Here is a 288358-nt window from a genome sequence, read left to right on the forward strand (position 1 = left end):
GAGGAAACAGAGAGAGCCGATTGGCTGATCCACCACATAAACAGGATTTTTTTGCAGTGAGCAGAAATGAGCAGCCAGAGAATGCTATTCTTAAAACCCATCAACTCATTTTAGCCTTGTGGTTTTTTTAGACCTCTAAGGCAAATATCATCTGTGCCATCTAAGTCGCACTGTGCTGTAAAGAGGATCTCCAGCACTTTCTACTGAAGCCACACTCGTGGCTGCGTGGCTGACAGAGCCCAAAGGTGCTCTGGCCTTTCACAATAATGGGAATCCCTGCATCTAAACTTTATGGCAGCAGGGGAGGTAAGTGATTGTCGAAACAATTAACATGCCTATTGCCTCTTCTTACATTTTGCCTTCAATGTGAAAATCTTTAAGAAAAAAAACTTTTAAAATACACAATAATTTTAATACTGTCAAAACATACATTTAATCCAATGTTCTTTGAGGAGCTGGGAGCCTGAAATGGGAGAAAGGGCCTTACCAGCCAATATGAATGGTTGATTTGTATGACCACATGATCAGCTTTACCTCATGTCATGTTGCACAGGGAGGTCCAGGTCAGCGGGTGACCATGAAATTCATGCAAGGTTTCTATATGATTGTGAATTTAAAGAAAAGATCGCTGTGTTTTGAGTATGCAGTAAATTAAGTTTTATAGTGATCAAGACCTGTATGAAAAAACAGTTGTAATATTTTTCTTTTCTTTTTTTACTTTCAAATACTTTCAAAAAATCTAATTATCAAAACCTGTTTTCCCACTGGGTCTCAGACAAATATGACTATTACCCTTTCTAATAAACCTCAAACACTTAAATGTAATGTGTAATAGTTCTCCCCACAACTGATTATTTCTTATTTATTTTATTTGAAAGTTTAAGAAAAGAGAGGAAATATTTTGTTTGGATTGAACAATCTTGCAACAGGTTACACGTCTGTTCAGTGCAAAGATCCTGACAGAATGACGCTCACTAGTTAGCTCTGTGAACCAACAGGACACGCCTCAAGTCACGATGTTCCTGTCCTTTCTATTTTAGTTTCAAGGTGTGATCATTTCCAGTAAATGAGAAAAAACTGAAAGAACCTGACAGACTTCCACAGAGGGAGGAGGAGGAGACTCACAATAAATCAGGGAGAAAGAACGAAGGAAAAGGAAGTTGATATTCAGAGGAGAAGAGACATGTGGGTGGTGCCTATAATAAGCAGAAAAACAGGAACCAGGTGATAACATGTAGCAAAGTACACCTGCACACCTGAGTAATGCCACTCCTTCTCCAAAGCCATTCAGAGATGGTTGATTAGCTTAAGCGGGAGGTTGTTCTTGGAAAAAAAAAAAAGGATTGTAAAGGATTTTTACTCTGTTTGGGATGGTTATTTCAAAGGAGGTAATTCCATTTATTTGATTATACTTATTTTAATTTCAACACTCAGGACCAGATTTAAAAAAAAATTTTTCCCCAATTTATATACAGTTCCGAAGAAAATGTGGTCTGTGCACGTTGTGACCCATCTCCTGTTCTGCTACGGTGAGTAAAACCAGCTGGTATGGATATAATATTTGATTAGAAGATTTTAAAAGAAGCTGTCACTAAAACTGTTCATTCAGGTTATTCTATTAAGAGCCATTAGTACTGTTGACGCTGTCAAAACAACAAAAAAAAATTATATAAAAACTGCCTCTCATTAGAAATAAAGGGAAGTGCAAGAACCCCACCACACGTTATGCCGGCTCGTTTAAGAGCCGCTGGAAGACCGACATAGCCGCTTTTAAGTACACTTTGATGTTTTTTTTATTCTTCATCGTTAAGGACATTTCCTTAAATATGACGTCTTGCACCCTTTTTTCCCAAGGCCTATCTTGAAATATTATCAATGCATTGTATAAAAATTAGGTTACAGGCACTATTAAGTAACAGCAGCTTTGAGTTTCAGCTATCAGCAGAGACAAAGTCCAGCTCCGACAATACATTCCATATTGTTCTGAATCCGGAGTGTAATATATCACTGTGGGCTCTGAGCCATGTACGCCTGTTGCTGAGGAGGAAAGGGCCTGCAGCATTTTAATGTTTAAATTAGTTTAGAACAAAGTGACATGTCGTTTCAAGACCAAAGGCAGTGTAAAAAGCTTAAATCGTTTTAAAACCTTCCTAAAATAACTGGAACAATGACTATTACGTTTCTTGCGTTTTGAAACCACTGAGTGTAAAAACAAAGTAAATAAGCGGAAATAAATGTCTCCCTTTGTCCGACAGCATGCCTCTCAACTGGAAATGACAGGGTACGTTTTGTCTCCAAAAACTTCTACAATGTTCTTCACTGGGATCATGTGGAGCCTAGATTTCCAGGCCAGAAGGTGCTCTACAGCGTGCAGTACTGGAGGTAAGATCCGAGTATCCATTCTAAGTTTTATCATTCGTTTAAAATCTCAAAGGTACAGTTTTCACCCCATCACCAGATGGATGATGGATGGGGTGTATAGAAAAAAAAAAGTCTAGCTTAGACTTCCTAAACTGTTCAGACAATAAAGTGTCTTCTGTAAAAAAAATAAATAAAAAAAAACTCTAATTGTTATTGATATTGTGCAGCTCTATCTGGACAATGTGATAAAGAAGGGCGATCTGAAAGACCGAATATGACCGGGCGGATTCAGCTGAGCTGAACTAGAATAAATCCAGAAGTTTTGAGAAACAATCTAAATATTGTTTAACTTCACTGCTATGAAATATTTGATAACTCCAACTGGCATTACTCTGCCTCGCTTATCAAAAGTACTCCTTACACATGCCCAGTTCAAATCTCATGTGCTATGTTTTTATGGGCAAATCACAAGAAAACACACCTGTATTTTCTACCAATGGCCGCCATAACTATTATTAATTATATTCCATGAAAAGGTGTGAAAACATTTAAGTTTGTGCTCCTTGTTAAAGCAGGCGTGCCCAAAGTGCGGGCTGGGGGCCATTTGCGGCCCCTGTGCTGATTTTGTGCAGCCCCCCCCCCCCCCCCCCTACATTTCAAGAAGGATTTGGCCGACCAGCACTGCTGGCTGGTGCAGATGGAAACCTTTTATTTTTAATTAGGACAAAATTATTACAGACAACTTAAAATCTTACAATAAAATTTTAGGTAGAACACAAGACATTTGTCTTAATAACCACACATTTTACATGCTTTTTAATTTCATAGTAAATAGGACTACGTCTGTCCAATGACTTTCAATTGTTTTGTTGTATATCTTTTTTCTTTTTTTTTTTTTGGCCTTCGAGTGCATTCGACTTGAGAATTTCGGCCCACGAACTCAGAAGTTTTGACACCCCTGTGTTAAAGAATCGTGGACCTTATTGATCTCAGATTTTTCCTTATAAAATCTATATTCCTATTTTCTTTTAAGTGCAGATTTTTCCTGCATTTACTGTCCTCACTTTATACTTATTACTTATGTGTGTGAACAAAAAGGTCAGTTTCTAAGAATACATATTCCTCAAACTGTAGTTTTGTGTAGCTGTTTTTAATTTGGATTTATTCTTAATTTTCTAAACTGTGCACAGAGGATGCTTTGTCCCATTGGCTTTCATGTAAAAGATTCTGGCTTTGGCAGCAGAGCTCAGTAAGGAGAGTTTAACATTCATGTGTGACTCTTGATGGGTTTTAATAGTAATTCTTTTGACTACTTATCTACAAATGGACTCAAACTAAAATGTGATTTCAGCTAATCACTAAATGGCACAGTTTTCCAGACAAATGTCAAGTGCTACCCCAATCCTGTTGACATTTCCCTTAGGCACCCTCACCTGGAACGGCTAGCTTGACGTCAAGGATCAAATCAGCCACTCTGAAGACCCATTTTAACAATGCCTGCTTCACATTGGATCATCTTAAAAACAGAATTGTGCAATTTGTCAACCTTAGAAAGGCAATTATTTGTTAAAGTGATGATGCGATGTTTTGTGCTATCAGAATGATGTGGTTTACTATGACAAACAACTTAAACTGGTCTAAATGCTCATGGTCTTAATTTATTTTTTTGATTTGTAGCAACTCAAACTGAATTTCAATAATACAAGTGTTCACAAAAATGGAAATGAAAAAGACTGCTTTATATTAATATTTGCCATGCATGCACATGCTGCCAACCTCTAATGTATTTTGATAGTTGGATGTGCTCTAATGGGCAACAATGCTTACACCTGGTTTAGAATTAAATGTCTAAATTCAGAAGAAGAATATAATACTTATATTGTGCAGCCACCCATTGACAGTAACCATGCCTGCTCCGGAGGAACCACTGCTGCAAAGTCAGTAACTCGGCGCAGCAGGGCTTCCTAAGATTTCTACCACTAGACATAATTTACTGCATTTGAAAGCATTGTTTCAGACCTAAGATCAAACTTCGAGATAGGGTATTATTGTTAAATGCATCTATATGTTTGAATGCAATTGGTTTGGATATAAATTGGGCCGATCTATTGTGGGACGTGCCTTGAGATAATTGAATCGACAATTTCTAAAGCTGAACTGAACTTATTTAACAACTATCCACATGTACCAATAATTAAAACTGGTATTACACAAATTTAATTCTGGTTTCTATTAACAAACCTATATATATATAGAAAAAAGAATTGGGATTATGGATTTCCAAAACACTGACTTTGCTTTCTATTGCACTGATTACAGGGATGATGAGAAGCAGTACTGGATAAAAGACGAGTGTCAAAACATCAGCCACCTGTCATGTGACCTGACTGCAGAAACCCCATCAGTGTACGACGTTCACTACAGGGCGAAAGTGATGGTTAATGGGAGCTGTCTTGACGTCACGACTTTCTTTGTACCGTTTAGAGACAGTAAGCGTCTCCACATGTGTCATTTCCAGACGTTCTAGAAAACAGATGTATTCTGCTACGACATCCAGTGCTTTCCTTTTGTGTCTACAGCTGTTCTTGGTCCACCACTTTTGTCCTTGCATACAACGGCGTCCACCCTGCAAGTCAACGTCACCCTGCCGCAGGGACCAAATGGAGTCTCTATTGCAGACATCATCGCCTCCAGCAAAAAGGGCTCATTAAAAGTTGTGCCAGAGTACACTTTAAAAATAACCCATCCACAGTGGGCTGCACAGGTTAGTTGACATTAAGATGCATCTAGAAAATCTGTTTGCTGTGCATTTGAAAACATCTTATAAAATAGACTATTGAAACTGGAAGAATTCAAGATTGGTCTAAAGTATTCCCTTATATTCATTTCAACCAGAAATGTCCCATTGACAGAGATTTGTTTTCCTTCTGGAAATCCTGATAAAAAAAATACTGGCAAACATTTTATATGTTAATAAACAGATTTTGAAACAGAAAGCTGAAAGAGATTGCAGCACAAAAGAAAATATTTATGCAAAAATTAAAAATGGTAATGTAATGTATAGCTTTTTTTAAAAGCAGTTTAAACCTACTTAAGCATGTTCTGTCAGGGTTGTTAGGTTTGTGTACTAAAACACAGACAAGAGCTGTTGAAGAGGATGGTGGTTTATTAGATACAAAATAAACTTACAGGTAGACAGGCGAAAACAAGGTAACAGGAACCCAACAAGGAAGAGACTAGAACAGTGTAGCATGACGGAGGCCCTGAGAACTTGCCGGCAGAAAGTAAAGCTCTAACAGAAGCCAAATCCAACAGATACAAGAATGAACTAACAAATACTGAACAGAAAACTAAGCTAACGACAGAAACGGGGATCCAAGGATAAACAACACTAACGGTGCAAAACATAAACAGGCTGCAGGATCCACAGGGAGCTACAATAAAGTAATCAAACCCCTGGGGATCCCGACATGTTCATTACTAACACAAGCATTTCTTTATTTTTTTGAAAAGCAGTTCTGCTTATTTCTGTGTGCGCACAAAGTAACAACTCTGACCTTTGAACAACACCCATCTTTACCTCTAAAACTGAGGATTTGTAGATAACTATAGACACTCGGTTCTACCAGTTTGTTTATACTGATTTGGGTTTTAAACTAAGTTTCCATTGTATATATGTTGCAGACTTTGGAACGCAATGATCCTCACCAAACACTTTAGATGAATATAGAAATAATAACGTGCATTAGCTTTAATTTTCCAAAGTAACAAATTATTTATTTGCCGAGGTGTCAGTTATTGTGCTGTGGGCTTGTTTAAATTAATTAAATTATTTATTTTATTCCTGTTCATATGTAAAAGAACATTTCTATGTTTTTTTTTTCTTTCTAAACCTCCAATATTTAAATATCCTCTGATGCATGATAAAGAATATTGAAACGTTTATGTTTTGTTTTTTTTTCTGACGTCTTAATCAGCATAACAACCGGATTACATTTTCAGTTCATAAATGTATATGAAGCTTATATACATTTAATACTACCGTTCTGAGGCAATAAGATATCTGTATATATTATTGTACTTTCAAGCAAACATCTAAGTCCTGCTGTCCAGGAATGGGGGATGCAGCAAACTAAATGACCATCTACACTCATGTTCTACTATGTCTCCAGGTCATCAAAAGTACAACTGGCCACTTTGATATCAACTTAAAGTACAACCAGTCTGAATACTGCGGCGAAGTGGTTTACATACCCACTCCGGAATGGGGTCGCTCAGTCAGTGAGAACGCATCCTTCTGTGTAACTCTGCCAGGTGAGCAAAATGGTGACCATAAGCTCCATATGTGATGTGACGAATATTCCCGATCATGATTCCTGTGTTTTTTATTTGTTTAAGTAAAAGTTTGAGATTTTGTTGTCATTTAGCCAAATACTTTGTATACATTTTTAAGAACTCGACTGGAAGTAGAAGGTACCCTTACAATATTTACAAAAGTGTGATACGACCTGAGGCAACAGTGTCACACTTAACAGCTCTGGAGCCACAGCTGCTGGGGGGATGATCCATCAATTAAGACACCTGAAAAATGTTACATTTTTCCCAAATGCTGCTTTAATCAGTTTGAGCTCCTCGTCTTGAGTGATTGCAGCCACTTAGAAATAATGCAGTGTTTGATATTAAATCAAGCTGCTAGAAATTTGTCCTTTGCAAGACGCATCAGTCTGCACCTAATTTTATTGCCGCAATACAGAAAAGGTTTTACCAACTAAAAAGGGATGGATTGCAGTTTCAGAGTAAGATTTTGGTTGAAAATCTGTTATTTAAACAGGATTTTCATACATCTTACAAGGTTCTAGTTGGCCATTTCAGGAAAATAATTAGGATCTTAGGTCTTACAACAGCATTATAGTTAAACTTTGTTTTTACAAAAGTGTCTAATTTTCAAAGATGACTTAATTTATTCTAAAATCTTCTGTAAGTTTCTGTGAACATTCGAAGTTATACAAGATCCTGTTAAATAACAAGTAATTCTCTGTAGGAAATACAGGTACGGGAACATTTTGTTATATTTAGCAGCTGTACAGGGTTACAAAATATGCTTGAGTATGTGATTCATAATGGGATTTTTTTCCCCCACAGTTTTAAAGCACCCGAGGCTATCTTAATCTAGAGCTCCTACTGGTTTTCCTCCCGAAATGGTTTTAACACCAACTCTCTTCTCCTTTAGACGATCCTCGGATACCTTTGCTGTGGCCTCTGCTGGGTGTTGCTGTTCTGGCAGCCATAGTCATTATATCAGCTGTCTGTACGTGCAACTATGTCAAGGGTGAAAAGCACAGCAGCATGACACATGTGCTGGTAAGTCCATTCTGACGTCAGTGCTTTCTTCCTGCAACCAGGAAATGTTGCCTTACAGGAACACCTGGCCCTAAAGTGCATTACCGGAGACACTCACACATAGGTTGTATTATTTTTGGTGACATAAAAGAAAGAGTGACCAGCTAATCACGATATTTTCCTTTATCTATACTATATGCACGTTAGCTTTGCTCATTGCGTTAAGACTGTATTGAAACTAACACAGCTCCCCTCTTTGTCTTCAACACAGGTAATCCCTCCCTGCAGAGTTACGGTGCATCAAGACCCGATTCCCGAAGTTTTTGAAGAAGTCATCGGCATACACAGATGTCCAGACAAACATCCAAATGTTTCAGAGGGGGACGGATGTTTCCCTCAGGCCTCGCCCATTTGCCAGGACAACCCTGACACGAGCACTCAGTCCTCTGAAAGCTACGGTGCGGTTGCAACACCAACCCACGACGAAGGAAACAAAGGAGCTTCTGGCAGGGGGAACAGACAACCAACCAATCCTACTTTGCCCTGCAGGGAGAAAGGAGACAATGATAAAGGAGGAATTTCTCCACAATTTACCTCATATCGTGCACAACAACTACCCATCGTAACGACAGGAGAGCGTAACCCAGAGGAGGAGCCGCTGGTGCCAACCACTGTAAGAAACATAGATGGACAACTTGTCTTGTGGCCATTTACATTTGGGTTACAGAGCAGGCCTGGCAACCTAGAATCACATTTGGACACAGAGAGGAAACCTCTCTTATTAGATGACATAATCTTCCTGGACGGGTCGTCGTTTACGTCTTTAGAGAGACTAGACAGCTTAGACGGGAGAGATTCTGGCTTTTTTGGCAGCACTGTAAACACACCAACCGTCTCATGCTTTAACTCTAATTACTCCAACTCTGAAATAATGGTTCATGGTTTTCAGCAACAATTTCAAACCATGCTTCCTGGTGATACTGTATTTCAGTAAGGATATAAAAAAAACTGGATGCCTGAAAACCCACTTGGACCCATAGACATTCACTGACACTTGAACCTTTATTAGTCAAAAAGCTACATTAAAAGCTGGGAAGCTCAGGTGTCAAAAGGAAATGGAAGAACTTTCCTGCAAAACTGGAATATGCAAAGTTAAGATTGTTTTTCCAGTTTCTACGCTGTTAGGTTTTAAAATGGCATTTTTCAACTTTATTTATCTTGGACTTTTTTAATGAGAAAAGTGAGAAAACAAAAGTTGACCAGAAACTATGGAATGGACACTAGGGACAAAATGTGGGACTTGGGCAGAACCATCAGATTAAATTATTTTTAATAACGTAAAAGTGTGACCAGCTAATCAGGGTTTTCCTCTGTTTATACCAGGGGTGTCAAACATACGGCCCGCGGGCCCAATCCGGCCCGCCAAACAATTTAGTCCGGCCCTGTGGCTAAATGCATTATCATTATAAAAAAAATATATATTTTTTTTTTTTTCCAGTGTCCTGTCTGGCAATGTGGCAATAAGATGCCACAAAGAGCTCATCAGATTTGACTTTCACAAGTGGACAAGATAAAAGGAAGAGAATGATAAAACAATTATTGAAAAAAACATGTATTTCGTTTAATTGAAAGTATGCAGTTCCTATATTGTCCACGAGGGGCGCTGTGTTTTAATTAGTAGATTAAGCTTCAGGTGTGGAAAAATTTAAATAATTTCTTAATTTTTATCTGTTTGATGTATTTTGACATGCAGAACAGTGTTTTTAAGTTCCAAAAAATGTGATTAAATGTTTTTCAACATTGTATAATCACTGTGATCAGTTCTTATGCCTAATGCACTTAAGTAAATGTTTAACTGAGTAAAAGTATTGTTGAAATTGCACATACTTTTCTTAAAAACGCTGAGGTTATTCATAATATATTGTGTAAAAGTGAAATTCATTTAATATAAAAATCAACAACAAGTCCTCTTTTATTAGTTCTATTTAATCTTGCAATGAGTTTACTCATGTGGCCCTCTTGAGATTAGATTAAGCTGAATGCGGCCCCTCAACCAAAATGAGTTTGACACCCCTGGTTTATACCATATGCATGTTAGCTTTGCTCATTGCGTTATGATTGTATTGAAACTAAGAGTTCCCCTCTCTGTCTTCAACACAGGTAACCCCTCCCCAGAAATGCAAAGTTATGGAGCATCAAGACAAGAATCTCAGAGTTTCTGAAGTAGTCGTCGGCATACACAGTGACCAAAGCCAGAGCAAAAACCAGATGTCAGAAGAAACTTTAAATGTTTCAAAGGGGGGCGGATATTTCCCTCAGGCCTCGCCCGTTTGCCAGTACAACCCTGACACGAGCACTCAGTCCTCTGAAAGCTACGGTGTGGTTGCAGCACAAACCCACATTGAAGGAAACAAAGGAGCTTCTCATCAGTTTGGCAGGGGGAACAGTCAACCAACCAATAATACTGTGCCCTGCAGTGAGAAAGTAAACAATGATAAAGGAGGAATTTCTCCACAATTTACCTCATATCATGCACCACAACTACCCATCGTTATGGCAGGAGAGAGTAACCCAGAGGAGGAGCCGCTGGTGCTAACCACTGTAAGAAACATAGATGGACAACTTGTCTTGTGGCCATTTACATTTGGGTTACAGAGCAGGCCTGGCAACCTAGAATCACATTTGGACACAGAGAGGAAACCTCTCTTATTAGATGACATAATCTTCCTGGACGGGTCGTCGTTTACGTCTTTAGAGAGACTAGACAGCTTAGACGGGAGAGATTCTGGCTTTTTTGGCAGCACTGTAAACACACCAACCGGCTCATGCTTTAACTCTAATTACTCCAACTCTGAAATAATGGTTCATGGTTTTCAGCAACAATTTCAAACCATGCTTCCTGGTGATACTGTATTTCAGTAAGGATATAAAAAAAACTGGATGCCTGAAAACCCACTTGGACCCATAGACATTCACTGACACTTGAACCTTTATTAGTCAAAAAGCTACATTAAAAGCTGGGAAGCTCAGGTGTCAAAAGGAAATGGAAGAACTTTCCTGCAAAACTGGAATATGCAAAGTTAAGATTGTTTTTCCAGTTTCTACGCTGTTAGGTTTTAAAATGGCATTTTTCAACTTTATTTATCTTGGACTTTTTTAATGAGAAAAGTGAGAAAACAAAAGTTGACCAGAAACTATGGAATGGACACTAGGGACAAAATGTGGGACTTGGGCAGAACCATCAGATTAAATTATTTTTAATAACGTAAAAGTGTGACCAGCTAATCAGGGTTTTCCTCTGTTTATACCAGGGGTGTCAAACATACGGCCCGCGGGCCGGATCCGGCCCGCCAAACAATTTAGTCCGGCCCTGTGGCTAAATGCATTATCATTATAAAAAAAAAAAATTTTTTTTTTTTTTTTCCAGTGTCCTGTCTGGCAATGTGGCAATAAGATGACACAAAGAGCTCATCAGATTTGACTTTCACAAGTGGACAAGATAAAAGGAAGAGAATGATAAAACAATTATTGAAAAAAACATGTATTTCGTTTAATTGAAAATATGCAGTTCCTATATTGCTGTGTTTTAATTAGTAGATTAAGCTTCAGGTGTGGAAAAATTTAAATAATTTCTTAATTTTTATCTGTTTGATGTATTTTGACATGCAGAACAGTGTTTTTAAGTTCCAAAAAATGTGAATAAATGTTTTTCAACATTGTATAATCACTGTGATCAGTTCTTCTGCCTAATGCACTTAAGTAAATGTTTAACTGAGTAAAAGTATTGTTGAAATTGCACATACTTTTCTTAAAAACGCTGAGGTTATTCATAATATATTGTGTAAAAGTGAAATTCATTTAATATAAAAATCAACAACAAGTCCTCTTTTATTAGTTCTATTTAATCTTGCAATGAGTTTACTCGTGTGGCCCTCTTGAGATCAGATTAAGCTGAATGCGGCCCCTCAACCAAAATGAGTTTGACACCCCTGGTTTATACCATATGCATGTTAGCTTTGCGCATTGCATTATGATTCTATTGAAACTAAGAATTTCCCTCTCTGTCTTCAACACAGGTAACCCCTCCCCAGAAATGCAAAGTTATGGAGCATCAAGACAAGAATCTCAGAGTTTCTGAAGTAGTCGTCGGCATACACAGTGACCAAAGCCAGAGCAAAAACCAGATGTCAGAAGAAATTTTACATTTTTCAGAGAGGGGCGGATATTTCCCTCAGGCCTCGCCCGTTTGCCAGTACAACCCTGACACGAGCACTCAGTCCTCTGAAAGCTACGGTGTGGTTGCAGCACAAACCCACATTGAAGGAAACAAAGGAGCTTCTCATCAGTTTGGCAGGGGGAACAGACAACCAACCAATAATACTTTGCCCTGCAGTGAGAAAGTAAACAATGATAAAGGAAGAATTTCTCCACAATTTACCTCATATCATGCACCACAACTACCCATCGTTATGGCAGGAGAGAGTAACCCAGAGGAGGAGCCGCTGGTGCTAACCACTGTAAGAAACATAGATGGACAACTTGTCTTGTGGCCATTTACATTTGGGCTACAGAGCAGGTCTGGCAACCTAGAATCACATTTGGACACAGAGAGGAAACCTCTCTTATTAGATGACATAATCTGCCAGGACGGGCCGTTGTCTAAGTCTTTGGAGAGACTAGACAGCTTAGACGGGAGAGATTCTGGCTTTTTTGGCAGCACTGTAAACACACCAACCGGCTCATGCTTTAATTCCAATTACTCCAACTCTGAAACAATGGTTCCTGGTTTTCAGCAACAATTTCAAACCATGCTTCCTGGAGATACTGTATTTCAATCAGGATATAAAAAAAACTGGATGCCTGAAAACCCACCTGGACCCATAGACATTCACTGACACTTGAACCTTTATTAGTCAAAAAGCTACATTAAAAGCTGGGAAGCACAGGTGTCAAAAGGAAATGGAAGAACTTTCCTGCAACACTGGGATATGCAAAGTTAAGATTGTTTTTCCAGTTTCTACACTTTTAGGCTTTAAAGTGGCATTCTCCAACTTTATTCATCTTGGACTTTTTTAATGAGAAAAGTGAGGAAACAAAAGTTGACCAGAAACTTTGGACACTATGGACAAAATGTGGGACTTGGGCAGAACCATCACATTCATATGAAATGCTGATGGGTATGTAAAGGCTGCTGTGAAAGCAGTTTTGTATGTAGATTTTAACTCCTCTACGTGAGAAGTTATGCTTTGCAGTGTTTGTATATATATATATATATATATATATATATATATATATATATATATATATACACACACACACACACACACACACAGACGGACCACGTAAATAATGAAAACAACCATGCACCACCTTTAAATGAGTTTGTGTGCTTTTACCCAAACTACAAACTGGAAAGACATTGATCTTATACATTGTTACCAATTTCCTATCTCAGATTTTATTAAGGTCTGACACCCCCCTGTTGTCACGGTATCCTCATTAATTGACAGGTTATCCAAGTGTCTCTCAATATACATCACTAAATCTACAACTTCATTTAATTTTTCCAGGTTTAGGGACATTTTTATCAGGTATGTCATTTACTCTCATCCTCAACTGTCTGGGTTTTTACTCAACCCAAAGTCCAATTGTTCCCTGTTTCACATATATTTGTGGTTGGATGTCTTACATTACATTACATTATTTATTTATTCATTCTAATTATATATAAGCCTCAAGGACCTTTTTGTCCTGATGGAATAAAATATTCGGAAACAAAAAAAACACATTTGAAAAAACATTATAGTTGTCAGCCCAGCAAGCTCAGTTAACATTACAAACGTAACAGTGCCCCTGCATATGTATTGAAAGGAAAGCCCTCCCTAACCATGAGGGGTCCAAAATAAAGCCAACAGTTTCTAGTTATCTATGCTCCTTAACATACAGAATTGAATTGTCCAAAAGCATAAAACAGCAAATTTGGTGCAACCCATTCAGCTTCCCATTATCTGCTGACCTCTAACAAGTTGAATGGTCTACACAGCTCCATGGAAATTCTTTCAAACACCTCGCTGACAATGAAGTCTAAGTCTTATTTCAGCAACAGCTTCCACATTGAAGAGTGTTATTAGTGCAAGCTGTTACGGTTCGGGTTTAGGACAGTCACTGATCAGACACAGTGGATGTTTAGTTTGTGACTGGATTGTCACCAATTGGGTGTCGGTCAAGGCTAAAATCATTTGATTTCTGCTCAATAGCCAATTTCTCTGTGCACCTTTACTACATATGATTGTTGTTATTTTACTTTTTTATATACAAATGTAATTGTCATTTTGAAAACTACAATGCAACCATCCGACTTAAAGTTTAGGGCTTAAAACATTGCTTAAAATCTCATTGTGCAGTAGTTTACATAGCCACAATCCTACATCTGGCTACAGCCATAGGAAGACAATGATATTTTCAACCTTTTGAATCGAATGGAAGATTTTATTTATTTCCAAACCGATTCTCTTCATCATATTTCAGTGTTATATGTCATGTATGAAACTCGTGCATTACTAAAAGTGTTTTTCAGGCGGATTGTTTGCTGTTCTTTTAGTGAAGGGGAAAAAAAAAAAAAACCTGTGCCACAATAAAATAATATTAGGAGGTGGGGTCATGGTGGAGTATATGCCACCTTGATAAGAGATTGGCTTTAAAAGCTTGAGTGCAATCTTTTATGTACAGCTGTAAAGCAATAATGCCAGGCGTGTTCAGTGTGATATGAGTAACTATGTACAAAACCAATGCATGCATGCATATATATATATATATATATTTATATATATATATATATATATTATTCCTGTACAAATTCATGTAATTTATATTAGTAATATTTTGTAAAGTTGAAACATTAAGTGTGCGCTGTGGGGAACAGATAGGCCACATTTAACTACAGCCAGTTATCTTTGTAAACTGTATAAGTGAAAACTTCCTTTATACAAATGTGATTGTTAATTGTTGACGACAATAAAATCCAAACACAGTTTTGTGTATTAGTTGTCTAAGTAACCGAGAGGCCAAAGTATCTAAATGATCCCTTGGTGCTCAGGGGAAAAAGAAATTCTAGACTATCAAACTTCAATTGTGCAACACCATAAAAAGTGATTATTACATTTTGCACACAGTGTTCAAATAATAAGAGAGGAAACAAATTACACAAAGAATTCAAAGTTCAACTTCACAGCCTTTTGTGAGAAGTGAATGTTTGCAGGCCATTAAAAAAAAGATCAACAAGGATAGTTCCCCCTTGATTTACCATAGTAGGTACATTTGAACGTTAAGCTGCATCGAAGAGACATTTTTTCAGCCGTCTGTCTGAGCAGTACTTGAGTTTCAAGTTTAATACCCATTGTTACTTTGGGCTTTCAATTGCTACCTAATACCCAAATGAGAAGCCTTACAATTGAAGTCTGACCTATATAGAGATGGAGTGAAAAGAGGCCTCAGATACCATGTTTCACTGAGGCCGTTTCTACACTGCAGTCTTTCCACTGAACTTACCAAAGTAAAAACTAATTAACAGGGTAAAAACGGGACTCAGAAATAAACCCTATTAAATACTTTTTTTTCCCCCATTTACCTGGAACCTTTGGAAGTAATTTTGTGAAAGTGAAAGAGGGGGTAAATCTTTCAGTGAAAGTAATATTTTAGGATTTTAAACAATGCTGAGCACAAACATGGTATAAAAGAAGACACAAACAGCATCAGCAGCCAATATACAGTATTACTATTGAAATTTAATATGAAACTATCGTTATCCTTTACACTTACTCTACAAATATGCTATTCTGATTATAATAGTTGCTATAAGATGTCAGGACCCTTGACTCTTTCCGTTGCAGCTCCCAGTGAGAGTCCTGACCAAGCTTTGGCAAGCACTGATTTAAACCTAGAAGGAGAAATTAACATTTATTGGTTCACAAGCAGCCCAACTTGTATACTAAAAAGAAGCCAGAATCTCTGAATTATGTGCACGTAGCTTCACTGAAATTCCTTTAATGCATGACCATTACGACAAAAGGGTCAAATATCTATATGGAAACAAAAGCATTGACCTTTGCAATGCAATCCCTGCCCCTGTTTTTCATATTAGTGTTTGTTCTTGATCCTTTACAAAACAATTTAACACTTTTGGTAATTTTAGGAAAATGCCAGCTTACTTGAAACTGCAACGCTCTCTTGATGATGTTCTCCAACTTGCAAAAAACTAATTTACAAGTTTAATCTTGTGCATTCTGTAAAGAGGACTCCTTTTGTACCGTGAACTCAGGTATGCACACTTCGACTTCGACATACTAGTGATCCTTGGGTTAAAATGAAGATGTGTCGGATACAAGAAGGCGTTGCATAAGATAATTCGAAAGGGAGTGAAGATTAGAGGAAGCGAACTTGAAAGATTCAGAAAAATATATTCATAAGATGATGAAATTAACATTCAATACACCTCTGTGGGTAGTAGCAAGTCGACTTGTGTGCAGGGAGAAAGTAACAGGAAAGGTTCAATCCGGAGATGAGACAATAACTTCTGAAGGGTAAAAAAAAGCTAGGAGTAAAGCAATAAAGAGGAAAAAGAGAACAAAATAAGAGGAGTATAATTTGCCAGCAATCAATCTGACAAAACGCTGAAATCAAAAAGGGAGAAAACTTTCATTGCAAGACGCATTTTGTCTCAAGTGTCTTACAAGAGGAGAAACCAGCCGCAGTCAGAGCTGTCAAGTTTTTTCATCAGACCCTTTGAATCTGTGTTTATATCTTGCTTATCTTTGGAAGAAAAGGGGGGGGGGGATACTCCTTCAGATTGGCAGCCATCTCTGACATGTTCCATTCTTTCTGTCTGGTGGAAAACCCATCAATCTTTTCGGTCAAATCTCCCAAGTCAGGATGATATCGAAGAGGAGATTTTAGAGCAAACCCTCTTGAGTGCCAGAGCCATGATGAAAATTTAGAAGGGGAATGGCTGTTTGAATGAACCCAGTTTTTCCCTACACAAACAGAATTTCAATCATTGCTGTGGGTGTGTGCCTGGCCCAGATCAATGAAATTGTTGATGGACCGAGAGGACGGCCACTGCAGCCATTTCTTTCACAAGCAGGATGTGGATGAGAGGAAACCAGGTTTGACCTTTTCAGAAAGAAAAAAAAAATCATTTTGAGAAGTGCCAGAATAATTAGCAGCCGTTGGAAAATGAAGAAATACATTATTTGGCCTTTTCTCTTCTGACTATCCCAAACGTCAAAGCTGTGAAGCATTCTCGATGCGTGTCCCTGAATTTTCCTCCTGACGTATTATGGTGGAGAATCTTTTTTGTTGTTTCATGATTCCTCTACCGTTAAAACACCAAAATGAGCTTTCAGGTGAATTTCTTGAGTTAGAACTGATTGTCAAGATGATTTTCTGCCAACACTTAATTTGAAGAGTGATCAAATGAATGTCTGAAGATTATATATATTTTAAGTGATAGCTAGTGATATTGATAACTTGGCACCGAAATGAATGTCTACTTTGCTTCTTGATATTGGATTAACAAACACCTCTGACATGATACCAAATCTTAAGTACTTGTACGCAGTTTTAAGCTGTTCTGTGCTTCTATTACCAAGATTTCTTATTCGTTGTCAACAGCCTTTGTTGACTATGTAAGGGAAAGGAGAAGTCCCTCTTCCTGAAAACAATATATAATGCATAAACCAAAAGAGTCGCATTGTTTCCAAATTGGTACAATGCTTCGAGCTACAGGCCAAATATTTTGAAGCAAAATGAAAACTTAAAAAAAATATTATTTCACTGGTATACTTTGCAAAAACAAATAAAGGTCAGGATTATATAAAGAGTCAAATGTTACTTTATAACAAAGTCTGAATATCCGGTAAATGGAGATCAAAGTTCATAGAGTTCATCCTTTACTAAGCTTTTCATACAGGAAATTTATGAAGCTGCTGTCAAATATCTAGCCTACATGTAATAGTTAATGCCCTTTGAGGTGTCCATCATCAGAAATGAATGGACAACGCAGAGGCGTGAACCAGGAAGTCCATTCATTTCTGATAATTGACACCTCGAAGGGGTGAGCTAGCTCAATAATTTAGAACAATCAGGCTATTTAACCAGAACTTTTTTATAGGTGACCTATAACACTTTTTAACGGACACACAGCAGCCCACCAGAATTGAGTATTCACCTATACCATGGTACAATTATCTATATTATATGCCAGGTAATATAAACATTGGTAACATTAGTTAAGTTAAACGTCACATACATAAAAAGAAAGCAACCTGAAGCTAAACTTAAGACATTTTCCATTTTAATTACCATCTTTTAGAAACCAGGATTTGCCACTACTGTTCACATCATGAGTCAAACCTGTTACGCTTTGCTGTTTGAAAAATTAAATATAAACGCCTTTTAGTGAAGCCAGGTAGACATGGTTATTTGTTTAGCTTTTATCTTTGCAGTCTTAGCTCTGTAAACATTATTGTCATTTGTTATTTTGCTGTATTGTACTTTTAATTTGTATTTGTAAACCCATTTAGGGACAAGTGCTGCGAATTAGCTTCTGCTATAAGGTCTGTGATAAAGACAGAGTTCTGTACAACAGCTTATCTATGTTGTTGTATCTGTCCCTATCAAATAAACCAAATAAAAAATAATTAATTTAAATTCTTGTACAAGAGCAACTGCATCGATGCAAATGCTGCTATGGTGAGGATATCAGAGCTAGAAAAAGGGGATGAGTTCTCAAACCAAGCTTTGACTGACAGGGAGGAGCTAAAAAAATAAAAAATATATATAAACTGTAACCGTTTTTGCCATGTGACAGTCACGCTCTCTCTGATATGGGCGTATCAGTGTCAGCTTATCAGAAAAACTATCTGATCTGAGTTTCCGCCCAGTAACAGTTCACAGCCGGTAAACAGACGTTATTTTGGTGAAGCTTCCAAAAAAAAAAAAAAGTGGGAATAGCTTCTTGGCTCATTACGTGTTTAACTTTGCCAAACAATGTAAAGCTCCTCTCTCATCATTTAAAAGCATCTGGAGCTGAGCAGAATTTGATGCACTCTCAACTTCCAAACTTTCTAATCTTTATGTTTAAGTTCATCCTCTTCCCACAAGGTTTTCACTATTACCTTCACTGCCTTCCAGTAGTTTGCATTTAAACTCCTGCCAACAGACTGTGTGGGACATTTTACATCAGGAATACAAAGAGCTGCCAAATATATCCCACAATGGATGATTTTTTATTTTTTTTAAATATAGGATCTTCAGTACAGCACTTTGAATCGTCTTGGTACTGAAGTACAACCAATAGAAGATTGAAAAGTTACCAACAATGATGAATAAAATGCTAAAATAACACAAAAGACATCTTAAAATCCCTTCTTTTCAGCCAATGTCATTTACAAAATAATAATCACATGACACAAGTCATGAATCCATTTAACATATTTAAGATGCAGGTGCCAGTTGTTGTAAGCGTCATATATCACTTTTTATAATAACAATGATGACATTGCACTTATTAAATTAGAACAGACCGGACCTTTTGATTTTCCCCGAGTGATGTCAGGTTTAGAGGATTTTTCAAAGTGACAACCAGCAGCCGGCCGTCCCATTTAAAAAAAATAAATAAATAAAATGAGGCTGACCTCTCTCCCAAACCAAATGATTTCCTAAATTGAAGTCTACATGTAATTGGATGCAATCGTTTTGCTACCCCTCCCATTCCTCTCTTGCATTCTAATGATCTCTTAATGGGCTGAGATTACAAAAAAAAGGCCATGGAAACAGCTGTCAAGGCTGGCCGAGAAATGACTGATCGACTTTGACTTCTGTGTACATTAAGGGTATTCTGGGCTTAATAGCAAGTAAGGGGATGGACAATTTTTTTCTTAATATTCAGTTTGAACAAGGACAGTCCTGAGAGGAAACATATTTTATCCAATTTAGACACAGAGTCTAGTCTTGGTCCGCATGTTGTGTAGCATATTAAACTCACCACAAGTGCTTCTTGGTGACTGTGCCATTCACCCAAAGGCCTGAAATGTAAGTTTTTATGTTAGGGAGCACACTAACATATAAAACTCATATTTAACACTCATATTGTCTTGAACCTTGCTGAAGATTGTTACATTTGTTTAGCACCCAAACAACTCCTCTGCTGTTAATGTGTAAGCATAAACCCTCCGACTAATTGTTGCTTTATGGTACATCAAAGGTTTTACATGACCAATAGCCCAGATACCCATCTTCAGTTTTGGCAAAGCCATCCATAACAGTGCCCCGAAAAAAATATTGTCTGATCACCTTTTTTTTTTTTTTTTAAGAAAAGGTTAAAAAACAAGTTAAAAAGATACAAAACACACAGACATGCACACACACATACACCATATCAAAAACTAAAAACCAGGTTCACGACAAGAGTATTTTAAAATGCTATACACGACAAGATCACAGTGTATTAAAAGCCAGGAATGTGCATTTTTAAAAGAGATTTAAAAACAAGGAAAGATGAGGCCGTTCTAATACTTAACGGGTAAGTTATTCCATAACTTGGGGGCAGCAACAGCAAATGCTCTGTCACCTCTGAGCTTCAGCCCAGTTTTAGAGACTGTCAGCAGCAGCAGCTGATCTAAGGGATCGGGGTGGACAGTAAGGCTGAATCAGCTCACATAAATATGGCTTGTTGTTCAAATAAGACCTTAAAATGATTTCTGTAGCGCACAGGGAGCCAGTGAAGGATGGAAGTAATATGCTCGTGTCTACGGGTCTAAGTTAACAAACGAGCCGCGGCAGGAGGCTAATGCCTATATATAGTATATTACAGTAGTCAACTGTGATAAAAGCATGGGCTAGTTTCTCATAGTCAGGTCTTGCTAAGAATGATTTCACCTTTGCAATTTGACGAAGTTGATGAAATCGTTTCTGAACAACACTACTGATCTGTTTCAAAACTTTACCCCCAGATTGGTGAAACAGTCCCAAACAACGTAACTTCTGGCTTGTGCTCATTTAAACGAAGGAAGTTCAGAGAACGCCATGCTTTAATGTCCTCAAGGCAGTGTGTGTGAGTTGCTGGACATTGTCGTTTTGAGCCAAGGGGAAATAGATCTGGCAATAATCAGCATAACAGTGAAATGAAATGGCATATTTCCTAGAAACAGGGCCGAGGGAGAGTAGGTAGAGAGTTAATGAGAGAGGGCCGAGAATTGACCCCTGAGGGACCCCATATGGAAGAGGAGCTATGGAAGACATGAAGTTGTCAGTTTTAACACAAAAACTCCTGCTAGTTAGGTAGAACCAAAACCAATCAAGGCAGACACCCCTAATGCCGACACGGTGCTCAAGATGGGAGATTAAAATACTATGATCAACAGTATCAAATGCAGCAGATCAAATCTAAAAGCACTAAAACAACAAACTTTCCAGAGCCTGTTGACAAAACTATATCTTTTCAGAAGTGCGCTCTCTGTACTGTGAAGGGCTTTGAACCCAGACTGAAATGGCTCAGTGACACCATTGTCCTCTAAAAATGGTAACAGCTGGTTGTAGACAAAACTTCTCTATCATTTCAGACAAATGGAGGAATTGAGATAGGCCTGAAATTGGAGCAGAGAGAAGGGTCGAGGCCGAGGCGTATCTTTTTTTAAAGAAGGGGACATACAAGTGTTTGCTTAAAACCCCCAGAACTGTACCAGAGGAACGACTACTGTTGACAATCTGAAGTACACTTGGTCCAATAGTAGCTAATACCGCTTTAAACAAGCGAGGTGGGATGGAGTCTGTAGGGAAACCAGAGGGTCCAACTGTGTCCTTTAAAAAAAAAAGAAAAAAAGAGAGGGACACTGACTCAAGATGATCAAAAACAGATGAATAGCACATAGGAATAAAAGGGTCATATGAAGACTGAAAGATACAAGCTCTAGTTGACAATTTAATCAGCGAAAAAGTGGTTTAAGTGGAGGCTTCAAACCAACAAACTAGGGAGCGTCAAGAACAGTGTGTAAGGTTTTAAAGAGAACTTTGGGGTTGTTACAATTAGAAGCAATTATGTCAGAGATATATTTATTCTTCTCAGTCCTTTAACAGTCCTCTGATCGGCACAAAAGGCTCTCCTTGAGAATCCCAAAAGAAACATGTCGCCTGTCCATTTTCCACCTGCGCTCCGCTCTCCTGCACTCACGCCTGGCAGCACCAGTGACGTCATACAGCCAGGGTTTGGGTGCAGGTCTGGTATGTCGGTTCTTCAAAGGAGCAATAATGTCCAATGTTTGTAGACAGATAGCTTGGAAGCTGGAAACCAGTTCATCAGTATTTAATGAAAGAGAGTCTTCAATGTTATCCTTACAGAGATCAAGAAAAGGAGAAAAGAGCTAGAGAGGAGAAGTTAAACATGCGACAGCACTGAAGAAGAGCGCACAGTTTAACCGGACAGAGTGTGGGAATGTCAAATAGGATCGGCGTATGATCTGAGAACACAGCATTCCAGATGTCCAGTTTGGTGACATCCAGTCCGTGCGACAGGACCAAGTCAAGCGTGTGCCTGAGTTCATGAGTGGGACCAGACACAGACTGCACAAAGTTAAAAGAGTCAACATTTAAAAAGCTCCTGGATATCGGCTCTTCGGACAACAACTGTGAATATTAAAATCACAGAGAATAAGAAGTGATCATATTTAGGCAGGATTTCAGCAAAAAATTCACATAAGGGAATCACTGCTTTGTAAAATCATTGGTTCATTGGCTCATTTGTCACGTCTCTTTCAATGTTTTCCAACATCTCTAGCGGAAGCTGATGTCAATGCGATACTCGAGACAGAGGTTGAAGGAGCAGACTTTAATATGTTTACTCATCGATGTGTCACTATTGAGCTCATGTCATGCTGTAGGTTCTGGAAACGCAGGTTATACAACAGAGCTCTCTGATTTCCACTAAAGAATGTTAGCCTGTCCACCCAGATTGCAGAGCCATGGTTGTTGGTGGGTAGCCAGGTTTCAGTACAAACAAAACCAACTATCTATTGCTGTGTTATATCCGATTGCAGCGGTTAAAGAAGTCTTATTTTACCAAAATTGGTCTCCTGAGGTTAGCTTTAAATAATGCTTGCCTGCCTGCCCCTTGCAGGCAGGCAAGGGGCTGGCAGAAGTGCATCTTCTGCCAGCGATTTGATACTAGTTTCAATATCTTTTAACACATTTCTAACATATTATCTACATCCAACATAGTGATCCCATGTTTGTCAATCTTTAACCTTTCTAAAGCAGTGTTATAAGAATTATTATTCTGAAGTCACTATGGCCTCACACCACTCGGACAGAGGAGGCCTGGAGACCTGATGTCTGTGTATAAGATCCACTGTTTTCTGATTGCAAGGCCAAATGCTGCAGCTGCTGAGGGATACTGATTGTTTACGATAGACTGTCTTTGTTTTGTCTCATGGGAAGGCCACGGTGCAGTATTAGGGGAAGCCCGAAAAGTGACACAGACAGAGACAGGGCAGACAGAGACTGCAGCGGAACCGAAGGGTGCGATTACTTTCCAACTATGTGAATCTCTGCTCTGTTTCTCAATAAAATTGCTGGAACGTTATACCACCGTCTCGTCATTTAGTAAAGATGGGAACTCAGTTACTATTGTTTAATATTCCACCCAAAACTCCCACAACAAGCAGCCAAGAGGAAAAGTCAAAAACGTATATTGAATAAAATAACCAAGCAAAAATGGAACACGTGAATAGTGTCTGTCTAGACATAAACGGATGTATTTTCTAATTTCTCGTCAAGATGTCAAGTGATTGTTACAGTGGCTTTTGTCAAACTGTTTATTAGGGTCATTCTGGTCATTTAAATTTTGATCTGGATGAATAGCTGGAAATAATCTTCATCAATCCTAAAATGGTATTGTTGGATTGCTTTTGTGATGATCTACCGACTCCAGCTTCACCAGCGTTGTCAGAAATAAATTAGAAGTTTTGATAGGACTGAACAAGCTATGACACAATATATCCCACGTGAAGCTGCAATCTGCGGCACCTTGCATAGTAGCACAAAATTGCTAAGGCGTGTCTCAGCTGTTTTGTCCTACTTATTCTTAGTCGCACACCCACGCTGATGAATGACAAAAAGAAAAGGGCACAGCAACCCGAGCTTGTATTGTTTGCTGAAGCCAGTTGTGCCAACTAAAAGCTTATAAATAACATCTGTGGCCTTGAATCATTCCCTCTCTACTTGCAACACTGGTGTCTGTCTGGTTCATGTCAATCACGTCAGCAACGTCCACTTTATGGATGCTAAGAAAAACTAATCGTGCAACCATTACACACAATTGCAAACTAATGGCATTCAATTATTTGCAGCCATATAAAGTTAAAACAAACCATCAGTAACAGACCACAAACTCAAATACATTCTTAGAGATTAAAATGTGAGTAAAAGCAGAGTTACCAAAACCTTAAGATGCCGTAGGGCAACAGAATTAAATACAATTACCATATATCACATACCTTTGATATACACACAAACATATACCAAGCCCTCTTAAATATATTTTGACATTAATAGCATGAGTGCTTGCCACTTGCAATCCAACATACTAACAAATAGAATAGCAGCAGTTTTTTGCTAATGCAATATTGCACACACATATTGATTGGACGAATCAGATCTACGAGATTTTGCAACTTTTAAAGCATAGTTGGCAGGAAAAAGGAAAGGTTGAGACCCGAATGCATGGTTTCATTAGTATTCTATTATTCCTCTCTCTTTCAAGAAGGGAGTGTATTGTTTTTAAAAGAAAACACGTGTCACTTGTTCAGCTCTTATTGGTTGTTTTTGCTTTTTATCACACCTTCCTCTCTTTTTCCATATCCTCTTTTGTCTTCTCCAAAGTTCAATCCTGCTCCGATGTCTAATGTGGCACAGGGCTAAGAGGCTTGAAAACGATATCTAGTTATTTTGGTGCCAGTTAGAGGCAGCTGTTTTTTAGCTGCGCCTGTTGTATTGTACAAGGAGCAGTTGTGACATTGCTGCTTGTGTCTTAGCTGCTTGTTCACAGAGATATCTCTGAATCGATACGGCTGATAGTGATAATCTCTGAATGTGCCTGCAGTGTTGACTCTGTGTGTCCATTTAGGAACAAGTGCAGCCTAGGTTAAGAGTATTTATGGGTCGGAAGGTTGTCATCAGTCTATATTTACCAACTTAAAAATGAAAGAGCATTGTGTGGTTCACATACTTGGCACTGGAGATCACTTTGTGTCCAGGGTCACTCTCTGTGCTTCAGCAATAGACATAGGAGAGAGAGAGGTGGATGTAGACAGTGAATGGTAATAAAGAGAAGGGAGACAAAGACTGAACGTCTTTAAGGAGAGAGAGACAGGCAGCTGGAAAGGAAGTGAGATATATTTGTCCTACAGATCCTTGACACCAAGAAGACCTCATCTGTGTTCCTTTTGAAGAAAGGGTAAGTGAGGCCTGGTTACCTTCCCTTTTCCTAGATATCCTACAAATACCATTCAAGAGGGCTTTATGTACCATCAATAAAAGGCATTACTATTCACAGGAACATTACGACTATGTAAATCGCATTCCCTTTCATCACATCTGCAAAGTGTTGTTAATAAGTCGGTCTTTGCATTGTCAGGGAAGCTTCTTTTTCTCTTGTTGTTCCTCTTGAGTGTAGTTTCTAGCTCACCATCTTTTCATGGCTTCAATTGATATAGTGTTTAATTACCCCGTAGGGATGTAAGTTCTCATTTTGTTCAGACATTGCTTACCTTGGAAAACAGAACAGAAAAATCATCCAAATATACTTTTCCTCTGCTTTTACAGTGTTAAATATGAGTTCGGGGAGCGCCTCACCCGAGAGACTACTTTGCTTTTGCCTTCAAGCACCCCATATCCAGGCCTACATATAGAAATTGATAAATTCTAATGGGCCACAGGTTAGCCTGACATTAATAGTCCTCAAACAAAGCCCTGCCTTTTTTATGCCACTGAGCCACGGACAAAAAAAAAATAACAACAACAAGGGAATCAACTGACCCGCCAGTGTATTAGCCCGTTATCTAACTCTGCACCGTTTTCCACAGTGTAATCGAAGAAGATGAGAAGAAATAACACATTATGCTGCAAACACAGGTGCTCTCTGTTGGGAATGGTTGAATGAAGCCATCATTCAGGCGCGACCTGATTCTGTTTGTTGGGCGCATTCTGCGTTCTCTTCCCCAGAGCAGCCCCATGATTAATGACGGGCAGGGTGTGGGCAGCAGCATGCCAAATCTCGACTGATGGATTATTAGGGGCTCAGCAGCGTACAAAAGGGGTGAATCATTTAACATGGGACTTTAACACACCTTTCCAAGACACCAAAGCTTTAACCACAGTTAGGAAATTCTTTTTTAACCCATATGGTTTCCCCATATTGCTTGCATCGCATTTAAACCATTCACTAAATAGTTACCATATTCAATAGAGCAAGAGGGATGACCTGGATAGGCTCAATTTCTTTTCCCAACGATACCTGTATGTTTGCACCCACAGCAATTTCAAATCTTTGCCATTTTATTCAAGCAGCATTTGAGATGTTACATTAAAAAAAGGGATCATCCTTTTGGAAGCCAGTACACCGTCAGGTGTCAGTTGCTCTTAGTAAATATAGAGACACAAAAGCATTGTGTCAAGATGCCAAAGACTTAAACAGGGATACACAAGTCAATGAACATGTTTTCTGAAGCAGCAAGAGACAATGACAAATATAGTACAACTGAATATATTGTACAGCTTTTGAAGTTGTTACTATATTTTTCTTTTAAATTGAGAATTACCACATTATGTTTCCTATTAAATAAGCTTGTTGGGGGAGCTGACAAAAATAAGATAAATGTAATGGAGCCTAGATGCTATCGTTGAAGGGAATGATCATTTCATTGGATATAAAATGGAGCGGTTATCTTCTGGACATTTTTGCGCTTTAAACTGTACCCTCAGGGAGTACATTTTGTAAACAAGTCTATGAACTTTGACAAAATCTATCAGCAGAAGGTAGTTTGAAATAGGTCAAATGATGGACTTGATCAGAATCTAAATTGTAACCTGGACAACCAGATTGATGATGTGTCGCAATCCAGGTCCGTACATTATTAATCCATTTGAATCTGTTTGGAGAAAGGAGGGATATTCAGCTGAACGCTCTGAACTGATTGGGCGAAGCAACACCTAGTCCCCGCCTACCAAAGGTTGTTTTTTAGCCAATCACTGTATGAAATTAAAACCTAAGAGCAGACGTCATGAGAAACCATAAGAAGTTATGCTCATCAAGGCAATTCTTGCTGTTCTACTATCAAAGATAAAATTGTGGATTCTTACAAAACAGATGTGATAGTTTGGCTGTGGGCTCAGCCGCTCCTGCTTTCGTCTCACCGATATGTCCCGCCTTAAACTTCAATACTGTGATTGGCCCGATCAGTTTTTGGTTCGGACACAAACGGTTGAAGCCAAAGCGATACAGGGTGGATTCTCGTGTGTTTGTGAGCACACAAATACTGCGAGGATTCATCTTGCAGGCTAGGTTAGCTAAATTGAATGTTGATGGCTATGGAGCTACGCAGTGATAATAATTTGTCCATCTCGGCCATGCTCTGTTCTCCACTCTCACTTTCCTTATCTAACCCTATTTTAAACCCAGTAGTAAAACACTCACTGAAAATATGGGGCCAGTTTAGGAAATTCTTTAAACTCCACGACTTTTCCTTCCTAAGTCCAATTGCACGCAACCATTTTTTTAAACCATCTGTTCAGGACGGGGTGTTTCTAGAGTGGCACCGGAGGGGACTTACTTACTTTAAGGACCTTTTCATAGAGAAGAATATGGCATCCTTATAGGAACTCAGCAACAAATATGGTTTGAAACTGGAGAGAATCAGATGCTTCAACTGGCAAATTTGAAGAAACATGGGGGCCCTTTCTTGACTCATTCCAAAACTTACAATGATGCTCCTGATTAAAAAGTTAATTGATTTTAAAAAAATGTGTTTCATCTCTGTCAGGGATAGGAACCTACCTGGTAGTGACCTGGGTGGGCTAAATGGGATTACATTGTAGGGATTCATTTTCTGTTTATTACTGTATATCTATCTGTGTTGGATAAATATTTCTTTGTATTTACAATTGTATGTACAACAGGAAAAGAAACTCAATAAAAAGACAGTGATTAAATTGAATGTTGGAATCAACATAATAAAATAAAAAGGTGGGAACGCAAAGTTCAAAAAAAGTGAGAACATGAGATCTTATTACTCTCCATAAGAGGTATAAAAATAAAAACTCAATGGACATTAAGCACATGGGTAGAAAAAGGGAAACAGAAAGGGACAAAATGGCGGAGCATGGGTACAAACTGGTAAAGGAGCAAGCTGACCAGAAGGCCTTTATTGTGTCTGTCGGCATAATGTGGTCATTGTTGCAGTTTTTTTTTTGTAGTTATTTTTTGTAGTTTTTATCTTTAATTGAGTAAACTGTATTTACTGTGCTTCAGAAATGAGAACTTCCAGTTTTACTGGCAATGTTTATCTTTTAAGAATTAAAACCTTCAGTTGAAACGGTTTTTCCCGTTCTTTGTGCATTGTTCCCAGTTGGACGTTGAAAAGTTTTATTTCCTCTTTCACACAGATTGCTTCATCATCACATTTTTGAAAAACAAATTGATTGTTATCACAGTTTCTGCTTGAGATTTACTGCAGGATTTCTATTTCCCGTACGGTGAAAATTGTGCTTAAAAGATGAACCAACTACTAGCTATGCCTGGTAAAAAGAAAACTAAAGTATTTTAGAATAAGGATGCAGCACATTGCAGCTCACTTTGGTTTGCCATCAGTTTTCTCATTGATAATTTGAATCACTGGTTGCTTCTTGTTGTGTCCTGCACTTTCTCTTCAGTGTGTTTAGTTTATTCTTTTCACCAAATCTTCAAATACATCTTTCATGGAACAAAGGAGAACAGTGGCATCCAATGCTTAACAACTCTTAGAATATGCTATGTAAAAAAAGAAACAGACTCTAAATAAATAAAGATAACAGTTGTGATATCACACCCTTAAAGATATTTAATTATACTCCAGGAAATTGACAGCTTTTTGACAAGATGACAATGTTTTATACATATAATCTTTTAACGTATGTTAGCAATCTTTAGTGGTAAAGCTGCCAATTGTTTTGGAAAAAATTGGAACGAAAAAAATTATATTAAAAAAGTCATCTCACACTGCTTGAATAAATAAAAAATTATTTTAACTCTTAATCCAGTAAACCCCCCAGATAGGACTATTGTACAGTTGGTGCGGGATTCTAATCTACTCTGTATCCCACCTGCCTCCCCCTTCCCCGCAGCTCCACTCCCACCCACTCACAGGTGCCCTTTGGGGTAGTTTACCATGGAAACCAAGATGGTGATGCAAAGAAAGCAAGAAGAGCAGTCGTCCCAGATGTCTCACAGCATGCAGCTTTCCTCCCAGATAAAGAAGCGGACCTTCACTTCCAGGTGCAATAGCTGTGATTGATTTAGCTGTGAGAATTCATGCCATTTAAGAAATTGGTGAGATCCTGTTATTCAAGGCATATTTCCGACAAAGTTGCATCACAAAGCCAAGCCAAATATGCAGTTATGCTAAATGTATTCTTACCGCAGCCAGAAACAGTATTCCTTTGTGCCCTGTTTGCGACCTAGAAACTATTAATAACATCTACAGCAACGAAACTGCTGCAATTAGGGACTTGTTGCTTTATTAAGAGGCACAGGATGGTGCAATAAGATTGATTTCTGTTTATTCCAACAATCCCAATGCAGATACTGCAAATACCTTTTAATGGGTCAGCTTAGGTTCCTCTTTTGGTGAATGTGATACACATGATGGCTACTACTTGGTCTTAAACTGGGGAAAGAAGCTCTATGGTTAGGTTTAAACTGATAAACAATGCAAAACTGTGAGCAACAAATCCTCAGACTGACACAAAAAGGCACAATTTTAACACCTGAAACTGAAACAACAGATAACAGCGGGACTGGATGACAGAAGAAACCGGAGCTAAAAATGCAAATTATTGTAGGTTTCGGGTTACTGTTGTGTAACTGTAAGAGATGTGAAAAACAAACACGACAGGAACTATGTGCATAACTCCTGTTTATACACCAGTTCATCCTTTTGACGTTTACAAAAAAAAAAAGACAATTTCCTCTGTCACTATATGCATGTAAAATCTGACTGTACAGGGATTCATGATACTTTGCTTTTCTCTTGACAAATCATTCCACCTCAGCCACCGCCATACGCATCTCGGCAGCGCAGCTGAGATATATTTCTAAGGTCTCCTCCCTTTTAGATGATATTCATCTTCTTCGTACCGACTCAAATACTGTACAGTGAGCCTATCTACATGTTCTCTGGCTAAAAAGAAGAAAAATCATACAGCAGACAACCCCGTGAACCCAAAGGATCCCACAGAGATTTTACAAAAAAAAACACTCACTCTGCCAAAAGACACTCAAGTCAAATTTCTTTCAAGTTATCAAATTAGGCTAACCTGCGGGCCTACAATTTCTACTTGCAGAATAAAAGGAGCACTGGACCCACTTTGCTGCTTTGAGAGGGTGAAAATATGCAATTATTCTATCAAGCTTAGTTAAGCTTGAACTTGGAGGACATGTCTCTTTTTTATATAAAAACGAATAAGGAGATGGAGGAGGTGCTTTATACTAATACCATCCACACTCGGATTCCACACAGATTTATCTTCACATTAGATTGAACAAAACTGGCTCATGACAGATTTAAATTTAAAAAATTATTAAAAAACAATCCTATTTTTACACTTTAAAGACATTTGACAAATTTGTGTGCAGTGGTGTACAGGTTGTTCTGTAACACGGGTTGATATGCAAACCACAATGAGAGGAGATCGTCCTGTACCGGTGTATTTTTCCTCTTTTCATTTCCTCCTGTTTGTGTTTTGAGGAACGCTCTTCTTGTTTATTGACGCATGACTTAACATCCCCCAATCTTCTGCACACAGAACAAGTTGTACACTTTTACTGGATGCACCTGTGTGTTTATATGTGCCCTGTGGGTTTGCCTCTGTGTATCTAACTGTGGCTGTACTCTAGTGATACCGCCCAGCCCCGGGCTTTGCACTGCGCTCAGAGGGAACCTAAACAAAAGCGCAAGAGTAAAATAACCCAGGAAAAGCAGAAGTTGTTCTCAGAGTACCGTGAAATGGGGAAATTTCTGGACTGGCAAACAAAAGAAAACGAGAAGTCATGTCAATTTGCATTGCAATTTGTAAGATGGCTTGTGTATAGTAACGCCTGAGGGTATATATTAGCAGCAACGGTAGTTGGGGGTTGTGTCCCACACACACACCTGAGTAAATACACAGATCTGGCACATAAGGTTAATTTCAGTGCAAGTGAATACCGTACTTTGTTTCAATGATGAGCCAATATTTTCAATAAAGATGCGAGATAACAAAAAGCACATAAACTTAAAATACCCTCTCACTGTGACTGCAGTTACTCTTATTAAAAGAGCAACACTCATCTGCAAAACAGGGGAGAAGATTCAACGTTTGCTCCTCCACTTACACACATGTCTTTCAACCTCATAGCCACAAGAGACCATGCCACCAATAAATGCCCTTCTCCTATAAATGGGGATGGCCAAAGAAAAGGTCACCTCTGTTTATTGTAGCAGAGAACACTTGTTGTTTCTAATGAGCCAGTTGTACAGTCATAAGTGTCCATGCAAGTGTGACAAGTGTGTATTTGCATGCCTGGAAATGCTTTTGATCCCTACAGAGTCTATTGAAGGAGACAACTGGCCTTGTATTTTTCCCATTAACAATCCCTTCCCTGTACGTGTCCAGTGCCTGGTATTTTTGTTTGTTTCATCGTGTCGAGTTAATGGTCACGGCTCATCAGCTGGAGCACACATGCAAGCGCAGTCAGGAGTGGACAACAGTGGACTGTGGTAGCAGCATCATTTTTGTAGCATTTCTGGATACAAAAATGCACAAGAACATCATCACTGTAATGTGACTAAACCGTTATATACATCCAAAACCCTTTGGTTTTGGATGTATATAACGGTGTGACCTCAGAACCGTAGCTGCTGTTCCTCCTGATTGCATAAGCTCCCTGAAGACAATAACTCGCGTTTGTTCATCAGTGAGGAAAAGGGGAACAACGACAGGGCAAAAGCAGCCGATTACCGTTGTGACATTTCTCACAGTCGAGCAAAAATGGGTCATGGCGTGTGAAGCACAGCTCGAGTTGCTATTGTTTTGTTTTTTTGTTGTTTTTTATTGTTTTGTTTTTTTGTTTTTTTTTACATACCGTGTGATGCACCAAGTAAATGCTGGTGAAGATTTCCAGTGGTTAATTTACCAAGTGAATCTCTCCTGTGGATTAAATACTCAACGGTCTAATTAGGCAGAAGAAGCAAAATCTTAGCCATGGCAATTGAACATTCCAACGATATTTGTCTTTTGCATTTAACCCATCACCCTTAGGGAGCGTTGGGCAGCTTACAGCACCCGGGGAGCAATCTGGGGTTAAGGGTGTCGCTCAGAAACCAATAGCTGCATTCTGCAGAGTTTAAACCGGGTACTGGCAGCCTTCTCAGAACGTCAGTGCTCTGCTTTAACCACCAGGCCAGTGGTTTCCAGTCCTGGTCCTCAGGAACCCCTCCCCTGCAGTGTCTCTTCCAGCTACCACACATCTGATTTAAATGAATGGATGATTAAGAGACTTCTGTAGCCGTTGAAGACATGCAGAGGAGATCAAGCAATCATTTGAATCAGGTGAGCTGAAACAGAAACATCTAAAAACATGCGGTACACATGAGGTACATGAGGTGACTGAGGACCAGGGTACACCCTGGTGGTACAAGGTTAGTCCCCCTTTCACTTTTTGAAACTGCCTTCCCAGACTTGTGGTTCATGCTCACTGAGAACGTCACATTATTGCTGCAGGTTTGTCAGCTGCACAGGTGAGGTAGAGGTGATACAGGCACAGAGAACCCTTTGAAGAAACCAGTCTGAGATCATTTGAGCTTTTTATTCAGCTGGAAGGAAATGGGTGCCCATTGTAGTCATAAAGGGACCCACATGCTCAGCCACAATACTCGGCAGGTCTGTGGCTCTTGGTTGTGTCAAGAAATGCCCCCACCACTACGTCACCACACCATCACCAGGCTGAACCACTGAAGTAAGGCAGGATGGATCCATGCTTTTATGTTTAACAAATTCTAGCAGCTGAAGACAGCAGCTAAAAATTAAGACCCTTAGGCATGTTTTTTATTTGTATTCCCATTTCTAATTTTATTACTGTCCATCTATGGAGAACCTCAGCTCTCTGTTTTTGGCCGGCTAGACTGGTACTCACTGTGGCCTTCTGCTGCCATAAATCATCATCGTTTAGAGTTCCCCATATTTTGGTTGTAATGGTTAATTGATGCTGCTTTTCTATCATCTCAGACAGGCTACTTATTCTCCTTTCCTTCCACGACAGAGCATTGTTGTCCTCAGAACTGCCACTAATTGGATATCTTTGCTTTTACAGAATATACTCTAAATGCCCATTTGAAAAAAGAACAATGCCATGTTCCAAGTCACTTGAATTTCCTTTATTCCTTAATCTGATAAATCTTTACTTCAAGGCATCTTTCATCATGTCCAGATGCCAAAATGCATTAAGTTGCTGCCATGGGATTGCCAAAAATCACCATTTGTTAAAAATAAATTGAATAGGTGTACCTAATAAAATAATCAGTAAGTAGAGATTTCAATTCCAAATTTGAATTGAGGTAAACATGCACTGTACAGGAAACTTGAACACTTTATTGGCTTTTGGAGAAAGGTTTTGTCCATTCCTTCTGCCTGACCACTTAGTCTTGGTCTATCAATCATTCAAACATGACAAGGCCCCTAATTTTACAGGACTCTGACTATAGACTTTATACCAAAACCTGACCAGCAACAATAAAAATATGAATTTAGGGATTTTGCTAATTGAAGTTTATGTAAACAGACCAATCAAGATCAAGTTTTGCTTTCCCTTTAGTTTCATTTACAAATCCCATCAGTGTTAATGCTTACTAAAGATAAAATAGATCAATTTACAACAAAGGGTCAATAAAGTTTGTCTTTTCGAATAGGGTATTTTTAATTGTAATTAACAAGTCAGAACCTACTGCCAAGAACTGCAATATCTTAACAGGAGTGAGCTCTAAAGGGCTTTGTGATCAACTTGGTGGAAAAAAAAACAACAGAACAAAAACGTTGTAGGCACTGAAACACTAAATACAGTAAGTGAACAATATCTAAAACTGTGTTCTTGGGAAATGGGAACAAACCAGTTACCTAAAAACAGGATATGAGAGATAGTAGTTGATCTACTATCTGTTATGCCAAGTACCAAAGTTCTGCTTAAACCTCTTTGTGGCATAACAGTATTCTTTCTTTCACAAAAATAAAATTCCCAAACTGCACATATCAACTTGCTGAAGACAATGTTGTAAATCTGTTTTTAAAAGTAGTCCCTTCTATATAAAAATGCAGCTAAAATTGATTCACCGAAGTCCACGAAAGTGTTTGTAGAGTACTTCAAACTAACAAGAGCTAAACCTTTGCCCACCAATTAACCCACATTTAGGGGTTAATCCCTGATTAGTACGTGAACAATGAGACTTTATGTCAACTAATACCGTTAGTGTAATTTCAAAGAGGTTTTTTTTTTTTTAAATGGGTGCAAATCTCCATACTGCTTCCATTGTTCAGCATGTGCCACCATTTAGCCCTGCTACATCCTCACAATAAGACAATATTTGATAAAATCCTCCTCTTTACTGAGAATAATTGACCATCTGAAACATTGCCTATTAACACAATGCCTCATGTACGTGACATTTGTTGATATTAAGCAGAGCTCATTGTGGAGCAGAATCTGTTCTACTGTTCAGACAGAATAATGGAGTCAATGCTGCTTTCTAGTGGTACGCAAAAAGAATGCTTTAACAAAATGAGATTGGATAATGTGTTGTAGTAGATGATAAAATAAGAATGCACACCATTTGGACCCTTAATCTCACAATTAGCGGGTAAATAACAGTAACAGAGGGGGAGAGCAGATCTCCCATCCTTTGTGTAATTTAATAATATGCAAACTGTGTGTTAATCTGATTTTTTTTTCTCTCCCACATGCTCTGGATTCCTTAGTGATGAGGATGCCTCCTACTCTGACTGGCATCCCATCATTCCCGCTGATCTGATGTCTGTCAAAGAGATCCTGAACATAAAGAATTCATCCCGCCACAGGACTTGGTGAGGCCATATTTCAGCCATGTTTATGTGCGGCATGTTTTTGTTGTCCATCCCGCCTGGAGTGATAGCACAGACATGAGCTCTGTTACTCTTGTCTGGCTTTTCTCAGTTATTTTCTTTTTTACAACACAGAGGGCTGCAGGTCCTCTCAGGCATTCACTTGTAATGACACTTTTTTTTTTACATCTTAGAAGGAGAATGTTTTGCTCTCCTATACATTTTCCTAAGGGCTAATGAAAATGTTTTGGTGACAACAATCTGTCCATGTACTGTACAGTATATGAATTCAATAGGTAGTAAGCAAGCCAAGGATCCTTTGATAGCAGCCTCCAGCTTGTCTGCATTGTTGGCTTTGGAGTCTCTTCCGTTTGAAAACTCCCCAGATTTGCTGTGTGGTTGTAGGTGAGGTGAGTGTGCTGGCCAGTCGAAAACAGTGACACCACGGTTCATAAACTGGATACTGAAAATTTTGTCGCCGTGGGCCGATGCCATATCCTGCTGGAACATTTTTAACAGCACATCCATGTATCAGCATGAAGCTCTTAAAAATGTCTGTGTCAACGAATGGGAACACTTTAGCTAACATGACTCTTCTAATCATCGCTGACTGTGGAAACGTTCTGCATGATCTCAAGCAGCTTTTATGAGTGGGTTAACACAAAGAACGTAGTAGTTGTAGCAAATACCCTGGAAAAGTCTGTATGTGTTGGCTTTTCAAGCACTGACTGTAGCTGCAGCCCATGCCTGGGGAATTTCACCCAGAATCTTAAGTGGGGTATTTTCTATTCTACTGCTTTGTGGTGTTGCTTGTGACCTCTTTGCCAACTCACTTTTTTTCCTTCCACTTAACTTTCCATCAATATAGATAGATAGATAGATAGATAGATAGATAGATAGATAGATAGATAGATAGATAGATAGATAGATAGATAGATAGATAGATAGATAGATAGATAGATAGATAGATAGATAGATAGATAGATAGATAGATAGATAGATAGATAGATAGATAGAATTACAGAATTCGATTTTATTTCATATTTAGATATTTTGGGTTACATTTATACATAGAAATAAATGGAAAAGTTCCTTTAATATCATGGCATTTAAGTACTTTTTTGTGGTCTTTTTTGTGGTCTAAGACTAAGTTATTAGTCATAAGTTTCCATCAAGTCCAATCATAACGTTTTTTTAAAGGGATGATATTTGATAATAGCCAGTTTTGTGCTGCTTGTCTTTTTTTATTCTTATTTCGTATACATTTTTTACACTTTATTGTACATTTGATACCTCTGTTATACCCCAGTTTCTCTGTTTTTGTTTTTCCATTGTCATCATTTGTATTATTGCCTGTTACTTATTGATTAACTTTTGAACAACAAATAAAGCATATAAAAACAGTCAACCTTATCTAAACATACCATGAACATGCTATGTGGAGGCCTAATACACAAAAATGTCACACAGTGACACCACATGAAATGTCAAAACTCAAGCTGCAGATTTTCAACAAGTAAGGAATCATTTTGTGGTTATAAAACACCAAAAGACACCCCCACCCCTTCTTTTGAGGACTTCCTTCCTAAATTATGTGGGCATCTCATAACATTCTTTCCATCTATCAAATCACCACCACATCCTCCATCTCCCCACTTAATAGAAGACGAGAGGGTCAAGTTCCACTCACACTTTCCCCTGCAAGTGAAGTCAGTACAGACCAAGCACTTTTAATATCTCATCCAACAATGGGAGTGAGGGCTTCTTCCCCCGTCTCATTCATTCATGTCTATAGGGCCAGCTGGCGCCCTTCAGCTGCTATTCTAAAGAATGTCACACCAGCAATGAGCCCTAATCACACAACTGAGTCATGCAACGGAAGCTTTGTCTCTTTATTTTTATACGGAGACAGAAGCATCTGCAGGAGCGTACAGAATTATGTTAGCTGGTTTATCAGACAGTCGACACTAATGATATTCTGGATAACCAAATACTAAGCCAAAAACACCAAAAGCTAAAGAACAATTAAAAGAAAAAGTAAAACATTTTATAAATATATTTGTTACAACTCTGACTAAAAACACAAAGTTAAAAGCTGCTAATTCAGGCAAAGCCATCATACAAGATGCTAAAAGAGTTTCAAAAGCAGCAAATCAAGGTTGCCATCTTATGAGCAGACCTTGGAGTAGGCTTTTGCCAGCAGATGGGGTGCAATGTGATTGCAAGGCGTTACTGTAACATTTGAAAATTCAAGCAATAGCAAAACTTTAGCTTGAGAACAACAGTAGATGCTTCATAGTCGATGCAATGAGGTTTATTTGAAAAATAAGAAACGTGGTGTTGTTAAATCTTCTTCTTCACCGACAACAGCAAGCCCTAAAAGTTCATAGCCCTGACCTCTACACATTCCTTAACTATGTTTGTTGGTAGTTAAACAAATATGGAGACAGCAAGAATGCTCAAAATATTGTTAGTTTGTATCATGATGTGGAGGTATTTGCCAACTAGTGATAATCATGGGTATTAAGTGGGTTTTGTTCTCCTTAATCTGGACAAACATATATTTTTTAATTAAAAAAAGGGATAAAAATCCAACCATTATATTTATTTTTTTGAGTTAGAATTGTATTTTACCCAGGCAGATATTCAAGAAAGCTCAAAGATTCCTGGAGTTACACAATTCTACAATTGGTGATACAAGTTGTAAGGTTTATTGTTAATCTAAGCTTCCAGGTCCAGTTTTCTCAAAGCAAACGTTTCCAGATTCAGGGACCTATTAGGTTTGATGACACCTAACATGTTAAGGACTCTTGTGAGAGGTTTGTTTTTTCGCAACCCAAAACAAGTAAAGAAGGTGAGCTGAAAATGCTCCCGGCAGAAATAAGCGCACATTAATATACTGGCAATTAGATGTAACTTGCAACCAGAGCATGGAGTCTCCAATGTATTAGTGAAGAGGAATCGAGGAGCACGTTGTTAATGGCATGTACTGCAGAGTTATGCTTTACTCTAAGTGTCTCATGATCATGTTGCTAGAACAGGATTACTGCTCAGCTGTCAGAAAGAGGATGTCATATCTAAAAATAAGCCCCAGAATAGAGAGGTTTAGGTCACAGAGAACAGAAGCTGGGGAATTGTTGCCTCCTGTGACTTGATTTGCTTTACCAAAATCCCTCTCTGGCTGTAAGGGCACCTTGGCCTGTCTGGGTCACGCAGGATCTGTCCTAAAATTTAATAACCTCTTCGTGTTTGGAGGCTTAACAGAAGCTGCCGCCTTTTTGTTGTCCTCTAATACACCCAGAATGGGATTACACTTGTGTCAAAACGACTTCATCAACAGTGTAACTGTAACGGTGGTATTTATTTTCCTTGCCCTTGTTGGCTTGTTTAACACAATTTCGGATGAAATTAATTTCAATATCACACAAAGACAGCCCGAGTAGATACAAAAAAAAAAGCAATGTTCAAAAGATAATTTCATATATTGAGGGAAAATTCAAAGATTACAGCTTGACCTGTAGAAAGAAGAAATCACTTAAATAGTCAGTTTTTGAAAATGTGAAGTATGCACACAGAAAACACTAATAAAGCAGGACTCCATGCCCTGAGAGAAATAACAAAAAGAAACAAATTTCTTAAAACTTTTTGGGAAATATTTGTTGAAAATCCTATTGAGAACAAAAATCTTTATAATTAAAATAGCTTCAAAACGTTCATTTCTCTCCTCACCTTTATCTGGTATTAAAATTCGTTTGATAACCTGAAACATTTATGTTACAATGGAAGACATCTTTAAGAGAAGTGTGGTTTTTTTTGTTTTTATTGTGCTGTATGTGGAGAACATGGGCAATATTTCAACAGCATTGCCACTGAGGTGAAATAAAGGAGGTCCTCTAGTCGTGCCAAAGCTGCACGAACGGTTCCTAACCAGCTTGGCACATCTCGTTGTGTGCACTTTTTCCTACACGTCACCATCAGCAGCCATTAACCCTTTTTACAATCTGTGCACAATTAATCTAGTTTTAGGAGCCCCTTTCACCAATACAATATTTCTTCTTGCTGCATTAGCGCGCTCCATCCCACCAGATGGTGGATTCCTTTTTGAACAGGTTTTTAACAAGTCTTATGCTTCTCACACATTTAGATGAATTTAGCACAGCTAGAAACATCAGTATAAAAAGGGTTAGAAATCCACAAAGGTCGAGTGTGATTAACTCTTAACGCAGGTTAAGAACCGAAAGATGAAGCTGAAAGCTTCTGAGTAGCGCCTCACAAGATCTGAAAGAGTGATATAAATTTTTAATTGAAAATAATGTGCCATTACTATCCAAAAATGGTATCTTCACCATTTTCGTGTAACACGTTTTAGGATGAGACGTAACTTTTGCGACAGCGGATTTAAAATTTTTGGCTGAGTGCAATCACTAAGCCAAGAACTGCCTCATCCCCGCTGAGGACTTACAGAGCTTCCATGTTTTCCCCTCTCAGGGCTTAACAAGTTATATTAAAAAAACACTGGCACACACTAAATTAGGCAGTTGGGTGACAAGTTAAAGCTGCGTTTTTGAGCACCTGGAAGTGCATATGAATCTACGCATGTGTATTTATTTGCATATTCATTCATGCAGTTTGTGCATTCTGAAGACATGCAACCATTTGGGGGTCCATTATTTCTACTCTACCGGCCATCAAGGCAAAGAGAAATGTTTGTCTGAACACTGAAGCTGCAGTCTCCAGTGTTGCTGCAATGTATGCGGTTGTGAAGTATGTTCTGAAATAATTAAGCTCTGGGGAGTGTCAATCAAAACACGGTTCAGAAAACACACCCCTATGTTGATGAGAGACATCTATTAAAAATGTCTAGAAAAAGCAGGCAGAATTCCATGGCTGTGTATCTTGAAGCATGTTTAAAACCATGCATATGGATGAACTACATCTACACGGGAGATGTTGGATGCAGCGTAATATGGAAATATTCACAGCTACAACAAGCTTTTCACATGTGGATTGATTACCAGTGGGCTCCATCTGCCTCTCTTTAAAAAGATAAAGTCACCGCAGAGCCAGCACAGAGAGCTCAGAAAAAACAAGATATTTTTAAAAAAAAAAGTAACTAACAGCCATAAAAATAAATAATAATGAAAACTTTTTTTGTAGTTGTGATTATTTCAGAAGGCCAGTAAACAACAAATGGGAGCAGATATTCAGCAGCCTTCTCACTCTGGCTGCTTTTTCCTTGGAGCCAGAGCAAATTCATTTGAATTTCAAATAAATGGAGTGGAGATCATGTGTAGAATAGATTTATGAAAATAAGCAAGTGCATATCATTAACTGTTCATTTAAGGGTAGATATTTAACTTTTCACTATTTCTAATAAAATATTTTATTTTTATATAAGAACGATATGTATAAGTGTGTGTCAATAAATTGCAACAGGAAAAGTTGATATCTCTCAGTAATCCCATTTAAAAAGTTAAACTTATATATATTATATAGAATCATATAACACAGGGTTATATGATTCATTTTGTTGATGACTTACAGCAAATTAAAGCACATTATTACGTCATCTGGCTATCCCCAATGTACTGTAACCGGAAATGATAATGGAAGGTTAAATGATTCAACCTATATAGTGCGTCATCAAGTCCGAGGACTCCAGAGCGCTTCCCACAACAATCAGTCATTCCCCCATTTACTCACACGTTCACACACTGATGGTGGTGAGCTACATCACGACCACAGCTGCCCTGGAGCAGACTGACAGAGGACAACAACTGAAACAGATGGAGCGGAAATTCAAACCGGCAACCCACCAGTTACAGGACAAACTCCCAGCTACTGAGTCTCAGTCACTCCTCAAGTGGAATGGAAAAATTTATTTAAAACTCCTCCACAAGTATGAGCAATAAGCACGGCCACGAGTGGATTGTAAAGCAAAACAGATTTTTTTTTTTTTTTTAAATGGTAAATGTGTACAAGTCCCCCGCTGATGCTGGAGTCAGTGCTGTAACAGCCAGGAGACACAGAGACGTATCCAAAGACATGGACTGCAACTATTACATTACATCCGTTAAGCCAGTCTCAAACCAGAAATACTGTGAGAGGCATGCTACCTGGGCTATAAGGAGAAAAATGACGAGACTGTTGCTTTTTTTCAGATGAAATTTGCAAATGTGGCAATCTAGGAATTCATGTTTTAAATGTAATTACTAAAATGAATTAACTTTTTGATTCTGTTCTAATCTATTAAAATAGAAACCTATGTTTTATTCATTGGCGCAGGGAGTGATAAACCAAAAAAATTAAATAAAATATCCCAACACAATTTACTGTTCCCCTGAAAAAATAAATTATTAAAAAAAATTATATATATATATATATATATATATATATATATATATATACACAATATATATATATATATATAATATATAAATATTATATATATATAATATATATAAAATATATATATACACACAAAACCTTAAACCTATAAAAAGCCCAGCTTGATAAAATAGAAGTTAAGGATGCCACAAAGCCGATGATACAGAATCACTTTGAGCTGTCCACATGTAAAGGATTCCTGGAAACATCCGCATGTGAGATTGTTTGGTAGCAGCTCATCATTTTAAATTCAAATGAGTCCACAGTGGCAGCTGGGCTTGATTTTCTTGTCCTAAAAGAATAACATCTAACTCACTCTGAGCAAATCGAGCTCACTGTGCAAAATGACTGAGCTACAAAGCAGTGAACCATACTCCTCGACCCTGAGCTTTTAAAACAGCCAAAGATCATTAAAAAAAAGTTTATTTAAATGGAATGGGATTGAATTAAATATTTTCATTCACCTTGGCTCTATCATTTTGTTGCACAACATGCTGAAATTGTCTCTTCTCTTTGCCAACTTAAAATAAAAAAAGGATGGGCAGTACTACCACAAATGGGTATTGCTGTTTTGCAATTATGTCCGCTATACCTCGTTATCCCCATTACACATCATTATATTAAACAAAACAAATTCAATAATAAGAACTGTTAATAACTTTCCTAATCATTTCTCTTAGGGAAATTCTGCAAGAAACAATGGGTGCTGATGAGGAATATGACAGAGAGAAGTGGACGTGGTTCGGAAATGAGGCTGAGAGTGTGGAGATCGACGTGATCAGGAACCAGCATGTGTTGCGCAGTCGTGTTGACAAAATGGCTCTTCGCAGACAGGTACGTAGATACGTACACGTATATATGGACGCTTGAATGTGTATGAATAGATATGCATACTGCCTTGTAAAAATATGTGCATACCTTAATTTTTCCCCATTTTATAACAATAGATTTTATTGAGTTCATGCATGAAAGACCAATAAGTGCAGTGTTAAATTGTGAAGAAAAACATATAGCGCTTTTCAGTATCTCTCGCCCCCTCCAACCCCCCCCCCCCAAAAAAAAGCAGAGATATTTGCCCATTTCTCTTTGCGAAATACCTCAGAAATCAGCAAGATTCTACTGAGACCATTAAAACAGCAATTTCTTACCCTTACCACAGATTCTCAGTTGGTTTTAGATCTGAACCTTTAACAATAGCATCCCCACAGCATGATGCTGCCACCACCATGTTCCATGGTGGGAATGGGATATTCAAGACGAAGTGCAGTGTAGTTTTCTGCCACATGTCATTGTTTCCCTGCAGGTCAAAAAGCTTAATGGATGTATCATCCCACCTGAGTTTGTTATGGTCGGTGATGTTTTGCTAACAGGACTTGCTATCTTTTCAACAAATGCTTTCTTTTTCTGCCAATGTTTCATGAAGGCTATAATTGTGGCGTGCACTACTAATATTTAATACTAGCAATAGATTCTCCCACCTAAGCTGTGCATCTCTACCAACGTTGTCCAACAAACGTCAACAAATGGAGATTCAATTATACACAGGATGGTCATTTTAAAAAAGTAACTAATTTCAACTGATTTTTTCAGAGGTAAAAGGTTGGTCATGAATCCATTCTACAGTTTATGGATTTTGTTTTCTTTCAGTATCATATTCTACCCTCTTCATGGCGATGAACTAGTTTGTATTGGTCTATCACATTCATTCTCATAAAATCCCAGTAAAATGTTGTTCAGTAAAGTTTGGGGTTATTGATAAAATTGTGAAAACATCCAAGCGTTATGAATACTTTAGCAACACGTAAACTCAGCAGTTAGTCCAATTTAAAAAGCTCTTCAGATATTAAGTTTCTTCTCCGTCTGTGTACATTCAATAAAAACAACGGAGTTTCAAATTGTATTGTTCAAATAAATATTTGGGGCGACATCTCTCAAATGAAAATGTACCATTGTTTATAGTATTTTTAATTCTTCATCTTACACTCCTTTTTATTGTTTTTTGTTTCCCAATAAACAAGGTTTTGTTTCCCCCTCTTCGCTGCTTAATCTATTAGTTTCTTGAAATACTGTCTTTCAATCGTCTGCATTTCAGGCAGAAAAGCAGCAATCTGCCCACATGAAGTACTTGGAGAGGCTGAGTCAGAAAGCTCCAGACTTTACGATCCCTCTGAGAGCTCACACAGTCTGGGAGGGAATGACAGTGATCCTCTCCTGCAGTGTCCAGGGCTGTCCACCCCCAAAGGTTGAGTGGTATGAAAGAGCATCCGTCCCCCCTGCACACCATTCCTATGGCTTCAGATGATCTATTGAGTGATTTAAAAAAAAAAAAAAAAAGAAAGAAAAAAGGTGCTGCCAGATTTGTAGTTTTAGTTATCTGTAAACTATGGCCATGAAAAATATAGTGTAGCCAGTGGCAAAATGTAAATCCGAATCCGCTTTACTGGCTAGGTTTTTGCCCTCAAATTTGACTACAGTTCCACTTTTCTCTCAATGTGCATACATTTTAAATATAGATATCTAAATTTGGTGGTTGGGGAAATTTAAATTTTTAAATGTGAATATGGATTACACTGTGTCCTTTAAAAAAAAAAAACACTAAGACCTTATTTGCAAAAACAGTTTAATTCCACTGTATAAGATGTGATTACCTGCACTCATGCAATGCAATAAGTCTAGCAAAGTGTGCTGTTGGCCATGTATCTATTTAGACGCATTCATTCATAAAAAGGTGCAGACACAATACGAGAACAAAAATAGATCAAAAGACCATTAGTGTACGGTAAAATAAGTCGAGACACTTTCCTCCAGAGCCTCGAGGTCCCTGAGCTGAATACTGCGCCGTGTATTAATACAAAATTACCTGTGCAAATTCAGGAAGTTTGCCAAACTGTTGACCTCGAGACCTGAGCTGCTATGAGACTAGCTGATGAAAGGGCTGAAGACACTCAGTATTCATGAACGCCGAGATCAAGATAACCTGTGGCTCATGAGTTTAAGCAACCCATATGGGACCTATCAAGCCCAATGAGCAGCGAAGGTCTGCGCTCAACAAAACTCGGCACATGAGAGAATGAAAGATCAAAGGTTCCCCCTTCTGCTGCGAACAGTCACCCAAACTTTCTGTTGATTTAGAAAGCTGCACACAAGTCATCCGTAAGCAGAAGCAGCTTTTGTTTTCAAATGGATGTGCATGACTGTCTTTTCAACAAAGCCTATTTACTCGTCCTACAGGTACAAAGATGGTGAACCGCTGATAACAGCTTCCCAACCGTGGAATTACAGCCTTCAAAAAAGTGGTGGCCTCTGGTTACTGGAGATCAGAAGGTAGGTCAAAGGTTAAAAAGGTATATGAGAACATTCTCTGTACAGGAAACTAAATGTGGGTTGAAAAATTTAACGAGGTACACTATTTTGTAAGCTGTGGCTACTTTTTTTTAAAGGCCAGGTTATGTTTTCATTTATAAAATAGATGTGTCTGAGTTAAACAAATGCACAAAATATAACACAAAATTTTCTAATGTCAAAAATTTTAACTGCGTTATTCACTTTCCAAAAAGGTGCACTCGTGAAGACGCCGGCGAGTATAAAGTGGTTGCCAGGAGCGCCCTGGGTGAAGCGACAACATTTGCAACCTTAGTGGTAAACTGTGAGTGACCTTATGTTTCATACAACTTCCCCTTGCTCCCAACCACTGTGAAAACCAAGATGGATCCTGAGATAATGAAGAGATCAGTTTCAGGCTTTGTGGTCGTGATGAGAAACAAAGAGCGGTGTGGCAAATATCAAGCAAAGAAATAATGCAAAACATCATGAAAACTCTAAAGTCAGATCCAGTGCACATTTCTATGCTCTCATAAAATCTGCTAGCGATGATTATAAAAATACCTTTGCACAAATATCCTCTAAAATAAAAACACCTATTGTATGAGCCTCTCAGTTATTGACAACACTGCCTCCTAGTGGCAGAAGTGCATCTCAATAAATTTGAAAAGCTGAATGCATTCAACTTGTTTTGTAGTCGTTTCACACAGTGTGATGTATTTCAGGTGTTTATTTCTTTTAATTCAAATTATTATGAACCACAGCAAATGAAAACTCCAAAATCAGTTTCACAACGTTGTAATTTTACATAAGACCAATGAAGAACGATTTGTAAAACAGAAATGTTATTTTATGGCCACGTCATCACCTACATAGCCATGAGGAAACCTGCTGATTTGACCGTTGTCCACCAGTCAGTCACTGATACTCTGCATGGAGGATAATTGTTAAAGAAGCTGGCTTTTCACAGGCTGGCGTAATCTAATCATAATAATGGAAAGTTGAGTGGAAGGAAAAAGCATGGCGTAAAAACTTCAAAAGCAGCAGGGGTAATCACAGCCATGAGAAGATTGAAGCAAAGCCCATTTATGAGGTTGGGGACATTTTAGATGTTTGTGCTTTAAGAACCTCTTCAGGACCTGAGCTGCAGCTGTAACATAATTTGTATAAAACCACCCTTGAAACATGAAAGAGGCAACATGACTGCATGTATTGTACACAGCAGCAAATATAATAATCAGTAACCCAATATTTGTAAACTAAAATCCTTTTATGTCAGGTCTGTATTGTTTTTTTTTCTTTACATTTTGTGACATACTTAATTTGTTGTAATCCAGAATTATCAAACAAGCACTTGAAAAATATTATTCCGTGTCTAATAAATGTTACACTTTTTGAACTGGATAATCAAAATAAACTTCCTATGATGTTCCTGTTTTATTCAGATGTATCCATGTTATTCTGTCCATGATTTAAATATTACTACTTAACCAAGCTTCGAACACAAGTTTTAATCAGTTGACTACCCTTAATCAAGCTTTTATTCCTAGTGCTCTCCACAAGTGATTCAGGGTGGGGGGGGGGGGGATAAGTAGCTTAGCGCTAGAATAAAGAGTGAAGATGCTTATAGCTCTTATCAGGAAAAAATTAAAACCACAAGAGACAGAAAAAGTACTTTAAGTACTTTAACCACTTAGGCAAACAGATAAAGTGAAATAATAGATAAACAAACCTAATACTTGAGTGCAGCTCAGATCAAATTTAGCGCACAAGCCATTATCCCAAAAAATAAATAAAATAAAATAAAATCATCTGGTTTAATACTTTATCTACTGTGGAATAGCAGGAGACAGATTAGAACCTGGTCCAAACAACAGATCACAATCAGTGCAAAACTATGGACATCTCAATGAGAATTCAAAGCTTACAGAGGCAGAAACAAGGATAAACCAGAAGGTTCTGTCATCAAAAAACAGCACTTTAACTCAAAATAGCAGCATGGACACAAATAAATAAAAACACCCGGAATAGGAAGCAAATGCTTCACAGGTGGTTAAGTGATTTATTCACCAGTGGCTTAAGTAGGGAGAGTTGCATGATTTCTGCTTCTATGTTCTGCAAACCAGCAGCTCTCCAAGCCGCTAAGATTTGTTTTCACCGTGATTTCCCGGCTCAACATAACTGTAAAAACATGCAGAAGAAAATAAATATTTAGCTGAATATATAATATGACCATCAGAGCTGAGTTAGCTTCTCACCTTGAGAGTCTGATGGGCGACGCTTATATTTTTATGAAACAAAAACACTTAAGCTCCAGATTTCTGCTCATGGGTTACACAGTTTTTTTTGTGTACAGATTGTAGTTCCAAAATTCAGTAAAATAAGTAAATTGGTAAAGAAAAGTGTGACTATTGGGATTTTTGGTGTTGCTGCTGTGATGGTCAGCTAATCACAGGTTTAGTTGTAATTAGGTCCTCCGCCTGCTCTAGGTATCCTTGGAAAATGGCATGGTTTCATTTTTAATTATAATCATTATTACACAACTTGATTTATGTATATAACAGCTTTCAACAATTTTAACAAGATATACCTATGCCAATTTGCTTCATCTTTGATCACAGATTTATGTACAATGCTGGTCATTGAAACAACCACATAGTTTTAAATATTTGTTTTATTTTATATGAAATGATGATGATGATATATATAATGATGATCTCATGGAGTTTCCAAAGCTGCCTGGCCATTTGTCAAAAAGTAATTTCCCCCAAACCTACTAACTGGCTTTCCTGTCCATGGCATCCATGAAGCTTTTCTAATAATTGAGTTTTTATATTGCTGTGGGTGAATTTCGGCGCCCTCTTCTTTGCAGAAGTTTTGCTTTGTCCCCAGTCTTTGTTAATGTTGAATCATGAACACTGACCATAACTGGGCCAAGGAAGGCATAGATGTTGTTCTTGGTTCTCTTGGGACCTCCAGGTTGAGACGTTGATGCATTCTTAGTTTGATTTTGGCAGGCCAGCCACTCTGGAGAAAGTTCTCCACTGTTCTCTTCCTCCGTGGATTATGGCTCTCCCTGTGTTTTTTTGGAGTCCCAAAGCCTTAAAAGGGTTTTTGGAGCCCTTTGCAGACTGATGAATGCTAATGATTTTGTTTCTCATCAATACCTGATTCTTTTGAGATTTGGGCATGCGTTGCTTTTTCTTTTCCCCTACTTTGCGCTGTTAGGAAGAATCTATTAAAGTTACTTCTTAGCCAGCTTGAGTGCAATTTACCTTAACTGTCCCATAACAACAAGCACAGCAATTATATTTTAAACCTTTGGGCAGGGTGGTCTGGTTACCTTCTTTTCCTCTAAGGAACGACAAGCTAATTTGAAAATGGATATCTGGGTTTATTAGTTTATATCTTCTGATTCATGAACATCATGAGCACATTTATTCCATCATCCAAAACATTTAAGATAAGATAAGACAAGATAAGATAAGATAAGATAAGATAAGATAAGATAAGATAAGATAAGATAAGATAAGATAGACTTTATTGATCTCACAGTGGATAATTTCTCTTGTCACATCGGCTAAATAATCAAAAGAAGGTGCCAGAAGGAGGAAAAGGTGCATGAGGTATATACAGTGCATCCACATATATACAGTGGATGGAGAAAAAAAAAAGAAATAAAGCAGAGATTTAAGATGACTTATGTACATTTAAGGTGACTTATATATATATGGATTTGACGTTGTACATTAAAGTAGTACCAGGTAAAGAACAACAGTGAGGTAGTGAGATAACTATAACAGCTGAAGTCTCTTATTTAACAGGATTATTGCACAGGTTATTGCACAGGGTATTAAATAGTAATTGCACATTAGTTAAGTAGTTAAGTGTGACAAAAAAGCAAAACACAGAAGAAATCTGTGAGAGGCAATAATTTTTTCCTAAGCATTGTGAATCTAGAGATCATTCAATCCCTTAAGGTGTGTTCTCTCTTTGCATATATTTAATAGACCTATTTTATTTCTTAAAATAGCCGACAGAGAATATTCACTTTGATTTCCATAAATTTTCAACTGCCAAGTTTGATTTGTCTCCCTATTTTGTAACTTTTTCCCTTCATTTTTTATGATGTTCTTCCCCCTTTCTGTCTCCATCTCTGATCCTCCTCTCTTTTCTCTAATTTGTCCTGCTCTGCTACTCCGCGATGCAGCGTGTCAGGGAGCCGTGGCCGGTTCAGAGCACTCGCAGACCACCGGTAAGTTTCAAACCGGGGGCCTAATAAAAAGTGTCCCCTTTCATTTTCTCTGCCACACTTTGAAGTTCCTCCAGTTTTCCCTCCAGTGAAGGAGGGGAGGTCTGGGTGGCTTTGAAAACTGTGGCGTGATTCTCGAGCGTTGCTGTGTACGCCGCACATCCTCAAGGAAGACGTGGGTGGATTGAAAGGGAGCTGTGCATCGGTGGTGTTTGTTTACCATGGGATTTATGTGTCTCCGTGGGTGTCTGTGGATGTAAGGGTGTTAATTAGATATGAGTCGGTAGCTGCAGGGATAAAATGACTTGCTTATTTCAGAGCAGAAATGACAGTCATGTATATTTCATCTCGGCAGCAGCAGGAGAGTTCTCCCATTTTGCTCCGAGCTGCCGTACTCTTTGACCTACATAGCCTCAACCATGCGCAGGGATCAGCCACTATTTGCCAAAATGTGCGTTTCAATGATGCATATCGCTTTCTTTCACCAATCATAACAAGGCTGCTCAGTTGTCTGAAGAAAAAACTTAAAACAATGGTCAACTGTTTGCATTGTTTGAAAAGGAACTTTTGTGAATTATAAGAACCAGAATAAAAGGGATAAATACCTCAAAAACCAATACCTTCAGGGTTTAGGTTGATATTTGTACTTTAGAATATTACTCTCACGTGGAAAATGGAGATTTTAACCGACTAGATTTTCAGTCCACATTATGGTTTCCATGTCCCAAGGAGAATACTCTTTTGGACAAGTCCGGACTTGTCCGGAAGAAGAAAAAAAATACATTTCCAATCATATTGTGTTAATTTTCAGAGAAAAGCTAAGCTTATTTTAGTTACTTAATGCAAAACCTCGTTCTACATTCTTTTAGTATTCTGACTGGGTGCTAATCCACGATTTTCACCCATTCTTTCATTTGGTAATTGCTGTAATAAAGATTGGCACAGGCTGCTGAATATTTAAAGAACTGCTTCAAATAACCTACATGCATCTGTTTCAGTCAATGAAATGTCTTTGGAGTATTTATAAACGTAGCAAATTATATTTTTGCAGTTTGAGGCAAAAGTTTTAAACCTCCTTTATATTTTGCTTTCACACCGTCTAGTAATCTTTAGACGTGATCTTTATTATTTGTCTTTGGACTTTTTAAAGGTTTTCCAGAAGACCTTACAGATGCATTGTTCTTAGGTTGGTGCATCTACCATATGCCAAGTCATCAGCTAAAATACAATTTCATCAAACTGTGTTAACTTTCTATTGTTTTTTTCATTTTCATTTTTTTAGTTTCAACAAAAGAAAATAGAAAATGTTATTGTTGTAATGTAAAAACGTTGAAGGGTTATGAACACTTTAGCAATTTATATCTTATGTAGCTAGCTGTCAATATTACTTCTGTGCACAACACCTTATTGTGCTTCTAAACCTGCAGAGTTTTATTCTAGTATGTGCTGGATTTGCAGGTCTGCAAGTGCTGAAATGTAAATTTGTGTAAGAGTGAGAAATCTCATTCAATTTCAAATGCAATTTCTTCATGTTATCAATGTAAAATAATTTAATTTAGCCATTAATTGTTTGTAAGTTGTAAAATTTTAAATGGATTTGTGTTAACGTTTTGTTCTCAGTTAAAATAATCTTGAACAGGAAACATCACTGAAAATACATGCAAATACATATCAAGATAATGCGATCAGTACGTTCCCAGAAGCACTCTCTACAGTCAATACGTTCCCCAAAGTGAGAAATTAGATAGCAACCATTTTGAATGAAGTGTTATCAGCTTGTAATAGCATCTGGAGGAGGCTTGCCGTAAAAAATGTGCTGAAGAATTGCATACAGTGATTTTTTATCTAACTGACACTTGATTATCTCATGGGAAGAAGATACATTTTTCCGAACATAAATCAGTCAGTAAACAAAAATGCAACTGTGGCAAATTTATCTTTGTCATCCTAGCTTCAAGGGTTTGAATGATGGCAGGCGGAGATATAAGCATCATGTTTTAATACTTCTGATCTTAATGCCTGATTTGGGTCAGACTCTTTTGGAGAAAATAGATCATTTTAGTAACATTTTGCCGTCCATTTGTGACAGATTCACTCCGGAAAACCCAGATTTGATCAGTCTCTTAAAACACATGTTGCAAATGTCCAGATTTGTTGGATTTAAAGCTTTGTAGTGCTAGAAAATAACTGGTAGCAGAAGGAAGCAGGCCACTTTTAAAAATGTGCCACATCTCTGCTGATGTTTTATGTAGTTTGCTTACAGGATGCTTCACATGGAGGTCCTTTGTGCTTGTGATCTTTAGTACAAAGGGTTTATTTTCTACTATAGCGGCTTATTCGGTTAGTTCAAACCCTCTGGTTTTCTTTTGACGTCTTACCAGTCCCCGTGCTGGTGCATTCCCACCAGACTGTCAACAAAATTAGATATTGATGTCATTGCACTCATCAGTTTTTGGTGGCAGAGCTCACGCGATGACAGCGTACCCTCGTCTCTTATCAGTGGGACGGCTTCCTGAAAAGGTTCAAATGAGTTCAGAACAAGTTCAAAAGAGTGTTCACTCAAAATTACAGCCTTTTGTTTGCCACTTACGAGTCATTTCTTCCTCGTCATCCTCATGCCTTTCTTTGTTCCCACATCAGCACCCCGCTTGACTCTCTCCTTCTTCTGCCTCTTCAAGGCTTGCAGCAGCATAAAGAAGCCCAGTTTGACATTTCCTTCCCCCCATCCTGGGTGAAGGAGGGCAGCAGCCTCTCCCTGCAGTGCACCTTCACATCGGCCCTGCTGCCTTTCCAGCAGGATGTCGGCTGGTTCAGAGACGGTGAGTGCAGTGCAGCCGGAGTCACTTGAGAGTTGTTGACCATTTAAAAAAAACAAGCTGTGGTTCTGAACACGTATAACCGCGCCGTCATCCTCCAGGTGTGCAGCTGCAGCAGTCCAACAATGTGGACATGAAAACGTTTGACGACAAGGCCGTCATCACTATGATGGCTGCGCACAAGGAGAATGAAGGGGTTTACAGTGCCAGACTGAGGACCAGGGACGGATACGAGGAGCGCAGGGCCTTCGTCTACGTCAAAGGTGAGAGTTACGATGAAGAACGAGGTATTCGTCTAACAATGGTGTTTCCATTAGCCCTGATCAAAAGAGCGCCTTGCAAAAGTGGTCATACTGCTTTGACCATTTTTGCATTCTGTCACATAACCACAAAGAAGAAGAAAACAAGCATATTTTTATTGAGATTTTGTAAGAATGTATTTTTTTGTTTTGTTTTTAAGAACAAAAATCTAAAACGTGAGGCTTGCATTTTAATTCTTTCTGGATGTAAAAAGCTGTGGTGCAGATATACCCAAATAGCTGTAACAGCAGAGATGTTTCTACAAAGCAGTTACTCAGGGAGACTGCATGCAAATGCTTTTTCTACTTTTTTATTTGAATAAGATCTAGAAACCTATGTTTTTCTTATACTTGAAATCTAAATTTAAAAGAAGTACTGAAATGTAATGCTGTCTTATGACAAATTAAGCAAAAGATCAAGAGTATTTTCGCAAGTCACCATGCAAGTACTGTGCCTATTCCCTCTTGAAGTGTTGCTTCCAAGAATTCAGACTCTCTGGAGACACAAAACATCACGAAGAGCAATTTAAAGATTAGAAAATCTTCAAATTTCTTGTGGGTAATATTTAAACAAATTAGACTTAGCATACAACTTTTCTACAGTATCATGTAGATATTTTAGCTTATCAGTATAATGTTGAACCAATGTGCAATGGAGAAAATCGAAAATCAACTTGAGAATCCAACTGTTTTTTTTGTGGAGATTGTGTCTGGAAAAAAATTTCTACCAGGAAAGAAAAATTATTCAAACAAATAATTAAAAATCTACATGAAATGTAGAAAGTGTGTCAAATTCTGACGGGTGCGGTCATTTATTCAAAGAGCCAACTGTGAAACCAATGAGATGCTGATTTCGCTAAAAAGATGTCATTTCCTTTCCCGCCCAGGTTGACTTTCAAGGTCGCCCTGGTCTCTCCGAGAATAACAGGGAGCTCATGGGTCTCTCACAAACGTGTAATTTCAAACTTTTTGTTTTTCAAACTGACGGGCACTTTGGAGTTACCTTTAGAGCTTTGATTGTAGAGTCATCATTCGCTGTCCTATCCAAGATAAGTAGTGTTTCAGCCCCCCCAAACACTATTCATGGTCACTAAATTGCGATTCTTCTCTCATTTCCTGTCAGCAAACAGCAGTGGTTCATACACTGAAATTGCACCATCAATCAAACTGTTCAGCAGCGGAGAGCTTGTTAACTTCATTCTGTGAAACTATTCGGTCTTCATGGAGCGCGGTTTTTACCTCGGCTGTCTGCGGAATGCATATAAGCCACTTGACAAGCGTTCAGCCTTATGAGAATGCTTGGCTCGACTTTGTTTTTCATTGTGATGCTGGCGTCCACGCCACATCAGCACTTGCCTTGAATCATTCATGAACTTTGCGTGTAAAACATACGACTGCAAATACCTACCGATATACCTCCATATGTATGTCATGCAGATCCAGCTTCCTGCAAAAGTTCCTTCTATAACCTTAAATCGGGTCTTGGTTACAAACATAAAAGAGCTGACTCTTTATCCCAGTTGGAGGAGCTAATTATCAAGTCTGGGAACTTCCCCGCATGTGTGCTTCCTCCTTTATTCAGCCGTCATATTTGCATTGCAAACGGGCGTAACAGTGCAGCAAAGACAAATAATGGAGGAGTCAGGGATGAAAAGAGATGTACTTGATGGTGACTTCATTCTATTGTTTGAGAAGACATTTAAGAAACCGGGCCTGGAAACGTGCTATTCTGCCTTTGAAAAACATGAATTCATTTCTTTGTCGCTGTGCCTGTATATTTTTGGTTAGGTCATTGTCGCATAGGTTACATCATGCATGTCGGATCTTGATCCTTCGTTTGAGAAAACCAGATGTTTCCCAATAATAAGGTTTAGGGTTTAATTTGTGATAAGCTGTCCCTTCTGGCTAATAAAGCGTTGGATGAATTTTCTTGTCCTCATTTTCAGCGTCTCTTTGTTGACTCCTTCCTGTCCTCCGTTAGACGCCTCGGCTGCAGTGCTGGGAGGTCCTGCCTCTCCTCTGGCTGTGGAGGTATCCGATGTCAACAGGGACTACGTCTTTCTGACCTGGCAGCCGCCCAGCGCTGATGGAGCATCACCGGTGGAGGGTTATTATGTGGAGAGGTGAGAATCAGCCCGACCTGACCTGTGATTCAGATTTGTTCTGCACTTAAAATATTTATACAATTTCTGATTAAAATTCAAGTTAAACCTTTGCAAAAGAGATCCACTAAAAAAGGTAAATGTTTTACTGTCCAGTAAGTTCCCATACATGTGACTCGTCGCTTGATTTTATCACCTATTGCCGAAATAGTAGCCAAGTGTAGGAATGATTACACTTCATGCATTCGTCAGATCAGGATCATTTATCTTCAGTGAGATTTGTTAAAATATGCAATTCTCATTTTCAGACTTATAAAGGATGCTTCATTCTACTTTCAAATCCTGATCCAGTGTATATGTTTGTACAGTATCAGGGGAAAGCATTCATACTCCCGTTGGCGTTATCTTTTCACCTTACAACCACGAGCTTCAGTGTGATGATTTGTGATAAATCAACCCAGTACAGAGTATGCTTACAGAATCACAAATTATGTGTACTAAAATAAAAAAATGTGGCATTTGTATTCTGAGTCAATACTTTTTTTTTTTTTAGAATCCCTTTTCACTGTAATTACAGCTGCAGCTCTCTTGGCACATCTGTCTCCTACCTTTGCACATCTAAAAACTGAACTACTTGCCTCTGCATTTGGATTTTTTTTTTTTTTTTTTTTTTTTTTTTACTTATGACTGCTTCATTATTTTCTGCATCTGTTTGAGCCTCTATTCCAACTGGTCTCACAATTCTTGTCACAGAAAAACATCTCCACAGGGGGTGTTATATGCACTGGCAAATTCACAGCAGGCTGCTGTCTTCTGTGCGACCAACATGAAGGCTGACTTGGTAGAGAACTGCACTGATAGCTGCCCTCAGAGGTTTGCTCATCGGCAGAGAAATAAGGTCTTTCATAGTAACTGCTTTTCTTCTAAGACCATTTGTAGCCCTTTTTGACAGGCTCAGCAGCTACGATCCATCATCTATTACAATTTACATTTATGAAACATGATGCGAGGTTTGATCTAATAAGGAAGACTGCAGGGCACATGTTGAACAGGTGAAGAAGAGAGAAACAGATGGCAACTGGTGCAGAGCTATCAACCAGGTGTGCCGGGTTAAAATCATTCAGTTTTAAAATGAGGGAAGATTTTATATTTTTGTGCTCCCAAAACACTCCAGAAAACATTTTGTACCTTTACCCAGATCTGAACAAGCCGGCTGGCTGTTCTCAGCAGCGTAGACTTCATTTTCACACTGACACACAACGGCAACTTTAGGACCTCATATAAAGACGTGTGTGCTATCCTAATTAGGTCTTTGATAGCTCAATAACTGTATTTGGTCTGTCAACGAGTAATTATGTAATGGGTAATTATCCCAGGATCTCTAAGAAAAGTTAAAGCCACCAGAATTCTGATTCAAAATCTCGTTAGAAATCATCACACACTAACAGGTGCTGGTCATATAATTAGAATGTCATGAAAAAGTTGATTTCTTTCCTGTAATTCTGTTCAAAAGTCAAACTTGCATGTTATTTTCCACGTTATAGGCAGACTGATATATTTCAAGTGTTTATTTCTTTTACATTTTTAGGATTATAACTGACAGCTAATGAAAACCCTAAATTCTGTATCTCAGAAAATTAGAATATTGTAAAAAGGTTCAATATTGAAGACACCTGGTGCCACACTAATCAGCTAATTAACTCAAGACACCTGCAAAGGCCTTTAAATGATCTGTCAGTATAGTTCTGTAGGCGGCACAATCGTGGCGAGGACTGCTGACTTAACAGTTGTCCAAAAGACGGCCATTGACACCTTGCACAAGAAGGGCAAGACATAAAAGGTCATTGCTAAAGAGACTGGGCTGTTCACAGAGCTCTGTGTCCAAGCAGTAAGTAGAAAAGTAAGCAAACTTTATTCATATAGCACCTTTCACAGGATAAAAACCGCAAAGTACTTCACAATTAAAAACAACCATAAAACAACACTAAATAAAAAGATAAAACAGCATAAATGCAAAATCATAGTATAAAACTGGTTCAAAGCCAGTCGGAACAAGTGGGTCGTTAAGGCAGCGTAAAGATAAAGGCAACATATTCCACAGTGTGGGGGCCACAGCTCTAAAAGACCGGTTCCCTCTGGTCCTGAAATTAGTTTGTGGAACCACTGACAGCCTTTGGCTGGAAGACCTCAAGCTACGAGAAGGGGAGTATGGTTGTAAAAGGTTGGTAATATAAGCTGGAGCTTGGCCACTCAGGGCTTTAAAAGTAAAGACTAAGATTTTAAAATTAACTCTAAAATGTACTGGTAGCCTTCGATAGACTGGCGACCTGTCCAGGGTGTACCCCGCCTCTTGCCCATTGACAGCTGGAGATAGGCACCAGCACCCCTCATGACCCCACAGGGGATCGACGTGTTAGAAAAGGGATGGATGGATGTACTGGTAGCCAATGTAGAGAGTTAAAACTGGGGTAATGGGTCTTTTCTTGTGTTGGTTAAAAGTCTTGCAGCAGCGTTCGGCCAAGATCTTTCTTAATCAAACATATAAAAAGGCTCTTACAATAGTCAAGACGAGATTAAATAAAATCATGAATAATCATCTCTAATTCAGCCATTGACTGAGTTTGAAGCTTAGAAATATTTCTTAGCTGAAAGAAGCAGTTTTTGATTAATCTGTGAGAATGATATTCTAGTGACATGGCGGAATCAAAAATTATGCCAACGTTTGACAGAGGAAGCCAATACACCCAGAAATTTCTTAATTTCTGTTAAGAACATTAATACAGAGGCAAAGGGAAGAAAAATATGTGGTAGAAAAATGTGTTCAAGCAATAGGAATGAACGCACCCTGGAGAGGATTGTGAAACAAAACCCATTAAAAATGTCGGGGAGATCCACAAAGAGTGACTGCAGCTGGAGTCAGAGCTTTAGACGTATGCAGGACATGGTTTCAGCTGCAGCATTCCTTGTTTCAGGCCGCTCTTGAACAAGAGACAGCGTCAGAGAGGAACAGAATCCCGTTGTTTGAAGTCCAATGTAAAGTTTCCAAAGCTAGTGATGATTTGAGGTGCCGTGTCATCTGCTGGTGTTGGTCCACTGTGTTTTCTGAGGTCAAAGGTCAACACAGCCGTCTACCAGGACGTTGTAGAGCACGTCATGTTCCCTGCTGCTGATCAACTTTATGGAGATGCAGATGTCTTTTGGCACCTGCACACAGTGCCAAAGCTAGCAGTACCGGGTTGAAGGACCATGGTGTCCCTGTTCTTAGTTGACCAGCAAGCTCACTGACCTTATCCCCATAGAAAATCTATGAGGTATTGTGAAGAGGAAGATGTGATATGCCAGATCTAACAATGCAGAAGAGCTATAGGCCACTATCGGAGCAACCTGGGCTCTCATAACACCTGATCACACAGACCCATCGACTCCATGCCATGCCACATTACTGCAGTAATCCAAGGAAAAGAAGCCTCAACTAGGTATTGAGTGCTGTACATGCTCATACTGTTCATGTTCATACTTTTCAGCTGGCCAACATTTCTGGAAATCCTTTTTTTGTATTGGCCCAAAGTAATCTTTTAACTTTCTGAGATGCTGGATTTGGGAATTTCATTTGTTGTCAGTTTTAATCATAAAATTTTAAAGAAATAAACACTTGAAATATATCAGTCTGTGTGTAATGAATGAAGAATAATATACAAGTTTAATATAATATACAAGTTTAATACAAAAGTTTAACCACTAGGCAAACTTTTTTTTTTTCTTTGCCTCATCACTTCGGTCGAATCTTGTGACAGACTGCCGTCCAATGCCATCTAAATCTTAGTTATCTTTTTTTTTTTTTTTTTACACATTCCAGCATTTTCGTCTACGGTAATAAATATTTTTAGAATGTTTAACCCTTTAAGCAATACATTTTCAAAAACGCATGTTTTTGAGAAGATTTTTATGTGGGGGGCGGTGGGAGGGTCAACCATTGCGAGAGACTGAGAGAGGAGAGGGACAGCAGACAGAGAAAGAAAGAGTGAAAAACAAGAAAAGTACACTGATTTGATGAGTTTACTCCCTTTGCAAACCTTGGATCCTAATTAATATTTTCATCATTCACAATATGGCTTTATCTCTTAGCACTTTCAAGCTACAAACTTTAAATACCTTAAAATGTAAACAGAATATCTTTCAAGAAAACCCCAGTGCTATAAGAGGGTTACCTTTAAGTCACAGTGCTACTTACCTATTTTCCAAGTTGATCTGTTATTTCCTGCTATTTGTAAAATAGATGGCGTTTGTTTAGAATTTTTAAAATATTTTTCAAATAATCGAATTGATTCATAAAACACGACGTAACAACCACCGTTAAAACATTTTGACCAAGTCTCTGGCAGCCTTCATAATTATCTGAATTAAATCCTGTTAGTCACATACTAGCTTTAATTCAGGGAATACGTGCTGCTTCCCTCCTACTCTGTAAGTAACCTGCAGTGTGTGTGTGTGTGTGTTCTTTAATGGCCAACTACATCAATAAAAAAATGGTAGAAAAAAGAAAAATTGACATCCAATGATTTTTTTTTTTTTTTCAGTGCAGTAACACGGCAAATAAGACCCTGTGTTATGAAAGGCAATTTGCCGCAATCTTCCAAAAAAGGGACTGAAGTGCTGATGGGATGGTTTCATCGTGGCGTTTCAGACAAAGCAGCAAAGAACAGAGCTGGATGCAGAAAGTGAAGGACAGTCAGACATTGTCACAGATAAGTGGAAGTTAGATGAGCTTGAGTTTAATATTAAGGGGAAAAAATCTCTTCCATTTAGATATGTGAATAAATAATGACCGGAATATTGCCGTTTGGGGAGGTATGAAAAAATATTGTGCTCACAACTCATTATTTTAACATTATTCTATTAGACTCATAACTTGTATTCAGAGACACCAAAATAAATTATTTTTTCTGAACATTGTTATTGTTTGATTTAGTAGGGGTTTTCATCGAGGTATTTTTTTCTGCTTGTAAACTTGTATTTATTAGGAGCTTTATGTTCTTGTAAAGGTGTTGTAGCAGATATTAAACCAGTGACATTTATTTAATGACCACAGAAATGAATGAATACAAGCCAAACTCAGATTAAAACCATCATTATGGATCTCAACCATCCTTTTAAAAAGGAAAACTACCCGCATTTGATTTGCTTTGTCACTTACTAGTATGAATTTTTCCTGCGGCTTGGACACATCAAAAACATTGCCATAATTAATATGACAATTAATTAGTATTAAATACATTTCAAGCATGTTAATTATCAGTTATTCAGTATAGGGCGTGCAATACTGAAAAGGTTCCATGAGTACATTTTACAACAGTGCATTTTCCTGTACTTTTCACACAAGAAAGATGGGAAACACAGCAAGCATACAGAAGAAAGTTCTCTGGCCAGACACTTAAATTGCGGTAATGTGTTTTTCTTCAGCAGTGACAGTACAGGTGGTTAAAGCGGGGGGGAAAAAACGACTGCGGCGGTTCTGCTTTCTGCAGGACGACAAGCCTTAGCATACAGGCAGAGCTGAAATCAAAAGCATATTCATCTTTACGAATGGTCCAGAGAAAGTTCTGACCTAAATTAAAGCAAGAACCTGAGGCAAGACTTGAAAATGTATGTTCACAGACACCCTGGCTTACACTGAGATAGTTAGCTGAGATGAACGGGTAAATATTTCAGTCTCTATATAAGCCAAGTTGGAAGGGATACACCCCAAGAAAAGCTGCGGCTGGAACTGCGGTAAAAAAGGGGCCCTACAAAGTAAAAGCTTTACCTCAAATCCTTGCTACATTTTGATTTTAGAGGGGGGAAAATGGTAAAACTACTTATTAGCTAGTGTGTGTTGGTCCATCAAATGCAGTTTACATGAAATGCATTGAAGGGTGCGGTTGTAAAACAAGAAGTGGAAAAAATTAAAGTTGTGTGAATACTTTTGCAATTTACTGTGAAATAAGCCAGGCAGCACAACGTGTACTATGTCTTGCAACAAGACAACTTGCCATATTTTAAATAAGCCATTTAAAAGGTTAGTTATTTCTTTCCACAAAGTTTCCATTTGTTTTTGGTAATGTTTTAGACCAAAACATCTGTGATAAAATGTGGAATTAAAGCTTTTTTTTTGGGTCTGATTTGACTGTCTCTTCTGTCCCTCTCGCGAACTGCCTCTCCTAATTTCAGCCGATTTGAAGCTGCAGAATTGACAGATTAAATGTGTTTTGTTGCCATTATCAAGTGGGCTATTTCCGTTGCACAATTAGAAAGTAATTGATTTCATAGATTACAGAGGCTTAAAGTGATTGTATTGCCACTCCTACTTCTATTACTTTCCTGTCTGAAGCAGCAACATGCAGGTGTTGTGCGGCATGCACTTCATGGCATTACATCGGCAGTAGGAGATGCGACACTCTCAGCATGCTAATTTCTATAAACAGCATCCCATTGGAAAAGCGCACATAACAGTCCAGGAAGATATTAAGCTTTCAGGGTACGTTAATCTCCAGTGGGTAAAGGTTTTGCACCTTAAGTGTCTGGAAAATGTGTTGTTGTTGTTGTTGTTTTTTTTATGATTCATGTGTAGATAATTGTTGTCGACTCTTTGATATGTTCTCCCGTCGTTGTAGAAGATAAAACTCCTTGATGTTTTTAGAGTTTCATGTTAGGACAGGAAGGAGCGCAATGCCTTCCAGTTCCTAAGCAACCTCCTGCTTACATTTTTCTGAATTTGTTCAGAAAACTTTTTGAAAAGTGGCTTTCACAAGGCAGTCGGAGGCATCTTCTACGGTTGATCTCTCACAATCGTAGACCTTGACAGGGTGTTCTGATTAGCTTTGTCATTGTGTGGGTTGAAATATTTTATAGTTTGTTTCCCTGCAAATAGTTTGCATCACTTATTTATTTATTTTTGAATCTCCTACTCAAATGTATTTTTTTCTTTTTCTCCGTACTTGCATAAATGTTCCTGCAGCTCTGATTAATCTCTTTCTCCCTTTTTTTTTTTTTAGGTGTGACCTCAGTCAGGGAGAGTGGGTGTGCTGCAATGTGCAGATTCATAAAATGTGCCACTTTCCCGTGTTTGGCCTGAAGGAAGGAGCTCTGTACCAGTTCAGAGTCCGTGCCGTGAACAAAGCCGGGACGGGACGTCCCTCCAAAGTCACGGAGCCCATCCTCACTGCAGACCCTCTTGAACACACCAGGACAATGGGTATAACCTAATGGCTGCAAAGATTCTAGGGAATGCAAGATCTAAGGAATGCAAAATTATTTCTGGATATTGTAGTGACTGAATATATTTTATTATTCCTCAATACACTCTTTGTTTTCACCACTACTTTCCGTATGCTTTCTGGTCTGGCTCATTCACGTTATCAGTTATGGAGATAAACAGCAGTAAAGGTAACATCCCAGTAGCTAAATCTGTTGTTGGGAGGCAGAGTTTTACTGTATGGCACCATAAATATAATAACCTACTAAAACTTTTATATTCAGCAGCCCTTTGCAATCGGGATATAGGTGATACAGACATCGCAATTGCCATTTTAAGATATTGTGGAGCTGTTATAAAATCATAAACACAATCAATACTGATGAAGAGATGATGAGAATTTTAAAGTTAAACTAGCAGACTCATTTTATTATTCTAACAATAGTTGCTTTGCTTGATCTACTTGAATTTCCTTGTAGTGCTGAAGAAAGGAGCCTAAAATTATGCAAAATGTCTTTGTATGCTGCACTACTAAGAGTTAACTCCTGAAAACGACCCCATACCATGAAACCCTCTGCACCAAACTGTACACTTGACACAAGGCAGTCAGGTAAGTGGTGCTCTCCTAGCCGCCTCTGAACCCAGACTCATCCACTGGATAAATACGCAGGAAAGCATGGTTTGTCATTCCTGCACTACGCTAGAGTCCAATGGCGGCATGCTTTACAGCACTGTGTCCCACACTTTGCATTTCTCTTGGCGATGCAATGCTGCAGCTGCTCGGCCATGGAAACCCATTCCATGAGGCTCTCAACACTCTGGAGCTAATCTGCAACATTTGACCTCTGTACACTGAGCACCTCAGGCCCACTACTGTGTGGGTGAGTAGCTGCTGTTTCCATTTGCTCACTTTGTTATAATACCACTAACAAAATGGAACTATAGATAAGATCAGATAACATAATCCTTTTTTTTTCACTATGGGGAAATTTCTCACAATTTTTAGTATTGATAAAAACAAGCTAATCTAAAGTTTGTTCCAAAAACAACAGATAATTATCTTTTCAGCAAGGCCAAGATAGAGTAAAAAGTATAGCATAAGTATTGCACCGTTACTGATATGGCCTACTCGGGTAAAAACTATGAAATATTCAAGTTAAACAGTGGAAAAACGGTGTGGAAACACCAGCCTATTTACAGAACAATATGAGATATATGTATAGTATAGTCAAAAGGATCACATTTCAGGAAGATTGTGCTATGACAGATGGACTTTATGTCTAGTTATTCTTATTCACCATAACTGATATTAGGTGTTTTCCATCAAGACTGAATGGTGAAATTATATCTAGAAAAGAGTTCAAGTAGAATTTTAGCTCAAGGGTTGGCACACACATGAAACCAGGTTATAACACTTTTTTTTTTTTACATTTCCTCTCAGATTTGTAGTTGCATTTAGGAGGACATATAGCACCTTAAAGGTAATGGCTTTACTGTCTGCAACACAATTACCTGCTGTTTAAAACAAGGGTTTTTACAGAGGGTGTAACAAGATCTTCTGAAAATATCATGCAGTTATATTGGAACATAAGAGAGGGACTCAATTAGGGCTGTACGATAATTCAATAACAATATATATTATTGATCAATAGACAAAAGAAGCTTAATAAAAGGTTAAACGGAATAACAGTTTTCCTTCATTTTACACTCTAGCCATTACAGTCACTACATCCACCCAACCAATCACAAACGCAGACCCAGGAATGCTCCGCCCCCCAAGCTCCGCCCCCTTCAAAAAGTTCAGAGAGCATGTGTTCTATTTTCTTTTTTAAAAACTTGCAGATTTGGTAAAAAGTTGGTTGAATAAAGGGTTGAGTTTGAATTCAGTGTTTGTGTTCTGTATCTAAAAATAGGTCGCTAAGCAACAGCATAAAATGACCCGGCTGCACTTAAAATACATGTTTAGAATTTTTTGATAACTATTGATATTTATCAATATGATTTGTATCTTATTGATATGCTTTTTTTATATATATCATCCAGCCAAAAGCAGTCCACATGGTTAGGTACCTGTCTATGAACAGGGTTGTTAGGAAAGATACATCTGAGAAGGGGCAAATTGAACCCTAAGTCCAGATTGAGTTTTCAATTACATTTGAGTTCACAGCTCTTGTTAATATAGCAATAATCATGTAGAAAACAAAACAGAATGACGCATCTGCCTTAAAGCCTCATTTTGGGCTTACATTACAGCATATTTAAATAAAAATTACAGTGTTTTAAGTCCTTGTTATTGCTTCGACCACCACTACACGTTTAGAGTTGAAAGGAATTGTGCCTGAGGCTGCAATTAACCATAAAACGTCCCACAATGTGGTCCTTTTGCTTTGCGTAGAAGCTTCTGTGTCTTATCCTTCTACGCCCATTTATCCAGGCTTTGGCTTCGCGTCTTATCGACATCTGCAGTGTGCCGCAAAGATCATCAGCAATGCATTCACGACTCGCTCCTGCTGTTTATTCACCTCATCTGCCTCCGTTGCCCTATTATACCTGCAAAGAAATGATCAGTGCTGGAGAAAACAGATGTAGGCGTGCAGATTTAGATCTCATCTTGCATAGCCATTGTTGTTGTTTGTTTGTTTGTTTTTTCTGCAACACCATCTTAATGACAGCATTCAGAAGAATGCTTTGTTTCTTAAAAGGTGACTTAAAAAGCATCTTCTTTTTTTTTTTTTTGGTTTAGTTAAATCTTGGATTTAGAGTGGAGGATTGGAAGGATGAATGAGGTGTGTGTGTGTGTGTGTGTGTGTGTGTAACGAGGAGGACAGATGGGCTGTGGTCAGAGGCTGTGGATCATTAAACACAGATGAAGGACAGACAGAAGGTCCACCCGCCTCTGGTCTTCTCTCCCTCTTCTCGTCTCGCTGCTGTTCACCTTTTTTTCTTTTTTTTTTGTATGTCTGATCCTCTAACATTAGCAGGAAAATGGTGTCATCATTGCCTCCGTGCAACTCCAATGCCCCATATGTCTCCTCTCATTGTCTTTTCTGTCTTCTCGCAGTGGTCAAAGTGGACAGAGGAAGGACCATCACCATTACAAAAGATGAACTGGAAGGTGAGAATGTTGGGCTTTTTATTTTAGGCGCCATTCTCTCTCAAAAGGAGCATTTCTAACACGGCATTTGTGTTGTTTTTTTGCTGGAACACACGACGCCGCCCCCTCATCTGTAGGTTGCCGCAGGCTGGTGGCTTTAATGCATCTCTATATTATGTTTAACAATGAGCTGCAGTAATTGTACGGCTGCAGCGACGAACATTTGCTCCATTTGCAGCAGCAAAGAGGAGCAAAACGTCCCCTGTGGTCTCCCAGTAAATGCATATAATAGCCCCCGGTGGAGTGAATATCTATGAAAGGGGGCCTGATAACCTTGACAGTGTACCTCACATACAGAAATATGTGAAAGGAAAGAAGAAGATGGGGCCACCAGAAAATCACTATCTTTTAGATTCTGCTCAGTGTTGGAGGCCTGGGATAGAACGCATTTACCCAGGTGGTAAAGCTTTTAATGCAATGACTAAAATATAATTGAGAGATTGAGCTCCATCAAAAAGCAGCTTAAAGAGCTCAAAGTTTCCCTTTAGTCGTGCTTATTACGCTATTTTGGGGGCATAATTCCATTACTTTCTGGTTTGTTATTTTCCTGTGCAGTAAACTAAATGGTGGAAATGCATCATATTGTGTTGGCAGATTTTTTTTAAATTTTTTTTTTAATATCCTGTTTTTGTGCGATTTTGACTGCCAATACTGATTTTAGACGATTCTGATTTAACTTTTCAACCTGTAAAAAGAAGTAAGAATGGTATTTAAAATATAGTTTTTGGTCTTACTGCTGTGAGTGCTAAAATCATAACACTGTCCTTTATTTTCAGTTTCAAATTTGTTTATTCTCCTTTTTTCAGTGAATAATATTATTAATATAATCAATTATTAAATAAATTAAATCTATTGATGTTTTGTATTTATTTATCAATGTATTCATTTAGCTTCATTCTTTGTGTCTTTCTTTCATTCATCTACTCAAAATTATTTATTAATTGCTTTAATTAACCAATTTAGCATGCTTTTATGGTTCATCTTGTTTATTTTGTTATTTTATTACTACAGTTTTTATTTGATATTGATCATTACATTAATTGAAACGTTATACATGGTAGAGTGACTAAATTTGTGCAGCATGTAGTTAAATCGTTCTGTAGCAGGCATGACTATTAACACATTTCCACTGCTGTCCTCATTATTCCAATTATATTTCCATCCTGCTTATGACTGTACCCTGTTACTTGTATAAATGAAAGGTGATACTGACTGATCTTTTTTTTTGTTCTTTTTTTTTTTTTTATAAGTTTATTACATTTTAAATGGGCCAACTGAAGTGCCTGTAACCCTGTGCACGTTCTTGACGAGTGCAGTTTTAGGAAGCTTTCTTAGTAAAAAACACTCATTGTTGAACTTTCCATTAGTTTTCTTGTTCGAACGTAACAAAAGAACAAACAGAAACCTAGTGTACAAATAAAGGTCAAACATGACAGCTCCTGGCATCTCCCGTGTCTCCTGTGTAAAATGTTATTTTGCTCTTTTGAACACTCTTATTTCTTGTGTATTGTCTTTTTTTTCCCAGCCACTTAAAAAAAGAAAGCTTTAAGAAATACCTAAATGAACTATATCTGGATTTTCAACATCATGTTTAACATCATACTGCCTACTGTAGTTTTAGCAACACTAGCATCGAGTTTGCCAATGTTTCTGGAATCTCTACAGTAACTCTGGGTATAAAATAAAAAACCCTGACTCATACTAATTGCAGACTGCGGTTCGCTGTGGCTCTGCTGCTCTGTAAAATCTTCACGGGACACAAACACAGACCTGCAAAGGCCCAGATGGAACAACACAAAAAAGTGAACACTTGTTGCCAAGACTTTCGCAGTCCTTGAACGGCTTGCGGAGTCCTTGAACATCTGCTGACTCAAACTGTCGAACGCTGTTTGGTGCACTTAAGGAACGGAGGTTAAACTGCGGCAGAGAGGGTTTGAGTGTCTCTCCCATTGTGTCAGTTCCAGCAGACGCGGTTTCAAGAGTTTTGCAATAAGAGGATAAAAAGCTGTAACTCAGCCAACTCTTCTTACACTGACCTTGTTTTTTTTTTTTTTTTTTTCTCTCTTGTTTTCATCCTCCTCCTCCTCCTCTCTGCTCCGCAGGTCGGGTCAAAGCTCCTTTTCCTCCCACAGACGTCCGCGCCTGCGAGCTGAGCGACACCTACGTGGTGCTGAGCTGGACCGAGCCTGAACCCCGAGGCAGGGAGCCGCTGACCTTCTACGTGGAGCGGGTCGGTCCTCACGCCCACGCGCACCTCCCCTGATTCACACACAGAAAAACAAAGATTCATATTTCACCAGCTCTGAAAGCTGCTTGGCTGCAGTGATCACCCCAACAGTAATCTCATTTCTTATGTGATCATTAGCTGCAGATCATAACGACGCTTTGCATTTTTTAAACAAACAGGAGCTAAGACATTACAAGTCTCTCTCTATACGTTCTGTTTATTTAATTGCGTTTTATTGATTTATAGCTTAGGGTCAACAAGCGAAGTTTCAAGCGGACAGCATGACAGGAGTTTGCCGTTAAAATGTTATTGTTTTGGGTTTTTATGTGTTTCAAGCTGATATTCTTTTGAAGTTTATTCCTTTAACTCATTTAAAGGACACAAAAGGAAGAAAGAATGATGGTCAGCTGCAGTGTTGTATAAAGTACTGAAATCTCGGAGTCAAGTAAAAGTATAAGTACCTCTCCAAAATATGACTTTGGTAAAAGTCCAAGTGACTGACTGAAATGTTACTTGAGTAAAAGTCTTAAAGTATCTGAAATGTCTTGTACTTAAGTATGAAAATTACTGTAAAAATAGATGTACTCAAGTAATGTAATAAAAAGTATAAGTAAAAAGTAAAACTAAGCAAATGCAGTTTGAATGACATTTTTTAGATTTTGGTAAACTTTGAAGGTCAAATTCACTTAAAATAATATAAACAACCAAGTTCAGGAGAAATTTAGACCAAGTTTAGACAGAAAATACAACATTTTTGTAAGCTTTCAGTTTTCCTTCTTTAAGTAAGGTCAGTGCTATGCACTTTATAATTGTGCACAACCAAGTGCATGCACAATTTAGACCAGGGGGTGTATACTAAGAACATGGTGAAGTGATAAACCAGGTTTAGTTAAACTACAAGAAGTGGTAAACCTGCTAATAGATACACCTACAGGTTATCATTTAGTTGAGAAAATTAGGACTCTGCTATTAGATGCTTTACCTATACCACAAGGTTAATTTAACCTGCTTTACTACTGAACCAGCTTCATATCCTGTTAGTGGTGATGAATAAGACCAGGCAAGTTCTGACTTTGTCGCAGTCAATCAGTAGGTGGGGTCAAAACACTTAAGTGCGTGAGTCTCTCATTCTCTTTTTGTAACGAGTAACTAAACCAAACATTTAAAATGTATTGGAGTAAAAGTATGCAATTAAGTTCAGAAATATAGTGAAGTAAAAGTAAAAGTTATCAAAAAATGTTATACTCGAGAAAAGTATAAAGTACTCCAAAATATACTTAAGTACAGTAGTGAAGTATTTTTACTTTGTTACTATACAACACTGGTCAGCTGTTGCCGTGCTTTATTTGTTAAGCTTGCATGTGTTCATATAACCTTGCCTGCAAGCTAATTTCTCGCGGTATTTGCGCGTTCACACACGAGAACCCATCTTGTACCGCTCACGCCTCAACCGTTCTAGACCGAACCAAACGGGTCGGGGCCAATCACGTTGCAGTGTTGTGGGTTATGGCGGAGCATACAGCTGTGATGAAAGCAAGAGCTGCCGAGCCCACAGCCGAACCAACATAAACATGGCAGCACAGGAGGACGGAGGTGTAGCTGCTGCCATCAAATCTGTTTAGTCAGAATCCACGATTGCTGTGAGTGTCACTATCCAAAAAAATTCGCCTCGACCAGCTTAACTTGTTGTGGTTTATCATGGCGCCTGCTGCTATCGTCATTTTGAGTTGATACCGTGATGTGCTGAAGCCAACTTTGTGGTAGGCGGGCACTGGGTGTCTCTCTTCTCCCAATCAGCTCGGGAAGTTCTGCTGAATGTCGCTCCTTACCCCGAACATATTGGATGGGAGCAGACTTAGATTGATAATGTGCAGACCTTAGAGTGCTACACATTATCAATCTGGCTAGCCAGGTTAGTATTCACATTGGAAAATAAAGAATTTATATATTTTTGTCCATTCTTTTTCTATACCTGTTTATTCACGCATTGGTCATGGGGGAGGCTCCAAATGTCGATGAAAGGCAGGGTACACACTGGGAAGGTCACCTGTCCAACACAGGGCAACAGAGAAAGACTCAAGACAGCCCACCACACCACGGACACATGCGCTCACTTGTTATGGCTAATTTGAGTAACAAATGAATGAAACATGTTTTTTTTTTGCACTACGCATGCATGGTGATAACATGCAGAAAGACTTCTGGCTAGGATTTGAACCCAGAACCTTTTTGCTTCAAGGCCACATATATATTTGGGGTTTGTTACCAATTTGTGAATTTTAGTCCTTCATAATAGATCAGTCCCATTCAATGTCAGAATCAGACACCGCATCGTCATTTCTATGGTGGATTTCTGTGGATGCCTTGCATCCTCCAACACTTACAGACATTAATTCAGGTAGTCCTGGAAAACATACATTCAGATATTTCATTGATTATTAAGAAGGGTGTTAATAACTTGTAACATCAAAATTTAAAGAAAATGTAAATAAAAATAGCTAAATAATCTTTTTTTTTTTTAAATTAGATACTCCCTTTACTCTATATTATCCTTTGAGAGATGGGTGTCCAGTTTCCTATGGAGAAAAAAAAAAACCTGGTTGAATGACAATCGTTTCAAATGTAAATCTGCTAAATATGCTAGACACTCATGAATTGCATGTCAACGGATGTTTCATCAGTAGATGAATTTGGCAGAATGAGTTTAGGCTGAGCTTTTTATGGAAGCTAACCGTCACTCTGCTGCTCAGAATGGCATTCATTGCAAATATTGCATTGATGCGAGCAATTAGATTAAGGAGAGAGCTCCAAACAGGACCTAAACCCTACAGAAGAAGAACAAAAAGCTTTAGAAGACAGCAGGAAATGTATATTAGGTTTGGCGACCACTCTTGATTGCCTTAGGTGTGAGTTTATGATTAAGTCTCTATGATGGACTGGTGACCTCTCTAAGGCTTTACCCTTCGTTTCGACCATTGACCCTGCAAGGAATAAATATAAGCGCATATGGAACATAGATGGAAGGAACCAGCACCGTCTTATTTACAATATTTTTCCAACCTGAAATTTAAGGTTCAAAGTGATGCCAGAAGCACATTGCAAATGTAGGACTCACCTGTTCCTTGCAACAATAAAGAGCCTGGGCTCCTTAATATCAACTCGGGCACTCAACAGCTCCTGACTCCAATAATCAGAAAACTGCCACAGGAAATAGATTTTTATTGAGGCTTTATAAGTTACTGAGGTAATAAAACTGTCAAATCTCTCAAAGGCACCTGAAATTACTAAAGTCTGCAGCCTCACTTCTGCCTATATAATGAAGGGAACATTCAAATATCTTTTTTGCCCTCAAGAAAGCACTTTATAATCACTCTTCCCTTTTGGCGTGCCTGCTCTTTTGTTGGGATTTCTACCTTCAAAACAATGATTTAGAAAAGGAAATGTTGAAATCACACAGGGGCAATATAGAAATGCCAATAAGGAATATAAAAAAAGGAGCTGTTTCATTTGGTTTAGTCTCTTAAGAGTGTTTTTCAGTGATAAATATAAAGAACTAAAGTTAAGAATTTATACACAAACCCACACTCCCCTCCCTTTCAGTGAGTTTAAATGTAAGGGTCTGTTTTTCTGAAAGGCTTAGGGATACTTGAAGGCCTGCAGAGTTGCAATGTCATTTAAGAGGGATAATAGTTTTTTTAATTTAACCTTGATTTATTCATTTTATTTATTTTTTGCTTGGATCAGTCATTGGCAGGGAAGAACAGCTGGGAACTGGCCAGTCTGGACATGGTGGTGAACTCTCCCAGGTTCCCAGTGTTTGATCTGGTCAAAGACAAGCAGTACTGCTTCAGAGTGCGCTCCGTCAACAAGTACGGTGTCAGCGACCCCTCGGACCCGAGCGCACCCATTTCACTCGGAGAGCCACAAGGTACGTTGTGTACTGGTGCCGATTAATTACTTTGTGTGCTGAAAAGGTCAGATACACTGGTACGAACAAATTGCTAAATCATATTCTATACTGAGCTGGGACCAGCAGTAACGGTGACATGATTCCCACCGGCTTTATTCAGGAACTGCATTATATACACAAAAGTCAAAATGGATAGCTTCTAAAAAACAAATGAAAAGATGTGGAAAATGCATTTTGTCAATTCATGTCAAGCCATCACAACTTTACACACTGTTGCTGCATGTATGCCCAGTATGAGGGATGCAGACAACTGTCCACCATGTCTACACGCTCTTTTAGGAGGAGGGAATGCTGCTTGACAACATTTGATGTAATCCGCTGGGTTCCCCTACATAGAAAACTTTTTGATAAATCTGTCTGTATGATTTGATCAAATTGACGCAGTAACGTGCCTTGAGATGACATGCTGTGCATAGGCGCTATATAGATAAATTTGAATTGAAAAATGAAACCCGGTTACATCAATTAACATATTTTTGGTTATAATGTTTGAAAATATAACATCCTTAAAGTTTGATGTTCTAGTTGATTCGATTTTGTCCAAAATAAATACCTCTAAGAAAGCAACAGATTGCCATACAACTAAAAGAACTGTATTGGTATGGTTAACATTAGTAACTTAAAGGTTTCTATATGTAGTCTTTTCAGAATGTAGATACTTTAATTTGTCATTTCGCAAAAATACACTTTCACTTTGATTTCACACAAGTGTGACTGACTTGTACTTACATTGTGTTGTTTAAGTGTTCCCTTTATTTTTGAGCAGTGTGTATATATATATATATATATATATATATATATATATATCTCAAAGGGTGTATATCTGTGCTGAAATTGAGACCACTTGTTGGTTAACACAGATTCTGAATGGAGGCTGATTAACGATGACAGCTTTTTGATTGCTCATTTGTTTGCAAGTCATAGGTGGAAAAAAAAAACTATATCAATATCGTCTGGAAAGGAGACACCTTATGCAACGTAATTGTATGTTTTAATTTATATGAAGTTACAAATCAATTACTTAATGGTTAAAAAGAGAGAATACAGACATTTTTGTTTCAATGTACTTTTTTAATCATCTCATGCTTAGTCGCAAAATAAGGATCATATTTTACAGTGTTTTAGGGATCTTAATTTTTTATCTTTAACATTCATTTTTGTCACTGTAATCGAACTTTGTAAATTGTTTTTAAAACCTAACATTAACATACATACTGGCCAAACCCTCTTCAAGATGTTGGCATTGAGTCTTCCCATCTTTTGCTTTTTGCCATTCCCGATTAATAGTAAACTCATTTAGGGACTCTGGGTAAAGCATCTGTACATGAATAGCTATGGATGAGAATGTCTTGGCTTTTTTTAGTTTAAAACATAAATAATTTCCTCCAGCCAACCTTACTCACTCTCTCATTTGTCCATCCTCGTTTGAGAACCAACAATGGCCATATACTTCAATTTACACCTAATCTGTGTTTAGAAGTTGTCATGGGTAATTTCCAGTGTGGATTAAATTTTCAATCTGTTCATAAAAGATCTTTAATTGTTTTTGACTGATTGAACCTCCTTTGATTCCCTTCAGCCGTGCCGCCTCCACCTCACTCAGTCATGGCTATTAGAGACACCGACACCTCGGTTTTGCTGCAGTGGCAAGAACCCAAAGACAAACTCAACATCCTGGGATATTATCTGTACTACAGCGAGGCTGGAAAACAGGAGTGGAAAACGGTCAACAACAAACCTATAACAGCAACCAGGTAAGAAATTAGATTTAAATTAAAATTGTAATGATATATTAGATCTTTTCCAGTGTGTAGCTCAAACATAATTTCTCCTCAGGTTTATAGTTCACGGCCTGAAGACTTGGAAGGAGTATGTGTTTAGGGTGAAGTCTGTGAGCCGAGCAGGAAACAGCAGATATTCAGACGGGTCTCACCCCATCATGGTCAAATCAGCTATCAGTAAGTTCAAGAAGGAGTTGGTGGTGTTGCAACAGTTCCAGAAATCGCAAAAGTGTGTTTTAATATTTTCCGTTTGAAACATGTGACTAGGAACACTTGTTTTTGGTCGTATATGTTTGCATGAAAATTATACAGAAAAAGGTTTGGGGCAACTTGAAATCTGGTGATGTGCCACGCCGCTGTTAGAGGCATTGAAATCTCTAGTTTGAAATCTCTCCTTATATTTCTTTACAATTTGCCTTCAGGATTTCAGCAATTTAAGCGTAATGTTGACAGCGTTGATCTATTGCCTTTAGAAATCGCTCATTGGCCCTACTGCTCTGAAATATCCTGCTGGATAGTAGCATTAGTCCAGTTCTTTCCAAGAAGTGAATTTTTATTAAATGGAACATAAACTGAATAATTCTTTCAACATTGGCACAGACTCAAGAGTTTGCATTTTTTTTTAGACAGAAGCTGAAGTCTTCTACGGAGTTCTCGCTGTTCAGTTGTGACGGCTGTCTGCTGAGATGCTTTTCACTGATTTCTTTCAGCTCTAATTTTTTTGGTTTGTTTTCATCTCTGTTCACGTAGACGTTCCGTCCTCTCCCTCTGCTATTGCCCTGCTGCTGTGCACCGGATCGGAGATGGTCCTGGGCTGGAGGGCTCCTTCCTCTAACGGCGGAAACCCTGTCCGCGGCTACTACCTGGACCAGAAGGAGAAGGGCACGGAGACCTGGAGAGAGGTCAACGTAAAACCTGCTAAAGAGAAGCAGCTTAAGGTTGGTAACGCTTCCATCCTTGGATTATTTCTTTTAAAAGGAAGCTTGCATGCTTCAAACTATAGTATTCTTCATAGCAGAGATGCAGGGTAGAGAATTTGTGGTAGTTCAGATCCCAAATTTTATCAAGCTCTGACCTTCGGAATCGATACCAATTTTAACAGAATTTAACTTGAATCAAATGGCTAAAAGTATCAACAGGGAATATTTCTTTTAATTTCTGCAGTAAATATTGTGAAACCAAATTAGGATTTTCCCTCATAACAGTTCAAAGTTGTTGAGCTGTCTTACTCTGCATCACTGAAAATCTAAAAATACAGTAAAACCCTCCAGGTTATGTAACAGGGTGCGTGTACAAATAGGCTGTAAACGGGCTTGCGCCTTCCTATCTCTGATCCTTCGCAACCGGATGTTCCACCCTGTGCTCTGTGACCTCAGGGCGGCACGTTCAAAACGTTCCTAAAGATAGAAGAAAAATAGTTGGGAGCATGCTTTTACTTTCCATGCACCGTGTCTTTGTGGAAAAATCTCCCTCAAGATGTTAGATAAGCTCGTGTCCTGTGGAGGTTTTTAAAACTACTTGTTCGCCCTACCTTATGCATTTTAATTTTATGCCTAAATATTTCTTTATTTTTTTAATTATTTTTTGTTTTATTGGTTGTCTTCTTTTTTATCTTCTGGTAACTGTTCAGCACTTTATCTGAAAGCACTTTAGAAATAAAGTCATCATCATCATCATCATCATCATCATCATCATCATCATCATCATCATCATCAGCAGCAGCAGTAGTATCATCATTATCATCATAATAATATCAACTAAACAAATTTACACCAAACCTCATTTACTCAACTTACCCATATTTTTTTATATTTTTTGTACATCCAAAACATTTAGAAGCAATGATTTATTTATTTCTATCTGTAATATGATTAAATAAATGTTATTAATTAGATTAAATAACTATGAGGTGTAAAGAACACACGTAGAAATCAGATTGAAACACTGATCAGAAGTGGGCTTTAGAGAACATTAATGAACAAGCAGCATCATAGATCAAGGACAAAGTTGTGCAGAAGTTTCTTTCAGGGTTAAAAACAATATCTCAGGTCCCAGACTTCTCATAGAGCTCTGTTCAATGTTTCATCTAAAAATGGAAATAAACTGGCGCAACTTCAAAAGTGTCAACATATGGTCGTCCGCCTAATCTGACACGCAGGACAAGGATAGCATTATTCATAGAAGCAGCTAAGAGGTCAGTGGTCACTCTGGAGGAGCTGCAGAGGTCCACAGCTCATGTGTCCTTTATGGACACAGTGCTTCAGTCCCATTAACGATTCCTCACAAATCATGTAGGGGAGCAGCAAACATGTAGAAGGAAGTGCTCTGCTCTGATGATACCAACATGACAAATGCCATGTGTGACAGAAAACTACTACTACACATCGCCCGCATGGCCAAGCAGTATAAAGAAAATAAAACATTTTAAGGCCCAAACAGATTTCTGGAAAGATTTTTCTCTTACAACGTTGAGGGCTTTAATTCAGTAATAAAGTTTTCCATCCACTTTTGCATTTCTTGCTGATAATTGGCAATAATAGCAAACCGTCGCTCATTCAACCTGGCTGTGTCACTAGGCAACCAGGCAGTGTCCATGGAGACCCATAGCAAAGTAAAATCTGTATAGTGCTTCACCAAGAATACGAGAGCTCCATAATTAGATATCTTATAAATGTGTGAGAGGTTGTTTTTATCTCCCGAGGAGAAAAAAAACAAGGACAAAGCCAATTAGAATGAAAATGGCTGAACCCGACAGCTGACCCCCGCAGGTTGAGGTCTGCGGTTTTCAGGACTGGGGGTCGTTTTGTTAGACTAAACTCTCTGATGAGACACAAGCAGCGTCACTTTTTGAATAAATCAGGCGTTTTTAGCAGCATCATAAGGAGACATAAAGATCAATCCGTTTCCAGCACGAGGTGCTGTTTTAATCGAGATCCTGGCTTCCTGGAAGCTAAGAAGTCATTAAAACATAAATTGAGCAGCTATTTTTACCAAAGCATCTTTGCTTCTTTGGACTGGAGCTGTGCTCATAATGTAGGCCTGAAAGATGTGTTACTGTACACATCAAGAAGGAACCTATAGTCAGGGTAAAAAGAAAGTAGAACCTCTGTCAATATTACTATTTTTTTTCACATTTTGTTGAGTTTCAATTACAAACGTCCACGTATTTTATTTGGATTATATAAAATAGGCCAATAAAAAAGTAGTGTAACATTGGGAAGTGGAAGGAAAATTATGCCTGATTTTAAATAAGCTTGCACAAAGTATCACCTGAAAAGCCTGGTGGGCCTTTTTTTAATCAACCCTCTTTACCCCCAAATCCTTAAATAAAATCCAACCCATCTTGTTGTATTGCCACAATACAAATTTACTGTGGATGGCTCAGGGCTGTGTTTGAGAACGTTAGTCAATAAACGGGCTTTTAAAGGAAAAAAAAAAACACATAGCAGAAGGGTCAGGGAGAAAGGTTTAAAGCAGAGCTGGGTGAGAAAACAGCATCCCAAGCTTGGAGCATCTCCCAGAGCTCTGCTGAATCTGTCATTCAAAGAAATTGGAAGAGTGCGGCAAACTGCACAGCCTGGAAACACATGACCGTCCACCTAAACTTACAACTCGGAAAAATAGAGCGCTAATCAGGTATTCCAGCCAAGAGGAGACTCTGGAGAAGCTGCAGATATACATAGCTCGGGTGGGAAGCGGTTTGCCACCACGTAGATTGCACAGCAGCAATTTGGAAGAAGGTGTTCTGGACATATAAGACCCAAAATCTAACATTTTCTTTTCTTGCATGCAGAATGCTAACAGTGCACATCATTTTGGACAGACTATCGCCACCTGGTGGCAGAAGCCTTCTGCTGAGGGAACGCTATTCCTCGGCAGGGGAGCTTGTCAGAGTTGATAGGAAGATGAATGGAGTTGGATGCAGGAAAGAACAAAACCTTGAACAAAACCTATTAGAGGCTGAAAAAGGCGTGAGACTAGTGCAGAGGTTGACCTTAAAGGAAGATGACGAGCCTAAATATACAGCTAGTGCTGCCATGGAAGGGCTTACATAAGGGGTCCTCAAATTCAATACCTTTGATAGTGGAGTCCCTGCAACTTTTAGATACGTCTCTACACATCTGACTCCAATAATTAGCTCATTAGTGGAGCTCTTTAGAGATTGCCTGCATGCCTAGAAGGTAATTTAGACATTTGATTTAGGTGTGGAGGACCAGGGAGACATCTAGAAGTCGCAGGACACTGGCTTCACAAAGACTGGAGTTTAAAACATCAAAGCAAATCTATGTATTAAAATGAAGAAAGGGTACAAATAAAGGTGTAAAACTAGTAGATTTATACTTAAAACGACTTCCGGGAAATTTTTCAGAATATAAGCTGCTGAGAAACTGACCACTTTATATAAATTTCCCCACAGTTTGTAAATATGCACTGCTTAGTGTTGATCTATCACAAACAATTCAAACAAAAAAACACGCTGAGGTGTGTGGTTAATATTGTGAAAACATCAAGGGATATGAGGAATTTAAAAAGGCAAACATTTGGTCAACTAGGTTCTACAATTTAAAGAAAGACAAAATGAAAATGCCAAGTTTGGTTTAAAAACAACACCCTCAACACCCAGGGACTTCTACAAAAGGCTCCGTTTTAATTTTTAGCAGCACGCTTGACTGCAAAATCAAAGCAAAAAGCATGAACTCTAAACTTATTCACTTTAAAATACGCCAAAAGTACAAAAGTAAAAGATCTTCTACAAGACAAGGTCAGTTTTCTGCATAGAATTTATTTCTTGAAAAATAAATAGTAATCCAGCAATGAGTACTTACCTTTTGAAGTAAAGTTTGTAAATCTCATTCTTTGATTTATTGTTGGAGTTTACAGTTTAGTTTGCAAATAATTAACTCTAGCTTTTTAAAGCTTTGTGAATAAAACAACTGATCAATTTCAGAGGAAAGAAAATCAATCAGCAAGTCTGCTACATGATTGTCTAGAATACTATAATTAAACATGTGGAATAAATTTAGTATTATTCAGATTCATGGAGTGGCAAAACAGCAGGTCCTGCACTCAATGGTGAAACCCAGGTGAACAAAGGCTTGTCCTTCATTCTGTCAAATGTAGCCTGATTGCCCCCTGGTGGTGGAAGTTTGATTTTACCACACTAACTGCATTTCTCATGCTGGACTGTACATCCGTCTGATTGATTGTTGTTCAGTTTAAATGCATCATGCCGGAAAAGGATTTGCACCGAGTGAGGAAGGGTGCAGGTGCGGCGTGGCAGCTTTCAGATAGCGGCGGCTGCTGTTATGAAAAAGCTCCCTCTGCTTTGGTCAATTAGTTGCCCGGAGATAGGCAGAGGCAGCAGAGGTTCACAGCTGTTCACGGAGGCGATAAGGGCCTTCGAGTCTAAGTGGCTGTGAATAGGAGGATCAATGGGCAGATCAATAGGCCTGAATCCCCTCTCCGCTCCGAGCGAACAACGTCTCAGGTGCTCAGACACATGTTGCAGCGCCAGCAGAGCTAATAACTCGTAAATAGTCTTCTTGATTCGTCTCAAGTCAGACAGGGTGAAGCTTTACAAGTGGAGAAGGTTTCCCCTGATTGGGCTTTTGAATTCATGTCCAATGCATTTTGGTCAGTCTTTAAGTTGCTGAAGTAAGTCAAAAGAGTTTTGGGACTGCAGAATTAAAAATTAAATAATGTAGTGCAAATTTAAAAAAAAAAAAAATAGGAACTTGAGCAGCTATTTTATTTATTTATTTTTTGGTTCCATTAAGCAATATTAAGAGAAATAAATCCATCCTGAGATTATTTACAGTTTTAAAAACACCAGTGCAACCCAAAAGGCCTTATTTTAAAAAAGCTAGTTAAAATAGGAAAAGCAACACAGGTCAGTCTAAAAAATATATAAACTAAATATATAAAGATAAATAGTAGTAATCAACAGTTGGACTACAAAATGCAGTCAAAGTAATAAAAGTCAGAGGAAATTAAAGACGTTGTGTTAAAGGAAAAAGGTTTCCACGCGGATAAGGTTGTGTACCTGCTGTCTGGGAACAGGGAGATCTAGTGGGATAATGGGGAACAATCTGTTCTCTGAGTTAAGACAGGTCGAGGCCATTCAGGCCTTTAAATGTGATGAGGATTTAAAAATCTCTTCTAAATCACTGAGAACCAAGGTAAAGAGGCTGGGGTGAGAGAAATGTGATCTTTCCTGACATTAACAGTCAGCACTTTCCCTGCAGCCTTTCACATTAACTGGAATAAAAAGGAGGAATTATTTTACCTATAAGATAAATTATTGTCACAGCCGTGCGGCTGAGATTTAAGGAATGCACGGAACGTGTTTCTGTGCTGCACAAAGACGGGACGGTGTAAAGTTTATTGATGTCTCGCTGATGGCAAACACTTGGCGTGCTGTAAGCATTTTCTTCGTTCTTGTAAAAGTTGTTTACATGCAGCAAAATTCGTCAGCACCTTTCGTTGGCTCATCTGTGTTGTTTGTCTGCAGGTGTCGGACTTAAAAAGTGGACATTTCTACCAGTTCCGTGTCTTTGCTGCCAATGCCGCCGGCATCGGGAAGCCGTCTGACGCTAGTGAAGCATTCCTCTGTGAGAAGTGGACGATGCCAGAACCAGGTCAAGTTTAAACTCTCATAAAATCCATAAACCGACACTGCAAAGGAATCTCTGCTCATCTGAATGTTTAATACGTGCATCAAACCTTTTTATTATTCAAAGGTATGGAAAAGAAAAACATTACTGACATGTTTTCAAAAGAGACATCATTGAAAAATCATCCATTTAAAAAAGAAAATGCATCTGCATGAAATTAAGATTAATTCATTCTCATGTGGCAGCGTTAACTCAAGACTTCTTGTTTTTACAAATTACAGTTATGGCCAACAAATTTTGCCTGACACATATCCTGTTTTTTAATGTCTTTCGCTAATTTTACTGCCTCAGTTTTTTTTATGACTGCAATTTGGATTGAGTCTATCAGTCAATTAATGCAAAAGTCATGAAATTCATAAAAACTTCATTTGCACTGCATTTTAGCCCTGCATAAAATTAGCTGCAAGGTTAAGTTCAGTAATTTTTCTCATTAGCGCAGAGAAAAGATTGTTGAAAACAGAACAGCTGATTGATATCACTATGACATCCGGACTGAATTAGAGGAGCACATTAGAGGGTTGTTTTAAAGTTGTTGTTGTTTTTTTTTATCATTCTTCCTCTGTCAACCATAGTTACCTTATCATCACAGGCAAGGATAATGGTGATATTAAGATTGCACCAATTCATTGAATAATCGAGAACTTCAGGCAGATAAGTTTCACTGTGGTGAAGAAAGATCCAGGTTGCCCAAAAAGGTCCAGCAAGCAGCTGTGTCCTAAAGATGATTGAACTAAGCAATCGGGTCGCCACCAGTGCAGAGCTTGTTGGCGAGTAACAACAGACATCTCAGTTGAGACTTTCTGATACAAGAAAGGCGGCAAAGAAGCCACTTCTTCAACGGAAAAACGTCTGTGTCAGATTCTGCAGGATGCACTGAGGTCAGACCCCATTCGGCCTATTTGGAACACATCTATAACGTTTTATCCTGAGAAAAAAGCTGAACACAATTATAGGCCTGCCCGTATATGTTCTTTGTGAAAGATGTATCATCAAACCAGCCAAAATATTATCAGAGAGGTCAATAACGGTAACGACTGGTGTTTGTTTTATCAATGCTTTTGGTAGGTCAATGAAAAGTGCTGCACAATAGTGCTTATTATGAAGCACTGCAGTTATGCTATTACCCTTAAGGCTGCTGTTATTGTTGTTCTCCTATAACTGACTGAAACCCACATAAATTATTACTGTGGAAAAATACTTCAGGTTAAATCCTGACATGAATTTTCAGAACTTTGTCTACAACAGATGGTAGGTCAACAAGCTGGTAGTCATTTAGAGCAGAGTTGTCTCTTCCTCATTTTTTTCCTTCTACTTAATTATGCAGATATATTTTGCTGTATTAAATTAGTTGTTTTGTTCTTGGGTTATGATATGCTCAAAAAAAAAAATAAACTAAAATATGGGATTCTACCATCATCGACTGCAGCTTTACGCAGCAATCTAGAAGTGATTTAAAAAAAAAAAAAAAAAAAAAAATCCAAAGTGATTGATCACAATGTCACAATGCAAAACGGATAAGTGAGTGCCATTTAAATGTTGGGTTTAGGCCCAATGGAGTCTAATTTCACTGAGAACCCCTAGAAGTGAGTGGACAAAAAAAATCCCAACAGCTAAGCTGTGATAAAGAAAAAAAAATATTAGTCATAAGGCATGAATGTTCCCACTTTATATAAACCTGATGTTTCTCCATAAAAGCCCTTGACACGTGTTAAAAGTTGTTTACCAAACATTAGTATGCAGTAGAAATGTCTAAAAAAATCTAACACTGGGAGAGCAACCTTGACTTTCAGAAACAAATGTTTATTTAAAGGCTCCAAAACAGTTGGCCTCCGAGACTAGTTTCAGATTTCACAAGCGAAAAGGATAACAAGAGCCACAAAATATTGATAAATTAAAGGGGAATTATACAGCTAAACTCAGCTATTCCCATGTGATTCATTTCCCTAAGGGCTCTGGGAATTTGAGCAACCGTCAATACTGTGCTGCCCTGCAGTTTCTACAATCTGTTTATCGACCCTAGCTGCGGAGGAGACGGGAGATACAAATAAACAACATCCATCACCTGCAGAACCCATTTCCACTCGCTGCCATTTTTACTTTTACTTAAACCGCACCTCTAATGGTGTATGTAGTCATCTTGCAGCAAAATAAACAGGTCAGTATAAAATACTAGGATAATAACAGGCTTGTTGGACCATTAAGGCACACAGTGGTACCAGAGGTCAGAGATTAAGTGAATAGTGGAGCGGTTGAAATAACAGCCCTGAGTAAGAATCAGCTGCTGCTATTTATCATGTGTTGTTAATGTCTGATTTGTTCTTGAATATTACAGCTAGTGGGATATTTATAATGAGAAACAACCATCTAAAAGTAACAGTGCACTATTAAAAGGGTATAGGCTTTTCTTTTCATAAGCTTACACTATAATTTCAAAATACTGTATAATTACCTAAACCACTCTAAACAGAAGCATGGGAATGATAATGATATCATGAACTGTTGATTTCAATATTTTAGTTAAAAATAACTGTAGGAGGATACAACTTGTAAATCGAACTCACAAAATTGACCTTGAGATGTCCCTCGGTGGTTTAGAGGCGTAGGTCCACGCCTTTGATATGGGGGACCTGGGTCCAGAGTCATGGTTGTGACAAGAAAGGCACCGGGCGTGAGAACAGAGTTGGAGAGACTCGTCGTTGCAACCCTGATAAGAGAACAGCCGATAGGACTGACACGGGATTGACATTGAGCAAAAATACCAACACTCCTGGACACCACCTCCCAACCAATGCATGGAGCTGTTCTAGATCTGGAGAGCTACCGCAGAGACAGACTGCTGCACACTAGGTCCACCAAGGAGCGTTACTTCTCCCAACAAACTCAACGAGTGTTTACATCCCTGCAGTTATTTTCGCCCTTTTTTCCATTTTTTTTTTTTGATTAATCTATTGTTTTTTTTAATGCACAAATGCATGTGCACATTTTTAAATTAGATCAGACGTACAAGGGCCGACATTGTCATGTCAAAAAGTACAGAAGGTTTGAAAAAAAAACTAATATATATTTTTTCAAATCACCAAAAAAGGTTATGTTATGATTTTTTTTTCACCTGCTCTGCAAAATATGATAATTTTAATGAAGCAAAATAGTCTGATTCTGTGTAGGAAAGGGATGCATACATCACTGTAGATCCAAAGATAAAAAGATGTTTATTTGTACTGTCTTTATTAAAAGATGGTCACCCAGTTTTGCAAATTATTTAGGCTCGGTTGAAAAAAAAAAAAGGATTATTTTTGGTCTCGCTATCTAAGAACAGGATTTGGGTTGGTAGTTCTTGCTGTATTTAGCTAATTCTAATAAATATATTCAAAACAGATTTTAATGCACAAAAGTCTGTCCTTGAGTTAAAGTCCTCATAAACATGTGGTCCTATTAACTATAAAATTAAAGGGAGTGAAATAAAAATAAAAAGTGTGGTTATCAAACAATGAATACATACCTCGTGTTGTACCTGACATTTCCAATTGTAAGATCTCGACGTTACTGTAAGTAGTATTGCGGGGGGCACAAAACCACACTTTGGACATGCCTGTATTAGATAATAGTTGCACATGTCTTTGAATCTGAGTATGTTTTTAATAGCTATACAGTGTACAGTATTTTCCTACGTTGTGCATCTGCCCTTACTGTACAATCCTGAATTCCTATCTTTACCTTTGTGTGAAGCTACATGCTTCCATTTTGCCTGTCACGGTGCTGCTATAGTACACCTTAATTTCCCCACTAAAGGTTTTCTATTTCTACTGTATCCTACATATACTGTGAAAAGGTTTTAAATCATACCTAATTTTATTTGATGTGAAATGAGCCAAAACGTTATATTGATAAAGGTTATATTGATAAACGGCTCTTCAGGCTTTCTGAAGTTATTTCAAAGTTTGTGTTTGTATTTTTACTGCATTTTACCCATTTTCATTCCAGACTTTGTTCTATTAGAGGGGTGGGATGGAGGTGGAGGACACAGAAAACGTGTTAACCAATAATAATACACCCTTCAGTTGTTGATTGACTGATAGGCAAGTTATATCTAAAAGTTCTAGTTCAAGCTCCCTGCATTTATAGGATAGATCCAAGCAACTATTTGGAAGAAGCCCATTTCTGTTTCTTTGGGTCACGATCCATATAATGTGACCATCTGCAAGGGTCAGAACATGAACCAGGTTGATAAATCAAGAACTTCCCTTTAAGTTCAGTTCTTTCTTCACCAAAACCGACCAGAGGAGAAGATCCTACATTACTGCAGATGAGGCGCTAATCTGTCAATCCATGTCCTGTTCCATTCCATTCATGAACAAGATACAAAGAAATGTGAACTAATCTACTACAGGGAAAGGTAGTGAAGGAAACCAATGTTCATTTTGTTCCAATTTTATTATTATTACTGTGATGGTAAAAGCCTGGATGGACCTGTTTCATTCAGCCAAATGTTAGACTTTAAAATAACACATTTATTTGACAGAACATGGAGCTTGTTGCTCTTTTTGAAAATACCCTCATCACTTGTTAACCTCATTTGCCTTTGCCAAATGAATGCAGAAATATCATTTAGTGTTAAACATGGCTCAATAACCTTTAACCTGATTATATCCAAAATGAAAAAGTTGAAATTGACCCATTCACTGTTCCCCTTTTGTGCTTTAATATAGTTCCACACCACAGACATGGCTGACAGTGGGCCGACAAGACCCAAGAGATGAGTGTAGTCAGTGATTCTTATACCGATTCATTAATAAAGTCTTAATTAGCTTATTTGGCGGTTTTTCATCATTTCCATTGATTTAGGAGCCTTTTTTCTGCTGGAATTATAAACAATTAAAATAGCATTTCTTTAAGTATGGTAAGGTTCTGGACTAAAAATGAGAAACAAAGCAGTTTAAGTCTAAAGGAAAACTTTGTTTTTTTAGCAAAAAGGACAAAGAACTATTTAAAGGTATGGTGGAATATTTTTATGGAAATGTAGGTAAGAAACACTCAAGATACTTTTTAGAAGTGTGCATGAGCAGTAAGAGGAAACTAGCAAGGAACGAGCACGCACGCTGGCATTACGTGTGCGCATTACAACTATTGGCATCTGGGACATCCAATAGATAAGGTGATCCCCCCCGGAACCCCAAGGCTAAAGAAAATCGTTCACTATACCTTTAAGCTTTTAACTTCCAATCTCCATTTCATATAAAGATTTCAGACATACCAAGATTGATTTAGGCCAATTCCATTTTCTCTTCAGGAACTATAGGACAAAAGGATTATGGAGTTGGAATTTTGAACTGTCTTTAGCCCCTTGTAGTTATTACCGCTGCCAGCATTACTAAAGCAACATTTTCTGTGAATTACCTGAAGAATGTAGATGGCAACATTTCCAAATCCATCTGTTTCCACAGCAAACTGGTTAAAAGCACAAAATGATACCTTCACTTCTCTGCATCTTGTTCAGCCTGCATGTTAGGCAGAACTTTTAGTAGAAACACAACAGGTAGGAAATGGTTCAAACTCCTTGATTTTTAGAGTCTGAGGGTCCAAAGTCCAAATCAAAATCTAGAATGTATTATTTCTATTGATGAAGGATAAAGTACCAAAATTATGCAATACTGTAAAACCCAGCTCACTATCTCTATCGACGACAGATGAATCTTGAAAGCAGGAGACACAGCTCTTGTTTATTCTCCCTCAGCTTGTATCACAAATCTCATCTCGCCCTTCAATACCAGTACCCGGTTTCATTTCGCAGACTTAACAAGATATGACAAATATATGAATTTGAGAGGAACGCGCCACCTTTTTTCTATGTGTAAGATTACTCATTTTTATTCTTTTTCTTATTAATGCGACCGCCAACCCCACACTGATTCACCCAGTCTGTAGAAGTAAATGGCAACTCGGCAAAAAAAAGCCATTTCTTGCCCTGCTCAGATATGCATTTTGAGTCATTAATATAGAACATGGAGACAGTCTGAGTAAAATGAGCAGCTCATTAATCCTGGCAAATGGGCTTTCCTCTATACCATCAATAATTTAAAAGCGACTAAAAATCCTTCTGCAAATTGACTACCATGTGCAGCGTTGAAGTTACTCTGGGTAGATTCAGAATCTATCATCTTGTTTTCAACTTGACTCATATTTTTAGCTTATTTCTGGTTTGTAGATGCTCTTGTCTGAGTTGTTTACCCAGTCCTCTGGTCCTCAGGTTGCCCGTATGACCTGGAGTTCAGGGAGGTGAGAGACGGTTCCCTGGTGCTCCTATGGGCGGCTCCGCTCTATGAGGGTCAAAGTCCGGTCACTGGCTACGTGCTGGAAATCAGCCAGGGTAACCAGTCAGACAACTGGACAATTCTGACCGCAAAACCGATTTCTGAAACTCATTACAAGGTGAGAGTTGCAGCAATCATGTCCAAAATTGACACCTGTATCTGATTCGACTTCAAAGTATAAAAAGCAGGAGCACATATGACTATTGTATAACCCCATTCAGCAAACTGCACACATCAAAGTCTGCAACTTCAAAGTTTGAAATCAAAATTTTAATTATTTCAGGGAATCTTAAATTGTTGTTGTGCTTCTTTCATCTTCCAGGTGACGGGTCTGGAGACTGGTCACACCTACTGCTTCCGCGTGTCCGCTGTTAATAATGCAGGTGTTGGTCGTGCTTCCCTGCCCTCTGAGCCGGTCATAGTTCAGACCCAACCAGGTCAGTTTACTGGACCAATGATGGAGTAAAACTCACACTGTATGTGAAGCTGCAATCTCTCTGCTTTAGTTTCCAAGCAAGGCCAAGCTTGATCTTGGAAATTAATACTAAAGAGGATCTTGCCTATTAAGTAAAGTAAAAAAAAAAGAAAAAAAAGATTATAATGTAAAGCCTAATCTAACATGGGTAGACAGACACATAGGACAGAACATAGGCACATTTCCCCACTAAAATGTTGAATTGTTCCTTTAAATGACCCATATTTTCCACATGTATTATGAAACGATCAGTTTATATCTAGCTATCTATCTAGCTATCTGTCTGTCTGTCTGTCTGTCTGTCTGTCTGTCTGTCTGTATATACATACATCATTATAAATATATATATCCATGTATAACATTCTCTAAGTGGCTTATAGTGCTTATAGCTAATTCGCAACACCTGTGCCTTAAAGGGCTTTTAACAGTTACAATAAATAAAAAATAAAAACAATTACAATAAATGCAATCAGAAATATCAAGAAACCAGATAGTGCCAATAAAGTCATTCTAATAAAATAAAGACATCCACTCAAGATCAAACAAATGCTTGCCTCGTATGCACATACACTGTATTTCATATGGCATGGCCATATGGACTGGACTGTTGTGTGACTGTTATGATAAAGTTAAATAAAAGTCCCAAACTGTCATTTCATTTACCGTACTTTTCGGTCTGTAAGTTTCTCCGGAATATAAGTGGCATCAGTCAAAAAAATTCCATCAAAAAGAGGGGGAAAAAAAACATAGAAGTCACGCGTGAGCATAGCAGTGCTACATGCTAAGCTAACAGTAAGACACAGATGTTTAAGAGCAACATGAAGCTCACGTGCATCAGCAAAGTTGTAAAACGCTCAGACAAAATCGCTGTAAGCTAGCGCTAGCTGTTATTAGCTTCACAGACAGCGCAGTAACAGGGTTCTGTCAAGGTCTGAGCACTTCAGGCTGGACCACTCATACTGAATGCATACTGAAACAGCGAAACAACATATGTACATGTGTTCACTCTTTGTTGTTTATAAATGAATGTTTTAACAAATTTTTAAGAGGTACATGAGGAGCATATAGTTTCCACAAGCCTAGACTGCCCTCTTGTGGCTATAGACTGTAATGTTTACTCCTTGGTTCATGTTGTTCAGTATGATTTACTATTTAAAATTGATATATATGTTGCACCTGACTATAAGTCGCAGGATCGGCCAAACTATGAAAAAAGTGTGACTTATAGTCCAAAAAATATGGTACATAAATCTACGGTGTGGTTTTACTGCTTTCACTTTCTTTGTTTTACTAAATAAAAAAACAAAACAGTTACTTCAACCTCTGCTAAAATATTAAAACATAATAGCCACAATGAAGTATAGATTGTTAAATTTGTTTGTGTTTTTCAAGTGCCACTTGTGGATAATGTTTTACGTTTTATAGAGTAATATAAGAATGACAAGCTGATATTCACTGGTTAATTAGTCAGGCCGACTTTCACAGAAGCGTGCCAGCTATGAGTGATCTAATTTTGTTTCCACACCATGACAGTTTTGGCAATTAGAAGTGTTTTCGGACAGATAAATCTGTTGTTTTTATATGGGAGGACAAAGTGTAGCCTTACTTCTTGCAGCCAGCTCACATGCAGTGGACGACATCAGGTAGTGTAGGGGCTCTGCTTTGCTCCATAGAGATGAGAAAGTCTCAGGTCAGTCCAGCACTTTGTCTGGCATGTTGTTAAATGGAGCTGCATCTGTTGCAATGTAAAGGCAGAAAACTGAAGTGGTTTTGAAACGTTCCTAAAACCTTGTTAGACGTTGATAAACTCACCGGCCCGGAGCGGTGACAGCTGTCTTTGACATTTTTTTCCAGGCACCAAAGAGATTACGATCGGCGTGGATGACGATGGGTTTATATTTCTGGGCTATGAGGCTGTTGGCATGAATGAGGAGAGCGAGTTCCTGTGGAGCAAAAATTTCACAGAACCCACTGATTCTCAGAGAACGAAAGCAGAAACCAGACAGAACAGGTAAACTGTTTGTGGGTAACACTGATTCTACAAATCACTTGTCCTGTTTGTTTGTTTTTCTGAGTTACTCTCCTATCAGTACCCATCTTCAAGTGGTGGCGACTGATAGTTTCAAACTAGAATGCCAGTAAGCATCATAATACAAATGATTTATATTCATTGTTAAGTTGCATATTAATGTTGATTCAATTGTAGTTTTGAAGCATTTAAAATCTTTACAAAGAATAATTATGCCCTTTGTAGAAAGGAGAGACTGTGCTGGAGTCACGGGGGACACAAAGCTGAATCCATGTATCTGTTTTTTTAATTGTCTATTAGATCAGTTCTCACCTTCACAGACCCGTCTGAAGAGGATCTGGGTCTCTACACTGTGGAGCTGAGCGACAATCCTCACCTGTCATCCAGCTACGATTTTACAGCTGAAGGTACTCCTCCCATACCAGCAGCCGGTCTCTGATTTTAAGGATTTATAATCACTTCTTTTGAGAAACTTTTACCAGTACAGCTACTTCTACAATGTCACCTGAGACACACACACTCCTGCTCTGTTTGGTGTTTTTTTTTAACAACAATAACAGTAGCTACTGTCCAAAATTATTCAACCTGCTACCATTTCTTTTCTCTTTTATTTAGACCTCGAACACCTGAAAGAACTCAGCTGGCAGGTCCGAAATCCACGTATGTATCGCCTCTGAAGTGCTCAGATGGGATTAAAAAAAAAAGAAAATCATCTCATCTGTAATCTCCTTTGCTTCTTTATATTGCTTTATGCAAGCATTAATAATCTTTCTATGACTTTCACAATCTGACCTTGGATTTCACTCTGCAGTGATCGCGCTGAAGTCCGCCTGGCAGGTGGAGGTGTCTGAGCAAGGCAGCGTGCGCCTCTGGCTTCAAACCGAGAGTCTGAGCAGTTCTGCTGAGCTCCGTCTTGTTTTCAACGACCGGGAAATCTCCAGCACTCCAGTAGGTTTCCCCAGTTAGCGGATAGTTAGTCAAAGCAACACTTTATTTGGGTTTTGGTCCCAACAGTTCTTCACCTATTAAAACTGAGCTCTGGGTCGACATATTATTGAGAAAAAGGGGCTCCAGGTTAATTTGCCTCTGGCAACTCGTGTCCTTCTGATCTACAGGCATATAAATTAGTTTTTTTAATTTGTTACGTCGTCCATGTTATGATGGTAAAGAAGTCTCTTTGTACCTAAACAACTGTATTTTTTAAATAATATTTAAGGGTTTTTCTATTCATTATGGAGAAAAATTATCACAAAAAGATCAAATTTCACTTATTATTGAAATTAATTGTGTATCACACCCTATTCCCATCCAGTTTGGTCCAGTCAACTCCTGAAATACTATAAATTTTGACCACTGATCTTAAACATCTGAGTGAGCTCAGGCTGGTTAGTGTTATTTATGGGAGTCAGAGAAATACATTTGCTTACAAAAAAGTATAAACAGATTATGGAAAATCCCTTCAAACTGATTTTTGTGAAAATGTGTATAAAAGATATCTTTTGAAAGTTGCAAAGGCACAGAAATGGCAAATGGGCATTTGTTAAAAAAGCTGATTTTAGGCATCTTGACCAGGCACAGCGGGTGCATTAATCATCCTCTGATGCATGTGTATTTTTAAATATAGGAAGAAAGAAAATATTAAGCCACAAACAATTTGTTTTGCTCCTGTAACAGTTAAATGTGCACACTATCAATAAAAACAAGAAGTAGAGATAGTCGAGATTTAAAGTTTGTTACTGGAGAGGAAGGGTGTTGTAGTACAGAAATGCACTTTGTCAGCATAATAGTTTGTAAATAGCAAATGCATTTTAACATTTTAAATTCCAAAGTTCTGATCTGAGCGCGAGTTGCTGTTTCTAAATGTGAGGAGACGCACACACGTACTGTGTGTCCAGGTTTCCTTGTGCTCAGTGAGTATGTGTGTGCATCTATCTTCATGACAAGTCAGCGTGAATCCAAAACAGCAATTAGTGTTTTAATAAACATCCTGCAAGGCAGCAAATAGATGCTGTCAGCAAAGATGAAGAGCAGGTGAAGACGGCTGCAGAGAGGTCTGGGAGCTCGGCTAATTTAATCAAGTGAGGAAGACGAGAAGACCGCCTGAGGGGAAGGTGGAGACCGAGCTCACGTCTGAAATAAATGTGTCACACTTGGTTAGTTGTACAAAAACTCAAGTAGACTATATAGATGGGCGTTAAACAAACTATTTTTGGGTTGGTAAATAAACAAATACTAGATAAAATGTTAATCTGCAACCTAAAAAGTATTAGACAAAAAGCTGACATAATGAATCAAAGGGGGGAAAAAATGTTTTTCTTCTCAACAGGTGGACCCCTGTACTGATAGATGTTTCAGGCTGTAAAAAGGTTTTAAATCAGCCAGATTTTTTTATAATTGAACATGAAACCAATCCTTAAATCAAGGGATGAATCTGTGTTGGGTCTATACACATAACTGACAAATGTATATATAAAAAAGCTATTTTATATAATTTTTTGTTTGTTTGTCATCCACTTGCTGCTTAAGAAAGGCAGTCATGTTTGGGTACATGCACTAAATACTTGAGTCACTTCATCTGTTTTTGTACATTTCAAAAATAATAATGGTAAATAGTCAATTTTACCTTTTTAAATCAAAACAGCAGGAAACAAAATTAGATATTAGGGTTCATCAGCTTATTTTAACACATAATGAACTCACATTTAATGTCTTTCTTTAAGCAAAACTTGTTTTCTAGCTTTAAGCTGAGACCTTTTCCTGAGTTAACTCGTACAGTGCCTTGCAAAGCATCTACCTCCCTTGGCATTTTTCCTCACTTTGCCGCTTTACAGCCTGGAATTTAGATGGATCGTTTGAAAGTTTGCACCATTTTATTTACAAAACAGGGCTACAACTTTGAACATGTGTTATTATTTTTATGGGGAAGCAACCAACTAATAAGAAAAATAACAGAAAGCTTCAGTATGCATAACTGTGGATATGTCTCTATGAGCTTCCCAGATCTTGTCGCTGGGATTTTTGCCAATTCCTCGAGGCAAAACTGATCCAGCTCCATTATGTTGGAGATCATATGACACTTAAATAAAATCCACACAGGGGGACTTTATTTCACTAATTGTGTGACGTTTGAAGATAACTGGCAACGCCAGATCTTCTTAGGGGCTTCATGGCAAAGGGGGTGGATAAATATATGTATATGCCAATTTTCTGTTTTTTTTTTTTTTTTTTTTTTTTATCGTTTTCTCATATATATTCTTTCTCATTTCATGGTGATCCATTAAATAAGATTACATTTTTTACATGCTGGAATGTAACAAGATAGGTAAAATACTTTTGCAAGCCACTGTTTGTAAACCTTTGGCAGGCAAATTCTCTATATGAGCAAAAGTATGCAAAGATATATTAACTGCATTAAAAAAAGTTTTTCTAACTCGTCTGTGTGAGAGAGCAGCCACTGGGTTTACTTATATTTTAAAGCAAAGACTTTAAATTTCAAGTAGCCCTGAGCACTTTATATTAGCTAGTGAGGACTTCAGTCAAGACCACTTTAGAAGATTAAATTAATGTTCAATGTCTTAACTGCAGGGTATAGAGAAAATGGTTAAAAACTTTTGCACAGTAATGTGTATATCTAAAACAACCTCACATGGGTTTGCAGTCAGTAAAACTGCTCAGTGGAAGTTGTTAGCGTTCTAGTGGCAAAACTGTTCCCCTCCTGTTGCAGACTAGCTATATTTTGATTTTCTAACAAGAAATAAGAAAGATGGATGCTTTTACTTGGGATTTCATAAAAGAAAATGAAACCTGATATCCAAAGTCAGAAGCAATGTAATCATCGGGGAACATCAGCTGAAAAACAAACATATCTAGCATATGTGTTATGACAGCAAGCTGAAAACAATCATTGCTGCCATCAGTGTTACTGAACCGTGTTCTACGGTGGCCGCCGGGAGAACAATGAACACGACGTTTAATGTTTATTGCGCCTCTTGGTTGTGGCTGCTTTACATTCGGTGACTTCCATTTTCGTCCATTATTTTCCCAATGTGAGAGCCTCCATGTGAACAGTACTGATTATACATTATTTCTAAGTGATCACAGCTGAGGTTTGTAAATGCAGAAGCCATTTAACTGATTAGGGCCCTTGGGCTCGCCGTACATCACAAATCACTTCCACCAATTGAGGCTCATCAACATGCAAGGCATACACTTAACTTGATGAACATAAAAGCTATGAAAATGAGCCCAAGGTCTGCTCCCTGCTTGTTTGTGTGTTTGCATATTTTAGAGAACAGAAATATTTTATCTGCAGAGTCCACATGTTATTTCAGAGCCTTTGCGCTCCGACTCATGATGGATTCTCTTTGTGCACGGAGCCCTCCATACAGTGGATGCCAAACCTCTTATGGGACGACCTGCCTGATTATGAGCTGATGAACGTTGCTTGCAGTAACGTTTGTTTGCTTTTCTGCAGCGCTGTAAGATAAACTTCGACAGGGCCAAAGGTCTGGTGGAGATCCTATTTGATCAGCTCTCCCAGGAGGACGAGGGCTCGTACACCGCTCAGCTGAGGGACGGGCGCGCCAAGAACCAGTGCACTTTGGTCTTTGTGGATCAAAGTGAGTCATATATTCACCCAACCACAGAGTTTATCATATTGCCTGCATTATATATCACAGGGAAATATTAACTCTATTCAAAGGGCACATTAAAGAAAGCAAAGAACAAGGAAAGGCTGCACACAAAAACGTCAGACAGATTTAAAAGACTCTACTCTTAATAAAGACAGACTTCCTTGATCAGGAAATATTTGAAACATGTTTATTTCTGAATACACTCACCATTTTAATTTGATCTCTACTTGGTTGTTGAGTATGTTGCAAAAGTAATCGCGCTCCTTGAGCCTCACATTTCCCCCCATTCCAACAGCAGTCTTCATTGCATTTGTTTTGTTCTGTTTTTGCAATAAACACAACGCTTCAATGGATTGAAAATGTCCCACGCTTTTCGGTTTTCACAAATAAAATGTGAAAAGTGTGGCTGTTTTTACTGTGAAGCCCCTAAATAAAACCAATTGCTTCCAGAAGTTATCTGATTATTAAACAGAGTCCGACCGTGTGTAAGTTACTCTCAGGATGAATTCAGCTGCTCTGTGGAGACCTCAGAGGTTTGTTAGGGAGCGTTTGTGAATCAAAGGCATCACCAAGGATCAAAGTGTGGAAAAGCAGGGTTAGGTCATAAAACAATATTCCTTATTTTGACTTTGAACGTTTCATTGGAGCTCTTTTTAATTTATCGTATGAAAATAGCATGGCACAGCTGTAAAACCTGTCTGTACACCAAAACTGAGCGACTGAGCGAGGAGCGCATTAATCCGAAAAACCGCCAAGGAGTCCTAAGGTATGTATGGAGGAGCTGCAGAGATCCACAGCTCAGCTGAGAGAATTTGTCAACAGGAAAAAACTATTGGTTGCTCACTTTACAAATCTGGCTTTATAGGAAGACTGGCAACGCTTTTATTCTAAGATAGTCATGAGAGGCCAGTTTAAACCATAGGGACAAAGAAAACTTGAGAAAAAGGTTCTTCGGTCAGATGAGACTAAAGTCACACTAAAGACTAAATACATGATTGGAACATAACATTGCACATCCCCACCATGAAACGTGGTGGTGGCGCCGTCATGCTGTGGGGATGCTTTTCTTCAACAGGACCTGATGGGTTCAAAGCATTTTCGTTTGGTAGAATGATCCGGTAAAAGTCCCGGACCAAATGCAACCGGGAAGCTAGGGCAAGACTCAAAAATTCATATTTGTGGATGTTCAACGAGTCTGACCCATCTTGCAAAAAAAAAAAAAAAAAAACAGCAACGATGTGTCTCTAGTTATGCAAAGTTTATAGAGATCCACCACAGCTGACTTGAAGCTGTACTTGAGACAGTCAGGTTCTAGAAAGCATTAACCCAACGACCGCTAAATACAGATACTTTTACTCATGCTTTACTGTGGGTTAGTCTATCACGTAAAATCTTTTAAAAGTACATCAGCCTTTGAAGTTGTGATGTGACAAAAGTGAACATGTTCAAGCGGTGTGAAAACATTTGCAAGGCACTGATCAGTCTGATCTGTTTGATCTTGTTAGAGTTTCGTGAGATTCTGGCCTTGGCTGACTGGAAACGACGGGACATTCAGAGAAAGGCTGGTAAGAGCGTTACGTAACAAAAAACAAACATTCATTATTACACCCTTAATAATTATTACTGTCGGCTTAATATTGCTTAGATCAACAGCGAATAAGTATAAACAGAGACCTAGAAAAAAAACGTTTATCAATGAACATTAATAAACCAGTAAAGTACAGGTGCCAGAATTAGTGAAAAGTCTATCTTTTATCCGTTGTCCCTGCAAAGAAAGATTTAGAGTTTAGTGTGCCTCTGAACTGTTTACTTTTATCTCCTTTCATCTCTATTTGTCATGTATGCGCAGAGGCCATTACCCCAGAGGACAGCTGTGAAAGAATCTCATGCGATTTGTTTCTATTAAAAGTCTAAATTAAACTCAAAGTGTACACTTACCATTTTTATGCACTACGTTTAGAGTATTTCCTTGCAAAATGGAGCAATCACTGATTTAAAAGAAACAATGCCACAGATAATTTAGTGGGATCCCTCTATAATTAGAATTTGTCGTTTCCATTCTTTTGTGCATTTTTGTGTATTGTTTGTCCCAAATGATAAATGATAATGACTGTTTGTTTTCCCCCAAGGGCCTTATTTCAAGGAGTTCTTGACATGGAGTGTGAATGAGGATTGTGAATTAACTATACAATGCAAGGTATCTTTACATCTTATGCGTGGAAATTCCCGATGGTAGTGAGACAGCTCAGCTGAGGTCATTATTATAGAAATGAAGCTATTTTAAATTATGTCAGCTAACATTATCTAAGGCGAATGTGAAATTATTCTTCATTTTATAAATTCTTTATAATATTACGGCAAGCAAAAGTAGAGGACAATTGCCTTAAAAACTTTTTTATTTGTTATTTTCTTAGGATTTAAAAAAGTAACACAACACTTGACATTAAGTATGTTTTATAGTATGATTTAGGCAATATATGATTTTGGCAGAAAATATTATTAAAAAAGTTTGATTTTAATGAAACTTGCAGTATGGTGTTGAAATGAAAAGATTTACTTAGTTGAAGGCTCTGTACACCTTTCACCATCAGTAACATAAACAGAGCTGCAACAGAACAAAAGAGCCGTGTAAAGCCTTAGAGCCGTCAGAAAGCAAATAAAATAACAAAACAGAAAGTCGACTGGTGTTTGAGCTCTGTGCTGTGACATGATTTCTATCTATTTACTAACAGGTGACAAACACAAGTAAGGACACGTCCTTCAAGTGGTTTAAGGATGGTGTGGAAATTAAAGACATTGCTTATGATCAGACGTCTGGGGTCAGCTCACTCACAATCCCACAGGTGAGGGGGAAAAAGATGAATCTCCACGTCTCTGTGTTAGAAATCAGAAACGTTAGTTGACATAGAGAAGCAAGAAGAAAGTTACATGGGTTAGTATTAAAGGATTATGTCTAGACAGACTATACAAAACAATGCTTCCAGGGTCAGTTTTAAAGGTACATAGCCACATTATTTAACTTTTTTTATTTATACGTCAGTAGCTCCCTCTGGTGGCATGCTAACTCTTTATGAAAGATTATCACATCTTGCGTTATAATATGACGTATTAGTATTTATTTTGGTGTTCTACGCTTTGTTTTTTCTCAGTTTGTTAGTAAATAAAGCCCTTTGTGTTTATTTATTATAACATCGGAAGTACAACACTGCGCATCTCCGCAGGGGATAAACAAGGAAGCAAGGAAGGAACGCCTATTAGCCCAGCGAAGTTTGGAAACAAGATTCTGTGTAAAAAAAAAAATTATATATATATATATATATATATATATATATATATATATATATATATATATATATATATATATATATATATACGGAAACGTTTATGAATGGGAATTCATAAACGTTTCCGTTTATGAATGGGAATGTTCTTTCGCCATTGTGTTCTGATATGAGGCTCTTAGAGTGGTTTAATTGATAACGGTTGGTCTTCGATCACGGCGAGCTGCCGCTTTACCGCGAGGCATTGCAGAGAGGTCAGGCTCAGTCCGGCATTATTTATTAGTGATTTAACAGTCACTTTCTGATAGTTTTGCAATACTGCCAGTAGATGGCGCCACATCTGTTTACATCTGCTCAACATGCCCGTTGAGGGGGTTATTTTTAGGCTCAAAAAGGACTATCAAAATACTATCAGGATAGACGCTTGGTGTATATAACCTTTATTTTATCATGATCAAACAGGGTTTTTTTTTTTATAGACATAACGTGGCAATGTACCTTTAAGGTAACTTGGGTTGGACATTTAGATCAAATTTAGCATTTTGGTTTTCTCAAAAGTTATTTAAATGTGTTTTTTAAATTAACTTCCTTTAGGTGACAAAGAAAGAAGCTGGTTCGTACAGAGCTGTGGTGTCGGACAGCCGAGGAGAAGATGTCAGCACCTTGGATCTGCTGGACGATGGTTAGACATGGCATATTCATACAAATACACTTCATTCTTTTTGCCACCCAAGAAGCAATCACGATGATTAGTAATCGGGTTCTGCTACAACAAGCGCTCTGATTTATTTTTATGTTTCCATCTTGTCTGTTTGTTTACAGAGTATGACAAGCTTCTGAAACAGCTGAGTGAACAATGCGGTGAGTTACATATGTTTAATATGAATTGTCCTGTGTTAACACACAGGAATGCCATGTTATTGTGCTATAATCACTCTGCCCCCATTTAATACATTTATCATATAAGAAAAAGAGCTGCATTTTTAACTATGCAAATACAAAAACAATCAAAACGTGTACCTATGAGTAATTAAGAGCTCTCACTGCAGCGTTGTCAGCTGGTCCGCTGCGGATTGAGAGCACGGCTGAAGGTTTCAAGATCTACTCCTCCCTCAAATACTACATTAACTTCCTGAAGACAAGCTGGTACTTCAAGTAAGTCAGTAAACAGAGCAGCTTTCTGACCAAACATCCTGTTAGAAGCTAATATTTGGATTCAAGCATTTGTAGTTCCTTCCTGTACGGGGTTCCTACGCAGTCTTGAAAGGTGCATTTTTCAGGTCAGAATAAGTAAATTTCTGACATCGGGTGTGGATTTTATGACAGTGGGCCGGTTAGAAATATTTAAACTGAGAATAACGTGGATGCCTTCAGCCCCTACATAACCCTCTGTAAGCAAAAGGCCTTTTGAAAAGGCATTTTAAAGTCAGTTGACTCCATTATTGAGCTGTCTGGCACCAATAAAAACAAGTATGTGTGGAGGAGCCAAAAAGATACTTTCATATTTAAGTACAGTGTTTCACCTGTAATGTGTAGTGGTAGGATCATGCTGTGGGGCTTTGTCACCGAAAGTAGCGCTGTTGCATTGCGTGGTGGGGATGGATAATAAGAGGGGAGGAGTACTTCTGGATTATTTGGTTTCATTTCAGATCAGCAGCTAGGCAATTGCATATTTTCTCTGTTCTAGTTAACGACTTTCTCTTTAGTGACATTTTCTGAGTAGTTTTTTAATGGCTTATCCACAGCAAGTGTGTAAATATTTCATCGATGTGAATTATTTTGGTGCTTACCGCATCATTGTGACATTTATCTGAACTTTCTCTGCAGCAATATTTTAATCAATTTTAGCAATGTGTTGCATTTCACCCACTAATGGCATAAAAAGTTAATTAAATTCATGCTACAAGTTCATTACACATGTCAAAATGACACACCGGGTTCGCCCTGGTAATGTGTTTCAATCAGCTAAATAATTCAGCTCAGAGAATGTCTCGCTGCCAGCATCATAAAATTACTTTTCAAGGAAAGGTGCTTAGTATGATGATCTTTTTATATTATACAATTATGAGTGAGATGGTTAAAGAAAAAATCTATAACAAAGTTGATCAAACTTAGATTTACATTGACGAGCTGTTACTGTTTTTCTGTAGCAGATGAAAAATGTAATGTTCTTTACTCTCTTAATTAAGATTTAAGGGATGAAAAATGACTAAGGAACAATTTATATATTTCCTCTGGCACACCTAGAGTGCTTCTTAAGGGGGATAGCACCACCTGCTGGAAAATGTCTGGATGTTTTGCAAAAATGTGCATTGTTTTTCACTATTTTATTGCAACAAATCTTCAAAACTTTTATATTAATCAAAATGGAAAAAAATAATTTTCTCTAATATTCCCTTCATTACATTAAATGGATAATAAAGAATAGATACTGACCAAATAACAAAATGTGTGTTTTGCCCAAACATTCATGTTTTCGGTATTGAGTATGGATATTATTCCAAGGTATCTGGTTTATGTAAATGAACTAAATATATTGTATATTAAAGGATTTATATACACTCCTACTGTAGGCCACTTTATTAGGTGCTCTGGGGGAATTGCTTGTTGACACAAATGGTGAGCTAGTCAATCACACGGCAGCAACTCGATGCATGCTCTTAATGAATGTCATCTAGATATGATGCAGGCATCCAAGAATTAGAATGCAGAATAAGGAAATTTAAGTGACTTCAAACGTGGCATGTTGGTGTCTGGCTACCTGGTCGGAGCATATAAAGAAACGGCACGTCCGCTGGGATTTTTAAGCAAACATCTTGTTGACGTCAGAGATCAGAGGAGAATAGGCAAATCAACAGACCAGGATGGTCGTAGTGTTGTTGGAGTCTGGAAGATAGTTTCTCAGCACATTTTGAGCCCTTTTGTACCAGCTGAGAATCAAACCCGAAAGTCCACTAGAGTATTGTTGCTGAACATTTCCATCCCATCATGAACACAGAGTAATCATCTTCTGATGTCTTCCTACAGTAGATGGTGCACCCTGTCACAAAGTTCAAATCATCTCAAATTAGTTTCTTGAACATCCCAATTAGTTCATTACATTTAAATGCCCTCCACAGTCACCAGGTCTCAGTTTAATACACCACCTTTGTAATGGGAAAATTCACATCATGGATGTGCAGCCCGCAAATCTGAACTAACGATATGATGCAATCATTTCAGGATGAATACATATCTTTAAGTAATTGCCTTTTAACCCACCTTGTTTAATCTATGCCATGAAGAATTACTAGCAGCTCTGAAAGTAAAAGAGTCTCCAATTATGTTAGTCTGCATGATTTGATTGAATTTGACTTTGTAAAGTGTCTTGAGATAACAGGTTGTGAATTGGCGCTGTATAAATAACATTTAATAGAATTGAATTTAGCAAAATGTACCAAACAAGATGGCTGAGTTCAAATCATATTGTGGTAGTGCTGGATATAAACAGTAGATCTGTGCTTCTTCCTTTGCTACTAGAGGGAGGAAAATTGACCAGGAGGCCAGGACAAAGCCTGGTAGCAGCATGCAAAAAGTCTGGGTAGAAATCTTAAACCCAACGGAGAATGACAAAGGCGAATACACCTTGGAGATGTTTGACGGAAAAGAGACGCACAAACGGTTTTATGAACTATCCACAGATGGTAAGAGGAAAAATAACTATGGCTTAAAACGAAAATATCTTATGAAGAAAGTCTAAGGCACAGTGATATGATTTTGATTGTTGTTAATCTTGTGTCTTTTCTTAGCGTTTACCAAAGCCTTGCTGGAGCACCAGAGGTTGAAGTAAGTGCATGTGATCAACGGAAAAAAGCTTGCATGGATTGCTGTGTCAATAGCAGAAAACATTAATGAGTTTGAAGTACGAGTTACAAAAAAGACCAAAGCAGAGTTAGCTTGTTAGAAAATGGTGATATAACGTGTCATTTTAAATTGACTTTCTAATTTCATCCCTTAGGCAACTGGCCTTTGCTGAGAAAAGTAAGTGCCATGTGATAACCCTCTTGACATTTCTGTTTCTTTGAGGTTAAATTATTATTGTTATTTTGGATATCAGCTCAGATATTGTTACCTACTGATTTTCAGATCGTGCCAGAGTGATAAAAGGTCTGCCGGATGTTGTAGCCATCATGGAGGACAAGGTAAGACATTATCAGAGAATAACTATTATTATGTAAAACCTCAGACATTCTCCATTGCTGTTCATTGTCGGTTTGTCCTCTGCCCAGTCTCTGTGTCTTACATGCTTCATTGATGGCGACCCAGCTCCTGAGGTCTTCTGGCTTCGCAATGATAGAGAAATCCTTGATCAGACTCAGTTTACCATCACTAAGGAGTCCAAACGCACCTCCATTACTGTCAACAAGGTCACCACGGAAGACTCTGGAAAGTACAGCATCTTTGTGCGCAACCAGTATGGCTCTGAAACTGTTGACGTGACCTTGAGTGTGTACAAGAAGGGCGAGAAGCCTCCAGCTAATGCAGTGGAGTTGGGTTAGATCTGCAAACAGGAGGAATCCCATGCTTCAAATTCAGTTTGAAGGAATTCAGTTTTTTTTTTTTTTTTTAGAAACCTTTGCACAAAATATACGATTTACAAACACATTTATACCCCTAGAACAGTTCCTATGGTTTTTCATGTTATGAAGACTATTTTATGCATGTTAATAGAGCTTCATGTTACAGATCAACAAAAAGTAAGGCATAATGGGAATATGGAGAAAAAAATATACATGGTTTTCAAAACTTCTTCCTTACAAGTTAAAGTCTGAAAGGTATGACATACATTTCTATTCAACACCCCTGAGTCCATGCCTTGTAAAGTCAGCTTTTGCTGCAATTAAAGTGTCTTAGGATGTGCCAGAACATCCCAGTCAGATTGGATAGGAGACCATTTACGAATTCCTTTTTTTGCAAGTGTATTCACAGATTCTCATTTTTAGCTACTTCTGAACTTTGGGCTTTTTTATCCATCAGCAAGCTTGGATCTAAACCAGGGGTGTCAAACTCCTGTCCTTTGAGGACCAGTGTCCTGAAACCTATTGGATTTCACCCAAATCTAACAGACCAGAATAAAATGGCCCAATAATCTCCTCATGCACTCAGGTTCTACAGAGTCCTGCTAATGCGGTAGTGGTGGCCTGGTGTAGTGGTTAGAGAGCAGGACACTTTCAACCTGGAGAGGCAGCAAGGTCCCTGGTTTGAATCCCACAGACTATCACTTTGGGTCCCTAAGCAAGACCCTTCGCCTCAGAAGGCTTCCCGGGCAAAAGACAAAGGACAAATTTAATTGGAATATATGTTGAGATTACATTGCATACAGCTACAGTGTTTATTAATACAAATTTACAGTTAGTTGTTTTTTTTTTTCAAAGATGTGTTGGTCTATCTAAAATGGACCAACACATCTCAGCAATCATAAATCGGGGCTAGCAAAGATAGCATTTCTGGAAGAGGTACACAAACAAACACACACACACACACCAACCTCATGGTTGAAAGTGTTCTGACATACTGTTTATCAGTGTGATATCCCAGTTGCAGTATGTCAGGAAAAAAAAAGGCTCTGTAGAAGAACGTTAAAGCTACTGAGAAGGACCGCTCTGCTTAAGATATCTTTCAAAACTTCTGCAGATGCAGGGCATTTAACATCATCAAGGACCCCTCACATCCATTCAATGAATTGTTCAAAATGCTGCAAACCAGCAAATGGTTCGACAATATATGTTGTGTGTTTCCTATTGTTTTGTTGTTCTGGTTTGAGTTGTTTATTTAGGTCAGGTTAACTTAAATAAAGGATTTTATCACTATTTAGCAGAAGCTAGCATAGCTTGAATAGAAAACCTCCATTAGCTAAGCAAGATTTATATTTTGGAGATTATGTTTAGCTTTGTTTTACTCCAGAATAGGAAAATACCATATTTAATCTTTTTATTGGTTAGTCTAGATAAATTATTATAAGTTGGTTGTGTTAATGTTGCAGTTCCTTTTAGCCTTTTAGTCTGAAGATGAACTTCATCTACTGGAGTTTTTGGTTAAACAGATGTATTGTTTGTCTGTGTTGTTTTCAATAAAGCTATTTACAATTACTGTATTTGGTGTATTATTATTATTATTATTATTATTATTATTATTATTATTATTATTATTATTATTATTACATACAGGAACCTGATGTAGTGAGCTTTATGATCAGGAATAGATTAAAAAAATGGACAGTAGGTTTGTTTGTGTAATTTTGCAACAGCTACGGTCTCTTTTATAAAAAGCAAAGTCCGCTGTGTCATTGACCCTACTATTTCGTCCCACTTAGTAAGATCTACATTTGGAGATTCAGCAGTTACACTGAGGACAAGCTGCAGAGGTGAAAGAAGTTTAATGAACAGTGAACACAAAACACTAAGTCTAAAATTAAAATGAATGCAAATAGTTGCATGCATTGTTGAGACACAGTGGTGTCTAAAAGATAAGAAATGTTTCTGTTGTCCAGACTCCGTTTGCATCCTGCCCTATCTCAAATAGTCGTTGACGGTGCAAATAGTCACCAAATTTTCTTAAAACCACATTTTTAGATCAGGCGTTTAACATTATGTTAAATTAAAAGTAAAACTTTTCCTTGGCTGAAGCCAGAGCTTAAACATACAGAACTAACTGAACTCCAGGTTGTTCAAACAAAAGAGGACTTTGTTACTTTATGGACATAGCACTGTAGACCCTTCACCTTTGGGTATAAAAAGAGACGAGTGCGCGTTCATCTTCTTCACATTGTGTTGAGCTTCACACAGCTGTCTCAGCTCCCTGCTACCTTGGTGAAGGAGATTCCAAACCCTCTTGAAAACATGGACCTCAGTGGAACATGGCAGGTCTACTCCCAGGAAAACTACGAGGCGTTCCTCAGAGCCATGGGTGAGAAAATGATTCAACTAAAGTCAATACCACTGTGCAGTGCAGGGGCTTGCAATTCATGCTGGATGTGTCTAATTTTGCATGGAATAACAAAAAATTCTTCCATTCAACAGAACTCCCAGAAGATGTCATCAAGATGGCCAAGGACATCAAACCGATCACTGAGATTAAGCAGAACGGCCAGGACTTTGTCATCACCTCTAAAACGCCTGGCAAGTCTGTGACAAACTCCTTCACCATCGGGAAAGAGGCTGAAATTACTACCATGGATGGCAAGAAGCTAAAGGTTACTAACTTTTGTTCTCTTTCATGCAATGACAAACATTTTAGGGAAGAACTAAGTTTAATATTATGTTGTCTACAACACATAAATCTTTAAAAACATCCCTGATAATCATAGTTTTTTCACAAGTTTTTAAGCTTGTAGTTGTTCTATTTGTTTTATTGTTGCACTTTGGGTTCTGAAATCTGTCCTCTGACCCTTCATCAGTGCATTGTCAACATGGAGGGAGGCAAACTAGTCTGCAAAACGGGCAAGTTCAGCCACACACAGGAGCTCAAAGGAGGAGAGATGGTTGAGGTATGGTGCATCAAGCAATTAGTTTCCACATATTTATCTGAAAGAAAACTGCACATTAAGTTTTTTTTTTTTTTTCCACTGCTTAAGTACGCTCTTTAAATTAATGTGTATTTTCTTGTGTCCTGTTTAGACTCTGACTGTGGGCTCAACAACTCTTGTCAGGAAGAGCAGGAAGATTTAAATCTGGCCGTGGAAAAGATACAATGTCTATTTAAATAAAAAAGTGTCCGCAATGTGTGTGGTTTGTGATGTGTAATGTCCACATGTGGCTAGCAGGAGCTAAGACTGACATGCATAAAAAAAGATATGTAAATCAAGCATTTGAACAGATCTTTTCAAAGAAACCGATCAAAGTGTTCTAGTTAATTTAGTCTCACCAGGTAAAAATAAAGAAGTTACTTTTGACGGTGTTTTTTTACACCGTCAAAAGTTTGTATGAAATAGTGCTGGACTGTTTGTATGAACAGTCCAGCACTATTTCTTCCATCTAAAGCTGAATAGATAAGTAATCTACGTAAATATAATATTTTCTTAAGGAATTAGAACAATGCCTGTACAATATCACTACTGGCCATGCAAACTGCGGCAAAATTCAACTATTGTTAAGGCAAGGAAAGTATATTTGTGATGTATTTAGGGGCTAAGTAATTCAGTGACTTATTTACTAACAGAAGTATTTTAAAGTATATTCTCTGAGATACAGGGAGCCAGTGTAAGGACTTTAGAACTGGGGCGATGTGCTCTACTTTCTTAGTCTTAGTGAGGATGCAGCAACAGTTTCCGGATCAGCTGCAGAGCTGTAAGGATACTGTTGCAGTAATCAATTTGACTCGCATGGATGAGTTTTTTTTTAAGATCCTGCTGGGACATTAGTCCTTTAACCCTGGAAATATATAAGTAATATAGTATGTACTGTCAAAATATTTAGTTACTCCCAGGACAAGGTCCTTCTCTTATTGTGAAATTTAGAAGAAGAGCGAGGACAGGTGATCAGACAAAAACAGCATTACAAACAATATTTGCATAAATATTATGTGTTCAGAGTAGTCTGGTTGTTCAATTTGTATGTAGATTGATGCGATAAATGAAGTTATGTGAAAATTGCAAAACAATAATTATTGCTTCCATCACCACTACTCCTACCAATAATAATAATGATATACACACACATTCATACACAATATAATAAAATATGTATTTAACAATTACCTGTCCAGGGTGTACCCCGCTTCTTGTCCAGTGAACGCTGGAGATAGGCACCAGCAACCCCGTGGCCCCATGAGGGATTAAGCGGTTTAGAAAAATGGATGGATGTATTTAACAATAAGACATTGTTGCCAAGAATACTAAGTAAATATGAAAATGAGTTGGCAGCAAATTTGAATGAAAAGTTGAGTGGCAATATCAAATAATTGAGTAAACGGGATTACCGGTTCCAAAGTAAGCCTTCACAGGCGGTATATATGTGAGTGTCTGAAATTGGGACGACCTAGAACTTGAAACCGTGTGTTTATGATGGTTAATGCTAAGGTTCAAAAATGCTTTGCACTGATCATTTTGCAATGCTGTGACCTACAAAATAATGATGATTTTATCTTCCCGCTTTCCCCTTCTTTTTTAAAAGCAAACAATAATGCATCCTTGGTGTATTTCCACACAGCTGAGTGTAGGGCCCGAGAATTTTGCTTTTTGGACAAGATAACACAACATCACCCCCTTCAGGTCATAACTTAGTATACACATCATGTGCTACTGGCTGCCATCACAGTAATAAGACAGGGTGGATATGTGAGGCTTTGGGATTATATTAGCTCATTTTATCTCAAGTCACAAACTCTCAATAGGATAAAAATCTGGGTTTTGATGTGGCCAGTCCAGAAGGTTGATGTCTTTTAATCATTTCCATGGTTCCTGTCTACATTTGCAAGCAATCCTCCTCAGAGCATGATGCTGCTGCCCCCACCATGCCCCATGGTGAAGATGATGTGTGTCTGGTGATGTACAGGGTTATTACTCAACCCTGCACATCATTGGTGATCAAAGTGTGTGGTCGTATGTGGTATGATGACCAAGAAGCTCAATTGTTGCATCATCAGACAAAAAGACCTTCTGGTTGGAGTCTCCATGCGAATTTCAGGTAAGATATTAGCACCAATTCTTCTTTTTATTTTTGGTTTTGGTTGATTTTAGCCACTCACCTGGACAACTGTGACTGGTGAAGAATTTGGACAATAATTGTTTTATGCACAGCCTCTTCCTTTTGAGACACGGTTTATCTCCTTCGGGTTGCAGGTGTTTTGATCTTTGGTTTCTTTGTTCCTGCTCTCAGCTCTTAAGGACGACCAGCTGTTGGCAGACATAAACAAGTGTTATTATCCTTCCATTTCTTACTGATGGACTTAACTGAACTCTATCCCTTGACCTATACGTACACAGTCCAAACAGCTGTTTGGATAGTTATCTGGACCTCTAAGGAATTAGGTTTATCACTCTAAAGGGGTTCAATATTTATGCAGCCATTTACTTGACCTTACACGTTTCATTTAGTGAAAGTTGTTTAGAATTTGGCACGTTTTTTTTTTTTTTAGTTCTTGTCAAAAATTTAATTATGGTAACACATAATGACTATAAAGATTCTTGAAAGGGCCTAATGATGCTGACCATTATATTCACTATGTTGTCTCGTTCTGAAGTGCAGAGGCTACATAAATACAATTTACTGACTTAGATCATTTAATTCACAAAAGCACTAAAATATCTAACAGACTCAAACACTTTATGTAGCACCGTCTCAGAATGAGCATGGTAACAGTGTGTCTGCTGTATTATTAGTGCAGCGTACTGGGGCCAGGTGTCGTGTTACCTTCAAAGGTTGCTGCACGCTGTCCCTCGTTGTGGGATCCTGCAGGTTTTCCCCCGTCACAGCATGCTAACTTGGGATAAAGAAGTGCAGCAAAACCAATAACAACAATCAACCAGCTGGATTATTTCAGATAACTTTTGTACTAACTGCCATTAAATTAACTGAACCTGATCATGTGCTATTACAGTAATATTCAGTATTATTTGGAATATACATTGGTGGTTTGTCAAATTTTATATCTTACAATCTTCAGTCATAAACACGTTTTTAATTGGGGCAAATTAAAACTGAACTTAATATTCTCATTAGCTGTAAGCAGAAAATCAATAATCCAGATTCTTTTGAGGAAAAAAGGAATCTGTAGGTACTCTAATTAAGTGTCATTTGCTTAGTAAACTGAGACTGAAATGAATTTGCTTCTAATAATATTCTAATTTATTAAATATGGCTGTGCAATTAGAACTAAATCCCTGTGATTGCGCTGAACTGATTTAAATTGGGTCCAAATTGTGTTCTATAAAAAACTGTGTACAAGTCGGTGGGTTTGGAGAGGGAATTTGTTGTGAATAGATAAGATTGTGAAAGATATAGATTTTAAGGTTGAGCACGAGGAAGAGTTGCCAAAGTTTCTTCGACATTATTAGGATCATCTGTAATATTGGAAAACTGTCGTGCGATCCATCTTCCTGCTTTCGCTCGTTTCCTCCAGAACACCTTGTACCAGATATTTAATATCCCATTACCAATTACATTCTCCAATGACATCCGTTCCATCCTCTGTCGTTCTCGTCTGCTTGGCCGGATTTTTCAACATCGAGAGTACAAAAGTTAAGTCATGAATTTTTTACCAACCTACAATGCAGTAGTTTTCCCAATTAACGTAATAAAAACTTTTACAAACAAGACAAAGTGAAAAAGATACTCAGACAAAAATTGTGGGGGGAGGGGAGGGATTTATTTTCTTTTCTTTTTTTTTTTACTTTGTTGTCAAATCATGAGCACATTCTTCTTTTTTCTTTGAACACCAATTAAAACCAATCGAGTCGTAAACGGGCACATCTGTAAGTATTTGGTGACACATCAGAGGGTAAAATTAGCAGCCAATTGTCCCAGTGGAAATTTAGAATAAGGAGAACTTGCTATGTAATGTGACTAAAGGGGAAGAAAAAAAAATTTATAAAGAGAAATTCTGTAAATTAAAGAGCTGAGCAGACTTCAGCTTTCAGCTGGCGGAAGATCACCTGAAAGCTAAAGAATCGGCAACAGCTTTAGTGCTAATTAGCAGGTAAAACGGGGCTTAAACTTAGGCACATTTGTCAACCGACATGTCAAGCTTACAAAGTGTTATGCAGATCCAATCTTACATACATAAGCAAGTCTCCTTTAATCCAATTAAAAAATTTGCATTGCTTTAATTTAATTTGCACTTAGCATCTCTCAACCTACACTGTGTAATACAAAACAATAAAAAAACCATGTGCAAGATCTCTATAAAGATAACAGTGCAGTGGTACGGTTGAATGCTAGAGGCAACGAGGGAGTTTTTTAACGTTTTTTTAACAAAAATATTCTTCAGTATTGAAGTTAAGACATGTCCTTTGCATGTCTTATACATTCAGTGTTATTACTAAAAATACTTTTGTCAGACAGGCATCAAAGGCGGCCTGCAAATGTACATATGCTACAAGAACTTTATACATTTCATTATATACATGGCTCCTGAAAACAATAACAATCTTTGTTTTGTTATTTTCTATGCTGGCCATAAACAGCTTCAACTCTGCAAAGGGAAAGAAAAAACAAAAACAACACAAAGAGCTTCGAAGGAGGAACCAAAACTCACAAAATACGGAATTCATAAAGATAGTCCATTGCATTTTTCCATCATTTCAATAGCATCCCAACCTGCCATTTAGGGTAAGTCTGATTGCAGTGCAAGAGGGTAAACAACAGGCAGCGGCAACAAGGGCGCCGATAGGCGGATGGTCGGTAAGAGACAGAACTTGTAAACAAACACCGGCCGTCTGTCTCGTGCAGAGACCCTCGGGCCGAACACGCCCCGCAAGGAAAAGCGCCTCGGCTCCGCCTCGCCCCGGCGCAGGTGGGTGCAGCCAACAGGAGCACATGTGCCTCTTCCGCGTGTTAAAGCTGCACCGCTGCGCTGGAGAGAGGGGGGGGGGGGGGGGGCAGACGCCGAGGGGTAGTAACGGTACTGATTGAAGAGATGAACAGTAAAGAAATGCCGGCTCACCACCGAGACAAGATAAAGAGAGTGGAGGTTCTCAACCACACTTGGGGTGTGAAAAGTCTGCAGCAAAAACATTGCTTTGGTTACACACAGCGCTCTAGAACACCGTTCAATTGCCAACAAAAGGACTTGTACAAAATAATGCTTTGATAAGAGTGTAGCAGGCTTTGGACACACAACTCCTATAGTGCATGTGCGCACAGCGCAATAAAAAAAGGGTACAGGAGTTGGTTGTCCAAGGCCTTTGTGCCATGGTTTCTCCTTCCCCTTCGAGGTCAGTCTTTCAGCTTGTCCTGTACATAGCTACTAGCTCATGCCCAATAAAATAGCTTTTTTCCCTGCAGAACTGCAGTTGAGTGCCTTTTTCATTCCAAACAAGGAATGTAATTATCTAGGAACAAAAAAAAATAAAAAGAGGAGAGAAAGAGGGGATCCTTTGAATGTAATGCTACAAATGTGAACTTGCTTTAGCACCTGAAGCTTCGGAGCTCACTCCAAAGGTTCAACCTCAAAAAACGTACGCAAATGAGAACATGTCTGTCCACAGAAATGGACCGTAAAGGTGAAGGATTCTTACCTGGCCTACAATACAACCCCTATTTGGGGGGGAAAAAGTACACTCAATCTGCTTTAACAGCCAACACTAAAAAGAACAAAACAAGTAAATAAAAAAAAAAAAAAGGATCCAGTCATCAGTGAAAGAAACTGGCTCTACTCCAGGCACGACCAACCAGCAAGGCTACATGGCTGTAACTTCTTTTTAAAAATGTGTTTAAGTGTCTAAAACAAAAAAACAAACAAAAAAAAAAAAAAGATTAAACTCTTAGAAATACCCAACCCGAAGAGGGCCAAAAGTCAAAACATGACAATTCTATCACGGCCATGGGGCGTTCCTGGAGAGCAAGTGCCTAAAAACAGAGTCGCAGTACATTGGCTCGATACAAATGAGGTGGAGGTTTCTATCTCAAGCCTGCACTTTCAGGAGGCTCTTCAGCTGGAAAGCCATCATCTCCCTGTGGTCACAGGATCCCATCGGGAACGACACCCAGTGACTGGGGGGCTTGGGCAGCACGCTGGGCGAGGGTGGCTCGCTGAACTTGGGCCCCGCATAACCCGGGCTGCCCTGAGCCGCTAGCAGCGTGTTAAGGTGAGACACCGCGCCCTCCCAGTTCTGATCGTAGGCGGCGGCAAAGCGGACGGAGGCGCTCTTCTCCGCGGACGCGGCCTGCCGTGCCTCCGGAGACCTGTGGTAGGCCGTGGCCTTGTCGTTGCGCCGGTGGCCGTGGTGGTGAAGGCCCCCCGCCCCTGCGACGGAGACCACGACCGCTCCGCTCTGGTCGCGGCTCCTCTGCTTGGCCTTGCCGAACTGGTGGCTCTTCTTGGGGCGCTCGGGGTGGGAAATTGGAATGTTGTACCTCTCTCCGCCTCCCATGTTTCTGCGCTACCTGTCACCTTAGAGAGAGAGATTGCATTGTCATTCGGGGAGGGGTGAAAACGGGAGAAAAAAATCCTGCACAAAACGTGTTAGTTTAATATTTTCCAGATTCTTTTACGTAATCCAATTTTTTTAAATGTACTTTTTTTCCACTCAACTCCTAGACTGCTCTATCAGCTGGACGTATTTGACTATTTAGTTCCTATGCTCCGCTTCCAGAAAACTGTAAAAGTGCGGAAAGCCCGAGTTCTTTTAAATCAAGATTAAAAACACATCTGTTTAAAATTGCCTTTGACTGTTCTAGTTAAACAGTTTTACTGTTTTTAATGTTCTTTTTTTGTTACTACATTCTATCCCTACTTGCTTTTCTTCTATTTTCTATCTACATTTTATTATTTTGCCATATCTTAATCATGTAAAGCACTTTGTATTGTCTTGTACTGAATTGTGCTATATAAATAAATTTGCCTTGCCTTGCCTAGTGATCAGAGAAGCATGCATGGAGAGAAAACACAAAGGCCTACAGTTGAGGAAATGTAACATGGCAAACACAAAGAGTATAAATAGGGGTGAATTTGGCTAAAGGATCTTAAAGGGAAAAGCAACAACAGCGTCTACGTGCAGCAGCAGCAGACATTCAGGGCTGCTGCTGCTGCTGCCCCTCCCCCACACAGACAGACGGAGGAGCCGCACAGCTCCAGCTCACCTCTTTGTTGTCAGGCTGAAGACGATGAGATCTTGCTTTAATCTTTCGCCACCAATCGGTCCCCAGGTCCTCGAAGTAGTTCTCTGTCTACTTCTCGCTGCACTTGTGTGTCCAGCAAGGTCTGAGGTTTTCATGTGCCAATGGTCGCTGTTGTTGTTTTGCCGTGAAACCGAGCTGAACATCAATTCACCTCGGCGCACGATGCTCCAAGAAGCCGACGGTCTGCAGAAAATGCACAAAACATGTATATATTAATGTGTGTTTAAAAATAATAATATATATATATAAAAATAAACTGCTAAAAATACACGTTCATTGCGTAACAAAGCACTCGTTACTTGTTATTCGCCTGTTTCGGGAAGTGCGTCATCATTTGCTACAGACTGAACAGCCCCCCTTTTTTTCTGTCTTATATTTTTTTAAATCGTAACATTAAAATAAAAAAATAAAAGTTGTTTGATACATGAAAAAGGGTAAAAGAGGGGGTAAAAAAAAAATCCTATTTTGTCCGATTTGACGATTTGTATGCAGCGAAAACTTCCCCTAAAAACATCGAAAGTCGCATTTTATCTACATTACATTGTTACTAACCGATAATTACAAACATTCTTTAAGAAAATAAATGACTTTACGATGTGCGCGAGTCTACTCTGGCCCCGAACCAAAACAAAGAAACCGAACTCAATATGGCGACCACATACAAAGCAGCTTCTCTTACCGACTCCTTCAGGCTGTGTTGTTAAAGCCTTTCGTCGGAAAAAATAATATATATATAGTTAGCCTCGGATACTCTTCGGCGGATAATGAAGGAAGCACAGCAGAGCTATATTCCCCACAAATCCGTCACTCTCGAGGCTTATACGGTGTTACCAGTGGCCGTAAAGCGCCACTTCCCCCTCCTGACACTGAACTGCAACAAAATGGAATCTGCACCACATATATGTATTCGTTGCGCTAACAGTTCTGGCCAATCACGTCTCGTCTGCGAGGGGGACGGCGACCAATGAGTGACCAGAGAGGCAGACGCATTGAAGCCTGTTGCCAGAGCGCTGACGTCAATCGCTGATCATCCTCCCCTTTCCTTTGTTGGTGCTGTTTTCGGGGATTTCCTGTGAGAAGTCAGAAAAACAAGACTAAGCGGCTGTTTTTCACCTCTAAAATGTCCCGAACTTCAACGTGGATTCGGATAAACTCGACCAAATTAACCCACAAAAGCCTATCACAGTCGCCCAAGGTCATTATATAAGCTGCTGCCTTATACTGTCAACAAATAAAATACACGATTTAAAGCCCAGATTCTTTAAAGTGCCTCAATCACTGGTTTACACAGGACAGGAAGCGACAGTTTCTTTTCAGTGTTTTTATCTATGTGGGTTAAATCTGCGGTAAGGCTCAGCAACAGGCTGTACAAAGAGACTGAAAACGACCCATCCCCCCCTGTCACGCCTGTCTAGGTGATAAAACATCTCGTTTCACTAAAACTCTTGTAAGGTTCTTAGTAAACTAGTTAAGACTCCTACTGTTGCCATCTCTGTGTTTTTTTTATGTGCATGATGAGCTACTTTCTGAGTTGGTTGTTGTTACTGTTTATTTTGGTGTCATAATCCAGTGTGAAAGCCGAGAGGCAAAAGAGGGTAAGACCTCAGCTAATAGGTCAGTGTCAAAGGTTTCGCTTATGTCAAAAATACATTAGAAGATATAAGGTGAATTGTTTTAGACTGAGTGTTGTGAATTTTGGTTTGGAGATAATTTGGAAAGCTTTAACGTAGAACGTTGGCCTAATTAGTCATCTTGTTTTGTTTTCCAAATGAACCCCAACTTATGCAGCAGTGTTCCTTGTGTATTTTATTGGATTTATTTCATCAAGGACCAACACAAAGCATTAGGGAAGTGTAAGGAAAATTAAACATGATTATACGTTTTAAAAAATAATATTCTGAAACATCTATTGTTTTCATTCACCATTATGTCAATGTTTAAGAGCCACAAGTGGTTTTTGTGCATCTCAACACAAGCAATGCAGATGAATAGATTCAATCTTTTGCTCATTATTTACAAAAAATAGCTTGACAAAGAGCATCTGAACAGCAATTTCTAATTATTGACCTCTCAGATGGATTTTTGGCCTGCATTTTGACTGGGCCACTCTAAGATGTGAACATGCTTTGGTTCAATCCATTTCAATGTGAATCTGTCTTTGAGTTGTTGCCCAGCAATTTATCTCCACCCCAGTCTCAAGACTTTTACCACACTGAGCGGGGTTTCTTCCATTGTTCTTTATTTATCTTCATTCATCCTGGCGTCAACCCTGATCAGTAGGCCAAAACATTTAATTTTGATCCCTCAACCATGGCATATGCTTCCCTGTGCTTACTCTGTCCTCTTCTTGGCTTGTAGCAAATGTTAAACTGGACTTCCAATTGCCTTCTTTTAAAGACGGCTGTTAGCTTACTATTCTTCCATAAATGCCAGATTTATAGGGGGCATGACTTATAGTTTATATGTCAGTAGATTCTCTCTCCTCATCTATGCAGGTCTTTCTGAGTTACCACTTAGGTCTTGACCTTTTTCCTTATAAATGCTCTCCTCCTTTGGTTAATTAGTAGGGCAGTCTTGGCTTTACAGTTGTGCCATACTCTTCACATTTTAGGTTAATATATGTAACAGTGCTCATGAGATGCTCAATGCTTGGGACGTTGCTTCGCAATGCCTAACCCTACTTTTAAATTATTCACAACTTTATCCCTGAATGGCCTTGTATGATTGTAGTTCTTAATTTTGCTGTTTATTCACAAATGTTCTCTAAACCTCTGAGGCCTTCACAGCAGCAATTTATTTATGCGTAACAGAGTAAAGGAGGCTAAATGCAAATATACACTCTCCAATTTTCATCCTTTCTTTGCACTTTGCTATTCCAAAATACCAAAATATGGTTGTAACATCACAGTTGGTTATTTAGAAATGCTAAAAACCTGATATAAAGTGCTAACTCATGCTGCATTCCTTTTGTACTCAGGAGTCGGAAATTCTGAACGCAATCGCTCGGGGATGACGTAATCTCTGACTTCCCTGTTTTTGATTCTGATGCAAATGCATTACAGCATCGATTTCTTTTTGGGTTTGTCCTTTTGCTTTTACAAGTCACAGATTGAATACTGTTTAAAGTTTACTTTCAAACACCCAGCTCTTATTATTCTCCTAGGGCCTTGGAGAACTTTGGCTGGTAACATTACATCCTACCACAAAATGTTCCAGCAGGTTTTTATGGCAGATCCAAGTCTACAGAGTTTGAGACAATCCGAATGAAAGATTAACTGAGCTCCAAGTCCACGGTCGATTTAACCTTTCTTATTTGAAGAGTCTGGACTTTAAAGGAGTTATGCAACACTGTGTGTCATGGAACCAGTCCCAGCTGATGATCTGTGGGAGGGCCTTAGAGCAAAGCCTTTGCAGGGGGTTGTGCCCATCAGGAGTCAGCTATCTATGGAAAGTAGGCCACTCAGAGGTTTGTGCAGGTCACACATAGCATATCTGTTTCTAAATGTTGGCTTGTGTGGACATGCCATACAACGACACATTGGTTTTCACAGAAAGTGGAACGGAACATGCAAATGTTGCTTGATTTTGGTTTCTCACATTGAGCATTGAAGGGTTGGCTCTTGATCAAGAGCTATGGGTCTTTTACAGGAGCCATTCAATCTGAACGGTCTTCACTGAATTTGAATGCCAACAGGCGTCTAAGGCGCACAAAGAGAAAGGGAAAAGACCACAACATGTTTCACACGTCCTTTTGTTCAAATATGTTGAAATCAGTTCTTTTGTTTTCCCCAAAAAGTTTTTATCTTCCAATCTGGCTTTGATGAGAAGAGAAGTCCTTGATTCAACAGTTGATTTTTTGACATGCTTTTAAAACGGGATTTTACACAGACATTTGTAGCCTTTGTAAAAATGTACTTCACTAATTATTAAGCAAGTTTTGACCATTCTTCCTCTACTGGATTTGTAAGTTTGACAGCATGACATAGAGAATATAAATCACAACCAGTATAACCAGTATAACCAGCATAAACCATATATTTATTTTTTAAATAAATAGAAATGAGTGGAAAATAACCGTCTTTAAAGTAGTATTTTATCTCATAAAATAATAATACACAGAAAGAATTTTTTTTTACTTGTATCAAATTGTAGCAATCAACAGGTAGTTTTATTACTTTATTAATACTCATTATTTTACCATCAAGTGATACTTGCATCACCGCCATCTAGTGGCCAAACAAAAATATTACCAGGGATGTTTCGATTAGCTTTGAATCAAAATCTAATCAAAACAGGCCCATGCTGGCAGAAGATTTTACAAAAATTCACGGTACAGACATAAATAAAAACAGTCTTGTTAATATCTTTCAAAGAGTGAAGTTATTGTAAAAACGCACTTTTCTCTCACATAGTGAAAATCCTTAGACTTAGACTTAGACAAACTTTAGTGCATACAAAACAAAATTTTGTTGCATACAGTTTACGACAATGTAATCAGATTGCAATTGTAATAAAATAGCATTACAATATAAAGTGCAGCAGTGATAAGAATGTAACAGTGCAGGAAAAGAACAGTTCATAAAAAAGTGTGCAGAAGAATGTTCAACTATGTTTATAGTGCAAAAATAGTGATGCAAAACGGCATTAATTTGAAAAGTCCAATGTTGGCAGTGCAAGATAATAATGGTGCAAAAATGCAGTAATCATTCAGTTGTGTACTTTTAAGTTGATTAGAAAAGTTCAGCAACATTGGCAGTGCAAAATAATGATGCAAAATGGCCATAAAGTTCAGTTCTGTGCATGTGTGATGAAGAGTCTGACAGCTTGCAGACAAGCTGTCATCAGCTAATCACATGACAGCAACCCAGTGCATTTGTGCATCACATTTTGATGAAAATCACTTGCAGAAGTTCAAATCAAGCATCAGAAGACAGAAGAAGGGGATGTACGTGGCTTTAAATGTAATGTGGTTGCTAGTGCCAGGAAGGCTGGTCTATATATTTCAGAAACTGATAATCGGCTGGGTCAAATGCGCAAAATGATCTATCGTGTTTAAAGAGAATGATGTGAAAAATAGAAACAAATTAAATTAAATCAGTAACCAGCATTTGTGCAGACAAGAAGACTTCATTGACCTTAGATGTCAGTGGTGAATGAGCAGACTGGTTGTGATTGTAGAAAAAGTAACAGGAGCTCACGCAACCTCTCGTTTTAACCAAAGAATACAGAATGCTGATAACATGATAAACCTTGAAGCAGACAGGCTACAGAGGCAGAAAAGTAAACTCCTGCCAGCTCAAAACAGGAAATGGAGGCTACAAATATAGTACAGCCTGACCAAAACTGGAAAATAACTGATAGAATATGCCCTAGTCAGTGAGTTTTGATTTCAGCAGCGACATTTAGAAGACGGGGTCAGAATTTGCTAACCTGAAAACATGGATCCATCCTGCCTTGTATCAGGTGGTTCAGGCTGCTAGTGATGGGGATGTATTGATGTGAGCGATATTTTCTTAGCACTTTGGACAGCTTAAGGCCAACTGAGCATTGTTTAAACATAACAGCCTTCTTGATTATTGTTGGTGACCGTGTCCATTGCTTTATGGCCACAAGGTAGCCTGAAGGCTACTTACAGCAGGGTACGGTACGATTTGAGTCAAAAAGCTCAAATCATCTCAAATTGTTTTTTTTTTTACATTGCCTCCAATGGCCTCCAAAGTCACCAGGTCTAAATTCAACAGAGCACCTTTGAGATGTAGCGGAAGGGGAGGTTTGCATCAAGGGTTTTTAGCATGTAAATCTGCAACAAATACATAATTGCATTATGTGCAAATTGCATAATGTGTATTTTATGTGAACTCTGAGGTGATGTCTCACCAAAAATGTCATTGTGGTTAGGGGAGAGTGTGGTGAATTGTGACAGTGTTTATTTAAGGTGACCTTAAAGTGAGGACATAACTTTGCTTACAACTAATATAACTTAGTTATATTATATATGTGTTCTTATATTGCAGGATGTAGTCCCTGGGAACAATCGCTCTGGATCTCGGCAAAAGTATTTAGGCAATAAGTTACAACTTTCTTGTAAAAAATGTGGTCTATTAGAGAAAATACAATGAGCTAAATTGTGGCATTGATCATTGAAGGAAAAAAGTATATTTCTATCCCAGAAATGATATACGTAGACAAATTATGTACAAAATTACTAATTTGAGGTTTATTTAAAGTCATATTACAAATTCAAAAGCCAATTTTCTACAATCCTGATGAGCCACAAGAGCACCTCAAAGGTCAATTTTCTTAAAGGGGATGTTTCTTGCTTTGAAAGCCATCCTTTTAACATTTAAATCATTCAGTTTTGGTCTATATAAAGTGGAACTGCACTGCTATGGTGTGAATTCTTCATCGTTGTTGTGCCCATTGACTCCTCTTTTGCCCCCGTGCATCTGAGAGAAACTCATTTTGGTGTGGTCCCCTTAAATGCAAAGGAGGCACTTCACACCTCCAAGTTGCAGAGCGTCCAATTCCACCTCATTCGGCCATTATTATAGTATACAAAAGAAGCTGCATGGGGCAGTGTGATGAATTGGAACCAAACATTTTGAGTTATCCACTTGTAGGCTTGGCATCCTTCAGAATGGACTAGAAAAATCAAGGAGATAAAAAAATATGGTGGACTCACAAAGTTGTTAAGCCAGATGTCCATGTCCTTGTTTAGCAGCTCTTCACCAAATACTGTGACATAATTATTAAAAAAATGTAATAGCTATTAGAGAAAACTAAGCAAATTTAAAAATATGACCCAAACAGAATATAAAGCTATCTACGCAGCACCTGGACAGACTATATTCAAATTTTCAGAATCAGAATCAAGTTTATTGCCAAGTAGGTTTGCGCTTACAAGGAATTTGACTTGGTGTTGATGGTGCAGACAATATATATATATATATATATATATATATATATATATATATATATATATATATATATACAGAATCTATAGCTATATACACAGTAGACTGTGTGTTAACGTAATGCAGAAGGTTTGGAGATGCTACGTTGGTGTAGCTTGTAGATCCTGACAGTGTCCAGTGTCACGGGCGGCTCTTGGCCTTGTTCATAAGGCCGGCAGCAGATGGGAAAAACTGTTCTTGTGGCGTGAGGTTTTGGTCCTGAGGGACCACAGCCTCATGCCAGAGGGAAGTGACTGAAATAGTCTGTGACTGGGGTGCGAGGGATCAGCCACAATCTCCCCTGCACGCCTCAGAGTCCTGGAGGCATACAGGTCCTGGAGAGATGGAAGATTGCAGCCAATCACCTTCTCTGCAGACCGGATGACACGTTGCAGTCTGCTCTGGTCCTTGGCGGTGGCACCAGCGTGCCAGATGGTGATGCAGGAGGTGAGGATGGACTCAATGATGGAGGAGTAGAAGTGCTCCATCATTGTCCTTGGCAGGTTGAATTTCTTCAGCTGCCGCAGGAAGTACATCCTCTGCTGGGCTTTCTTGGTGAGGGAGTTGATGTTCAGCTCCCACTTTGGGTCCTGGGAGATGATAGTTCCCAGGAAGTGGAACGACTCCACAGTGTCAATGGTGGAGTCACAGAGGGTGATGGGGGTAGCTGGGGCTGAGTTCTTCCTGAAGTCCACAACCATCTCCACTGTTTTTACAGCGTTGAGCTCCAGGAGCTTCCACACTCCTAGAAACTCCAAGTACACAAGAAAATGTATCTAAGGGCTAAAAAAAAGTGGATTTTGCATGATACGTCCCATTTAAACAAGACCTAATGCCACATTAACACATCTTCAAAACAAAATGAAATATATATCAAATAATTGACTGCAATTCTCTTCACAGAGCTCTCCTGCTACATAACATCCCATTTTTGGAGACCACAAGGGAATACAAATTGCTGCTCTCTTCTGGCTGTACCATCAATGTTTTTGTGGTGCGGCTGGTTTATTTTGCACATCTTCACCATCTTCAGTGATAACTCTTTTCTCATTTTCTTTGAAAGTGAAGATGAGCGTTCCTTTCCCAGCCCTCCTTATACATTGCATAAGAAACGTCACCAACGTCGGCACCATCAGCCTTCTCCAGCAGTCCTACATAGTTATAGAATTTTGTTTTGCCAGCAAACTTCCCTATGACAAAAGCCCCGGCAGACAGATGCGTGTCTTTGTCATCATCTGAACTCTCAAAGTCAGCCAGTGGTGTTGCTAAGTAGAATGGCAATGTCACTCCTGAACTACTGCACAAGATCCTTTTTTTTTCAAGGCGTTTAGTTTGATTTTATTCTTGGACAGCCTTTTTCTTCTGCGTTTCATTCTTTTTCTTTTCAGCCACTAGTTTTCCTTTCTGTGCTCCCTCCAGCTCCATCTTCTCAGGTGTGTCGGTTACGATTTTTAATTTTATCTTCTATCTTCTCATTCTGGGCCTTCTTGCTCTGGCTTTTGGCAGCGGGGTGGATTCTGGAGGTACATAACCCAAATGGGCAGAAGAACAAATTATGTCACTTGATGATTGATGATAGTCTGTTTTTATTTTTGGTCTAGGAGTATAACATAGTTTTAGTCAGAAAATGTAAGAATACAGTGTACAATTACAACAAAATTATATGTTTAAATATTCATAAGTGCACTTAACCCAAGCTCTTTGGCACAAATCACTTAAAATGCATTACTTAGTTTTGAACTAACAATTTGCTAGTTGTATAGACTTATAGTGTAACTTAACAAAGCACTAAAACTTAGAGGAAATGTTTTCAAACAAGTCTACAACTGTTCAGAAACATCAATCAAAAAACCTTGATCATTGACATTTTCATTGAAAGGCTAAAAACATTTTTTTAAACTTAAAGGTGCTTATCTATCATGCAATGGGGCTCTATTCTTAACAGGATGAGCGAAATGGTTGATTCGTCGAAAATGTGTGGTCACATGGCCTATTTCTTCTATGGTTAGAAACAAGGTATTTCCCTGCTGAAACAAATCTCCCCACTTCCTTTTTTTGTTAATAAAGACATATCTCAGAGTAATGTTTCAAAATTAATTTTAATCACGTTTTAGCGTAAAGCACTTTATGTTTTTCGACCTGTAAAATGTGCAAAGTAGAGAAAATTTACATTCAAAGTCTGCCTCTAGATACACCATATGCGGCTTTTTTCTTTGTTCTCTTGTTAGTCCTTCTTGCCAGGTTCCTTTCTTGGGTTCCTCCTTTCAGTTTCTCTCTTGGGCTCCTTCCTTCCTCAACGATTGTTTTATTAGTTAAATAAATAATGTGTGTAAGATTGTGTGTCTATATCTTATTTTGTTGAGGGTGGTAAAATGGGAGCTTGCCTCTACTCCATGTATTTCCAGGTCTGAGGCAGAGACACATAGGTCACTGATCCCACCAACTCACAGACAAGCAAATCCTGCAGACTCTAATGTCAATGTATAATCAACAGTGCGCCACCACATGGTCCACTGTTGGTCCAAAGCAATGCATGTTTTGGACTATTTGTGGAGACCAGAACAACTAGCAGATTAAGATTCTCAGTCATCCAGGTAATGGTCATTAAAAAAAAAAAGTAAAAAACAAAACAACTGGACTTGCTTTACGAAGTTTGAAGATGTTTCGCTTCCTATCCAGGAAGCTTTCTCAATTCAAAAAGTCTGGAGTAATGTGGAGTATCAAGCTTTATACTACTGCCCAACAAAGGCCTTGTAATAGCTTAGATAACATGCATATTCAACAGAAACAGGCTTAGACCAGAACAAATACAAACAGAAATAGCTGAATCAGAAACCCTGAAAATGCTCTAGAATCACTTTATTTGAAGAAGTATGCTGTATAAATAACAGCTCTGTTTAGTGTAAATCTCTCTAAAAGTCAAAAGAAGACAGGTCACTTGATTTTTTTTTAATCTAGTTTGAGTCACAACTATAACTATAATAAACTTGTTAATGAGTGCATGGTTTGGAAGAAGATTAACAGGGGAAGGGCAAGGACATGTAGGTAGTAATGTTTGAAATTATTTTATTGTTAAAGGTTGATTTGCATGGTTTTTATCGCTTTAGTCGAACTGTGATTTATAAACTGTTGTTAGTATTGTATATTTATTCATTATTTTACTGAGACCTCTTTTTATTAGTGATTGAATATATAGTACAATGCAGCTAATCCTTGTATCCAAGGCAAATTTCTCTCAAGGGAGACTAATAAAGATACTTTGACTATGAGGTTCACAGTGTGTTATTTAGTTATAACATGTTTTTATCCTAAGTATATATTTAGCCATGACAAAAGTATGTTTTTTATCTGTCCCATTTCATTTTCTTGCAGAAAAATTGAGTCAACGCAGAAAAAAGGAAAAAATAATCCAGCAGTTACAGCTTTTACCAGTTCATAATCGCATTTTTTGTTTGATGTGTCATTTGATTTCCTCTGTTTGTCACATCGCTGATCTGATACTCTTCCCCGAAGGTCTGGCTATCTGGAAATGAGGGAAGGAAATTTGATTAATGGATTCAAGCCGAATCAATCTGGAGTTGTAAAGCTGGCCCCGATGCCGGTGTCCAGAGATATCTAAAAGTGGGTTGTGTAACATCATGATGTAATCTAACAAATAATTGGACATTACTGGCTTTAGTCTGTCCTGTTTTCTGTTGTGTCGACGCTGCACCTGGATGGACAGCGACAAAGAGGAAATCTTATTGCAGCTCCTAATTGCATTTTCTGTCTTCTGGTCTGCTTCATCTCTTGGGTCACCGAAGGAAAAGGCACAGCTTTTGTGCTAGATTTTATTAGCGACTTTTTACAAGACCTCATGTTGCTTCTGAAACAGTTAACCCACCCTGTAACACACTCTAGTTAAATCTATTTCCAAGTCAAAATTTTTGATCCCTTTTCTTGTGGTATTTTTTTAGTTTCATCAACAGAATTGTGCTATTTAACAATCTTCTCTCTAATTTGATTGGCAAAAATAGGTTTCTAATTTATCTGGAGTGCCTCAGGTTTTTGGTTAATGTGTTATAGAAATAATGACCTTTATTTTTTTTTCTCCTATCTTTATATACCCGAGGGACAAAATCTAAATTAAAAGACCTGAATTCATGCAAAAACAGCTTGCGTCTAATGGTGGACAGAGCAAACTTCAAGTTTTCTTGTAGGTCTCCAATGTCTGTATCAGGGTTGCCTGTTGATATGGTAAACGCCCCGTTCTTGTAAAGCACTTTACCAAGTCCCGTGGACCCCGAAGCACTTCACACTACATTCAGTCAATCACCCATTCACTCACACGCTGACGGTGATTAAACTACATTCGTAGCCACAGTTGCATCAGGGCAGACTGACCACCGACAGCAGACTAAGCTCAGACGGTCGGAGCAAGGGTTCAAACCGACAACCCACCAGTTACAGGACGCACTCCTAGCTCCTGCACCACCGTCTCCCCTATACTGTTGCCCCTAGTTGAAATACAAGCAGTGTTACATCTTCTCTTCAATGGTCACCAGCATATTTTCCTTTGCATACCCAATGTATGTCATGAACTTGTTTAACGTTCGCAGTTAAATTATTTCACATCTAAATGAATACAGATTTCAAACTTCTGTATAAGACATATACAGTGAATTAGATCTACAAAAAGCAGACAATGAGTGGCTGTTAAAGGCTGACATAACCAACCAACAATGTAAAGCACAGCTTGATGCAATTCAGTTCTCGACGCATCCTTGTCCTAAATCATGCTCAGTTTTTCTGTGTTTTCCAAACCAACACATGCTTCTACATCTTTTTCAGACTCATACTCTGTCTATCTGTCTGTCTCTCTCTCTCTGTCTCTCTCTCTCTCTCTCTCTCTCTCTCTCTCTCTCCCCACTGCCTTCCTGTCACTAGTCTCACCACAGCCAGCCTCCTGATCATCTCCTTTCACACGCTCACTTTGCCACTCGGCAGATTTGTGCGCTCCTGTTGCCGTTGCTCTGCCACTGGGACCGACACTAAATAAAATCACTTTAGTGTTTTCAAGCAGGGAAAATCGATAAGGTAAGCCTCTAAAGGGTTATGTTTTTGCAGAATTTAGAGCTTGATTTATATTGAGTCTAAAATGGTATCGTCTAAAAATGTTTCCTTTTTTAGTGATTTCTATATTACAATACACCTGTTTTTTCTAACGTCTTTCACATTGCCCAATTATCATCTACCTATGTATTTTAAACAAGGATTATTCTAAGTGTCATTCTTCTCGTATAACAATAAAACCTGTGCTGTTTCAGCAGTATGTTTCTTGTCAGCAATGTAGTAGCTAAAAGGGACAGTTATATTTTTGCTTCTACAAATGATGTTTTAGTTGCTAAACCAGCATTTGTAAGAATAAGTGATTCTTACAAGAGCTCCCTGTTAGTCAAGATTGTGGCTGAAGGGAACAAAGGTGGTGTAACATCAGCAGGGTGTACGTTAAGAAATACTGTCAGTGATCGGTTCACTGCACCTGAAACTAACCTTTTCCTGAAAATCTAATAATGCATTCCAGACAATATTTATATGGCAACAAGTTGTTTATCCCCAGTTGATGCAATGAGTAGTTTCTAATTTCTTAAGCAACTATGTTGAAAGACACATCCTGTAGTCGCGGAAAAGATGTCAGCCCATTTAAGAAGGGTCAAATCATTGGCATGCATCAAGCAGAGAAAACGTCTAAGGAGACCTCAGAAACTCCTACAATTGGGATGAGAGCTCCGACGCATTTTTAAAAATCGGAAGGATTGCGGGGAACAGTGGAAGGAGTTTGGTCAGAAAAAAAAAAAAATCCTGAATGATCGTCATTGGCGAACACTTAAACATTTGGCAAAATCAAATGCAAGAAAAACAACCGTAGAATTCAGGGGAACGTTTAGTAGTGAAAGTAAGAGCTTTTGCACACCCACACAATGCAAAGGAGACTCAAGAGATTGGAACTGAACAGCTCTGTAGCCATAAGAAAAGAACTAGTCAGTAGGGATGAAAGGAAAAAAAATGACTAGTTTGCTAGGGAGCAAAAAGACTGGACTCCGGAGGACTGGAAGAAGGTCATGTGGTCTGATGAGTCCAGGTTTACCCTGTTCCAGAGTGATGGGCACATCAGGGTAAGAAGAGAGGCAGGTGAAGTGAAGCACCCATCATGCCTAGTGGCTGTTGTACAAGCCTGTGTGGTTGTTGCTATTGCTTTGATCTGGTGTTGCTGCAGATGGTCAGGTCTGGGTTCCGCAACAGTATGTGCTCAAAGAATGAGGTCAGCTGACTACCGAATACACCGAATGATCAGGTTATTCCTTAAATGGCTTTTTTTCCTCCCTGACGACCTAATGGCACGAGCATATTTCAAGATGGCAATACAAGGATTCATCAGGCTGAAATTGTGAAAGTGTGGTTCAGAGAGAATTGGACATCATTTTCACTCACTGATTGGCCTCCCCAGAGTCCAGACCTTGACCCCATTGAGAATCGTTGGGATGTGCTGAAGAAGGCTTCGCGCAGTGGTCCCATCATCAATACAAGATCTTGGTGAGAACGAATACAACACTGGATGGAAATAAATTTTGTGACACTGCAGAAACTTAATGAAACAATGTGTATATATATATATATATATATATATATATATATATATATATATATATATATATATATATATATATACAAAGCAATTACTATGCAATGTTTTTACCCTTGGGACAGCAGATCATGCAGATCATGTGCTTTCAAGGCAAAGTTACAATAGAAATAACTTTAATTTACTGAATTAATTTTACAAAACCAAAAGACTGAAGAAAAGTAATATAGAAGAAGGATATACTGTCTTTGCTGGTCATACACCAAAATCGTTACATATTTAATGCACAAGGAAGAGCATCGATGAAATTTCTCAAGTCCAGAGCCACATTAACATTTTTAAAAGTCCACTGACTTAATGCAGTAGCTCAAAAAGAAACATAAAAATGTTCTCATCGGCGATTTTAAAAGTGTGATACACTCTACCAGCTTTCTTGCACGCACTAGAAGATTTTGGTCGAGTTATGACTGGTATTTGAAGCAATTTATAACTTCCTCCACCGTGACCCAAAACATCAGTTCAATTTGAGGAAAATTAAACCCAGAAAAAGACAGTATCACAACCCTTGGCAGCCTGCCTGACCAGAGTACATCTGATCAAATTTGGAGAAATACGTTGCTTTTGTAATAGGAATTTGTCCCAGAATTTCCCAAATATTGGTAACTGCCTGCTCAGTGCTGTGTATGGATTACTCTTCTCCTGAGTCACTTCTTTGTACAACAAGGCTCTTTGAACCTTTGAAAATCTGAAATTGGATCAAATCGTGCTTCCTCAAAGTATTTGTCAAAAGAGGTTCACAGTAGCACAACCAGTTAATTGCAGCTTTTTAGATGTTTTTTTGTCCCTCCAATAAACATGATTTTGAATTAAATTGGCCGAATAGCTGTCAAATCAAATGTGTACAAGGTTTCAAAGTGATTAAATATAGTTTATTTTTCTCAATCATCAAAACCTAGCATTTTAATACGGATTTGACCTTGGAGAGACATTTTATTTAGCAGTAATTAACAGATTGTCATCAAACTTGATTTGATAGAAGCCAGAAAAATGAGTGAGTTTGAAGATTTGGACAAATTTAACAACAGCCAAACTGTGATGATGGCCAGATAACTAAGTCACAGCACCTCTGAAACCTCTGCTTTTGTGGCCTGTTCCAAGGCTTAAATTAGTCAGTTTCTATCAAAAGCAGTCTGAAGAAGGAACAGTGTTTAACTGATGCCAGGGCCATGGGTTGCCAAAGCTGATTGATGTCCGCAGGGAGTACAATCAGACTCTTTAGGTCGACTCCAATAGATGACGCTCTGCTGAAACTGCTGAAGAGGTTAATGTTGGTCCTGAGATTAAAAATCCCAGAATACAGAATGCATTGGGTCCTGCCATTCATCAGAATCAGAATCAACTTTACAACAACATTCATGTGGTCATTGTCACATCAACTATATAAGCATTGGCCATGTACACTCTTTAGTGGAAATTTAATTTCCTGATGGCTGTGGGCTGTTCCAACAGGAATACAGATTTTGCGACAAAGCACAATTGGTTCAGGAATGGTTAGAAGAGCACAACAGTGGAATGAGCTGTGCTCCAAATTCTCCTGATCTCACGAGCATCTGTGGGATATGCTGAAGGAATAACTCCAATCTACGCATGTATGACTTTGAAGCTTAACCCTGAAACCATAAGCATCTGTTCACTTTGCTACCATCCTCTCTAGAAAAGCAACAAGAGAAGAGGAGCAGAGGAGATGCGCATAACAGACAGATGTTACCACAAGATCAAAATAACTTCACGAACAAGAAGATTGAGAGTGATATGACACAGGACTCGTGCAAAGGAATTCTTTATCATAGTTTCTCAGAAACTCCACTCTGATAAAGAAAAGCACAAACTACCTTGTCTGCATGAAGATGGTACATTTTCCTTAACTATTAAGAAAAAATGTGCATCCTCGAAAGGACATTGGAAACGCTGTAGTAGGTATGCCAGGCCCATTGTTGAGGCTGTGACGCTGCCACAGAAACATGTGAAACACACCAGGCATGAGGAGCCAACTCATGTGAAATAAACACAGCACCATGATGCAGGGCACTGAGGGCAGTCAAACTTTTTTACAGTAGCAGGCCACACACTATCAGGTAGGAGGGTGCACTTATGCCGGTGCCCGAGCCGCAAAGAGGAGAATTTCGAAAAATAGAGTCTACCTGATGTATTTTGGAAGCTTTCAAGACAGGTGATTATTTAAAGAATAGAGCCAGAGTACATGTTTTAAATTGAATAAAAAGCAAAAAAAAAAAAAAAAAGGGAATGATCAATCCTTCAAAAACAACCTTTGTTTTTTTTATTATTATTCTTAAAACATTTTTTCACATGTTATCATCATGTTTTAACAAGGTTTTGAACAAATTTGCATAAAATTAGTTGAATTTGAATTACTAGCACCATGTAAAACAGATCAGATTAGGCGAATATATGACAATTTACTAACTTCCGAGCGCGCAGTGAGACAGCGAGCATCGCGCGAGAAGAGTTTTTCAGAGTTGAGCTCGGATTGGTTCCTGCACTCTCAACCAGAAGGCACAAATATCGCTCCATTATATAATCGGGGAAATGTAGGCGGCGGCAAGAGCTGCTATAGACGGCGATTTGCCGCCGTTGATCGGCTACTTTTGACTACCCTGACCATGGTGGGGGCTCCCACACAAACATCTACACATGTTCATTTGATCTTTATGTGGGTTGGCAGGGGGACGCGCCATGTGGAGCAAAAGAGTCAGAGGATGCTACTATATATTGTATGTTGCTCCCTCAACTACATAGTACACATCGTGTAGCATTGTTCTACAGCACACATGGGCAAACACAGCTCCATGTTAGACGCAACAAAATACCAAAAAACTAAAAGCAGTATTAATAAACCAATGGCATAATTCAATTTCAATCCAACTTCATTTTATTTCACATTTAAATAAATACAATAAAATACAATTAAAACATATGCAAATTTTACACTAAAGGAACCACAATATAAGTAATATACAAAATTGGACAAAATAATTTATATTATACATAATACATATACATAAGTAGACATAACAAAATATCGAGTAAAGAAGAAACTTGCTCAGAAAACTGCAATAATTAGTATAATGTAACAATGTCCTACATAAAACATCGGGCCCAACAGACAAAATATCCTGGAGCCAGCATTGTGTTAATGAAGGTCAGCTGAGTGACTCTGGACATTGTCTATATTTCAAGAAATCTTAAGGCCTCAAGTTGACTTGTTACCTCAGCTCTACAGTCTCAATCGTCTCGCCTTTTTTGCGGCAAAGTCATCTGTAATATCATGATAAGACAGCTGATGTGAGACTGATCTGATTTATACTTATGATGGAAAGCCCACTGAGAAATGTTTGCACCAACAACATTACTTGAGTCTGAGATGTCTGCTTGTGGCCCAGGCTTTCAAGATGCAGGGCTTAGATATTTCAGAACCACATCTGAAACGATGACCTGAGAGTTACCCTGAGCCACATTAGAGGCACATTAAGCTTCTTTAAGCTTAAACGTTTAGCTATTTGGACAAATATGACAGGCTTAATAACAGGCCTAATGTGGTGTAGAAAGAAATGTATTACTTTATATACATTATATACATAAATAATATATTTCCGTCCTATGACCTCACATTGGTCTGTTTATATAGAAAAAAACAGTTCAGCAACCATTCAGCAGGAAAACTTTTAAAAGGCGGTTCTAACATCAACAACAACTGTTTCAGGTGAAAAGCATAAACAGTGAAACAGTTCTGCCAGAAGTTACAGATCATATGCTAATTCAGCCTGTGAGAACAAAAGCCATCTGCTCATGTTATTTAGTTCAACTGTAAATTATGTTTGAATATGTTACAAAGGTTAGCAATCACTCGCAGACACTGCAATTACATTTAAAAAATGTTTGACCTACTTATGTTGAATCGGAATGTGGTGTAAGTTTGAATGTTGTACAAAGGTTAATTTCTCCTTTTCAAGACATTTGATTGGCAGTAGTTCAGAAGATGGAAAAAAATGACACAGTTTCTGAATTTTAGTTTTTAATAAAGAGCATTAACAACAGGGCAATAGTCAGATATTTATTAAATTACATATTTTTCTCTTTTTATCTACTTTTTTTTTGTCTGCTGTTGCAGAAGGAGCACCCTCAGCAGCTGGTACCCTCATGCATAATTACTCACAAGGATTTTACCTGTGTTTTGCATTATCGGCCAGTCAAAGAGTCAAATTATGACAATGACTTTACTCCTTTTGCCTTTATATTGCAGCTAATGAAACAAACCTCATTAACTTTACTAAAAGACAAACAGGAAATGGTGTGTCACATCTTGGTTAACCCTACAGATTTCCGTGCTTTTAATGAGTAACACTTTGCATCTAAATCTTTATATGTGAGACCAGATGATTTATACTTATTTATACTGAGAGTTATTGCACCATAGTAGTTCTCAGGTAGGTTGTAATGAGTTTTAGCTTTGAGAAACTCTTTTCAACAGCACCCACTATAACTGACAGAGTGGCCGAGTTTCTCTGAGCCACCCCCACATTTGGTTAAAAGAGATGTCGGCTTCTTCTCATGTCAGAGGGTGAAGAGTAGTGTCCTGTTTGTCATGTTTAATGGCAAATGTGAAAATGTTTCATTTCTAAAGCAAGTACCATGCCATCAATATCGTGCTGTCCCTGACGGGTGAAAGCAGCTCTTCTTTGGGCATCTTTGGGAGAAAATGAGACCAGTTGTTACAACAACATTGGATTCTGGGGTAGAGGTGTCTGCAAGTGATCTGGTTTTGAAGATGTAGATTTTAGATATTTCAGAAGCATGGGCCTATATGAAAAGAGATGAACTGATAGTAAGCCACATTAAAGCTACACTAAGCTTACCCTGTATGAGTCTAAAGACAAACAGCAGCCTCAGACTGAGGTAAACTGTAACAACACAAACAGCTTTTTAATTTTAAAATATTAGGATTTTCATTCACTGTTACAAGTAGGGCTGGGTAATGTTGCATTTTAAGGCAGCACTGTGTAACTTTTAGCAACTAGGGGTGCTAGACTTGTACCCTCCAGGTTTAAGCCTGGTTTATGCTTGACGCATCCACAAGGAGTGCAAGGCCATATCACGTCATTTTGGCTACTACGCTTTGTACAGCCCAAAGTTTCCGCTCTGCGCACCTAGGAAAATTACGAGGACAGTCCAGTGCAGAAGAACATGATGGACGAGCAACAGCTTCCTCTGGTGTAGGTTGTTAAATATAGACATCTTTATGATTTGGCCCTTAAAGCTCACCGTGATTACCAAATTGTTAATTCCTGGAAAAAAATAGCTGGCACCCTTGGAAGAAAGGAAGAGGCTTTAAATCGTAGGAAACAACTGTGTTATCTACTTTTACATGGAGTGGTGTGTTGTACGCTTGGTGTAAGAGCACAACGCTGCCCTCTAGAGTCCAGGAGAAAAGTGCTACTTCGGAGGAAAAGCCGCTCAGAGCATAAATGCTGCAGACGTGTCCGCATGTCTGATTTCCGCGCGGAACGTGCATGTGTCAAGCATAAACTGGCCTTTAGTGTCCCTAAAGGCTACTGGTACCACTACACTTCCGCAACATTAAGCAGTCTGTCGCTATGTTTTGGATTCTGATAGCAGATCACATTGGATCAGTTGATAAAGAAATCATGGAATTACTTGTAAAGACAAGAGCATTCTCACCCCCTCTAGATTAAATCCTACATGAGAAAAAAAAATACGTCTGAACAGGAAAGTTTCATATCTGTTTTGTTGCCTAACAACAACTTTTAAAATGCATAGTGTCACCGTTATTTGTATTCAATCTCCTGTTTGTGGTTAGGTTTTTACTGGATTTTTCATTCGTAATCTATGTTAAAAAATGTGAAAAATATAGACTCAGACATATTCCATATACAACAGACAAAAAGATAATTTACCAGTCTAATAATAATGGTGCAAAAAGGTAATGGGGCTTGTACGGTGGCCGTGAATTGCAAACCATGTCAACAAGTCTCTAAACTCAACTACAAATTAAAAAACATGACATATTCCAAACAACATCTTAAAAATCACGACATTAACTAAGCACGTGTAAAATTAAGAAACACAACAACATATAAAGAATTAAGACAACATATTCAAAACCACAACAACATCTTGGAAAAACAACAACATTACCCTATCGGAAAAAGGCAGGTATCAATGGGAAACATAAGACAAATCGCTGATTGGACGACAGCACCGTTTGACTGGTACATACCTGTTCCGATAGGTTGTTTTTAAAAATGTTGTTGTACTTTTTTATATATGTTGTTGTGTTTTAAAATTGTTGACCTGTTTGTCTTGGGTTTTTTTTATATGTTATTGAGTTTTCATTTTGTTATTGTGTATTTCAATATTTTGTTGTGTTTTTTAATTAGTATTTGTTTCAAGTTAACGTTGCGTTTTTCAAGATGTTATCGGACAGGTTGTTATGTTTTCTTTAATTTGTAGTTATGTTCAGAGATTTGTTGATGTGGTTTGCACTTCAGGGCCACTGTAGTCTTGCATCCTGATTACTCTTTCATCAAACACTAACGAGCAAATTTGTTTGCAAAATCCACTTGTTTTTCCTCTGGAGTGAGCTCTGCGTCGCTTTCTCTTCTTGGCCTCCTCAGACACAGTTTTCCTCTTTTTTGCTTCCGTCAGCCATGACAAACCTTGACTTGAGGATGAGAAAAGTAGAAGCATGTAAGATTAGCTCTCTTGTCTAAGGGGAGGAGCTCAGACTGCCGTAAAGTGGTGGGCTAGGTCGCATGACCCATTCAGCGACGGATCTGCACCTCTCAAGTTGGGCAAATAGTAACCTGCATGGAGCATCGATATGCTCAAAGGGCTGTATATTTAAATAAAAAATCTTTTAATATCTCATGGGTCTTTTACACTGTGACACCTTCAGGTATCTAGAAATTGGACCCAAGGATGAATCTGATTTGTGAAGGTCAACAATTCACTAGCAGATATCTTGGAATAGTTGTCTTGATTTTCCATGATGTCACGTAAGAAAGTAGTGTACATGGACAGATGAGTCTCCAATTAATCAGAAGCTAACAAAGCCATGACATCATCATCATCTGAACTTTCCATGACTCTGTAAAGGGACAGTAATCTTGGTGTATGCAAACTATTGAGTTTAAAGTAATACATGTTTTTTTTTAATAGATCAATCACACTATTCTGGCTGGGAAAGCATGAACTGGTTTATAATTCAATCCACAGTCCAGGGAAGTGTCTTGCCAATATAATTCCTCAGCTGACACTGTACTGATCACTGTCTGTTTGCAATTGCCTCTAAGTTTCACTTTGTCTTCACTCTCAGACAGTAACGATTCTTTTAAGCTCCAGAATAAATATTGAACATACAGGAAAAAACATTCACATTTTCTTTTTTACCTATTTTTCCACAGGACGTTGCTAGTGTCGTCAACTGGATGTAAAACTCTGGAGGTAAATGTTTGTCATCAAAGATTCATGTTACATCCTCTGGTAATAGCTCTTTGATGCTGATGTAGAAATGTAAAGATATGCAAGGACGTCCAGCTTTAAGTCATCTAAACTTTGTATGTTTTAGACTGAGATTCGAAAAAAATGGAAGAATCATCTGGTATGTATTATGCAGACGCCAAAAGTATGTTCCCTCCAAATTATATATATATATATGTATATATATATATATATATATATATATATATATATATACATATATATATACTCACATAGTTTTACTGGGAGGCTACTTTATGCATTTTAATGTTTTTTTCTTTTCTTCCAGCAAATGAGTCTTGCGAGAATCTCACATGCTACATGGTGCTGGACGTGCTGGAAAGGAAAGCAATCGGACCAATTTGTCTCCTGGCTGGCTCTGTAACGCTGATGGAGAATGTTCTTGTCCTTGGGGTTATTGCCACCACCGTGAGGCTGCGACAGAAGCCCTCTTACCTCTTCATTGGCAGCCTTGCTCTGGCGGATGTTTTCGCCAGCTGCTTCTTCACTACGAGTTTCCTGGACTTTCATCTCTTGGAACGCAGGGACGGTCCGACTGCATATCTGTTCAAGTTAGGAGGAGTTACCATGGCCTTCACTTCCTCAGTTGGCAGCTTACTGCTTACGGCTCTGGACCGATACCTCTGCATCCACCAGGCGTCAAGCTACAAGGTTCTGCTAACCCGCCGAAGAGCGCTGCTGAGTCTCCTGGTTCTCTGGTGCATCACTATCTTCATCTCATCCTGGCCGCTCTTGGGCTGGAGATGCCCCACAGAGCTTTCCCCTCCCTGCTCACGTTTGTTCCCCTACATCAGCCAGGACTACCTGGCCTGCTGGGTTACCTTTATCCTGATACTTCTTGCACTAATTTTGGTGGCCTACGCACTGATCCTGTGGAAGGCCCACCGTCATGAATCCTCCATGACCAGCCTCCAGGGGGCAGCAGATAAAGGCCAAGCCCGCATGAGGATGGATATCCGGCTGGCTCGCACTTTTGGTCTGATTCTTCTCATCCTGGTGGGCAGCTGGCTCCCTGTCCTCTCTTTCATGCTAGTTGACATGTCTATAACCCTGACCCGTACCCACCAGAGAGCTTTTGCATTTTGCAGCACCCTCTGCCTGCTCAATTCTGCAATCAACCCACTGCTTTACGCCCTGAGGTGCAGGGAGTTAAGAACGGCTCTGCGGCAGTCTCTACAAAGGACTGTGTGACTTTGGGAAGTGTAAGACGTGTAACAGAAACTTAAATCATACAATACACTCTACAGAAGAAAACGTTTCTGCCGTGTCTCGTGATGATGCGCTGACAGCAAGAACCACTCAACTTGACTCCATCGCTGAAATAGTAAACAATCAGTCAAGGTAAATAAACAGTGGACAGATGGATAGAGTTTAATGGCAGGGTTCTGTCACTGAAGAAGGACTGTAAAACCATTACATCAAAATTTGTATGTACTTTTGATAAAAAAAATCTTACATTTTAATTTTACAAAAGACTAAAGGACTGTAACATTTAATTATTGATAGATTTTGTTGCACTTAGATAAATGGAAATGCTAACAATGCTTTTAAGGCAATATGAATTCATCCCCCTTTACCTTGATAACCTAAATAAAATTCAGTACAACCACTTGTCTTCAGAAGTCATAAAATTTGTAAACGGTGTCAGTCTTTGTACAGTTTAAGCTTAGCATCAATAAAACGGTTGTGTGCAGGCTTCAGAGGCTTACTGCAGAATACGAGTTAACAGAAAGGATTGTGAAGACAAAGGAACATGCCAGATAAATCCAGAAGGAAGTTACGCAGAAGTTTAGAGCTGGATTAGGTTATTGTTATCAGGATATCACTGGGAAGAGTATGGGACAAAAGCAAATAAGAGGCGAGGCCAAGCTGACCAAAGGCTTTAACCTGGCGCCACGCTTCATTATCCATACAGTGGGATTGAAGTACAAGCCAAATACATGACCCATAAACGTATGGGTAATGACAGCGTTGTGGTCGCCACCTTCAGTGATGGTAAATAAGTTTTATTAGAAACCAGTTTGTTCGACAACCCCGACTTGAATTCATCCATGTTCAGCAAACATGTCTTCAGTAAAGTTTGCTACACATAGATAAACTTCAGCCACTCTTCGGTGATTCTCTCATCCTTCGGGAGTAAGTGGATGAGCACCCTCGGGAATAACAGCTCCCCTTTTTATGTGAAAATGTAGGCAACTGTAAACCTTTATTTTACAAAGGCAAACATGCAAGACCTGTTTTATGTTTTGCATCAGCAACAAATAAATAAAAAAATCTACAAAACTCTGACTGATATTTTAATAATTTCAATGGATTTTTTCAATTGACAGAATTATTTTTATGCTTTTTTTATTTTATTTTTATGTATAATTTGGGCCCACACATGCACATTTTCAACCTAGCAAATTTTGGCGCATGTAACCAAATGTTTTAACACCACTGGCATAAGTTGTGTAGATGAAAAAAAAAAAAACAGAAAAGCTGCTTTGTTCAGATGAGACAAAGATTTAACTGCTTAGACCTTTAAGTAAAACACGATGGATGGCAGAAAACTAAACTAAACAATGAAAGATGGTAGTGGCAGGATCATGCTGTGGGGATCTTGTTGTTTTTTTCAGCAGGACAAGGAAAGCTGATTAGAGTTGACAAGTAAATAGAAAGAGCTAAATAAAGAGAATTCCTTTTATTATAATTCATAATAAACATGAAAAGGATCAGACACATTGTTAAACGTCAGCTTTTATGTTTATCTCACAATTTTCTTATTTGTATGATCATGAAATTTACACAGTTGCAAATTTGGTATATCCTTCCTTCCTATTTTGATAACTAAAACACACAGGATTGTACAATGACAGTTCAGTGAAAATATTATCAATGGTTTATTAAAAAAAAGCAAAGTAAAACAGTTAGTGCACGTTTTTATGCATTTACAGCACCTTTGATCCGACTCATTTAGGCCCAGGTCCCATTTCACCATTTGCCCCTCATTCTTTGAGTCTTTGGCAGCCACAAAGTGCAGACAGAAACTCAGAAGCTGCTTGATGAAATGGAGGATTTAATGATGGATTCAAAAGTCAAACTTTGGCAGGCTTGAGAGGCAAAAATGGAAAACAAACCATGAGGAGAACAACGGAGCATCAGGCAGAGCACTGGAAGAATCCAGCAAGTGAACAACTGACAATCAAACACAGGGAAGAAAACAGAGATAATATAAAATATGCAATTCTTTGCATATTGTGCAACTTTGCAGGGACCTACATTTAAGGGGTGGGGAATCCCAATTGTTTTTTTTTTGTTGTTGTTGCAGGTGGTGCTGGAGCACTGTCGACCAAAATAAGCCGTGCGTCTCTCTATACCTGGCTCCAAGCAGCAACCCTCCCCCTTCTCAGGCGTTGCCTCCTATGCGCATACTTGTAAAGAACAAAAACACAGCAAAACAGCATCACATTTTGGAGGAACATTTCTGGTAAAGAAGTAACTCATAACTTTATAATGCTTTTAGCAAGAGAACATTTTTTATCTGCTGGGGTGCTCTAGTTTCCGCTATGTTGCTCCAACACTGGGTTGCTCTGAGGGTGGTATTTTAGGGTGGGGAGGGACTAAGCCCTGAGTGGCAGCTGTTCTCATGCACGTACATGCACGCGGGGCCAGCCCGGCTATGTAAACAAGAGACTGGAGAACAACACAGAGCTTAAGTGTGACGTCATACTATAGTCCATCTGAAATATTACCTTTAGTTCTTCACATCACCATTTTTTGTTCTTTCTATCTAAAATATTGAAACTCTGCTTATTGCTCCCTTAAGACAAATTAATGATGGTAATGCAGCAGAGCATGTTAGACAGTCACGTAATCAGCACAATCATAAAGCTTGTTTGTTTGGGATTGCTGGATATAGTTGAAAGTAAAGCAAAATAAAAATAAATGTTGAACTCCCTCTATTTCAAATCAAGGCACATAAGCTGATTTTAGCCTTCATGTAATGTCTGTGTTTTCTATATTTTACATTCTTTACCACTTCTATTATAGTTGCTGTCCATGTGTAATAAATCAATCAGTTCCATTTCAAACTGAACCATTCAAAAATTATTCTGAAACTATTTATTTTAAACAATTGAAAAGATCAATCAGATTGAACACTGGAAGAAGAAAGCACTGCACATTAAAACAGTCGTCGTGCTTGTCTTCATGGTGTCATTGTTTTCGCATGTTGCTTGACTTATTCTCGTAAGGAACAAGATATCTAGATGAAAACAAACAACACATTGAATTTTGGCCTATTTAGGTTTACCAGCTGCAAGTTTTGCTGATTTATTGTTGTTGATAAAATGTCATGTCTAAATGAAATTATTTCATAACCATTTTGACTATCTTATTGCAGTTGAATCCATGGGATCTTATGAATTGCATCTCTTCATGTTTTTTGTGTTTATTAGAAGTGTTTTCCATTGTTTGCTCATAAGCTTTTTATCTTCGTGCTCAATAGGTTTTAGGTTGGGAGAATTTCATGTTTTATTTTGGATCCTTCTCGTCTCTGTCTGCTCATTCCAGCTGTTTTTATTTAATTTTTATTTTTACTTATTTAAGTTGGATTAGACCATACAAGCTTATCTGTCTTGGAAAGCCCAAATTAGTGGGGCAACAAATCCTTTTAACATACAAGGCTTCAGTAAATTTGACATTATAAAAATATGTACACTTGCATATTGCATATGCTAAAACTCCTTGTTCCAGTGGCCTAAAGTAGTGCAGACCTTAGGAATTAGCATGACACATCACTGTTTCTTCCCACAAACCACCACTATTAAGAACAGTTGACTCTCACAATAAAACAGAGGTCTATTGGTTTTTCCTGTTCATATTGTCACAGTGTATATAATGTATACCAAATCCACCTACCTCATGTACATAACATTGTATATAATATAGAATTAATTCCAGCATTCCCATTCTCTGCACTCATCACTCTGTGGACATGAATGGTTGTATGTGTATGTGCACCTGTACGTCCACTGTATTATAGTGTTATTGTATAAGTAAGCACATCGTGAGTCTTGTACAATATAAAGTCAAATTCCTCGTATGTGTACACATACTTGGCAAATAAAGCTGATTCTGATGACCCTGGACTTATCTTGGTGTTACTGCTAGGTGCATTGGTTGGTTGGAAATAGAAATATCATGACTCCTTTGTTGTCTTTATGTCTTCATATAACAAAGTTTTGTTAGGTAAAGGAAATTGCTCGCATGTGCCAAACATGAGACTGTATAGGTTACTTGGCATCAAGTTCAAACGGATTTTCTTAATGCCCATTTGAGACCCAGCCAACACGATATAGTGCAACAAACTGGTTTTGCCAGACTGTATTTAGTCAACCCAAGTGGGCGTCAAAAAGAGAAGCCTTTTGTGAGCTCAGGTTCATTTAGCAGTCCTACTTGCTCAACCTGAGCAACATCCACATGAGGCCGACATACAAGTTGGCTAGCTTGCTTTTAGTCTCCATTTTCCCATGTTTAATTTTATATCAAGTTTTCTCCATTTTATTCCATCCATCCATCCATTTTCTAATCCGCTTAGTCCCTCATGGGGTCGAGGGGGTCGCTGGTGCCTATCTCCAGCATTCAATGGGTGAGAGGCGGGGTACACCCTGGGCAGGTCGCCAGTCTGTTGCAGTCCATTTTATTCCAACTTGCTTTAATTCTGTTTTTATTTTCTTGTGTTTTAATCATGTAAAGCACTTTGTGTTGTCCTTGTACTGAAATGTGATATGCAGTACAAATAAATCTGCCTTGCATTGTCTTACCAAAATAGTGTGTGGGAAAGATGCATTTATTTATCAAAGCATATTTAACATTATTTTAATAAATTTAAAGGTTGGATCACCTCATTTTTTCCATTAATTTTTGCTGGTTAAAATTCAATTTTGTGTTTCGCTTAGTTTGTATGCCTTTTCACAAGTCTGTATTAAATTATTCAAAAAAGGGAAATACTTTTAAAGTACATTTAAATCTTATATTTACAATGTTTTCATCCTTTTATTACGTCATGATACATATTTGCCCACTACAAATGCAGCTTTTCCCGATTCTGTGCCCCCAGGATCATTTAATTTCCAATCACTACTTAGTATTTAATTTTAACGTTCTTTTATTTATTTTTTTCCCCCTACCTCATCGCCTCCACCAGACGTCTCATGAACCCTGGATATAAGTTCAACTGGAAGGAATCAACGACGGTACCAGGGGCGCGTTGACCGGAAGTTGAAAAAATAAAAAGCGACGAAAAGAGACAAAAGTACGATTTTATTAAAGGAGTCGATTAGAGATTATAATTAAAACATGTGTAAAAAAATAACTATGCGTAAGAGTTTTTAATAATCTAAGTTACAACGATAGGGAATTTAAACGCCCCCTCTTTTCGCACAGTGGTATGATCCGCCATTGTGACGGTTTAAAAATTCAGCAGGCAGCCCCTGTCGGCTGTTACTACTCAGAGCAGAAAATCCGTTGTTGTGGAGAGGAAGAAAGACGGAGCGGACGTTCGAGGAAACGTTTGGAAGGCGGCGTTAAACCCCATCACGGCGGGTGTTTTTTTTTTCTCTCTCCACTGCTTCTCTCCCAGTGTGTTTTAGCTACCATGGCTTGCGGCGCGACGTTAAAGCGGTCGATGGAGTTTGAGGCCCTCCTCAGTCCCCAGTCTCCCAAGCGGAGAAGGTGCAACCCACTACCGGGGACTCCGAGCACTCCGTCCCCGCAAAGATGCAACCTCCGTACCCCGGTGGAGAGCCCTGGCCACTCGGTGTCCCCTCAGCCCATCGGAGGCGAACATAGGCTCACTCCAGGTAGGCGTTTGTGTCAAATGTAACGTCTTTTCCCTGCGTTTAAGGGTGGGTGTCATGGGGGGAGGGGGTTTGGGTGGAGTGGAAGAATCAGAATGGGGGTTGGAGGCTAAACGTTAGCCGGCCTCGGCTAATGTCAGGAAGGGGAATGTCGTCGCCCACGGTTGCATTGATGGGCAAATGCGTGAGTTTAAGAACAAAAGTAAAAGGGAGTTGGTAGTTCTGGGTTGGTGGCGCCTCGCCAGCTCCTAAATACTCGGCTCTGTTAGCTTGTTCTGGCTAATGTTGAGCTGTTCAGGTAAATAATGGCTTTGCTGCGTTTTAAAATCCTGCCCCTGTCATGTGAACGTTGTATAAACGCAAACTGTTATCGGCTTTGCTCAACCCCCGATCTGTGATGCCAGACAATTGGGTTATTTGCTGGACTTTCTTTACAATCTAACGCAGTTTATTTAAAAGGTAAAGGCCTTCCTGTGCTTTAACACCCAGATATCTAAGCTGTTGGGGGGCACGAAACAGGCAAATGGCATCACAGGAGCAGCCATAGCAATATTACAAGTATGTTAGGAAAATTCTCAGACGAATTTTGGTGCTAGTGTTTTTTTTGAAAAATGCATTACAGCCATCATTCATTTCAAAGAAAAATAAAAGCTTTAGACTTTTGGCATTTTTTCTACCTACAAACCTGCTGCATTAATCTGCTTGTGAAACTGGTTTATTGTTGTTTTTGTAAGGATTTGAAAGCAAAACATTCTGTTACCCTTATCAACAACCGGGATAAGGGACATTTTCTTAGTGAAAATCTAGAAGTTGTTGGAAAAAAAGTAGCATTTTTTTGTCATTCCTGGGCTTCATATGATCTTAAAAATATAATGTATTTCACTCACTAAAACCTGCACAAACCCTCTGTGACAATAAATATTTTTGCTCTTTAGTAGTTGGAATAAATTTCAGTTAAATAATTTGTAATGTCAACAAATTAAGGTGTTTGGAGAGTGATTTTTTTTTTTTTTTTTTTTTTTTTAACTGTTAAACATTCTGCCTTAAAATTAAGACTTCAGATTCTGTCCTTTCTCCAATTAATTATTAGTTATATTGTGAAATTAAAATATCGTGCCCAGTTTTAATGGAATCTGGGCAGTTTTTTGTGAAATGTATTGTGCTGACTAAGTGTTAGGGCTGGGTATCATCTAGCATGAGGTAATTTGATACGATTCTCAATACATGGCTCCAGTACAATATGGTTCTCGATATAGCTCAGCTTGATTTGATTTAACTCGAATATCGTTATTTATCACTTTCAAATGAAAGCTCTAAATCATTCAATCAACAAAACCAACCAAATATTATATTTATGTTCAATTTATTGAACACTGATATATTAACAGGGAAATAAAGTGCATTTTGTTTAATGCATTTAACGTATCACAGAAACCAAAAATGTGACCAAACGTCTGTTTTTTAGGGATGAAGGCGCTTCTAAAATCCTGTCGGCTATTAGACAAATTCATCTCACTTGCACTGCTGTGAACAGTAATGGCGCACTGTATTACCGCCCCCTAGGGGTTCGGAAGTATATTGAAATTGAAAGCCAGAATATCGATATTAAATCGTTTTTAAAAACATCAATATTATTCTTTGCATCGGTTTGTATGCACAGCCCTACTAAGTGTTTTGTAAAAAAATATTTAAAAATACATCAGTCTTTTTGGCTGCTCTACAAACAAAACTTCCCCATAATAAAATAGACTACCTTACTCTGCTACCTACTTTTTAAAAGTGCAACTGGTAACTAAATTATTGTATCAGAAAACAAATTGAAATAATAAACAGTGTATTGATGATCTAATTGTACTAATGCTGGAAAAAAATTAGTTCAAACTGTGAATGTACCAATCCAAATCATGCCACCAGGGTTCGGGGTTTGCAAACATCAGCAGTTATTGTCATTACAGGATAAACTTTTTTTCATCATTACAGTAACTGCCTATGCCTTGTGCTTATTTGTCAAATCTGTTGACTTTTAGTGTACATGTTCTAGAGAGATTCTCAAAACGGTGACTTGCAATAGTAAATAAAAAGCTGTATCGAGCGGACCATACATGTAATCACTGGTCAAATGACTGGAGCTCAAATGGGAGTGGCAGATTAACAGCTGGTAACGTACCCACTTTAACACCTAACAATCTAATCTGTTACGTCGCAAAAAAGACAAATGGCACCGCGGCACATCACTGCCGTTTGCTAATTAGAAGCTGCCTGAGTAACGTTCCCAGGCTTCACTATTATGGGCCACAGTCGCTTCTTTCTTTCCACAGAGCTGGAATGCATTGTTTGTTTCCTTTATGCCCATTGCTTGTTTTCTCCCGCTGGCAACTCCCATTGTGTGAGTGTTGGATGGGCGCGTGGTCCACAAGTGGACACCAGCTAATTAGTTGGAGATCTCTACTGCAATTAATGCGTTTGAGATTTGGCAGCAGAGGCCAGATGCTTTTTTTTTTTTTTCTCTTTGCATTCCAATAAGATATTGGTGGGTGGGTGTCCTTGGAATTTCCTTATCTTGTAATACATTAACAACCAGATGCTTGTTTGTCTTGTGTAACTAGAAAGATGATGGGTTTTTTTCACAACAGAAAAGAGTAAGTTCACATTTGATGTTAGTTCACTTTCCTCAACATTTGCTGGTCTGTTTTGGTTTTATTAGGCAGTGATGGCTCTGGATCAATTTGTCTTTTAGTCCATTTCATGCCCATGCATTATCATTTTGTCCCTGTGAATGAACCCATAAGCCTTAAACCATTGTTTTAATTACGAAATTTCCTGAATTATGGAGGTACATGATCAGAAAATACTAGAACCGTACGGTTATGAATGCAATGGCATTTATATTGGTTCTGATTTCTATTTTTTAGGTACAGTTGACTCTAATCATAACAAAGTATCTCCAAGCTTGTAGATGTCATTCATTAGAAAGGTAAAAAACACATTTTGACTAAGACTTGAATATAGAAGTTTTCTTTAACTTTCTTGATGTCAGAATTGGTAATAAAAGATGAATGATGTCCTTAGTGGCTACCTATGGTCAGTACCAAGCGTCCTGTGTCAGACGGCACAATTTTGTCCCAGAAAAGGTTTTATGTAAAACCACCAAATTTGCAAAGGTGCAGAACTGCGAAGTAGTGAGATGACCAGAACCGGTTTTGTTTCAAAGAGTAAGGAAGAAATCGCCCAGGCGCCCCACTCTTAATCCTTTGTTCTTTTAACCTCTGCTTTCTGTCCTCTTGATAAAACATTACATGTAGAGAACGCTGATTTACCCGAAAAATGAGTGTCTCATAAAATACTTTATTCTGGAGAACGTTAAGAACTTTGGTTTTAGAAAAACGTCAGGACTCTGTTTGTTTCCCTGTTACTGCTCCAACTGTTGATACCCGTGTTGCTTTATCTTTGAGTCCCGTTTTGTACATCTGGAACCCTGCTTTGACAAACCGTAGCAGTGCTTTTGGTGTTTTTGATTAGATTTCTGGATCTTCGTGCTCCGGGTCATGTTTGCAGACTCCTGGTGTTGGGCTTCAGTAAAACGCCTCGCTGCATGAGAGTGCTGCTGTAAACCTACCTTTCTGGTGGGATTTGCCAAGCGGGAGCAGTTTTGCATTTGGTTGAAAGGTCAGCTGTCCTCCCTCCCCGCCCTGTTGGCCTGTGTTTGTGCAAACCTGGTCCAGAACCAGGTCTGGAGTTTCTCTTTTTGATCATCTGTCACAGTTGAGGTGTGCCATGGAAGAAAACTACAGACCTCCATTCTTTGTAAGTGGCAAAGCTAGCAAAAATGTGCGGTGTGTCAAATACTTGTTTTCCTCACGGTTTTAAATGAACGTTTCAACCTACTTTTGGGTATCCGGATCACCTGAAACCTTCCAACAACACACACAAGTCTTTAGGGGCTGAGGGGGAAATAAAATGAGCCGGCTTTGTTTTCTCTGCAAAACTGTCCAGCCTTCAAAGCTCTGCTCCGGCTGGCGTAACGCTCCAGCTGATGGTTGCTCGGCTCTTTGCCTCGTTGCGTTCGTCCTCGAAAGTCGGAGTTTTCGACCTCCGAGTAGAAAGTTTTGACTATAACATCCCCAGAGGTTGAAAAATGTCTGAGTGACACAATCATACCAGACTCTAGGATTAAAGATGACTGCCACTTACATCTAGCCTCGTGAGACCTTCCCGATCTCGCGAGCTTTAAAGGTTTCACTCGCAGATCAGTCTGGCTACTCTCCGTTGAAGAAAATTTGGAGCCGTTCACCAAACGAACGTCCAATCAGCGTTGGCTTTGAGGCGGGTTGAGGTGTGACGCAACGGGAAGCGCGACAGTTCAGTCTAAAGAACATGGCGGCTTCAGCCGATGAAACTAGCATTAGCGTGGCTATCGAGCGAGTTTTATCGGAATTACAGAGTATTTCTCTGCTGAGCTAACGAGCCTTTACCTGCAGCAGCAAGAGTAGCTTGGCTTGTGGTTGTGTTTTCGTCGTCGCTCGTAACAGAGTGACGACGAATCTGATTGGTTCATTTGGCCCGTCTATCACCAACATAGGCCAATCAGCTAACCAGTATTTTCGCCCCTTCCCAAAATTACTTCAACGGAAGGTTTCCAGATGGATATGCGGAGCAAATCTATCTGGCGGAGTCAGGTTAACTTGCATCAACATTGAATCAAACTTAATATTTTTCGAAATATTTTTTTTTAGCAGTTTATAATTTCTATTGTAAGATGAGATATTTCAACGCTGTTTATATGCACAAAGTACTGTTAAACATCATTAACAGTACGAGCAATGTGAATCCCCTCCTATTGTTTGGGGGGGGGGGGGGGCAAACTTTTTGCCTCGTCGGCCGAAATTGTCAAGTCAAAAGCTCTCAAGGGCCAAAAGAATAAAAAAAATAAATAAATAACGTAACCAAATTATTTTTTTTAAACCTGCTCTACAAAATATGATAATTTAACGTAATAAAAAATAGACTGTCCTAACATTCAATTCATCATTTAATTGTAATATTTAAATTTGTCTGTAATTTGCCCTAATTAAAAATGAAAAGTTTCAATCTGCACCAGCCGCCACTGCTGGTCGGCCAAATCTTTCTTAAAATCCAGTTGGGCTGGCTGCACAAAATCAGTACAGGGGCCGCAAAAGACCATAGACTTGCAGGTGAACCTGATGCCATTGGTGCTGAAAAGGTGTTTGGTGTGGACGCAGCATTACCCGCTGTTGGCACTGGTAGTTTTGCTGTTGAGCGGTTAGTGCTTGGAAGGATTGGACATTTCTCGCTGTTATGCCATCTGTCGTTTTTCGTTTCTGGGTGTAGAACGTCTCCTTCCAGAGGAGATCTTACTAACTGCTGCCAGGTTGTTCTGAGCTCTAGAATTTATGCTCGGCCTACTAGACGTGTCCAAAAAGCTGCTTTTACAAGTTGTTGACAATGAAGGAGTTAATATTATAGTGTTGGTCCTAACGAATCACGTCAACAATTCAAATCCTTCAAACAGAACAGCTGGGTTTCAGTTTCTCTCTCTCTCGAGGCGGCATCTCGCTCTCCTCTGGTCGACTGTTCTTAAAAGCTAAAAGCACTGGGACTTTTTTTTTTTTTTTTTTTTGCTAATGCAGGGCATTCATCTGAAACTTTGGTCTTCTGCACAAACTATTTATCCTCTGGTGCACAGAATGATGGATTTCATGTAGGTTTTTTTTCTGTTTTTATTCTAATTTACGTTATTTTACACTTCTTTCCAGCTTCCAAAGCCATTGCCGTTGATTCAATTCAAATTCTAGTGATGTATTTTAACTGCAGAGTGAAATTAAGACAGCACTGCTGCAGTTATGTCCCAGCATGGTGAGAATCTCCAAGGTTTTCCTCCTTTGGTATTTAGTTCAGGGCTTTTTCTGTTGGATTCCTCGGCTCTAGTGCATCAAGTTATTCGTTTTGTCTCGCCAGGAGTATGCCAAGACAAAACGTGCTTCAGTGGGGGTTTGTTTTTGTGTGAACTGGACCTAACTGAGCAGTATTCATTATGTACATGTCTCAGTTTGTCAAATGACTTTGGTTTTAATTAGCGCACCAATCAATTCACTGTTGAGACTGTTTTTTGTTGTTTTTTTTTGTTTGTGGAGATTTTGGGTGTATTGCTAATGAAAGTTTTGTGTAGACTTAATTAAAATCTTCTAATTCTGCTCAAAGCCTGTAATTAGTGTCTAATTTCAAGCTGCCTAGATGCAATTTCCAGGGTTCAGTGCATCTTAAGCTTGTTATAAAATCTCAAGTCAGTTTTTTTCCCCTGGTATAAAGTTGTTGTGACTAAAATGTGAAGTGGATTTCCCTGATGCTTGTTTAGTTTACTTTGGCTAACTAAAATGCTCTTTCTTGTGAAATGTTTTTCTGATGTTGGTCACAGTTTCTACAGAATTCAGTCTATTAAGGACTCATCAGAGCGTAGAGTCGGTAACTTGGGATCATTGCCAACAACCTCCCAACAGACAGATGACCTGTTTCTCCTGAGTTGTGGACGCACAGTTTATGAGCATAAAGTGGTGCCTTTTTACAGCAAAATTTCTGAAATTTCGGCACATTTCCCGGATATTACACGCTGCATATTGTGTGACATATGCTCGCATTGTGAATGTGAGCCGCTGTATAACAGAAGGCTACAAACAGAAGAAAATGACTCTTATCGCACAGTGCTACGCATGACGCACAATTGCTTCTGGTTTTGCTCCTTCAGCCTTTTTTTTTTTTTTTTTTTGTGGTGCTATACGATACTGTAGGCCTGGACAATAATTCAGTAACGATGTATATTGATCGATAGACGTATATCGATGGAAGAAAAAAAGGTCAATAAAAATTCACTAGAATAACAGTTTTCCTTCCTTTTGCATTTTAGCCAGGTAGGTTAATATTACAGTCATTAAATCCTTCCAACCAATCACAACACAGACCCAGGAATGCCCCGCCCCTTCCATAAATGTTTTAAATTTGTTAATTATCGATATCGGGAAACAAAAACTGCCTATTCACGTATCAGATCCCACCCATTTCGGTCTAAATCACAGAGATGCCTATTCGCATTGGATTAGTATTATCACAGGAACTGGGAGTTCAACAAAATATAGGAGGTCATTTACGGGGGAGTCTTTACTGACGTGGCCGATTCGCACGGGATTAACAACGCAGACAATTGTCGCAGTTCTCACAAATCGCATGTGGTCCCTCTGTAAAACTAATCCCATTAGAATAGGACTTCATCGCATATATCAAAGGTTTGTTACACCCTGTCCTTTGCAAGACTTTCCTCTGAGATTCAATTTTATTTATATAGCGCCAATTCATTATACATGTCATCTCAAGGCACTTTCCATCAAATTCCTTTCAAATTCCATCAGATTACACAGATTGGGTCAGATTATACAGATTGGTCAAACAAATTTTTACTATCTAAGGAAATCTAGTAGATTGCATTAAAGTCCCGACAAGCAGCATTCACTCCTGGAGAAGCGTAGAGCCACAGGGAGAGTCGTCTGCATCGACCATGGCTTTGCAGCAATCCCTCATACTGAGCAAGCATGAAGCGACAGTGGAAAGAAAAACTCCCCATTAACAGGAAGGAAAACCTCCAGCACAACCAGGCTCGGTGTGAACGGTCATCTGCCTCGACCGACTGGGGGTTAGAGAAGACAGAGCAGAGACACAGAAAACACAGTTGTTAATTGTTGGTTAATGTAGTCTAGATGTTTATAAACTTTTATTTCTTTTTATACCAATAGAATATTTAGACAGATTCATATTTAGACAGATTCTCACAGCAGTCGAGGCTCACAGCGAACACAGATCCCATTGCCCAGAATGCTAAGGGTGTAGGAAGCACAGATTAAAGAGTAAAGGGGAAAATGGGCGTAAATCTCAACTGGTATCGTCGACTCATCTCAACATTTATCAGTGCTACTGCCATTGTGACAATTTCTAATATCGTGCAGCCCCGTTTGTAGTTCACACGGACAAAACTTGTCATTATGCTGAAGTTGGTTTGCTCGTGCATGAGGCCTTAATGGGGCAACGTGAGGTAAACGGCGACTGTACTGAGGCTTGTGTTGACATTTGCAGATGAAATATTGAGTGCAGGCAATGGTGATGCAGTGAAACCTGTTAAAAACTGATAGCTGAGCCTGACAAATGTGTGTTACAAGCCTCCGTGGAGAAAGGCTAGAAAGGAGCTCAAGCCTGTGAGCAGGTTGCGGTGACGACATGGCGGCTCGCTCTCTCTCTCTCCACCCAAGATAAACGAGGCACGGTCTCCCAGATAGAGGTACGCCGAGTACACAAACTTTACTAAGAAAGATAAAGTTCCTCTTCTGCTTCTGGGTTATCGGCCGTGTTTGAGGCCAAGGTTGTTTCCCTTGTTTTTCCAGCAGGTGTGTGTGTGTGTGTGTATAGACAGCGTTCCATAAACCTTTTTTATCTTTTAAATGTATATTCAGGTTAATGTCGTTTCATAGCGTAATAATGCTGCATTAGTCTTGTTTTGTTCTTTTCACTTATTGTAATGTTGTAGCCACTTTTATAAAGTTACACAAGGTTTTTTTTTTTTTCTTAATTTGCATCCTACAAACCACAAATCTTTGCATTTATAAAAAAAAAAGGATGAATTACATCTTTTTCAGATCTTCTGTCGTCTGCATGTGAGCATTTCCTAAAGAACAAGGTTTTTACTTTTTACGAAATCTTGGAAAAACTTTAAACCAGAAGTGAAAATGGCGACCATGATATCGTGAAGTTTGTGTCAGCTGTTTGTCGTCAACAGCTGTTCTCGCCGACGAGCTCTCGGTATTTAATCTACAACGCTGCTTCCTGTCAGCGAATGTTTTTTTTTTTTTTTCGAGCGACAGCAGGAAGTGGGCTCTGCTGTAGTTGATCTGAATAAGGTCTGATTGTGTGTTCCTGTCGTAGCCTCGTTTACTCTGGAAGACCTCTGGCATCGTCTAAACATCTTACTCAACTAAAAGGAGCGGCTTTAAAAATTAGACTGACGAAGGTTTTACCTTTCTGGTGGATTAAAACCTAAAATGGATTTTTATTGATCAAAACAAAGTTCATTTAAATCCCACCTCCATTCTCTCTCTTCTGGATTGTTCGGGGTGTTTTCTTTTTTAGGTCTCGTTCAAACGTCATTTTCTCTCCAAAGAACCATTTTGTTTTTAAGTCACTGTTCACGGTGCTCAGATTTCCGCAGGTTTTTTTTCCCGTTTTTTCCAATGTTTGACTCTGTCCCCGTTTACCTTCTCCAGAGCAGATCTTCCAGAACCTGCGCCAGGGTTACAGCCGCATCCAGAGGCGACGGCAGCTGGAGGGGGCCTTCAACCAGACCGAGGCCTGCAGCTCCGGTGACACTCCTAGTCCCAGTTCCTCCCTCAACGCTCCCAGCTCCCCTCCTGGTAGGACATGCAGCCGATACCCCGCTCAACAGGGATTAATTGGGGGGGGGGGGGGGGGGTGCCTGTCTCTCTGAGGTTTGAGGGTTCAAACCTGTGGCAAGTTTTTGGCAGCATAGTTATAGCCTGCACTGCAAAAACGGATCTAAAAATAAGTGAAAATGTTCTTTAATGAATGTTTTAATCCTTGATTTGAGCAGGTAAATAAAATTATCTGAGTATTTTTGAGCCCTAAAATAAGATATTTAGACATCCTGCACTTAAAATAAGATGATGGAGATGAATTGTTCCTATTTTAAGTGCAAACATCTTATTCCATTGGCAAATCATCTTATTTACCTGCTTAAATCAAGGACAAATACACTAATTTTAAAGAATATTTTACCTATTTCTAGTTCCGTTTTTGCAGTGTGGCTGAGAGGAAAGGAGGGAGAAAATCTACTTGATAAAGTAGGAAATAGTTACAGATGCTGACACAAAAAAGCTTTGTGGGAAAGTCTTTATGGCACTTTTTTTTTCTTTTTTTTTTAAAGCTTTAGTTTGCCTATGAATACTTTTGTTTACAATAACTTAACAAGTTATCTCTGCTCATGAGAGATGTATATTCGTATAAAAGGGGCTACACCAGTCCTGTGGATGTGAAATTGTGGTTTCAACCCTAATCCATCTTCATTTTGGTGTATTTGAAAACTTCTCTTGAAAGGTGGTAGTTACAGTTGGTGCTACAAACAACAAAAGGTTAAGAAGAAATGTTCTTTAACTACTGATTTTAGTTGTGTAGGAGGAAAACTGTAGTTGTGCACTCCCTCCAAATAAAGAAATGTTGATTTCTAGACATTGCGCTGCGTTTGGCTAATTGTCTCTTTTGGGTGCCAGCGTTTAAACAGTTAAAAACATAAAGGCCAGTTAATGAGTGAGGCGTAATTGAAGCCTGTGGTGTCCAGGCCCCTCTGCAGGGTAGACTTATATTTCATCGTGACGGAGCTGTTTTTACCCCAGCCTCCTCCTGGCTCTGAGGCGCTGCCATCCACCACCGTGATTTACTCACGTTTTAGTGTACCTGGCTCGCAGCGGACCTCAAAGACCGCAAAGTGATAAATCACCAAGCTAACGCCGGCTCCAATTTCAGCGTGACCGAGACACCGGAGGCGCTGAGGCGGTGCCAGCGTCGGTGCTAAATGTCTCCGTGTTGAACAGAAAGAAAAGCTATAAACTTGAGCCTGGCTCATCTCCAGTCCTTGTGGCTCTCGTTTCTGACTCACTGCGACGCTAAAGCTTTAAAAGGGCCAACCTTTCCTGTTGTTTATAGCTGATATGTGTTGTCTTTCACAGGTGCTTCAAGAAAGGACCAACCCTCGTTCACACTGAGGCAGGTCAGCTACCTGTGTGAGCGTCTGCTCAAAGACCACGAGGAGAAGATCCGGGAGGAGTACGAACAGATCCTCAACACAAAACTCGCAGGTAAGAAAAAAAAAAAGGCATAAATCATGTTCCAAAATAAATTCAAATGCTGTTAGAAAGCACTTTTTAGCTGACAAGATAGTGCCTCAATGGGCAGCGGAAGGAAAGGGATAAATGGTTTTTAGACTTTTCCTTTACAAGTAGGAAAAATCTGAAGTGTGGTTTGTGTTAGAACCCTTTTACTGATTTGTCTAAATAACATTTAGCATATCCTAAAGTCACACATCACAGGTAATGTTTAATTCAAAGGTATATAGCAACGTTATATGCTTAAATAAATGTTTGATCTGGATAAGATAAGGTTATATAGACCAAGTGTCCATCCTATTTGATGTCTAAATATAGCCCCACTACAGGCGCGATGAGCAGATATATAAACAGACGCCATCTACCGGCAGTATAGCAGAACTCTGCCTTTTGCTTAATTAATAAATGACTTGTAAATAATGCCGGACCAAGCTTGACCCTCTGCAATGCCTCAGTAAAGCAGCAGCTCAGCGTGATCAATGACCAACAGTTATTGATTAAATAAAACCATCTACAGCAACTTTAAGAGCCTTTATATCAGAACATTTACTCACGTCAATCAACTTTGTGTTGACATCTGAGCAATTGGCAGGTTTAGCGTCTGCTTCAGTGAACACCGACGTTCATGCTGTATTCCCAGTGACATTCCAGTCTTTTCCCTCTTGAAATCATATTTTTGTGTTTTATTCACTGGATCTTGGACCATTCTTCATTGTTTCGCCTGGAGATGCTAATAGCCGTTAGCTGCTTCCTTGTTTTATCCCCTGCTGTGCATGCAACTAATACGCCAGCAGGATGTGATGATCTTTGATTTAAAAACTTTGTATGCAGCCAGAGTGAGCTACTGGCGCATACATTTTTAAAAAGTCAAATAACATGGATATGTAGTTTTTTTTTTTTTTTTTTTTTTTTTTTTTTATTATAAATTCAGCAATCCTGTTAAGGTGTCATGGGTTGTAAAAGAGTCTTAAGTTTTAAACTAAGCTGGGAAAGAGTTTGGTCCAGCTGCAAACCTACTAAGGCTCCACAGCTCAGGCGGGAGGACATGCAGAAACATCCAGTCATCTGAACGATGGGATGGTTCAGATGTCCAGACCTGAATCCTGCTGGAAATCTGTGGCAAAACTTAAAATTTCTGTTCACAGATGCTGCTGTCTGTCTGCAGTCTGAGCAGCTTTACCAAAAAAAGGTGCAGTTAGTGAGTAGATGTTTGAAGTTGGCAGAGACTTGCTCCTAAAAAGGTTTATGGGTGGTGTTGTGATGAAAAGTGCCTTTACTATTGACTCAGTGGGTCTGAATTTTTAAGACTTGTTTTAAAAATCATTTTACTTTGAAGTTTGTATAATCTGAATATACGAGTAAAAACGCACGGAGCAGCAGTTATAAACTGGTCACGCACACAACAAGACAGCTTTTAATCGTTTTTTGACGTTCAGACATGGTGGAAGATTTAGTAAAGCCAAAAGCTACAAAGCACTTTCACACAAGCTCTAAATCTCTTAAGATTATTTTCTGGGTTTCGCATCTTTAACCCAATCCTCCATTAAACTGTTTTTGTCCCTGTATTTCCAGAACAATATGAATCTTTTGTGAAATTCACGCAAGACCAGATCATGCGAAGATACGGAGCTCGGCCTGCAAGTTGTAAGTAAAACGAGTTTCTGTGTTGCGTTGTCTGTCTTTTCTTCCTGAAGCTGGTGACCTAACGTGATTTTACTTTTTCTCTTTTAGATGTCTCCTGAGCTCGCATCAGTGTGATCCTGGCTTCCTCTCACACGATGGCTGGTCTTCTTCCGCCTCCTTCCTGTTGATTTAAATTTTATTTCCCCAACCCCTCCCTCCCCCCCGTCACTCTCCACGCTCGGTTCGGGTGCCATGGTTTATCCAGTTTTTAATCCAAAAAATTAGTTTCTTACTTTAAAACTATTGCTGCTGGCCAAATAATTAGAACTCTGTATGAAGCCTGCTTTTCTTTTCTTTTTTTTTCTTTTTTCTTCTTTTTTGCTGTTAACATCCTTTTACCAGACATGCTGGAAAAAAAAGCAGATGTTTGAACAAAAACCAATCTTTTGCTGGCGCTGTAGAAAAAGCTTATTGGCTTGTGTGATTATGCTGTATAACCTCCCAGCAGCTATATTTAACGGCTCCTGCTTCTCACCGTGTTCCACTTTTCTCCCCCCCCTTTCAACCCGCCTCACCTCCCTCCCCTCACAACTCGATTCCCGAGAATGTGGATTTTGTTCCCTTTTAAAGAAAAACAATAAAAGTTCTGTGATTAAAAATTGTTAAATTCCACTGCCTTTTTTTTCTTTCTTTTATACTAATAATTTTCTCTAAAAGTGCTTAGATTCACATGAACCCAGAGCTAAATGTTATTGTTTTTAATGACCTAAGCGTTTGACTGCATATTGTACGTATTTTTAGTATTAGAAAGCCGCAACAAATATCAAAATTAAGATGGCCTCGGACATTGCCTTTACAAAATGGTGGGGTTTTGTTTCAATGAAGGGGCTAAAAGAGCTAAATAAAGAATAGAAAGTCGAGCCTGTGGAGGTAAAACTCGTGACTGAAGGGAGAAGATGCCTTGAAACTGACTTGACTGTTAATCGTTTCTTGTCACATTTATTTCTCCTGAGTCTGACTCTTCAATGGCAGCCAGGTGAACTCTTCAGTGTGACAGAAATGTCTGTAAAGAAGACAAAAAAAGGTCACCGCTGCATCAGTTATCTTTAAAAAGTTGCACCTTTTTAAGTTTTATTTCAAAGTACGGGGATGGAACAATAAACATTCTTCTAATTAATAGGGTGCATATCAACTACATATGGCTAAAAGTATTTTCTCACCCATCCAACTAATCAAAACCAGGTTTTCCCGTCGCCTTCATGGCACCGAGGCAAGCAGACAGTTTCTGCAAACTTTTGTGAAAGACTGGGTGAATTCCAGCGACATGCTGTGAAAGGATGCCACCTTTGCAACAAGTCCAGTCATGAAGTTTCCTCGCTGCTGAATATTCCCGTCAACTGTCGGTGGTGTTAAAACATAGCGGAAGCAGTTGTGAAACACAGCAACTCTTAACACACAGTGGTAAGCTGTGGAAACCGATGAATCACGCTTTTCCACCTGGAAATCTGATGGACGGGTCTGGGTTTGGCAGTTGCCAGGAGAACGGTACTTGTTTGACGGTTTTGTGCCAAGTATACAGTTTGGTGGGGGGGACTGGCCCCGTAGTTCCAGTGAAAGGAACTCTGAATGCTTCAGCATACCATATAAATGTACATCTCCCAGCTTCTAACATGACTGCACAAAACGAGGTCCATGAAGAGTTTGGTGTGGATGACCATGACTGGCCTCAACCATAGAGAACACCTTTGGGGATGTATGAAGACGGAGAGCCAAGCCTTCTTGTCCAACATCAGTGTATGACCTCACAAATGCACGTCTGGAAGAATGGGTGAAAAACTCCCAGAAACACTCCAGAACCGTGTGGACAGCATTCCCAGAGGAGTTGAAGCTGTTAGAGCTGCCTAAGGTGGACTAATGTAATTTTGAACCCCATGGATTACAAATGGGATGCCACTTATGTTCATACTTGGGTCAAAGCAGGTGAGTGAATAATTATTGTAACATACTGTATGTGATAATTGAGGATTTTATGGGGCTCATAACAAGTAACAGGACCATTATTCACTCTGTTGGTGTGAAAGCTAAGCAACATTGGTAATTAATGCTAATTTATGGTGGAGCAAAGTTCTAAAAATGCCAGGAAATGTGCCTATTAGGTCAAAAATAAACTTTTAATTTTACACTACGATTGGTTTAATTGTTTTTACATTTCTGTTTGGAAATGCCATTTTATATTTCTTGCACTGTTAGCTATTTTACTCTTTAAAAATCTTCACCCTGACCTGCCTTTTGTAGAGAGCCAACAGTTCGTTGCAAAACTATTCATATCCCTTCGATTTTATTTATATATATATTTTTTTTACAAAATAAACCACATATTTTCTGTTATTGAGTTACACAGAACAGTGCATGATTGTGAAATGGCAAGGGGTAATGATGTATCCCCCCCCCCCTCCTTTACCAAAAATCTGCTGTGAGGTGTGCATTGGTCTCCAACCCTTCTGAGTCAAGACGCTGTTGTTGATCAACCTTTTGCTGATGCTGCTCCTGTTTCATATTGTTGCCATGTTGAAAAGGGAACCTCTGACTCAGTTCCAAGTCTTTCACAGCTTTTAACAGGTTTTCCTCCACTATTGTCCCGCATGTAGCTACGTCGATTTCTCCTTCAACTTTGACCAGTTTCTCTGTCCCTGCTGAAGTATAGAATGGTTTTTGAAGTGCCTTCTTACTAGTTTTCTTGTTTGCAGATTCTCCCACCTGAGCTGTTGATCTCTGCAGTTCCTCCAGAGGCTGCTTTGCTGATAAATCCTCTTGTTGCTAAGTCAGTTTAGGTGGATGTCCACGTGTTAGTAGAGTTACATTTGTGCCATTCTTCTAGTTTTGGATGATGGATTGAAGAGCTCTCTATCAGATTATGATCGTTTTGTAAATTATCCCTACTTTGAACTTTTGCTCAATGTTTTCTGTCTGTTCCTTGGTCTCCGTGATTAGTTTGTTTTCTCAGAGCCCTTCATAGAACATAATTTATACTGAGAATAAATTACTCCCATGGGGACTATTTCCAAATTAAAGATACTGGTTGCACTGGATTTTATTTGGAGGAAAAAGAGTAAATGGGAAGGAATAGAAAGGCACAACAGAGATTTGTCTTTTCTTAATTTCATTTTATGACACCATGTAGCATTTTTTCTCACACTTTATAAGTATGAAATGTCAACAAAATACAATACAATATAAAATACTGTTATTGTGCACTTTTGCAACATAATACATGTAACCCTATTCTTGCCTTTAGCTTTTAGTATTTTTTTGTTCTATTAGTCTGTGTCTTTTCAATCCTCTGTCTTTTTAAAATTCACTTTTGTATGTTTAACCTACAGGGGACATACGCAACAGAGAGACGGGGTTCTCCCACTAAAGCTGCAGTAAAAATAATTCACCAGACATACAAAAAAACTTTCGAGCGTCCTTCGTTTCTAACTGAGGACTTTACCGCCACCGCGTGGTGCCTTTGTGTAATTGCTGGACTATTACTGAATTAATCGTTTTAATTTCGCAAAGTTTTAATCGCCGTGAAGCTGTGTGAACAATTAAAATGCATCGGTATCTCTTGGATCAGTAACGGTTCTCACCCGTGCATGAAGGCGGACGCGTGATACAAGCGCGCGTTTTTTGTTTACGCTGCTGCGTACGTGACGTCATCTCACCACAGGTGTGGCAACGGGAAACAGGTAAGGGGACGGCTACAGCTTTGTTTGGGTCAGCAGGGTCCACGGACGGTCTGCAAACTGTGGCACTTTTCAGGGAGGAAACCAGAAACGGCAATCACTCACGTTTTGTTTGTTTTGAGGCAGGAAGCGTCTTGGAGGAGGCAGAAAAAAAAGGAAAGAGGACTATAATTATCTCCGACTGATTGTTGTTGCTTTTTTTCGTTCACTAAGGACCAGTTTGGAGAAGAACGCGGGACTGTGGGTCGTTTGGGAGCATTTATGGGGCTGTGTTAAAGACACTGGTCGTGCTTTAATCCCGAGCTCACCCTGTGGATTAATTTAACAACCTTTGATTCAACACGGGAACAATTCACCGTTTTCTAATTGGAGCCAACAGACGCGTTCCTGCCGAAAGTTGAGGTGAGTTGGCCACACTTCATGCTTTCCGCCTTGGAAGCGCTTGAAACAAAAAGCAGATTTTATATATTTCATTTTTACACCCGATCATCAGCAGCAGAAGGGCTGACAAACAGGAAATGCTCTAACAGGGGAAACCTGCTGGATTTACTGTGGGAAACGGCAACGACGCGAAGAGATCCAACTAGTTTTACAGTAAATCTAATAGAAATCTTTATTATTAAGTTGTTGGTCGTTTTACAATTACTTTGACATGATTCACCTTGTTTACACTGAACCTCGTGGTTAATTATGAAATCTGTTTGTGGTAAATCGTAACACTAGGCCTTATGTAGTAATTAAATAGTTATTTCTCTGATAGGGATCCTTGTTTACAATAGGATTTCCTTCAATGTCTCCAGGCACTGGAGGAGGACTAGCTTTCATCAGAAGTTCAGTTAAATAGATCCTTTCACATTAGTGGCTTTATAACATCAGTGCTCCCAACAAACTGTCTTTATCATGTCTGCTGTTTTTATTTTAGCATTTTTTTTCTGTCTTGTAAATAATCTGTTGCCGTTTTTAATACTCAAGAATACACACGTTTTGCACATATTTTAAATGTTCCTGCTAGTTTTTTTTACAAATTGTACGTTGTTTTTTTTCTTTCCTTTGCTGGTGGCACACATGACTTTCCCCAATAGACAATATAGGAACTTTCTTTTTTAAAGATCAGTTCCCTTTTTAGTATTATTTCATCTATTCAAGCTTAACGCAGAATTTGGTGTTACACTTTTCTGATTTCAGAGCCAAAGCAGGGCTTAGTTCAGACCAAAGAAAGATAATGAGTAACTCCAATATTTCTGTTTTAATCGGTATGGTTCAGTGGAAAAGAGACAGAGCCTCCCGCTGACATGACTAGACTTCCTTCTGTACACCAGACAAATGAAACTGAAAGCAGGCACACTGGTCTTTCTCCCCAAATAACCTCTTTCTGATCATTCCCATTTACTAAAATTTACTTTGAGGGTCTTTGTTGAAATTGAATGAATAAATCGACTACCGTGGCCTCGTTGTTTCCTATTTTCCTGTCTGTAAACACAACTAAGCACAATCCTTAAACTTTCCTCCTTTTTTAAATGTTTTTGTGGCTCTAGTGGCCTTTATTTGGGCGAGGAGAGAAAGGTGATAACATGCGACAAAAGTCTCCGGTGCTGGACTCAAACCTATGAAAACCACATTGAGGACTGAGACCTCTGTACCCTGAGGCCTCGGTACATGGGTCACGCTTTTCTGCCCCTGCGCCAACACTGCGCCCAAACCTTCCTCTTTCTAAGCTGTGTCACTGCCACTAATACTGACACCTTCCTCATACTGATGTACTTCTGCAGAAATCATGGCACCAAACCCAAAGAATGGTGCTTAACCTTTTAGCAACCTAGAAACGTATAAAAGGAGATAACGAAGGCATTCCTTTGACACCATTCTTACTGTTCTTCTGTTCTACGCTGTGGCTTTCCCCATTCACCCAGATCAGATGAGTTCCATATATGTAGTTGTTTTTTTAATTATTTTTTTTTTTAAACCAACATCACAATTAATTCAATTCAGTTCAATCAGTTCAGTTCAATTTTATTTATATAGCACCAATTCATGAAACATGTCATCTCAAGGCACTTTACAAAGTCAAATCCAATCATATTATACAAATTGTTAAAAAATCTTCTATATAAAGGGAACCAGTTGATTGCATCAAAGTCCCGACAAGCAGCATTCACTCCTGGAGAAGCGTAGAGCCACAGGGAGAGTCGTCTGCATTGTCCATGGCCTTGCAGCAATCTCTCTTACTGAGCAAGCATGAAGCGACAGTGGAAAGAAAAACTCCCCTTTAACGGGAAGGAAAACCTCCAGCAGAACCAGGCTCAGTATGAATAGTCATCTGCCTCTACCGAGGCACGGTCTGGCATCAAAATAGGAAAGGTCTATTTTGCTACTAAAGTGTCCTGTCATTTAAATGCTTTACAGCCTGGATGCCACATCACTGTCCACTAGAAAAGGCATAAAAAGCTTCACTTGTCTCATACTTCCTCTTGATGCTAGACCTTCAACCTGACTGTTGAAAGCCATCCCAGTTCGATTGTGCGTTTTACCGCTGATCCTATAACTCATAACAAGTAATTTTTTTTATAATTTTATACAGGGCTGGACGATATAGAAAAAAAACACATCGATAACATAGAAATCATATCGATTGATATCGATAATTATCAGCAAATTCAAACATATTTTAAGTGCAGCTCTGGCCATTTTATGCTGTTGCTCAGCCTATTTTTAGACACAGAACACACAAACGTTGAATTTAAACTCAACCTTTTTGTTCAACCAACTTTTTGCTAAAAAAGAAAAAAAACACATGCTCTCTGAAGTCTTTGAAGGGGGCGGGGCTTGGCAACGGAGCATTCCTGGGTCTGTTTGTGATTGGTTGGAGGAATGTATAATGACTATAATATTAACCTACATGGCTAAAATGCATAAGGAAAGCTTTTATTCTATTGAACTTTTTTATTGACCCCCTTTTAATATCATCGATATAAGTCTATCGATTGATATATATATTGTTATTGAATTGTCATCCAGCCCAAATTTCATATGTATTTAAACCGTATAATGATGCAGATTTGCAACATGAATTACAAGATTTCCCCTGATCAGAGGATTTAGACGTCGGTGTCTTCGTGCAACTGTCCTGCCTGTCCTGTCTCTTGAAGCCCAACCAGCTGGAGGACCTGGTTAAGGAATCAGCGTAACATCTGTCGTCTACTCGGCTTTGAGAGAAGCTGCTGTGGAGCGGGTCAAAAACAAAGCACCAGGAGTCATCTGTGTTTACCTCACGGCTCTGCTGCCCAGCAGCTCCGCCCTCTAAGCACGCCACATTCTGTGCATCCTCACGCGGTCATTTCCTTAAGCCTGCTTAAGGAAAATTCAACCTTAGCAGTTGATCATGAAATGTCTCCTCAATGACTAAGCGGCTAGTTTATTTACAGGTGCACAGATTACAATCTTGTGGCGGATTTCCAGTCTCAAAGTTTTCCCGAACCTGTTGTCAACAATCAGCCGGTTCCAGTTTCTATATGACATGAGAACAGCGTCCAAAAACAAGCGGATGCAACGATGTCACGCTGGCGTGTGAGAAAGCATTCACAGTGGATCTGTTTTCAGGATTTGCTCCTTATAACAGCAGCCAGCAGTTCAGTTGCCAGTGCAAAGAGAAGGGTGACCGGGCATGTGCCTCTAGCATTGTTGGATATAATATTAGTTATACCTGAGGTAATAGGTTCCTTATACATTTTCACCCAGGTCACAAAATAAGTGCCAAAGTCGAACTGAATGCGTCCTTTATAGCTAATTAAGATCTACCCTTTCAAAGGCCTTTTCCTGTCTAGGGAGAGCAGATTGGTGATCTTTAACAAGGTCATTTTATTCTTTGAGGATCTGTAATGTTTTCATATATGGTTCTAATGTCATTTATTATCCTCCAGTGACTTTTATGTCAAAAGTTTTTCTGGTGTTTCTCCTTCATCATAGGAGGTCTGCTACAATCTGAATGGTTTTTATGGGGCTTAGTAAGTGGTTAATTTATCATGTTTTGCGTTTTAGTATTAGTAGTTTTTGTTTTTCTTTACTATTGTTTAAATGTATCTGTCATTCAACTTATTTTATTCTTCAAGGTCTCCATATTATGTTTAATTCATTGTTTTTTTTTCTTTGTATACGGTACCTTCTTATTCAGCCCTGTATTAACACCTTGAAAGTTTCCCATCTGGCAGAGCCTTTGGTTTCCAGTTGAAGTTGAGGTAGTTATCAATATTTTTCTCTACATATTTCTGAAATTTGAGGGTTTGCAACCTCGGTGGCTTTAAGTGCCAGATGAGAATGTGTCTAAAATCATTTAAGGCTTAACAGTTAAGCATTAGTGGTGTGTGGTCAGATATGTGCAAACTTTTTATTTGGACAACTTTTAATTCGGGCAACAAGAGAGTTTGAGATAAAGTAGTCTATCCAACTGTAGCTATTGTGGCTGGTGGATTACTGGAGTTTTCGCTCCCTGTTGGTATTTCATGGCTTACTTCAGACATGAAAGCTTGTTCACATTTTAAACTGTTATTAGCTGCTTATATCGCAGAGTAGCTCAGTAAGCCTGGAAAAAAAAAACAGCAGTGGCTGTGTGTATACTCAATAGAATATAGATTCCTACCTTAACTCGCTTTGCATAAACCCAGTATGTTCAGTGACAGAGGCTGAAAGCTTAAAAGGACCAGAGTGCCTTTGCTGTTCTTTGTCTAAGATCAAACCAGTGTTTTCGCCCATAGATCTCTGGTTTTATTTGAGCTCTGGCCAGCAGATTCTAATTTTGACCTAGTCCAATGTTTTTAAGAACTATAACAACTACATCCCATTAAAGCAATAAAAATGTGTTGCAGGGTGTTTAGAGGAGTTAGTAGTTTTGATACCAACAGAAAACGAGGCAATAACCAGAATATCCCAATTATACATCAAAACATACGCTCTGAATATCAGATTTCTTTAACCCAACTTTGAAAAAAAAATGCATCAAATCATACACTGCTGGTTGATGTTGGTTTATAGACTCAATGTTTGTGTGAATGTGTTTTAACCATCAGGGGAACAAAAAAAATCTGTTTTTTTTCCCCCCACTATGTGATCTGTTATGAAGGGAATGTCGGACTATTCCGATCTCTGGTTGATGTCAAGTTATTTCCCAAATACCTTTAAGGTAGCTGTTATGTTGCAATACCAGCAATCTTTATGAGCCAAATGGCGCTGTGGCCTCAACATATAAAATAGTGTTGAACATATTTCAATTATTGGAAACTTCTTCTACAGACCCATCACACGTACAAAACAAATGAGCAGAAGTAAAATGATTACTAAATGTGAATAAAAAAAATCTGTCAGGATGCAGCTTATTGGCTGCATGCTGAGCCTCTCTCCCTCTCTCTTGTTCCTGCGCAGCCTGATCAGTTTCACCTGGCAGGCTGCAATTAACCCTCAACTGCTTCCACCTGTTCCCACCGCTTTATCAGACTCACCTCTTTCTGTTCCCGTCGCCGGTCCATAGCGTTCACTCCCGCTCAGTCCCTGCCAGTTTTTCTTGTCAGCTCCGTTTGTACCTGTCAGCCTGAAGACTCCGTTCACCTGGTCTTGTTTCAGTCAGCCCATAGACTTTCCGACAGTTTTGTTTCCTCCAGTATTCAGCTCAGACGTTCAGACCTCCACCGTTCGGCTCAGACGCTCAGACCTCCACCGCTCGGCTCAGACGTTCAGACCTCCACCGCTCGGCTCGGACGTTCAGCCCTCCACTTCGGCTCGGACATCCTGTGCTTCACTACTCGGCTCTGAGGTTCTGCTCGCCTCTGCTCAGCTCTGATGCTCTGCTCGCCACTGCTCGGCTCTGACGTTCTGCTCGCCTCTGCTCGGCTCTGATGATCTGCTCGGCTCTGACGTTCTGCTCGCCTCTGCTCGGCTCTGATGCTCTGCTCGGCTCAGATGCTCTGCTCGCCTCTGCTCGGCTCTGATGATCTGCTCGCCACTGCTCGGCTCTGACGTTCTGCTCGCCACGGCTCGGCTCCGATGCTCTGCTCGCCTCTGCTCGGCTCAGATGTCCTGCTCTCCAGTGCTCGGCTCCAGAGATCCTCCCGGTCAGTCTCTCCACACTCCTCCTGCCAGCCAGCTTCTACACCCTTCACCTCCGTCCGTTGAAAGACTCTGGTCTCATCCTCCATCTTCCAAACTATTCAATAAAACTCACTCATAAGAACTGACTCTGTGTGTGCGTGCTGTGTCCGGGTTCATCCCAGAAAAATATATCATAACATTATGGACCGGCCCAGGGATGAACCCGAGCACGCACAGAGCCTGGTGTAGAAGCTGGTAGGATCTGCCTCGCCTCCGGTTCGTCTCGCCTGGGTCGCAAAGTTGCGACGCCACGCTTCTGGATTCATCTTGCCTGGGTCGCTGAGTTGCGACGCCACGTTTCCGTCTCGTCTCGCCCGGGTCGCAAGTTGCGACGCCACGTTTCTGTCTCGTCTCGCCTGGGTCGCAGAGTTGCGACGCCCCGCCTCTGACTCTGTTTTCCTGGTCCGCCTTCCCCGCTGCTCAGCATTAAGGACGGCGCTCCTCGCTGTCGCTGCCCAGCGCTAACTTTTGCTTCTGCCCAGCATATTCAGACTTTGCTGCCCAGCGCCTTCTGGTTTTTGTTTGGAGTTATTTTTTGGTGTTGTGTTCTAGATCTGCTTTAGTTTCTAGTCTTTTTGTATATTTTTTATTGTTTTAGAAGAATTATTTCCGCCTTCTGTTCTTTGTTTTGGCTCAACCTTAGTTTTTGCTTTACTTAGGATTTTTTTTAGATTTATGTTGCTTTTGAGTATTGTGTTTTATTTTGTTTTTGTCCGGGTTTTTGTGTCCCAGGTTTATTCTAGTCATTCGGGTTTTTCTTTAGTAGTCTAGTTTTTGGTTTTCTTAGTCAGCTAGTTCGGGTTTTTGTTCTCTGTCTTCTTGTTTTAGCCATAGCCCTGATTTAGTGTTCTAGGTTCGCCTTAGTCTTCTGAGTTTTGTTTTTGAGTTCCAGTTTTTTTTTACTTTAGACTTCTTGTTTGCTTTCTGTACAGATTTCTAGCTCTAGTTATCTAGTTTTTCATTAGTTTAGTCGTACTTGCCCTCATCTCCCTGTTCTGTTTCGTTTCATAGTTTTGCTTTAGCGTTTGGTTCCTTTCCTAGTTGTCAGTCTTGTTTGTAGATCCGGTTTCAGCCCTGTAGTTTCGTTAGCTCTGTAGTCCCTGTCTTGACCCTGTAGTCCCTGTCTAGCCCCTGTAGTTTCAGTCTAGCCCCTGTAATTCCAGTCTAGCCTTTGTAGTTTCTGTCCTAGCCCTGTAGTTCTAGTCTTGTTCTGTATTTGTTTTTTCTTTATTTTAGTTTTGTTTGTCTTTATTTTTCCCCCTTTAGTATTTAGGTGTCTGGGTTCCTGCGCTGTATGGGGTCCTGCGTTGGATGGAGTCCAGCGCTCTTAAAAGTCCCTGCGCTTTCTAGGTCCCTACACCCTTCTCCTGTTTTCGTTGTATGTTTTGCTCGGTTTGGGTTAGTTTAGTTCCCTTCAGTAGTTGTTTTGTTCTGTCTTGTCCTAGTGTATCTGTGTTGTTCCCTTGTTTAGGCGCATGCAGGTCGCCGCCAGAGCCCTCCGGCGCACCCATGTCGCCGGCTGAGCCCTCTGGTGCGCCAGACTGTCGCTGCCCTGCGCATGCAGGTTGCCGCCAGAGCCCTCCGGCGCTCCTATGTCGCCGGCTGAGCCCTCTGGTGCGCCAGCCTGTCGCTACCCAGTGCACGCAGGTCGCCGCCAGAGCCCTCCGGTGCTTTAGTCGCTGTCTGTGCCCTCTGGCGCGCCTGGCCTGTTACTGCCTAGCTCACCCTCTTGTTGTTGTTCCCTTGTTTAGGCGCTGCCAGAGCCCTCCGGCGCCCCTATGTCGCCGGCTGAGCCCTCTGGTGCGCCAACCTGTCGCTGCCCAGCGCACGCAGGTCGCCGCCAGAGCCCTCCGGTGCTTAAGTCGCTGTCTGTGCCCTCTGGCGCGCTTGGCCTGTTGCTGCCTAGCTCACCCTCTAGTTCCCTGGTGTTTAGGTCGTGTTTTCCTGGCGTTTAGATTTAGTGTTCCCCGGCGTGTTAGGACGCCCTCTGATTCTCGGTTCCCCAGCGTGTTAGGACGCCCTCTGATTCTCGGTTCCCCGGCGTGTTAGGACGCCCTCTGATTCGTGGTTCCCCGGCGTGTTAGGACGCCCTCTTTTCTCGGTTCCTCGGCGTGTTAGTATGCCCTCCGTTCTTGTTCCCTGGTGTTTTAGATATTCCTGTTTCCCTTGTGCCCCGGCGTTCCCTTTGCGCCCCGGCATTCTTCTTCCTTGCGCCCCGGCGTTTTCCTCGCGTCCCGGTGTTTTCTTTCCTCGCGCCCCGGCGTTCTCCCCACGCACCGGCGTTCTCTTCCCCAAGCCCCGGTGTTTCCCTCACGCCCCGGCGGGTTTTCCCCTGGCGTTTCTGTACACCAGTCGTGTTCCAGCAGGAGTTGTTGAGCCTTGGTGTTTTCGTACGCCTGTTCTTCCCTCTAGCGTTGTCGTACGCTTGTTCTTCCCTCTGGCGTTGTCGTACGCTTGTTCTTCCCTCTGGCGTTGTCGTACGCTTGTTCTTCCCTCTGGCGTGGTCGTACGCTTATTCTTCCCTCTGGCGTTGTCGTACGCCTGTTCTTCCCTCTGGCGTTGTCGTACGCCTGTTCTTCCCTCTGGCGTTGTCGTACGCTTGTTCTTCCCTCTGGCGTTGTCGTACGCTTGTTCTTCCCTCTGGCGTTGTCGTACGCCTGTTCTTCCCTCTGGCGTTGTCGTACGCCTGTTCTTCCCTCTGGCGTTGTCGTACGCCTGTTCTTCCCTCTGGCGTTGTCGTACGCTTGTTCTTCCTTCTGGCGTTGTCGTACGCCTGTTCTTCCCTCTGGCGTTGTCGTACGCCTGTTCTTCCCTCTGGCGTTGTCGTACGCTTGTTCTTCCCTCTGGCGTTGTCGTACGCTTATCCTTCCCTCTGGCGTTAAGTACGCCTGTTCCTTCCCTTTGGCGTTAAGTACGCCCGTTCCTTCCCTTTGGCGTTAAGTACGCCCGTTCCTTCCCTTTGGCGTTAAGTACGCCCGTTCCTTCCCTTTGGCGTTAAGTACGCCCGTTCCTTCCCTTAGGCGTTAAGTACGCCCGTTCCTTCCCTTAGGCGTTAAGTACGCCCGTTCCTTCCCCTTGGCGTTAAGTATGCCCGTTCCTTCCCTTTGGCGTTAAGTACGCCCGTTCCTTCCCTTTGGCGTTAAGTACGCCCGTTCCTTCCCTTTGGCGTTAAGTACGCCCGTTCCTTCCCTTTGGCGTTAAGTACGCCCGCTCCTTCCCTTTGGCGTTAAGTACGCCCGTTCCTTCCCTTTGGCGTTAAGTACGCCCGCTCCTTCCCTTTGGCGTTAAGTACGCCCGCTCCTTCCCTTTGGCGTTAAGTACGCCCGTTCTTTCCCCTTGGCGTTTTGTACGCCCGTTCTTTTCCTTTGGCGTTAAGTACGTCCGTTCTTCCCTCTTGGCGTTTTCGTACGCCTATATTTTCCCCTTGACGCTGTCATGCGTCCGTTTCGCCTCGACGTTTCCCTCACGCCCCGGCGATCTCGCTCCTTGGGCCCCAGCGCTCCTCTCACGCTTCGGCGTTGTTTCTCCTTGGCGTTTCCACACGCCCGTTCCTTGCCCTTGGCATTTCCATACGCCCGTTCCTTCCCCTTGGCGTTTCCATACGCCCGTTCCTTCCCTTTTGGCGTTTCCATACGCCCGATCCTTCCCTTTTTGGCGTTTCCATACGCCCGATCCTTCCCTTGTGGCGTTGTGTACGCCCGTTCTTTCCCTTTTGGCGCTGTGTTGCGCCCGTTCCTTCCCTTTGGCGCTGTGTTGCGCCCGTTCCTTCCCTTTGGCGCTGTGTTGCGCCCGTTCCTTCCCTTTGGCGCTGTGTTGCGCCCGTTCCTTCCCTTTGGCGCTGTGTTGCGCCCGTTCCTTCCCTTTGGCGCTGTGTTGCGCTCGCTCTTTCCCCAGCGCTGTCAAGCACTCGCTTTTTCCCCCGGCGCAGTCAAGCGTTCGTGCCTTTCCCTGATGTGCCGCCCCCTGATTGTGCTTTGGCACATCAGTGTTCTCTTGCTCCTTGGTTCCCCGTGTTCTCTGGCCCCTTTGGTTCCCCGTATTCTCTGGCCCCTTTTGTGTTTGCAGGCTCTTTGGTCCCTCAGTGTTCGGTTTCGACTCTTGCCCGCCTTCCTGGGCCCCCTCCACCCGCCCGGCGTGGGGATTCTGGGCCGTCCGGTGTCCGGCCTTGGGGGGGGGGTACTGTCAGGATGCAGCTTATTGGCTGCATGCTGAGCCTCTCTCCCTCTCTCTTGTTCCTGCGCAGCCTGATCAGTTTCACCTGGCAGGCTGCAATTAACCCTCAACTGCTTCCACCTGTTCCCACCGCTTTATCAGACTCACCTCTTTCTGTTCCCGTCGCCGGTCCATAGCGTTCACTCCCGCTCAGTCCCTGCCAGTTTTTCTTGTCAGCTCCGTTTGTACCCGTCAGCCTGAAGACTCCGTTCACCTGGTCTTGTTTCAGTCAGCCCATAGACTTTCCGACAGTTTTGTTTCCTCCAGTATTCAGCTCAGACGTTCAGACCTCCACCGTTCGGCTCAGACGCTCAGACCTCCACCGCTCGGCTCAGACGTTCAGACCTCCACCGCTCGGCTCGGACGTTCAGCCCTCCACTTCGGCTCGGACATCCTGTGCTTCACTACTCGGCTCTGAGGTTCTGCTCGCCTCTGCTCAGCTCTGATGCTCTGCTCGCCACTGCTCGGCTCTGACGTTCTGCTCGCCTCTGCTCGGCTCTGATGATCTGCTCGGCTCTGACGTTCTGCTCGCCTCTGCTCGGCTCTGATGCTCTGCTCGGCTCAGATGCTCTGCTCGCCTCTGCTCGGCTCTGATGATCTGCTCGCCACTGCTCGGCTCTGACGTTCTGCTCGCCACGGCTCGGCTCCGATGCTCTGCTCGCCTCTGCTCGGCTCAGATGTCCTGCTCTCCAGTGCTCGGCTCCAGAGATCCTCCCGGTCAGTCTCTCCACACTCCTCCTGCCAGCCAGCTTCTACACCCTTCACCTCCGTCCGTTGAAAGACTCTGGTCTCATCCTCCATCTTCCAAACTATTCAATAAAACTCACTCATAAGAACTGACTCTGTGTGTGCGTGCTGTGTCCGGGTTCATCCCAGAAAAATATATCATAACAAAATCAAAATTGATACAAAAAGTATGTATTGCCACTCAAAATTGTAAAATTGACTTGATTTCGAGAGGCTTGTTCCTGTTGCCTAATTAAGTAACTTATGTATCACCACTTTCTGTGTAAATGTCATGAAACGATAACTTCTCCCTCATGCGTTTCAGATCTTTGCTGCTGCAGCATCAGTGATGGGGGACAGTGACCCAGAGCAGGGGAGGTCGCTGAGAGGCAATAAGAACCGGCCAAATCGGCGTAATGAAAACGAGGGATGCTTTGAGAAGTTTCAGAATGCGGTTTCCAAATGGATGCTCCCAGAAACTTTACGGAGCGACTACCTGGAACGTGCCAACTGCCGCCCGCCCCCGATCTTCATCATTCTCATCAGCATTGCAGAGGTAGGATGGTGCACAAATCTCCTCCAACACGGGAGGTTCTACAACATCTGTGCTGCTTCTTTCTAATGTCCTGACTCATGAAGCAGTGTTTCCTCTCTGAGGAAGTACGAAACTTCTTAAGAAAGATTTTAAGTTAGATTTTCCAACTGATTATGAGCATAGTCATTCCTCATCTTTACGCTTTCCTTGAGTGCGTAAACATGAGATGTTCTTCTCTTTTCAAGTGCATATGCTGGTAATCTAGCTCATGTGAGTAAATGGTGTAAATCACCTAACAACTTATTGAAATTTCAAAATATAGCGGATTTTTGTGGCCTTGTTTAACATCACAAAGTTCAATTTAATGCTCAGAGATTAAGGCCCATCCTCTTTCTTAATCTTTTATTGTTGTAGCATATTATCACGCTAAAAACTTTGAGAAAAGTCAGACCTTTGCTATGAGTACTATGTGCAGAGGTAGCTAGAGCAGTCAGTTTGCTCAAAAGTGAGATGAGGGTTACTCCAATATACATTGCTCAAAAAAATCTAAGTAAGACATTTTAATAGGAGTTTAACATTGATCTGGTGAGTTCAACAGTAGAGGGTGTTGTTAATTAGTGTCAGCTGTATTGGTGGTAATAAATTAACAACAGCTGCACTAAAGGGGCAACAATGAGACGACCCCAAACAGAGCAATGGTTTTTCAGGTGGAGGCCACAGAGAGTAGCTACGTTCACATGGACAAGAGTAATGGTAATAAAAGACCGAACGGAATAAAAATGCGTCATGTAAACACAGCAAATGGAAAATAGAGATCAGGTTAAGCTGAATCGGAATTATATTGTAACCCGAATGAGACATGTGGTTTATGGTGATTGATAATCCGATTGGCATGCATGTAAACGCTTGTCAAGATAAATTTATTCTGAATGTTGCAAGCTGGCCTGAGTGTGCATGTGCGCCCCGCGTCAACGTCACTTGAGTGGCGAAAATATCCCGGGAGGCAAAACTCTGTGCTCCCGATACAACTTTTCTATTCTAAACATTAAAAGAGCTCAAAAATCATATTTATTCAGTAACTTATTTTAACTGTAATTAAAACTTGGTGCAACAGCAGCCTGGGCGCTCGGAAGACAAACAAACTCGTCCAATACTGCTTTGTTTGCTAGACTTTGTTGTTCAGCAAAGATGAAAGTTCTTCTTCTGTGGTTTTCTTTAGGGAAATTTGATAAATGTGCATGTCAGAGGGATTTATTCTGAATAAAGCCAGGTGCCTATAAGCACCCATCACCCTGTTTCTAGAAGCATTAGAGACCCAAATGGTGGCATAAAAATGTGAATTTTTCATATTATGTCACCTTTTTATTTTTGTTTTGTTTTTTTTGTTCTTTTTTTTTTTTTTTACTGCATTTCAGTACTTTAGCATTTGACCAGGGTTAGTGTCACTACTGATACCCCAGAAAACCATCTGTCATTTACATGCTTGTATGCATGCCGTCAGGCATGCATACAAGCATGTAAAGGCAATTAAAGCTACTAAGTACCACTTTGAGCTTGCCTCGCCTGTTTCTCAGTTGCACTTTCTCTGTGAGTATAGATCAAGCTCTCTGAGTTGATGATTTTCATCAAACGATCTGGCATCTGTTTCTTCCTCACTGTTGATCAACGGAAAAGACTGACAAACTACATCTCCCTGTATGTGTTGTAGTTCTAATGTCTCAGACTGAAGTTGTCTAAGGAGCTGACACACACACATTGGAGCATCTCATGATGAGTAGAGTTACTAACTTGCTGGCAGGTTTTTTTCTTCTTCTTTTCAACCTTCAAAGAAGCTTAAGGAAAGCCTTTAGATCTTGGTGTCTGTGCCTTCAGCAGATCTCAGTCCTGGTTTTGCAGCCTGAAATCCAAATTTAGAATTTGTACTTAAGAGTACTGTTGTTTCAAAAACAATTACTCAATTGAAAGTAAAAAGTATGATTAAACTATTCCTAGGACTACATTTTTTATCAAGAAGTCACAAAAGTAAATGAAACTAGTTACTACTTACATCTCATTATGTATATTACAACTCTTGGCTTAATGCGCACTGATTTTAATAAATATTTTAGAGGATTCACTGTTCATATATAACCTCACTTTTGTTTTAGATACATTTTAATAGAAGGAAAAATCTCCTGGAACATGATTGAAAAAACATTTTTATACCCAATATATAAAAAAATAGTAGAACTAATGGGTTTGGCTCTTTGTTGTTACGTAAAGTTAACTCCTTTTACCATGTTTACTGTGTGTTAACATGTTTATTTGCTGTGTTTGCAGTATGCTGGACTGACTTCTCTGTGTGCTACTTTTTGTAATGTCATGCAGGCATTTACTGTGCCTTTCAAAAGTATTCACCCCCTTGACTCTCTCCTTATTTTAGTACATTCCAGCCTGTGTTTTAAATGCTTTTTAACTCTTATTTTATATGATGGATCCGCACAAAATCACCGAAGTTGGTGAAGTGAAATGAGGAAAGTCTCCTAATCAGTGAGATGAAGTTCAGCTGTGTGCAAGTGTCACATGATGTCTCGGTGCTGCATAAACACAGCTTTTCTGAAAGGCCCCAGAGGCTGCAACACCATGAAGCACGAGGCAACACAGACCAGGGAGCTCTACAAACAAGTCAGGGCCTCTCACCAAAACTGAACGATTAGGCAAGAAGGGCATTAATCAGAGAGGCAGCACAGAGACCCAAAGGTAAGCCTGAAGGAGATGCAGAGCTCCACAGCAGAGACTGGAGGACCTGTTGATAGGACCACAATAAGTCATACACTCCATGGAGCTGGGCTTTACTGAACAGTGGCCAGAAATAAGCCATTAGTTAATATTAAAAATAATAATGCGTGTTTAGATTTTGCCAAAAGGCATGTGGGTGACTCCCCTAATGTGTATAGTGGAAGGTGCTCTGGTCAGATGAGACTGAAATTTAACTTTTTAGCCTCCAAGGAAGATGCTATGTCACAAACCCAATACATCCCATCCCCCCCCCGAGAACACAATCCTCACTATGGAACATGGTGGTGGCAGTATCATGCTGTGGGCGTGTTTTTCTGTAGCAGGGACTGGAAATTTGGTCTGTGTTGGAATGGCTAAAGGGGAAATATTTAAATGTATGGCCTCATCAAAGTCCAGACCTCAATCCAGGTGGTGTGTGTGTGAGGGAGGGGGAGGGGGGGGGGGCAGTTATGCACGCAGAAGTTTTCTATTTCTACTTGTTGTTTGCTTCACAAAGAAAAAAAGATGCAACTTCAAGGTTGTAGACATCTTCTGTGAAGGGTGCAAAACTCTTGATTAATTGTAATTCCAGGTTGAGGCAAAACCATAAAAAATCCCAAGGGGGTTGGATACTTTTGCCAGGCACTGTAAGATGTCTGTGTGAACACACTGTTGGGAATAAACCTGAAAAGATACGTCTTGTTTAGGCAAACACCGCCGTTTGTCTGTTTTTCTCCTGTTGCTGTGGTTATCACAGCTGTTTAGCGTTAAATTTTTTCTCCTGATATCTGTAGTTTGTAATGTTGTACAAACAAACACTGAATGTCCACTCCTTGTTGTTGCACAGTTGGTGGTGTTTATCTACTACGCTGTGTGGAAGCCTCAAAAGCAGTGGGTGACCCTGGATGAAGGCATCTGGAGAAGTCCTCTCACCTACGATCCTCACAAAAGAGAGGAAGCGTGGCGCTTTGTTTCCTACATGTTCGTCCACGCTGGGTGAGGACCGGCTTCAGCAATACTCTGATAATATAATAACAGCTTCAGTCAATAGAGAGAAAATGGAAAACCATCCTCAGAGTCTGAATCCTGCAGAAAAGCTCAGTTGTTCTTTTGTTTTTTTTGTGTGTTAGGCTGTTTTATCTCTTTAGCTACTATTGAGATTCAACTTCCTGTATTAAATTTCTTATTTTGAACAACCTCCTTTTGCCAACAGGACAGCAATTGGTGTTCTTCTATAACATTTCTGTCTTTTTTTCTAATTTTTGATTGTGTTTTAGTAATTTAATTAATAAAAAAATTAATAAATAAAACAAACGCAAAATAAAACGGAAAATATTTGAAACGCTGAACAGCTCACCTAGGGTTAACCAGCACTTAACATATACAGTAGAAAGATTGTGTGTGTGTAAAACAGTTTTCCTTAATAGAACAGTTTTCCCTCCTTTTGCCTTCTAGCCTATCATGCAGGTTAATAAAACAGTCATATCCTCTGAGCCAATCACAAACGCAGACCCAGGAACGCTCTGTCACCAAGCTCCGCCCCCTTCAAAGAGTTATTTTTCTTTTTTTTAAATGTGCAAAACATGCAGTTTTGGTAAAAAGTTGGTTGAATGCCGGGCTGCTTTTGAATTTAGCATTTGTGTTTTCTTTATTTAAAAACAGGTCATAAAGCAACAGCATAAAATGGCCAGGGCTGCGCTTAAAATATATATTTAGATTTTTTTGTTGTTGATAATTATCGATATGATTTCTATTTTATCAATATGCTTTTTTTCTTTATCATCCAGCCCTAATTTAAACACAGAACTGAATTAAATCACTTGTGTGTTTTTGTCAAACGTCTGACTTGAACCTTACCTTGAAGTCAGTTTTTCTCCCTTTGTGTTGGAGCCATAATTACAAATATACTGGTACTGAGAGCATAAAGAAATTCCTGAGCTGGATCAACTTGAAGGGTTATAAAATGGGAACTGGGCTTAGTTTGACCCATCTATGATGAGTTCAGCTCTTTTCACCCATTTTTCAGCTTTCTTATAGTCTATCTGAATTTTTATATTTTATAGTAAAATTTGCTTGCGTAGTTTACTATATGACAAAGTTGTCTGTTTATTAAGGTTACAGATTTTTACATGTGTATATTGGTTTGTTGTTTTGTTCTTCCAGTGTGGAGCACATTGTGGGTAACCTACTGATGCAGCTCGTGCTGGGTATCCCTCTGGAACTGGTCCACAAAGGACATGAAGTCGGAGCAGTTTACCTGGCCGGTGTCCTCGCAGGTGAGCATCACCCTTCTCTAATTTATCTTCACCTCCTCTTGTTCACAATCAGGAAGCTGAGATTTAGACACCAAATGAAATAAATCCATTTTGTGTGTTTGTGTGTGTTTTTTTTTTTAAACATCTGAGTTGAATTTGGCTTTAAGTCTTTTTTTCCTGTTTGTGCTGGAGCTGTACTTCCTGTTGATAATTTATCTGTCTTCGTTTCCCCTCAGGCTCTTTGGCCAGCTCCATTTTTGATCCTGTCAGTGCCTTGGTTGGGGCTTCTGGGGGAGTTTATGCCCTGATTGGAGGTTATTTCATGAATGCAGTAGTGGTAAGTTAACAGAATGCAGAATTTGTTTGCATACTTTATTGTGGAAACATGAGTCTGCTAAGACATTTATTAAAATAGTTCTGAATACCATTATTGGTGATACTAGCTTGTTTACTTATTAACATACAATAGGGCAAACACGTATTTAGTCAGCCACTGACTGTGCAAGTTGTCCTACTAATAAGGATGAGAGAGGTCTGTCATTTTCATTATAGGTACACTTCAACTATGAGCGACAGAATGAGGGAAAAAAACAGGAAATCACATTGTAGGATTTTTAATATTTTTTTTAAGTTATGGTGGAAAGTATTTGGTCAATAACAAAAGATCAACTCTATACTTTGTAGCATAACCTTTGTTGACAACGACAGAGGTCAAACGTTTCTGTAAGTCTTCAGCAGGTTTGCACACACTGTAGCTGGTGTTCTGGCCCATTCCTTCATGCAGACCTCCTCTAGAGTCAAATGTGTTTTAATGGTTTAGTCAAAATCTAATTGAGAATCTGTGACAAGTCTCAAAAACAATGCTCTTGACAGACAGTCTGCATTCAGTCTTACTGAGTTTGAGACATTTTGTAAAGAAGATTGGGCAAAAAGAAACCGTGTGTTCACAGACTTACAGCTGTATTGACTCATGAGGGATTAATACAATTGCACAATCTACATTTGGGTTAAAATGTGAAAAGGTTTTAATTCTACAATTTTTTTGTAAAACTGCAGGTTGAGCTAAAACTGAACAAACTAACTTTAAGAGGAAATATCTTTATCTGACTTTTTTTCCCCCCATTTCACAGAATTTCCGAGAGATGATTCCTCTTCTTGGAGTGTTTCGAATCCTTGCCATCATTTTGATTGGTGGGTCCCACTTTTTTTTGTTGTTTTTTTTGCCACTGTTCTCTTTAAACATCTATAAAATGACAAATTATTTTTTTTTTTACGCTCAGTTGGCGTAGATTTTGGCTTCGCCTTCTACAGACGATTTGGCAGCCCTGAGGGAGGTATACAGGTAGGAAACTGCAAAGAAAAACAAACTGGGTCTTTCTGAGCTTCCTCGGACACAAACAGGAGATCAAGAGGGATTCTGCTACTCCTGCTGAACTCGCCCACGCCGAGTGTTTCCGTGACGGGCTGTCTCTGTTCAGACAGATGTCCTTGCTGGAGCTATGTTATTCATGCAGATGCACGCCTGTCTGTGCAGGGTACTAAGAATTGTTAGGTTTCCAGCTTGGGTTTGTAATCACTTGATTGATTCTATGCTTCATGGTTAAAAAAACAAAACAAAATGGAGTTCTTTAAAAACTGGAGTATTCATCCCCTCACCCACCTAGTTCGTCTAGCCTGTTAAACCTGTTCTGGCGTTTTGAGTTAACGTTCGAGGGGATCAAATAACAGTAGCTTACAGCCTAAAGGGTTAAACTAAAACCTGATTTTTTTCCCCCCCGTGTCTTCTTCAGGTGTCGTTCGTGGCTCATTTTGGGGGAATTTTGGCTGGGATGACCATCGGATATGTCTTCTTCAGTGCCTACAGCCAAAAACTGCTTAAAGACCCACGTTTCTGGATGTGTATAGTTGGATATTTTGCCTGCTTAATCTTTGCCGTGTTCTTCAACATCTTCCTCTCGCCTGTATAGTAGGACTGGAAAAGATTTCACGCAAAGTTTTGCTCAGGAAACTCAGGTTTACTAGTCTTAGAGCAGCATCTCAGTGAATATCAAACACATTTTTGTCTTTTTATATTGAAATGTTCTCGTTTTAAAGATTGTATTCTGAATTAAAGTATAATGCTGCCTTGAGATGGTCTGTAGAACTGCAGACCCCACCGTTGAACAGCAAAAGTGCCTTCAACATACTTAATCAACTCTTGTTTATTTTATTATTCCAGATAAGACTTTTGGAGATTTTAATTAAAGACTGATTTCCTCAATTCTTGTTTACCTCTATAGTTCTTATGTCAAGTATTAATAAAACATCAGTAAATGTGAGTTAATCTACAAACAAATAGTAATTGTCTCAACATTTTAACTACAACACTAAAAACTGTTTATAAAAAAGGCAAAAAATAGATTAGTGTTTGAACTGCTTTTTTTATTTTATTTTTTACTTTATTGTTGCAGAGCTGTTTTATCTTGAGGCCTTGGCTTTAAGCCTCGTTCTTTCTGCTGCATCCTGTCAGAGGAAGAGTAAAATGTTCAGTAAGAAGTTAAGCAGATGTTGGACACACCAGCTATTGTAACTTATCAGTCATCATGACTGTTTATTGCTACCCTAAGTGAACTGTATGTGCCAACCTCAAAGGCAACTGTGGTTTTTGCTCATTAGTGCAGCATTTTCTGTCAGGGCAATGACCACATATCGGTTTTAGCGTTGGGTGTGTTAATGTAGAGACATATTTTATAACATGCATTTCTACTCTAAAACATCCTGGAAACTTTCCAACCAAAGACCAAAAATATTCTCTTGTTTAGTTTGTTTTTGAATCTTCATGTCATGATATTTAAATAAAAAATGACTGTCAGTTTTGGCTGATTAATGTATAGATCACTGGTAATGCAAGTTTCTGTGTCAAGATACTTATATTTTCATGCAACGGTAAAGCACATTGAGATGATGTGTTGTGAATTGAAAACACTTTAATAAGTGACATAAAGTATATTAGTACTTTTTCACCGAGTACTGGCATACAGATGATGTCCTGGGATTAAACACTGTAACTCCCTTTACGTTGTTGATAAAGGCGCATGGTTAAAATACACTAACTGGCCACTTCATTAGGGGCACCTAATGAGAATGGCAATTCTGCTTTAGATTATCCTATTGGTCTCGGAAACATTTTGTAATCCATATGGACATAAATAACATCATGGAGCTAATGAAATAATTTTAAGGGGCTTTAAATTTATTTGATTTCTATAGTGCCAGTTCTTAACACATGATCTCAACGCACTTGACAAAGTCAACTGTCTCAAATTGTACAAATTGATTAAAAGTTTTCTATCTAAGGAAAACCAGCAGATTGCACTGAGTCATTGACTTGCAGCAATCCCTCGCACTGAGCATGCATGTAGCGACAGTGGAGGGGAAAACTCTTTAATAGCAAAACCAGGCTCCGTCTGAAAGGCCATTTGCCACGATGACTGGGGGTTTTAGAAGGTAGAACAGAGACACAAAGTCAAACTTTGCAAAACAAGTACACAATACACAGTAGGAAGTATCTTGAAAATTTTGATGAACGATAAAGCTGCATGGTAAATAATACTCAGAGCATGTAGTCTTCAAGAAAAAGTGTGCATGTAAATGACCACCATAGTCTAGTATAGACATTAATTTTACAGAATCAAGGCAACCAGGGCCCAACTGTGAAACAGAAAAAAAATTAAGTTAAACTCCACATTAACATCTAAATGTGATTCATAAAGTCATTAGCCTAAATACTTGTTAGGGTCAAATCAGAGAACTCTGAGGAGTAGTAATGGTAGGTTACTTAAGTTTTAGGCTTTGTACACGCCTCCTCATCAACGATGCTGCTGTGGTGTGAGTCAGCAGGATCAAATTATGGGGTGATCACAGGCACTTTAACCTGGTCACTCCACACCTCTGCTCTTGAGAAGAGAGCACCGCAGCCTCAGTCAGCACTTTCTGCCACGGATGACCAAACCTCCCTCTTCCCATACGCACCACTACAGAGGGATAATAGCGTGTGTACTGACTAGCTGCATTGCTGTCTGGTTTGAGGTTTGCAATCCTTAAGATTGGAAATGTTTAGAGAAAGAGTGAGGCGAGGACAGCACTTCTCTCCATCCATGACACTGCTCACTGACACTGCCTGACCAGGGCTCAGACAACCATAAAAGACCCCTTCCACCCCTAGAATGGGCTGTTCACCCTGATGCCCTCTGGCAAGAGGTCCAGCAGCTTTAAATGCAGAACCAGATTCCACACCAGCTTCATTCCACATGCCATAAGACTGATAAACTTCCAATAACCCCACCGTACAAAACTAGTCACTGTGAACTCTGTTTCAATGAGTAACTGTACTATCTGCATATGGTCCATTGGTTGTTGCAATACATCCTGCTGTTACATATTCTTACTCTACTCATATGGTCTTAAACATAACTTTTCTGTACATATAAAATGAGAATGAGAAATCTCACAATATATTTATGTTTCTCATATGTCTTCTGTTTCTTACTTGGAGCCTTGCAACACAATTTCACTCAAATTTACATTGTGAATGTGCAGTTCAGTGGCGATAAAATCTGTCTGTCGTGTCTAAACAGCGATATAGGACCAAGTTACCTCTGTATAAACAGAACAGGAGGTTATTGGAGGCAATAGCTCAGCTGACACCGCTCCAGGAAGGTGTCTCAGATAAACACAAATATTGGGCAGGATGTAAATTCTATGCTTATCAGTTACAGAGTTTATTCTCACAATAGCAGTACAGCAGAGGGCTCAGTCTAAGAGCAAACCACAGCTCCTTCTATGTATTGTTCTCTCGGGCCTCAGTACACCACTACAGATACAGTGAAGGTGACGAGATTAGAAACATGCCTCACCTGTGCCGGTCACTCTCACGCTTTTTCTTGGACCACTAGTCCATTTCTGCCCCAAAATGTCACTAATCTGGCTGCTGTAACAAAATGATTCCAAGAGGTTACAAAAGGACGTAGAACATCTGAACTATGGCAGGTCTTGAAAAAGAAGAGGCTTTTGAACACATAGCGTCCAGTGGAGGGTTCCAAGGTCAAATCCAAAAAGAACACAAAGGCGCATCTTGAATTTTCCAGAAACAAAACATCGTCATGATCACAACGACTTTTGGATATTTTGTGGACTGACACGGCAGAGGGGAAACTTTTTGGGAAGGTGTGTGACCTTCTACATCTGCTGTAAAAAATAACCCATAATGCTTTACTACCTCTCAAGCCGGTAAACTTGCTGTAATTGATGGAGCAGTGAGTTCTACTCTCTACCAAAAAAAATTAGAAAGGAGGATATCCGGCCATCTGTTTTCAGTTTGTGAGCTTAAGATCTTTTAGGTTGTGCAGTCGGTCAATGAGCTGACGCGCACCAGGAAACACTCCTGTGAAAAGCTAAAATGAATAAATACAATAAAGGTTTTGGTGTGGCCTAATTAAGATCCTGTGGAATTTGCTTTAACAGGGTGCAATGGGAGAGTCCATTCATTGTTGATGAATCTAATTATTTTAGCAAAGAAAGGTGAGCCAAATTTCCTCTACCAGGATGCAGTCATGAGGTTAGTCATCCTTTCTAACAGGTTTCTCCTTAATGGGATCAAATATTCTGCTCTCAAGCTTAATTATTCTCATAGGGAATCACTCCAGCATGAAATCAGACATGACGAGCCATTGATCACTTCTCTACATTTGCAAAGCTATTGACTGAACAGGGCCTGGGTGAATTACTGTATTGATTACATGAGAATGTCATGTAAACTGAGTATTTTTTTTATTCTTAATATGAACATACAGAAGAAATAATGCTCCAATTACAGAAAAATGTAAATCATGTAATGTTGCAAAACAGCTATCTATAAACTTGGTTTGGCTGTTTTCACCCGAACTCCTGCACACTTTGAACATCTGTTTGCATTTACCACCCCTTAACAGTCTGACTAGGGTTGCTATAAAATATGAAATAAATAATCTATCATGCAAGGTTAGAGATAATCTTCCAACTCAAAGCATTAAAGGCTGCAACACATGCTTTATCTTTCATTTGGTCAACTCAAATATGTCAGTTTTCTTTTCTTGTAACATAGTTGTCATTTAGTCACAAAATGTACCTAGACTTACAAACTTTATGGAATATAATTTACTGGAAAATGCAAAGATTTCCCCATGAGTTGCAGCGGCCTTGTTGCTAGTTTTTTTTTTTTTTTTTTTTTTTTGAGTCCAAACTTTACTTTTAAGAGGGAAAAATGCTAACACATAAGCTTATAATCTTAAAAGCAATAGAACGTCCTGTTTAGTTATATACAAGTCGGATGCCTGCTTTTGTAAAGTTAATTAGAGGTAGGACTAATTACAGTAAAGCATATAAGGTAAAAAACAAACACACATCCTGAGGTTAGGTTGTTTTTAAATTAGTAGAAAGAAACAATCCAAAACAAACATGGGTTTTTGCTGTCAGATGTTTTTCACCAGCAGATTCTTAGAGTAGACGTTACTATATATACAAATTTAAAACCCTATCGCCATATAGCTGGACCGCTGCAAGGTCATGACCCAAATGCATCAGTGAAGCTGTGAGTATTGGACTTCTCGGATCGGTCGTGTTCACAGCTGTGCTTTCACAGCTCTCCTGTTTTCATCTTTTTCTGGCAACGCTGAAGCACATGAGTTTAGGTAACGTTCAGGGATATCTGGAGGAAATTAAAACCTTTTTTTAATTTGTTGGAGTTGCATGACAGGGGAGGATCCAAGTTATCATTGGCAGGCAGTCCCTGCTTGCTGTAAGGTAAATGAAACGGCGCTAAACCGATACCGTTTTGGGACTTTTTTTTATATATATATAAAAAAGGAAAAAGGACTTTACTGCATCTAACTGCCATCTGTTTCTGACTTTCGTTTAGTCATAATGACAGCGTGAAGATGGGAAACTGGAATTTCCTTGGAGGAATTTTGGAAGAGGTGCACATCCATTCCACTCCGGTGGGTAAAACCTGGCTCACCATCCTGTTCATCTGCCGCATGCTGGTCATCGGAGTGGCGGCAGACGATGTTTGGACTGATGAGCAGGCTGAGTTCATCTGCAACACCCACCAGCCCGGCTGCAGGCACGCGTGTTATGACCTTGCTTTTCCAATCTCCCCCATCCGTTACTGGGTGCTACAGGTCATCTCCGTGTCCTCCCCTTCGCTGGTTTACGTGGGTCATGCCCTCTACAGGCTGAGCGCCCTCGAGAAGGTCCGAGAGAGGAAGAAAGCCCTGCTGTGGAGGGAGCTGGAGGATGCTGGTGTGGAGCCAGCAGTAGCCAGGAAGAGGATTGAGAGGGAAATTAAACAACTTTGTCAGGAACAGCTCAATAAAGCTCCCCTGAGGGGGTCTCTGATGCGTACTTATGTGGCTCACATCATCATACGCTCTGTTGTTGAAGTTGCTTTCATGACAGGTCAGTACCTGCTGTATGGTTTTCATCTCCACACGCTCTTCAGGTGTGAGCAGGATCCTTGTCCCAACAGAGTAGACTGTTTTGTTTCCAGACCAACAGAAAAAAGCATCTACATGGTGTTCATGCAGAGCATTGCTGCGCTCTCGCTCTTCCTAAGCATCTTGGAGATCATACATTTAATCTGTAAAAAGATTGAAAAAGTGTTTACTCGCATGGACAGTGGACAAGGATGAACCTGAGTTTGAAAGAAAGTAGACAGGATACTGTTGTGCAAACATGCAATAATGCATCGCGAAATGCTAAATATGTCTCTGAGGCTTGTGATCATAACTTGAAGGAGAGCATGCATGTTCCAAATATGTGCCCAAGAATCACAAAACCCTCAGTTGTTACTCTTGAGGACCAACGGACAACTCAAGACATCAGTGATTAGTTATTGAGCTCAAAGGCCTCTAGGTGGACCCTAGACTCAAACATCAAACCCTGCTCACAGTGATGCAAGCCGATGCTGAGTTAGAAGCAGAATTTAGGTGTTTCGTCTTCCACACACGGGTGATGCAGCTGAAGACGGAGCACATGGCCTACAAACTGAAAAACAACCCTTCAGCTTTCATTGCATATGGAAGTGAAGAATACAGCAGTCAAATGCTGTCAAAATGTGTCATAAAACTAAATAAAATAACTATCCACTGCTGCTGATTTTAGGTCAGGGTCCAACTGAAGACATTCAGCCTTTCAAATCCGAAGCATCAAGATACAGCAGAGCATCTTGCTATTCCGGCATGTTGCCTCAATATCAATCGCTTATGAACTGTATTAGATGATTTGACCCAAATGTAAACAGATATAAAGTTGGTCAGTTCAAATGTACGCATTTCCTACTGCATCTCTGCTTCCACCAAGTAATGAAGAATCAACACTGACCTACAGTTTGAATGCCACTGCTACATGCACACGTTGATGGTGGGCAGACGTAGATGCTTCTCTGGCCACACGATATTAGAAGTATACTGCTGGTTACACTATATATGTATAAAATCAAACCCCCCCCAAAAAAAAATTCAATAAAAAATCCATTAGAGAGCATTAAAAAATTATTTTCAGGGCAGACATGTTAACCTACTCAAAAGTGTGTCTTTGTAGCGCACAGTAAATACACAATACTTTGAGGCCTCTCTTTGAACAGTTACTGCATCAATGTAAAGCGGCATATTGATCAGCCTGTAGCTCCACTGTGACGCCCATTAGTGTGTCTGCATTGACAGGATTGGTGTTGCTCATCTTCCTCTTGACAATGTCAAATGTACCAATTGCTGATTGCTGAGAGCAACCATCCTGCAACTTTAAGGCTGCGGCCCTTCAACATACCTGAACCAAATAAATGGTTTGTTACCAGGCATCTGCAGAGATGAGCGGCATGCTGATGCTGAGGAGAATTCAGGCGTTGGACTTGAAGGACTCCATCCCTCCTCTAAGGTTTAGGATCAGTCTAACACAGCAACACCATGGTCATTAAACCATGATACTGGTACTTTTGGCAGTATGGGCAGGTCGTGGATCCTGTTGAAAACTGAAATCAGAATCTCTATAAAGTGTGTCAATAGAAGAAAGAAAGAACTATTTCCTGGCATACAGCAGCAGTGACTTTGGACTTGATAAAACACTGCTGACCAACAACAGCAGCTGACGTGGCTCTCAAAACATCATTGACATGGAACAATATGTTGGACTTCACGCAGCTTGGACTCTGTGCTTCTCAATTTTTCCTCCAGACTCTGGGACTATGGTTTTCAAATGAATGCTAAATCTAAAAAGAACAAAAATATTTTTATTGGTCTTATGTAATATTCTCATCTTAGGAAACTTACTTTTTGGGTTTCCTTAGCTATAAGTCGTAACCATTTAAACTTAAAGAAACCCTTGAAAAATATAATCTACGAATATAATGGAGTCTCACTTTTTAAATTACTAAAAAAAAAATAAAAGAATTTCTGAGCACAATAAGCAGCTAGCTGAATATGGCAGGACTTAACAGAACCTGCATGTTTAGATTTTTGAACCTTTACACCCTAGTAGTGAGCAACATACACTTGGGTTCTGAAGGTTTACCTATTCAGCTTTTATTCTGATATTTTGGTTTCTGGTGGTATTTTTAAACAAACAATTTTCAGCATCAAAAATATCTTTGAATATTCTACTAAAACCGAGATGTCAAACAGGGCTACAAGAATGAAATAAACTTTTATTTGAATCTCTCAAACCTTTTTCATACCACTGTGTACTTAAAACGGTTCCAAAAAATGGTGTTGCCTCATCCCAACGCACTTTGAACACAATGTGTGTTCCCATTTTTATAAGAAAAACAAATTGTCCACCAGTCTTGGAACAAACTTAAAGGATGTAAAGTCAAACGATATGTACACACATGTACAGAATAAATATAGATTGTAAGAAACAAAGTGAGATTTACAGATAAATATCACAGCCACATAAAACAGTCAGCTTTCACCTTCTACAGCGTTATCCTATCTGTAAATTTAAATTGACAGCAGCATTAACAAATAATACGTTCATCCAAACAAAGACGGGTTTGTTCTTGAGATCTAGTTGGCAGTGCCTCCACCTTCAGAAGCCGGTTCATATTGCTGCAGCTAGAAAGAAATCCAAAACACGGTGGTATTAGCCTTTATCTCACTGTAACAGTTCACACCGTTTCATGTATGAGAATCATTAGAATAAAAAGAGAAATCTCTCAAACAGATAGGCATCAAAACAGCTCAAATTTAGCATGCAAAACACTTGAGACTCCATCTTTATGACAACTGTTTCATTACAGAGAAGGAGGTTCTATATAGTTTATACTTCTTGATTACAGCCATGTTAATTATAAAATCCATTCACCTTAGGGTTTAACAAAAGATTACAAGACAAAAACAAACTTAAATAAACAATAACTACTGATGGAAACATGGTGGAAACCCCCTTGAATAAACTGTACTCATTGGTTTAAAATGTAAACACTTGTAATACAGCGCTCTCTTGTGGACTGTACTGGTAAAGAAACATTACTGTTCAGAGACGGTGGTTTAAGCCATTTTATAGAATGTTATTTAATTAAAATAATAATAAAAAAAAGATACCCTTGCTTTAAGGTCTTTATTTTCCTCCTCCAGACGTGAACATTTCTCTCTCAGGTTGCTCACTTCCTGCTTCAGAGCTTCAGTGTCTGCTGAGGTCAGATCAACGGCACCAAGGTGCTGCTTCACAAATCTGGAGGGGCTGGGTTGAAGAATCTACAACAAGTGAGTTCTAAACAAAAATAATCAGAAATCATTGCTGCAGCGAAAAATAAATCATGTTAACGTGAAATGAGACCTCTCTAAAGAAGGATACTCCAGAGCATTGGCCGGCTTCTCTTGTTGCTCATACAGAGAGACAAAAACTAAACAACATGAGCAGAAAAAACTGATTAGTTTGACATTTTGACAAAAGTGAACAATATAAACCAAGTAGAGGAGAAATGGTATTAAACTAATATATACATCAGTTAAATGTGGGTTGCTGGAGTTAAATGTTCACATCAGTAATAAAAAGGAGTAGTTAAAAAAAACAATGCAAAAAAAAAAAAAAGAATTAGACATCACTTTGGAACTGTTTTATTGTTTAAGTGCATGACTTTGGATCATCTAGTTACTGAAAAGTGTTTTAGAAATAAACTCCTCTTTCCTAACTGTGTAATTTTCTATTCAATTTTGACCAAATTTACTTGTTTCAATAATCAAGCAGGCCAAAGGATGCATCTGCACCAAAAGGCATGAGATCTTGCCTTGAATGGCAGCTCAAACAATGAAAATGATAATTAGTGCCAAATGCATCAGAAATAAAACCGTCTGTAGACTCAATAAAAAGCATATTATTTAATTTAAAATATATTAATGGAAAATTAAGAGCTGGAAGTCTCAGAATTTGATTGAATAAATCATTGCTTTGATTCTGTGTAGTTATTTTTATTAATCCTATGGGTCTCAGTTATAGTAGAGTTTAATGTTGTTCTATAGTCTGAGTGCAGCAGTGACATTCCTGACAACAAAACACATTTTCTGCATCACCTACGTTATTGAAAAGCTGTCATTGGCATAAGAATGAAGAGCAGCACAAGTAAATTGTTCAGAACTGAGAGCGTCCCCTCATGTGGGCTGAGAATATTAAAATAAATCATTGACAGTGGTGAAAAATCGTAACGCTTGAAAATATAGAAATCCAGAAATGATAAAGACATTTAATAATTGTCAGATCAGCCTCTCCCGACAGAGATTTCTGAGGAGTATTGGCGCTCCAGCATACGGGCTCCTCCTGAAAAGGACACGCCTTTTCCAACACTTCCCTGTGCAGATCTCAGCTTAGAAGTAGGATCATCTTGGGGTTACCAAGGTGTTTTCACGGCATAATTAGTGTTCATAATGTGACTCAGGGTAAAGGCTTCTGAGCCAGTGGCGGTTCTAGACCAGATTTACCAGGGAGGCCAAGGTGGTGCCAGTGTTTTTTCACAGGGCCACTGAACAAAAAAACAAATAATAATAATAAAATGGCAATATTTAACTGTGTAATAATATTATGTGAGCCACTTGTGGCTCTGGAACTGCAGGTTTGAGACCCCTGATCTAGCAGTTGAAAACTTTGCCCCAAGCTCAATACAGCTAAAGCTAAATGTGAAATATCTTAAGTTTAAAATTATTTTTAAGTAGAGTAAAACTGTATAGGTAAATAATAATAATAATAATATTGGACAAAGTGACCAATCAGTTATGGTTTCTTTGCCATTGCAAATAATTATGAGAAGTGTATTTAATATCATGTCTTTACTAATGGGGCCATAACAGGGGCCAGGACCATTTCTACAGGGGCATGGGCCCCTGTTGGCCCCTGTCTAGAACCACCCCTGTTCTGAGCTTTCTGAAACAGAAATACCAGGGTATGCAGGAATTTACCCCAGAAATTACTCTGGATATCCACTAACCCAGCTTTCTGAAACGAGGACCCAGAAGACATTACGCCTCCAAACAAAAGACATGTGCAGTCACAGCGGCAGATGCTTTCCCTCTTCTCCCATGGACGACACCGGTGTTATTTCAACTTGTCGCCAGAGGGGGCAGTCGTCTGCAAACACCCTGGAACCTCCGCTATGCTCCTTTAAGTTTATTATGCTATCATATAATATAATAATATTAAAAGGAGCCCAAATTACTTGCTTTTCTGGTTTGAATAGAAGTAAGCCACGTCAGATAGTTTTGTGTACAGGTGAGGCTGACATTTTTACACAAAGTGCAGTGAGAATCTTACACAGAGTTAGGCCATGGCTAAATTCTTGCCAAAACAACATTACAACATTGCGTTTTTAAATATCGCTTCTGTATTATTTGTATAAATCCGTTTACCCCCCGCTTCTCGGACAGTCTGCTGCTGTGCTTTGAATGCCGCTCTGTTTAAACACACCTGAGTCCAATAATCAGGTGAGCTCAAATCCGGCAGACGCAGTGAGCGACCGCATTACTTGAAAGCTCATTTTCTCATGGGACAACTTTGCGACAAAAAATAAATAAATAAATAAATAAAATAAAATAAAATAAAATGTACCAAAACCGAAGTTAGAACCGTCGCTGTAAAGTCTAAAGCGTAAACTTGTGAGGTACGTCATAAATAACAAAAACAGAGTGACGTGCGATACAGTGAGGGTGAACATTTTAACCCATCTTTGCTCGCAGCTGGAAATGATTAAAAGTCCAGATGACGACAGTTTTCAAATGGGGCGAAAATTAGAGTCCTACCGCTGGTGAGGCTGTCAACGACTCCGGTTTTCTCTAAATATCTTCTGAAATGTTCTCTCTTGGAGTCAGAAGCCTGTTGGGGAGAAAACGCAGAGATGAACGAGTCATAATTCCAATTTTTTTAAGTTAGCTACTCGCGTGACTATTTTAGAGAGCCAGCAACCCCAGTTCACGTGCGTTTCATTTATCTATAACCATTTACAGCACCCTGTCAACACTAAAAAAACGATTTTTTTTTCCCCCCCTCCATCATGGTTTCATTTAACTGAAGCCTCCTGGAGCTGAAGCAGCGACTTCTAACTATTCTTCTTTAACATAAAGCGACATGACACTTACCCTATAGTGTGCCATGATGATATGGGCTGTAAAGCTTAATATTGGAGCGAATAAAAAAGCAGCTAAAGTACCACCCGGTCGGTAACGTTAACTTTCGTTTTGCAGGGCTCACCAGCTGCGCTGAACCCAATGCTGCGTTCAGGTGTCTCACGTAAAAATCAGGACATCGGCATTACCAGTGGCGTGTCTTCTTCTTCCTTGGGGTTTCATGGCGGATAGCACCCGATTTGTTGCATTACCGCCTCCCTGAGACCGAACCCTACGCCTGCATTTTAAATTAACTTGAATAACCCCAGTCACCTTCAATAACCACACACTAACTCTCCGCCCACCGTCTCCACACCTCACCTTGGAGGATCTCTGTTATTGATGTGTTTTCCTGCTGGTTCAGTCTGTTGAAAATATTAATACAATCTCTCTCTCATATTTTCCGCACCTATTACCTCGTGACAAAAACTACAACAACCAGTTTGATTGATACTTCCCTCTCAAAAATGTTAGATTTATTCAGCTGTGTGCCCAAATATAACCTGCTAAAACCCCTTCTACCTACACCTTTGTGTATTGAATCTTGAATGTCTACCCTTATGTCATCCGGTAACATTGCCAGAGCTGAATTACCCTCTTGTTAACCAATCTCTTTTCATCTTGCCAAACAGATTTTGAATTACACCTCATGCTTCTTTGGTGACTCCTGTGCCATTCCATTCTGTCGTTGTGAGTGGTCCCAGGACCATATTCATCTCTGTGTGTTTAAAGTGCTTTATAAATAAAGTTGGATTGGACTGGATTCACTGTTTCATTCCCCTGTATCTGTGTAAGCAGTTACCTGTTTAAACAGAGGTTTCTCTCAATGTCCACCACCCAGGAGTTAACCTGGAAATAGGCCTTCATGATGTATTGCAACCAGCAAAATTAAACTTCCATCATTCAGTCAAACTAAATAAGCCAGGCAAGTCAGATAAAAGCAATATGCAATAGAAATGCAGAACAATTATATTTTGAATAAGGAAACACTACATATAAACCACAAAATTAATATAGATTATACCATATAATTCTAAAAACCACAACATGCACTATATAATCACATGACACATGAAAAAATAACATTCCATTTCATTTATGAAGTTGAAAATGGTAGTAAAAATGCAATATCAAACAGAATAATAACTTACGTATTCTGACAAATTTATAAATTCAATACAAAAAAAATATTAATAATAATAATAATAATCCATCCATCCATTTTCCTACACGCTTATCCCTGTTGGGGTCACGAGGGGTGCTGGTACCTATCACCAGCTATAATAATAATAATAATAATAATTATTATTATTATTCACTGCGATTTGTCTTATTGAAATCATAGCCACATTTATATGTTTCTTTGTTAACTTCTTTCTATCTCTATTATAGAAATAATATAAAAAATTTTAGTTGTTTGCATGGGAATTATTGTTCGCTATAAACAAATAACATGCATTGTATATTAAAAGCCAAGCTAAAATATTTAAATCCCCATTGTATTAAAATTAATATATATTATTATTATTTTAATACTTATCTAAAATTTTATTATCTTATCTAAAACAAATGACCTCTGGAAAAAACATTAAATAATGTAATTCTAATATTTCCTACATTTTAGTTAGACCTTGAAAGTGTTGCATTTACTATTGCGTCTGTCGCCATCTGCTGGTAGTTCTGCATATATCTGTTGGTTTCTGTTCGGTAGTGCCTTACAACCTCCAACAAATGTTAACGTTTTTGTTAATGACAAATTAAAAAAAAACAATATGTAAAATTATATGTGGTAAACTTTACTTAGTTATAAATAGTTGATTGTTGGAAGAAAAAAAAAAAACATTGTTCTTTCTGAATAGACGGTTTAGTTCACAAAACAAGTCTGAGCACTAGTCAGGTGACAGCGAAAAGCCTCAAAACACTGACAGGTTAGGCAGCCAATCAGCACTCGCAATGTCATCCAAGCAGCCAATCAGAAGCAGGAGGCGGGAGCACAAGCACATTTTTTTTTTTCTTCTTCTTCAGCTGAGAGGAAATCCTAAGGAAATGTGTGGGATCATCATGCACTGTGTTTTCAAGAGGCTGATACGATATTGACTGATTATTTTCATAACCTGACGGGTTTATGGTGTCGGATAACACGCCGAGCTTCGTTTAGACACGTTTAGAGTGGCGGCAAACGGCGGAAGCGACCGTTGTTAGGTCAAAATGTCGATTCCGTACGAGGTGGAACAGCTGGCTGACAGCTACGGGGTTTCGGACTCGTTCCCCAAAGATTTCGGCTATGGTGAAGAGGAGCCCGACATCGAGGACAGCTCGTCCCCGTCAGACAGCAAACCAAGGATCCTGCTCATGGGTCTGAGGCGAAGCGGTAAATCATCCATACAGAAGGTGGGAAGAGATAGCAGCTTCTTCTTCTTCTTCTTCTTTTTTGTAAAGTGTTAGCATCGCGAGGCTAGGGGCCGCTTTCATCTGCTTCTCCCAGTCAAAATAGCTAGCAACTTAGTTTAGCATGTCGCTAATGTTCATTTATATCAGTCAGCGTGACTAAAAATAAAAGAAGAAGAAGAAAAAAAATAAAGCTCCGAGGACTGTTATAACAAGCTGATAACCAGTGAGCTGCAGCTGGTAATTATTAACCAGGTGGACAGAGGCAGTGGATAATATGTGGGAAAGTAGCCTTTAATGTTCCAGAGACCCAGTAGCAAACTGACCACACCTTCCCTTTTCATTTAAATCTGTGCATCATATTAAATATGATGCACAGATTAAAAGCATATCGATAAAATAGGAATCGTATCGATCGATGTCGATAATCATCAACAAATTCAAAACGTATATTTTAAGTGCAGCCCTGGCCATTTTACTTGTTGGTTAGGGACCTATTTTTAGATAAAGAACAGACAAACATTGAATTCAAACTCAACCCTTTATTCAACCAACCTTTTACCAAATCTGCAAGTGTTTTAAAAAGGAAGAATAAGGCATGCTCTCTGAACTCTCTGAAGGGGGCGGAGCTTGGTTCCTGGGTCTGCGTTTGTGATTGGTTGTGAGGATGTAATGGCTGTAATATTAACCTACATGATAGGCTAGAATGCAAAAGGAAGGAAAACTTTTATTGTATTGAACTTTTTATGAACCTTCTTTTTTCTATTATATATATATATATATATATATATATATATATATATAGTTATTGAATTATCGTCCAGCCCTAGTGCATCACGACTAAAGTTATGAGACAGAAGGTGGAGTAACGCATCATGCCCCTTGCACTTTATTCACTTTTTTTGTCACGGTACAACCACAAACTTCAGTGTGTGTCATCTGCATTAAACGTAAAAGTTGCACATCAATTTTAAATGGAAAGGACATGCTGCTCTTATTAAGATTTTTTTCCCAAGTAGAAATCTAAAATGTGTGACATGCCTATTTACGCAGCCCCCTTTTACTCAGATACACCCAAATGAATCAGGCTGTAACTCAGTATGTTCATTGCTCACCTATTTAGGACAATTGTTGCTACAGGTCACGGCGATCTAGAGATGATACATATTGCCCATTCTCCCTGGCAAAATAGCTAGAGCGGCGAATTCAGAATGTGCAGTAAGTCTCGCAAAAGATTCTCAGCTAGATTTAGGGCTGGACTTTGACTAGGCCATTCTAACATATAAATGTATTTACAGCTGGAAAGTGAAGGGCAGCCTCTAATGGGTTTTCCACCAGGATTGCTCTTTGTTAAGCTCCATCAATCTCTTCATCAGTCTTGACCAGCTTCCTTGTCGCCGTTGAAGAAGAAAAGCATCACAGCCGCACAAAGCTGTCACCACTAAGGGATTGTTGTTTTTTAGGGGGATTATGGGTATTTGTATGTTGGCCATAAAGGTCAGTTTGGTCACATCTCAAACAGAGCACCTTCTTCCACATGTTTGCAGTGTTCCTTAAATTTTTTTTTTTTTTGGCAAACTGGACGTCTTGAAGTTCCCTTTCAACAATGGCTTTCTGCTTGCTAATAGTAGATCACAGTGTTGTCCAGTCATGTAAGATCCAAATAAAATAAATAGTTTTTGGCTGTAATGGGGAAAAAAGAAAAGGGAAAAAAACGTGCACTGTGGGTAGACTCCTCCTCAGTCCGTATAAAATGTGTTTCCTGTTGAAGTTTGTGTATGAACCAAGTCGAGTTCCTCTTGATCTTATTTCTCCCAGATCGGCAGATTTTGAGACGCCGGCCGCGCGCTTTACTCCGAATGCAAGATCTTTATTTATTTCACACGGTTTATTATAGCGTGGGTATTTATCTACACGCAATCACACGTTTCAAAATGAAACGGTTATTTATTTATTTTTTCTCCACTTGAAGGTGTTACCCACCTATTTTCTGATTGGCGGGAAACAAAAACGCCTCTCAAACCCAAGCGTTTCACGTCGCTGTCCCCGAAGTCCTTCTCGAGCCTGATGCTGTAGCTAAATAATAGATGAGAAGCTGCTGTTCCATCTGTGATATTTCATAATTGATGTCAAAATTCAGTGTGACGTAAGAGCCCAAAAGAAATGGGAGAGTGGCACTTTTCTGTCGTGAGCCCCATGCGTGTTACAATCCACACCGCCTCCGGTCTGAGATCATTGTTCCTCTGAGAAAACATGTGATTTGGCTTTCTGCCGCCTCACCGGCCTTTGTTTCAAAATGGCAGCCGCCCAGGCCAAACTGCTTGACCATCGGCCAAATGTGTCTTACTTTTCTAGGCGGTGAAGCGTTCGTCAAGTGGTCAAAGCTTTAGTTAATGTCTAACCAGAGAGCAGGTGACCGGCGCTGTCTCACTATCTGCCTCTGAAGCACGTCGCTGGAAAAACGCTGAGTGCAGGGGCATCTTGCGTCAGATGAGCACGAGCGAGTCTGCAGTTTTCTTTCTTTTGCCCTTTTTTTCCCTTTTTGTTTGACGCGTGACGCTCAAGTGATAGCTTTGTGCTGGAGGTTTAGTGCTTTAGTGTGAAAGGCATACCTTTGCTCTTGTCAGCAGAGGAGATTGTGTCGTCTGTAACATAACTTGAGCATTGTTTTTTTTTTTAAAACTGGCTGCTTGTTACCTAAAACTAAGTAAAACACTCTTTTTATGGGTTGATGTAATGTCACACAATGTGAGAGGCAACTAAACACAACAAGACAGTGAAAAAGGGCCATGTTTGAGTTTAAAAATGTTAATTTTAAAGAGCACCAAGCGATTGGAGGGAGCCCAGTATTGAAATTTTGATTAGAAGCCCGTGGTCTTCTGACGATAACGGCGAGTCTTTGATTCTGTCCGGCAATCTATTGAAGTTTGAACCTTCCTGTTTTCACCGTATTTTCTGTTCTGGTCCTCGTTGTGAAGTGGCTGTTTTTTTTTTTTTTTTTTTAAGTACAAAACGGCCAAAGAGAAGCTATTTATTTTCTGACCATCCATAGACCCATTTACTCGCCCGGTAATAGCAAGGTAGGCGAAAGACCGTGAAGCTTACTTTAAGAAACAAACTCTAACAGATGGAAACCTGCTTCCGGATCTGTGGACAGTCACTGAACGGAAGCGTGACATGATCCCAGTAATCAGCGGCCTGAAATTGATACGCATTTGGTGGAAAAATCTAGCGTGTACAGAAGAGAGAAGCTACATGCATACGGATCACTTGATGCGTGTGACCGCTACATCTGCTGACATGTAGAGGAGGTGACACACCAGGACTTTGAGGTCTGAAATCCTCCGCAGCCAAAGGGAAGGGGGAAAGATTACGGTGTTGCAAGGCTTCGGTCATCATGGGGGGGGTTTCTAGTGAAATCAAAAGAGTGGACAGATAACCTTAGTTGATACAAAATGAGACTTTTGGATTTCTGTCAGCATCGCTTTGCCGCTCCCCTTGGATGCTTTCCCGCAGCGGAGCGTGGCGCCGTGCAGCTCGAAGGGGGCTGCTAGTCAAGCTAATAGCAGCTAGCGTTAGCTTATGTTTTTCGGGAAACATTTGTTATCAATGAGGTTTGGTCAGGCGACAAATGAATGTAATTATTCTATCTATATATGATAAATTAATTCCTCTACTAGTCTCGTCATCGTTTTATGCAGCCAGTCAAAATTAGATTTGCACATTTACAAACCTATAAACATCTGAAACATCCGCGTCTTACTGACCGTTACGCTCACTGAAGCGGTCTAAATTCAGCGTAATTTTTACAACTTCCAGCGTAAAGGTCCGTTACGCTGAAACGCCTGCACCATCTGTAGTCCTCCGTTGCCGAAATGTGCGCACAACTTCCTGTTGACGTGGGCTGTAAATAGGTCTATAGCTGTAACACCTTTAGTATCTTAGCTGTACTTTCCTAATGTTCTTAACTGTCCGTTCAGTCGAGTGTGATACATCAAACTGTTGAGGGTAATTCGGTTTTAGGGCGTAAAAGACTCCATGTTTCAGCCAAGTGAAACATGCCTCCTGCCTCGCCTCTGCCAAAATGATAAACACAAGTCTCTTTTCAGGTGGTGTTCCACAAAATGTCCCCCAACGAGACGTTGTTTCTGGAGAGCACCAACAAGATCTACAAGGACGACATCTCCAGCAGCTCCTTCGTTAACTTCCAGATCTGGGACTTCCCCGGCCAGGTGGACTTTCTCGACCCCACCTTTGACTACGAGATGATCTTCAGAGGAACCGGAGCGCTGATTTTTGTAATCGACGCTCAGGTGAGGGATGCAGAATTTCTGAATTTCCCCTTTTTTGGCTCGACCGTGAGCACGTGCTTCATTCAGCAAATGCAACTAAGAAAAAGGAGATTTGTTGTCATGGTTGCTTATTTTTTCTTTATTGATTTTTTTCTGCTTAATGAAGATAAAAACACTTAGTCATGCTTATGGTTAATACACACTAGAAGCTTATTGCTGCCAACAAATGCACTCTGTGACGGGCCTGCTGTCCACATGACTCTAAGTGCTTTTAAGGACCGACCTCGGCTCCAGTAAAAGCAGCCGTCACGCTGATCGCAGCGTTTGTTTGCGGTTGAGGTGCGTCTGATTGAATCTGTTCCAGCTGTTTGTCCAGAAGCAGATCAGGTTTCCCTTGTGGTTTAGGAAAGAAGAAGAAAGTGCATTTCTCTTTAACTCATATGTTACAGCATGCTGAACAATGCTTTTCACAATGAATATGCTACTTCTGTGGCAGAGTTTGCTGCTTTACAGGGTGCCTGTTGCATCTTAAGATTATTAAATAGAGCTCGGATGAACTCTCTTGAATCACTTCTTCTTGTTTTGCCCTGACTGACTTGCCGTTAGTGCCAGCTGATTGTTAAAAACCACAAATCCTCCCCCTGCAGGATGACTACATGGAGGCTCTGGGACGGCTCCATCTCACCGTGTCGCGGGCCTACAGGGTCAACCCGGAGATCAACTTTGAGGTGTTCATCCACAAAGTGGACGGCCTCTCGGACGATCACAAGATCGAAACGCAGAGAGACATCCATCAGAGGGCCAACGACGATCTGGCAGATGCGAGTTTAGAGAAGCTACATCTCAGGTAAGATTGATTTAATCGTTGTTGCCAAAAGCAGAGGATACTTAAACTTTCCTTGTAGGGCGGCACGATATCGGCAAAAGATGAGATTGAAATCTTATATTTATGAATATCGCAATGACTCAATCAGCTCAAAGAGCTGCTATCTTTGTTTTTTCTATCCTAATTATTGCGCCACCCCCTCTCTGTGAGGTCTAGGATCTTGGTCAATATCTGGTGTTGACAGACAGGGCATTGAAAGTGTTACTGGGAAGCAGTGAGCACACGGTGCCTCGACTAAATGGGCCGTCCAAGCAATCTATTGCCATTTCTGCTGTTGCACATGTGATGGTAGCTGCAATTTTATGTATTGCACAGTTAATTTTCCTGTTACATCATTGATGTACAGACACTAGAAACCAGTTAAAAGCTTTGTCCTGGTTGTTCAGAGTGGTATTGCTTTTGTTTCTCTGCGGTTCCTGCAGACAAGGAAACGTAAAGACGAGAGCATGTCCACAAGTTTCGTTCTCCTGATGTGTCTGAGCTTTAGCTTTCTGACTTCTAAAAACTTACATCAAGTGTTGCCATTCAGGGCAATAAGAGTCCATCCAGCTTATTAAATATATTATTAGCATGACGAATTGACATGCGCTGCATTTTAAATGTATTTGTCCCAGATTAGAGGAGTGTAACAACTGGATACTGCGTCTCCATGTTTGGTTCTGGTTCTGGGGATCCAGAGCAGATTTGAACCAAAACACACCCTTAATGTTGTTTTTTTAGCACTAAGACATTCAGTGAAAACCAACAGAAGTGTTACAGTAATCTAAATGAGAGGTCATAAAAAGCACGAATGCTTAGGATCTTTTTCAAAGATGAGGTTTGAGCTGCAACTGTGACTCTGCGTTTGTGAAAAAAAGCATCAAATAAAATGTGAACGGCGTTACATTTCATGAACTGATGACCTCCGTCCGTTTAATTTCATTCAGGTAGTGCTTGTGACAGCCGATCACCGCTATTTAATCTAACTGGCATCTAGGCGTGGCTGTCCTCAGCCTAACCATGAAAAGGAACATGGTGCTTCCCTAAGATAGACCTCAGTGGCAACAGATAAGGGATAAAATAGCAGCGGACCCGCTATGGTCCTCTGAGGGATCCCAAAGGACAATCAGTCCTGAGTCAACAGTCAAATGATGTAAAACGTGACTAAAAATCCTTAAACAGACCCTGGGCGTCTGAAACGGAGCCTGATGACTGAGATCTGTTAATCAGAGGGAAACCTTTGGACCTGCAGCAGGAAACGCTTCTTTGAACAGACGAGTAGGAATCTGGTCTGAAGGTGTTGCTCTGCTCTTCTTGTGAAATTCCTCTGTAGTCTTCTAATGAAGTGACTCCGACCCGAGCGTCACATACCAACAAAAAAACAACGTCTACTGTTTGGTGTGTTTTATTTTTCTCAGGATTAACTTTGACTTGCATTAGAACCTCAACAAGGTAGAAATTTGTCATTGAACAGTTATATTTTTTTCTCTGTTTATACTAAACTGATTTATTTTAGTCTTTTTCCTCCTTAAGGTGATCAGTGAATATAAAAAAGACTGAAAACCTTGATTCGGTTTATCATGAAGACTGATCGCTATAAACAAAACCCTAAAAAAAATACAATTTAATATTATTTCAAGTTATTGATTGGGCTCTATACATTAAAACAGGGTTTATACAATATCTTGCTAAAAAAAAAGTGGAAGTGGTGTTTTTCTTTCCTGTTTTTTTTTGTTTTATCTCTCTGTGGCAGCTTTTCAAATCTTTTTGTTGCCCTGTTTGCACAGGCAGCAGCATGTTTTATGTTGGGTAAGATGGATTATTTCCTTTAGATGGCCGGGGCCTTCCTGGACACATGATGGAGCAAAAAGGTCTCTGGTTGTTTCTCAGCTGCTCTGCGCTGTAAAATCACTCCTCTGCCCAGTTTAGCCCAAACCACGACTTCCTCAGAGACCAATCTTTTATTTCTGTATGTCACCAAACCCAATTCGTCGTGCACAGTTTTGCAGCTGTCAGAAATATGTGTGTTGTGCCAGTTTAGTGTGTTAACGTTCTCTAATCTGTTTTCCCATGTGAGCTTGTGACTTTTTGTAACTGGTTACTTAATGATTCAAAGGAAGTGTCTCAAGAGTATTGGCTTATTTGTTTCCTTCATGTCCATCTCGTTTAGCTTCTATCTGACAAGCATTTACGACCACTCCATCTTTGAGGCCTTCAGCAAAGTAGTGCAGAAGCTCATCCCCCAGCTGCCCACCCTGGAGAACCTCCTAAATATCTTCATTTCTGTAAGTAGAAAGCAGCCACTGCTCCTGTGCGCCTGGTTGGGATGTAAAGTCTGATATTTTGGGTGATGCAAGTGATTGCTCATGGTGATGGTGCAAAGCCTCCAAAGGGTTTTAATAACGCTTATAAAACAAAGAATAATTTGTCACGGAGTTTCTAAACTGTTTTTCTCAATTTAGCTAAACATTTGTGATTATTAAACATTAGTTCCCCAAACGTGTGCCAGCATGATAAATTATATCATGATGATAAAACAGAACAACATCGCTGTACTTTCTTCATCTTTCCCTTTAATCTGCTGAGGCATTTTTCTAAACATTATTGCGATTAACCATATTATTGTCATTTGGAGAGCTTTTTCAACTAATTTGATTAGGCATAATTACGCAAATATATCCTCTGGAGAAGCATTTGGTCGCCGTCATTTGGCTTAAACCCAAATAACACGCTGCAGCGATCATTTTCGGCTTTGACACCTATTCTATTTTCTTTTTTAAACCAGCTCTTTTTTTTTTTTTTTCAACGCTCTCATGCTAAACTTTGAGCATGTGGCTACCTGACACATGCTGGGTCTTCGCTGTCTCTAAATTATAATGACGTGCCTCTTTTAAAATTCAGCATATTGTTAAAACTAAAAAAGAGAGCTCTTCATGTTATGGACAGACCCTCTTGATAAACAGAAAAATGGGGTTTTAAGAAATGACCGCCTATTAATTAATCGTCAGTCAATCTATCAGCTCAATGAACTTTAGGTTATCTCATTAATTAATAACTTATATCTCTAATGAAACTACGTATGACCTCTTTATGTGACATCAGGATTTAATTCACTTTATCCTCCCCTTTTTAGTCGTTCAGTAAAAGTTTATAGGTTTGTAAATGTGCAAATCTAATTTTGACTGCCTGCATAAAACCCAGTTTTCAATGTTTTGAAAACTACGAGACTAGTAGAGGAATTAATTTATCATATATAAATAGATTAATTACATTAATTTGTCGCCTGACCAAACCTCATTGATACCAAATGTTTCTATTGATTGTATTTTTTTTTACCCACTTTTATTTTTTTTCTCCCTTTGTTCCCACCAGAATTCAGGGATTGAGAAGGCCTTTCTGTTTGACGTGGTCAGTAAGATCTACATCGCTACGGACAGCTCTCCTGTAGATATGCAGTCCTACGAACTGTGCTGTGATATGATCGATGTGGTCATTGATGTCTCCTGTATATACGGGTGAGTACGTTCAACGCTTCAAGATACAAATGTACTGGAGTTCAACCATGTTTGGTTTTCTGAATAACTTAGCGATGGATAAAAATGACCCGATGAAAGAGCTGCAGTAAGTTAAGAAGACTCTTAAATTTCCATTTCTGTCTTTGTGCCTCGCCAGTCTTAGAGAGGATGGCAGCGGCAGCGCCTACGACAAGGAGTCCATGGCGATCATCAAGCTGAACAACACAACTGTGCTGTACCTTAAGGAGGTCACAAAGTTCCTGGCTCTGGTCTGCATCCTGAGAGAGGAGAGCTTCGAGCGTAAAGGTAACCACGCAGCAACACAGGCAGATGTCCGAACCAAAGCGCCTCCACACATTAACGAGGTAAACACAGTAATAATGGCCGACAAGTGTTTGAAAAAGATCAACACAAGATGATGATTTAGAGGCTGAACTACAGTTTGTAAGTAATTCAGACTCAATGTGACCGTGTTGATGAAGAGAAGGAAATCTAAAGTCCTAGCCTAATGTTTACGACACATTCGCTGGTGTCTGCACCTTATGAAAAGTAGCCAGTTCTTGGTCACCTCAAGTTTAATCACATTTTTTTTTGTTACAAATATTGTTTTTATATATTTTCAGTGTAAAATTAGGGTAGTTGTAAAGTTTTCTAGTTTATATATCACATTGGAAACTAAAATCAGCGTTATTCATTCTGGTTGTGAGCAGTATGGACCTGTACTAAAAGTAGTTGCTTGGGAGAATATTTGGCGAATAACAGGATTATTATGCTGCTTTCAACAGTAAGGAATTTGATTAAAGTATTTCCAAAGTTTAGATAAAAAAACAAGATGGAGTATGAAAAATGACTTGCATTCACTGCTCCATCGTCGGTTTAATGAATATTGTGTTTTTTAAAAAGTTAATTGTTCCAAATTAAGTGATTTTTATGCTTGAAATTAAATAAAATATACCCGTGTTGTGTTCCGTCCATCTGTTCACCCATTTATACATCTTTCAGTTCTCTCTTTCCTGATAGTATTTGGTTTTTGCTATTTAAAGCTTGATCTATGACATCAAGCTTTTGCCAGGGATGGTCTATGTGGTGGAAAAACTCTCAAATCCATTCTTAACTTTTTTTTTTTTTTTTTTTTGTCTTGACATAAACAATAGTTAAAACTTTAAAATTTACTTTTTTTAGTTGATTTTTTTTTTTTTAACTTTAGAGACTTCTCAAAACTTGGACGGATGCTGAATACCTTTTTTATTTCTTTTTTTTCCTCCCCCAGGACTAATAGACTACAACTTCCACTGTTTCCGGAAGGCCATCCACGAAGTGTTTGAGGTGGGGGTCTCTGCCCAGCGTCCTTTGGGCTCGCAGGCGGTGGGCTCGCCCTGCAACAAGGCGGTCGCGCTGAACGGCACGCCGCGCAACACGGTGTAAACACTGGCGGGAGATTAACAAGCAACAAATAAAAACACGAGAAACGGAAGTAGAAGGAAGGAAAGACGGGGATACGACACATGGGGCTCACCAGCGCTCCAGTCACATCCCCCTTGCTCCCCGCACCTAAAGCACTGATAGACGCCTGGACCGAGGAAGCAGCAGTGAAGCACAGACAGGGGGAGGGGAGGGGGGGGGAGGAATTTGGGCATCTGTTTTTAGGTGAATGTAAGGCACGGTGTTGGCTGCGTCGAGGTTGGAGAAACTGCACCTGGGCAGGAACAGGTTCAGCATCTTTCCTCTGCTTTCCTGAGGCTGCATTACTTAGCTGCTGGTTCTTTTTTATGTGGACGACTGGAGGAAGAGAAATAACACAAAACCGACACCGTCTGACCTCTGCTGGACAAACTGTGACGTTTCGGGCCCCCCCCATACCCCCACCCACCCGCGCGGGGGACCAACCCGACCACGTCCGCGCCGAAAAAAGACGACGGACGCGACCCGCGAGCCCTAACCGTAACCCAGACACGCTCAGAGATGGCCTTAGGTAGACGGAGCTTGACGGCGGCGCAAGCTTCCTCCTACCGACACTCCCCGACACCTCACCTCAGCCGAACCTAATGCTGCCCAAAACTTGCTTTTTGGTTTCACTTGTGAAGGGAAACGGGTGTTGTGAGCAGACTGAGAAGGGATTGTGCTGTCCATCCATCCATCCATCCATCCATCCATCTATCCATGTTGTTGTGAGAGAGTGGCTGTCTGTGTGTGAGTGTTTGAATTTCAGGAAAATCTTTTGGTTTAATCCCTTTCTGGGCTTCTCGGAGTGAAGGGTCTTTTACACACAATGTTTACATCCTTCACCTCCATAACAGCAGCTCAGCATAATTAAACGCGTTTCAGCCAGTTAAAGTAATCTTCTTTTTTTTTTTTTTTTTGTTATGCTTTGTTGAAGACTTACCGTTTTTATATGGTTTGTGATTGTAATGAAAATAAAGTTTGGCTTTTGTTAAAGTACTGCCCCCCTAAAAAAAAAAACTTTTTAAAATACAGCATAATTAAGACGTACTATAATATAATCTGGTCAACAATTTCAATGTGTCTCAACCAATATTTTCGAACACATGCCCGGCTTTATCGATCCATGTTCTGTGTTTTAATTCTGATCAGGAGGGTTCACAAGGATGAGTTCCCATTCCAAGCATGTGTTCGTCGGTGTGTTGTTAACTTGTATTGTTCTCAGCCGTAACACTGCTCATTGTAATCCAAGGTGAAAATAAAAATGATCCAAGAAAAATAAAATATGTGTATATATATATCTAAAGGAAGACGTGACCAAACTTGATTTTAATTTCATGCCTTTGTTCTTTTCACCAAGATGGACACGTCATAAATCTCCTTAACATTTTGAAATAAGGAAGATGTTGTTGAGGCAAAGGATAAAATGACCTCTATTACTCCAATGTTTGCTCTTGAGGACTTTAAACAATTGAGCACCAGCAGTAATTCATCAAACCACATTAAACTCTTTATCGTTATTCATTTCCCCCCAGCTACAGTGTTTACCGCCTTACAGACTTCTGCTTTTATATTTTTGCCTCATGTTTCAGTTCATTAAACAAATTGTTAAATCAAAAGTAAGATAACTAGATAAGTATTACAAAGTTTTTTTTTTTTTTCAAATCCATCCATCCATTTTCTAACACCTTGTAGGGTCGTGAGGGCTGCTGGTGCCTATCTCCAGCTGTCAATGGGCGAGAGGCAGGGTTCGCCCTGGACAGGTAGCCAGTCCATCGTAGTTTTTTTTTTCAAATCAGGATTTCATTTATTAAGGGAATAAATCTATCCAAACCAACCTGATCCTAGACTATACTGTCAAAAGTATTTCCTCAACGCCAAACTCTCTCATCCATGTCTTTATGGACCTTGCTTTGTGCACTGGCACACATTCATGTATGAAGAGGGGGGGAACCATCTCCAAACTGGTCTCACAAGGTTAGGAGCATGTTTAAAAATCTATTGGTCTGCTGAAGCTGCTTTGTGCTTGATGTATGCAGCTGCTCTGCAGTGAAATCCGCTTCCATGAACCTCTAGGCACTGTTCGTTCGCTAATCTGAAGGCCGCATGAAGTCTGGAGGTCGCTAATCAAAGATTAAATGGTATTTAATGGGAGGTGACAACTTTTTTTTCTCACTTTTGTTGTCCCTCGGGTTATCTTTTTGATATTGTTTACTCTATTTGCTAAAATATGTACAAAGCAAAAACAAAGGAGGAAAAATACTTTTCACAACAATTTGTAAAAGGTGCATTTCATAAGTGTGTTTCCTGTTGAAGCTTCAGCATCTAAAATACATTTTTTTTTGTTTGTTTTCAAGGTGGAATAATCATACAACAAGCTAGGTGCACAAGTTCTCTAATGCACGCATTATATATATATATATATATATATATATATATATATATATATATATATATATATAAAAAAAAAGTTATATGCACGTTGCATCCCAGCTTGAATCTATACTCTAATACAGGGGTTGGACAATGAAACTGAAACACCTCTCATTTTAATGTGGGAGGTTTCATGGCTAAATTGGACCAGCCTGGTGGCCAATCATCATTAATTGCACATTGAACCAATAAGAGCAGAGTGTTAAGGTCCAATTAGCAGGGTAAGAGCACAGTTTTGCTCAAAATATTGCAATGCACACAACATTATGGGTGACATACCAGAGTTCAAAAGAGGACAAATTGTTGGTGCACGTCTTGCTGGTGTATCTGTGACCAAGACAGCAAGTCTTTGTGATGTATCAAGAGCCACGGTATCCAGGGTAATGTCAGCATACCACCAAGAAGGACGAACCACATCCAACAGGATTAACTGTGGACGCAAGAGGAAGCTGTCTGAAAGGGATGTTCGGGTGCTCACCCGGATTGTATCCAAAAAACATAAAACCACAGCTCCCAAAATCACGGCAGAAATAAATGTGCACCTCAACTCTCCTGTTTCCACCAAAACTGTCCATCGGGAGCTCCACAGGGTCAATATACATGGCTGGGCTCCTATAGCCAAACCTTTGGTCACTCGTGCCAATGTCAAACGTCGGTTTCAATGGTGCAAGGAGCGCAAATCTTGGGCTGTGGACAATTTGAAACATGTATTGTTCTCTGATGAGTCCACCTTTACTGTTTTCCCCACATCCGGGAAAGTTACGGTGTGGAGAAGCCCCACAGAAGCGTACCACCCAGACTGTTGCATGCCCAGAGTGAAGCATGGGGGTGGATCTGTGATGGTTTGGGCTGCCATATCATGACATTCCCTTGGCCCCATACTTGTGCTAGATGGGTGCATCACTGCCAAGGACTACCGAACCATTCTGGAGGACCATGTGCATCCAATGGTTCAAACATTGTATCCTGAAGGAGGTGCCGTGTATCAGGATGACAATGCACCGATACACACAGCAGGACTGGTGAAAGATTGGTTTGATGAACATGAAAGTGAAGTTGAACATCTCCCATGGCCTGCACAGTCACCAGATCTAAATATTATTGAGCCACTTTGGGGTGTTTTGGAGGAGCGAGTCAGGAAACATTTTCCTCCACCAGCATCATGTCGTGACCTGGCCACTATCCTGCAAGAAGAATGGCTTAAAATCCCTCTGACCACTATGCAGGACTTGTTTATGTCATTCCCAAGACAAATTGACGCTGTATTGGCCGCTAAAGGAGGCCCTACACCATACTAATAAATTATTGTGGTCTAAAACCAGGTGTTTCAGTTTCATTGTCCAGCCCCTGTACTTGGTCAAATGTTTCTCAGCAGGTATCAGAGAAACCACACTTTTGTAGTAGGATGATGAAGGTTCTGCAGGTCTGCTCTCTTCTTATATCCTGTATCTCAGAAGGCAAAACTGCAGACAGACACAAGATGGCGATGCAGGACTGCTGAACTGCTACTGCCCCCCACCCTCCCCTCTCTCTCTCCCAGTCCTATGGGACCGATAAACGCGTTTGCTTCCATCAGTTGCTGGACCTCTGCATTAAATTACGCAAATTTGTTAGACAGGACCTTCCAGTATATAAAGTAAGTATATAAAATATATAAAAGTATATAAAATAACAGTGTGTGTGTGTTGTGAATACAGATTGTAACAAATAAAGAAATAAAAATACATGTTTGGCAAAGTAAAATTAGCGTTAAATCTTGTCATTCAATTTCCTTCGTAATAACAAAAATATTTTTACTTTTACATTTAAATATCAGTAAAAGCCATTTTTCAGCTAAATCCTTTTATAATTGAAAAGAACGTGGAATTAGCAGTTTTTTTCAGTCGACTGTTCTCCTGATGAGGTATCCCTATAAATGAGGAGGAGTAAAGGGGGGGCAACACCCCCTCCCTGGTGTAGTGCATCTAAAAACAACTCGCTGAATAGCTTCGCCATGCAAGTTATTCACCAGTTAAGTTAAATAAGCCTCACAGCTACTGTCACGACCCATTATGTGGGATGTAGGCGAGACAGCTAAACACCACTTCCACACAATTTAGATGCAATAAAACACTGACAGCTTTTTTATCCACTTCATTAAGCCAGTAATTTCTTATAAAAATCTCCTGCATTAATCCTGTCGATGGTTTCCCTGCGGTTCCTTAAGCTCTCCTCCAACCTTAGCCGCCTTGCTTTGATGCTTACTCAAATAGGCGCTAATTTGAGATAAATTATGCATCTGCATGTAGCCCGACCATGCCAGGGAATATAAAGTGTGACACTCTGAAAGATGGCGAATTAAAGCAAAGTGTGGTATCTCGACAGACTAATGGCGGATAGGTTAGGGCTGTCAGCCTGATGGTGTGTTGATCTGCAAGTCACTTCATATTCAGCTAAGGGGACGGGGTCATGTTTATGATGATTTGAAGGTCAGCGCAGAGTTGTTTCCCCCCCCCCCCCCCAAACCTCTGGGTTGAATGCAAGACCACTGATGCACCTTAATGAAGCACTTTAAGAGTATAAATTGGCAATTATTCGTAGTCTGTAGGTTTCCTTCTTCCTGTAATATTAGAGATAAAGACATTAAAATTTTTAGTATTTATCACTGAAAAACGTAACATTTTTGAGAGCAAATTGTATTTTTTACCATGAACTGACAATTTGACTGAAATAAAAAAAGCCAAATCACTTAGATAGACCTCAAAGTAAGACAGAGAGAACAATTAAATTGAGCAAGCAACTTTGGGAAGCAACGATGAACTGTCTTGCTTTTGCAGGATTTAATATTGCCAAAGAATGTCAACTTACTGCTGCCGTTTACCCTTAAAAGTTATTTTGATGAGGACATACTTGAGTGACTGGCAACAATTTATGATTTTTGGACAGTATTCCTAATTTCTGCGGTATTCTCCAGCACTTCTCTCCCAGGTGCTAACGCAGAAAGCAACTGGAGTCTGGTTTCCTTCTGCTTTTGGCATCCAGGATTAGTCTTGTCCTGTCCTGTATGAGTAAGAATATATAACTTTTCATTCTGTACAGCTTGGTATTTTTGTTTCAGCTGTCTCAATGTTTCTAATGTTTGCAGACGAAAGAAAATAGTTCTATTTCTTTCAAGAAATTCAAAGTTAACTTTGCAGATAATCATGATGTGAGGGATAAATAAATACATTAAAACAAAATTAAATTGCATCCTGTAAAATCCATAGCTTTAAAAAACTGATGGTATCTTTGAACTAAAGTGATAACTTGAATAGATATAGAATATGCCAAACCCAATACAAAGATCTTAAACTGAAAAAGAAACAGGATTCTTTAAAGCAAAATTCTACTTTGGAGACAAAATTGTTTGATTCCAGCAACTTAAACTGTCAAAAACATAGAATATCCAATAATATGAAGCATGAAAATTAAGCTCATGGTTTACTTTATGTCCTGACCTTAAAAGTTAAAATTTTGAATAGGAGCTATTTGAGTGATAGGAAATCATTTCTTAAGTTGGCACAATATTCATCATCGTGCTTCGATATTACTTTCAGTATTCCTTGGTGCGCCCTACTTGGTCCAAAAATGTTCATCCTCGGTTAAAATATCATACGTAGGATTTTAAAATAATTTTTTGCCCTTGTGAAAACTAAGAATTTATTAAAAACAGTGTTTTTTACAAGCTGCGAGCGTTTGACTCGCTGTTAATACAAAATGCCACGGTGTGTGTCTTTCTGTGTATATGGATATGTTTGTACAGTTCTTTTGCAAAATGTGAACATTTTTCACTTAAGTCCAAAATACTTTGGGGGATTTTTTTTTTTTGTGACAGAGCAATACAAAAAGTGAATAATTGTGAAGAGGTGGTGTGCATACGTACTCAGCCCCCCTAGGTCAATGCATTGTAGAATAGATGTTAGTTAATAATAAATCAAAATCACTTTTTAGTGCAGTTACCGCTCCAAATCCTTTGGGGGTATATATCTACCAGCTTTACATGTACACAGACTGATATTCTTCGTCCATTCTTTGTTAAATAGTTCAAGCTCTATCAGATTGGATGGAGAGAGTTTGGTAACTTAAATTCATAATTAGACTTTGAGCTAGGCCATTCTGCATGACAGTTTCTTGATCTAAACCATTGGAGCTCTGGCTGTAGGTGTTTAGGATGATTGCCCTGCTGCTAGTCTTTCAACAGCCTCTAACAGGTTTTCTTCCAGGCTTGCCCGACTCTGAAGGGAACTTTCTTTGGGTTTCTTTAAGTCTTAGCACTGCGACCAGGTTTGTGAGGAGCAGAACTGAGAGCTGCTCTGCCGACAGATTCTCCCACCTGAACCGTGGATCTCCGCAGACCCAGAGCTGTCCACGGGCCTCTTCGCTGCTTCCCTGATTAATGTCCTCCGTGCCCGGCCCGTCCGTTATAGCTGAGCGGCCGTGTTTGGGTATGTTTGCAGTTGTGGGATAATCTTTCTGTTTTCACGTTGTGGTCTGAAAGGATTGAAAGCTGCTTCGTGAGATTTCTAAAGCTTGTTTTGCACTCTACCCTGGCTTTAAAAATCTCCACAACTTTATTCTGGACCTGTCTGCTGGTCTGAATATTATTAATACTTTTTCTTTCACGTTACATTTATGCATTTTGTTTAGTTTTGGTAGGCAGATGTGTGAGGATATAATATTTAAACTGATGCTAAAATATTTTGAGCAAGAATAAAGCAACAAAAAAAAAAAAAAACAGAAGAAAAGGTCAACTAAAGACTGCGGTATTAACCACTGGAAAATGAGTTTAGGTTTAAAAAAAAGCTCAATCTTCCTCCTGCTCCCTTTGAACATGTGAATATCATGGCATTTTAAAATGACATTTCAACCTGTTCATTGTCTTTTTTGATTTTATGTAGTTAAATCAGACATCAATTAATTAATTCATTTGATTATTCTGAAACATCTCAAGTGCTTCACCTGAAAAGCTTTTTTTTTTCAGCAGTTACACTAAAAGTATGACTTTTTAAACATATCAAATATATCTGAACCCCCCATATTAAGACGATGCCATCAAGATAAATTCCAGATATAAAACATATAATCTATGGTGACACCTTGACCTCCTAATATCTGTAGATGGGGCTGTTGTCTGCGGTTCCAGCGACTGTCTCTCGTGCTTCTGCCAGCCTTTCTGCTTCACCGTGCCGGCAACAGGAAGATAAAAAAAAAATCCACATGGAGGACTTTTGGCTTGCAGAAAACCTGGAGAAGAAGGAGATGCGAGAGAAGTTTAGGAAGTAAAAAAAAAAAGAGAGAGCTGCATGATGTACAACTGTAATTTGCCGTTGTAACAGCAGCTGAAATTGCTTTGCTTTATCAAAGCCAGTGTCGCTTTGTCCCTCCTTCGTCCCCTAATAAGGAAGCTCAAACCAGTATAATGAAATAAAGCAAGCAGAACAGACTTTGTTCCACGTGATGTCACGCACGCTTCCTTTTCGGACAGCCCGCTCTGCATCTTAGATCATTACAGCGGGGATATTGCCATTGTGTTCTTAATAAAAACTCAGTCAGCGGTGCACTATCTCCCATCTTTACATTTTATTAGCCGCGCTTATGAGAGACGAGAGGGGGGGTGAAAATGATGAGACTAAGTGAGACGTCCCAGGGAGATGACAGATGTAACACGGGCTACATTTGTTATATTCCGAGCCGGTGTGGCTCCAGTGAGTGCAGATTATGCAGCAAATACGAGGTGAGTTGGAGCTGAGATTAATGGCGCTGAGGTGTTCTGACATTACTGTACAACAGACAGCGCGCCTCCGACAAGTTTGGCACATTTTCATGGTTGGTGCCGCTGTGGTAATAAAAGTAGTGCCTCTCTCGCTGAGGCGTCTGAGAAATATCCCTCGCGGCAAAACGACAGAAACACGCTGGAGTACAGTCGGAACAAAATCAAATTTACCAGGTGAGTTTAGAGGACAAAATCTATTTTTACTTTTCTTTAACTCTTTTAAAAAAAAAAGCTTAAAATCTGACTGAACACCTTTTTTTGTTTCCCACTTTCATTTGATACCCTGTAGAGCTGATTCAATAAGTGGATTAAAAAGCAATCAGTGCTTTTTTTTTTAAAAAATAAGCAACTAATATCAACTAAATATGATTGAAATGTTTGCATTTGTTTTCAGAAGCAGAAATGTTACCTCACTACTGGGACTCTGCAGTGACAATCACAGGTGCACCTGAATACACTAGAATAGCACAAAAATAGCTCATTTATCACAGTAATTCAGTTTAAAAAGGCAAACTCACACATTATTTAAATCAATTCCACTCAGAGGGATACATTTCAGTTGTTTCATTTGTCATTTCGATGATTATTGCTCACAGCTCTTGAAATTCCAAATATATATTGCCCAGACGACTGAAATATAAAACCAATACAAGAGATGTAACAGAAAGATCCACCTAATGTAAGTATCTCCATTTACTGTAAAGAATATGCATTCAATACCTGGTTGGGGCTCCTTTTGAATTATTTACTTAACCTGTGGCACTGCTGAGGTATTAAGGACGCCCACCCTGCTTCTTTTATAGAGGCCTTCAGCTCATCTGCCTCATTGGGTCTTGTGTCTCCCATTTTCATCTTGACAGCTCTTCACAGATGCTTTGTGGGGTTTGGATCAGGCACAGTGAAATCCTGGTGATTAAACCAGGTACTGATGCTTTTGGCCGTGCGAACAGGGAACGGGTTCTGCTAGAAAAGGAAAGCCAACATCTCCATAAAGCTTGCCAGAAGGAGGCATCTATAAGATTTACAGGGGAGGTCACTGCGCTGACTTTGAAATTGATAAAAACAGTGGACAAACAACATCAGATGACATGGTTCCCCAAATCATTACTGACTTCAGGCAACTTGGTTTACTGTGCTTCTCTGCTCTTCCTCCAGATTATTCTGGGAAATTGATTTCTAAATGAAATGCAGAACTTTGTTTCATCTGAAAGGAGTGCTTTGGACCCCTGAGCAACAATCCAGTCCTTTTTCTTCTTAAGTGGTATAAAATGTTGTCTAGTTATAGCTGATTAACACAAGGAATGGAACAGTAAGAGACCATATCCTGGATTTGTTGGTGTGTGGTGACTTTAGACGTGTCGACTCCAAGCTCTTGAAGGAGCTTTGCTTTACAATCATCTCAAGGCTATAGCTGGGAGGTGTTAGTTGTGCAACTTTTACCACCATCACCACCACCAGGGCTGACCCAAGGTTGTGTTTGGCCTAAGGTAGAATCAGATCTGGGTCTGCTCTTACTGTTAAGACCACTGACACCATGAAGTGCCTCAAAACTAATTTGGTGATATCTTGGGGCATGGGGCCAGGCTTAAATGGCTGAGCCTAAAGCAATGGTGGATCATTTTTAATTATTTGCTGAGATGTATTTGTGAACAAACCGAGCTCAAACAAAGAGAAAAGATTAAACTTGTAGCATGAGATGATAACTATGTTAACACATCAATCTAACAATGAAGATTATCCTTTGAACTATTGCAAATTAAACTTTTAAAAAACAACTTTAAATCAAAATTGTAACCAATAAATTTTTTTTTATGCTGAAGCCGTCAAACACACGCACACACACTTGTGTGCACACGCAAACATACACATGCAAAACAACAGCAATCAGCTCTACAGTCTGTGTTAAAATTCAAGCATTTATGGAACGCCCCTGATGATTTGGGGGCCCTAAGCAGTGGCCCAGTTGTCTATACCTTGGACCAGATCTGACTACCACACTTTTTCCTACTACTCGACTCTCCGTTAATATGCTAGCATGCAGCAGTGTATGAACAGCCAGTTTTTTTTAGCAATTACCTTTTAGGGCTTGCTTAATCAATGTGAAGGGTGTCATCACTGTCAAATCACCCATCCTCCCCATGATTATGTAGGCAATTACATTTCTGTATTAAAATTATTAAAATAAGAAACAAGTCTTGATACAAATTCAAACTCTGTTTTGTGGAATTTTGGGTTTTCGTTAGCTGTAAGCCATGATCACTCTAAGTGTTATTAATCTTATAAAATACGAGTTTCACTTTTTTAATGTAATAAATTACCTTTTCAATGATACCTTTTATGAATATGCCCCTGTGCACCCAGCATGTCCCATGATGGGAATCGCTAGAGCAGGTTTTACATTTACAACACATAAAAAACCATATCCTTCTTAGAGATTTCAATGTAGTCGACAGAAGACCTAATGGAGGTTTATTATCAGACACAAATCCACCTTCTTCCGGCTCTCTACTGAACTATTTTGTGGAACACCGATATGCAGCAACCAGAGGAGTTGCACGAGTAGACGAGAAGGCAAAAAAAAAAAGAAAAAAAAGAAACAATGACAGTGGGAGTTAGAGGAAGGGACAGGCATCTCCTGTATTTTCTGGTCAGGCAGCAGAGCGTGGAGCAGAGAGGCCAGCGGGCCAGCAGCCAGCTAATGGGGACCAGCAGCGAGCAGGGGCCAGGGACAGCTCTGACAAAAGGAGCAACGACAGATGCCATTATCTCAGCCTCATGCAGATACAATGGGGCTGGACAACCCAAGCTCTGATCCAAGCATGTGTGTGTGTGTGTGTGTGTGCGGACGGCGAGTGCAGATGTGTGTGTACACTGTGAGGTTAATGGATCAGGATAGAGGAGAAGTGGATTATCGTGGAGACTGAGGTTTCTCTGTAACACTCTTAGCTCTGCTGCACCTCCTTCATGCATGCATGTGTGTGTATGCATGCTCTTAACGCGTGTATCTGACTACAGCCAACATGACCTCGTCTTGTTACAGCGAGAGAGCTGGATCAGTCACCCATCACTTGCTCAGAATTCAGGAGCATCACATTTGGTTCCAAATTTCACTTGGACTTAAATTATGCAGCGTGCACTTGAACCAAGGATGTTCTGGTCATTTGGACAACCAAAAATGTGTCAGGGTGGGGTTTTCTGAGCGGGTCTGGAGAATGATTGAGAGGAGAGGGGAGGAGGGGGGGGGGGGGGATGCATGGCAAGGCTTTCTGCTTGCTTAGCAGAGGCGAGGAAAAAGAGGCTGTTAAGCAGCAGTTTTTTGGGAGGGATAAGAAATGTGAGCTTTAGCCAGTGTAGTGCGGTGACATGGGACAGCGTTATTGACTGTGGCAGCGCGTGCTGACAGTGGATTGTCAGGCCCTGCAGTCATTTGCCAGACTGAGCGAATGCAAGGATCAGGGTTCCTGGAGCTTGGAAGACAAGAGAAAAGATGAAGAAAGCAAGAAAGAGAGGCATGGCATTTAAAAAAAAAAAAAAAGACAAGGAGGGCAGACTGGCAGTCATGTAAATGCTCCAATGCAGCGCGCGCACACACACACACACACACACACACACACACACACACACACACACACACACACACACACACACACACACACACACACACACACGCGTAGTGCCGTGGACTTCCTGCTGGGTGTCTGACACTGATGCTGCCAGGCTAATCAGGGTACACACACCCTCTCACACTTGCTCATTAGTGTTAGAGGAGAAAGCAGACAGTTGTGGTGTTGCAGGAACGATTTGAGCTTTGAGGTTTTTATCTTAAAGTCTTCTTTTTTTTTTTTTTTTTTCTTCTAAGAAACATGTCGGTAACCTGCTTTAGCATTTTTTTGTCCATCTTGGGGCCTATCCAGTGTTGCACAATTTTTCAAAATTATTGGTGCTCGTGATAAAAAAAAAAAGTGAACAAAAGACAGTTCCGGTTGTTTTATATTGTCATTTTTTGCTCTGACTGAGCAAATTATGTAGGTTGGTGTCTATCTCCAGTGGTCATTGGTTGAAAGAGACACCCTGGAAAGGTATCCAGTCCATCCCAGGGCATTATTAGTAAAATTGGAATCTGTTCTAAGTATATTAGCTTAATGTTATAACCTAATCTTTACCAATAAGTGTTGATTAGGTTTTTGAACATTTTGAAAATCCAATTATTTTACCTTCAAAGCAACAGCTATTTTTTCTCGACTATACATGTTCGTTTAAAGCAGTGCAGGTGTGCGCAAATGTATTTAAAAATGCACACATATAAAACATGTACATGTGAAAGCAACCATTACGTGCAAATTTCAGATTTTTTTTTTAAAAGTATGCTATATTTGAAAATGTTATTCTAATTGTTTAGGATGTTTTCTTTTAGTTTTGCTAACATATTTAGAACATAAATGGATTTGACCTATTGATATATGATCATCAAATTTCTGATTTATAAATCTGTAAATCCATAACAGCAGTGTTTATACTTGTGTTCATAAAATGATAGCAAGCCATACAACCACCCCTTTTTACAGTAACCTCTTCACAGTGTTATATTTGCTTTGTATGGTGTTTAGCCAGCAATTAAAGAATTTAAAGAACAATATCAAACTGTGGACACACTATTTGATCAATAAAAAAGATGGTCTGTCAAATGAATTCACTTATTTGTAGCATTTTCTAATAGAGAGGTTTCCATGTGGGTATTTGTTAAACATTTCAGACACATTTACGCTGTTTTTGCAAAGCAGCAAACATGGATCCCAACCATAAAACTTGTCACATCATTATGAGCAGGCAAGAATCTATGTAGATGAGAGACATTAAAGTGTCCCGGAATATACAAATGCCGATCACCCGATGTGTAGCCGTGTCAGAGAGAGACAGACAGGTCAGATATTATGTTTGTTTTTGGATGTTACAGTATGCACACACACTTGTTCTCCTAAAAAAAAAAAAAAACTTTGCCAACTTGGATGTACTTTTTGACTTTCCCTCCTTCCTCCTTCCTTTCCCTTACTCTCCCCCACCTCACCTCTCAATCTGGAAGTCATGCTAATGACCCTGCTGTCTGCCCTGAAAGTTTTTGTGACAAAACTTATTAGCGCTGGACAGGAGTATGTTTTTTTTTTTTTTTTTTTAAAGTTCTCCTGCTCTCTCACACACAAGCCTCCCTGCCTACTATCAGTTACTATTCAGCAGACTTGCTGAGAACCAGTGCCGAGGTCCAGATTGAAAATGCATTCAGAGCAGAGGTGAGGCTCGTTCTCTCCTTCATCTGTGGGAACAGCAGCCGATACGGTGAGGTAGAAAGCACAGCATGTTACGGTGACTGAGTAATGAGAACCGAGAAGCTGAGAGTTACTCCCCGACACACACACACACACACACACACACACACACACACACACACACACACACACACACACACACACACACACACACACACACACACACACACACACACACACACACACACACCGAGGCTTTTCTTTGGGAGTGTGTACAGCAGCGAAGTATGACCGGTACTGCTTTAGTCCTAATGGTGAGGTGAAGACCTGTTCAGCACAGACCAATAAAGATACTGCTGTTGGGTATTCAAATGGATCCAGAAGACAACAACACTGACTCCTGGTTCTAGTTAGACTCAGATTCTTAGCCTAGTTTCTGCCCTTGTTCATCTAAATCCTATCAGTTTTACGTTACTTCCTCTTCTTTCTTTTCTTTTTTTTTTTGTTCATACCATCTGGCCGTGTTTGTTAAGTAAAATTTACTATCACATTGCAAAACAAGGAGAATTTCCCTTGAAATTTGGAATTTGATCAAAAAGTTATTTTATTTCAGTCGTTTGCTTAGACAAGTGAAACTTGTTTGTAGTATAGTCTCTGGACAAACATAGTGATGCATTCAAAGTGTTTATTTCTGTCAATTGTGCTTTTTTTGTTTCTCTTTTTGTGTGTCTGCTCTGTCTTCTCTAACCCCCAGTCAGTCGAGGCAGATGGCCGTTCACACTGGTCCTGGTTCTGCTGGAGGTTTTTCCTTCCCATTAAAGGGGAGTTTTTCTTTCCACTGTTGCTTCATGCTTGCTCAGTATGAGGGATTGCTGCAAAGTCATGAACAATGGAGACGACTCTCCCTGTGGCTCTACACTTCTTCAGGAGGAGTGAATGCTGCTTTTTAAAGACCTGATGCAATCTGCTGGCTTTCCTTAGATAGGAATTTATTTTGACCAATCTGTATAATCTGATTGAATTTGACTTTGGAAAGTGCCTTGAGATGACATATTTCATGAATTGGCGCTATACAAATAAAATTGAATTAAATGTATTAATTTTGATAATCATGGAAATCAATCATAAGGATTTGTCATACAGAAATGTAATGATGATAATCATAGAGAAGACTGCTGTCTTTACACTTGTCCAGCACACCTCAATGACACCTTCCTCATGGAGAGTAAGTTATTAAAAGGATGCTGCAAAAGGAGTACTTTATCCATGGCTATTTGTGGAAAGTTTGGTGGAAAGAAAAAGTGTGGTAGAAAAAGGCACACAATCAACAAAGGTAACCACAACCTCAAGATTATTGTGAAGCAAAGCCCACTTACAGTAGGTGTTTGGGATAGAAGAAGATGAGCAGTTTAGCTGTAGTCAGTGCTCATAGTGCCACCCCCAAACTAACTGGGCTAAGGAGGAAAGGAGTGGATCATTGTTCAGTGGTCCAAAGTATTCTTTACAGAGGAAAGTGTTTTTTTTATTTCATTTGAAGTTATGGTCCAGAGGAAGAGTGGAGAGGCACAGAATCTACGTTGCTTGGACCCCAGTGTGAACTTTCCACAGCCAGTGATGATCTGGAGTACTGTGACATCTACCTGTGTTGGTCCACTGTGTTTACCAAAGTCCACAGTCAACACAGACAACAGCCATGACATTTTAAAGCATCCTATGCTTCCTTCTGTTGACAAGCTTTATGGAGAAGCTGTGCTAATTTTCCAGAAGGGCTTAATACCAACACCTGGTTTAATCACTTTGGCACCACTGTGCTCGACTGGCCCCGTTACTCACATGACTCGAATGCCATGGAGCATCTATTGAGTAATGTCAAGAAGAGGAGAGACACCAGATCCTACAATGCAGACACACTGAAGGCTGCTACGGGACCCTGGGTTTCTGCCACACTTCAGCCAGAGTCTCAGGCTGATCTCCTCCAAGCCACCCTGGATTGATGAAGCAATGCATACACAAGGAGCCCTGGCCAAGTGCTGAGTGCCTCTACTGTAAAGTTCAGACACATGCTTTCAGTGAGCCAACATGTTTTCTCTTAAAAATCGCCTGCTGCTGGTCTTTTGTGATGTATTTTTTTTTGTTGAGAAACCACATTATGGTTTTCATCAGCCTTCAGCTACAATGATCACCATTAACATAAGTAAATACTTCATGTCATGAATCTATGTAAGAATTAACCTTTTTTAATTCAAATCCTTGAAATATGTTAACTATTTGAATACATTCTAATTTAGTAATATGTACATGTAAAAATGGTTACATTTATCTGACGATTGTCCTAAAAAAATCAATTGACAAAATGTTTTCTTTTTATAAGACCTTTCAGTCAAGAACAGTTCTAATTCGGAATAAAAACAAAACAAAAGTACAATTCAAGGTCGCTAAGCTATTTGTGTTTCCATGTATGAGAAGGCGTTCTGGCACAGAAAGCATTTCTACCAAGGTAGAAAGACAGATTGAAGTTGTCAGCTATGTATTTTATGAAGACTTATACAAAAGTTAATATTTCTTGAATAAACTATGACTTCGCATTATCACACGCACCCTCTGGACCACATAAACAATAAGTCAGCCACATATCCACAACGCTTGTGGGGCAGAAAAGAAATGTAGTTTGGTTAAAGGTCAGACAGACTATGTTTATTATTTAGAGGTTATATAATATGGATGCGAGGTAATTTTAAAGCCCTCTTCCAGGGCATAAAAAGTAGACTGTGGAGATTCCTTTTATGGCATTTTCATGTAACAGTCTAAGTTGTAGACTTTTTTTTTTGTACAAAACTAATGCTCAATTCTGTGGATTTGACACATTTTAAATCAGAATATGGAGTGATGAGGAAAATGAAACAATAAATAAACTGTAAAATACAAAAAGCAAAATGGTTACATAGATTGTTGATATCTAACCAACATTTCATTTATTTAGATATTTAGGTATGACATAAATCTTCTATATGGAATAATAATAAATGAAGCAATTACTGGTTTCTGTTTCATAATTTACTAAACTGTTTTCAAATTAGCACAAGCTGTTTTTAAAGATACCAATACTTTTAACATTTATTTTATATTATTTTAACTTATTTGTGTTTCTGGGACCATGTTAAGATAACATTGAGCCTAAAGAGCAAAGATGCACCACACTACACAATACAAGTACAGCTCCAAAAATTAGAACATCTGAGGAAAAGTTCTGTATTTTTTCTCACACATTCAGAATGTGAAATATAAATATATATTACATAGATTCATCACACACAGAGAAATATTTCCAACCATCATCTCCTGTAAGATTCTTGTAAGAATGGAAGATATTTAAAAACCCAATTTATGTGTCTCAGAAAATTTAAATATTACACAAGATCATTAAAATATTATTTCAAGTCAAAAATAAATGTCTGACTTCTGAAAAGTGTGTTAATTTATTTGCACTCAGTTAGGGCTCCTTTTGCATAAATTACTGTATTAATGTGGCATGGCATGGAGGTGATCAGCCTCCTTTCTTCTACAGTGTGATGGAAGCCTAGGTTGCTTTAAAGGTACAGTGTACAAATAATTTGCCTTTTAATTAGCAAAAATCAAGTATTGCTTTTATAAATACATATTGTGGCAGAGTCTAACAAGATCACATCAAAAATTAAAGCATTCTCATGACATAGTATTTGCTGTTTATAAATACATATGTGTCGGTGCATCCACTGGGAGGCGCTATTTCTGATTTCAGCAGCTGAAAGGGGCCAAACTGTCAGCCATACACGTTTTCCATATCCGTCTTCTATATTAAGATGTGCTGTCGGTGGAGAAGGAGTATAAAACAAGCAAAGGTGATTGTAGATCATTCTATTTGCCGTTTTTTGTTGAAACGGAGCACCATCCATACTCTTTGCACAGCAAGAGGGAAGAGAAAGTAACCAAGAAAAGAAAAAGTAGTAATAACTGGGAGAAATTGTATAATTAAAAGCTTTAAACTGAACTCTTGCCCTTTTACTCATTGTCTTTGTTTATTTTATCATGCTCCCCGTGTGTTTTTATTTAGCACTTACCTGTTTTACTATGTATCACTTTGGAATTTGTATAAATATAAAGTGCATTACAAATCCAACGTATTATTATTATTATTAGAAATGAGAGTCTATATCAGCTCAGCTATTATTACCAGGTGGAGATAATTCATGAAAGAACAGGGATTTAAAATGAATGTGGAGGTTGCAGACTTTCTGTTGGACATGTGAGTTCATTCAATGTAACAGTGAAGTTTATTTTTGGTGTTACGTTAGAAACAGGGCAGTGTCGTCCAGCAGCTACTTTGTCCTCCCTGCGGGCAAAGATGGCTCGGTTGTTCGTCTCCCTCTCCCTCTATGTGTGTATGTGTATCGGGGAGCGGTAGAGGGATATCAGCTTTTCACTGTCTGTAGTGAAGCAGAAGGTGGTCTCTTTACTCGTGTTTCCAGTCGCTTATTTTAGAGCCTAAATAAGCGACTGCACGTTCTGTAACGAGCCCAAAAAAAACACGACGCACGGAATTTACAAGCGACTTTAGAAAAAAAAACAAGCGGACTTGGCAACAGTGCCAAAAAACATTTCACACAATGACCGGAGCTATTAGCTATCAGCAGTAGTTAATAATTAGGGACATGTTTATATTGTCACATTCGTGATATTCAGCTGTTTCTGTAGTAGTTGTTACACACCTAATGGCGAAGTCGTTTGTAATTCATTTAGCGCACCTCAAGATGGTGCGTCAGTGTAAAAATCTTACACACTGTGGCTTTAATAGCTGCCTTCAAGGTCATCTGCATTGTTAGGTCTGGCATCTCTAATCTGCCTTTTGACAATACTCCACAGACCCTCTGTGGGATTCATGTTGGGCCAGTTTACTGGCCAGTCAAGCACAATAACGTTGTTGAACCAACTTTTGGTACCTTTGGCAGAGTGGGCTGGTGCCAAGTCCTACTGGAAAGTGAAAACAGAATTTCCTTAAAGCTTGTCACCAGAAGAAGGCGTGAAATGCTCTAAATTGTCTGAGTAGATGTTTACTTTGGCTGTTGACTTTAGAAAACACAGTGGACCAACACTAGCAGATAACAGGGCACCGCAAATCATCATTGACTGTGGAAATGTCACACTTCAACTTCAAGCAACGTGGAGTCTGTGTCTCTCCACTCACCCTCCCTTCTCGGGGACCTTGATCTTTCAATTAAAATACCAACTTTACTTTCATCTGAAAGGATGAGTTTGTACCACTGAGAAACATTACAGCTCTCAGTGGTACAAAGCTTATAGCTAGAGTGGCTTAGGTTACCCTGAGCTATCTCTGCAGGCTGCATGTTTTTCTTCCCACTGTCGCTTCATGCTTGCTCAGTATGAGGGATTGCAGCAAAGCCATGTACAATGCAGACAACTCTCCCTGTGGCTCTACGCTTCTCCAGGAGTGAATGCTGCTTGTCAGGACTTTGATGCAATCAACTGATTTCCTTATATAGGACATTTTGACCAATCTGTATAATATGATTGAACTTGATTTTGTAAAGTGCCTTGAGATGACATGTTTCATGATTTGGCGCTATATAAATAAAATTGAATTGAATTGAATGTATTTTTCTCACTCTGCTGAGTTCTTCTACTGTTCTCCAATTTGCAATTTGTTGTTATTTCAACGTTTTACTTTTTTTTCTCTGTCATTTTTTATTTCATAGTAGTTACACCTGGTCTGGCGTTCTGTTAGCTGTGACTCCATCCAGGGGAGAAAGATCATCTGCTATTACCATATAACATAGAAAGGATTCCTGGATCAATGTGTGCTTCTGTGCTTTCTGTGTCTCTGCTCTGTCTTCTCTAACCCCCAGTAGGTCGAGGCAGATGACCGTTCACACTGAGCCTGGTTCCAGCCTTGGCCTGAATGGATTTTGCTGGACAATCTCTCAAGGAGGCAGTTATCCCTGTTTTTGGTTCACCCTTCAAATCACCCTTTTCCTTCCACTCAACTTTCCATTAAGATGCTTTGATAAATAGCTCTTCCTTCTTGTGGATTGTGTCAATGACTGTCTTCTGTCCAGTCAGCAGTCTTAAGTGCAATTTTGTTGACAACTAACTAACCCTGACCGAAAGATCATCAAGAGGCTCAGGAAACCTTTGCAGGTGTTTTGAGTTCCGAATATTTAACCTTTTCAGATCATAATATGTTTTCTGATAGACTGAATTTCAGGTTTTCATTATTTGTGAGCTGTGATCATCAAAATAACAAGAAATAAAAACATGAACTAATTCTCTGTATTATAAATATCTATACGAGTTTAATTTTCTGAAATAAGGGACAAAACAAATAGAACTTTACAATATTCAAATTTTCCGAGCTCTATTGTTTATTAGGTAGACCATATTTTGATTTGCAAAAAGGGGAAACTTGACCCAGTTGTGAAACACTTTATTGATACTGTTTACTCAAAGAAGGTTTATAATTTTAACATATATAAAATATGCCTTTTCTGTGTGATTAGAAATAATTATTGAATGACAAATTTCAGACAGCCTTTCAATAGTTAACAAGTAAAAAAACAGTTTAAAATCTCTAGAATTAACTAGGAATAGAAATAATATCTCTTCTGTATTAGAAAATTGGCATGTAACAATCATAGCTCAGTTTTCGAGTCATACAGAACAAATAAATGAACAAAATCCTAATATTCTGAAAGAGCAAGTATTCAATTCCTTTCTTGTCTCTGTAATGATAAATATAAACAGTAGCAGTCTCACAAAGAACCCTATTTAAACAAATAAAAATGGGTATGCTGCAGTTTTCTTTGTTGTCTTCTTCACCCTAACTTTTTCTTCATCCTCATTCTCTCCTCATCCGTATTTTGCTGTAGAGCTGGTCTTACTTTGGACACTCATTTTTACTTTTGTAAATAGCCTGTTGGTTTTTTTAATTCATAAATATACATATACCTTTTGCATGTTCTTTGAGGACATACTGCTCAGGTTCACATAATTGTAAATTTTTTTGCTTTTGCTTTTTAAAAACTAATAAATATACAGTATTTTCTCTCATGCTGTTAATTTCCCCTTACTGCATAGTCTCTTATTCTTCATTTTTGTTTCTATATTTTTTACCTTTGTGACTAAACAGAAAGCTGGTTCACTGGCTCTGCATCAGTGAGAAAATCCTCTCAGTATTTGCACTGTGTGAGAGAAGTGGAAAAAAAGAACTGTGCAGTCTTTAGTAATTCTGAGTAACACTTTATGCTTTTGAACCACTTAAAATATTTGGTCCACTTGTGGTGAAAGGATCACTGGTAATCAAGATAGCGCTACTAAAATCAAATAATTAAAAAACCTTTAAGAGAGGTGTCTTTGTCCTGTGGCAAGACCTTAATCTTTGATGCAGTAGGCCTGTTTCTTTTCCAAAAGTCATTAGGACCTTGTTGGATGGCATGGCATCGTAAACATTTCAAAATACCAGAACATTTTCAAGTAGCTATTACAATAATTGTGGTAGACAATGTGAAATGCTGGAAAAAAATGGTCAACACGGTCTTTCAGTAGGATAATGATCCAAAATATCAGCCCAAAATTATATAGCAATTATATAGCATAGCAATTACATTACATAGCAATTTTGAATTACATAAGAAAGAACCAGACACAAAATGGACCTTCCTATATGGTTTTCTCAGTGCTCAGACCAAAATCACATTGAAAGCACATCAAAAAGCAGATTAGATGAGTGAATATGAGAGGACCCTCTCCTAGAGGAATAGAGGGCTCTCTGTATGCGGCAACTCTAAGAACTGTCATGGTAGACTAAATGCTGATCTTATGCTAACACTTGTTTAGTAAAAGAGAACATTTATATCCCATTATGGTAAGTTTCCCCTCACTGAATACATTTTCCAAAGATTTTAGAATGATATTGCAACTGCAGTTAAAGGCATTCCATTTAAATGCACAATATATAACATACTTAATCATTGGTGCCAATAAGGGTGAAGGTCACTCAAACTCAACTGTACCATAACTGGACTTCGGCAGATGCAATATTTCTTTTTCTATCAATATATTTTTTGCTGCTATCCTATGTTTCTGTCTTTTCTTACAATCAAATCTTTTGAGCATAAACAATTTCACTTAAACCTGTAGATGCATACAGTGCTGGAGTGGCCCAGCAGCTTCTGGAGGAGGGCTGGATACAGATCAACGCTTTCTCTGACTGCACGATTGTTATTTAAATGTGGGAGAGCGATCAGCAGCAAGCACTAATGGCATCCTCAGCACTGCAGATGCAGAATCACACACTCATTTCCACATGGAAAAGCAAGCAAACAGACATCCATTCCAGCACAGGTAGGATACACACTTTTGCCCAAGTCTTGAGGATGCACCTTGAGGGCCATATGAATAACAAATACCTCTCCCATTTGAAAAACCAAAGTATTTCCAGCCATTACAACCATTACAACGTATTAGTCAGCAGTCCTTTCACTTAAGCTCGCCATGCACTACATGGTGAATTAGCAACCCTTTTCATTGCAGCCACCGCGTATAAGTTTGTTCTCTAAGATCAAACTTTACGTCACCACTGATCTGACCTTGTCCTTCTTGACTTTAATGCAGTGAGAGATTCTAAAGTCATTTACTGGGGCGATGTTTAGTCCTGTCAAGGCCAATCTGAGCCTTGCTGGAATACCTGTGGTGATGGTATAGTTTTAAACTGGTGAAGACCCCCCCCCATCTCCCCGACACTGCCAGAACAAATGGAATTAGACAGGCACCCCTGGCCATTAACACTTGATCCTTACCTGATTTCTTTCTCGAGATGAAACCTTGGCTGCAAATGCTGGACATGTTTCTTTTACATTTCTCATTAATTTGGAAAATAAAGATGTGAGTATACTGATAAAGAATCTATTAAACCACATAAGCATAAATAATTAAACTTATCCCATGTTAAACGTTTCCCGTGTGATTGGATGACAAAATAGCCACCATCTCAGGTTTACCTCACTTTTAAAGGAGAAATATCTGCAATTTCTAGAGCGATTTGAACAATAAATATTGAATGTATGAAACACATGGTTAATGATAATTGACATTTAAAAAAAAGAAGAGAAAAAATATCTTTATTTGTCATTGCAATTGTACATTTATCTTCTGCATTTTACTCATCCCTTAGGGGGCAGTGGGCAGCTTAACAGCAATCTGGGGCTGAGGGTCTTGCTCAAGGACCCATAGTAGCGGTCTGTGGGGTTCAAACCAGGTACTTGCAACCTTCTCAGAACACCGGCGCTCTGCTCTAACCACTAAGTCACCACTCCCCCAAATGGATTTCAACTGTTTCTGAAATAATTTTATTTTAAAAGCCCTCTATGTCAACCAAAATGCTCTATAGCCTTGCCACCTTTAAAGCTGCAGTAGGGAATTCTGAGAAAACTGTGGACTTAGTCTGAAAATATATCAGGCACATCTTACAGGTCCCTGTGCTACAGCCCTCCCTTGACAGCTCCTCTCCCAGAGCAGATTTTATTTTGGGCTCTGTCTAATTCTTTCTTTTTAGCTTGCTCTTCGTCTTCGGTCTTCTTCTGTGCACCTCTCTTTGTTTTATGAGCAAATGCCATTCGAGAAATTGGTAGTTTTCCTGTGACGTTAGGCTGTTTGTCCGTGAGCAATGCTGTGCGGGGGAGGGGTGTGAGCAGCATAGAAGAGAGTGATTGACTCTGCTATGACACTCCCCCCGGCTCTGATTGGTTGTTTCTGACCGGGAGCGTTGTATTTCTGCGTATGGCAGTAGCACCACTGGGAGATATGTAAAAAAATATTAAATAAGAAAATAAAAGTTACCGACTGCTGCTTTAATGAGGAGTGCCACATGATGATATGAACTCTGGGTCCATAGTGTCTGATGTGTTACAGCTGTACATAGCAGACAGGCTGTTTACTTGATAAAAAGGACATTGAAGGGATTTATGGCCATATATAAGTGACACAGAAGAAGGATCGAGTAAACTTACTTTTGCTCTAAACATCATCTATGCAGGACACACTATTAGACTCTAAGGAGGCTGGAACAAGTAAAGGAGACATATTTCTCCTCTTGCACAGAAACAGTCTGCATGAAACATTTTTTAATGCAATGATTATGACAGCAACCCAAACCTCAAGGGAGAAGATACAACCCAATTCATGTCATTGCTTGGACAGATTGTCAGGTTTTTTGGAACCGGACCAAAGTGCAGACTGGAGCTTGGGAGGCGCCTGATGAGTTGAAGAATGATTTATTAGTTAAAGAAGGCTTACAGGATAACACGGATGACAGGAACCAGGAACATATTGTGGAAGAGACTAGAACAGCAAAGAATCACAGATGAAGACAGAGGACCTAGAAATGTGTTCGACACAGTGGGCTGAACTTAAAGGGGAAGAGACGGAGGGAAACAATAGGTGGATAATTAGGCACAGGTGAACAGAGTGATACAATCAGGCTCCTAGAAAGGAGGGGCAATGAACAGGTAGGTGCAGGGAATTAACAGAGCCTAACAGGGAATAGGTTAATGGCCAGATTTGGGGAAGAATCTAACTGAACTAAGAATGAACAGATAATAGAACTACAAAAATAATAAATGGCCATAAGCTAACTACATATAACATTACAAGAATACATGCATAGTATAAATAGTAAAACAGAAACTAAAGAAAGGCAAGCACCAAATAAGGATCTAACAGGACTACTAAAATAATGAAGAACATAACTCACTAGGCAGGAGCTAAATCTACCAAATACCAAAAAATACAATTAACATAAATGCTAAACAGAAAATTAAACAGAAGACAAACATGAGGATCTAAGGATGAACATAACAAAATAACACAACCTGTCATACTGTCAGCTTTACTGTCTGGGTCAAGCATGCAACATGGTGATTAAAAGTTTACCCATGCAGAAGGTTAGTGGTCCTTAAAATTAAATAAAGGTATTAATGAGTCATTAATGTGTTATTTGACTAGCAGCTCTGTAAATGCTATAGGATTGGGGCACATGTGTAATTGACATGTAAGGGCAACAGCACCGATGCTGTGGATATTCATAACATGTCCAAAATGTCCCTAGCATACTGGTTTAGCTGGTAATCAAATTATTTGTGTTACGGTTTTAAATGTGCAGGGAAGCCACACAGTTTCCAAAAAAGATGAAAAAAATAGATCTGTACTACCTTGTATCACATATTTAAAATGGGCTATTCCGGAAATAGGCAGGAAATAGCAAAGGTGTTTATCTTGGCAATGTTGGTCTGACCGGAGCAAAAATGGCATCTGAATTAGAATTAGAATTAGTCAGAATTAGAATAATTCCCATTTTTGTCAAAACTGGTCATTTGCCATTGTGGTAAGTTACAAGCAAGCGAGGCTCGCAACAAATCCCTGCTTGGGGTGTCGGTTTGCCAGGTCTCCAAGCTACCGCACTTTGACAACAATTCTCCTGACCTCCTCCTCCTCCTCACTGGATAACTCGCCATATGACGATTTTGTTTAAGAACCCTGATTTTACCTGGAGACTTCGCTTTCAGCTGTATTGTTTCGGGTGGACGTTGCGTTATCTATTGATACACTAGTTAAGCATTGCTAGCATGACATCATCATCCTTTGGCAATTTTTGCCGTGTGCTCCGTTGCCTTTGGCATATATTTTTACTTTCTTAATGTATTTCTCAATTTTTATCTGTGGAATAAACACATCTATGATGAACTTCAAGTCTGAACAAAACTAAAATGGAGAAGTGAGTAAAAATACTATCTAAGCCATTTAATTAGTTAAACCTCCATTTTTAATCTGCCCTCTACAGAGGAATTATAAAGTCAGTATTCAAACACAGAAGGCAGCGTAGCTCAGGGGGATTTTGGATAAGATTTATATATTCCATATGTTTCATTCATATCTGTGTAATTAAATTAACACCATTTATTAGCTGCTTAGATTAAATTGTTGATTGTATTTCCCAAAACAATTAGTTAATTATGGAACATCAACGAGTCAGTTTTTGTTAAAATCATACTGACTCTATCAATGCGCTTGTGTTTGTGCACACAAGCATCACTTTTAGTTGTAAAGGCTTTTGTTGTATTAGTGCTTATCAGCGCACGTGTTTAAATGATAGCGTTTTTTTAGGCCCAAATATGCAGTTTCTTGGTTTGAGTGTGTGCAGTATTGCATTCGTGTGACCTAATGTGTGTAAATGTGTGTGTGTGTTGCAGTGTTGTCAGAAGTGATCCTATTTTCATTACTCACTGGCTCAAAGAAGAAGGTGAGGCCCTGGCTTGCAGCAGTGATAAATGCATTACTCCAATAAACCCTGTCTCCGCTGAGGTGCTGAATGCTGACATTCCCGTAAAAAACACACACACTCTCACAGAGGGAGGGAGAGAGAGAGAGACGAGATGATGACAGAGAGAGAGGGATGAGTATAAAGACAACCTGATAGAGAGAGAAAGAATGACTGGCAAGAAGATACGAGAAATGGAAGAACACAAAGAGTAAAAAGACAACTGATGGGAACAGAAGGGAGCGGAAAAAAAGCCTGATTCTCGGAAAAAAAGAAAAGAAATTGCAGACTAGAGTTTAAATAAAGTAGGCAATGGACATTAAATCTTGGGAATAAATGGTCGTGTGCGCAAATAGACAGAAGGTTAGTGGTAGAAGACCACTGGGGCGTACATAGGGGCCTGAGGGGGCAGGAAAGTGGGTGGATGAATGAATAGTTGGATAGAAAGGTATAGATGGAGTGATGGTTGGGGGGAAAAAAGGATCAGTGGTCTCCAGCTGCCCTCTGTTCATCTCCCTCATTAGCAGTAATTGTGTTGCAAAACATAATCCTGGAGGATAATATAAAAAAAAAACAACATATTCACATTGTTATTTAAATGCACATGTATCAACTAAACCTGACTAGACTCGCCTAGACTGCACTAAATTGTATCTTGTATGGATACATAACCGGTTCACCTCTTGGGTTTCTGAACTTATCCATGTGTAACAAGGTAAAACAAAGTAGCTTGAAAACAATAAAAAAATATATATAATTACTCAAGAAATCTTTGAAAAACCTGAATGAAATCTGAAAAAAATATTCCTCAAGATCACATTAAGACACTAAAGAAAGGGTCAATCCTTTTTGAGTTTAAACAGGTAAGGCAATATTTGGTTAGTTACTCAGTCAAGCTTAGATATAGATTTCTTTTGGGTGCAGATTAGTTTTACACATAAGAGGGGCAGGATAAGTTATATCTTTCGCTACATAAGAACACACTTCTGCTAACTTTTTGTAGTTATAAGTTGATATAACAAAAAAACTCAATATGTTCTCTTGTTAATTCATGAGCATGTGAGACGTGCAAATTGAGAGTCTTCCTCCAAGGAGAAGGAAGTATCCTGCTTCAGCCTCACTGGTTTAAGCTTACCAGATCAATAACTCATAAGTAAAACTTTGTTAAAATACAAATAAAATCTGGTTGAAGTGTATTAAGTTAGAAAACCTGAAGCTTATTTTTCAACACAATCCATTCCCTGTCCTGAGCTAATAACGTAGGTCTCTCATGACAGTTGTATCTGGCAGATGCACAAGAAGAAAGGAAACTGTCCAAATTGTTTGGAAAAAAAAAGGGTTATCTCAAGCGCTTCTAATATTAGATGAAGATGGAAGTGGTGCAATTCATTTTCAGTTTCAGGATTTTATTAGTAAAAAAGTTTGCTAACTGGAAGCCATTTGTTCAGACTTGTTGAGAATTATAAAGGATTGAAGTGAGATTTGTTTTCAGTTTGTAATTCTTTTTTAATAAGAGAAATATACCTGAAATCTTTCAGATATTCCTTAAAATCTATCCATATTGATAACTTTGGGATAGATGGGTGAAATGAATATTCATTTTTTATTCAATTGAATATAAAATTAAAATTGCTCTTTAAACTTCTTGTTGCCATGCACATCTTTGCATGTGCAAATACTGCTGTGGATTTACTCCCCAGCTATGCACATACTTCCCAGCCTCTTCATCCTGGAACTTCCTAGCAACTGATAGGGAGAAGTTGGAAAGATTAGAATCCAATTAGTTAAACTACAGTTTTTATTCTGGCCTTTTCCCCCCCCAAGGAAATTAAATCTTTGTGGCATAGATTCAATAAAGTTGCCCATTTCTTCCCCATTCTGAAGGTTGTTTTGAACTTCAGAGCCATCTAGGTGCACATTGCTTCCATGTTATTGGTTGATTTGCTATTTGTATTAACAGGCAGTTAATTATGTGTGGCTACAGTAAAAGTATGAACCGTGACCTTATAGGGAACTGGGTATGTCCAAGTTTTGTTGAACTAACACCAAAGAGTGAACATGTTTCTGTTTTCCCTGTTAGGTAAAGAGGGATGCATCAACCCAATGCATTTAGTTGTGTATGTGTGCATGTGGCTGCAACTGACTGCTCTTGTTGATATAGCAAGCATTTTGCATGATTAGTATATGCATCTATACATAATATTGCACTGTGTGTTTTACTTGTTGTGGATATATGAAGGTGAATTGCTTACCTCCTTCCAGCCAAGGGAGTCTGGTAATTAAATAGGGCGATTTGGATCAGAACTGGCCCTGCAACATTCTGCGTTACCACTACATGGGGGTCAGGCCTACCTCATTAAGCCACATCACGGGGACGCTACAGGTGAAATTAGCTGGGATCAAAAACGCCCAAGTTCACCGAATCAGACCAGAACCTCAGCAAGAGCCTGAAAGAGAAACAGCGAAGAGACAGCAGCAGCTGAATGTACTGTCATGTAGGGAGGAGGGTCAGATGGAGGAAAATGATAGCAAGCGAGGTGGAGGGCAGAATACAATTAAAAGAGAGCCGAGAGTCAAGGGGACTGACCTGGTGATGGGAGAGGAGAAGAGGGTAGAGGGCAGTTCTGAGTGCACGTGTACCACATAATGAAAGGTTGAACTTTTTGTGGCCAGGGTGGCATACCAAATCAGCTCACCCCGGGACTGTTGAGAGAGAGAGAGAGAGGGGAAGCTAGACTGCAACGAGAGAACGCGAGAGGAGGGAGGAACGAAAGCATCACTTGACCCGAATGAAAGAGGCAAAGGCGAAAGGAGCGGGAGAGACTTTAACGAGGGACCAGGGAGGCTATGGAGAGGGATGGAGTTTGGGAGGGACAGACCGGCTCGGTGAATGAGTGAAATGAGGAGTAAGGAGAAGGAAAGGAGGGAGGGATGGAGAGTGTGAGAGGCCCTCACTTTGTGGCTGCCACAGGGGCCTGAGTGACAGAAATTAATAATTAGTGACAATGATTGACAGCGCTCCCTCCATCTGCGGCTCTCCGCCGCCTCGCAACGCCTGCCTCCGCCAGCGACCGCAAGCACAATGAGCTCCAGAGGGATTGTGGGAGACGCACTTGATTGACAACTGCCTCCTGGAGAGACAAGGGGGAGGTGGAGTAGGGCAGAGGAGAGAAAGCAGTGAGTGAAAAAGGAGGGGTGTCAGGGTATTATAGAGGGGAGAGGTGGGTGACAAGGGCCAAAGACGGACAAAACAAGGGAGGGGGGTGGGGAGATTGGGGAGATGGTCAGAGATTGAGGAAAGGAATTGCTGCTATCAGCTCCTCTCCGTCTTGTCTTCCATTACCATCCCCTCTTTCCACATCACACATTTAGGCTGCTCATCCAGACCCACCTCCACCGGCACCGTGCATCGCTCCGCACTAACAGCACATAGCACCATTATGCAAAAGTGACAAATTTGCCAGAGAAGGAAGGGAAGGGATAAATAAAGAGGAGAAAATGAGAAAAAGGGGGCTGAGACCGTGGGTTTTTTTTTTTGCCATGTGGGGGAATTGCCTGTAAATAGTCATCAGCAGGGAATTTGTCACTCTCTCCGGCTCTGTCCCGTGTCTGTTTTCCCTCTTCATCGTTCTTTTCCAGACCGTCCCTGCAGCTTTTCTCTTTACCGTCAAAAGTGAAAGCGCCCAGTCCACTGGGCTTCCTACATTCGCCGCCTTTCTCCTAACGTCAAACAGTATCTGTGGTGGAGAACCCTTCTATGACATGATGTCGTTTACTCCTTCTTCCTTTTATTTATTCTTTCATTTATTCCCTTCTGACCTTTTCTTTATCCACTTCCCTCTGGTGCTTCCTTCCCTTCATCCTTTCCCCCTTCTTGCCAACCCTGCTTGAACCTGCGCTGACATGGTCGGAGCTAATGCGCTCCAGTGCGGCTTAATCACTGTACAATGTCTCCAAGGCTTACCGCTGCACACTGTAACAAAGTACACTATTTACCTCAGGGCCACACAGGGAACAGGCTTGCTCAGAACACAGCTAAACCCAGTGGGAATCAGTTTCACATCACAACACATTATTGATTTTTTTTTTCTCCCCCTCCTTCCAAAATAGACACGTTTTTCATTGTTACACGAACCCGCCTTCCCATCTCGCTGTCTGTTACAGAGGAGGGGAAGGGTTTTAGGATTAAGGTCATGCCCTGGAGGTAAACTCTATAATGTGTTTCATTTTTACACCAAATCCATCCATTTCTCTGGCTAATGGTGGCACCTGCTGTTACTTAGGGGTCCCAAGATTTCAATCTACTTTGTAAAGACCAATCAGCAGAACAGATTAGGAAAGTATACGTGCAAGACCCCACGTTAAATAAGGCGGTTTCCAGTACGCCTGTTTACGAAGAACATTTGAAATTACTTGTTTTTTTCAATTATTGTACATTTTCTAGTCAGGTCCTTAGCAATAATGAAGCAAAGGAGCAGATAAGTAAGTAATTTTAATTGATTGTTTAAAAAAAAAAAAAAGGCTGTGTAATGCCATGCAAACGTTTTACATTTTACAAGCATACCATTTATTGTACGTGATTGTGTAATTAGTTCATGCAAACGTTTGCCAAATTTTTGAAATCAAACCAGGAATAGGAAATCAGTCCATTGTTTTATGTAGTATGTTAGCTATCGTTACTAACATTATTGTCTTTCAGTAAAAATGTTTTTGGTTTTATTCCTAGCCAGGAGTCCTTTGTGGTGGACTTTGTCTGGTATGTTATTGCTGTGGATGTGGGGTGCCCTCCAGAAACTTCCATCATCCAGAACATCCAGAACCATTTATTGATCTATCTAAACTACTTTTAAACTGCTCTAGACACAGTGTTCCTAGTTATTAGACATAATCTAATAAACTTTGTTCCTCTGCAAATGACAGCTGTCACAGCAAGGATTCTCACATACAACCTTCTTAAAGGGGAACACAATATTTTTATGCAGCACATTTGCATTTAAGTCCTTTACTTTTTGGTGTGTGCAAACATTTTTTCCATCAAAACCTGATATTGTTATGGTACTTGGGTGTTTTGGGTTTCATATGTGTTTGCGTGTTGATCTTTTCCTTGTTGTGTTCGAAACGTCTTGCCACACAGAGTTAATTTCTCTGTGCTCAATATTGTTAGAAGGGTGTTACCATACCGGTTCATTCCTTTAGGTTTAATTATTCACCTTCCCTCTGTCTATCTGTTTTGCTCTCCTCCGCAGCTGTTCCAAATCTCCCTGATTTACTCATCGGTATCTAATGACATTCTTCACCTATTCGTCTTCATATAAATCCTCTGGTCGTCATCATTCATTACTGGTTTCTCCCGTTACATTAGCTGTGGTGTCCTGCTCTTCCTGTGAGTAACCTGTAAATCAGTCTGTACACTTGGGTCCTTTAAAAACCCCAAAACATGACAGAAGAAATTCGTCACCTGAACCCAGCAGATGATCACACTGAAAATAGCTTCAAAAAGCTTAAACAGATTGCAAAGGTGTACATTGACACGGTGGCCCGGCCTGGCAATCCTTGGAGGTGTTTGAGAGCTGCAGCAGACGGTTTGTGTCTGCTGCTTGAGTAGATTCTTCTCTGGACTTAGTTGAGCTTCTGGAGGAGGTGGAGTGGGACCACCAGGCAGCATTGGCAGAGATATTCCACAGCTGCAGTCCATCACTTTCCATTACTACCTCACTTTCTCCCTGGAGACGGTGCCATCAACTCCCCCCTGTCCTAGAGGGTCCCTTCGACTCTCCCACTCCCGTCCCAGAGGGTGTGACCAACACTTCATCTGCTTCTTCGTCCTGCACTTCTTCTCTCCTAGAGCACCAGAGGCCACACATTGTCACCTCATAGCACCAGAGCCTACTCCTTGTTGCCTCATGACCTTCTTTTCTGGGTTCCTCTACTGGACCCTTCTCTTTCCCTTAATAGAGCAGGGTTTGAACCAGACATATCTGGAGTTCTTAAAACCTGGTTCTGTTCATATCCTTAGCAAAGTGTTGACACTTTCTGTTTTGGGTGTTTAAAAATAATTTGTACGTATCACATTTTCCAAACTGTGCCTCAAAGCAATCTGTGTTCGATGTGGAGTTATCTAGTCCTAGATTTGTAATACATTGGTTATCTAAGTTGGTCTGAATACTCAAAAAGTGGAAAATAGTCCTTTGCAACAATGTCCAATTGGATGGCAAGAAGCATTGTGCTATTTCATTTGTCTAACATACACACAATAAACCCCAACCCGTCAAATCTGTGTTATTCAAATTGTAAAAAGCTATTGGGAAAGAAAACATAAAATAAAAGTAATGTAAAGCTGGAAAAGTATTGAGGTTTGAATTTGAAAATTAGCAGGGACAATGTGTACTTGTGTCTTTTTTTTTTTTTGAACATTGTTGAAAAAAGTAAATGTCCTTGAAGTGCACCCATGATTTTCTTCCTCTGCACCCAGCTTTGGTTTATAACTTTGCTGCAGCTCTTTGCTCTTCACACACACACACACACACACACACACACACACACACACACACACACACACACACCAGACGGACGGTACTGACCACGTGGAGTTGACAGCTGGTAACTGCGGGGCCCAGCAGGTGCAGTGTGTGCCTATGTGTGTTGGCCCCAGAGGGCCCCTGACTCATGGCCAGAGAGGTTGACAGAGGTGTGTGTATGTATAGGTAGCTGTAATGGGGGCCTGCCTGACTGACTAGCCTGGAGCCGACTTCACTTCAGCTCCGGTGATTGATTTCGATAAGTCTGGACATGGGGAGAAGTATTGCCGGTGGTCACCTCCTTTGACTACCCTCAATACATCAGTATCTCTCCTGCTCTCCTGTTTTATTTTTGTTATTTGTTTGGTATTTTGGCCTTTTAGTGAACTTTAAATTAAGAGGCTTATTTAAATATTCGACAACATTCAGGGACAGATTTGCTTTACATCTTCTTTTAAATGATTTGTTGGTTATAAGGTGAGAATCAGCCTTTGGTCTTTGTCCTTTGATCTCCAAAAACTGTCTTCTCTTCTGATCATTTTAATTGAACAGCTGCATTTGATTATTCAGACAAGAAGTACTATTAGTTCAGCCTATAATAAATTCAATCTGGAAAAACTCACACTGAAAGAAAAGGCAATTAGAATAATTTTATTGATACAATATTTTAAGAGTTTGGCTCTCAGACCTCGGCAGGAAAGATTTACGCTCAATTATACTTCAATATGCATAAGCAGGCGTATGAGAATAGGGATGTTTCCCCACAGGCCTGAAACTGGTGGTGGAGTGGAGTTTGTTCAGTCCATATGATGATCTGTTTGAGCTAGATGTACAACTTGATAAACACAGGTTTGCCTGAACCGTCCATGATGAGCAAGCATGAAGCGACTGTGGAGAGGAAAAACTCCCCTTTGGGAAGAAACCTCTGGCAGAACCAGGCTCAACATGGCGGTCTTCTGCCGGACCATTTTAAGGAGTGACTGGGAAATCCGTAAGAGTCCGGGAGGAATTACACTCTGATAGGGACGAGGTTGAAGGAGGACTGTAGGAAAGCCAGGCGGAGCTTGCTACGATGGTGGAGTAGGGGATGGAGGTGGGTTGAATCTGGTCATCAGAGTCCAAACCAGACACGGTACAGCCACTGCTTGCTCGCTGAGGAGAAGGCCGAGAAGAGGATGTGGAGTTCTTTTAAGATGAACCCAGGATGCTGATTGGCTTTGAGGGTGAGCAGTTTAAAACTGGTTGGCTTGCGTCGGAGGCGGATGAGTCTCTGATTGATGGAGGTAGGCAATAGAGTTTCTTCAGTCATAATTTTCGCTTAAGCTCCATAACAACATTCTCGAAAAAAGCTTTACTTCTTCTCCTATTCCAAACTATTGTGGTGCCATTCTGTTTGTATGAGAATTGTCTGAGCCTTTATTTGATTTTATTAATTGTTTTGTGTAATATTGGAAAAAAACAAGAAATTATTGGACATTATATAATGAATTATTGTAAAACTCAGCAGTAGCTGTGTTTCCATACAAGTCTTACGCACATTTTGATAAAACTGCACATCAGACATGATTCCATTTACTAGTTTGTTGCAAATTAACCAGGAGATACACAGCGTAATGTTGACGTTGGCTGTCATAAACAGGAAGTAGATGTTGCTAACTGGCACGGACTGCAGATCAGAAATGGAGCGAGGCTTTAATGAATGTGCAGATTTTTTATTTTTTTTTTAAACGGATGATACTTAGAAATGCTCACGTTTCTTTGTCGGTCCGCACGTACCTGTTCTTTCTTCCAGACCTGTTTTCGAGCGATATGGAAATACGCAAGAAGACGCCGGCAATAGAAACAGCTGATCAGTCATGTGAGGTAAATGTTCACTACGTCAGAACTGATTCGAGAAATGTGTTTCCATCTCCTCTTTAGTGCATTTACTGTTTATCAAAAAAAAACAAAAAAAAAAAACACCTCAAGCGAGTGTAACAACGTTTTAGCAAAATTTAGTGAGTTAATTTCAATCTGGCCGTTTCCATCAACCCCTTCTAATGCGATACGTCAAAATACACCTTAAAAAACGTTGATGGAAACACAACTACTGACTATTCATCTGAAATGGAAAACTACGTTTATTTGGTAGAATGATTACATTATGGTGAAGACACATTAAATGTGCAAATTAAAATTGATGGCCTTTGTTTAAGTCAACATAAAATGTTGTGGACAAAACCTGACTTTGAGTAGAATGTCCCTCCATTAAGGACATTTCATCTCAGTGCTGAATGTCCCGAGCCCACAACATCATCAGTGACCCCTCACACCCCCACTATGGACTGTTCTCCCTGCTGCCCTCTGGGAAGAGGCTTCGCAGCATCCACTGCAGGTCCACCAGGTTCTGCAGCAGCTTTTTCCCTGTTGCCATCAGACTGTTGAACTCTAAACTGGACTCTGCATTACACACGCACAGAACTGAACTTTATGGCCATTTTGCACCATTATTATTTTGCACTGCCGACATTTAACTTTTCAAGTTAATGCCATTTTTTGCACCACTTTTGCACTATAAACATGGTGGAACATTCTTCTGCACACTTATTTAAAAACTGTTTTGTCTTGCACTGTTTATCACTGCTGCACTCTGTATTGTAATGTTATTTTATTTCAATTGCAATCTCATTACATTGCCATAAGCTGTATGCAACAAAACTTTGTTTTATATGCACCCTGTACATTCAAAATGACGATAAAGTTTGTCTAAGTCTAAGTACTTTATCAATTGACTAATTTCAGAATCCCTAAACCTCAGACTGTTTGACATCATGTTCCTCACCTTACAAAAAAAAAAAGCTCCTTTTTGGTTTCTGCTAACACATGGGTCTCTTTTACATGAGAGCATTTGCTTCTAAGGGCCAACTTCAGAACAAAGCTTTCATCTATGCAAGAAACTAGAACTAGGTCGTGTTAAGTGATTGTTTTGGAAGGTATGTAAAACAAATTTTTCTGTTTTGGGTCAAGCTCTAGACTTCTTTTCCATTTCTTGCACTTGTGTTTGAGTATTTTTTTAATGTCATCTTCACATTAACAACCCTGTTCCAAATCCTAACTGATGAACTTCCAGACACCCAAACCTGTAGCAAAATGGACCATTGGTGCAGTCCTGTTTTGAAGTTACCTCTGCAGGCCAACAGAACAGCAGCACTGTTTTCTGTGTCCAGATGTGTTTCAAAGCCTGAGAGACAATCACAAGGCAGGCATGGGGATCAGCCAGCCTGCAGGAATGTTTTCTGGGAAATGTAAAAAAAATCCCACTGCATTAAACTGCAGCTCTAACACATGCAGGTGAATATCAGCAAACTATAACGTTACAGTAACTCAGTGCACTAAGTAAAACACATTATAAAGACGTATATAGATTATATAGATGATTACACACATACTGATACATTAAAGCCTCAATTTCTACTAATTATGATGATTTTCTTTCTTTTAAAGCTCATGAAAATGTGACGGTTGTTTCTTACAAGATTGGAATACTACATCAGACCAATGAAAAATATTTTTAATACTGAAACGTGGACTTAATGAAAAGTATGTTTAATACCCAGTTAAAGGTTTTTGTTTTCAAAGGTACTTTTAATCTGGTAAACAAAGCCTCATCGTAAGGGCTATTCCAATTTACTGAGATGTAATTTACAGTACACACATGGGCACCATTACAGAAACAATGCAACTGTGACTCAAATGTCGCAACAATGACCCAACAACATTACTTCTTAATCTCAACCTGTAGATGCTTTACTCACCTGAGGATGCTGAATGCTTGAAACTGTCTGATTACTTTGGTTGATATTTATATGATCACTTTGGGGTAGCTTTGAAATTGTATTTTCAAATGCATAGTCAAACCTTTAATATAAACAGATATACAAATAAAACGGGACTGTGACGTCACAAAAAGTAACATACCTTCTCGGTGTTGTGACTGACTGGAGAGTGGACAGGCAGGTGAGCACAGGCAGGAGGGCTAACAGGGTTCTGAAGGTTCAGCTTGGTTCCTATTGACTGGTCCAGGATGGCTTCCGGTAGCGTGAACGAGGTATCCAGGCTGAGAACAGATGAACGGGTTTCAAAGGCAAAGAGGCAACAGGAACAAGGTTAGTAAAAGCTTTCAGGAAATAACGAGAGTTAACAAGGTTAGGTCTGTACCAAGCAAGAGCGCAAACGAACTGACGCCCACCTCCTGGTTCCAGCTCCTTATAAAGGGTGGTAATCAGCTCTGATGTCTCACACCTGCCCGTCCAGCCCTGCAGAGGAGAAAGAGCAAGTAAAACCAGGCCTGCACCTAGACCACAGAGTATGACATCTTTGTTCATTCTATGTACATTTTATTATATTTCCTGGTGTTTTCCTTCAGCTCATTGCTCTAATCTCTTCAGCTAATCCGTTTCATTGCTCTCAGTTGTTTATCTCCTCATGATTACTTTGACCTGTCTTCAGCTTCACCTTTCTCCACACCTTATATATTTAAACTCCCTGCTTTCGTTACTCATTGCTGGTTTCTTCTGCTGACTTCATGTATTCTAAGCTCTGTTCCTCTTTCAGATTTTTGGCATCAAGTCTCCTCATGGTTTTGTTTCTCTACCCTGCTACTCGTATATTTTAGGTTTTCGTTGTTTCATCAAACTATTTGCCACCACCATGTTCTGTGCTCGGGTTCTCCTTAACCCCAGTCATGACACAGATTGATTTAATTTTGATACCCTGTGAAATTAGTTCATGTCTGTACATGAAACGTAAAGCAGCTAAAAGTTGTTACAACTATAAGCAGATTTACAAGCATAACCTGAATTGGAGCTCATGCACATGGGAAGGTTAGAGGCTTTAATGCATTCTGTAAACTATTTATTCTGCTTTGTTCCTTTTTCCCTCTTCCCACAGCCAGTTTGTTCTTGGCCAGTATACTATTTGATGGAGTGTGCACGCCTGCCTGCCTGCCTCTGGCTACAGTGGGGTCTTGAAAAGCGCCTCGGCACACACACCTGGCCTGCCGGCTGCCTCTTTGGTCTGCTCACCTTTTGTCAGCACCATGTTAATGAAGGCCCTGTCAGTGTCCACTGCTGCGCCTTTAATGAGTTCGCTATTTGATCACTCTAGACAACCAGCATGAACAGTGTTTAATTTTTTATCCCTCATAGATAATGCTGTTCGTGTTCACTAAAGTGTGGGGTGCTAGCGGGGATGAGGACGAAAAGGAGGGGGCTGGTCAGTTGATTGGAGTTAGATTAAAATAAAAAAAAGGGGGAGCGAAAAGAAAATTATTATTTTTATTCGTCACCCCTCCCCCCCCCTTTTGCACCCAAGTGAGTCGTCCCTCTCCCTTTTCAGGGGTAGATGAAAGCAGCTGGGCGCAGGGCTTCCAACAAAAAGTGCCAAGCGATCACAAACAAACCTTCAGATGAATCACATCAAAGGCGATGGCCCAATTGTTAGCCCTCTCGTATCTGCGCAAAATTGGCTCATTAAGGGCAAAAAATGACATTGTTTACATTAGCCAGGGCCCTGATTAGTGCCAGCCATGTTTGTTGTGTGCCCCGCCATCCGCTTACCAACAGACCACTTCAGCTGCTCTGCACAATCGCGCCTTTGAAGGCTTTCTTTCTGTGGAAAAAAGGATATAGAAAGCATGAGAACAACAACAACAACAAAAAAAAAAAAAAAACGGAACAGCAATATATACCCGTACACACACAAACACAAGTGCAGTTTCAAGCCCACACAAATGAACATGATAGCTGGTCTTTTCTCTTGCTGCCTCTCCACTCTCCTCTGCTTATTGGCTTTTCTCTCTTTAGGACTAATTAGGTTGCTTGTGGAAATAAAGGTGATAGGAGAGGACAGTTGGGCCAATGATGAGTCTGTTTGTGCTGTAATTGCACTGATAAAGAGGGTGGTGTTGTTGGCGGCAAGGAAGAGAAAAGAAAGCATGACAATGAAAGGACTGGGGGCTCCTATTTGTGCCATCAGCTTTGTGTCTATAAAAAGGAAACCTTTTGCAAAATGAAGGTTTTTGTCAATTGAAACAATTTCTAATCTAAGGACAGTGCCATATGTTCTGGCCATTTGTATGTTTTCGACCTCATAGATTTAAGGTCCAAGGGTCCTTGCACTATCTAATCTCCCACTTGAAGGTATTGCTTCACAGTTTTTGGTTGTTTTAACATCTGGCATCTGTAGAATTAGAATTTAAAATATGAACCACATATATGATAAAATAAAGATCATTCTTTATTTCTGTCACTTTGGACTGGATTTCTGAAGTATTCAAAGTAATACAGATGTTAAAGCAAAGCAGGACCTATACTCTTCTGGTTACACATTTTATATAGAACATTCTTTTTATACATTCTCCACCCTGGGACAGACAATTAAAAACACACATTTATGCCGCTGATATTTAATTTTCTTTCTCGTTTAAATCCAGTGACTATTATAAGCTGCCAAGTTTGATGATTTGCCTAACCAGCATCAAACAGTGAATATGTAACCACCTACACCTACAAGAACCCTTATTCTTAACACATGAACTACCAATACAATGCAACAGAGTTAAATCCCTGCTTGGAGTCTGGATTTCGGAAGCAACCAAAATCTATATCTTTTCAAAAAAAGAAAGAAAAAAGAAAGTTTTGACAGGTTTCACTTTATTGAAATAGCATTATGGTACCTGGTGACATCATTATGGCTGCTGACTCTGGAGATTTCAGCTTTGGTCTTGCTACATGTAAAACACTTAACATATCTGATCACATCATATTGATTAACAGGCTCCTCAATATGGTTGGTATATCCCTGAAAGCCAGGGTCAGTGATTTTTCCGGAAATTTCCCAAAGTCCCTGTTTGAACAACTGCGCGTGTGCAAAATCGTCTTACCTTGGTCTTCCTCTCTTCAGGGGGTTCGTATAAAAAAATCTCTCATCCACTCTGGTCTTATATTCCTCTTCTCATAAACTTGTATGTGGTTTGCTTTTTGCGACTCTCAGCCATGTTCAAAGCATACGGTGATATATAATTGAGCTTGATTATTAAGAGCTTATACATGAAAAGGAGAATTTTTAATTTAATTCTTGAGTTAACAGAAAACCAATGAAGGGATGCTAAAATTGGAGAAATACAATCTCTCTTGTTAATTCTCAGCAGAACTCTTGTTGCAGCATTCTGGATCCACTGAAGGCTTCGAACTGCATTTTGTAGTATCAAATGCATGGGCTAGTTTTTCAGCATCACTCCTGGATAGAATATTTCTAATTTTGGAAATATTCTGGAGGTGAAAAAAGGAAACCCTGGAAACCTGCTTGATATGGAATTGAATGTATTGGTCAAAAATAACACCAAGGTTTTTTACTTTATTACATGAGACATATTTAATGCCATCCAGATTAGGTGACTGTATTTCTTATGGACTCTGGTCCAAAGATTACAACTTCTGTCTTGTCAGAATTTAAACGCAGGAAATTTAAAGTCATCCAGGTTTTGATGCCATCAGAACATATCTGTAGTTGTGGTTAAGTATAGCTGAGTGTTATCAGCATAACATTGGAAATGAATCTCCATGCTCGCTGATAATTTTACCAATGAGGAGCATTTATATACATACAAACGAGAATTGGCCCAAGGACTGAACCCTGTGGTACACTGCAAGTGACCGTAGAGTTTGAAGAAGATTTATTATTAACATGAACAAAGTGGAATCTGTCAGACAGATAAGATTAAAACCAGCCTAATGCTTTCCCCTTAATCCCTAAAGTATGTTAAATTCTTTTTAGGAGAATATTGTGATCAACTGTATCAAATGCAGCACTGAGATCTAACAGGACAACGACATAAGAGTCCATTATCTGAGGCCATGAGAATATCATTACTGACCTTCACCAGAGCTGTTTCAGTGCTTTGATGAGCTGTTCAGATAGGTCATTACTTTGTAAATATTCACATACTTGATTAGCAACATTTTATCAAGAATTTTGGATAGGAAGAAATTATCATTTATAGGTCTGTAATTTATTAAGTCATCTTGATCAAGATACGGTTTCTTAAGTAAAGGTTTAATAACAGCTACTTTAAAAGCCTGTGGTACATATTGTTGTGCTATTTATTACGCACTGTTTTAAGCTATTTAATGTTTAATAAATAACTCTAAGTCTGTTAAAGATTGTCCGATAAATATCAGCCCAAACAGCTGATATCAGGACAATAGTTCAAAGGGTGATTGGAGCACTGACGTTCTTTTAACAGCTAACTCTGCACATGTATAAAATAAACGAGTGACAACTTCTCTTCAAGTTCAAGAATTTCCTAACAGAAATACAATGAACATTCAGAGAACACCACTATAGAATGTTGTTTATCTGAATTAACACTATATTTCAATTCAATTCAATTCAATTTTATTTATATAGCGTCAATTCATGAAACATGTCATCTTGAGGCACTTTACAAAATCAAAATCAATCATAATATGCAGATTGGTCAAAAATCTCCTATATAAGGGAACCAGCTGATTGCTTCAAAGTCCCGACAAGCAGCATTCACTCCTGGAGAAGCGTACAGCCACAGAGTCGTCTGCATTGTCCATGGCTTTGCAGCAATCCCTCATACTGAGCAAGTATGAAGCAACAGTGGAAAGAAAAACTCCCCTTTAACAGGAAGGAAAACCTCCAGCAGAACCGGACTCAGTATGAACGGTCATCTGCCTCGACCGACTGGGGTTTAGAGAAGACAGAGCAGACACACAATAAGAGAAACAAAAAAAGCACAGAAGCAAACATTGATCCAGTAATCTGTTCTACATTAGATGGTAATAGCGGGTGATCTGTCTTCCCTGGATGATATCACAGCTAACAGAATGCCAGACCAGATGTACCTACTATGAAGAAAAAAAGAGAGAGAACAATAAGTTATAAGCAGAAATGATGACAAGCAATGCATAATTGAAGAACAGTAGAACTCGATAGAGTGAGAATAATAGATCCTGATGTCCTCCAGTAGCCTAAGCCCATAGAAGCACATCCCCATAGGTAGGTCAGGACAACATAAGCCACTCTAGTTATAAGCTTTGTCAAAAAGGAAAGTTTTAAGATTAGTCTTAAAAGTAGACAGGGTGTCTGCGTCTCGGACCAAAACTGGGAGTTGGTTCTACAGGAGAGGAGCCTGATAGCTAAAGGATCTGCCTCCCATTCTACTTTTCGAGACTCTAGGAACCACCAGCAGACCTGCAGTCTGAGAGCGAAGTGCTCTGTTAGGAACATAAGGGGTAATCAGAGCTCTGATATATGATGGAGCTTGATTATTAAGGGCTTTATATGTTAGAGAAGAATTTTAAATTGCATTCTTGATTTAACAGGAAGCCAATGAAGGGAAGTTAAATTGGAGAGATATGATCCCTTTTGTTGATTTTCATCAAGTCAACAAATCCTTTCTACTAGGCTAGTGAAACTTAACTAAAACTACTAAGCAAAATTAAGATAAAAATAAGCTAAGAAACTACACACACACACAAAAGAAACAAAAGGAGAAATAAAATAGTTGAAATGAATCCTAGTTTAGAGAACTAAAGTTCATCTTAAAGAACGTGGAATGAGGTTAAATTAGCTTAACTAATTTAGGACAACATTTGGTATGTGTTTCAACCCGTTCACAATGCAAATCCTGAGTTAAACAAAACATTATTTGAGAAAATAACATTTTAAAGCATGATTTGCTCAGTAAAATCAATATTTTATGACCCTTGATTTTATTAATGCAATTATTCCTCTGGGTAGTTAGGGGCATTGTAGCGATTGGTCGCTTGACGGGTTAACCCTAAAGTTATACAAGACACAATTAAGTCGACCTTAATCTTCCCTATTAATGATTTACCAAAGCTCCTAGCACTATCAAACGATGGCAGGGTGAAATAAAAACAAGCATTATGTTATGTTGACTTGGTGGTAGCACTAATGCTATCCAAAAAGCTAGTTGTGCTATGCTAGCGCTGTTAATTCTTTGCAATCAATGCCATAGCACAAGGTTCAAGATATGCAGGCAAGAATATGTCGGTTTATGCACATTTTCAGCAAAACCAATTAAGTCTAGGATAGTATCAAAGACTACATTAAGGTTGTCACATTCAGTGTCTACATGAACGTTAAAATCCCCCACCATTATAACCTTGTTAGTGTTTAACAGTAAGTCAGATAAAAAGTCACAGAAATTATCTAAAAACTGAGAGTAAGGGACTGGTGGACGATAAAAAACTAAGGGTTAAATGTTCAAAAGAATTGTAGTTATTAATTGGCCTGGGACCAATTAATGAGTCAGACTGAAAGATGGTTGCTACTCCTCCTCCTCGTCCTGTAGTTTTTGGAATGTGAGAATTTAAATAATTAGAAGGAGTTGACTTATTTATACTAACATAGCTCTCTTGCAGCCATGTTTCTGTGAGACAAGATAAATCAATCTGGTTATCAGAAATCAATTCATTAACTAACAGAGTCTTTGCAGGGAGATACCTTATATTTAATAAACATTTAAACATTTAATTGTTATTGTTATTTTTTAGTTTAAGTTCAGTCATGTTGACTTTTATGAGATTTTTCATGATTTGCTCCTTTTAGATCAGTTTTTAATCTATTTAGTTTTGGCCGTGGGAAAGACACTGTCTTATTGGGGTAATGGCTGTGTAACAGTACAGAAGCTGCGGAGAGGTGTGTTAATCTACGGCTCTGCTTCCTGGTCTGGACCCTGGGTTGTTTGCAACCTTTGTCAGAATAAAAAAAAAAGTTTTTGATATTATCTCACTGCAACATTTTGTGCATCTAGACTTGTGATTGCTTTACCCTGATTAAATATGTCATTTTCCCCATGTAACATGGTATTTCAACACGCTTGGCAAACTTCTCAAGCAAGTTCTCTCATTGCATACTAGAACTATTAAAATTCAGCAGGGTCTGGCAGCAGTGAGAGAGCAAGGTGGTGTATGACAAAAAAAAGAAGAAGAAAAAAAAGGACCTGAACTGTAAAACTTCAAGTTATGGGTGAGCAGGTCAAGTTGCATCGCTAACGACAGCCACCGACCCGGAGCTTGCCCCATGTTACCCTTCACCTTCCTTGGCTCCCCAGGCCAACTCACCTTTGCCCTTCGAGAGAAAAAGAGTCTGAGCTAGAAGTGGGGGAAGAATCAAAGAAAGGATGGAAAACACCTCCCTCTCAAAATAATGATAACCGCAGAGATCTGGCCATCGTCCCCGAATGGCCCCCGGACACTCGGCACCATGGCCCATAGGTCAGCTCAGCACATTATATCTCTTCTCTCCATCTGAACTCTCTGACTTCACATTTACATACCTCCATTTTTTGCTGTACTTTCCCCTTCCTGGTTTGCTCCATTCTCTCCATTTTTCTCCTCACTACACCTCATTTTCTTTTCTGACTTTCCTAGAACCCCTCCCTTTCTCCTCTTTGTCTTTTGCATTTCATTTGAGCGGTCCAGGTGCTGTGTATGCATATGTGTTTGAGTGCAATAATTACCATTTAGAATACTTGCAGATCTCTGAGGGAGGGAGTCCAAGTTTGCCAACTCTAAAGCATTATGGGAGCTGTTTGGTTTGTGTTTAGCTGCCCTTGGTTTGTGGTGCAGGGGAATCAGAATTTCCTTGACTTTTGACCATCTCTGTCCCCAGGGGTTGAAACGAGAAGCCATAAAAGGGCACAAACTGACTTCTATTTGCCATTTAAGGACTCATATAGAAAATTTAAATTGGTAGCAGCAGGAAGGAATGAAACTATTGGCATTCCGGGCATCTCACATTTTGAATTCATGAGGTTCTGTTTAGTCTCTGCCCACCCTTCAGTTGAAATGTTTAAGAATGTGCCACAGAAGAAAAGATGGATAGAATTGTCGACAATTCTAGTTTCTGTCATTATTTTCTGTCTGAGTGTCTTTATGGATTTGTATTCAATCTTTTTACACATAATGGTCAAAGACATGCAATCTCTGTCAACTACTTGCAGTTTTTAAGGACTTTTTCTTTAATATGTACAGCTTTATGCAACCTGAAGTAAAGACAAAATATTAAGAAACTTTCCATGTTTGGGGCAACTTACAAATACAGTCCATTTTGACTCATCAAAAAATAGAAGATTGTATTTTTCTTACCCTTATGTCCATAATGACAAGTAAAAATAGTTAGCCCAAAAAGGACAATCATTTAAATACTTTCTATTTGGAACAAGGTAAGCAAAATACAAGCAGTTTGGATATGTTAGCATTTCACCTGTCCCAGAACTGATTGATTAATATTCATTTCTATTAATATTATTAAAAATGTCATTGTTATATGTTATAATGATATAACATATCATTGATGATGATGGCCATCATCAATATATATGATATTAAAAATAAGTTTTGTTGGGGAAGACTAAGATAATGTTGATGGTAATATTTCAGCCAGTGAATTACATAGAAATGTTTCTGTTTAGGAAAAAAGCAATTTAAGCCTAATACCTTTTTGAGTTAACATGTGGCACCTGGTTGCCATATGCTGTGTTCTTGCAGCACCTGGTCGGATCTTTTTGACGTAGTGTGGATGAACAGGGATGATTTTAAACTATTTTTAGGGGCGGTCAATCACTTCTGAATTTGTAATAAATGAGTGCAGGGGAAAACCTGATGATGGAGGAAATTTATGCATAAAGTATGAATGGAAAATATCACACTGCTTATTATTTTTGTGAAATGTGTTTAATTTTCATTAGAACTTCGATTTATCATGAAAATATTAAACTCTAAACAAGCCATGATATATAGTATTTGAGTTTGGTTTTCATCTGCGTGTTTTTTTTTTCTTTGTTACTGTTCAGAGCTTTCCATATATATTAATTTTTATGTTTTTGTTTTTCTTAGGTACTGTCACTTTAGTTAATTGTAAAATTGAAAATCACTTAGACTCTATGGGCACAAAATCAGTTAATTTGATCATGTCGCGTGTTTCCATACGACGGGCTTTATGCAGAATGTAGTATTCTGACATTTGCAGTTGTCAAATTTCTCCAAAAAGCCACTGAGAAGAAGACGTACCGTGCTCAAAAGCAAACAAACAAAACAAAAAGTGTGTTCGTTCGTTGTGTTCTGAGTGTCCAGAATTGACCCACGTCGGGTTGTATGAACAGTCAAGACGTTATTGCACTCCTTAATTACGGCACAGGCTCAGCAACACATGCTGTCACTAGACTTGCTGCCTTATCCACATAACTAGTTTCCAGGAACCATTCTAGATCATCTCTAGGCAGACCTCCCAGATGGACTGGAAGGGTGAGCTGCTGTGCGTTGATGAGGAGGGGGTGGTGCAGTAAATAAGCGGCTTCACGGGACCGGTCTCGAGGGGGACTGCATTACGAAGGGGTTTTGTCCTGCTCATTTGACAAGGGACCAACTGTGACCTTTTCGATGATAACTGCCCACAGGGGTCACACCTAGCTAGGAAGGGAGAGAGACATAGAGCTATAGTGTGTGTGTGTGTGAGAGAGGACAAAGCTTTATCACATCCCCGTTCGCTCCATCTCACTCTGTTCATGTCACTGCTATCCGTTTAAATGGAGCATTATGCAAAACAGGGATGATTTTTTGCTTCAGGGGGTGTGATAGAGAGAATTGCGGGTTAATGTAGGAGACAAAAGGAAAGGAAGACAAGGATTCTGTTGAGTTGAAAGACAGGGTTCAAACTGTTGTATGAGGTTATGGGCAGTGGAGGGGGTGCTCTGGGGGGGTCTAAGAGGGTTAATAAAAGTGACAAGCGAGTGTTTCGTTCTATCTAAGCCACCCTCCTAGACAGGTAACTCACTTAGAGGATTCGCTGAATGTGGGAGTCAGGCTATTGGGAAAGATCGTCACTCCGGTGTCTTTCTCAATATAAGCCAGAGGCGACACAGGACCCCAGGGTCCAGCCTCACCATATAAAAGCCAACCTGAGAGCCAGCACAATAAAGCCCACTCAGCCAGATGCAATATACCACAAAGAGATTTTCCAGAAAAACTTGATTTAAGGCGGAAAGAAATTGAAAGTTATTTGCAAATAGAGATTTCCTAAATTCATATACCCCAAGTTGACTTAGGAGAGTCATTCATATAAGATTGACTGTTATCTACAAGCTAAATGGATTTGGTTTTACCTGACTCCCAAGAAAAAGTTATTGGAAACACACATTCCTGAATCTCTTGTCTCTTCCTGTGAACTGGTGAAAGGAAGTGCAGCGCTGCACATGCCATCAGTGGATTTTTCAGGGAGGAATCAACTTTTTCTAAAGCTGAATTTCTTATCTGACCTATTAAGTTAATTATATTCTAAGTCGAACATATATCATGTTGTAACAGTACTTTGGTTAAATAGATTTTGTGTAATTAGATTTTCTCTTCAAAAAGCTTCCTTGATATTCTTTGTTGTTGACTGTGTATTTCACACTGTATGCGGTGGAGCCAAAAGTTCCTCCATTTTCTAGTTACTTTTTAGCCTGGAAGTACCTTTTATTTATTTTTGTTTTGTAGTGAAATGTCTGAAATGTCAGATAATGAAATCACTTTTATTAGATGACATTTCAACAAAGGTAAGAGTACTTTATGCTCCCAGTTGTTTGTTTATGACCCCGAGTCACTCTAACGTTTAACAGTGAAGTGTAATCAGCAAGAGGATAACTAAATTCAACCTGATCCACTGGAGTACAACAATATGCTATAACGTCAAAACTGCTGAGATAAAATAGAAGGCCCTGCCTAAACCGAGCGCTCTATAAAATTAGTCATGTTTTCTCTAAAATCCATCTTTACTTTTCAGGATTAAATGTTTTACAGAGTAAACACAGCCTTTACCCTAAAACGTATCTTATCATTTGGTTAAACAATGACATTTTTACAATAATAATAATAATAAAAAAAACATCTGTATTCTTTAAAGATTACCTGTCAGTTATCTGCCAGTATAAATACAGTTATCACACATGTTCTAGATTAGATTAGACTCCAATAGAATAGAATAGAATATAAATATCTTTATTGCCCCACAATAGGGAAATTCCGGCATGAAAGTGGCAAAAACAGGTAGAAAGGATACACCAGATTTACACGCTAGATTAAGTAATATGAATAAAAAAGCTAGTTTAAAGTAAAGTAATAAAGCTTGGAAAGAGTCTGGTTCCATAATAACTTATGTTCTTTGTTGCCACATTTTTGCAGAGTCCAAGCCTTCTCACTATTGAACTCTTTCCAACTCATAACTGGACCCATTAGGAAACACTAGTCAAGAAAGGTCTTATGTTTTAAAAAGACAAATGTGTAATAAGCCTATAAATTTCCAGCAAGGCTTCTGGCACCGTTTGTTTATCAGGCTCGAAAGGACCCCCTGGGGTGAGTTAAATACTCTTCATATCGCTATTACAGAGGTTAACAATTATTTTCTTCCATCAAATGAGGGGCGCTGACCCTAATCTGAGGCCACTTAACATTCATAATAAGATGATAATTGGCCAATGATTATAGTCTCCCCACCCTTCCTCCAAACAGTGTGGAATTGTAATAGATTACCAGAGTGCCAGAGTTACATTTATCATTTCTAAAATAAAGCACATCTGAAACTATATTTGAGCAATTATCAATGGGGATGGCTTTGGTGCGACTTCAGATAACAACATCTCGTGTAATTTCCTCCCTCTCTTTTGCATCATGTTTTCTTTTACGGTCATCGCTCCAGTTCCTCACGTGCGGTTCACTGATGACTGTCGTAATTGCGTGTTCACAGGCTCAATCTCCCTCGAGGGGTTCCCCAAATTAAAAGAAGCCATCCCTCCCTTCCTTCATCCCTCTTTCCTCCATGCACCCTGTTTTCAACCTAACACACACGCCTTTTCTCTCCTCCTTTCTTTCTCTCCCTGTTCTGCTCCAGGGATGCCATGCTTATTTGAATGGAACTTGCTTGTCTTTTTTTTTATTCTTGCTTTTCAAGCCAGTTGTCACTAATGAATAAATAAAACACACACGAGCAGTGGATTGACTTTCATGCGTGGGTGCTCTGGTTTTGATGAGAGCAACCCCCAACCCAACCCCTTTCAATCTTATAGACAAGTGGCTGAGGACAATCACTCTCTGCAAGTGACTGTCCTCAGTATTTGTTTTCTATGCAGATTTTGCACCGTGTTTGTTTACAAGGCATCTTTAGGTCAAACAACTGTAAATAAGAAACTGTTTACAGCTAAATATCTCTCTCATTAATACAAGTTTAAAGAAGTGTGTTACTCTGTCACAGATCCTGTATCTACATTGAAATGTTGTTGGTGAATTTTCTCAGTCATCCAGGTCATGATCGATCCTAAAAAGGTTAAAAAGTTAAACAACTGGACTTCTATTCTGAAGCTGAGGACATTTTGCTTCCTATCCAAGAAGCTTTCTCAATTAAAAATATCTAGTGTGGAGAAGATATTTTTCACAAATGTTCTTTTTGAAATAGTTCAAATTTACTCTCATCTGATGGAAAGTGTGCATCAAGTTCTCGAAAAGTTCTCTGATGCTGATCATACATCAACTCAGCATATTTTTACATCCATCAAGTATGGGTGAGTACAATGGCCATCAAAAACTTATTTGTTTTTGTATTTAAAATACTTTAATTGTGTTTTAGCTTACGTAAATATACATTTCAACCCACTGTTCACCATTATTTTATAGGAATTTCAGTAGAAAATAGTGGGTTATTTCTCTCTGGCTGGAGTCTGACGGACCGGAACGGAGCACAAAATAGGCTTGTTCCGTACGGTGAACGACGGAGAGCTTGTCCGCTGACGGTGACGTTCGGAGAAGTCACAGACAATATGGAATGGTTCTCATTAACTAAAATAACAACATAGTTTCTCCGTCGGATGGACGTGCAGGTACGTGAACGGAACGGAAAAGTCACAGAGGGTGTGGAATTTGGGGGTAAAACACCGGTGTCAAACTCCAGTCATTGAGGCTGATAGCCTGGACCTTTTAGGCCTGTGTCTGCTTAAACATATCTGAATCAATTAGTTTGGTCAATTCAGGGACTCCATGGAACTTGATGACATGGAGAGGAAACAGTTCAGGCATTTCTGTCTGGTGTTTTGGATCATGGATAATTATAAACGTTGCATGACATTGGGCATAGAATTCAGAAAAAAAAATGTTCCAGGGGTATGAACACTTATGCAAGGCACTGTTTATTGATCACCAAAAACATGCCTGGTGGTAATTTTTGTCAAACTTTCAGTTTCAGTCAGACAGAAGGCAGAACCAAAAAAAAAAGAAAAGAAAAAAAAAACACGCTTCAGAAACCACAACTCTAGACTATCAGAAAACAAATACAAATAGATTTTTTTTAACCTTGGTTTACTTATGAGAATATTGACCAGAGGTAGTAAGGTTAAATAAATATAAATATGTAATTCTAAGCCGCTTCATCCTTTATTTACTATACACAAATCATTGACTGTTTATGCTTTCCAACTAAAACAGGCTTCAGGCTGTTGCACAAGCTCATGCATAAGTTCAAATCCTGGCTTTGGTAGATCTGGTAAGCAATCGTTAAGGATTGCCTTTACCAGAACTTGTGGAGATAATGCCAGCAGTTTATGCCCTCTCTAAACTGCACATTTTGCAGGACTGGGGGATCATGACACCAATTAGCTTGTAATGGCACCATAAATTATGGACAAATCAAGAAGCTGCATCAAACAGACGTTTTAATGAAAAGTTGTAATGGGCCACCCCCAGAGGCCTCAGGGCTTAGGTTCTCTAAAGTGCCAGGGATATCCATCATGCTGCAGCCAGCAACTGGACAGGATCCACAGACAGTGTGATCATCAGCTGTACTTGTTTGAATCAGCTTTGGCATGTTTGACACAATTACCCTGGTATTAGATACACCAAAGTACCCATCATATCCCTTGTTACATCCTTTTTTAGCATATTTTATGTATATATGTATGGAGCTTCATACCCATGCCCACACATACCATTTGGTAGTTTTACATATAATGACAGAAGTAGCTCTGTTTGAATCGGAAGTCATTGAAGAGTTGAACATCAATCCCTAGATTTGATGGTCAAATATTAGAATTCTAAGGTTTGTTGATTTTTTTTTTTTTTTTTTTTTTTTGCCCTACTTTACAAGATGCAGAAAGGTTCTGGCCACATCTGCTAGACAAGCGTCTGAGAATCATTAGCAAAGCTGATTTGATTTACGTCCTGTATAGACGGGGCCACCCAAATGATCTTTTTCACCATGGCCATCATCAATCAGCGCCAACCAGAGGGCACAGCGAGCGCAGCACAGGGAGGAGGGTGGCACACCAAAGAACCCACGGGCGTCTGTGCAAATATGGGCACGTGTTTACCCGATGAACAAATTTGCTCTAAATGTTTGCGTGTTGTTGTGAATGTGTACGTGCCGGTGCATGCCTTGTGTTAATTTTACCATGTGCTTCATTATATGTTTGTGGGAAGGAGGGTTATTTACTGTAAAAAAATAAAAGTGCACACAGCATCTGTGACTGTTGTAGAAGAGTATGAAAACAATTATTATAAATCTGGAAGTCCAATTAGTAATTGCAATAGTGTCTTCCAAAACTGATGGTTGTTGACACCAGGCCTAATTTTCGGGTTCTTTAAAATTGTTTTTCCAGAAGGCCAGCAGATTTTAAAACTAAAGCAAAAATAGCTTAGGCCAGAAGATCAATGTCTTTGCATATTTCATTACTAAATCAACAACTTGTATCATTTATTTTAACAACTAATGGATATTATTACCTTGTATATCACCTAGCTTTTCCATTGTAAAAATATGCATGCTTTAAAAATACCATACCATACAGCACTTTAAAATACCAATGTTTATTTTGCCACTTTAGATGTTAATGTTGAAGTTCGTAGTCCAATTAGTCTTATAATGTATCTGACCTGCTGCTACTATTGCAATGTAATGTGCTTGTCTCTATAATGCCCCCCTACAGCACTTTGAATCATCTTGTTACTATAAAGTGCTTTATAGATTAACTTGCCTTGTATTCACTGACTGCTTCCAAGTGATCAAACATTATGAGCTGAATTAATCAATAATTGGGGCCAAGTTCTCAGCTATATCAGACACTTCAAGTGTTTGGCATGCTGAAGTGAGCGAATCGCAATCAGTTTAGCTTGAGCATCTGTACAGAGATCATGTAATGTTATCAGATAATTGCTAAGACAATTGCTGTAGATATTTAGAGCAGCGCTCTGTTAGTCATTAAGTTTTAACCATTTAAAGCAAATATCTTTTTTTATAAAGCAGAAAAACCCCTCTGTGAAGATTTTGTCCATACACAGTTAACTAGAGCCCACTGGATTAGCATTGGTTAGAGGGACTGAGGCTAGACTGAAGTCCAGGAAGCAGGCCTGGATCATGCTTGGGAAGTCAGAGATCAACAGGAAGATCCACGGGTTAGACAGGGTTTGTGAGTATGAGAAGGAATCAATGTCATGGTCCAGAAAGTCCGACAATGGCAAGGCAAAGCAGGGAAATCCAAAGAACAAAGTTGATGTCAAAAAAAAGAAGACCACCAGTCAGCAATATAAGCAATATGTACTAATATGCTCTTGTGCTGACTGATTGAGGCACAATGTATCGTAGTGATCAAAAATGGGATGAACGCTATCTGTGAGTCTTATCATAGTGAAATACTCAACAAATAAATACTTAACAAAGCTTCTACATGTTATGTCTGGCTGGAAAAAAAAGTCTGGCTGATTCAACATTGCATTCTTCATCAGTGATAACAAGAGCCAAACAGAGCTGGTTAGTAACTGCATAGTTACATCTGCTGCTGAATGCGCTGGAGCCCAACTTTTTTAAAAGCCACACATGAATCATGTTTGGTCATACATCACCTTTACCACCTGTGCTTTCTTTGGCAGGACTGGGAAAACCATGGGAAATGCAAACTCTATGAAAATTATTTTTTATCACAATAAAAGAGTTCTAGAGAAACATCTGATCCACAGGCAATGTAAATGCCAGTACGTCTCTTTACACCTGACCATATTAATGTAATTTCAAACATAAGAAATACAATTTTGGCCTTGTTCTGCAATGAAGTTTATGAAATTAATCATATAAAATCATAGAAAAAAATATAAAACTAGTATTGGGTTTAGTAGCCATTTCTACTCCACATATATTTTGGAATTTTGTCCGGCAAGTCATATCATTTGTTTCCCAAGGGTATTAAAGAGGTAACATTCCTGCAGATCTACGGGATCCTAGTAACATAATAAAACTGCTTTCTCAAAGGACTAAGTTGTTGTTTTTAATTATTACTCCTTTTTGCCCCTTTTTTAGAGTTTGCCTGTATGCTTGTACATTATTATCCAAGAGTCTAGAAGAATTAAGCAGGAATCCAGTGAGAATGGGTTGCATTTCCATTTTAGGGTTAATGATTGACAGCCAACTTCAGCTTTCCCAGGAGTAGGTTGTATCTGGCAGGATTCCATGGTGCCTTGTTCGCTTGCAGAGCATTGGCACCGGTTCCACTCCACAGTGGCGCATAATTCACATGCCATTGCACTGTTGCATCAGCAATAATCTTTGACAGCCAACAGAGACACGGAAATGGATCAACATTTTGTACAATCGAAAATGCCTTTATCCATGCCTCCTCCCATTGTAAACACCTCCATGCGTAAACACCTTTATTGGAACATGCATTCTGAAACATTTTTTTCCCCGTGATATGCTAATAAAACCCGTATCCTTTATGGTGTCGGTTCATTTGCACTTTTATAGCACTCAGAATACACAGATTCCATTTGATTCAGGTTAAAGGAGTATCAAATTAGATATGCAGTCTCAAATCGTGAATTTATGATGCAAGTATTTATATTTTGTGTTTGTTTTTTTCTTTTCTAATTCATTGGAGCCATGAAGAAGATTTTCAACCAATGAATACTGCAAGATGCCAACCAACAGAATACACACATGCTGTGGATTATAGTGCAGAGATGCATATTACACACTGGGGAGAGGAAGTTGTATGCATGCCCGTGCATGTGTGTGCACGCAGGGGGTGAAGGCCAAATTAGCCAGGTTGTATAAGCAATTATTGGGGCACAGTCTGTACCTAAGCACCCTAATAGGTATGTAGAGAAGGCATTATTCAATTAGAGTGGTGGTTTGCTGTAGTGAGAAGCAGAGCAGTGATGACAGCGCCGGTGTCTTCTCCTTATGAAACAACCTATTTAAGCTAAATCAACTCCCACTTAAGAGCCGCGGTAATAAGCGTGCAGCGACGCTCGCCGGCCCGCGGGGGCCCATCCGTCATGCTGTAATACAGAATCAAAATGAGTGATAACACCTAGTGCTGCTGAAGCGCCTTAGCTGCTGCTGCTGCTGCTGGAACAGCTCAGACACACACACACACACACACACACACACACACACACACACACACACACACACACACACACAAGAAATCACAGACACCTGCAAGCACGCACACACACTTACACACACACTCACACTCATTGCTAGAAGCAGCAATACTGCAGGATGGCTCTGCTCATTTCCCTCTCACACCCACCTCCTGTTCCACCAACCCCAGCATATATGGAGAGAAATTGTGTTTCTATGGATTTGAAAAGTTTGAGTTTCTTATTTTAGGTGATTTTAGTTTGTTTGCTTGTTTTGTTTATTTACTTTTTTCTGATGTCCAACGTGAAGAAGCTGTATCCATTGGTTGAACATGTGTGAAGACAAGAACATTTTTTCAATATATGTATATGGTGTCTAATTCAAGAAGACAAAATTTTAACCGTCTTAGCAAGCAAACGCAAGCAGCAACCTATAACATGTTTGATATTTCATTATACTGTCTCTGTAGGATTAATAATTTGTTTTCTTAAGTTTGCAGTAGTTGTTACATTACTGCCTCCCACTAGCCAATTAATTAGCACGCTGGTTGGTTGCAGTTTTATATTATACAGCTCAAACTTGTTCAATGTAGTTTCAGAAAACCTGAAGGCAAAGGTTGTACACTACAATCAATTGAGGGGCCCACAAAGTTCAGACATTGCATGGATGTAATTAACTTTTAAAACACTGTTCCATCATAAACTACTAAATCTGGCATTTCTTTTCAAATCATGCCCTAGTACCACAAATTAAAATCCAATGCAACCAATTACCTTCAGAAGTCATCTGAATAGTAAATATTTACCAGTTTTCCTCCCTGTGCTACTTTATCCTACTACTCTCCACTTATGTACTATCTGCTGTTATTGTTGTCATTGACTTTATGTTGACTGTTTTTTTTTGTTTTACCTTTTATAGAAGTGACATCTGGCCCGACATTTCTGCTCGGCTGTGCCACCTTCTTGGACTTAATGTTCTCTTTCTATAATGACACTAAAGACCCTATGTTTTTATGTTTAACACTGTCTTTCTCCTGGGCAAAGGGATTTAAGGCCCTGTTACTGCAACAAAATCTGTTATACACTCTGTTTATCATGGTGTAGATTTTCTTACTTGCTCACAGCCTATATGTTTACCTTTATTTCTCTTCAAGATGACGTGACTAGAGAAGTGAATGTAGCCACTAACTCCTAACTTGTTCTTCAGAATCAAAAATACTCCTGGATCACTGCTTCTGTGTGTTTTGTGTCTTTTTTCAAATACCAAGTCGGCAGAAGGCTGCTCACACCAAGCCATGTCCTGTTGGAAGTTTCTTCCTGTTAATAGGAAGTTTTCCTCTCCACTGTTACCACATGCTTGTTCAGGAGGAGGGACGGTAGCAAAGTAAGCAACTCGATGTAATTGGCTAGGTTTTCATGATACATTTTTACCAACAATGAACTTATTGTTTTATAACCAGTAATTAAAAAGTATGTATATCATTGGAGGGAATTGAAAATATATTTCTGTATGTAAGTTTTGTTTTTTTTGTTGCTTTTGTTTTCTGTAAAATACGTTGGGACAAAATGTGTGTGAATTGGAGCTAAATAAATAAGCTGAATTGAACTGAATGAAGCGATCCATAGGGGTGTAATTTAATCTCAGTATAAATACAAGGCCTTGTGAAGGTCTCTGAAGTTACAATGAGAGAACATTGATGACGAAACAGCATTTTGAAGACCAATAAACAGACCAGATAGGTCAGGGATGAAGTTGTGGAGAGATCCATTTACAACAACTTTTATAGCTGTGTTCATCATCTCCGTTTGAAAAGTGTGCTGCAAAACTACAAACGCACCAACACATGGAGAGCTGCCTTAACTGACTGGGTAGCAAGAGCGTTAATCAGAGAATAAGGTAGGAGTCCCGTGGTAGTTCTGAAATAGCTGCAGAGATCCACACCTCAGGTGGAGAATGTGTCCGCAGGACAACATTTAGTCATGCACTTCACACTTCCATCTATCTGTCTGTCTGCGTGTCTGTCTGTCTGTACACACACACACGCACATATATATATATATATCTATCTGTCTATATATATATCTATATCTATCTATCTGTCTATATATATATCTATATCTATCTATCTGTCTATATATATATCTATATCTATCTATCTATCTATCTATCTATCTATCTATCTATCTATCTATCTATCTATCTATCTATCTATATATATATATATATATATATATATATATATGACACTGGGCGTATGTGGAAGGAAGTGCTTTGCTAAAATGTGACCAAAATGAAACTCTTTGCCATATAAATACAGCTCAGTCTTGGGTGAAAAGGAAGGAAAGACTCTAGTGGTGCTTCACTTTCCAATAGAAATCCATTGCTGCAAATCCATTGTAGCTTCCAATAGAGCTACAACAGATTTGCCTCCAGGATCTTTAGATTGATTTGTTGCGTAAAAAACAATGACACATTAACTTGCCTTTCTGAAGTGTTTTGGTTACGTCAGTGCATCCACGGTATTTATAGTTTTAACGTTATAACTACTCCTACTGCTCACAACATTTCTGTGCACTGATAAAAAAAAAAAAAAACTATTACAAAGAACAACAGCAGCAACAAAAAACAAACAGAAAAACTATATGAAAAGTGTTATCCATTTCTAAATTATGAATAGATGAAAACAACAACATCCAGAGTGTTGAAAACAGAGTCAATGAGCACTTGAAATACTTTGGAAGCCTAATTTCTTTTTTATTTTTTTTATATTTTGTTTGTTTTTCTTCTCCATTCATCCCTCATCTGTTTCCTCCCGGTCTCTCTCCTATCCTTCTCGCACTCTGTGGCTCATCAGTGTGGTTGTTCATCGGTAATGACTCCCACTGTGGCAGGGCCCCTTTAAGGTTGAACCCCCGCCACCCCCCCCCAAACACACACACATACACGCTACATCCCTCTATCCTTTCCCCTCCTCCAGTCCCATCCGCCATGCATTATTCATGGGTTCACAATCAAATGAGGGAACAACGGTTGGTAGCAGGAGACATGGTGCATGGCTCTTCCTCCACAAAAGTCCCCCGAGGTGCCCCAGTCTGGTACCCACCATCACCCACTCCACTTAACCCCCACCTCGACCCAGCCCGACACTTCACCCTCACCCCTTCCGATTTGGTGACAGTTTTTTTTTTTTTATATGAGTAGGGGTCCAGACACTTTGACTACATCCTATCCTTCCCTGGAGTTCTTGGCAGTCGCACTGGTCATTGTTGACCTCTGTTGCCCTTTAGGTTACTCATCACTTCCTCTTCTCCTCCGTAGGGATGCACCTACAGTCTGGCACCTCTTTAAGGGGTGGGCAACGTTGGTTGGTTTAATGGGGAATACTTGATTCTTTCTTCGTCACTAATAATAAACTGATCTGCAATCAGTGACAAGCTGTTAAACTCGAGAGCTGTCGCCACAGCAATTTGTCTCTTGTTGCTTTCTAGTAACCCCTTGTTTCCCAGAACATCATCATCAGGAGGAATCTTCAGACTTTCTGTTCAACCTGATACATAATCAACTAATTTGACCTTTCCTTCAATCAGCCAAGTTGATTAAAGGAACAACAAGCAGCCAGTTTTACACACCTTACTTAGAATGTAGTGAGTTAAATAAATACACTCAAAGACAAAACCAACAACAACAAGACCACAAACGAGGCAGATGTGCTGTTGTTTAGACATGAATATGATCAATGAGAATACAGAAATATTCACACCCCTGGGACTTTTCTAGATTTTGTCGCATTATAATCACAAACATCACGTCTTGTTGTAAACTATTAAAAAGTAGTGCAAATAGACTTTTAAAGGAAAAATTACATCAAGAGATGAAATATTTGCTCCATTTTCCTTTGTAAAATAGTACAAGTTTTGGTTCAGGGTAGGGAGTCTCCAATTTATTTTTACCACCCAAATAGTAATTTTTGCCCCCAGTCAACTTATTTAGAGCTGCATTAAAAGACACTATATATTTTGAGAAATCTGTACTCTATCAAATGTCTTATAAGTTTCAAAGAAGCACCAATTTGCTTATATCTTTAGATTTTAACACAAAGAAAAACATAAGCATAGAAGATTAGCAAAATAAGAATGGATTCCATTTCCTATGGGGTGTGGAAAAATAAAGTAAACAATAGTTCAGAATTTCCAACCTAATGACAAGAAAACTGGGTCTAAAACATATATCTGGTACTTATTTTAGGAGTCATTCCACTCAAAGAAAATCCAACACAATTATTTAACTAATTATTCAGAACCTGCATTTGTTACTATATCTATATCTACATTTAAAACCATTAGCTGGTTCTTTATCATTTAAGCCAAAGATATGGAGAGCCATTGTGGAAGGTTCAACTCTTGTACCAGGATTTCTTTCGTTTTAGCTTCATCCATCCACCCATGAAATCTGATCAGTTCCTCCGGGGAGAAAGACATCCCTGCATGATACTGCCAGCATAATGTCTCTCCATGGAGAGTGTGTGTCCAGGTGGCATACAGATGTGGTTTTCTGCCACACATGCATTTTGCAAAATTGAAAATAAAAAAACTTTATTTTGGTCTCACCTCACCAGGGCACCTTTCTCCGGTATGTTTGCTGTCTCCTCTTCATAGCTATTGGCAAACTTTAAACTGGACTTCTCATGGATTTTTTTCAACGATGACTTCCTTTTTTCCACTCTTCCAGATCTGTGGAGGGCACCACCCATAGTTGTCCTGCTGACACATATTCTCACCTGAGCTACAGATGTGTGCAGCTCCTCCGGAACCTCTATTTGCCACTTCCCTGATTAATGCGCTCCTTGCCAGGCCTAAGTTAAAGCCCCATTATTAGAGATTTAAGGTTGTGCTATACTGTTTTAAATGTTTGGACTATGGACTGAATAGTCCTCTCTGAGGTGTGCAAATAAAAAGAAAAGTGCAAAAGCTCAGGAAGTGTGGATAATTTTGCAATGCTCTTTATTGCTGATGTTTATTGTCCTGAGTTTTAACCCGTTGTTATACACTTCTTAAGTTACTTGGAAGTTTAGATTTCTGCTAAATGACTGAAACTGAAAGAGAACAAAGAAAAAAGAGGAAAAAGTGAGGAGAACTCTTCCAAACTGACCCTAAACTTTATTTGCAATGTTATTTTTTTTTTAATTTGTATGAAACACACAAAATCCTTGAACCCCACCAGAAAAGGAGACTCTTCCAAAAGCCAAAATCTGGGAAAAGTTAATCATGATGATTCTTCAGTTGATTATTGATATTCTCCTCACCAGTCATCATTGCATCAATGAATCTATCACAGCTACAGGACTAAAGAGGCTGAAGAAGACTTTTGCTTCAGTGTGGTCCCTGTAGTGGAATAAAAGAGGAAAATTACAGATTAACATATTAAATGCCAAGATAAGCCCACCTGGTGTGTGACAGATCTCCCACGCAGCGCAGCCAGTGGAAATGGAAATGTATCATAACTAGGTCTCTTGTAAGTAATTTTATTCTGATCACTCCTGCTATGATCGTTTTATGATTCTTTTATTAGACACTTTGAACGTGAAGGTTTAAGTCCTTTAATCATGTTAATTGAAACTGCTGCCTCTGATATGATACATTCACTGACGCCAAACACTCTCCACTTTCACCTGTCTATGAATCTGAGTTCTCCTCTGTCTTTCTCTGCCTTTCTGAATAACCTGAAACGCTAAACTCCTCTTTCGATGCCAGGCCCATAAATATGCCATTATGGTACTCTTATTATCCTCATTACCAGGGTGGCTGGAGAGGCGCTCACGTCTATCAAGGTCCTTTAATGTGGGTCTAATGGTTCTGACCTGTATGGGACACAGGTGGTCCTCAGAACAGCCTTGATTGGGTCCATTTATTAAGGCACTCTGGCGCCAGAGACGATCTGGCTAGTCATTTTGCGTGTGGAGCTGCTTCCATTCCCAACCCTGCATCCCCCCCCACCCCGACCCCTCGCCCCTCACAGTCCAGATTCCGGTCTCACCCTGCAGCCCCAGCATTGTTCTCTACTAATGGCTCAATTAAATGGGTTAATTCGAATTGGGGATCCGGTTTGAATCTGTCACCTAAACCTTTTTTTAACGGGCACGTCCCTACCACCGGCACATATACATGTACACACATGCTGCTGTTGCTTCACTGGCATAACCCCCCATTAAACTGCAAGCCCACACATTTATTATTCATTGCAATCAAATAAGTGAGTCGGTTGGAAAAAAGTTGCTTTTCTCTCTCTCTCCAATACTTCCTTACCTTTCCATCGTTCTCTCCACCTCTGTTCCCTCCCTGTACCTCCTCTCCTCTCCCCTCGTCACCTCACCTCTAACGGGGGAAGAATTGCTTTTATTGCAACAAACACTCTGTGGAGCCCTTGGCTTTCAGCAGCCCCAGCCCCAGTCATCGACACGCAGGCAGTCACGGGGAAGCAGGCAGGCAACCAAGGCAGCCAGGCAGCCCTCCCCAACAGGAAAATGAGCAATTCTCTCATTGTAATAATGTGCCTCTGTCATCTTCCCATTATCGGCATGATAAAAGATGAAATATTCAGGGAGGCTGGCCTCCTAACCTGATCTGGGCGCGATATTGGGCCTGTGGAAAATGAGTTTTATCAGCTTTAATATACTCCTTGGCAGACTGACCCTTGAAATTAAACATTATTACAGAGCGGATATTTAAAAAACCGAGGCCACAAATTACATCAAAATGAAAATATTAAGGAACATTACGAATATATCAAGTGGCGCGCCTCTCCCTCTCTTTTCACACTCGCACGCCGGCTCTCCTCATTCTGACACCCCGTTTTCTCATCCAGGCTCACCCACCTCCCTCCCAGCCATCTTCGATGAGCGTGGTCGGGGATGCAGCAAGCAACGTTGTTTAAGTGTCACTTGTTGTGTGAATGTGTGTGTGTGTGTGTGTGTATGCATGCGTGTGTGTGTGTGTGTATGCAGTGGGCTGGCAGAGAAATAATAACAATGCTGCCTGTCCCACCAGCTTCATACGTCTGCATAAACTAATTAGACCTCGACGCTCCCATCACCTGCTTTATTGAGAATGGAAGGGAGAACAGTGGCAGGAAGTGTGCAGCTCGAGTAGCAGAGAGTATGTGTGTGCATGTTTGAGAAGTAGTGTGCAATGAAATTAGTGTTTGACGCGCATTCGGAGAGAGCCTGAAAGTGTGCAAGCTGCTTCTACCGTGTTCAAGAGACTTAAAATACCACATTTTTTCCCGGACATCTGCACGTCTGTGTACTGTAGTCAGGAGGAAATTTGTTAGATAAATAATCCCTCCTACTCAAAAAATAACTCCAGGTGTGTTTTGGCTGGATGTTTCAGTCCCGCTAAAGGTATCTCTGGACTATCTCATGTACAGTAATGCTCATGGAAATAAATGGAAATTCCATTGGGAAGGGAGTTTCTCTAATCAGTTTAAAAGTAAAAATCCCCCCAAATCTGTCCTCCAAAATGGAGAGAAAGTGATGTTGGTTCTATGAAGTGTGTGGTGATTTGTCACTTTGTGATGGGGGGATATGAGAAATGCAATAAAAGGCGCTGGAGAGATGTGATTTGAATAGATTTCAGAGGAAGTCGGTCCTTGGGGGAGTTGGATGAGTAAGCAGTGTCCCCGAGGACCGAATTAAAACTTTACTTTTGGTCACGGCACCCACCCCCAACCCCCATCCCTCCTCTCTCCTTCCCCCTAGTGCTCCTTTTGCTTATCGCCTGCTTTTGCGAATGTGTGTGCAAGCATGGGCTGTTATGTGTGTGTGTGAGTGGTGGCGCATGGACTTGTATGTGTCTGACTTCTCTGTTTGTGTATCCCGATGAGTTTTTCAAATGTGTGTATGTGTGTCCCGTGCAAATTGAGTGCCCTCCCCTACCCCTCGCCCCGAGGTTATGGGGGGATACACACAGCTCCCTCTGCACGTCTCAGATGAGTATTCACAGCAGCATGCCCCACTCCCTTAACCCAGCACAGGAGAGCTTTGCATACTGAGGCCATGTATGTATCCAAATGTGTGAGCGTGCACAGGCGCTCCAGATGATTCCATGCACTTGCATTATTATTCCATTGGTGATTCGGCTTGCTTGGTTGGTGCCAAACTCACTGTGCTGCATGAATACATGCAAGGTTGATTAATATGATCTGGTGCATGCTTGCAGGTTATATATTTTGTTGTGTGTTTCACTGGTTCAATCTCCCTTTCTCAACAGGAGGGTTGATAGTATATGTTCAGGGTGCAGATAGAGGGGTCACAATGTTTTGATGGTCTCTGTTAATACTGCAGCAATCTGATCAAATCAGGCAAAGAAAAAAGGAAAAGGGAAAAAGAAAATAGGGGTGGCAAAAGAGGAAAAGGCGAATAGAGGGAATAGACACCACAGGGGTTGGTTGCCGTGAGGGGAGAAACTGTGGAGGGGAAATGGCTTTCTCCATCCACTCCCCCATTCCACCCTCCCTCCGTATTTTCCTCGCTCTCTCCCTGCCACTTGATTCATTATGCTGATATACACAGTATTTGCTTCCTGCACTCCCACCCCCTACTGAATATACACACTGGCGAACGTACATGCTCACACACAAGCACAGAGCAAGGTGGTGTTGGTGCCATAAATATAGCGAACGACACAGCCTCAGCAGCAGAGCAAGGTCAGCCGCGGCCCAGGATGACAGTGCCGTGGGCGCTGCACCGAGCTCTTGTTAGGAATGCACACAGATAGCTCATTAGGATGGGCCCCTGAGGCCCGCCAACACACGTTCACACACAAACATATAGAAACATTGATTCATTTACTATTTAATTGCAAAGTTCCTCCACACACTCTGTTGTAGAGCATGGATCACACTTTGATGAGACGTAATCTAGTCTTCTTAAGCCATGGGCCTAAACAGGAATCACAATATTCCAAAGTTTATTTTTTTTAAGTTATGGACTTAAAACTGTGACATTGTCTCTATGTTACTGTCCATTCCTTTTATTGAGGTGAGAGAAATTGTGGAACAAGTGTCATGTATAACTGCTCTGACCCTACTTGTTGCTGCACAGCTTGTCAGCTGGCTGAAATAAGGCTCCTTTTCTTCCATTTGGAAATATAAACGTAGCCGTTCGGTAATATTTCCAATATTTCCATGTAAAGTTGGGTGTGGAGTTAAGGGTGCGCCACTCATTACCCTAATCATCAAAATCCTGATAAAACTACAGATGGCCGGCATTGACAAATAATTTCAACTTTATACAGTACTTGTGTCAATGAACCAACCAATCAATCAATCAATCAATCAATCAATCAATCAATCAATCAAAAAGCACTCGTCCATAAATTTGAAAGAAAAAAAAAATACCTAAAAGACACAAACACCTACAATAAAACAAATAAACAAAATAAAATAACTGCTAAACTCGTAAAAACAGTAAAAAACAACAACAAACGATCTATAACAAGAGCCTGATATTTCTGCCCGACTGGAATTAGAATCCAAGTTGAAATATCCAAATGACAAAAGTATTACATTTTCTCTAATAAGCCCTTGAAACTACTGCTAAATACTTGGAAAGTAGCTGTTTTTGTATCAAAACTATTAACAATTAAACAATAAATAAATGGCACAGCTGATTATAAAAATCACTATTAATTTATAATGCCATTATAGCACTAGTACTATTATAGCAGCAGTAAGAATAATGTGGCTTTTTTTTTTTATTAACGTAAATAGATAACATAAGAATTCCTTTGTGGTCCCACAATGGGAAGATTTGGGTGTGACAGTGGCATACACACAGTTACACACAATTATTAGCAATGAAAAGGAAGACAAAAAGAACAAACTAGTCTAAACTAAAATTTGTTCTTAAGAAACACTAAGAGTAAAAATTAAAAATAAATATATACGACAATAAATAAATATTGCACAGTGGAAACAAATTAACACTGGAAAAGACTCCAGCCTATTTCCATACACAATACCATATGCGATGTGCATGATAGTGCAGCAGCATCCAGAAGGAGCAAAGGCATATGCAAGTTACCTTAGCATCTGGGGACAGTGTAAACGATTAATGATTGGATTGCATGATGTAAAGAATTATTGAATCTGCTGTGAGCATCAGAGATTATAAAGTCTGACTGCAGTAAGGAGAAACCCCTGCAGAAGCGCTCTTTTTTTGAGCATCCGGGATCCAGTAGTTTGTCACTAAAAGAGCTCTCCAGCTCTGCAAAAGCTCCATTCCTTTGCGTGGGAGACATTGTCCATCAGTGATGTGATTTACCTTACAGTCCTTCTGTCTCCCACCACCTGCACTGCATCCAGGGGGTATCCCAGGACAAAGCTGGGCCTCTTAATTAGTTTTTCCAGCCTCTTCCTCTCAGCTACAGATAGACTGCTGCTCCAACAAACCACACCATAGAAGATAGCTGATGCCGCCAGTTAAAGAAGTTATTCAGGATCACCCTTTGCATTCCAAAAGACCTCAGCCTCCTCAGAAGGTAGAGCTCTACTCACATACTCTGCTCTGTCTTTCTTGTAAAGATCATGAGTATTATGAGGCCACTCTAGTGTATTGTCCAGGTAAATACCCATGTACTGCTAACTCCACATCAGCTCCCTGGATGTTCACCTGTGTCAGTGAGGTCGGTCTGTGAAAGTCCACCTCTAGCCCTTTAGTTTTTGCTGCATTTAACATGAGGTAGTTCTGCTGGCACCAGTCTACAAAGCTCTGAATCAACTGTCTATATTCTGAGTCATCCCCATCTGTAATGAAAGACTATTGCAGAGTGTTGTGATATCAGCCAGAATTTCCTCTGGGACAGATCACAGACCATCTGGATGGGTAAGCACACATTATCAACCCTCATCCTGAACACAGGGATAACCCAGGGGTGTGTTCTGTTCTAGAATTGCGCTGCTCAGGGTGTCAGCACGTTGGAGTAGCTCTGTACTTTTGATTGAGATTTTTTCTTTTTCAAACTTTCATTCCTGCCTTTATGGAGGAAAAACAGCGTTTTCGGACAACCATTGCCTCTTGTCCTGGATACTTTGTATTTGGACTGATTTTTGGAAAGAGTGTACATACTTTTGCTATTTTGTTATGATGCGTAACCATAGCAACAATGTGGTTTACAACATGGAACAGATGATTGACATTGGAAAAGCTACAAAAATGCCACAAATGAAGCCAGAAATCCCATAGGAGTTGAAAAGGAGGTGTCATGGATGCAGAGCAGGAGCACAGGGGAGAGAGTGAGAAGGAGGAAGTTCAAACCATCTCTTCCATCCACCATAATGGGCAACATGAGATCGTGAGCCAACAAGATGGATGAAATTCAAGCCTGACAAGGACTCAGAAGGAGTGTATGGAATGCAGTGTAATGTGTTTTACTGAGACATGGCTACAGGATCATATCCCCAACTCCAACGTCTCTCTGCTGGGCTTCCTGACTATACAAGCAGACAGAGATTTAAAGAGCAGCGGAAAAAGGAAAGGAAGTGGATTAGCAGTGCTTGTGAAGGGCAGATGGTGTCATCCAGGACATGTTGCTGTGAAGTGTCATCTCTGCAGTCTAGACATGGAAGTCTTGGCAGTAAGTTTCCATATTATTTACCAATAGAGTTCACCATTGATATTTTGGCAGCTGTTTACATTCCACCCTCAGCTGTTGCTGATATAACATGTGAGGTCATCAGTTCCATTGTTGCCAGGATACAGACACAACATCCCAATGCATTTGTGGCAATATCTGGGGATTTTAATAATGTCTTGCTATCTAAAACACTGACAATGTTTCACCAGTTTGTCAGCTGATCCACCCGAGAAAACAAGACATTCGATTTATTTTATGCTAATGTCAAGGATTCATATATCTCTAAACCAAGACTTCCTCTGAGGAAATCCAATCACAATCTTATTTTTCGCTGCTCTAAACATAAACCTCTTGTTAAATGACTACCTATTAGGAAAATGACTGTTAGAAAGTGATCACAGAAATCCTTAGAAGCCCTACAGGGTTGTTTTGAAGCAACTGATTGGACTTCTCTTTGTCAGCTACATGGTGAAGGACATCAATGCCATGAATGAGTGTGTGACTGACCACATACATTTCTGTGTGGACAACACCATCCCCACTGGAACAGTGAGAGGCTTTCCTAATAATAAACCCTGGATAACCAGCGAGGTAAAAGAACTAATAAACAAAAGAAATGCCTTTAGTGAGCGAGACAGGGAGTTATTGAGTAGTATACTGAAGCAGCTCAAAGTCAAGATTAGAAACAGCAAGGAGAAGTACAGGAGGAAGCTGGAGAGTAAACTGCAAAGGAACAACATCAGATATGTGTGGTCAGGGATGAAGTAGCTCACAGGCTTCAAGCAAAAGGAGGATTGTATAGATGGAAGTCTGGACAGAGCTGATGAGCTGAACACATGTTTCACTAGATTCAGTTCAGGAAAAAGCCCTGACCCACAACTTTCCTGTTAGACCTCAGATGTTTCATCTTTCACCTAAGTCATGGATTCTTCTGCTTCCACAAGTTTGCCTCAAACCAAATCAGGAGATGCTGTTGCTCCCTGTGCCTCCCCCTCCCACTTTTCTGACTCTAGAAGTCAGATAAAGAGGCAGCTGGAGAGACTGAACCGGAACATGGTGTCCGCCCCGGAGTCCTGAGGGTCTGTTCAGAGCAGCTCTGTGGGATTCTGCAACATCTCTTCAACCTTAGTCTGATTCAAGAGAAGGTTCTATTGTTGTGGAAGACCACCTGCCTTGTTCTGGTACCTAAGAAAACTCCCCAATCAGTCATTAACCCCTTTAGATCTGTTGCCCTGATATCCAACATCATGAAGATCCTGGAGAGCCTCCTTTTGGTCCACCTGAGTAAGCAGGTAAGCACACATCAGGACCCCCTGCAGTTTGCTTATTGCCATAGAGTTGGAGTTGAAGATGCCATCATACACCTTCCTTAACAAACCCACTGTCATCTGGACAAAGCAGGCAGCACTGTGAGGATTGTGTTCTTTTATTTCTATCAAATACATTTAACACAATTCATCCTTATTTGCTTTGTCAGAAACCCCAAGACTCAGGTGGAGGCCTCAACGATCACCTGGATCTATGACTACTTGACAAACAGACCACAGTGTGTGAGACTAAAGGACTGTGTGTCTAACCAGCAAGACAGGAGCATCACAGGGGACTGTACTCTCACCATTCCTTTTCATTCTGTGCACTTCAGACTTCCAGCACAAGTCCGACTTCTGTAATCTACAGGAATACTCAGATGATTCTGCAGTTGTCAGGTGTATCAGAGATGGACAAAAAGCTGAGTACAGAGAGCTAGTGGGTTGCTTTGTGGCATGGTGTGGGAACAATCACCTCATCTCGAATGATGAAAAAAACAAAGGAGTTGATTGTAGATTTCAGGAGAAATGGGGTTAGCTCAAACTGCATTTCTATCATCAGAGAAGAAGTGGATGTGGTTGAGGAATATAAATACCTCAGTGTTCATCTGGACAACAGACTGGACTGGAGACGCAACAGTGAAACCATCTTTAAGGAGGGACAGAACAGACTGTACTTCTTAAGGAAGCTAAGGTCCTTCAAGGTTTGCAGCAAGATGTTGCATATCTTCTATAAGTCTGTTGTTGAGAGAGTCATCTCTTCAACTGTTATCTGTTGGGGCAGCAGCATCAGAGCCAGGGACCCTGACCATCCTCTTCATGAAACTGTCTTGGGAAAGCAGAGTGTCTTCAGCCAGACGGTTCTTCAGATTTGTTGCAATACAGACCACTAGAAGAGATATTTCCTCCCAACAGCCATTCTTATCTACAATAACTCTTTGAAGAATTTGAATCAATAGGAGTTACAACAACATTTAATTTCCCTTTGGGATCACTAAAGCATATTTGAACTTAATTAGAATTTTCAGCCCTATTCTCTATTTATGATGCACTCATGATTTCTACACCATTCACTCCATTAACACCATAGTCAAGTTTGCTGGTGACACCACTGCTGTAGGTCTGATTTCTAATAATACTGAGTCGGCCTACAGAGAGGAGGTCCAGCAGTTGACACTGGACAAAAATAACCTGAACACGACATCTCAAAGAAGAAATAAGTTGTTCTGTACTTAAGGGAAACTAAGTGCATCAAACAAACTCTTCATACATGGTGAGGGGGTTGAGGAAGTTGATATCTTCAAGTTCCTGGGTGTCCACATCTCTGGTGAGCTCACCCGGTACATGTACGCCTAACCCCTAACCCTGAGCCAAACAAATATGTTATATCTTCAGGAAGTTACAAGACATTCACTTCCCTCACCAGCTGCTCACTGACTTCCACAGGTCAGTGATATAGAGCCTCCTGGTGTATTATTGCACTCTTAATAGCTCAAAGCTGTCCTCTAAATGAATTTCACACTTACAGACTCCACTCACCCCAGACACATTTTTTTTTTCTCCACTCTCATCTAGTAAAATATTCAAGAGTTTATAAACCAAATCAGTCTCAAAAGCAGTTTTAATCCCAGAGTGGTCAAATCAAGTGTGCCTATCACTAAAATAAACTTTATGAACATAATGTAGTAAATATCCTGATTGCTGCTAACCTTTGTTTTGTGTATTTTTTGTGTATTATTTTCTGTATATATGCATGTGTTTATGTGATATTGACACCATCAAATGAGAGCATCTTAACTGTTTTTGTATTGTGTGAAACTATGAAACAAATTTATACTCCATATTAAACAGGGCTTTAGGATTTGCTTTCTTTAGTTCTGGAATATTGCCAAAATCAGTCCACAAAATAAATAATAATAATAATTGAACTTTATTGATCTCACAATGGAGAAATTCCCTTCTGCATCTTAACCCATCCCCTTGGGGAGCAGTGGGCTGCCACTGTGGAGCGCCTGGGGGTTAAGGGTCTTGCTCCGGGACCCAGAATGGCAGCTTGTGGGAGTTGAACTCAGAACCTCTGGGACCGAAGCTCTGTGCTCTAACCACTAGGTTAACCACTAGTGGTTTAAATGCAATTAAAAGCCAATAGCTAATCGCAATGCTGCAAGAGTTCTGATAAAAAATAGAAAGATAGGTCATATTTCTCCTATTTTAGCTTCCTGTCAGTGGCTCCTTGTTAAATCCAGAATTTAATTTAAAATTCTCTTTCTCACACATAAAGGCCTTAATAATCGAGCTCCATCATACCTCAGAGATCTGATTACCCCGTATGTTCCTAACAGAGCACTTCGCTCTCAGACTGCAGGCCTGCTGGTGGTCCCTAGAGTCTCTAAAAGTAGAATGGGAGGCAGACCCTTTAGCTATCCAGCTCCCTATCCCAGATTTAGTCTGTGAATCAGACACCCTGTCTACTTTCAAGACCAGACTTAAAACGTTCCTTTTTGTTAACATTTATTGTTAAAAAGGCTTAGGTTATCTTGAGCTACCTCTGTAATTATGCTGTAGTTAGGCCTAGACTGCTGGAGGACATAATGACCACTTTTCCTATCTGTGCTACATTCTTTTGCTACTCTTCAGTTTTGCATTATTTGCTGTTATTTCAACTTCTAACTTCACATTCTAAATTTTGACATGATGATGACCATTTTGTATTTAATTTTAGAGAGATTAACTCTGGATAGTTTCAAAAGGAAATAAAATGGTTAACCTTCACAATTGCTTGTTTTGTCTGATATCAGAGAATCTAATGCAGCTGCAGATGTATTTGAGATAAACAGAAAGATACAACAATTTTTAATATCTCAAAAACACTGATTATTTTGAGAGACAAGTAAGATGCTTTTCTTCTTGCTACACTAAAAGTTCATTTTTAATATGTGATAACATTCAGCTGCTTTGCTGAGGTGGGCAAAAAAGAAAATGTCTCTTTAGATGAAAGATCAAGATCAAAAGGCTGGTTCATGCCACATACTTTGTTTTAAATTACAGTATAAATAAGTGTTGGAGTTTTCACTCAAGGTCATCATACCATGAAAGTGTTATAACAGCCCAAGTCAACTTTCCTCATTAGTTAGTAGTTTTTTTTTGGATGTCCAGAAATGTGTGCTGATTTTCAGTGTCACGTGTGAACGTGAAGATAAACACTATGCTGCACTATGTTCACACGTTACATATCAAATCTACTGGTCTGTGATGTTCTTCAAGTTTTTCCACGTTAAAAGCAGCAAATCCTGCAAAGATGGGGCAATTTTAGATACAAATGCAGACACATACACACACAAACACAAAACAGCGCTGTCTTGTGTGCTTTTATTCGCAGTGATGGTTTTGTTATAAAGTGAAAAGCTCTCTAAGAAATAAACTCTCAGAGATGTGCTGTGGAAAATGTTGAAGTATGCTTTCAATCAGCTTGAACTTTAAATTTACGGGGTAAAAAGTTTGATTCTCTGGGTGAGTTTTTTTGTGTGTGTGTGTGTGTGTGTGTCAGATGCTGTAAAGAAAGTGTGCAGGTCAACACGTGCAGGGTAGTGCATGTGTGGGTGTGTTTTTGTGTGTGTGCACTTGAACATGGTAGAGCTACTTGGCTCATGCTCTGGCCACGCCTGAGTGACTCTGTGAGTGTTGCCCTCCTCCCTCCTCCATGAGAGCTTCAGACACATGCTGGGACACACAACTAGTTTTTCTCTCTTTTCTCCTTTTTTTCTCCTCTCATTCTTTCATTTTCCCCCAGATAGCCCATGTCTTCTTTTATCAGGCAGGTTTTTTTTTTGACTCAGCTACAAAAGGAGTATTGCTGATTATTTTATGAATCACCATCTATCATGTGCTGAGTAACTCCTGTTCTTTTTCCTTACATACGGCAGTAACGAACACAGTCTCTTCACTACTACAACACCGTATGAAATTGATAAATGCATTGGGTACCGATTGTCTGCTATGCCAACCTCCACCTTCCATGCACCTCTTCCTTGGCCCCCCTCCCTTGCCCCCTCTCTGCCTCCTGCCTGGCCGGGGCCGGTGTCAGTCTGGCAGGCCTTGGGGCCCGTCAGGCGACCAGTGGGCTGTGACGGGCAGCAGCTCTGCGTCCCTCTCCCTGCAGTCTGGCACCCGCTGGGGTCTTGTCCGGGAGCCCAGGCTGCCAAAGTGACCTCAGCCCAACTGAAATGAAGAAAAAAAAAAAAAAAAAAAACTCTCACAGGCCACAGTTTACACCATTTTTACATTGCCCAAACTGGACAGTGCAGGTGAATTTCCAGAGAACATTTTATATTTCAAACAAGTCTAAAATGGTAAAAACCAGCTTGAAATTAATTGAATATTGCTGCGAAACTTCATTTTCAATCTTTGTCTTAACCTTGGTAATAAATACTAATAAATTGGAATACTTTATTCAGAAAAATTTTAATTTATGCTACTTTTTTGGCTTGGAACATTATAAAGCACCAGAACTACAAATAAGTAAATGCTTTTGTAGAAGAAAAGGTAACCTTGTAACTAAGAAATAATACTTATTTGTTATCATGTGTGTTCATGATCACAGGGTTAAAGATTTACTCGAGACGCTCTGAGAATTTGTTGCTGATTTCTGCTCAGCGATTTTGTCAAGCTCTCAACTGAACATTGCGATTTTAGCTGCATATGATTTCTCTTTAAAAACCGTAAATAATTTATTTTTTCTAAATACTGGATAAACGAAAACTGACGTGTCTTAGTGTTGTGGGAGTTTTGGGTGGAATATTGAACAATAGTAACTGAGTTCCCATCTTTACTAAATGACGAGACGGTGGTATAACGTTCCAGCACTTTTATTGAGAAACAGAGCAGAGATTCACATAGTTGGAAAGTAATCGCACCCTTCGGTTCCGCTGCAGTCTCTGTCTGCCCTGTCTCTGCCTGCCTCGCTTTTCGGGCTTCCCCTAATACTGCACCGTGGCCTTCCCATGAGACAAAACAAAGACAGTCTATCGTAAACAATCAGTATCCCTCAGCAGCTGCAGCATTTGGCCTTGCAATCAGAAAACAGTGGATCTTATACACAGACATCAGGTCTCCAGGCCTCCTCTGTCCGAGTGGTGTGAGGCCATAGTGACTTCAGAATAATAATTCTTATAACACTTAGCAAAACAATATCTATAATCACATAAAATAGTTATTTCTCAAAAGCAGCCCAAAATTACACGGGCTCTTACATCACAGAAAATCTACAGAAAAAATTGTACAAACAGAAACCATTGTAAATTATTTACCGAATGTCACATATCTCAATTATCTATTGATGACACATACAATAGCTCACTAATTTTTCACTTTTATTTTCACACATTTCAAAATATAAAATTTTACCATTCGAGGAATTCTTTTCATCATACTAGCTGTGTCAAATCTCATACAAAATTATGATTTACTTTTGTGTTAACTTGTCAAATCATTTGTTAATTCATTGAAACTATAGAATCTTTCTCTAATGATAGAGAATAAATTATTTATGACAGGTGTATTCACACCCTGTGAAAGAGACTAATCTGTGTTACACAGCTCTGCAGTCAGACTAAATTTCACTAAAACTTTGAAACAAAAAACAGACTTATTACAGATTACATGTTAAATTTTCACTAGCATCCTATATTGGTGATGACCAAATTATGGTTCTTAACTACGTTAGCTGTGAACATCACCTTCTGCATTTCCTGTAGAGTTTGTAAACCTTCAGCTCAGAGAATAGACTTTAAAATACTTTTGTTAGTTTCTAAATGACTGAATGGCTTGGCACCAAAATACATTAAAAACCTGTTGTTGCTGTATCCATTTTCCAGACCACTCAGATCTACACTGCACACCCAGAACAAGAACCAATAATGGGGAAGCAACATTTAGTTCCTATACTCCACAAATCTGGAACAAACTTCCATAAAACTGCAAACTGAGTTCCTTTAAATCCAGACTGAAAACTCACCTGTTTAAAGTTGCTTTCAGCCTTAATAACAGGAACACTGACCAAAGTATTCGATGTGTATTGACGTTTTCACCTGATACAATTTAATGTTTGTTACTTGTCTCACAATCAGACTCTTCTGATGTGTTTGTGATGTTTTGATGTTTTCATGATGTAAAGCACTTTGAACCGCCTTGCTGCTGAAATGTGCTATACAAATAAAATTGACTTGACCTTTACCTTTACCTGTGAGACTTCCAACACGTTGCAAAGTCTTCTAATCCAACACGTTTTTAACAGATAGATGGGATCGTATGATTATCACAATTAGCACAGCATTGGCATAATTAACACTACTAAAGACATTTTCAAATCCCAGATTTTTGGTTGAAGGCTCAAAATGATAAAAAAACACAACTTTGCAACAAAGCTTTCTGTTATGTGCTGAAGTCTGACTTTACGTTTCGAAGTAACAACTTCAAGAAAGTTTAAGTTAGTGTACTTATTGGTTAAAAAAATAGTGGCTCTTTACTTTTGGAGCAGATGATCACCAACCTGCACCCGTTAAGTGTAAAATCATCCGATTTATCACTGCATCTCTACCTTTCCAGGTTCTTCTTTTAGAACAATGTTTAGTTTTGTTTTTTGTTTTTTTTTTACATGTATTTAAGAGCAAGGAAATGATCTCACCCTGAATGTTTTCATTGTTTCTTGTTTGCAGGAAATTAATTTTACTGAATCATAACCACATTATTTAACTATCTCAATATATATTTTTGATCTAAAGCACCAGTCCTAATATACCTTCTGGTTATGCTTTTAATATTACTGTCTTTTCAGCATCATCCCAAAGAGAAGCCTTGACTCGTAAAGAGTCATTTTCAAGATTTCAACATTCAACATTAAGACGCTCTTGCAAAGATGACATTTCTAATTATTAGTGTGCCAGAAAGATCCAGGTGCGTCATATAAACAGTTTTCCTGCAACCATCTCTAGTGGCAAGAACATAAAGTCGCAGGCTCTCCTGTGACCGAGTGTGGAGATGTGCCTGCTGAGGTGAACCTCCCCCCTGAATCCCTGAGAGGGTGATGCAGTGAGGTGACACTTTTTGGGAGGAGAAGTCTTGGTTGTGTGGCGTTTGTTTATAAGTCTTTTATGGGATGAAGTATGTGTGCTGCAGCAGCAGCAGTTTAGTGGGTTTATTTGCCTTTACATCTATTTCAAGTGGTTTTCCCTGTGTGTTTCTGGTACAGAACAGGTCTACTCTTTAATCCCACCGTATTCCTGGATCCAGGAGTGTATTTACAGCGTAATGTACTGTGCTTTACTTCCAAGCCCTGCCTCCTCCTCCTCTCCTGGCGCCCCGCCCTACCTAAGCCCCACAGAGATGCGTCAGGGTCAGGGAATATGGGGAGAGGAACACAGGGAGGCTGCACTCCACAACTTGAAAGGAATTCTAATGAACCAGCACAGTTGCACTGCCTATTCCCACGACAACAGGCCCCAAACAAATAGCTGCATTTGAAGTCCCCTCGTTTCATGACTTTGAAAATGCTGCCTTGTGTGTGTGTGTGAGAGAGTGCATGCGGTTGTTTTTGTTTTTGGGGTACTGGGAGTGTTTGTTGTGTGCAGAAGTGTCTAACTCCCTTCTTTTTTTTTTCTCTGAGAAATTGGCCTGGGATCTGATTGACTTTAATGTCTGCACACGACAACATAATTATAGTCTGACCAGAGATAGACTTCTTTAATTGTAATTAGGAGACTCATATTGGTGTGCTTCCTCCCTTATGTGAAAAAAAGGGAAACTTACAGTATGATGCACTTTGAGGTTAATTTTGTGTCTGAACGGATAGTCAAGCAGTATTTTCCTTTGTGTAACTGAGATCAATAAAAGTACTTAATCTAAGGAGATGGTAATCAAAAATATTATCTGAACTACTTTCATTGTTGTTTCAAAGTGTTTTATTATCAATTATATAATAAATAATTTATTTATAATAACTTTGATAATTTGTATAATTATCAAAGATCGATTATAATACAAAACAGATTCTCTAATGGCACAAGCCAAAAAACATGAACACTCTTCACCTTAAAATAATAAGTGGGACTTTGGATGCATGTTGTTGTGATATAAAACAAGAAAAGTTGTTAAAAATACTGTAAAAAAAAACAACATAAAAAATATTTCTAAAAAGAACATTTGCTATCTTTAGAGACTTTACATCAAACAAACCTGAAGATCTAAAAACCTTGATAGAGAAAAAAAAGATGGAATCCTACATATAATGTGTATCTAATGTATAAATAAATTTCCCTACCCTTTGATTTTTATAAAACAAAACAAAAATGTGGCTGATGCATTTAGAGACCAAAAATCTGTGGGAGTTCCCAGTTTTATTTATTAATTGAAAAGTCTGGAAAAACTTGGCAAAGAAAATTCTGATTTTTATTTTATTCATATTAGTACTTTTATTGATCAGAGAGAATCACAGGACAACCGTCACATCTCATTCTGTGGACCATTGATACTTGTATCAATTTTTTTTTAATTTAATAGTAGAAAACACACATTTTGTTAGTAGTTAGTTTGATTAAGGTTTAAAGCCTAGAATTTGTCACCAATTCCTGTCATCTAATGCTCCAATATTGTTCATAATTTGAAACAGTTATATTTCTATCCATCATGATATGGAGGCACAGCTGTTACTTTTTACTACCACAGTGCTATTTTAGAAAAGTAAAAGTACTTTTAAGTAAGGCTGTGCAACTCAACCAAATTTATTTTTCACCGTTGATTTTAGCTCCAAAGCATAAGGCCAGCAAAATCAATAATTATTATTTTTTTGGCCTGGCTCTACTTTTCATTTAAAATAGTCAATTAGTGGAATTTGTTAAAATGTGGATATTTTGTAATGAGTAGAAACTATAAAATAGTTCCCGAACAACTTGAATGTTAAGACAATTAGCACATTATCATACGCATGCAAAACAAATTTGAGGTATATTATTTAAAAAAACACAATTATTTGTAACTTACAAATCACTGAATATTTATGATGTATTTACCTTGAATGTACTGAATAACGTTTTGTTAGGTTTGTCAACTATACAGTCATCAATTAGAATATGCAACAGGCTTGTTTGTCAGATAAAAAGTATCTTTTTTTGGGGGGGGGGGGACAACCTTCAAGCTGATATCAAACTTATTTTACATTAAGCCCCTATTTCTGAATGAAAAATCTTGATTTCTTTATTGGTCTGATGCAATATTGTACTCTTAAATGCTGTGTTTTTATTTGTGGGAGGTGGAAAAAAAACGATATAAATAAAGGATATAAAACATCAGTTAATCTATATAACGTGTTTCACTAAGTGATATGATTTACTGAAATAAATTAACTTTTCAATTACATTCTAATTTATTGAATATGACTGTATAATGTAATTATGCAATCTCTGTTTGTGTATATATTTAGGGATTTCCATGGAAACACGTGCCTGAGCATTTCATCAGCAGTTTCAAAAGTTCAATTTCCATTATTTTTTTCAAGTACCACCTTTGCCCTAAAGAAGATGAAGAAACAGATGAGTAAGGTAGTGACCAGTTGGATGCATGTATAAATATTAATAACCTAACACTCTCACTGTACCCACTGCCCCCCCCCCACACCCCACCCCTTTACCCCGCCCCCTCTGCACATGTGCATTTTTTTTTTCCTTTGACAACCTCAGGATGCATGTACAACGGCTCCTATGAACCGAGATGTCCTTTATTTCTCAGTCCAGTGCCTCTGCATCAAGACAGCGTGGTGCAGAGCGTGCGGATGCCTGGTTTGGGTAGCTGCCCACCCTGTTTTGGCAGCACCAGCTTGTCTGTCTGCGCTGTTTTCGCCTGCTCTGCTCTGCTCTGCGCAGACAGTGTGGGTGAGAGTGTCGCTCCACAAAAGCAGCATGACTTGATCTGTGTAAACAGTAAATAATAAACAAGTGCTCTAATACATTATTGAGAGAATCACTTTAGGCAACTGGGACAGCATGAAACACACACAAGCCCCCCTATGAGCCCCTCCCTCCTGCTTCCACTCTTTTCAAACTCCTTCTGTTTTGGGTCGTTGATGCTGCTGTTAGGTTACAGCTCTGTGAGTTTGTGCTTTGATTCTTTGACATGTGTTGTGCTCGCTTCATTTTTAGATCTAAATATTGCTGCATTAGTACCAACGCAGAGGGTGGCACCAAAAAACAGTATCTAATGCTAATTAATCCACTTTTACGAATTCAGAGATGCGCCAGTTAACTGCCAAGCGATCGGCATAGACCAATTTCCCTTTTGATCAGTGCTGATCAGGAATCGGCTGTTAAAATACTTAAAATCTATTTTTTTTACCCTATTCATGAAATACGTTAAAACTAAAAAGATCTGCGGTTTTCATGGTGTAAACACGACAACCAAACATCATGTGCTGTCAGGTACTTCTTTGAGTTTGATCAAAAAGGTTCAGATAAAGAACAAGAATGAGTTGATTCATTACTAGTGGATGAACTGAAAATGTACTTCAATGGGATTCAAAACTACTTCTACTACTTGCAGCCCTTTTTTATGTCATATTCCTTAGAAAAACAAAATGAAATCAGGTCTTCAAACAAAAACCATCAAGTGGTATTGGCCAGGCAAAGCCTGATGAGTGCTTCTTTTTATAGAAATTGATACCGTACAGCTAACCAAACAACAAAAGCCAACAGCAAAATTGATGAGCCAGCCTGAAAGCCATTTTGTCTAACAGGTAAAAACAAAGTAATCTTCACCTGTCACTGAATGAAAACAGCAGCAACATATTTGCCTTTTAACGAGACAAATCTCTTTGAATGTTTAAATCTGTCATGACATTAAATTTTGGTTCGTTTTCTTAGACACGAGTGCTGCGCTAGAAAAAAATAAAAGGCCTGTTGAAAATGTTCAGTTTCTCTGTTTTTCTTATTTATTTGACTTTTTTTTATTTGAGAAACTACGGACAATTCTTTCAAATTGCTAATAAAAAACAAATACATTTCAATCACTTATTTGCAGAAAGTGACAAATCGTCCGAATATGGAAATTGCAATATTTTTTCGACCCATTGTCTTCATTTTTTTATCAGTTAAACATGAATGTTTTTCCCAAACGCAAGGAATGAATATTTAGTGGAAAAGTTTGGTATTTGAACCAGTCTTTCACATTGCTGTTGGGGTCAGGTGATCGCCTAATCACTATCTCATTAAGTAGTGTGGGCTTCTGCTGAAATTAAGACAGACACCGGGATGGAATGTTTGTCATACATGTAGAGATACAGATTTCATTAAGACAATTGCTAGACCTCTAATTTATAATTATGTATTTTCCCCATTTTTTCCAACATTTCCGAAATACATAACCTGCAATTTGAAACGGAAATACAAGAATGCAGTTTTTTCCCTCCCTCCTTTTTTACTCGAAGCAAGTTGGCTGATATTGCATGAACACACAACATCACCTGAATGCAACTGCTTTAGAGCTTGTAGTAAATGGAATATCCTCCTCCAGTGGCTTATTGAGCAGAATAATTACATTGCACATATTGAATTCCACTAATGCTCAAAATGTAGGTCTTATTTAATACCACAACTCCCCGAGGGTTCAGAGCATGATTTGGAGTAGACTTCTCTTCTCTCTGTTTGTAATCTTGGAGATAGATCTGCACATTTGAAAAAAAAAAAAACCCAACAACAACAACAAACAAACAAAAAAAAAAAAACATGTTCCGTACCAAACCAACATTAAACCTGGCAAAATGTTCCTGAAAACAGAATAATGTGTGTAAAATCAGTTATTGTTTTTCTTTGATCATGTAACCGAGCTTTATCATGACGAGTCACTCAGCGTTCACGCTTTCGAGGAAGATGATTAACATGTGTGCAAATCTCTCTCTCTCTTTCGATATTTATATATATATATATATATATATATATATATATATATATATATATATATATATATATATATATATATATATACACACACATACACACACACACAAAAATCAAGCTGGTGATGTAGATTTATGTAAACATGAGCCACACTTAATGATTATGTGTAATGTAAGTCTTAGGGTTATGGCTCCTACAAATCCTTGAATAAAATTAAAAGAGATTAGGGGTGGGGATGTCTAATTTTCATGAAAGAACAATCAGCATGTTTAGCTCTAGGGTTTTTAAAGCACATGTATGGGCTCACAGGATAATACTCACTACAGCCTGAAGATGGCAGCCAAAACCTAGTTAGCCTAGTCATGTGTGCTCACAGGCCCATTTTCAAAAACATTACTTCACAGGTCAAATGTCTCTTCTGTGCTTGAATCATGTTTTACCTGCATTTGTTCATATCACTTAAAACTATAAGTCAGAGTAGCAGCAGTACAAATTCAAGGCTTGTTTCTTTGTAAGTGAGATGTATTGTCAGTGTGTTGCAATAAAAGGGAAGCTAAACATGATGGATGGCACGCAGAGAACATGGTATTGTAGTCGCCTCTCTGAAAACAGGCGAAAGAAGATTTTTATGATTTGGGAGAAAATGGATGAAAGCTGCCTGCTTCTTATCAACTTTTCCCACAGATAAAAATGCAGAACTTGTTAGGGGAGAATGGCTTAAAAAAAACGAGAATCACTCAAGGTCTGTGTGCATTAAGTAGAAAGGCAAAGAATTATGCTAATTTCAATTAAAGTATGAATTTGTTTTCAATTAAAAAATAAAAAAGGGCATTGAAATCTGGCTTTCAAATGGATTTGAGAGTCTAACTTTTCGTAAGTGTTTGCAAAAAAAAAAAAAAAACACACTTCTGCAAACAAATGTATTTCTTTCTTACAGCTTGTTTGAAGAACCAGATATTTGCATGGGCATCTTCTACTGCCTGCTCATCCCTCTATTCTGAGTTAAGACAATGGAGGAGAAGGAGGAAACAATGGGAGGTCTGGATGGACCAGTAAGGGGAGCATCAGAGGCAGAGAGGGGGTAGGTGGCACCCACACACACTCACACACACACACACACACACACACACACACACGCACACACAGACAGAAGGAGGGAAAGGTCATGTAGGTCAGCGATCAGGCTCTCTTAATCTTGTGTGTGAGTCTTTTGGTGCACTTGCGCGGTTGTATGGTACCACACACACGTATAGACTCCACAGCGTGGGCAGTCTGGGTCATGCCTGTCCCTTCACAGTCCACTGCGCCTTTATTGACGGCTCAAACCGATACCCCAACAATGAGGGTGTGCGTGGTCACATGACCAATGTGCGCGTGAGAACGCACGCTCGTGTGCTTGTTTAAATTTGAGGCTTTGGATTCCTCCCCTTTTTGTCTTTCAGTCTTTCTGTTAGTTTTCTCCCACTTGCCCCGTCTCTGCTCACACACCGACTGCTGGTATTTTGCACACATGCACACTCAGACACAATGGGAGCGGGGGACGGGGAGCCGGGGAATGGGGGGCCCTCCCGGGAGGGGCCTCCTCCTGGTCCAAATCAATATATGAGAAGTCATGCAAGTATAACAGAATCATTACTCTCAGATGGCTTAGGAGGTTATGATACACAGGGTATTGTGTGTTTGTGTGATGCCTGTGTGCAACGGTGCTTTGACACCTGTTGTCTGCATCCAACTGTTGTAATTTCTGTTAACATTGCGGAAGGTGCAGGTGCATCTCAAAACATTTGAATATCTTTGGAAAAAGTTATTCATTACAAACATTAATGAAAATGAAGCTTAGATATTATTTAGATTCATTATTTTGTATATCTGGTAATTTTGATGCTCAGGAAATGAAAATGAAAATTCCGGTTTTCTGCTAATTTGAATATGAAATGTTTGCTAAGTGCTTTTTAATGTCAGTATCATGACCAACACCTAGGGAATTCTGGTGACATGACATCCTCCACAGTTAGGGTAAGCCCAAAAGGTCACAGCTAAAGACATTGGCTATTCACAGTGCTTTATCCAAGCATTATTTATTCAGTGCAAGAAAAAAGAAATTGTGGTGGAAAACGGTGCAAAACCCATAGGAATAACTGCAGCCTTGAGAGGATGATGCCGAGCCAATTCAAGAGTTTAGGTGAGATTTAAAAGTACATTGACAATCTATATGGTGCTGTCAAAATCAGAGGTACAAGTCCTACCAATGCAGACAATATCAAAGCAGCCGGGGGTTCCTGAACACCTCAGCAGAGCCACAGCGCAGGGCTGACTGCCTTTATGCCACACTGTGTTGACGCAATCATTAATGGAAAAACAGAGCCCAGAACAAGCACTGAGTGCATATACTGTAAAGTCCATGGAAATACTTCAGCCATGAACTCTGTGTTTTCCATAATTTTAAGTCACTATTGTCAAAATTAACCCTCTGTATTTAAGTACGTGTGTAATGTATCTATGTGATAAATGGGTTTATAGTTTTGAGTCCAAGTAAAAGTTAATCGCTGATATTCAAACTGTTTAGGGTGCAGGTGCATAATTCGTACTCATCACTCTTAAACATTTAAGTAGCGGTGGCTGAAACAGACAAATAAAAGACATGATAGGCCTGTTTTGTATGAAACAGAAAGGACTAAAGGTTTTGCAGACTGAACCTTAAAGTTGTAGATGTAAAACATTTGGACATATTGTTTTGTAGAATACTTTCTTTTGCCAAGCGTGTGAACTCTGTGAACCCTGGTACTCGACTATATATCTCTCTTTTCTTTTGCTTTACCTTTTTACATTTTCTCTTGTTTCTGTTTTGGGGATGGGCAACTAGTGTATTTTTTATTATCACCATGTCAAACAGAGGTGATAGGAATTTTGTCGTCTTGTGATTATCACGGTATAACGTCACTGATGATGCATGCAAATCCTAAAAACAATGAAAATATGTTTGAGATTGTTACTATCGCTATTTGAACAATTTTACAACTGTTGGTTTTATGCGAGCCCTGTGTGAGACTGACAACCTGGCCGAGGCGAACCACAACCACCGGAGATTGGCTCCAGCGGGTGTACACACTGAAAGGATGGAGGGATGGTTCGATGAGATCCATGAACGCAGCATTTACAATTCAAAATAAGGTTTTATGAAAATATTGTGTACAGTTCAACTACTAAACGCAACTATTACCGTTTGTCTTTTTTATATTTTGCAAGTTTTGTACATTTAGCAGTTTCTTCCTTGATTTCTTCGCGTACAAAATGAAGCCGCTTGCTGCTTCATGTTATACCAAACATGAATCAGTTCATACCCATGAGATGTTTCATGCAAACGTTGGCAGCTGATGATTTAAGGAACGCTTTTATAAAACTACAGTAAATAGTGTGTACACATAGAAGGTCATTTAAAGATATTTCCTTTTGATCCAGAGTCATGATGTGGCATATTTTTTAAGTCATCAGGTCCACATGGGTAGGGGTTCAGATCTTTTTTCCCCTTCACCATTTTGTGACTTGGCAGTTTTGTTCATTATACTTTCATACCATACTTTTTCATATAGGAACAGTAATGACTATGAGTCTGATTTTCACTGCCTCATAGACACTTTCCTCTTCTTTGACACAGAGTAGTCATTTTGTCTCTTCGAGTCACCAGCCCCTCACTTCAAATGAAGCAGACAAGTCATATGCTTCATTTAACCATCTAGATGGTCGTGTGAAGGCAGTCATCAGGGCTATCAAGGCCATCAGAAGGCCCTTAGAGTCCAAGAAAAAAAATAAATGAATAATTAAATAACCACAAATGACAAAAAAATCTGGATTTTATGTCACAAATAATTTAAACTAAATGATCAGGAGAAATCTTTTCTGTATTATATCAAAGGAACCTGATTCAGAGTTTCCTACCTGACATCTTTGCCTTATGCTGATTTTGTATTAAAAAATGATGAGCCATTTAAATAAACTTGTTCGTGGTCACCCCGAGTTTCTCTACTCAGGTGGCATTTTGTCATGTGTCAAAAGGGGCCACACACGCTGTTATTATTTAAAGTTTTTTAAGTATTTATTTTTCTGACAATTTAAATTAAACTGAAAAGCAACTTAAAAAAGAATACATTTATAATATGCAATATATATTATTTGATAATTAATTATTTAATTTAATAATAATTAATACTTAAATGCAAATCATTCATTAAAATCTGGTAACATATTTTAAAAGCAAATATTTTTTAAGTATATTACCTTTATTTCATAGGTTTGTTGTCTTGTGTTGTAACACATGGATTCATTATATGAGGCCCGTCACAGTCGGTCTGCAGGGTTCACGGTATTATAACCACAGAGGCTGGTCTGCCGTTAAGCTACTGTGGAAGTTAATCAATCAAATGTTGGGGTGTTTTGACGAGCCTTTAGTGACAGCTTAAATTATTTCATGATGGATTGTAGCACAAGAATTAAGAAATAATTAAAATACTGCTAAAATGTTTCCATACTATAAATTATATGATTAATCAAAAAAGTAATGAATGATTTATACATCTCTTTGTGTGTATTTTATTATTGACATACTTATATATTTGTTGATTATTTTTTTAGTTTATGTATTGCACCTATCACAGCATTACTTAAAGTATCTTTTGACCCTTTTCATACTTCCTGGTTTGAATGCCTTCAGCCTTGAGTCAGATAACAGTGTAAGGTCCAATAGATGTTTTGAGCAGCCAATCATATTTAAATTTAGTTGTAAATGGGTGTTTTCTCACCCAGTCCAGAGTATCGTAGCTGGCCTAGTGATGATTACTGTAGCAAGCAGAGCTTTCACTGGTCAAAGACTTCCCAGGACGCTGAAAATGCCATCAGGGGACACTAAATTGTCATGTGTCGCTTCATGATTAGCAGAATTGTTCTTTGAGACTTTCAAGTGGGTAATGTTCGTCATGATGAACCTTTTAGGAAAAAGAGAATGGGTTAAAAGATTCATCCAAAGGGAAAGTGTGGATTCCGTTTCAATGGAGCAACTATGGTTGGCGAAAAAACTTTTTATTTTTTATTTTTGTTGGTCTTGCTGAAATACTTTTACTACCACATGCAGTTTTTCTGGTTGAATTGATTTGTTCCCATTTGTTCCCTTTCACAATGCTTAATGTTGGATATTGAGCTAAACAATATGGCACAAATTTACCATCGCAATATTATTGTGCATAAATATGATTGTGTAAAGAGCTGTTTGGAGTGTAATAAAATTAAGAAATCATATAAATACTAATCATTGTGTAGGATCTGTGATTGCAATGAGCTCAAAGCAGAATGACATTAACTCTGTTTGTTTATTTATTACAAGTCTTATGATCATCAGAACTTTCACCAACATCATCAGGCATCATATGTTCCCCTGATGTTGTGCAGTCTGAGTTTAGTCTACAAATCATTACTTTTGACTTGGTCTGCCATGCAGTGATAGATCAATAATGTGCTTCTGTGACATTTCAGGTATCAGCAAGGCAGAGAGGGCCCAATTGTGAGAGGCACAGGTTTCACTCTCAAATAAGAACCGGACGAGTACTCTAATGCATTCTTCCCCTTTTACCTGTTCTCTGTGTCAGTCCGTAAAAAAAAACAAAACAAAAAAAAAACAAACAAAGTGTTATGCTACTGTGACCTGGTTTCCATCGTTCACATTAAGAGGTTTTCACCAGATCAAATATTTTGCAGTGATTTATTTATAGCCAAAAAGCCTGATCTGATGAAAGTTTACCACTGTTATTTTAAATAAGACAACAGTATATTGTGATGCAATTTAAACTTCATAGTTTGTGCTAGAGGGCGTTTGTAGTTAAAATATGTTTTGTTTCATATTTCTCATCCGTTTGTGTAGTTTTTATTTTATACTATCAGCCAGCCGGAGATGAGAATGAGCTTGTGTAAGGCAAAACCTGGCATGTTTAACTTTAGTAATGTGCAGCACTACAAGTTCACAGCCATGAACAGCGAGCCACAGCTGGTTCAACCTGTGTCTAACAAGACTTTGTATTTTTCTCACTAATCATAATTACTGCCACAGTCTTTCCCTCCAGCCCACCTCTCTCTACGCCCTCACACATCAATGCCAACCTCCTTTCATCTGCCGGCGTGCGGCCCCATATCCATGATGTATTTACAAGGTCTGAAATGAACAGAGCAATTATTATCAGTCATGCTAATTCCACAGATAATGATCAAAAGCCGAGTCCTGCTCTCCTTTCTTCTTCCCCGCTGCCTCACTGCTCGCTCTGGGGAGCTAACACCGGTGACAAACCTCTCCTCTTATTATTTCATGGCCTGTTTAAAGATTTAGTGAGGCCCACAAACCACTACTTTTAATGACCAATTAACAGGAGCAAAGCTCTCTCCGGAGCACCGCGGCCTCGTTCAGGATTTGCTAGAGTAAACAGTGGTGCGGCACTGGTAGTGCTACTGGTAGACGGGGCTCTGAGTCTCGTTACCAACTCGCACATGTAGAAACAGCTATGCATGTACACACTCTGCCAACACACACACACAGACACAGACACACACACACAGGCAAGCCCTCTGCTCCACTGCTTATTAAAACCTGGAGGAGTAGCAGGCTTACCAAAACCTTGAGAGAGAGTCAGCAAGAGCCAGAGTGAAGAGTCCCACTCCCAGTGGGTATGTGTTTTTCGTGAGCTTTTTTTTTTTTTTCTTCCCTGCTTTTTTTTTTTTTTTTTTAAAGAAAAAGGAGGGTAAAGTCTAAAATGATACAGCTCCTGCAACTTCAGACTGGCTAAAACTAAACCAAGAGCTGGCAAAAGTGTGTTGAAGAGAGAGTAAATGAGTGGAGCCTGGATCATTAGCATTGCTCAATAATGTAGCTGGGGGGTAGGACAGCAGCACTCAAGGCCACGGGCTTTCTGAGCAGCTAATTTGGACCTGGCTTGTTTATGGCTGCAGCACGCAGGCCTTTCAAGATGACAGGCTGAGGTTTGCTCCCCACACTAAACAAACACAAATGAATACACACCAGTTGATATCCACAACATGCATGACTGATCAAGCATGCACCAAAACACATCCATAGATCCACTGTAACTTCCCAGCAGTTGAGTTTTCAACTGTGATTGCAGATTTCTTTTTTTTTTTTTTATATTTGCTCATGGCAGGAGGGTTGATTTCGCTAAAGAAAGTTTCTCTAAATCTCTTTTGATTTGATGGCTCAAAAAAATAAAATAAAATGTGCTTGAGCTGTTTTACAAATATGATTTATCTGTTTATTTTGATTTTATTTATTCCTGCGTTTCACATTATAGCTGCTCTCAACATATTTCCTTGAATCTAAGCTTTTTCTATCAATCAAAAAAATATGTATTCATAAAGGCACTTTTTATACACAGTCAGTGTATAAACAACGCAAAGTGCTTTACATCAGATGAATTAAAGAGGCAAAAAAACAAACAAACAAACAAACAGAAAAAAGCTATGGCAAAGAGCGAATGAAAGGCTCAACAGTGTGGGGCGGTGGAACAGAAAATGTTAAGCAAACTGAGGTATTGTTGTTTTCAATGACAGAGGAATGGAATAATCAATCCTAATAATGATGATGGGAAAACACCACAGGTGAGATTAAAAATAGAGGTAAAAATTACAGTGCTGATTGTAAAATCCTAATAAGAGTGGTACAACTAAAACCACATAAAGAAAGAACTAAATTATAATGAGCAAACTAGCTGACTAGCTAACTAACTAAATTCAAATATGCATATTTGCAGTTTCAAAGTAAAAAGTATTATTCAGGCAAGTTTTGTTTTACCCTTAGCCAGGGTCCCGACTTGACTCTCATAAATGAGATGGAGGTAATATAAGATTAGGGTGATGGCAAGGAGGCCGTCCAACCTGAAAGACGTGTAGATCATCACCTGAGGTCAAAATATGAGTGTAAAAATGCCTAAACGTGGTCAATAAGACCTTGTTTTATTTATTTTATTTATTCCTCCGTTTCACATTATAGCTGCTATGAACATATTTCCTTGAATCTAAGCTTTTTCTATCAATCAAAAAATATTTAGTCATAAAGGCACTTTTTATACACAGTCAGTGCATAAACAACGCAAAGTGCTTTACATCAGATGAATTAAAGAGGCAAAGAAACAAACAAACAGAAAAAAGCTATGGCAAAGAGCGAATGAAAGGCTCAACAGTGTGGGGCGGTGGAACAGAAAATGTTAAGCAAACTGAGGTATTGTTGTTTTCAATGACAGAGGAATGGAATAATCAATCCTAATAATGATGATGGGAAAACACCACAGGTAAGATTAAAAATAGAGGTAAAAATTACAGTGCTGATTGTAAAATCCTAATAAGAGTGGTACAACTAAAACCACATAAAGAAGGAAACTAAATTATAGTGAGCTAACTAGTTAACTAACTAAATTCAAATATGCATATTTGCAGTTTCAAAGTAAAATGTATTATTAAAGCAAGTTTCGTTTTAGCCTTAGCCAGGGTCCCGACTTGACCCTCATAAATGAGATAGAGGTAATATAAGATTAGGGTGATGGCAAGGAGGCCTTCCAACCTGAAAGACGTGTAGATCATCACCTGAGGTCAAAATATGAGTGTAAAAATGCCTAAAGCTGGTCAATAAGATCTTGTTTCATTATCGTCTGAGAGATGCCTTTTTCGTTTCATTCTCCATCTGCTACTGGTGTAAATCATTTTTGGTGACATTTTTAACGCGATGGAAAACACTTAATCTAAAATTAACCCCAATGTCAAGTTTTGAATTTAAGCCAACGGACTCATTTCCCTTGTACAGAGTTTTACTGTAAGGCCGGTTCAGCTGTTTCTGTTTTCAGATTTCATCTTCTTCTCTTTACCTTGTTGACTGACCTAATAACGCTCCACACCACTTTACCTTTACCCCATCACAATCGTTGTTACTCTGTGTGCATATGTAAAACTGTGTTTACATTTGCTTCAGCCGTGTCTCCATCAGCACCTTGCAGTGCACACAACAAACAACACAGCCAGGGCTGGAGGTGTTTGGTTAGATCAGACAACCTGGTTAATAAGACAGTGTCTTGATTGTATTTGTTTTTCATTTGTCTCCCATCATTTGCATTAAGGACGCTCAGCTGTAATTAAGCCAATAAGTGAAACTGAAACATCAGAGCGATGGGGTGAGCTTCAATAAGCAGCACTACGAGATGAGAACAACAGAACAACAGGGAGGAAAAAGACAAGAGCTTGGGAGAACAATGGAGAAAAACGGAAATCCCCCCCCTCCCTCCCCGACCAGGCTTATCCTATTGTGTAAGGAAGACAAAACTAGAATAGACAAAAAGAGAACAAGAAAACAATTATACCAGAGTCGGATGGATGCCAATGCAATTCATATAACACATTGTAAGCATGATGTCATGATGTAACCAGCCACACAGGGTTAGACCTGGTAGGTGCTAGGTGATAGAGGGATAACAAAGATAACGGTACGGAATAAGGTTCTTGTAGACAGTGGTGGTTCTTGCATAAAAGCGATCCTAACCTAGGTATCTTGTTCTGCCGCTTCATACAAAACCAAGCGCCCACTTCCTCAACAAAGTCCATTTCGCCGATTATGGAGAGATAGATGGTTATATAGACAGATCTATAGATCTATAGCTGGACAGACAGCCTATTGAGATTATTTTTTGTTTTGTTTCATAACATGGGTCGGCTGCTTTAGGATTTCCTTTTAAAATTTTGCTCCTTGAAGCTGAAGAGAAACAGGATGAAAACCCGTTCTCGTCCCTTCTCTGATTCCTATGTTGCGTCCACCCTTCTCTCCCCAGTCTTGGACCCCGGCAACAAATCAATGGCCAGGGATAAACACAAATCCCCCGTAGAGGTGACTTATAGAAAACAATTTGAACCCGTGCACCCCTCTTAGACAGCCCTGCCCAGGCCTTTTACTGTATGGTTCTAACCTCAAGCCTCCTCTGTCTAGCAGTCAATTGAAATTAGATTCCCAGGTAGACGGGAGAGCGCTGGAGGGAATCGGGTGGAGTGTCAGGAGTGCAGTTGCTATGCTGGAGGAATACATAGTTGTGTAAACACCGTTGGCAAATGAAAGCAAATGTTTCTGTCTTTATATGAAGACCGAAGGGTTTTTCGCTGGAAAGAATATCTGTGCTAAGCTGTGTGTAGTTCAAATGAAGGTATTACCGATTATTAAACACAGCAGCTAAAAAAAAAAAAAAAAAAAAAATCAATAAAGGCCAAATGTTCTCAACCAATATTTACTTTTATTTTTTGCATCTTGTAAATTCTTGGGTGGTCTCGACCTTGTCTCAAGGTATTTCAAAAGGGAGCTAATTTTCTGTTCAGTTCTTGCACCTCACCATGACAGTGCATTGTGCACTGAGTCTTAAAAATTATAAAAGTAGAGAACAAAAAACACAAAGTTAATGCAAGACTAAAAACCACCTGCAGTGGATCAACAATGTTTAAAAGGCATACCAGTAAGAATAAAGGAGGGAAAAAAATAAAAAGCCTGAACATGAAAGATGCATCCTGCTTCAGGCATTACCTTATCGGAGCTACTTTACTGCTATTTTTTATATCTTTGATAGAATCAGACGATAAAATTGGAACATATTGGGTGTTTGTTACAGGCAGCTGCTGACAAAAAACATTACAATCCGACCTATAATTATTTGTTACGCTATGTAAGCATTTTCCTTTTCCAACAAAGCAGTTCTAAGGCAAAATTGTCTAAAGGCTAAAAAAAAGTCCTGAAGCCAATTTTTCAAGCCTCCACATGTTAATTGTCATAGACACAGTTAAACGCAAGTCAGGGCCTTGCAAATGCGTTTCTGCTTTTCTTGCTTCCCTTTACAATAAAAAAACATCTCAAGGGTAAACAAATGTCACTATAACAAAACCACAATTAAAACTCATATTCATATGCCCTAAAAATAATCTGTGCAAAAAAGGGCTACAATGACAAAAAAAAAAAAAAAATACTACTCAGTGGTCTAATCCATGAAGGAAAACTATCTGTTTTAACTGTTTTTAAAGAGAAAGGGCCTGAGAAGACAGAACATACACAAAAATAACAGAAGCGTTGATTCAGGAATACTTTCTATTTCATCAAAGTGAGCACATACAGTGAAAACATAAAGTTAGTTGTAGTAAATGCTCAGCCAATAGCCACAACCACAAGAGAAAAAGGGCTAGACACTGAAAAACAGGGTCAACTGTATCATCTATGGGAGAACATGGAGTTGTTGGCAGCAGTAGCTCAGCTGATGCCCCCTCATGCTAGTCACAGCTAAACACAACACCAGGCCAGATGGATCTACCATAAAAAGAACAAAAACAAAGAGACAACGTAAAGTTTAAAGCTGAAATAACAGCAAACTATAAACAATTGGAGAATACTAGGAGAATCCAGCAGAGTGAGAGAAATATATCTTGATGTCCTCCAGCAGCATAGGCCTATAGCAGCATAAATACAGAGATAGCTCAAGGTAACCTAAGCCACTCTTAACTATAAGCTTTGTCAAAAAAGAAAGTTTTAAGCTTATTCCTACAAGTAGACAGGGTGTCTGCCTCATGGACTTAAATGGGAGTTGGTTCCACAGGAGAGGAGCCTGATAACTAAAGGA

The 288358-nt window shown here is 39.3% G+C and overlaps 10 protein-coding genes and 1 long non-coding RNA gene across 12 annotated transcripts in view; 8 read left to right on the forward strand and 3 right to left on the reverse strand.

Annotated features, from left to right (window-relative positions):
* Positions 1–430: 430 nt before the first annotated feature.
* Positions 431–12997, forward strand: ifnlr1 (interferon lambda receptor 1). The gene is made up of 10 exons (XM_036135249.1): positions 431–1388; positions 1476–1529; positions 2256–2382; positions 4681–4850; positions 4941–5125; positions 6534–6675; positions 7592–7722; positions 7973–8374; positions 9862–10302; positions 11778–12997. Exons 2-10 carry the CDS (start codon positions 1487–1489, stop codon positions 12594–12596), a joined length of 2460 nt encoding a protein of 819 aa, XP_035991142.1. The 5' UTR covers positions 431–1388; positions 1476–1486; the 3' UTR covers positions 12597–12997.
* Positions 12998–25035: 12038 nt separating this feature from the next.
* myom3 (myomesin 3) lies at positions 25036–102186 on the forward strand. The gene is made up of 37 exons (XM_012875051.3): positions 25036–25207; positions 29131–29281; positions 35011–35115; positions 42180–42333; positions 43592–43749; positions 44731–44823; positions 45057–45145; positions 49031–49075; positions 51751–51891; positions 51990–52151; positions 54169–54310; positions 61321–61520; positions 64582–64635; positions 66777–66904; positions 70646–70829; positions 72451–72625; positions 72708–72829; positions 73403–73590; positions 79164–79290; positions 85571–85752; positions 85957–86071; positions 87964–88120; positions 88439–88545; positions 88754–88798; positions 88950–89086; positions 92613–92757; positions 94278–94337; positions 94902–94969; positions 95505–95615; positions 96648–96735; positions 96876–96914; positions 97103–97208; positions 99573–99736; positions 99842–99878; positions 100051–100073; positions 100179–100234; positions 100322–102186. The coding sequence occupies exons 2-37, from the start codon at positions 29175–29177 to the stop codon at positions 100589–100591; spliced, it is 4284 nt and encodes a 1427-aa protein (XP_012730505.2). The 5' UTR covers positions 25036–25207; positions 29131–29174; the 3' UTR covers positions 100592–102186.
* Positions 102187–102854: 668 nt separating this feature from the next.
* Positions 102855–103811, forward strand: fabp10a (fatty acid binding protein 10a, liver basic). Its single transcript, NM_001309919.1, is given in 4 exon segments — positions 102855–102998; positions 103112–103284; positions 103489–103578; positions 103709–103811. Coding segments are annotated over 4 exon segments (381 nt in total). The 5' UTR covers positions 102855–102931; the 3' UTR covers positions 103760–103811.
* A 3608-nt stretch (positions 103812–107419) lies between these two features.
* Positions 107420–111763, reverse strand: pnrc2 (proline-rich nuclear receptor coactivator 2). Its single transcript, XM_012875046.3, has 3 exons — positions 111549–111763; positions 110831–111052; positions 107420–110141 (listed from the first exon to the last, which is right to left on the reverse strand). The coding sequence occupies exon 3, from the start codon at positions 110119–110121 to the stop codon at positions 109654–109656; it is 468 nt and encodes a 155-aa protein (XP_012730500.1). The 5' UTR covers positions 110122–110141; positions 110831–111052; positions 111549–111763; the 3' UTR covers positions 107420–109653.
* A 20354-nt stretch (positions 111764–132117) lies between these two features.
* On the forward strand, positions 132118–133312 carry cnr2 (cannabinoid receptor 2). Its single transcript, XM_021322810.2, has 2 exons — positions 132118–132143; positions 132312–133312. Exons 1-2 carry the CDS (start codon positions 132128–132130, stop codon positions 133232–133234), a joined length of 939 nt encoding a protein of 312 aa, XP_021178485.2. The 5' UTR covers positions 132118–132127; the 3' UTR covers positions 133235–133312.
* Positions 133313–138494: 5182 nt separating this feature from the next.
* On the forward strand, positions 138495–152127 carry akirin1 (akirin 1). Its single transcript, XM_012875049.3, has 5 exons — positions 138495–138888; positions 148203–148349; positions 149679–149807; positions 151407–151478; positions 151566–152127. The coding sequence occupies exons 1-5, from the start codon at positions 138684–138686 to the stop codon at positions 151574–151576; spliced, it is 564 nt and encodes a 187-aa protein (XP_012730503.2). The 5' UTR covers positions 138495–138683; the 3' UTR covers positions 151577–152127.
* A 3047-nt stretch (positions 152128–155174) lies between these two features.
* rhbdl2 (rhomboid, veinlet-like 2 (Drosophila)) lies at positions 155175–174677 on the forward strand. The gene is made up of 8 exons (XM_036135250.1): positions 155175–155587; positions 166584–166814; positions 170398–170546; positions 171714–171826; positions 172042–172142; positions 172936–172996; positions 173086–173147; positions 173596–174677. The coding sequence occupies exons 2-8, from the start codon at positions 166608–166610 to the stop codon at positions 173770–173772; spliced, it is 870 nt and encodes a 289-aa protein (XP_035991143.1). The 5' UTR covers positions 155175–155587; positions 166584–166607; the 3' UTR covers positions 173773–174677.
* Positions 174678–178065: 3388 nt separating this feature from the next.
* cx55.5 (connexin 55.5) lies at positions 178066–180909 on the forward strand. The gene is made up of 2 exons (XM_036135251.1): positions 178066–178624; positions 178740–180909. The coding sequence occupies exon 2, from the start codon at positions 178759–178761 to the stop codon at positions 179509–179511; it is 753 nt and encodes a 250-aa protein (XP_035991144.1). The 5' UTR covers positions 178066–178624; positions 178740–178758; the 3' UTR covers positions 179512–180909.
* Positions 180910–181500: 591 nt separating this feature from the next.
* On the reverse strand, positions 181501–185565 carry LOC105934869. The gene is made up of 5 exons (XR_004930718.1): positions 185440–185565; positions 185104–185176; positions 182672–182720; positions 182419–182548; positions 181501–181929 (listed from the first exon to the last, which is right to left on the reverse strand). It is a non-coding gene; the product is annotated as a c-Myc-binding protein (long non-coding RNA).
* Positions 185566–187471: 1906 nt separating this feature from the next.
* rragca (Ras-related GTP binding Ca) lies at positions 187472–199272 on the forward strand. The gene is made up of 7 exons (XM_036135252.1): positions 187472–187857; positions 191964–192167; positions 192794–192993; positions 195182–195296; positions 196384–196526; positions 196684–196832; positions 197797–199272. Exons 1-7 carry the CDS (start codon positions 187675–187677, stop codon positions 197949–197951), a joined length of 1149 nt encoding a protein of 382 aa, XP_035991145.1. The 5' UTR covers positions 187472–187674; the 3' UTR covers positions 197952–199272.
* Positions 199273–268275: 69003 nt separating this feature from the next.
* Positions 268276–288358, reverse strand: part of LOC118557889 — a 121700-nt gene continuing 101617 nt past the window's right edge. The window contains exon 2 of one of the 2 annotated variants that reach the window (XM_036128356.1): positions 268276–268962. In XM_036128356.1, coding sequence (XP_035984249.1) covers positions 268614–268962 — 349 coding nt within the window. In that variant the 3' untranslated portion in view covers positions 268276–268613. Of the gene's footprint in view, positions 268963–287706; positions 288049–288358 lie in introns of those variants that run through there. The other variant, XM_036128357.1, reaches the window with a different exon arrangement.

The sequence above is a fragment of the Fundulus heteroclitus genome, chromosome 3 (assembly GCF_011125445.2).
Source record: "Fundulus heteroclitus isolate FHET01 chromosome 3, MU-UCD_Fhet_4.1, whole genome shotgun sequence".
NCBI classification, from domain to species: Eukaryota; Metazoa; Chordata; class Actinopteri; order Cyprinodontiformes; family Fundulidae; genus Fundulus; species Fundulus heteroclitus.

Bases quoted from the DNA above. Each gene is read 5' to 3' on its own strand.
- ifnlr1 (XM_036135249.1), top strand. From the start codon at position 1,487: ATGTGGTCTGTGCACGTTGTGACCCATCTCCTGTTCTGCTACG. The intron at 1,530-2,255 runs GTGAGTAAAACC...TTTGTCCGACAG, and splicing joins CCATCTCCTGTTCTGCTACG to CATGCCTCTCAACTGGAAAT. The intron at 8,375-9,861 runs GTAAGAAACATA...TCTTCAACACAG, and splicing joins AGCCGCTGGTGCCAACCACT to GTAACCCCTCCCCAGAAATG.
- myom3 (XM_012875051.3), top strand. From the start codon at position 29,175: ATGGAAACCAAGATGGTGATGCAAAGAAAGCAAGAAGAGCAGTCGTCC. The intron at 35,116-42,179 runs GTGAGGCCATAT...CATTTCTCTTAG, and splicing joins TCATCCCGCCACAGGACTTG to GGAAATTCTGCAAGAAACAA. The intron at 95,616-96,647 runs GTGAGGGGGAAA...AACTTCCTTTAG, and splicing joins GCTCACTCACAATCCCACAG to GTGACAAAGAAAGAAGCTGG.
- pnrc2 (XM_012875046.3), bottom strand. From the start codon at position 110,121: ATGGGAGGCGGAGAGAGGTACAACATTCCAATTTCCCACCCCGAGCGC.
- akirin1 (XM_012875049.3), top strand. From the start codon at position 138,684: ATGGCTTGCGGCGCGACGTTAAAGCGGTCGATGGAGTTTGAGGCCCTC. The intron at 138,889-148,202 runs GTAGGCGTTTGT...TACCTTCTCCAG, and splicing joins CGAACATAGGCTCACTCCAG to AGCAGATCTTCCAGAACCTG. The intron at 149,808-151,406 runs GTAAGAAAAAAA...CTGTATTTCCAG, and splicing joins CCTCAACACAAAACTCGCAG to AACAATATGAATCTTTTGTG.
- rhbdl2 (XM_036135250.1), top strand. From the start codon at position 166,608: ATGGGGGACAGTGACCCAGAGCAGGGGAGGTCGCTGAGAGGCAATAAG. The intron at 170,547-171,713 runs GTGAGGACCGGC...TTGTTCTTCCAG, and splicing joins TACATGTTCGTCCACGCTGG to TGTGGAGCACATTGTGGGTA. The intron at 173,148-173,595 runs GTAGGAAACTGC...TGTCTTCTTCAG, and splicing joins GCCCTGAGGGAGGTATACAG to GTGTCGTTCGTGGCTCATTT.
- cx55.5 (XM_036135251.1), top strand. From the start codon at position 178,759: ATGGGAAACTGGAATTTCCTTGGAGGAATTTTGGAAGAGGTGCACATC.
- rragca (XM_036135252.1), top strand. From the start codon at position 187,675: ATGTCGATTCCGTACGAGGTGGAACAGCTGGCTGACAGCTACGGGGTT. The intron at 192,168-192,793 runs GTGAGGGATGCA...CTCCCCCTGCAG, and splicing joins TTTTTGTAATCGACGCTCAG to GATGACTACATGGAGGCTCT. The intron at 192,994-195,181 runs GTAAGATTGATT...CATCTCGTTTAG, and splicing joins TTAGAGAAGCTACATCTCAG to CTTCTATCTGACAAGCATTT.